The sequence below is a fragment of the Calonectris borealis genome, chromosome 20 (assembly GCF_964195595.1).
Source record: "Calonectris borealis chromosome 20, bCalBor7.hap1.2, whole genome shotgun sequence".
NCBI classification, from domain to species: domain Eukaryota; kingdom Metazoa; phylum Chordata; class Aves; order Procellariiformes; family Procellariidae; genus Calonectris; species Calonectris borealis.
In genome coordinates this window covers 8,922,442-9,208,820 of record NC_134331.1, presented here as the reverse complement: position 1 = coordinate 9,208,820, position 286,379 = coordinate 8,922,442, and the positions used below count along the sequence as shown (strand labels likewise).

At 47.7% G+C, this 286,379-nt stretch overlaps 6 protein-coding genes across 13 annotated transcripts; 4 read left to right on the top strand and 2 right to left on the bottom strand.

The window, feature by feature from the left end:
- The first annotated feature begins 79,144 nt into the window (after positions 1-79,144).
- On the top strand, positions 79,145-107,279 carry MYOCD (myocardin). Its single transcript, XM_075169767.1, has 11 exons — positions 79,145-79,166; positions 84,277-84,332; positions 88,888-88,963; positions 91,241-91,402; positions 95,308-95,483; positions 97,029-97,303; positions 97,640-97,793; positions 98,992-99,965; positions 102,859-102,967; positions 103,930-103,987; positions 104,663-107,279. Exons 1-11 carry the CDS (start codon positions 79,160-79,162, stop codon positions 105,229-105,231), a joined length of 2,616 nt encoding a protein of 871 aa, XP_075025868.1. The 5' UTR covers positions 79,145-79,159; the 3' UTR covers positions 105,232-107,279.
- Positions 107,280-116,428: 9,149 nt separating this feature from the next.
- On the bottom strand, positions 116,429-218,815 carry MAP2K4 (mitogen-activated protein kinase kinase 4). Of its 6 annotated transcripts, none has more exons than XM_075169759.1 (12): positions 218,610-218,784; positions 180,037-180,139; positions 168,451-168,546; positions 162,415-162,589; positions 152,125-152,244; positions 141,752-141,871; positions 138,470-138,521; positions 137,917-138,044; positions 123,239-123,316; positions 122,039-122,187; positions 118,554-118,599; positions 116,429-117,380 (listed from the first exon to the last, which is right to left on the bottom strand). In XM_075169759.1, exons 1-12 carry the CDS (start codon positions 218,707-218,709, stop codon positions 117,267-117,269), a joined length of 1,281 nt encoding a protein of 426 aa, XP_075025860.1. In that variant the 5' UTR covers positions 218,710-218,784; the 3' UTR covers positions 116,429-117,266. The 6 variants fall into 6 exon arrangements, with proteins under 6 accessions (XP_075025860.1, XP_075025866.1, XP_075025861.1 ...); XM_075169765.1 differs by lacking the exon at positions 168,451-168,546 and adding an exon at positions 202,044-202,076 and having other exon boundaries at positions 218,610-218,782; XM_075169760.1 differs by lacking the exon at positions 168,451-168,546 and having other exon boundaries at positions 218,610-218,815.
- Positions 218,816-228,293: 9,478 nt separating this feature from the next.
- TMEM220 (transmembrane protein 220) lies at positions 228,294-234,405 on the top strand. Of its 3 annotated transcripts, none has more exons than XM_075169756.1 (6): positions 228,294-228,403; positions 228,540-228,569; positions 229,659-229,719; positions 231,710-231,833; positions 232,657-232,716; positions 233,548-233,719. In XM_075169756.1, exons 1-6 carry the CDS (start codon positions 228,317-228,319, stop codon positions 233,678-233,680), a joined length of 495 nt encoding a protein of 164 aa, XP_075025857.1. In that variant the 5' UTR covers positions 228,294-228,316; the 3' UTR covers positions 233,681-233,719. The 3 variants fall into 3 exon arrangements, with proteins under 3 accessions (XP_075025857.1, XP_075025859.1, XP_075025858.1); XM_075169758.1 differs by lacking the exon at positions 233,548-233,719 and adding an exon at positions 233,932-234,405 and having other exon boundaries at positions 228,304-228,403; XM_075169757.1 differs by lacking the exon at positions 228,540-228,569 and having other exon boundaries at positions 228,310-228,403.
- Positions 234,406-234,757: 352 nt separating this feature from the next.
- ADPRM (ADP-ribose/CDP-alcohol diphosphatase, manganese dependent) lies at positions 234,758-236,949 on the bottom strand. Its single transcript, XM_075169754.1, has 3 exons — positions 236,364-236,949; positions 235,673-235,789; positions 234,758-235,427 (listed from the first exon to the last, which is right to left on the bottom strand). The coding sequence occupies exons 1-3, from the start codon at positions 236,914-236,916 to the stop codon at positions 235,141-235,143; spliced, it is 957 nt and encodes a 318-aa protein (XP_075025855.1). The 5' UTR covers positions 236,917-236,949; the 3' UTR covers positions 234,758-235,140.
- On the top strand, positions 236,873-244,800 carry SCO1 (synthesis of cytochrome C oxidase 1). The gene is given in 7 exon segments (XM_075169755.1): positions 236,873-236,929; positions 236,931-237,170; positions 237,287-237,377; positions 238,286-238,483; positions 239,408-239,500; positions 239,614-239,729; positions 243,851-244,800. Coding segments are annotated over 7 exon segments (924 nt in total). The 3' UTR covers positions 243,980-244,800.
- A 14,172-nt stretch (positions 244,801-258,972) lies between these two features.
- On the top strand, positions 258,973-284,993 carry LOC142091030 (myosin-3-like). Its single transcript, XM_075169751.1, has 39 exons — positions 258,973-259,250; positions 261,483-261,626; positions 261,713-261,869; positions 262,657-262,684; positions 262,766-262,874; positions 263,423-263,515; positions 263,841-263,904; positions 263,986-264,084; positions 265,459-265,562; positions 265,643-265,781; positions 266,322-266,440; positions 266,643-266,792; positions 267,248-267,418; positions 268,066-268,375; positions 268,546-268,622; positions 269,571-269,658; positions 269,750-269,867; positions 271,711-271,834; positions 271,926-272,062; positions 272,138-272,393; positions 272,568-272,810; positions 273,191-273,367; positions 273,448-273,593; positions 273,675-273,765; positions 274,138-274,527; positions 274,628-274,754; positions 277,158-277,276; positions 277,777-277,973; positions 278,177-278,360; positions 278,598-278,763; positions 279,409-279,533; positions 279,733-280,041; positions 280,127-280,330; positions 280,465-280,590; positions 281,932-282,102; positions 282,195-282,299; positions 282,376-282,471; positions 282,593-282,730; positions 284,579-284,993. The coding sequence occupies exons 1-39, from the start codon at positions 259,047-259,049 to the stop codon at positions 284,600-284,602; spliced, it is 5,829 nt and encodes a 1,942-aa protein (XP_075025852.1). The 5' UTR covers positions 258,973-259,046; the 3' UTR covers positions 284,603-284,993.
- The last annotated feature ends 1,386 nt before the right edge of the window (positions 284,994-286,379 follow it).

Here is a 286,379-nt window from a genome sequence, read left to right as displayed (position 1 = left end):
TCTTGCCCCAGTGCTGTTTTGCACTTGTTTTGTCTGGGTGAAGGATAACGAGCTTCCCCTGCAATGGGGAACAGTCTGTCCAGGCTGTTAGCTCCCAGGGAGGTGCTCAGCTCTGTGTGCCTCTTACCCATCACGCTGGCTGGAGGGCTTCTGGGCTCTCCAGGTGGGGGCATGCGTGGGAAGATGTACTACAGGGACAGGGAAGGAGGGAGGCTAGTAAAACTCACTGAGACCAAAGCTGTTTCCCCCGAATGGGCTTACTGAACAGCGATGGACAGGACAGGGCACAGGAGCCTGGCTGAGCCTTTCACAGACTGAAGATTCCTGTCTCATGTTAAAACTAGCCAAAAAATAAATCTCCCGGCTAACCACCATCATGACCATGGCTGCATTCTACACTGACTGGGTGGCACAGGCACCTGTGAACACAAAGCCAGGCTCTCCCATCATTGCTGTGTTCACTGTCCCCATATTCCTGATGCTGCAGGGCTGATTATGGTGTTTCCAAGCACTTGTTAAACCTTCTGGAGGTCAGCAGCACCTATAGAGCTGCAGGAGCTGGAGTTGCAATTGCAGAGGGATTTTAGGGGTATGGCACACACTGCTGTTAGCAGTGGACATTAAACACTAATCAGCTCAGAGGTAATGAACTTCAGTTTGTTCCTTTTATGGGTGCTTCTCCCAAAACCACAGTCCTACAATGTTCATACCAGATGTGAAGCACTCCTCTGGCCAGCCAGCAGCATGCAGGACAATAGACATTGTCCTCAGTGGTACGCAGTTCAGCCAAGGATGGCTGAACTGGTCAGGATGCAAAAAACTGTTTGGAAATGTGAAAGTAAACCCTGAGCAGCATTGCTCACACTGAAGAAGTTGTAGCTTCCAGTTACCCAGGGAAGTTAAAGAGGAAAGAAAAAGAAGGACCATGACATATAGGCACTGTTAATTCTGAGAGGGCATCAGGAGGCTGGCCAAAGTTTTAGCATGCCCATAAATACTAAGTGGCGAGCCTCTATGTTTGCAAGGGGACTAGGAGCAAGAAGTCCTGGAGGACCACAAAGCAAGCCTGGAACAGGCTTCAGGCTGTTCACAACTGGAGGAGCACTGCCCAAGCAGCAGGAGCACTGGACTGCCAGAGCTGCTGTCGCCTGCAGCTATGAGCAGCCATGGTTTGCTGCATAGTGACAGGCATGGAGACCAAGGTGGCTGTGGATTTGTTACAGTATTATTGTCCAAATCGGTTACAGGAGAGGCTAATATGAAGCCAGCAGAAGCACTGCACATTCTGTACTCAGGACTGCATTTGCAAACCACCAGAGCAGTGCTCAGAAGGAACATGGTTACTAGCAAAGATGTTAGTAAAACAACAGGAATCGTACAATTAACATAAACATGGCAGATCCCTTCCTGATAGATGCATGTAGTCCATAAACATTGTCACATTGGAGATCTTGCCAGAGATTCCTGAAGGTGCTTTCAAGCATGCTGCAGTCTCGTCCTGTGGTTCTTGGGGTTTCAAAATTATGACCATCTGTTTGCAATTGAGGCCCATTTAGAAGCAGAGGAGAGTGCTGCCAAGAGTCTCCTTTTGGACTAAGAGTGCTTTCAGTCCTGCTGAGAAGTTCCCACAGGCAGGTACAGCCCAGAAGAGTTCTGCATCATCCCAAGATGTGGTGGTCAAGCTCAGCTAAAATGCCTGTGATGGGTATGACACCAGGCCGGCACAAGGGTATGTGAATGTGATGATGACTGGAGGTTTCTCATATTCAAGGCCCAGCCCTCTAAACATCTCCTGTCTGCTGTACTGGCATAGTCACTGCTCAAAATAAAAACTCCCAAGAGTAGCATTAAGTTGGCTTCCAGAATTTGCAAATGCAGCCTGGCTACTTGAAGCCTTGGCAGCATATTTTAATTCTTACTTTGCAATATCTGTTGGGCATAAAGGGCATGATTCAAGAGAGCCATGCAGGTCATCTCAGTTTCCTACAGACCCTGATGTGTGTCGTATAGGGATAACGGCTGGGCATCACTTTGAAAGTGCTCTGCCACCCTGGTGAGCTCTGCACAGACAGCAAGGAAGGGAGGAAGACACAGACTGTTTCCAGCAGGGAAGGGGATCAAAATGGAGCAGCAACCCTGAGAAGGTGGGAGATTTTGCCAGGCCTTGGATGTTTCAGTTGAAACCACAGAGGCGATGACACAAAATCTGTCCATCTGCATTGTGTGGTTTGTCCAAACATGGACTGCTGTCATCCAAATATGCACCTGGTAGCTCTAAAACATCCCACTGATAGGTGCCTGCTTCCCTTAGCTCTGTGCAGCCTTGGACTCTCAATGGGAATGATCAGCAGCTTTGCTGTATGCCCAAAGGTCCCCTGAAGGAGGCTGCCTTTATTAGCACTAAACCAGGGTTTGAAACATGGGTTTAAATGTTGATCTGCCTTAGAAGTCTCAGGCAGCCCCTGACGTGTGTGTGTGTGTTGTGATCCTGTTCACTCAGTAGAGATTTGCTCACTGAAAATGAGCCTGAAAGTTGATAAGAGCCCCTCATTAGACCTGAAATAGCCCTTTGCAATGTGGGACTGTCTGGAAAAGGTATCATATGAAGAGGAACAGTCACAGCACAGCAGAAAGGAAACTGAGATCATGCCTGCATTTCGGTCCAGCCACAGGTGCACAGACTGCTAGGAGGTGTTGCTTTGCTCATGCTGTACGTCACCCAGGACAGCAATGTTTCGGTGCTCCCTCTTCCTGAGATGCAATACCAAAGAAATGTATAGAAAGAGGGGAGAGACATTGGAGAGAGAAGAAACGAGGGTGAGAATTGCACTGGAAAGGATGCAGTGAGTGCAATCTGGAAGCTGGGTAAGGAGACAGGATTCTTGTCTCCATGGCAGCTGCAGGAAAAGGGCAGAGGTTTTTCCCTCATTTACCTGTAGCTGCGTGAAATGCAGCGTTCCTGATACGAAAGTGCCGCAGCAGTGATTCGTTCCACTGCCTTCACAGAGGAAGGAGTGACTATCCTTTATGTCCAACCTCTCCCGGTACCGTGTGTGGGAAACACTGTTGATGCTGTGGCGACTCGGATTTCATTCTGTTAAGGTTTTGCTCTGTGCTAATGATACAACTCCTCTCTCCTTGGTCACTTTGTAGGCATGGAAAACATGCCTGGGCATTCAAGTACACTTTAAAGTCAGTCAAAACTGTCTGAAAGTATATTTCTCTGCTATAGAACATAAAAATATTATCCTTCTGGCATGCCTCCATGAGAATATTAAAAATAGCTTACTGAGTTACTCTGTGAAAATCACTAATATAATAAGACTTGTGTGTCTTATTTCATTAATGAAGGAACTCTAACGCTTTGCTTTAATGTGATACTGCTGTAAATCAATAAAGAATATTTTTGGAAAAACGCAATCCTATTATTCAAAGATATTTTTGTAGGGTGAAGTTAGAAAGGAACATTTATTGCCATGACTTTTATCCAAGTCAATAAGCTATTTGCATCTGAAAACTTTAGTGCTAGTTAAATAAAAGCATGCTTCTGCACATGGGATGGCATTTGCTTTGCCAGTTTGTTTTACTGCTGTTTGTCCAGTGCAGAGGAGAATCTGTTTGGCAGAGAAAGTCTTGGAGCTAAATCCTATCCTGACCCCTCGCAGCAGAAACCTGTGGTTTACCTAGGGAAGAGTCAGAGCGGGACAGGGCTCCTGGCTTTTCCTGAACAGCGTCCAGAAAACAGCAAGTCTGGGATGTGGCCTGACTCTGAGACACAGGATTCTGTCCCGTTTCCAGTCTCCAATTGTTTGTTAATAAACCCCTGGGTCTGTGGCCATCCCAGATGAATGCACTGAGAATGCAGCTGAAGAACACAGGAATGGTCCTGGCTGGGTCAGGGCAGAGGTTATTCCAGCTCACCCTCCCATCTACAGCACCGGTAGCCAAAAAAAATGTGGAAAAACAGGGCAATCGCACAGTAGCAATTCTCCCACCCAGCAATTATCAATGCGGGGCCTTCCTTAACCAGGAGAAAGGCTTTAGATTTAATGGCCTCAGTGGATATTTCTTCCACGGATTTGTCTAATTGCTTTTTGAACCCGTGTAAAAGAGGTGATTTGCTGCTTCCGCTGTAGCCTACTGAGGGAAGTAAATCATGGCTCTACTGCAATAACCAGAGAAACAGGCAGCATTCCTCCCGCAGCTGCTTCCCCGGCTGCTGCACCACTGCTGCCGCTGTCTCTGCACTCTCCAGAGAAACAGAGATAGCTCTCATTTTTTGTTGCTCACGAAGGCTCCTGTGATGGTCTGTGCTTTGAGGTTAGAAATAGGGTTCTTATAACGCCTGAGCCCCCGAGGTGCCTCTTGGTTGGCTCTGCCAGGGATTCACAGTTGCTTGTCTTTAAGCATCTCTGCAGGGTGAGGAATGGCTTATGCAGCAGGAGCACAGAGGAGCTGAGGGAAAAGGGTCCTCTTAGACAAGAAACAGTGTTCAGCTGTTAAAGCTGAGAGCATGCATATGGGAGCAAATGATACAGAACACCACAGTGTTGTCATGAGCCTGGAACTAAACATTACACACCCCCTCTAAATCCACAGAACTATGTGGGCATGGTAGGTACATCTGGAGGAGACCTCTACTGCCCAAAGCCAAGATCAGCTTTCCCTCAGTCATTCCTGACAGAAGTTTGTCCACCCTGTTCTTAAAAATCTTCTTTGATGGAGATTCCAACTCTTGCCCAAGCCATCTTCACTCCAGCTCCTTCCTGAAGTGCAAGCCCATAACTCCTACTCTTGCCCAATAGGGATATGGAGAATAAAATACTCTGTTTCTTTCCATGGTAGCCTTCTCTAGATTTAAAAACTTATTAGCGTTCCCCTCAGCCCAGTTTTCTCCAGACCAACCCTCAATCTTGGGGTCTTCCCTTGAAGGTCTTATTGTCTAGACTTCTGGCCTTTCTTTCTGTCTTTTGGGCTCTCTTCCATCGTCTCTCATCTTTCTTAATGTGATGCACAGCAGAACACAGTGCTCAAGCCAAGAGCATGCCCACGCTGAGCCGAGCAGGAGGTTTAAGCGATTTGTTTTGCAGTCTGCACTGTACCAGCCCAGTGCTCACCCTTCTCACACTTGCATAGCATTGCCCATGGTCTTGACCTAGCTCATGATTCAAGTCTCTTTCCATAGAACAGCTGCAGAGCATTTTGCTCTGTATATTGTGTATGTGCATAAGCCATTCCTGACTAATTCTCACTGGATTTGTTTCTGTAAATATCCTCACATCCTAAGTTCTTTTTAAAAATAATTTCTAGCTGTAATCCTGCTCTGCTGCATGCATGTGACCTCTTCCAACTTCGTCTCTTATTAAATAAAATAATTTTCTACTCCACTTTGTAGGACACATAGAAGAAAAGGGGACTTTGTGGCATTTAGTGACCCACTGAGAGCTTCTTTCTGAGTATGCCTTTCTAAGTGTTTTGCATCACCTTGAGCAGTTTCATACAGACCATGTTTTCCCAATAAGCTTTTGAGAATGTCATGTCAGACAGTGTCAACAGCCTTGTTAAATGAAAGATGGATGACATGTACTGCTTCTTCCCTATCCACAAGTGTCGCAGAAGGATTAGATTTGACACATTCACACTGGCTGGTTTTTATTTCTTTTCCCTGATTTGTTTCAGTATTTGTTTGTTGGCTCCATTATTTGTCCCAGTACTTTCCTGGAAATGGAAGTTAAACTAGCTGATCTATAATTTCCCTTTTTCAAAAACAGATATTCTGTTTAGCATTTTTGAAAGCCATAGTGTTATTCCAGCTTCGTGTCTTTAAAAATCTGTTTAAGTTGCCAGAACTTAGAACATTACAATGGATGTATATCTCCCAGTTATTGCATAGAAGGCAGAATTATGTTGTACCTTGACTGATTATTTCCAAGACTTACTCATTCCTTGGTTGTTGGCCCAATGGGCACATGACAGCTGCTTAGGGATACGCTTTGCATGAAGGGGTATTCTCCTGAAATGACACACACTGATAAGAGACAGAGGAGAGCTCTGGGAAGAGCTGAACGGAGGCTGGAAATTTTGTAATTCCCTTTTACTAAAAAAATAAAGTATTCCCACAGTGGAGGTTTCATTGGAAGGGTAGTGTAAGAGTCAGCACTCTCAGTGTAGTTATAGAGACCAGCCCTGTCCATTGCAAATCCTGCGATTGCTGTGCACGACATGCATGCTGCTGTCAAAGAAGTGCGATAATGATTTATCACAGAATCATTTAGGTTGGAAAAGACCCTTAAGATCATCGAGTCCAACTGTAAACCTAACACTGCCAAGTCCACCACTAAACCATGTCCCTAAGTGCCACATCTACACGTCTTTTGAATACCCCCAGGGATGGTGACCCAACCACTTCCCTGGGCAGCCTGTTCCAATGGTTGACAACCCTTTGAGTGAAGAAATTTTTTCCTAATATCCAATCTAGACCTCCCCTGGTGCATCTTATCACTTGTTACTTGGGAAAAGAGACCAACACCCACCTCGCCACAACCTCCTTTCTGGTAGTTGCAGAAAGCGATGAGGTCTCCCCTCAGCCTCCTTTTCTCCAGACTAAACAACTCCAGTTCCCTCAGCCGCTCCTTATAAGCCTTGCTCTCTAGACCCTTCACCAGCTTCGTTGCCCTTCTTTGGACACGCTCCAGCATCTCGATGTCTTTCTTGTAGTGAGGGGCCCAAAACTGAACAAAGTATTCAAGGTGTGGCCTGACCAGTGCTGAGTACAAAGGGATGATCACTTCCCTAGTCTTGCTGGCCACACTATTTCTGATACAAGCCAGGATGCTATTGGCCTTCTTGGCCACCTGGGCACACTGCTGGCTCATATTCAGCCAGCAGCGTGAAGAAGTCTATCTTAAATGAACTGTAAGCAAATGCACCTCACCAGGTGCATAAAGCCATGAACATACTAATTAAACACAACAGTAGGTATGTAAATAGAGGCATCTTAAGCAGGAGGAAGGAAGGATATGATTTCACATCCCCATGCTCTGCGAGGTCCCACTGCCCCCTCACAGAAATCAAGGAGGTGAGATGCTCCAGGGCAAAAAGCAAGGCTGGGTGACAGTATCAGGGGAAGAGAAGGAGCAGGTACCCAAAGCATCTCTAAGAAGAGTATGAGTATCACTGACTACCCAAGGAAATAAGGGAGTCCAGGAATGACATTTCTTTCTCCATCTGGCCCAGGAACATGATCCTGGTTTCTTCTTCTTCCCAGCTGAATGTAATTTTCTTCCCTCTCTGAGTTACAGCTTGGGAAGCATCAAAATGCCCCTTTCAGACCTTGTCCTGGATAAACTACAGCCTTTGGGAAAGATCAAGGAAGAGGGAAATAGAGGTTAGCACTGCTCCTTCCTGGCTGCCAAGACCTCCTGGCAATGCCAGAACTGACCTGGACTCCCGGACTCCTTTCAGGCTATGAGCAGAAACATCTCAGGCACCAAGCACCCTTCCACTGCACATGGTTTCCTTCACTTTCAGCCCTGGGCAGCCGCCCACCTGCCAGCAGCTACCCTGTCGGAGGAAATAGGCCAAAGCCAGAAGATGGCACACGCGGTATCAGATGGAAAGCTTACAGCTGCACAGACTCGCAACACCCAGCACAAGGCATAACCCCATATTGATTGCATTAACAAGCCAGCCCTGATAATAGAGCATTATGGAAGTTGTAGATGCAGGTCAGTTTGTTAACCATATATAGCATAACCCAATACAGCTGACTGAGAGCATTTTTAAAACTTTGAGTTTATTTCCGTAAAAATAGAAGAAATCTGTTTAATCTTTAATTTGCTCAGAAAAAAAGTACAAGCTTGCTTTTTTGTGCCTTTCCAGCACTTCACAGTTCATCATGTGCAATGCATACAAAACAAATGGGAATGTTACCTTGCTCAGACCAAATCTCATTTTCAGGTCTTAATTTCTGTCTTGTCTTGTTTTGTTTTGTTTTAATACGCTTCTCTCTCCCATAAATTCGGGAATGTGGTCTTGGCCATAATGTCTCCTGCATCTCCTTCTCACAGATGCTGTAAGAAGGTCCCTTTGGTCCCTACATGTCCTCCCCCCCAATACCTGTGAGGAGCTCACAGCTTCACAAGCTTTGCCCCTTTCTCTTTGCCCACAAGGAAACTCACACGCCAGCTCTGGTAAACCTGTAGTCAACTTCACTTTTCCTGCAATGCCAGCTACAACCGTTTCAGTTTCCCACATCTGTGCAATAGTCTGTTTTCTGTGATTTGGAGGAGAAATCTATCCCACCCACCCACTCTGGGTAGAAGCGCCCAAAGCACGGAGGTAGGGAGCCACCAGCAAGGGAAGAGCGATTCAGAGCGTGATAGTGTGAACATATATGAACACAGTGTGGGAGCTACACTCCTCCAGCCCAGGAAAGGGATTAGTCTGTAGGATGGACTTACAGGGTAAATTTGGCCCTGAATTCAATCCACTTTATTGCATTTCAGCGTAGGTGAATGTTGCGTGCTGTTTTACCGTGCAGGTCTGGCTGACTGCAGCTTGGTCTCCTCGCAGACAGAAAAGGAGGACAGAGTGAGCAAAACTCTCTCAAACTCCGAAATCTGGCAGTGAGGCAAACAGCCTGTATCTTAATGATCTTGGAGATTTATTAATCTTTGCTTTTCGTAAGAGAACCCCTTTCCTGCACTTTTCACCTTCTCCAGACAGTTTGACTTTCACTTGCTTGGGGATGCTGTGACTTTCTGTGCCGTGTTTTATTTCCTGAATAAAATTCTTTGTTTCTGCTCTGCAAGAAAGTAACCACATTAGATGATCACCAGAGGAATGCAGCTCTATTTGTGATGACTTGTACTGGAGCTCCTCCCCTCCAGGTCCTCCAGCAGGAGAGGGAAGGGACCAGGGGCCATTCATCCTCAGGTGTTGGCATAGTGTTGGCTGGAAGAACAGGGCTGAAAGTTTGAATCTTTTTCATTTTTCCTCTTTGGTACAAGGAATTTCACAGGTACCCAATTCCTCATGCAGCTGCAGCCAATGTGGTCCAGCTGTGACTGTGGAGGAGGATATAGGAACAAGAAACCCCATGAATAAGGGCCCAGCTGAGTTCCTGAGCATCCACTCAGCCCCATAGGAGCACGTGCTGGCCCTGGGTACACCACTTCTGCTCTGCCTTTTTTTTTCACAGTTCATTCATGTTTCACACTCCCAGCCCATGGGATTGCTGTCTCTCTCTGTCTCTCAGGATTGCCCATCCCATAACCATAACCTGTGACATCCCAACAGCCAACTATGGGGTAAAGCAGCTGCAGCGCCGTACTAAATACCTACACCAGCTTCTACACTACTACACCTACTCTGTGCCCTATCACTCCTTCTCCCTCAGAAAAGTCTCCCTGCACGTTTTATGAGTTGTGGAGGAAATGTTGTCATGAAGGAAGTACTCCCATCAGCTCCCCAGAATGACAGTGGTATCTTCTCATACATCTCCTCAGCACAGCATTGCTTATTTTGACTGACAAATGGCATGTAGTGGCAAAGGTTAGCACTGCTCTTTGGGGAGAAGGGTCTCCCTGTACTTAGAGTGGGGATGAGAAAGGGATTTCTTGGTGCAAAAGTAGAATGCCTCCACGGCACCTCTCTGGGAGAGCAGAGGGTAGGCCTCAGCCAGCCCCACCAGAGACCAAAGTGTCCTGCTCCACAGCAGGGCTTTGTACTCCAAGCCAGCAAAGGTTTTACTAAATTCATGATACTTCCTGCTCATTCGCGATCCCCAATCGCTTGGACTTGACATCAGCAGTTCCCTTTCTGCCCACAGACTTATCATCTGCCCCTCGTCACAGAGAAGCCCCAGGTGCCACGGGGATTTCAACCTTCCAGTGGTGCTCCAGCTGCAGAGAGAGGCAGGGAAAAAGAACAGGGGTGTCCGATTTCTGCAGTGTCATGTCGGATGTTCTGCTTTGGTAAAACATCCCCAGCTGGGCTGCAGGGGAAAGGCTGTTTTTTGCCACATCCTGGCTAACAAAACCCTCTGGGCAGCCCTGGAGGGGAAGAGGAGAGGAGGGGAACACATGGGGAGAGATGGGACACAGCCAGGTGCTGGAGCACAGATGGGAAATTCCTAAGAGGAGCAGGGAGTAGATGCAAGGGCAGCCATAGGGTGACGGAAAGAAAGGGATTTTTCTCAGGACCCAGAGGAGACCATGCAGAGCTTGCTGCCACCAAGGAAGGCATTGAAGGTTGCTAGACTGTGGGTAAGAGGACACTGTGTCTGCAAAGACACTGAACAGTGCATCGGGAGGTTTTTCAGACTTCTACAGTATGTTTTCTTTGGAGACCTAAGCTTTTCTGCATCAAACACATCTCATCTGATGTTCATGAAGCTCCCTTCTAGGAGGGGGGTAAGATTTATGTCTTGTGGACCTTAAAAGTCACAGACTGAACTGGACAGCAGCCGTGGTGGTCTAAAGGCAAGGGACAAGGCCATGAAGATGGTGAGCACGTTATTGCCACACCACGTGGAGCAGGACCCTGGTAGGCTGTCCTGCATGGAAACAGCCACCTGAAAAGACCAACCAGTAAAAAACCTCGAGTGCCAGCAGCAGCAAGGCTCCAGCATGCAGAGTGAATGGGAGCAGCCTAAGAACTACACCCAGCACAAGGTCTTACCAGAAATGGTCTCTGCCGCTGCAAAACCCCAGTGTAGGACTCTGCTTTCCATGGCAGAGCGACAGCACAGAGATGTTGTCCTGCAGCACAGGGCTCCTCTGCCTACAGCCTGAAGGGCTGCCAGGGACCAGGAGCTTGAGAAGTTGGTGACAGAGTCATTCTGGATAACCTTTGCTCATGGATGGGCCAGTCCCAGCTGACCTCGAGGTGGGGCAGTAAGCCAGATGGTTGTGCCTGTGACTCACTGCTGTCATGAATTCATGGTGTATGGCAACAAAGCAGGAAGCATGGAGGCAGGCTGCAGGTAGGACTGTTATGCCAGGCTGAGGTGTGCAGCAGGCCTCCTGCCCCAGGAAAGCTCTGAGATGTTGAAGATGGTTTTCCGAGAGTGGGAAGGCTGTGCCAGGATACCTGGATTATTGTCATTTTGGGAAAAAAAAAAAAAAACATCCATATTTCTGGAAAGAAACCAGACAGTTTGCCCCGCTTTCCAAGGAGGAAAGGTAGTGGCAGCCTACAGTCCCCAAGCACCTGGTGGCCACCCAGGGCTTTAGTGCATGGAGTCCAAAACCCCCACAACCCATCTCATGCTGAGGTTTAAAGGCTACCAAGAGCTAGATCAGAGCAAGGCCACCAGAGGCCTTTGCAGTGCTCAGGCTCCTGTGTTTGAAGCGGTCCAGAGGACACAGCTGCCCTGCAAGCAGACACACTGGAAGCCATGGGATACCCTGGCAGCCGACCAGTCACTAGTACATCCAAATAATGTCTGGGTTTCCTTGTAAATTAATAAAAACTAGTGCATTTCCATGAAACATTTTGATGTCTATGAATCAGCATTTTCCAATAAAATTGTTTCATCAGAAAATTCCCAGGGCGATCCAGCCCTGATAAGGCCCAGAGCCTTGGCTGCGGTTCAGACAGCAAGCCTCAGCCATGGGGCAGTCGTGGAGAGTGATCTCTTCGAGTGATGACGATTATGCCTGACCTTTCCTGCAGTGTGACTGTGTGGCCTGGGCATCTGAAATGTTATTTATAGACGGGAGCAGCAAGTGCTGTGGAGACAGTCTCCAGCAGGCCCTCTAGGCAGCACGCTGCAGCTGGACGTGCAAGAACTGCTGGCAAGGAGTTTGTCCAGTGGAAAAGCTGCTTTACAGAAACATGAATAGAAACAAACTCCCTTTCAGAGATAAATAATTTCTGCTTGGGGCTTTGTTCTGTGCATGTACTTCTATACGACACGGGAATGCTGCTAGCTGTGTGAAATTTCTAATAACAGTGATACGTGGTTTGATCTCCTTCTCTCATTCCTCTCCCTGGTCTGTTGCCAGAGGAAGATTCGTTACAGTACAGAGAGGCTCTAGTTTCATTGGGTGTCTGCAGTTCTGTGTGTATCTATTTTCATACATCTCAAACTATAAGAATTGCTGGGGAAAGTTTGCTGGTATGTGACCGTAAGGCCCATGTCGCAAAGAAATGTGTTACTTTGGCTGCACCCGGAGTATGAAACAATGAAATATAATGACTGCTTCTCAGAGCCATCTGCGCAGGTTTTCTCTGAGTTTCCTAGAACTTCTGAGGTCTCTAAAGGCAATTGCTGTATTGGCCCAACGTGCTGGCCCAGGAGCTGCCGGAAAGGTTTTGCAGGGCTGAGGACAAAATGGGCAGTGTCAGGACACTTAGGTGCTCCAGTGTCCTTCAGAAAAAAATAAACCCAAACCACTTTTTCCTAAACAAAACTTTATTCAAATTTTCTTTCCATTAGGAAGTTAGGGCTGGTGTTCCCAGATCTTCCATTAATTACCTGCAGCATACTGGAGAAGTCATTTTGTGCTTCTGACCCTGCTTCTTTTCTGTAAAATGAGATCATTCCAATGTCCCTGACACTCCAAGTTTTTGACACTTGCTGATGGATTTCTCCCCTATTGTACAATACAACAAAGAAATGAAACTAAGGTGTAGTTTCTGCTCAAATCCCCTTCAGGCACCTGTTCAGAAGCCTCTGTAGACTGGTGGGACAGCAGGCACATTTAATTTCAAGCTAACACCTTGTTTTGGCATAAGCTATAACCCAGCTGGTATGCTGCCGCTGTGGGTGGTGAGGTGGTAATGAACCCTCAAAAGCTAAAGAAGAAGGGACTCTTCCAGAATTTCTTACTTTATCTGAGAAACCAATCCAAAAGGCTGAAAATGTCCCTCTGAAGAGAAGCAGCACCTCAGCGTATGGCGCTCTGCATCCTTGCTAGAGCTATCACGGTATCTGGCAGGACCTGTAATGAGACCATCGGAAGAGATGCCTGAAGAAGCATCCTCTCCAGTTCAAAGCACATGCAGGAGTTTCTCTCTCAACAAGACTGATGTGTAGATGTCGTTGGATCTGGTACATCTTCAGAAGCCAAGGACATAAGATTTGTAGGGCGTCTTTTTTATTAAGTTGTCATCTGAGACCAAAAGAGAAAGGAGCAGAGGAGGGAGAGGCTGCTGTGGGATCTTCTCTGGGACACAGGCAGTGTAACAAAGGCGTGGGACAGAGAGTTTACAGCAACACTTAGGAAATGCCAGATTACAGTCTTAGGCAGAGGAAAGGACAGAACAGTATGAAAATCTGCTACTTCTGGCTAAATTACCTGTTTAGCACTATGGCTTTTGATAGCTATTCCATGCAGCAGATCACAGCCCTGTAGCAAGGGTTGTCCTAAAGATTTCAGTTCAATAGTGAGAGACGCTAGAAGTCAGCTATTATCCAAAAACAGTGCAGAAATCTCCCTGGGAAATGGGTTGAACTGAAGATTTTTGAAGTAAGATCTTCCTGGTGCTTTTAATGCATAGTCAAAAGTGTCTGAATATCTTCACTTTCTTTTGGCTTCTCTTGGCACACTGAAAAGCAGCTCTGGGCAATTCATAGGTACAGATATGCAATGTATACTTGTGGGAACTTTGGGATCCATAAGTTATCATATCCTTATGCAAAGTTGCATTTTAGCTTTCATCAGAACATGGAAGTCAAACACCACTACTTTAAGACTGTGCATAATTGCATCTGAGAAAATAATAGGATGGGATTATATGTCCTTGAAAGAAAATTCTGCTTATTAACAAACAGAGAACAAATCCTTTATTCCATTTTTAATGTCAGAGACAGTTCAGAGACAGATTTATATCTGTGGTTTGATGTAATGCTATGACAATATGTGTATTAATGGATTTACTTCAGAGAGACATTTGTTTGCATATGTGCACTCTGAGTCCCCTTTGGTAAAGAGAAATATTTATTCTGACAGCATATATTGTGTTTCCAGGATCGACTGATTCAGGTTTTCATTCAGCAATGGAAAGCTGTGGCACATTATTAGTTTAAAGAGTACAAATAGACTTTCATTCTTTAATTTTTATTTCTGCTCAAGTAAATCAGCAGTAAGACATGTAAACCAAACCAGTTACAATTCTTTCAATTTAAAAACTTTTTTGTTCAATATCTGGAACACACCTTGAAATACACTGCCATTGCAACAGTGCCTTCTGACAGACACCTTCAAAAAACTCAAGAATAAAATGGTGGAGGTAGGTTGAAAACCATATCATATTCCTTAGGTATATATTCCAAGCACTGAGCAAAACCTTGCAAGTGAGCAAGTGTACGCTGAAGAGAAATAGCTGCTTTTTTCACCTACCTGCCCCTTCTTATTCATACCATTAAACATCCTGGCCATTGGCAATCTGCCAAGTCTGACCTAGAAGAGGTCTTCCACTTGGAAAGTGGAGCAGTGGAGCAGTTCTGCCTCGCTCCTGTTAGCTGTAGCAGCGCACGGGTGATGTGGATCTCAGTCGCCAGAGGAGGTCCAGGATCTCTGGTTGATATTGGGTCTGTTAATTGCAAAGCCTTTGCTCCTCAACAGCCCCGCTCTTGCACCCCTTGAGAAACACAGCGCAGAGCAGAGCAGAGCAGACCCTCCCATTTTTTCCCTCCCCTGTTGCACCTGAAAGCAAGACTCTGCTCTTAAGTGACCCCACGGTGCCCTTGAAAGGTGCTGCTGATCACTGGAAATGTACAGGTTGATTGAGATCAGCCTGTGGAATGAGCAGCAGATCCTAATGCTACTGTGTGCGTAGGCAAGTGGAGAGACCAGGGACAGGCAGCTGCCTGCAACTAAGGGCTTTGAAAAGGCCTTTTTGGGCAGAGCTGGGGCATGAGCAGGAAGAAACAAGGGGCTGGCTGGTACGGGCACAAGGGAGATGGCTGCACACCCGTTGTGATTCAAGCATTTTTGTAATTGCTTTTCTGTGCATGAAAAAAATAGCTCCTTCAGTCTCCCCTTAATGACAATGATGCAGCAGAACCACAAACTGCTCATAGTGCAACTTATACCATAATAATTTATGTCATGATTAATAGCACTTAGCACTTGTGAAAGAAAGGATTGGTTACAGCTAAGCTGACATGGCCAATGTATATTAGCTCCCTATATGCATTCTCCCTTGCCTGAGAGCCAAAAACTGTATCCAATGGTACAGAGAAAGGAGATTGTGGGAAATATTTTTCTATCGATACTGGAATAGGCAACTTCCACTAACTTTTTTTCATTTTTGAGAGCTGTGCAATGACTCTTTGGCTTTTCTATTAACCTTGATATTTCTGCTGCTGTTTCTCACTCCTCTCCTTCTTCCCAGCATTTGTTCTTTAAGAAGGAGAAATAACTTCCTCATATTCAACTTCATAGGCTCCATAATTTCAGAAATGTCACCCTTCTGCAGTGTTCTCTCTCCACCCCACTGGAGTCAGTGATGGGCCCTAGCTATCTGATTCTAGCAAAACAAAACAAATATGCTGGCCCAATGATCTTCTGACCATATTTAGGCTTAAATAGCCTTTTGGAAAATATGGTTGATATCTGTGATCAGCACGGGGCAATTAGAAACCATTATGAAACAACTGTCTTACCAGTAATTTATCGGGCAGTCTCAAACTATTTCCTCCGGGGGTGTCAGCTTCAAGACCACCTCCTGCTCAGGAGATGCAATGGATTGATGTTTATGGAAGTTCTGACTGGGACGATGCAGAGCTCCAAGCAGTAATTGCATGAACCTGAGCACACAGTTACACCTCAGAAATGCAATGTCCCAAAGGAAAGCAAAGAGATTTAGTGTTGATATAGTTCTTATTGAAGTTGCTTTCTGAGAGTACTTTGACAAAGTAATCTTTACTTTTCAATTGCCTCACAAGAACCACTTTTCTATTGTGTAATAAACAAACACCACTACTAAATGCAGTTCCACACTTTGCAATAGTAGGAACAGTCTGTAGCTACCTGGGATGACAGTGCTGCTGCATCACAGTGTGCAATGTAGCTGCGGAGAACTCACCTGCAGGCTCCTGCTGCCTTTACTTATGGAGAAGCTGCACTGCCTTTAGCAGCCTTTAGGGCCAAAGCACGGCCAAAGGGGGCATTGAGCAGACCTAGTGTATTCCAGCAGCGGCATGGCGACATGTACTGTTGCACATCACCGTTTGCATCCACAAGTCTAATTCTGCTGGATTTGTCAGGATCTTGCTGAGATACCTGATTTTGTTTGCCACGGGTGTAGTGGAAAAAAGCAGAAAGGGAATTTCCAGGCCCAAATAAGCTGGGTTTGAAGGTCTCTGTCATTTTGTAGTAACTTATGTAAAGCACAGAGCAAAGTGGGCAGCTGACAACGGCTGCTGGGGTGGGAAGGGGCTGGAGGAAAGACTGGAGGTCAGGCGTGATGGGAGAGGTGCGGGCAATAAAAACTAAGGCTGAACTGCAGACCTGGCTTTTCTTTGTAAATTCATTTGTTACTAAGAATAACCTGCCTGGACAATGTCCTACAGCATGCTCCAACCTAAAGGGCATTTTGGTCTGACAAATGAAATCTAATAGAGTGAAGTTATTACCATATGAACATGCGGATTGAAAACATGTGTTGAGTGATTAAAGGCGAAGGCTTGATGACAGGCCCATACCAGAGGTGGTGCATCTCGGGGAGGAGACTTGCTGTTTGGGAAATGCCATATTTTACCATTGAGTTCATTAGTATTTGCCATAAGGAAAACAACAAAGGTTGATTCCAGCAAAAAACTCCAGCGCAGATCCTATCACTGCATACAAGATGTTTGCTTTGGAAACACCTCGCCGGGGTTTCTGTCAGTCTGTTGCTCTGTGTATGCTGTCTCATGGACAGTTTAGGATTTCACTCTGCCTGTGTTTGGACTGCGTCCCAGGAGTGTGCTCAGTGTCAGGAATCCAAGCTGGAAAAAGTGTACATTCTGGAAGATTAGCCACTGAACAATGTCCCCGCAGTGCCCGCGTGCTGGGTAGGTCAGCGCGCACTGGGGGCTGGTGCGGACACTTTGCGAGCCATGCACCAGGACCAAAAGCAGCAAGTGCTATTACATCTATCAGCAACTATGCAATAGAGACAGCAGAGCAAGCTGTGCGGAAGTTTTGGTTCAATACATGTTTATTATAAATCACTTTCTGCTTGTCTGTTTACAATACTCTGTCTTTCCTTAATGTTTTTAAGGTAATAACAGACCCTGTATGTTAACTTGACAACAATATTTTTATGTGAAAAAATAATTACACATCCTTGTTATTCATATTTTTGGATGAGATGTTAAACAGAACTATGGGGCCAAACACCTCACCCCAAACATTGCAAATTGAAGAACAAGAACAAACCAGTCACAGCACAGAAACTTTGCTAATTTTCGTGACAATAACCAGTGTATCTGTGACTTGGTGCGATGTACCTGCATCAGATTAACATCTGACAGTCCTCAGCAGTCACAGTCCTTGTCCGTTTTCCATCAAGAGCTGGTACTTAAAACCCAACTGAATTAAATATTTAGGTCCCTACACATCAGTATCCAGGCAGCACCACTTTGGCTGTGGGCAGGGACTCCACAGCAGAGGGGCCCTCAGTGCCACTGTATCTACAGCACAGCCCGAAGCAACAGAATTAAAATCAAAAGAGCCTGCAGAAGCACTCATGCCAGTCAACTCTCAGAAAGTTTTACTGAGATGAAGCAGTCTGCAGGAAAACTTTTAGCCAGTATACACTCTTGTTCCGTCACAGATTTTGCCAGATGCTACATTGCTGCCATAATTGTGCCACTGTTGCATTGTGGGTTGGGTTTAGGTGTACTCTCATCATACTTACATCACAAGAAATTGTAAATGCTAGTTAAGAAGGGCTCATTCAGATGTGTGCCTGGGTCTATTAATTGCATCTTGTGCAATCTATTAATTGTTATTAATTGCTATGGAATGGGATATCCTGTCTCTCCTGTCTGTTAAGCATTATCCTAGTCCACTCAGAAATGTTTCTCTTTAGTGAAATTAAATTGTTCAAAGTTACATAACTCCAAAGACTAGTGAATGACGATGGGGAGAATTAATTTTCGGGCTTGAAGGAAATCACGTTACAATATCTATCTGACTTATATTGTTATGCAGATTTAGAGTTTGGAATGAAAAACAACTTTTTTTTTAACCTACACCATTTCCCTCACCTCTGTTTTGCCACCTAAGTGGTTGTACTGGCAAAAGGGAAAGGCAGGCACAAGGACTGAAACTGACTATTAACAATGTCCGTGATGGAAGAATAAGACCAAATTTTCTTTTACTTATTTCTGGCAAAGTCAGCTTACAGTGGTTGGAAATCCAGAGAATCGAGAAACTTTTCTGCTTCTTGCATTCACCACTTGGTTTTGTAAGTCTGTTTCTGGTAAAACAGCCTATTTAGTTCAATTTGTTCATGAAGCCCCTCTGGTTTCTTTCCCCCTTCCTTGAGAGCTCAGAGGACATAGCACAGCGTGGACATTTTGGATAGCTCTTGATGGCTATCAGTTTTTTCACAGTCCCATTGATCTTTTGAGATTTCAAGTGTGTTTCTAGCTGTTCCCCACTGGAAGACTCCAGACTGGTGCGGGCTGGGCAGAAGCGGGTGTCCTGCAGACCTGGGAGGAGGATGCGCCACAACTGGCAGAGTTGTGGGAGGAGGAGATGTGCAACTCCATGCCATGAGGTGCCCCAGGTGCCCAGGGCAGGGACAGGTCCTGCAGCATCCATTGGAGGGTAACTCTTTCCATGTGGGAAGCAGGACTTCAGTGCACCAGGACGTTTCATTCAGCACGTTGCAAATGTACATTCCAGTTTGGTATTGCCCGTGACGTGTAGGAATGTAGTGATAGAAATACAGAAAGCTGAGACATTTCTTGGGCTTCTTGGTTTGATAAGGACTCTGCGTGCTCTGTACAGCACTCCACAATAGGGAAAATAAAAATGGGAAGTTGTTTGTTGTGGCTCATGCACCTCCTCTGTTCTTCTCTCTCCCAAGACCCAGATAAAAAAGAGTCTACAAAGAAAAACTGCATGTAGATGGCAGCTGAAGGCTCTGGGGCTCCAGGGAATGGTGGGAATGGGGTCAGAGACAGTGAAGGGACAGCCAAAAAAATAGTGAGGTCTCTGCTGCCAAACTTCCCCTGCCCTTTGAGAAAGGGCACAGGGCATGGGAGTGGCTACGGAGAAAAGGGCTCTCCCAGAGGATGCCAGCACGCCTGCTGGAGGAGGGGGAACCACTGCATCCATCCCTGGCGAGCAGGCATGCCCGGGCACAGAGCAGGTGGCAGCTCCAAGAGGGCAGGTAGTCCGAGTGCAGGCAGAGAACAAGAGAGCATCTGCCAGGCAGGCAGAGCTTCCTGTTGCAAGAGGAGAGGATGCTGCTCTTCCACACACTCCCAGGCAGAGGACATTTGCTGCGGGGGGGTCTCCAAAACAGACTTCGAGTCCCTGTTTGCTTCATGTGGCTGCGTCCAAAAGAGCAGCGTGTTGCCTGGGCTGAGGGGACGCCCCGAGCTGTTGCCCCCACTACAGCCTGCAGAGTCTGCACGGACCAGTACAGGGTTTTGCAGTGTGGCAATAGCATCTGCGCTGCTGCACTCATCCTGCGCTCCCCGAACAGAATCACTCTGATGAGCTGTTTGGAAGCAGCAACGTGCCTGCTGCGGCGTCATGTCCCCTTCCTCCTCTGCTGGGCCTGCAGAAAGTCTGACGGATCCCACAGGCACGTGCAGCCAGTTGCAAGCCAAGCTCCTTCCCCCGAGCGCAGGCAGAGAGGACATTCAGGAAGGGCAGAGCTGCCTGCAGTGGCTGCCTTCACACGCACCCGTCCATGGCTTAAACACGTAAAGCTCCCTTTCTGCCCATCTGTGTTGGAATACATAAAACTGGTTTCTGTCTCATGGTATTAATAATCCCTTGGATGTCTTTGTTTAAAGTATTGCAGTGGGAAGTGCTATTTTAAGGCTCCACTGAGTCAGGCGGAATGTGAAACCTCCTCCCGCCGGACACTTCACACTTGGTGCTTATCTGCATGCACGCTGGTATTTTGTCTAATACAATGTGGAGATTAGCTCTCCTTGCAATTTCACTTTCACAATTTACATTTCATGTGTTTGCAGCAGCCACAACAGTCTGCATGAGATTGTGTCCATATGTTTCTGGTGCATAGTATACGCGGCGGCGTAGTTGTTTATTGGTAAGGCTGTGCTCCGGGACATGCCGAGGGTCAGGTCCTGCGAGGTGCTTGCTGGGCAGACCCTGGAGCTGGCAAGCTGGCCCTGGAATCATCAAGAAATTGCTAACAATTCGTGAAGTAGCTACGAACAGTGTTTGGCTCTTTAGCTTGAGATAACTCTCAGCTGACTTTCTGCATATTCAGAAAGTATTTTTGTTTTTGAAGTGCCTCTAAGTTAAAGTCCCTCCCCCTGTTGGCTAAATCACTGCAGGAGAGGTCCTGGTGTAATCACTCCTGGACTGCACGGGATCCGCTGTGTGGCAGCCAGCACATCAGATCTGGACACTCAGCCTAGACCGGGATGAGAAGTGCTTTTCTTTACTTTTTTAGACCTGTGCTGTTTTATTGTGACTGTGGGCTGAAACTCTCTTCTGAAACCCAGGGAAGGGAATCCCTTTGGCTCAAAAAAAGGTGTAAAAGACATTGCTAAAAAGGAAATATTTTTATTAAGTTTGCAACAGAAGCCCAGAATAAAAAATCTGTCCAAAGAATGGTCCAGGGTGTAGTTTTTGTCGACTAAATCTTCATGAGATGTAACAACAAGGGAGGGAGAGGTGGACTATCAGAGTAAGTGTTGTTGTAACTGTTTGCATAATATGAATATAAAGAAAAAAACTGTGTGTTATTAATAGGAAGGGGAAAAAACAAGTGTGCTGCAGAAAAAACTCAGAAATTCATGATTATAGAAATATCACAAACATTTTAATTCTTGTTCTGGCTTTGCAGGAAGTGTAGCAATAGCGTAGCATTGCCAGTTCAGGCTTTTCACGGTTGCAGCCATGGCCAAGACTGATGAGGACATGGGACGTTTCAGCACTAGTGAATCTTGAGGGGAAGCTTATCTCAGCCCAGCTCTTTGGACTGGTGTCCTGCCCCATTTTCCTACCTCCTGGGGTAGAACTAAGTCAGTAACTAGATCTGAGGAGATAATCCAGGCTACACAGGGGCAGGCAGGTTCCTCTTCCTTTCTATTTGTCTGTCTTCTGTCTCAGCCACCTGACATTCTTCTTGTAGGGGAGGATGGAAAGGAATTGTCTCCTTCAGTCAATATCTGGGACAATCCCTTTCTCTTCTTGAAATATCAGGCCTGCTGAGGGAATAGACATATGAATAATTTCTCCAGCCGTTGTCTTTTCTTCTCCAACCCTGGAGAAGAACCTCTTTGGAGCAGATCTGATCTGCTCTGGTCCTTGAGATGGTGGTATCTAGGCTTGGGGGGTGTCCCAGTTGGCAGGTTCACAGGACCAATCCCAAATACCTGAGACCCAGAGAAGAGAGGCCTGGGTGCCTCTGGTGTGGCAGAGGAACCAGAATAGATGGCATTGGACTGGGCCAAACTAGATGTGTAACACTGGCTTGTTCCTCTCCTTGTTTCACTCATGGTCCCAGGCCCCTGATTCCTCACTTTGGATTCAGCAGGCTGGGATTACCATGGCTGGGTGATCCTTTTTGGATGGGACCATGCCAGGTGATTGTCCCACTAGTTCCTGTCCTCCAGAAGGTTTGGAGAAAGGGACTTTGGTCCAGACAAGCCCAGGTATTCTGTGTTAGACTTCGCTGGACTGCTCTCAAAAACACTTACACATTTTTTTAACTTGCACAAACTATATTCATCCGCTGGTGGGTTGTTTCCACAGATGCTCTCTCCCACAGCGAGTTTGGCTGAAGAGAAGCAGAAAGCATGCCCAAGACAGAAATAAGGGCTCCCACCTCCAGCCTATGCCTCCAGGTTTGAGAGGAGGACCTGGAAGACATCCTGGTCCTGGTGAGGACAGGCTGTTTAGTCCTTTCTCCAGGGTCCGTTCGGGTGGGCAGGAACCAGTCCTCCATTGCAGCAGCACAGTGATCCTCTGGGCTAGGGGCTGGAAACCCAGAACTGATCCCTGGTGCAGAGGACGCCCAGCTGGGGTGATCCCAGCAGCAGCGTAATGACTCTCTGCGTAACTGTGCAAAGCGAGGGACAGCCTGGCGGCAGCTCCCTCCACAAAGGAAAACAAGCCAGTTTTGGAGAGGCGAGGTTTGCTGAGCATAGGTTTCCAGGGCTCAGCAGTGCATGTTACTGCCGGATATCAACAAAACATCTTAGTGCTTTACCCTTTGCAACCTTGCTTATAAATATCGTGATCTCTGTTTTACCCATAACCCTGAAGAAATGAAGTTGATTTATTATTGTTCTTTCAACTGCGGCTAATAATAAAGTGTGAACTCCATGCAAAGCTGATCTCTGTTATGAGATCAGTGAATCCAAATATAGGGGAGATGGGACTACATCGAAGGTGTTGTCGAGGCATTTTTTACACCTGTTGCGAGGGCCAGCATGTTTTGTTTAAAGACTCTGATCTCCTTTGGCAGGTAGCAGCTGGTACCTCTTTTTTTTTTTAAGTGGCACAGGGAGCTTGAAATGATTTACAAGTCAGAAACAACAACATGCCAGCAACACTTTTGAAGCACATTTTTTTCCTCTAAATCATTTTCAAGTATTTTTCTGTAGAAGCTGGAGCCCTGCTGAGGCGCACTGGCTCAGGCCTGCATTTCTCCCGTTTATGGTACCCCATGCACAGGCAGTAAATGCCTCCACTCATTGGCCCTGTAGTTCCCTTGCCATCACAGGGCTGCCTTTGGAGTGGTCCGATCCCTGTTTCTGGCCTGGCAGGGTTTCCTAAATCACAGGGCTTCACATCCTGCCCCTCAGTCATCACATACTCACTGCAAACAAGCACTTTCAGTTCTTGCCTGGAAGCTCCTTAACTCTGACCTTGCTGGAAGACTCAGCAAGATGGGGAGGACTGTGTTAAAAAAGGTAAAAAACAACAAAATCCTCCCAGGCATGACATGGAAGAATAATTAATATTTAAAATACATGTATGATGTAATGGGACTTAAAATAGTCTGTATCCTGGAAAAAAGAGATTAACCGCTTAAGGCAAACTAACGAAAAGGTCACTTGGACAATACTTGCAAAGCACTCCCTGTACTGCATCACCGACTTATCGGTTCTGTTTGACAGGGACTCACACATGATCCCAAGCACTTATCTCTGTTTTATACTTTATGAAAAATTGATTGACTCCTTTTGCCCAAGAATTTGCATTAAATAAGAAATAAAATATTGTTTATGGGCAACTTTCTCTTCCCATAATCAGCAGGGGCCAGTTTTATAAGAACAGGGCATCAAATCTTAATACTGCAAAGTACCTGCATATTTGACATGGCAAAGTAAACTCTTCTGTTATTATCTCAGCTGGATAAGTTCCTAAAGTTAAACAGAAACAGCAGTTAACATTTTCCATTCTTTCTGCCTTTAACCAGCTTCCTGCACCCTCTGGCACAGACCGCATCCTGCCTAGGTAGGGCCAGTCCTCCCAATAATGCAGATTGAAATGGGTGGAGCAGAGATCTCCAACCCTTATCACCCCAGCGTGGTGCTGGCAGTGCTGAGATGTCTGAGCTCCTGCGTGCCAGCTGTGTGGTGCAGCAGGCTTCCCGTGTGTGTTTTGCTGCCCTCTGATTCCCTGGGGCAGCAATCCTTTTCCTGTTCACCATCAGATGCCCCCCAGTTAAGGATGCCCAGTGTGCTGAGAGAATGATTCCACTGTGGTAGGAGTACGGCATTACCACTGAATTGGAAGCTGGGTGGGGATAACAGAAGTGAGCCTAAAGTCGGTCTGTTCATCTGCTTAAAATTTCAACCAGCATCAATTAGAGGACTCTTGCCTAATATATCAGACACAACTGTTGTATAATAGCATACAAGAGAGACTTAGAGCTCTCACGATAGTCCCCAATCTGCCTTGCTGGAGGTAAGGACAATTGTCTAGGAAGGTGTCTTTGCTCTGTTCTCATCTCCTTCCATAGGTATCTGCTATTGGCCACTGTCAGAGACTGGATTGTTGGCTAGATGGGCTGTAGTCACCCAGAATGTCTGTCTTTATGTTCCCCTTCAGCTGGTCATAGCTGGAGTTAAAGGCTCTGCCATCTTCCAGAACAGGCAGGATGCAGAGACACTTCTTGGACTGGCTGCCTCTTACCTCTAGGAAGGCTGTGGAAAGGGAGCTCCATTCTGAACAGTGCTTGCTCTGTGGTGCCGTCCTTCACCTTGGCTCTGCAGAGCCAAAAATAGGCTACAGGGAGAGCTTTGCTAACTTCCTTCCCCTGCCCAGGCTCATAACCGATGGGCTGAGCAGCAGCCCTGCTGAAAATGACCCAGGTGGCTACCAGGTTGAATATGACACAGCGGTGCACCCTTGTGAACAAGGCAAAGCAGTTGTAGGAAGAGCTTGGACAGCAAATTGAGGGCATTTACCGCCTGCCTCTACTCCTTACTGATGAGAGCATGCCAGGAGCAGCGTGTTCTGTGCTGGGTCCCCTAGCTGACAGTGGATGGGAGAAACTGGGGACGGTACGGAGGAAAGCTTGAGCAGATGGCCTACGAAGTGAGGTGGAGGGAGCTGGGCTTGTTTTATTTGGCAAGAAAGAGGCTCAGAGGGAATCTAACAGCAGACTGCAAATATTTGAAGGGCAGCTACAAAGGTGACTGCGTCAAACTGTTCTCAGTAACAGGAGACAACACAGCAAGTGCCAAAAGCCGCTCATGGTAGGAGGTTCAGACTGGACTTCAGAAAAAACTTCAGCAAGAAGGTAATGCAGCACTAGAACAGATCACCCAGAGAGGCTATGGGTTTTCCATCCCCGGATGTCTTGAAGACTCAGGTAGACAAGCCATAGCTGACCTGACCTGGTTTTGCTGATAATCCCTCTTCGGGGAAGAGTGTGGACGACAGGCTCTGAAGGTCCCTTCCTGCCGACAGACCTGTGGCTCTGTGATTCTTTTTCTCCACTATATTTCAGGGGTGCTGTTACAACAGCTGTATGGAGAGGACATCATATAAGGGTTGCTCCTTTTTAAAACATTTTTATTTTCATAAAGGAAGGACTCTGCAGTTGGCAAGCCTTCCCACCAGACTGTACCTGCTTTTCTCCCTTGGAGTTGTATTCGCACAAGATTTCCTTGAGGATTCCTTTGCTTTTCAGAAATGCCACACAGCTGCAGGGTGGAAATGCTTCTTGACCTCCTTTGGTGCAGAGTGTGTGCTCTGCCTCAGGGAGATGGGTTCTGTTTGACTTATCTCAAAATAGGACACACATATATTCCCCTGGGTGCTGGGAATAGAGCCTCTGAAAGGGATGTTACACAGTCACTCTTCCTAAAGATGGTTTTATTTTCCCAAATAGAGTATCATAAAGCCTTCAAAAACTTTGCAATATAACTCAGATGCTGTGTGGTGCTGCAGCCAGTGCCAGGCAGAAAGTGTTAGATCTCACAATCCCAAAAGTTGCAGCTTACAAATTCAGGCAGCCTTTTCAAAGATTTATGCTTTAAGCTGGAAGGTATGAAAAATGAAGTTGCTGCTTCAGGGGCTTACATAGGAGCTACACAGTTCTGACATAGGGTCTGTCCCATCTTTGAAGTTAAAATTGCTGTTAAAACTTGGTCTGAAGTGTGTTGGGAACTGACTAAGACCCATGACTCCTCCCTTAGCCAGATGCTTTTGTAGTAACAAGATGTGGGAGAGCCCACACAGCTGCAGAGCCTCTCTCTCCTCCCTCCAACGGGTCTGCTCCTGGCACTGAGCTACCAATGGAAAACTCATGTCCAGAAGTGTGGATTTTCACCCATTTCCACCAGCATCACTGTGATCTGCATGGACAAGTGGCTACAGCATGAGACCTCCCCCAGGCTGTGCACACACTAAGCAGAGCAGGAGGAAATGCCAAAAGCATTGGGAAACCATCCCCTCCCCAGGGACAATGTCAGACTGAGGGATCTGGGCACAAAGACCCAGTGGGACATGTCACAGGTGGGCTTTGAGTGATAACATGTGAATAGGCAAAGGCGATGTGACAGTAACATGCCCCACCATGAGCACTGTGGGTGAGAGATTTAATACAGCTAGAGCAGAAGATGGTCCTGCGTGCTGCAGTTGTGCAGCCTTGATAAGGTAGGATTTTGTTAGAAATGGTAACTTGGACAGAAGAACACACTCCAGCTTGTGCTGAACTCACATTTTGTTTGCTGGGCTGCCCCAGGCTCTGCTGGATGAGAACAACTCTGGAGCAAGAAGAGTTGTTCTGGTTTCACCTGCTACCATAGCTTCTGCCTCCTGCATCATGGGACATCCCACATTGGGTTGTCCTCTCTGCCCAGGGCTGAGGCAGACTGCTCAGAGCAGCATGGAGGAGCTGAGCTGCTCCTTGCTATAACTGCCTTATGACTGCCTGGAGGACTTCATGCTGCGGTGTAGTTTCCGCAGCACCTTTCACCAATGATAAATTCCTCCAGAAACAGAGAGAAAATGACCCAAAAACATTGTTACACATAAACCCCTCAATTATACAAAGTCCTGCAAACATCAGATAAGACCATAACAGAGAAAAGGTCACAGCAACACCAGCTATGTCATGAATAGCAGCAACAAGTAGCAGCCAGTGCCTGATGCAGTCTAAGGCTAGAAAGATGAAAAGATAGAAATGTTGTTGGCTTTAATCCTTTTGTAGTGCGTTCCAGGCAGCTGTCAACTGCTGAACATTCGAACAACCAGGGCCTCCCAAAGGGAAATAACATCTTCGGAATGGCCAGGCTCAAGAAAACACCACATCTTAGATGATGCATTGATGGGGAAAAATAAATTCAGAAGAGAATTTGGTGCTTTGCCGAGCAATGTCCTGCAGATAAGCTTGTACCAGTTCTTCAGTCACGCACTAATGATCTTTGGTTCATTACATGTTATAAATCACTCTGATGGATACAGAAAAGGGTAATAAATGAATAAATAAATAACAAACACTCTGTGGATAGTGCTGGTCATAGAAAGATGAATTAATCATAAACACTGTTTCCAAAGGCTATGACACGAATAAGCATTCCTTTGATATCAGCCATGCTCTTCTTCCCACCAACTTGTTCTCAAATAAACATCCCAGTAAATATTTGTCTCCTTGCTCTGGACTTGCAAATAAAATGAGAAAGGCCACATCCCTTCCTAGCCTGCAGGCAGCCATTCCCTTAGGCTGCTGCTGGATTTCAGGTTGGGATTCACCTCAACTCACTTCAGTTAGCTTCTGGCTTGCCATCTCAGTCTAGATCGGTCTCTCTGGGCTCCCTTTGGAGCTACCCTTTTGATTTGCTGCCCTCCAGTACTCACAATTTCTTTTATCATTGCTTCACTGTCTGATGTCACAACCTATTGCTCTCTTCCTTAAAAGGTGCCCCGGGAAGTTTTGATGCCACACTGCGGCACAGCCTGCACTGGGGTCCTTTCTGATGAAGTGCTTTCCACCTGCATGCACCCAGCTTGCACCATGGTCCACCTGCAACCTGAGACTTCGCTCTGCTTGGTGCCCTCCTGCACAGCTGTGCCATCGCAGCACACCATAACTGAAGTCGTGGAAGTGGCAGTGCAGAGCTGCATCCCCTGCTCCTCTGGGATGGTTCTTCAAGGTTCGAAGTGGGCCATCAGCAGGGAAAAGGGGTTGCTTTGCTGTGCCCTGCCCTGCCACGGTTCAGCCGATCCCCTGCTGACCACCACTGCTGTCACACAGGACTGAGCGAGGCAGAGATGCCCCTCTGGGGTGCAGGGATTGCTCTGTTGGACTCAAGATGAACCTTTCTAACAGATTCAAGACTGATTCCAAAACAGCAATTCCTCTTTCCGGTGCCATATGATTGCAAAGTCTTATTTCATTCTCTGCCTGCTCTTCTTTCTAGGTGAAGCCCATTCATTATTTTTAACTATATGCATAACTCTTCCTTATCTCTAAACCCTACTGTTCCGCCTGCACAGACTGATTACATGACTGCGTGCACTCTGTCTCCTGGTAGCTTGCCTGAGCACAAACCATCTTGCTGCTCCCTTTCTATGTTTCCATATGCAGAAGCCAGATGCTCTGAGGGCATTTCTGATGCATGGCTTTGCAGCTGGTACCTCATTCCTTAGGCTGCAGAGAGGCCACTGCTGGGGCAGCAGCCTGCCCTACTAACATCCATATCAAAACATCCTGCTTCCTGCAGCACACTGTGTGACTTTGGCCATCTCTCACCTTCATTTGTCTTGTTCGACCTTGGGAATCCCTTGGCAACGCCAGCCTCATCTTCAAGCTGTTGTTCCCAGTATCAGCTTCATCTTTACCAGATTTGAAGCCTAAATTCTCATATGCCAAAGCCATATGCTGTCTCCAAATTGTTCGAGCTCCTGGTCAGTTATCTTCTTGAAAGTAATAGGGCTCAGGCAATGGGAAAACTGCTGCAGATAAATGGTGCTCGAAGGGTTTGGGATCCTCTACTTGACCTGGAGTGTAAAAGCCTGCATGAGCAATGCCTTTTAGCAGAAAACTTGTGATGCTCTACCAGATAAATAGATCTGGTTACTTCCCTATGTGCAGCATTCCCTCTACTTATCATCCATGTTAGCACTGCCTTGAGGTCACAGAGATGGAGGGTAGCTAATGAGAGACTTTATTGAATAATCTGAGGCAATCAGCAAGTTCTTAGCTTCCCCTGCTGCTCATTTTCCCTAGATTGGAAATGAAACGGGTGGCAAAAGAACTGGAAGATGTTTTTAAGTGTGGTTCTGGCCTGCACAAATGACTCTATAATGTGGATATTACTGCGTATTGTTTCCTAATAGGCCCCTCAATTAGTTCTGCTGAGTACAGCACAGTGGGAGAACTGGTTTTATCTCCCTGCCTCCAGCCTTGATTTTAGCTCAGCCAAAGAGGGCTGTCCACTGCTGTTTCCCAGAACAGGGCTTGCGGAAGCATTGGTAAAGAGAAAGCACAAAGATTATAACAGCTGCAGGAAGAGAGGATGGAGGAGCAGATACCATACTCAATGTCTCAGCTGACAAACACAGCCATGTCTTCTCTAGCTGGCACCACAGCACTCCAGGCTGTAAGAAACATGCTGGGCTCCTTCCAGATGAGATGCCACCATCAGTAACAACAGACGTGCAGGACTTTGTGATGCTTGGTTTAAATCCCAGCCTCAGAGACGCCTGTACAATCCCCTTGCTTTCGCTGTGACTTATGAGATGCCTGGGCAGGAGTACTCGGTGTAACAGAGCAGTACATTCATGGGTGGATGTGGAAGAAGCTGGTTTCTGCCAGGCGATGAGTTTTTGTTTGGTGAATGCAGAAAAACCTCTAGACTGCAGGCACGGCTCTGAAACTTGCACATTCAGGCCTGGAGCATAACTGGGTGATGTGAATGCACTCATTTGTGCAGAGGACAAAACTGTGCTCTAAGAAACCACTGCAACTGGGATTGCCCTTGTTTGTCCACCTTGGAATGGTGCAGTCCAGAATACCTTTTGCTCTGCCCGTCCAGAAAAGGGTTTCTACAAATCCGTGTGTTACGATCTGGATTCCAGAGTGGACTTGTTGTATTTTCAGCTCCTGGAGGCCTGGCTGTCTTTCCTCAGACCATCTCCTCTGCATTACCCGCAGTAGTTCAAGAGGGCAAGCACCCTGTTCATGCATCTTAGCATGTGCCTCTTTGCTTTGTTGTTCTCTGAATATATACCCATGAACAAATAATAAAGCCATCTCTTCATTCATTATTGTCTTTCTGCCTGCAAAAAACAATGTAGGAGAATAAATGGACATCTATGAGAGAGAAGCAGTTTTAATGAGATTAATATTAAATAATACACTAATGGCTTCACACAGTGAAGTGGAAAGTATTGCAGGTGTTGGAAAATTATACGACTTCAGTCAAGACTGGAAGTAACCCAGCTAAACTTAGGTCAGTCTGACAAGTGAATTTTTGAGCTGGTAGTGCAAAGTTTTGCATTCAAAGGAATTATGTGTGCTAAGTCCAAACAGGTGGTTGGTGCAAAAGTGTAGTCAAACACAACCAAAAATGGACTTACTTTTAGTGCTACCGAGGGTAGAACCTTACCCTCCACCAGGCTTGTGTAAAAAGGCTGGCAGGCATTCACCTGGCACGGGTCAGTCACCTCGCCTCAGAGGAGGATGCTGTGAAGACAGAAAAGGTGCATACAAGAGCAGAAAAGATGGAAAGGCAGAAAGCATTCTACCTGAGGAGAAGGTACATAGTTGCCATGACATAGTATATAGACACAAAACCCGAGGGACAGCAGAGAAACATCAGAGCATGCCGAGGTTCCCACTTCATTTTTTGTTGTCATCGTTCAAGTGCTAAGACACATTCAACGGGTTTAGAAAATAACACATTAAAGGTGGAGGAGAACCCGGATGCTGTAAATGCAGAAACCACGTGGATTCTGAGTACGTTATACATTTAAGTGGATAAGAAATCTCCTGTGACAAAGCTTCGGAGTATAAATTTAAGACTTCGAGGCATTATCCAACACTACTTTTCAAGTACAAAGTAGGCATTAAACTATTTGTCTGATTTTCCTCTGGAAGTTTTATGTTCTCTGCAAAGCATGCAGTACAGCCTGTGTGCAGGACAGGCACAGACTGCTCTTTCTGCTACGGGCAGGTTCAAGGAGCTCTCTGTAGCACATAGGCTGACGAGCACTTGGAAGAGCTGATGTAACAATATGTGTTGGGGGTGAGGGACAGTGACATGAGGAGATTTGGGAGATAGTTTAAACGAGCAGTGCTCAGGGGAGCCCTGGGTGTATGGGTATATGTGCACAGCTGTGCACAAGGTGACTCTTGGTGGAATTTGTCTACCATTAACTGTGGTACGCAGTGGCCTTGCTTCCCATCCCCTGGAGAGGCAGGACACCTGTCTGCTGGGCCTGTTGGTACATGTATGTATGTTGGGCCTGTTGGTACATGATGTATGTTGGATTATCCCTGGAATATTTTGCTGGTGGCATGTTGCTGTTCTCACGGCTTGGCAAGTCAGGAGGAACATCTCTTGTCTTCACTGTGACATTGCCCCCTAGTAGTCCTTCACCTACTAAGTTTTCCTTAGGGAACTCCTACTTGCAAAGAGCCCCAGGGTCTCTGATTGAGCCCAGAATCGCAGTGTTAGAACCCACAATTCAGACTAGTCAGTCAGCAGTGGGTTTCTGAGGTCCTTCATCCACAACTAGGATGGAGCAAACAAAGGGTGCATTTTCCTTCTTGGTTTTGCATTCACCTCAGGTGATAGTGGCTTGTCCAGCCTCCATCACCCCGCCCAGATGCCCTCAAGTTTCTTCTACCAGGTAGATGTGGAGTCCTTGGCCCCGCTCTCTGAGGCTCAGTGTTGGAGTCTGACCAAGGCCCAGGAGAATATCTGTGCTGGGTACAGCTCCAGCCCTGTCCCTCTTCGGGACTCCTGACAGTTTCGGTCCATGGCCAGAGCAGAGAATAAAGGTAAACATAATATCACACCAATAATTGTGAATCCAGTTCCAAATCAGCAGTTACGGAGGGCACCCATCCTGCCACGCGAGAGGTGGCTCCACAGAGTACAGGAGGTCCTGCCAAGAGCTTTTTTTGGCTGTTCAGTCAAAACTTCCCTTTGCCTAATTTTCCATTGCTCCTGGGCACAGTATGTGCCTTCTTGGAGCACCCCAAATAACCCTCACTCGCTACCATTGAGTTATTGTTTCATTTAAATGATATTGGAAGCTCCTTCAGCCCCAGCCAGGGAGAAAGGCTTTCCCTTCTTGCCAGGGGACTATGTAATACAACAGTTTTCTGCCAGTACTGCTCTGCGAGGGCCAGGAGAGAAGCAGGAGGGACATAATGTGCTTTCCACGAGGGAAGCCCATTCTATCAAGGTCTGCTGGGGCTTGCTCTGCCGCTGGCATGGTTGCCTCTCCCAAGTTGTACGGGACTTGATAAAGTCAGACAGCTGGATGAAAGAGCATAAATACCCTAAACTTAAACATGCTATTGAGAAGCTGAAGGCAGGACATAAATAACTGCACTCTCGCTTTCATGTTTATCATACAATTGCAACAGGACCATATTTGGAATAAATATTCCAATATTTGAATGCAACATGTGATTGGAGTTTATCTGTTGTTATGTTTTGAATAAATATTCAGAAAACTCATTTTTTCGGATATCCCCCTCTTCTCACTTTTCCCATTATGAGGTGGAGCTAGGCGGTTTGGACACTGCTTGAGCTATCTTTCATGTTTTCAAAAGGGCTAAGCCTTTCCCTGGAACTGAGCTCAGCACAGTTCATTCCTGAACCATCTGGGAGGCAGGATCCATGCAGGGCTGCGGCGAGCCTGCCCCGGCCAGTGGCTGGTCCTGCCCCACACACCAGCCCAGGGTGTCCCGGGAGGGACGGCCACTCTGCTGAGCCACGGCTCCTCTTCTCCGGAGGCCCTTGCTAGGTAGGTGACTGCGGCTGCTCATGCTGTGGGAGGGGACAGTGTGGCTTTCCTGTGACAATGACAAGGGACCAAAGCAAGGCCATGGCAGGACAGGATCATTAGAGCTGCTCCATCCAAAAGGGGAGGGAGGCAGAGCACCCTGACTTGCTCTCTTCTCTATGGACAGGCTCCCGCATCTGCCTGCCTGGGGTTCCCAGACAGACTTTCACCGTTACAGGGTTGATTCCAGGGCCACCACCTCTTGGGGACAAAAGAAAACACTGGTGTCATCTCTCAGAGCTGCCAGAAGTGTTGTTTCCTGTCCGTGTTGCAGTGGGACACTGGTGTTCAGGTGATGGATGAGACCCTTTAAGAGGTTTTTGCTCCCCTGATTGGAAGGTGAAAGCTGCCATCACTGACCTCTTTTCCAAGGACTCTAATCTGTAAAGGGACAGGATCTCACTGCCCCTCTGGGCTTTCCATGATGGCAGCAGCTGACTCCTGCAGCCCAGGCTGCAGCCACCTCCAGTTCAACTCGTGCTGTGCTCCCCAAGGGCGGATGTGAGGAGCAGCAGTGCCACTGTTGAGACGCATAGCAGGGTAAAATGAATGGTATAGTTCACATCAGTGTCCTTCAGCCTGTTTTGGATCCTTCAGATGCCCTCATGGTCCCAGTCCTCACCTGCAAAACGTGTTTGGGTAGAGCTCCCTTGTAACTGCCTGCTGGTACACGTGGGGTCCTGCTACCCCCAAGGGATTGCTGTGCTGGAACCACGGTGCTGCAGGAGCTTTGAACGGAAAGAGGTTGCCCTTCCTCCTGGAGACACTGAACCTGAACAAAGGCATGGTTCCTTCAGGCCTCTGGAGCCGACCGGCAGAACCTTGCTAAGGGGAAACACTTTCACTTAGCTTGAGTTATAGGACAGGCAGGAATTTCCATGGTCCTTAAGCTGTCTTCTGTCAAATTATTCCATTAGTCAGACCCACATGAGAGCAGCCATGGTGCAAAGAAACCCAGGGTGGTGGCACCGGGCTGCTGGTGAGCTGCAGAAGCCCAGGCAGGTGTCAGCACCTCCAGCAGGAGGAGAGTTCAATGTCAGAGCACCATGGTGTTCATGCTAAGGGTTTGTGTGTTGGGGATGGGCTCAGTGGGGATGGCAGCACTCTGCTTCTGCTGTAGCACAGATCTTGGCCACTGATACTTTTCAAATCATGAGCAGCCCATTGAGTGCACACTGGCCAGAGCTCAGTGGCACAGGGGGCTGCACAGACCCAGGACGAGACAATCCTTGCTCACATGGGATCCTGGGGCAAAAATTGTTTTTCCCTCTGAGTTTTAATAACGTCAAGTGCAAGAGGTCCCCAGCACTGCCAGCCATGATCAGGTGAAGCATAAAAACTTGTCCAAAAGCTTTGAGAAGGATGTAAAAAAAAACAGAGGATCAAGTCAACTACAAGAATATCTTTACCCCAAAACAGTGTTGTTATCTGAGGTTATGATTATACACATTCATTAGAAATTAAAATCTGTTAACGTGTGGAGGATGCACAGGCTGGTCCGCACCAACACTATGAACATATATAGGTGGAGGGCTGATGTTGTCATCACAACGGTTGCTTAAAGAAAGATAGTGTCTGGTTAATACAGCTTACACGCATTGTGGTAGGCATCAGCAACAGCCAGCCAAAGTGCTAATGCAAAGCTTGACCAATGCTGTTAGCCAGTGAAATGGTTCAGGCTCTGCAGACTCACGTGAGCCAGTTACAAGGTTCTGCGTGACAGTGCTACTCCTGGGGTGCTTTTACTCGGTTCTGCTGGCTGAGTTTTGTTCCAGCCTTTACAAACGCAGCTGATTAATGCAGTGGTACCTTGTTAGGACAATGTGGATTTGATCAGAGCTTGTATCCAAGGTTATCTTTGCTGGGGAAACGCAGTGTTACAAAGTAACATTTCCCGTGACATTCTCTTTATTTTCCCTTTCACTCTTACTCTTACTAGATCAGATTTTGGCAGAGAACATTTTGCTTAATTCCATTTACTTTTAAAAACATGAGTTCTGCAATTAATTTTTGTCTTTCTATTGTCTCAGAAATGTTGGTCAACAGGCAGAAAAATTAGCCTTCTGGACTAGATTTCTAGCGTACATTGGGGTACTCCACAGCACCGTGTTGCCAACTGACTCCCAGGCATGGGTTGCATTAGAGAGAAAATGAAATCTAAGGCCACGGTGTGTGGAAACTCATGATGTCTCCCTCACAAGTTTACACAATCACTAGCACACGTGCACTTACCACTGCCAATGCACTCACGCAAACGTTCACACTCTTACATGGATGCTATTGCTTGCAATAAGACACACACATGTGCTCAGGCAAACACGCTGGGGCTCCCAGCACTGCTGACATGGCGTGCTCCTGCCCTCAGCACCCACACACCAACACAGGCCTGCCGTCACATGCCGTCGCAGTATTTCTTCCTTAATGTTTTGGGCTTCATACAGATGGGCCACAGGGTGCTCTGCATTCTTGGAATTGATGGAAACGCCATCTCTCCAGAGCTTGAAGCATAAATCTTCTTTGACCCCAATGCTTGCCAAGCTGTCCATGGTGCATGGAGCACAAGCTATGGATGAACACACAGTTCACAACCTTTTATCATGTCCTCCTTTCTGCTGGCTCCATGGCTATACCCCCATTCTCTTTGTGACTGGGAACACTGATTTCTGGGGTACAGAAATCTGTCACTCCCTTCTCCCAAGTGCCACTGTCTCTTTGCCAGATGCCCACCTCCTTCGACGCAGAAAACACTGCAGGCGTGACACCAGCCCCCTCTTGCAAGAGGGTACTCTTGGGTCTGGGCGCAGTCCCCACTCGGTCTCTTTGTTGCTCTGCGTGCAGGCTGGAAGGCATTTGGAGCATTCCTCCTCCCTGGGTTCATATCAACATTCAAATGCTCCATTTATACAAGTTCTTAATATTTAGCTGAACTTTCTTGAAACTCCATTTTCACCTCTCAAGGGAAACAATATGAAGAGGGGAGCAGCCAGGGTGGGCAGAAACGATTGTCCCCCCCGTCTGCTTCTTTGTGATCTCCACTGCCCTAGGAAAGGCGCTCCGGTACATCTTCTTCCTTCGTGAGGTCCTGCACTGAGTGTGACTCAGCCCCTGCAGGTTCAAGCTGCTCCTAAACACGGTGCTCCTTCACTCAGAGCAACTAACTCGGAACAGCGGGTTGAATTTGTTGACACATCTCAGAGAGATCTCACTGATTAATGTGCTGAATCTCAAACACAGGCTAAGAGCATGAAATCCCTAACAGGGGTTTAGATCAGAGATAACATAATAATACACAGAACTCTTGGAAACATTTTCAAACCATGTAATGTCTATATTCTTAGTGTTCCTGACAGTGCTAATGGAACCAGCGAGTTGACAAGATCTCCTCTGTATTCAATTCCCTTATTGCTTTTAAACCCCTTTTCATGCAGATGTGGTTCTTCCAGCACCATTTAAATCTTACAAGCCTATAGGAACTGGGATCTTGAGCTTGGCAAGTCACCGTCTCTTCTCCCCACTCTGTGATCAGGGACGAAAGGCTCGAAAGGTTGTCCCAAAGGAGATGCCCTTGCAAGAGGCAGGGAGGGCTCAATTTTACCAGTGGAAGGGAAGATGACACAGGCCAAGAGGAGGATGTGAGCTTTGTTTCTCAGCTTTTGTGTCTCTGTTCTGCTTCTCAGCAGTGTGGGAAGGGGAATGATGAAATGCTCTTTGAGTGTTCAAGGCAGGTTAGGGAATGCTTATCACTTTGCCTCAGCCTGCAGGGAAAGGCATACGAGAGAGCAGACCGTGTGGTGATTCATTAAAAAGCTCTGCTTCCCCCATGTCAGAGCCTTACATGGTGTATAGCTTGTGCCTGTTGCCTTAATCCTTTGAAGATGCTGGGTCAGTTTTTCCTGTTCATCTGGCTTTAGCTGCACGCGCTCTCGGTGCATTGAGCTGCTGAATTTTCCCGAGCTCCCCGAAGGGACAAAAGTGAGGTTTTAACTTCTGCTACTTATCTGGTCTGTGTTTCATGCTTTATTTGTAAAGGGAACAACAAAAGCGGAGATGGTGCCCCTGCCTTTTCCCACCAAGCCCCACATGTGCCTATGCCATCGTGTTTACTCTCTTAAGGATTCACGGGAGGCAGCTCTGGGATTTCATGCTGAAGCAGTCAGGGATATTTTCTCTGGGTTGTGAGGCAGCGAGGGGGAAGATTCCCGAACCCCCCTCCGAGTTCTGGCACTGGTGCAATTAAATGAGCTGGAAAAGGGCCCTTCCCAGCAAGGGCTGTGCATGTACTCACAATGGCATGTGCTCTCAGGAAGGGAGAGGTCCCCATCCAAACCCCACAAGCAGCTGGCTCCAGAGCATACTTCACCTTCACCTGACTCATTTGTGGGTCTCCACTCTCACTCTGATTTTATCTGCTTTATTTTGCTTGCTTCCTGCCTTTGGCCTATGACCACCTTTGCTGATATGGGACAGAGACCTACTGGCAGTGAACCACATGGAAGCAGAGCAAGATTGCTCTGGGAGCGCAGACCCTTAGGAGCAGCCTCCAGAGGGAGATGCCAGCCTGGCTCTGGCAGAAACAGCTTCCCTAACTTGAGCCGTGCTCCCCAGCTGCGCTCCGGCTCGCTGGTGAAAACATGGAGCACAGGTCTCCAGGTCAAGGCACCAATCACCACCAGATTTAGGCAGGGAATTTGAGGCAGCTGTGACCAAGTTCATGAAGGAGGGAGTGCCAAGATTAGAGCCAGCTTCTCCCCTGAGCCAGCCCCGCATCTCAGCTGTGAGGGGAGGGTACCCAAAAGCAAGGGAAGCCGTCACCTCCTTGCATATCACAGAGTGGTACTAATGAGGGGCTACTGCCCCATGACAGGCTGTCCACCACAGTCCCATCACACACTTCGCATCTGGCAGAGGCTGGAGGATCCTTGCAGACTCACTGGGTACCAAGGCAGAGCTCTGCCGGTGCCGCTGGCACCGACTCCAGCCTGGGCTTACCCTCCTCACCTTCCCAGCCCCAGCCCAGCCTCCCTCCAGCCCCACAGCGACCTGCGGCAGCTGTCAGGGAGGCGTTTGTGAGCCCGCTGCCAGTTCCAGAGAACACTTCAACCTGCCGGCAGCATCCTCTGTGTTACGTCCCGTCACGCGGCCGTCTGCGGGCAGGTCCGGCACCACCTCACCCGCCACTGGGCAGGCTCAGCCCCAGCACCCCCCAAGAGCCCAGCAGGTCTCAGTGCCTCAGTCTCCACCCCAAGAGCCCCCAGGGGAAAGGGGAAGGGAAAAAACAAGGTGGAATTTTGAGGATTTTTATTTTTGAGGATACCTTGCAAACAGTTTGGATCTACCTGAAGCAGTTCTTTGGATCTTCTGAACACAGTTCTTCTGGGACCAAAGGAACAAAAACAGTTTACTCTGAGGTCGCACTACTTGCCCATGGACCTCCGAGAGCAGCAATTAGCCTTTTGTGGCCTCTCAGCTCCCTTTCCCAGCCCAGCTTTCCCACAAGCTCTCTGCCACTTTCCATGGTATAACCTCTGGTTTATGCCAAACCTCAAGGTGTGCTGCAGTTTATTGAACAGCCAGTGATAGGGGGGTTGACTTCTCAGGTGGTGCGTTTTCTGCATTGTTGTCAGACAACATTGTGGTTTAATTTTTTTCAGTCTTTGGAAATTTCAGGGACTGCAGAGAATGGAAACTAAATTTGCTAGACCAAATAATCCTTGTTTTTCCTAACAGAATAAGCACCATATAAAATATACCAGTGACAGTCTTGCAGCTATCCACCGCATGGGTTCAGTGGCACATCACAACAATAGGTAACAGCCTCAGAGCAGGATTTGGCCCTCTTAGCTTCTTCCTAGAGCTCTAAATGGCCCTTAAGGCATTGCTCCATGAAATCAAAGTTACCCTGTACTTCACTGCATCTCTTGATGGTTCCTTGTCAGCTAGGCATGATTAAAAAAGCATGTGATTTTTGAAACGTTATTTTAGGGAGAGCGACAATGTCTCAGCAGTCACTGTACTGCAATACTATAGCTATTTTGCTGAGTTCAGGCAACGCTGAGAGCTGATCATCAGGCGAACAGGCACAGGTTGGCCAACGTAAGCATCGCTCACCGATTGTCTTTAACTGCAATCCTTTCAGGGCACAAGGAGACTTTCTGCATTTCTGGCTGAAACCTAGGCTCTTTTCAGTTAAACTAAATGGTGCTGCCAATCAGTTCCAGCCAAAAGCAGAGTCCCATTGCACGGGGAGTTGGTCAGCATGGCACGGTGGAAATGCAAGGCTGTTTTTCCCCTCGATAAACACGTGCCTCACTGTGTTTGATAGAAGTTTGTTACTTGCAATTATCTTGATTAAAGAGACAGGAAATTAAGTAACAATAATTAATACAATTTACCAAACATTGGGTACTGGAAGCACTACCTTTGCTGCTATGGTGATGGTCTCAGCTATAACTGGAGAGAGCTTTCTAGAAATAAGACTTTTGATTAGGTGAATGACATTTGATCTTAGTTTTAATTGATCTTGGAGTACTGGAAATTGACTGCCACATACCAGTATAAATCATGCCCTCGGGAAGTGGGTTTCTGCTCTAGACAGGGAGTTCAGCAGCTGGAAATCATGGGGAAGACTGGAGTGCACAAGTTCATCATAAGACAAGTATAACCCACCAATGTAATGTCACCATGAAAGAGGCAAATGCAATGCCAGGATGCCTCAGGATGGCTCCTCCCTGCAGTGACAGGGAGAAATTGGTGCCAGAGAGCCCTGGAGAGACCACGTCTGGAAAGGTGCATGCAGTTCTGGTTGCCTGCTTCAAGAGAGACACATTCATTGCTCTCTGTACATAAGTCTGGGGTAAATACCAGGGATTAAGAAAAGCTGTTCTTGGCTGTTTAAGCTAAAGATATTTGTTGGCAAGAGAACAAATGGGTATAAACTGGTCATTATTAATTTAATCTGAAAATGAGGAAATACAGTCTGAAGGTCAGGAGTGAGATGCAGGAACAGCCTTTCCTATGAACAGAGGAGACTAATCAAATTGCTTTAAAATGGAGATGATTCACTAGAGGATAAAGGCATATTGCTGTCTGTAGGGTCAGGCCCAGCGAACTGCAGCTTGGTGGTTCCTCGTTTGCACAAGCTGCCCAGTGTCAGGCACAATCTGCCTCGTGCACAGGGGACACCAGGGCAGAGGAGCTGAGGAGAGCTGAAGCAGAAGCTGTGGTTATCAGCTCTTCCTCTGAAATTTTCTCATCTCTTCAGAATGGTCTGTTTGCTTTGCTCAGTCTTTCATCTCCCAGGACACACTGAAGTTCAATTTTTTCCAGACTGGGAGTTTCTGGGTGCTGAGAAGAGGCACTGCTGCAGCATGTGCGTGCAGCTGTAGAGGGTTTGCTAAATACTTACATTGTACATTCTGTGCCTTGAAAATAGCAAAAGTTCTCTCAGAAGTTACCCCCAACCAAATCTCTGTACCACACAGTCCCGTAATGATCTTTCTTAGGGCAGACAGCGTATGTCTGCCACATACAGCTCCTGCAGCTGATCATCCTTGTTCCTCCCTGGGCAGCCCAGCTGTGTACAGCCCCCGAGAATCCCAGCTCCACTTCCAGGTAGGGAGAAAGGGCTGTGCAGAGGGCTCAGGAATGGGGGGGTAGGGAGAGAGACAAGCACAACCCCCATGAGAACTCAGTAAATCTTTCCTATCACGCACCCAGAGCAGAGAAGAGGCAGGAGCCTGCTGAGACATGAGTTAAGGGAAAGAAGGATGTATTTGTTGCACATTAGCGCAGGGTAGTGACAGCTTCTCTCATACTGAGGAGCTTTTAACCCCCCTCTCCTGGTGAGACCCAGCAAGTCTCCTCACACAAGCACTTGGCAAGGGGGAGCACAGAGACCCCACAGCCAGAAATCAGGCTTCTCCCCCAGGGTTCTGCCAATGTGCCCTTATGCATGAGCAAAGAGTTTAAACAACTATCGTTCAACTTGGCTATTTGTTAGCATTTACATTGTGTGACTGATAGTTTAAATCATCTGCCATTGTTTCTGTTCCCTAACTCGATGGCTTTTAAACAGAAGACCCAAAAATACACTCTGGTAAGAAATATCAGATGAATATTCACATGGGATTGAATTTGCATGCTACTGCCTTGCGAACACTTGCCTCAGCGTGGAGCTGCTGTGCACGTGCTCACCAGGAACCCCAGCACTCCCAGAAACCCCAGCAAGCTGGACGTCAAGCCATGCTGAGCACACATCTTGGCAAAGGTCCTATTCTTTACTGTGTGACTGGCTCCAGGGGGTACTGAGCAACTGCTCTGAGCACCGGGGGGTGAGGTACTCTCCAAAGTTTGACCTGTTTTATTTGTGAACTTTGTGATCTCTTCTGCACATCTGCCATTGGAGGAAGTGTGGCTTTAGGTCCTTGCTGTGAGCTCTGTACTGGACAACTGCTGCCGTGACAACTCACATCACTGTACTGATTACAGACTGTCCAGGTCCTCTGACACTGCCTCTCCACCTCCAGGCTGCCAAGCAAAGGTGGAAATCATGGATGTAGTAAAGCATTCATGGTCATGGCTTCTGTCTGGGCAAGAACCATGGCTAGCAGCCCTGCGCACAGTCTGGTAGATGCCACAGTCCCTTTTCTCACAGCACGTACATGTTCAGCCCTCCTGCAAGTCACCTCTTGGCTGGGCACAGGTGTGCAAAGCAGACAGGAGGCACTGGCTATAATAGCATCTGCAGTTGAGAAGTGACTCAGTATCCTTACCTCTTCCTACTCTGCCCATTGCCTGGAGGGAGCAAAAAGGGCGTGGAAGGAAGGTGCAGCCATGGGGCAGCGACTTGCACCACAAAGTGTGTGCCAGGCACCCTGTTCTTCTCACCACCTACCACCTCCATTTGAAAATGTCTCAGTCTGTCTCTCCAGAGGCCTTATGGAAACAGGAGCTGGTAGCTGCTGTAGCTCTCTGAGTCTTTGCAGGGAAAACAGGGAGCCAGACACTGCTGCATAATCTCAAACAGGTGATGAATCCTGCTATTTGTGTAGGACAGGGAGCTTGCCTGGCAGGTAGGCAGTGGTGCTGGGCCAGAGCTCCTCTCTGCGCGTGGCGAGGAAGCAGTGTGGTGCCAGGCTCAGGCATACTGGCTTTCCAAGGAAGTGCTGTGCCAGTTCCCGGGAACTGCTGTGTAACCTCTTCGGGATAGGTTCTGCTCGAGTGGGGAAGCATGGCTGTCAGGCTGCCAGGGAGCACAACAACGGGACTGACACTGGCTGGCAAGGAAACCACAAGCAGATCCACTGGTGTATCTAGGGACAGGAAACCCATTTCAGGAGCTTTCTAGAGCAGGATGGAGGTCCTGACCACACACAGCTGTCACAGGTGGGGAGATCTCCTAATTCAGAAACCCTTTGACCTCCAGACGGGTTTGGGCCAACGAAGCAGGCTTTGGGTGAAAAGTTGCGGGTGAGGAGGACAGGTAAGCACAGAGCCCATGGCTGAACGGCTCAGTGCTTCACATCTCTCCCCTGCTGCCTGGGAATTAGGAACAGTATTTCTACAAGAAAGGTTTCAGATCCCCCTGTCTCCCACTAAGGACCCCAGGCTCGTGCCAGACATGAGCTCAGTACCCGTTAGCTCGTTAGCTTAGGGAAAACCAGCTTGGCCGTTAGCCCCAGTGCCGCAAGAGCATCACTGTGGGTGCAGCTGTGCAGGGTTACTGCTCCCCCTAGCCTGACAATTATCCTCCAGCACCTGTACATCTCGAGAGGAGCCTGCCTTTCTTGGCAAGGCAATCTTGCAGAGAAATGCTTGGCAGGTGTTAATCCCTTCATCTCTCCACTGGCCACAAAGACCCCAGGTCCCTCCTGATGGCCTGGCACCACCAGGCACTCAAACATCTGGCAGTCGTGACTTTTGGCTGAAAGAGTCACCTGCCACAGTTTATCCCCTAGTCCTGCCGCAGGGCTGCGCTTGGCTCATACGTAGCCCAGGGCAGCCACCTCCACTGCCTGTCCACAAGGCTGTCTGCATTACAAATGGGGGAGAGCACACGCAAATCACTGTCAGCTGCACCTCCCAGGGTTGTCAGGATGCTGCCGAGGAAAATCCCCCGTTAGCAGCAGTGGCAGGAGCAGGCGGGTCTGGGCTGCCTCTCTGTCAGCATGGGATGTCCCAGGCAGCTGTTGCACAGAGAGTGCAAATAGGAACACAAATCAGCGAGGGAGGCTGGAAGAGCGACCGTGGCTTCCCGTCTGAGTCACCGCGCCACTTTCGCTTTGTGCTCCGGGATGAGGGGGTTCCCACCAGCAGTTCCCATAGCCCAAACGCTGCTCAGGGCATCTGCGCCTTGCAAACTCTGCCTGCATTGTACGCCAAGGCACATTTCACTTGTTAGAAGTACTCAGGGCAGGTTTTATATCCTGAGTAGTGCTGGGGGGGGGACTCAGGCAGGTTATTCCCAACCCCTGATGGTTCCAGCCTGATGGGTCCACCCTGATGGGGTGGACCTCTTGACAGAAGTGGGTGAACATCCCATCTTGGAAACTCAACAGAAGAGTTTGTAGCAGAACAGTGCCAGGACGTGATTGTTGGGTATTTACAGGGGATGCAGGTGAGATCCAGTTCTGGTGTCAAATCACACCTGAAGGGGATTCAGTCACCTCTTTCCTGCAAGTGTCTCACTGGGCTGTTAAGAGGGAGGGTCCTGTGGACCTCCTGCAAGAGGAGGGTGGCCCGTCCCAGTGCAGGAGAGGGCTCGCAGCCAAGAGCCTGGAGCACAGCTACGTTTGAAGGACAGGGTCAGGACCTGCCCCTTGTCCCAGCTTTTCCTGCTGCCAGTGTACGTCGGTAAAGAGGATAATGTCCAGATGGGGCTCTGCAGGAGGGGCTGAAGATAGATCCTATCTCATGGGACTCCCCACCACATGTCTGGCATAGATCCTCCAAGGGGTTGAAGGATTGATCTGCATGGTTTCCCCACTCAGCTGAGTAACCTCTCCGAGATGGCATTGTGAGCAGATGGCAGCTGAAAATGTGACGTGGATCTAAGAAAATCAGGGAAACGCAAATATTTGTGATATTAGAAATAGCTACAAAAATATAGACCAATAAAAGCCATGATTAGGATTATAATAAGAAATGCATTCCAGAGCTGCCGCTCTGTCTTAGCTTGCTTGGGAAGCTGGCATCTTGGCCTCCCTCTTCCAGGCTGTTTTTCCCCAGAGGATTGCTTCAACTACGTCTTTCCTGTGTCTATTGTCTGAGATGTCCAACCCTTTCCCCGGAGATGAAGGAGGGGGGACATGAAGCAGAGACTTCTGAGGAACTGTGTCCATCCTCATCTGAGCTTTAACGTCCCTTCCTGTTTTCTTCTCCCATGTAAAGGCTCTCCCTTTGGAGAGCAAATCTGAAGAAGAGACCTCCCAGCCAGGGCACAGTGGGTCAGGAGTATCTTGTTTGTAAAGCCTGCTGCTTTTCACTCTGTCTCACATTGAACTTCCTGGCTTTATTTGAAATAATTTTGTATTTAAAAGCCCTTTGTCTTCATGGGGTACTCATGAAGAAAAGGACAGCTTGGTAGCTCTGTTTCAAAGGTCTGAAGAACTCCCAACCCCATCACATTGGGTGTAGACTTAAACTTGCTTTGCTTGTTGCAGTTACTGGAAATACAGTGGGATATGCAGACCAAGAATGACATAACTAGTGGTGAAACTGGGAAAAGGGATCCTAAATTCACCAGTTCAGGCTATCATCATATGCCTATTTATGTGGCCTGGGGAACTGTGTGCTCCAGAGGTCTGAATGAATTGTCACTGCATCCCCATTGCTGACTTCAGAAGTTGTTAACAGCACTGCTGGGAAGCTGATCTGCATGTATCCAGGTCCTCTAAAGACAAATTGCCAACATTTTGATAGCAGCACACACAGCTGGCAGAGCAGGTTGCAGTTAGGGTGACATGTATGCAGCAGGAGATGTCTCTCGATGGGTCAACCCAGATTCCAGTGCACAGCACCAGGACTGGGGTGCTAGGAGAAACACACCGCCACATCCCCACCTCAGATGGACAGAGTGCTCTTGTGCTCCTTATCACCATTTTCTGTAGCAGGTGGCAAATGCAGTCACACTCAAGGTGCTACAAATGCAGGTTTATTGTAAGGATGCATTGTAAGGATTAGGGGTGCTTATCTCTTTCCTGGGCACCGGCTAGCGCAGTACACACGCTTGTGCCACACGCTGGGAAATGGCTGTGCAGCAGCTAGATCGGGCTGCATCCATCTTTGTGTCATGTTCCTGCTGGAAAGTGCTGGGCTTTGCAGAACTGCAGTGGGAACATAGTCGAATTGTGTTTTTAAGGGCCTGTCCACAGCAGTCTGGAGCAGAGATGCAAAAGATAGGAGACAGATACACAAGTACAAAGCTGAGCGTAGTCCCAGCTCAGCCCCAGCCACTGGTCTGGAGCTGATGGCCCCAGCCTTTCAGCCTGTTCAGTCATCATCACCACAATCCAGTGCTTGGAGATCTGGGAGGTTCACTGATGCTCGACTCGGGTCAATGGTACCTGCAGTGCAGGCAGGTATTGTAAAATGCAGGTAGGCACTCCGTGCTGACTTCCATTTGCTGTCCTGCCAGACTGGGTGTTGGAAAGCCCAGTCCACTCCTTCTCTTGGGGAAGTTTTCCAAAGATACTGGCATCTGCAAGAGCAGGTGGTTCTTGTTTCATACTTGTCTGGTTATCGCTGGGGCAAAAGCGAATAGTGCAATAGCTGCACAGAGTAGTTGCCCTTCCTGGGAACCAACAGCAGCAGTGTAGGAGATGACAACTGTGTGTGACTACAGGGCAAGGTCACACTGGGCCAAATTTGACAAATTTGTCTCTAAGGAGCACTATCATTCTTAGCAAGGCTGTCATCTCCAAGCAGGAGCAGTCCCTGCTGCCAGGAGCTGGTTGTTCTCAGACTGTGCCCAATGGCCTTGAAGATACTGCTACTACGCCTCTAAATAACATGAGGTGGCACCTGCTGTGGACCATGGTCCTCTTGTGCTAAAAGCTATAAGATGCTGAGCAAAACCATAAACATGCAATTTTAGCTAAAACCAAGTAGGAAGGTCAGCAGGAATAATGCTAATGGTTTTTATAGACCATTCCATGGTCCTTGAGATATTTAATGAAGTCACAAAGTTTTAGGCCAGAGAGAAATGTCAAGTGGGGAAGAATGAATGGAAATGGTTGAAGGTGAGAAGCTGTATTATCTTCTCTGGGCAGATACTCAGAGCTAACCACAGACATGAGGCAGATGGTTCAGCTAACCAGGCAGGAGCAAAACTACACCAAAATTGGCTCTAATCTACATGGAAGGAAAGTGAGAAAACCTTGCTTGCCATACTTGTACTACAGAAGCTTCTCATTAATTCCTGAGGGGTATGAGAAGTGCCCTGCTCTGGGCAAGATTCCCCAAGCAGTCTCTCATCCATGCTGAAGCTTTACTTTGCAGGTGCAGCCCTGCATTGCACCTCATGAGGAGAAGGTTTTGACTCCTGGAGGCTGCCAGCATGTACTTGATACCTGAGAGGTAAAACATGGGTGTTTGAAGCCTCCTTTCCTTCTGTTGGGCTGCAATGTAAACATTTTTCTATATATCGCTCTCTTTTCTGCACAATTTGTGTTGTATTATGCTTTATTTAGTTGCTCTGTATACAAATTTGCAGTCAAAATACTTTGAAGCAATTGGTTTTCTTTTCCTTTTTTCCTGGGGAGGGGCAAGTTCCTTGAATTTCTCTCCATCCCAGCTCATGTTAAGATTCAGACACTTTCACAAGCAGACAAAACCAAATCTCTTTCTTTTCTCCCAGGCTGCAGTACAGCTTTTTTCTTGGTCATTTGGTGTGCAGCCAAGAAGGGATGGGAACTGTCCACCACAACAATCTAATAGTGGTAATGCAGTTCTCTGCTTGCTGAAGGCAGTGATTGTATTCACCAACAAGCAGAGAATCAAGCAGAGCTTTGGGTACCATTCAGTTGGTTTTGACAGTTCTGCACTGCTTTTTGTCAGATCTTACTGCTACTTTTCACAATGTCACAGAACTGCCTCCTGGAGGACAACCTCTGTCTGCAGACACTTAAGAGTATATTCCAACCCTAGCATGCAGGATAGGAGACGGTAGGCACCGGGAGGTAGAAGTGCATGGATGTATTCAGGGTCTGGAGAAAGGAAAGTCAAAGGGGTTGGCCATCCAGGACATGGAGGTGGGACTGAGGCAGGCAGCCAGTGAGGGGAGGGGTTGTGGGACATGCCTGCCATCTTGTGTTCCTAGAATTTGCTACTGCCAGGAATGCACATGCGGTCATTCCCATCATGTCTACTGGTTGTCCCCTTCATCACTATGGTAATAGTGAAAACCCTCCCAGTAAGTCTGTTGAGAGACACTGCTCTTTCCAAGCTGGAATGGCTTGTCCTGCAAGCCAACCCATCCTCCCACAACAGCTCAGATGCGTTCGCCTTTCAGAGACATTAGTGAGTCTAACTGAGGACAACTTTATATAATCCTCTTAGCCAATAGTTTTCCTCTGGAAAAAAAACAATTCCTTTCTGGAAAACACTGGAATTAAGCACATACTGCTCCAGTGAGGTATGAGCAGTCTGCAGCGTGGAAGCAAGGTTTCCCTTGTGAGCGCAGCTCTGTTTGCTCACAGCAAGCACCAGCGCAACGCAGCTGGCAGCGCCTGCCCCTTTTCCTTGGCCCCACGCACCATCCAGAACAGGAGGAGCGTGTTTGCTTGTGTCAAGATTTTTAGCATCCAGTTTAAAGACTATCTCATTTTTCCTCATCATTCCCCCCAGGGATTCACTTATCACATTCTTTAGGTGACATTTTTGTCACTTGCTTGCACCTTTGAGTGCACACACACACTCAAATCAGAGTTAGTAATAAGTAAAACTATTCCTTCCAAAACAGAAACTCATTCTTGTCAAGATTCCCATCTATAAATATCTCTGAAAAGGACGAGAAAGTTTAGCTTGGCATGAAAATGTGGGTACCATGAGGAATGCCAATTTTCAGTGCTACCAGAATGGGCCCCACAATAGATGCATACCGTGGATACATACGTCCTGCCCAGAATACATGCCTCTCCTGTGTCTGACTGTACACTATGACCTATAGATTGGGCACGGCTGGTAAGAAAAAGCCTGTGGAAAGCTGCAGGGTACTTCAGGCAATCTGGCCGGGCAAGAGCGCACAAATTCCAGAAAAAATGCCATCTACAATGAGGTAACAAGAATACGAGGCATTTGGATGTGAGCTGTACAGACCATGACAAGGGACACCCCCTATCCAGAGGAATTTAGCATCTCAGTAAACCCCATGTGGGAGGGGAAGCGGGCCAAGAAGTGACTTGCTGGAGAGGGACTTCCCTGAGCTGGCGGGTGACAAAGGTAGGTTCCCTGAGCATCGGTGCCAACCAGTGCTCTGTCTCCTAAAAACTACTTTCTCCAATTTGATGTGCACCCACCACCCCCAGAAACTGGTGGCCCTACGCATCTGCAATCAGCATGTTGCATTCTTGGCTACTTCTTTGTCTCCCCTTGAGCAGTTCTTGCTTTCTCCATGGGAGCCTGCCCCATCGTTGGGAGAACCTGCTCTCCACACACTGATTCATCTCTTCCCTTCTGCCCACAGCCATATGCCACAGCCTTTGGACTCCGCAGTTTGCAGGCCATGCTCCCACTCTCTGCATGCATGTAGGAGCAGGTAGGAGGCTTCAGGGCAGGGCCAACTTTCATGGCTGTGTTTGTGCAGTGGAAGTGCCTGTTTCTCTGCCTGATATAACTTCCACAGGCATGCGGATATCCCCCAAATCAGGTGTCTTTTCAGTAACACATGTGCAAGAGTCCACCCAACTTTACTTCCCCAAAGGGATCGCCACTTTCCCAAGCAGCTGCTCTGATGCGGCTGTGTCTCTGGCATGCTTTGGGGATCAGAAAGCAGAATGCAAAGGACATTCTCATCTCCTGCACACCAGACACTAAACTGAAGTCTGTGGAGGGAGAAGAGCCCCTCCTCCCTGTTATCAGCTAGACCCCGCTTGGAAAGGACTCCATCTGTGATGGCTGCTGGGGCTGCTGATAGTGAGGTCCTTAGGTCAGACCGTTTCTGAATAAAGCCCCCTATCTCAGCTCAAAATCCTTTCCCATTCTGTGTTTTAAAACAATGCCTGGACAGCCTGAGCACTCTGGGCAGGAGACGCATTTGGCTAATCTCCATCTGCGGCTGGCTGCTCGAAGCGCAGCTGACACCTGTCAAAGCGATAGCAGAGGTGGCTTCCCAAAGAGGCCTCTCCTTGAATTCCTCTGAGGTTCACAGCAAGTAGGAGCCAGCGTCCCTCAGCCCTTATCTCCCAGCTGCGCTGAGAGGAACCTGAGGTGTGTGAAGGTGGCTTTATCTCCCCAAGTGACAAAATGCCTCGAGTAAATAAGCTACTGGGTTGGGAAAGGTCCTAGATGTTTCTAGGGCACGTTTTGAGCCATCACAGCTCACCACTGAGGAGCGCATGGAGCAGTGGTGTGTACTGCCAGCACAAGCCTTCCTCACGTCCCACAGAGAACAACAGGACCAGGGCATGGAGCAGACGCCCAGATTGCCCTTAGCAATCAGCACATCTGACACCCATGGTGAAGAGAGCAGTCAGAGGAGGTGTCTCCCTCCGTTGGACCTAGGGGAGGGCAGGGTGACACAGTCTCATCCAGAAGAAGGTCCCTTGGGACAGTGATATGAGCTGTCACAAAGATGTTGGTCACCTGCAATGATGTCACCACCTGGAAGATGAACCAGGTCCCCTTGGGGTGGAAACCTCCATGCAGCATCGCTCTGGGTGTCACCAGAAGAACTCTCCCATATTTCCTTTCAGGCCAAAACCTGTCTGCCCCTCCTTTCTCAAGCATGAAAACCAGTCAGGTGTCCCATCAGAGAGCAAAAACTCTACCACACACCTCTAGACTGAGATGTGGATATTTGCTGGCCTGCTCACCAGGTTATGCACTCCAAGGGTGATGAACGTCAGCCCACAGAGGAATACAACCGAGGAGGACAGGCAGTGCCATACCAGAGCAGTCATCTCCCTCTTTTAGCTCTCTCCCAGCTGCTTCCCTCCTTCTCCCGTACGAGGGAAACTGGTGACCAGAGCCCCAGGGTCAGGGCTGCACTCGGAGGAGCAGGCAGTCCTGCCGTGTCCCGATTATGTCATTGGAAGCCAGAAGGAAAACCAGGTTTTTTACATTTTTCCCCCAAATATCATTTCCATTAGGTCGTCTGTTTTGGCCAATTTAAGCTCTCAGCAGAATTCCCACCAAATTTTATATCTACTATTTTAGGGAAAGGTTTAAAAAAGTGAAAGAGTTTGACTAATTTTAAACCCAGCTTTCCCAAGGGACACTTAACAAAACATACAATGTCTAAAAACCTTTGCCGTTTCAAAGAGTTCAAAATAACATTCCAGAAGAGATCTTTAGAAAAATGTTCCTGCACCGGTCCTGTTCCCGCCGCTGGGCTGGGCCGCCTCCCTTTAATGCACCACATTTGTTTTCCATTTAGTTATCAAACCTGTATTAGAATAAAATCTCAGAGTAAACGAAATCAAACTAACCTGCCTCCTTTCATTTTCAGAATATTTAAGGCATATTAAAGGAGCAGAGCCTGTCTGTTTTCATTTCAACGGGGCCAGGTACCGGAGCTCACGAGCTCATCCCTCCGAGCCCGTGTGACAGGGACGGGGCTAAGCACACCTTTGCTTTCCCTTATCCCACACCACCATGCTCTGCACCATTAGTCCCGGAGCCACTCCAGGAGACAGGCTTTTGGGCTGTCCCTGCCGCCCCCCACTTCGACACGAAGGCACCCCAACGGCCGCTTGCAGGGGATAGAGTAAATCTCATTTTACACTAATCCAAGGACTCTGCGAAGCTCCCTCCGTAGCTTTTGTCTGGAGAAACTGGACACGTTCAGAGACAGTTTTATTAAAAGAGGCTAGGAAGGAGGTATTCAGATCACCCTGCTTGGCAGCCTGATGAAATCACCTGTGCTCAGCCCAAAGAAAAATCACTGAGTCGCTTGCAGAATCCCATTCCTTATATAAAAATTAAAAACCTTTCCTCACAAAAGATCTGATTTCTTTTTCCTGCTGTAATTTGTCACTTTTAACGTGCTCCCCTCACTCACAACCGCCCCTCTGTCACTGCTTTGCTCGGGTTGCCTGTTGTCAGGTCTAGGGCTGCTGGTCCCCAGCTCAGTGGCAGGTTGCTTGTTCGGGGTTTAACGCCTGAAACTCCAGACGGAAACCGCATGGGTGGTCTGATCAGCCGGATGGCTCGTTCTTCTACCCCATCACCTTCATGCCCCAGCACAAGCAATCCTGGTGATGGCAGGCATTTGAAAGTCATTTTACATTTGTCTTGATCTGTATGGTGGGGAGTGTTAGTGACAATATTAGATCTTCTGGAAGGAAGATTTATTTTGTCTGGTTTATTCCTAGTATTCATAGTATGGATACCCTTCAGACTAAAACACCTAATTCTTTTTTTTTTGTTTGTAAAGAAATAAAAATTAAGAATTAATGTATATGAGTCAACATCTGCCCAGAGAGCATTTACTAAAATATTAATTATACAAGTAACACAATACAATTATTACCTTCTTTTCAATAACAGCAAACAACATTTCTTTTTAGCAACAAAGATATTTCAGATTTATTGAAGCATAGTGGGATACATCTAGGTCCCAAACATACAAACAGAACTATAAATAGTTAGAGAAGATAAGAAAAGTATCTTACGTAAATACTCAGCCTAAAATGAATACAGAACCCAGGAATCCTTCCTTGCTCCCCAGTATTTAACATTTCCAGATGTGCCTGGATGACCAGTTTGGGATTAGAGGTCTGAAGCTGCGTGATGTGAGGCCCACTCTTCAGACAGAATAAGTTAGAATAGATGTCCTACAGCACATCCACTTTTCTACAGTTCTCCCTGACCTGAACAAGTACTTTGATATTTCATGAAAGAAACATCTTTCACTTGATTTGGTCTGTCCTGCAGATCATTGTCAGGCAATTCCTTTTTCTTACTGTGGCTTCAAACTCTTTTATCCCTTTGGACCACCTGGTCCTGCAGTCATCAGCACTGAACAGACTTAGATGCTGCAGTGGACGAAGAACCTCACTGTCCTCAGTGATCTTTGCGTTATTTTGCGTGTGCGCTTAATCAAGAAAAAAGGTCATGTCTTGCAGTCTGTGACATTTCCCTGTAGCAGCCCTCTGACTGTACCTGGATGCATTGGCTTGTCATACCTTGGATACGAACAGCCCCAACATGTGTTTTTAGTATTATCCCATGTAAAGAGCCCCAGGGATCGCTTTCCGAGGCCTTTTCCAAGGAGACCCAGATTCATTAGGCAGACTGACAGCACATTACTTGGTACAAGACACTCCAGATTTATTGTGCAGTGGCTAAAGCTGGCACACGCTCCAGCAGAGCTTCACCATCCCACTGACATCTGGCACACAGGCCAGACTGACGGAGATGTGCTGGGCCCACAACACCTCATAGGACAAGGGAGACATTCAAGATAGAGTTAGGCATTTGAGGGAAGCCACTTTGGTCTGTTTTCAGTGACCTGCTATGTGCTCATCAATCTCACACCCACTTAAACCATCCCATTGCCACATAAAGACCTCTAATGTTGTCCTCTCTGCGCCAGGCCCACAAAGGGACACTGACGTTAGATGACACAATTTAGGTTGTAATTGTACAGTAAACATTAAACGCTTCTTCCAGTGATAAGATCAGGCTGAACCACAACCAGGAATCCACCCCTCACACAGCTGTAAAAAGATGATGCTTGCCATCTTGTCCCAGCTAACAGGGTACGAGCTGGCAATAGCTCCACATCTGAAGGTCTTGTTAATTCACATCCTAAGACTGGCAGATTTCATGCTTTTACCATAAACACCATAACTCCTTAATATATCTACACAGATTTGGCTGGCCAGCTGGGGAGGGTTTTAGAAGAGGATTGGAGAGAAGATGAAGGCAGGGCAGAACAAGGCTTGCTCCAGTGTTCAGTTCAGGTGCTTTTTAAGTTGCTTGGTTTTCCAAGGTTTTCCTGGCCCGTTTTGCATGCTTTCTAATGTCACTATTCAGTACTGCTTGCGTCTCTGTCTCCCGCAAGTTCAGATCTGGTCTTTTCCTACCGTGCCGCTGCACTGCTTTCTCTTCACCAGGAATTTCTTTGGCCCCCACAAGTCCATTCCTCTACAATTGTCTTTCTGTGCTGTCCAGTGATCAGCTGTCCTCTCTGTCCTTTGGACTCGGCCACGTCTGGTGGGATTCATCTCCTCTCACATCAGTTATCTGAAAGTTAGAATCTAGTCCTAGCTGTCATCCAGGCTTCCTCTCTGCTTGATGGAAAGAGAGCATTTCCTCCAAAGACCAGTTCCTCCCAGTCTGAGCTCAAGGTAGAAGATAAGCAGAGCAGATGGCCTTCTGCCAGCACCTGCTTTTGTCCCGTCTCCTCTGTGCAGAACCAAAAGCTGAACTCCGCATCTAATTTTTAGACAGTCAAGTTGGGAAGGATGAACGTGGCTCTCACAGAACAGCAGCCTTGCTACTTAAAACAGAGCAGGGGGTTAAAGGCAGCCCCTGCTTGTCCCAGGACTGCCACCTCCCACCAGCACAGTGAGGAATCGCCTCTCACAGCCAGCACGGGTCAGGCGTGGGGTTCTCACAGAGTCTCTTCCTTCTCATCCAGAGACATGAGGCTCTGAAAAATCCCTCACTGCTTTCAAAGAAAAAAAAAAAAAAAGTTGATTTATAAAAACAGATTTGTAAGAAATAGGATATTGTAAAGAACAAGGACAGACAGCTCCTTTTGGTTCATTTTCCCTCAGAATGGACAGGAAAAGGCTTTTCAGGGCAGCGTGTGAAATGATTTTATTTCCAAGAGTTTCCTCTTCATCTGCATTATAGTATTAGGTCTATGTTTACACAGCATTTCAGAGCCCTGTCCAAATAACTTCCCTGTTTGTTTACAAGTCAACAGTAGGAAGCTCCCTATTACCACTGCTTTAATGTTTTCTCATTGTAGAGGTATGACTACAGGGACATACAGCCACGGGTTTTGAAGTGCAATGCTGCTCTGTCTCTAACAGGGGATCTATTTCTCATCATTCAGAAAAAACAAACATATACTTAAATGTTAAAAGGTTATATCTAGCATTGATTTCTATTTTCATAATCTTTAAAATAGTAGGTAAGTCCCATGGTTATATAAAACTTGCCGCAATTTCTCTTTTTGTTTATTTGGATCTTATTATCTTGGAAGAAATTTTCTGGATATTTTGTATCTGCTGCAGTGCTGTAACAAAGTCTTTGCTCAGGTTATTCATCTCCAAATCTGTGATTTGCAAACCTTGGCACCTCCGTATCCCTCCCCAGCTGGGAGAATTTCAAAGTTTCCGCTTTCTTTCCTGCTCGAGTAGCCTAAACTGATTGAATCGGGAGACTTGGGGAGGCTGCTGTAAGCAGGATTAACCACCAGGTCTCCCAGCTTCACGGCAACACAGCTCCCATTTCTGATTAAAGGGTGACCAGTGGAGGAAGACATCTCAGATACCCCAAGTGAAAGGCTGGCGGGGGGTGATTTTTGCAGCAGAAAGACAGCTGCCCTGTGGAGGGCTGAAGGGGGAATCGGTATTCTCGGGAAGCTGGCAGCCCACATGCTGTAAACGGCGCAGTCTCTGCCGCAGATGATGAACAGATACGTGCGTGAACGGAGAACTCCCTGCAGACTCAGTGCTTACAACAGGCGCTGCGGAGCAGTGAGCCAAGGTGCAAGACAGTAGCAGCCTGAAATCTTATAAATAAACAACACGGGCAGATCGCAACGAGCAGATTCCTGCTCTTGCCTCGGGTCTGCACGGCAGCGCAGGACTAGCTGCTCCCCGAAGGCTGCCGTGTGTGAGCAAGAGGCCACAGTGCGCAGGGCCCCCAGGACACGCTGATGGGTGCTGGCCCCAGGAACCCGACAGCATCCATCTCCCCAGCAGCTCTGCTGGGTACAGACCCTGCCCTCACCGCAGCTCGCAGTGCTTTGGAGGAGGCAGAGCCCTGCAGAAGTCGCAGATTCTCTGTTTTTAAGCAGGAACGGAGGTGGGAGAATTGGGCTGGAGAAGGTCGATGTGTGAGGGAGCTGGGGTAAATGACTCCTGGGAGCTGGGGGCTTTCCAGGATGCTCCTGAGGAAGTCCGGGAGCTCGAAGGGCTGGGACCAGGGTGCAGGACACTGGAGACAAACACCGTCATCCACATGCTCCTGTTCTGCCCCAAACCACCACAGCCACGCTCACGTATTCCTGCCAGATACTCTGGGCTTAGGGGACACTGAGGAACCTCTCCTACACCGGTGAAAGGTCCAGGCTCAGGTGTGAGGAGCAAGCAGTGGCAGGGCAGGGTACTTGAAGCATCTGTGATGGGGCCGGCACCTCCATGAGCGCAAGGTTAGCCCAGGGAGACCGGAGGAAAGCCCTGTCCTGAGAGGCTCAGGTGGGATCAGCGTCTGTGCGTCCCTGTGCCTGAGGAACTCATCTGAGCCCAGAGTTCACCTGGGTGGGGAGGGCTGGCAACGCCGCAGGCACGGTCCTCCAGGAATCTGACAGTCTGAGTGAAATTTGGGATCCATCTGCACCCTCTTCCATGGCCAAGGCAGGCAAGCAATGGCACAAGCTTCAGCGAAATAATGCATCTAATCCGCCTGAGTAATGCTAATGCAAGCCTCTTGATTAGTGTTTAGAAACGAGGCAAACAATTGATTTAAAATAATTGGTAAATTATGATTAAATAAAAACATTTATACAAAAGAGTTTGTCATTGATATGGTTAAATAAATATTTGTAGAAGTAACTTATACTTGGCCCCGTGCCTGGGCGATGAGCTCTCTTGGGCTGGCTGTGGTTTCATTTTAATAAAGACCAGAAGGCATTCCAGAAATACATAATGCTCCCAGCCCATCCGATGTATATCTGGGGCTTTAGCTCTGCTCGCCACTAACCCGGGCCCAGCTTTGCTTCATATCGCTCGCTAGTGCCTGTCACACCCCCTCCCCAAAAACACGCTCCTTATTTAGGACTGAACCACAAAACAAGTGGCTGTGTCAAGATAGTTTAGTGGGCAGGAGGGAGGGATGTGGATGGAAATGTTGAATTCGTTGCCGTTCTCTTGCATCGTTGGAGCAGAGGTAGGGCTGGGTAGGCTGCTTTGTAGGGAAACCTCAAGCTTTAGAGCTGCTGCAGGGCTTACAACAATACAGCTCTTATCTGGCCCTGCTCGGTGGGAGATTTCCAAGAGCTTTACGAAGGGGTTAGCCTCATTATCCGCTGTTTAGAGATAAAGAAACCAAAAAGGAGACGTGACTTGCCCAAAGCCCCACTGCAGAGGGAACAGAAGCCAGGTCATTCTGCCGGCCGGGGCCCTGCGGAGCCTCTGCAGCTCTCGGCGTGCACTGCCCTGCTCAGGCACGTCTTCCTTGGGTCTGTTAGCCTGACGGTTTCTGCACTGCCTGGCTACAGAGCCACTCCCATGGACTAATGGGACTTGTGCAACCCCTCTGGACACCTGCATGCTGCCGAGTATCTCTCTGCAAACGCTCAGCAAGCGACGGGTGAGGGGGGGACAGGTCAGCGAAGTGTGTAATCTGGGGGCTCTGGAGGTGATGCTGGCACTACCGTTGCTTCGCTCCCTCATTTCCAGCCAGCCACCAAGCCACCAGAGCCTGGAGCAGCCAGGCACAAATCCCCTTCCTGCCTGCATTGGCCATCCAGCAAGCAGCCAAAGGCTCGTCATTGCTAGAAAATGCACCAGCTCAGGCTGGAGGCTCACATGCTCCTTATTGCTCTCCATGTTTGTCCCACAACTGCTTGCACAAGGCTGGCTGGCTGGGAAACCCTGCTTGTAGAGATATCACTGTGGTCCCAGCCTCCCCTTTCTCATGCTTTGGTAGAGGCTCCTGAGCACCAACACTGTTGCAACATGTGCTGCCCAAGCTGGGGCAGGAGGAGGTTGCCTGAAGCGGGTGCACATTTGGCTGGCATTAAAGGCAGGAGAGCCAAGCAGTTACTGCATGCAGCAACTGTCTTGTTCACCGTGAGATCCCTTCAGGAACACGCAGTCAACCTGCAGCCTAGACAGCACATAGAGCATATCTAGCAGCATGGTCTGGGGGTGTGAAGGCGTGCTTGGACTCTTGGGTGGGGTGACCTGTGTGGCTGGCTGGTCAAGGGAGGAGGAGAAGGAGGAGAAGTTTGAGGGATGCAGGAGGAAGGACACAGGCAGCCAACCTGTAGGCTTGATTTGCACCATGCACGAGGCACTCACGGGATGGGGGGAGTAAGTCCCTGCTTTCCTGGGGTGCAGCATTTGAGGCTTATCCCAGGCACTGCTGCAAGGGAAGCTCAGAACCTTAGAGCACCCTGCTTGTGGCCTGAGACATCAGAGCAGCTGTGGGTGCTAAAGAAGTCCCCTGAGGGGAGCAAGTTACCAGACTCTGCTGTCCCTGCCCAGCTCCATTGGGAAACCATCCCTAAAACGTCATCTCCAGTGGATTAAAATAGAAATTCGCCTGCCCCTGCTGTGAGACACAGAAATATGTGGTCCCACTCAGCATACGCCTCCCTCAGTTATGCCTGCAGGGAATCAGCAAAGCCCGTCCCCAGTCCTCCTCCCCACCACCTCCCCACAGGGACATGGGGGACCCTCTGCCGCCTGTGGTCCATACCAGGGGTGTGCTCAGGGCACATGGTGCTGCTGTGCTGGCCCTCCCGCGGCGGGCAGCACCCTGACCTTGGTGTCCCCCTACGATCATGAGTAAGGAGGCAACTCTTGGCATCTTCCATCCCACAGACCAGACTACTGCTGCCTCTGAACAACATGGGCCATGTCTAGCCTGGCCCTTCCCCCTGCTCTGCATGGACAGAGGAGGTCCCCGAGTGCCTTGAACTCCTGCCAGCGCAGCCCGCTTGACCTGAGAGCTGTGTTCAAGCCAGCATCCCCATCGAGAGCGTCACCCCTCCCGCTGACCTCCCCAGCCTCAAACCCAGGCTGAGACTTTGAGCCTTTAACTCTTCCTTCACCCCCTCTGACCCACCCTGCCCTGAGACTCCTGGAGATGATGGATGGGCTGCAACCACTGCTGCCAAAGCACCAGTTGGTGTGTCAGGAGTGAGCCCCCCACTCTGCCCATTGCCCCGAGCCAGCGAGACAGGGACAACTGTCAGTGTATCCACCATCCCCGCAGCCTGGACCACATGGGAAGGGATGGGCAGGGACATGGGGCAGCCTCCACTACAGTGCCCGGCTGCAGCAGCTCTCTGCACTCACTGCGCATCCCTGCTCGGTAAACAAAACAGGCAGAGCTTTACAATCAAATATTTATGCTAGTAAAAAACATTTTACATAATCTTTAAACAGCTATGTCATCTCCCTATTTTCATTCTCTGATCTCTCTGTTTTGAATTGGGATTGGAGAATTTAGCGTATTTACAAAGAAGTAAATATTATGATGAAAACATCAGGCAGCTTAATAGTAGCTTTAGTAAAGTGCAGAAGTATTTTTGTGTTCATGTTGTCAATTGCATAATATCTTCTCGACCTTCATAAATTAAGGGACCTTGCTTGGATGCTTTGCAGCATTGTGATAAATAGTTCACAGCTCAAATTCAAGCAAGGCCTGTCTGCTCTCAGGGCGGGAAGAGCTCATGACATCTCCACCATAAATTCCTGCCCTCAAGCTCTATGAGGAGATAGGGAGGTGACAGACCAGCTAAAATGGCAGACAGTGGCAAATTCAAGGTAGGCATATGCCACTGTGGTGGTGCTTACTGGGGCCTGATGCAATCAGAAGGTAAGGACTGGGTTGTGTTGGACCATCCACGCTCACAGCTTCCTGACCAAAAAAATACCATGTTCTGGGCTAAGCACTGAGCTAGGACCAAGCTAGGATCATTCTAAACTATGCCCCAGAGACCACTTCTACTTCACAGTGACAGAGACACTGCTGTTTTGCTAGCTTAAGCTCAGAAAAGCTCTGTCTGTCCTAAGTCATGGAGAGGAATATCCTGACTGTTTGCCATGTGAGAACCAGAGGACCTCTTTTCTGTGCAATTCACCCCTGGGCTGAGTCTCAGGCATGCAAAAAGAAGCTCATTTCTTTGCAGGTTCCTAAAGACCATAACTGACAGCACAGCTGGAGCTCTGCTAGGGCAGTCTCAGAGCAGGATATTCATACCTGCCCTAACTTCAGATGACTGCAGTGATCCATGTCTCCACCACTGGGACCCATTAATGGGCAGTTCACCTGGCCCATTGTAAAAGTCTCCCTCAGAGAAAGATTGCTTCTGCCAGTCTCTATTAAAGTGATGACATCCTGGCAGTAGGTAACTTCAAAGGATGTCCAGAGCTCCTTGTGAGCCTTGGCTACTGGTTTCCCTGTAATGCCTGCCCTACACTCAGATTATCACAGCTGTATTGGTTATGAATGGAAGAATGCACTCCTCCTGAGCAACATATTTGTATAAGCAAATCTCTCTTCAGCCTTCCTCCTCCTTCAGGATTCAGAGTTATACCAGCCTGGGGTCATTCAGCACAGAGCTCTGTGCCAGTACAGCTGTATCTCCCCGTGGGACCTTCGCCAGAACAGCTACACAAGCATGCAGCAAATTATCACTAGCCTACACATGGGATGGGGAGAGTCAGGGTCATGACTTCATCCCATCAGATTTGCCTTCCCAGTGCATGCTGTGGAGATTCAAGAAATAAGGTCATGGCAGGAGGGTTCCTCTTCAAATGGAGCTGCCAGGTGCTAAAAAAAAGAAGCCAAAGGCAAACTGGGCTCCTTCCTACAGGAGAGGACGGTCTGAGCAGATGTGACTGGCAGGACACCAGGTTTGGGGAAAAACTGTTTGCTTGGACAGTTGCAAACTGTTTATAAGACCTTTTACTTGGCATTACATCCAACCCTAAGTCTTTCAGTGAATTCGGTTTGCTGTTGACAATGCCGATAAATACACCCCGTGCTGGCATCGACACCAGCAGTAGCTGGAGTACGCGGGTAAAATCCAGGTCTTCTCTGGTGCAGAGCTGGATCTCCTGTGCGACAAGAAAGCAAATGCCAGAGCAGTGGGCCAGGCAAAGTGAATCCCCTGCACGAGGATGAGAGGGCAGGAGACAGACCCCAGCCTCACCTGGCAGTGCAGCCCTGGGAGCGGTCTGGGAGACGTCTATCCCTAGAGCTGAGGCTCCACAGCCCTGAGACCTACTGGGGTCTGGCCTTCTGTGGCACAGACACTGTGTCACACGCTGACCCCTCCAAGTCCCCAGAGGGATCTCACAGAAATATCAGTTCATTTGGGTCTTTTTCCCACAGTTAGAAAATCTACATAGAAACAAACAATCTGCTTTAAAATAAATCAGTACCATAAACAATAGGGTGTGCTGGAAGATTAGAAGGGACTGCTTCCTGGTATCTGGTGAGCAACACAGAGCTGATATCCTTATGGCTCTGGGGTGCGACTTCTCAGTTCAAAGGAATTCCCTACCGTGACTAATTTATTCTGGTATTTAAGGCTCACTCCTTCACTCGCTGCAGTCAATATGACCCCGTTTACAGCGGAGATGCCTAAAGCAGTGCTGGAAACAGGAGAACAGGGAGCAATACTGGTCTTTGCAGTCTTTGGTACCTATGTGCCTGTTTCACCTTCCAAAGAAAGGTGGCAACTGGTGGTGATTTCAGAGCTGAACAGTGACTGTGGTGCAGCACAATGCCTGGTGGCGGACGTATCCAAGACACCTGAGGGCTTGGGCAGTGTGAACTCTGGAAACACAGGGAGACCTTGTGGAGGGTTCTACTATTTCTGGGCTATCTATCTAAGGCAGGTAGCCTCCAGGCAAATGGCTCAGTATCTGTGGTGTGATCTCAGTGCCTGTCCTCCCTGCCTCTAGTCTGAGGTTTATGGGAGACAACTTACCTCTGTTTCCTGAGAACATCAAGAATACATGTAGTCAAGGCTGACTCTCACGTAATGACCAGCACAGGGAAACACCAGCTCTGGACTGTGAATTCAGCAGTTGAGTCATTTATGGAGATGAGTCCTCTCTTAGAGGTTGCGTCACCTCCTAAGAAACAAGCGTGGACAGTGAACCCAGAGCTTGCAAGGTTTGGACACTGGTATTCCCTGGAGGGGGAAAGGGAGAGGGAGAGGGAGGGAGAGGGAGGGAAGAAGGAGGGGAGAGGAGGAGAAGAAAATGTCTTTCAACTCTTCTAAAATCTCAGCCTTTGTCAGTGGCATGGTTTTACAGGGCATAGTTTGTGGCTGTTCAGTTTTGGAGAGGGGAGAAAGGATTTCTAAGAGCAGGTCCTGGAATCAGCATCATGGGACTTTGAATTTTCACCATCTCAGAAGCCTGGGGTCAACTAATAACATGGCCTTCCACTAGAGCCCATGTGTGCCTGATCCCTTCCCACACCTGCCCTAGCAGGGAGAGGCAGCAGTTTGCAAGACCGAGGCCGAACCTGTGGCATTGCTCCCCACGGAGGTACTCTGTGGGTACAGCATGTGTACAGTGTTCACAAGGTGGCAGAAGTTTCTCCTGGCCCAACCAGGCTCAGGCATTGCTTAACAATCTGACTAACTGGCTTTCTTCATTATCACTTAATTCCATCACAGGCTTATCTCTGCATTAAATGGAGTGGTAAATAGCACACTGGGTTTTAGTTCGATCTCTGAGAGGATGTCAGGTGGGTAGGTGGCAGTAGGAACCTAAGTAGGGTGCCTAGTGGAGCTCATGAACTGGCTCGCTTCTCCCCTGTGTGCCTGTGCAACTTACCTTACCTTGCTTACCTGGCTTGGTAAGGGCAGAGCATGGCCCTCATTTGGGATAAACAATTGGCATACTACATAAAGCATCCCAAGGAGAGGGGAACAGCCATTGCAAGCACCAGCAGAAGAGCAAGAGGTGGAAAGGATAGTGGCCAGGTCATAAGATCTCCAGGGCCAGTAGTATGCTGGGGTCTGTCTTTCCCATTAATGTGATTAAGGAGCTGTTGAAGTAGCATCAGAAGAATTTTTAGAAGAAATTTGTCAAATAAGTAGTAACAAATCTCTGGGACCTGTTAGTCCCAGAGGACTGCAGAACTCTGAAATATTCAAAGGAACACATCTGTGCTGCTAAGCACAGTGTGAGACCCAACATCCTTATCTGCCATGGGTGGAGAAGGGTGGTAAATCTGATTCTCATTTTTATAAAAGTCTCCAGTGAGGACCCAAGGAACTATAAACGAGTAGATGTTCATTCCAGTTTGCAAATTTGTTGAATAGATTTAGCAGAAATATGGAGGAATTCTATATATGAGGGTTATCATGCCCACCAATTGCTCAGAAGTCTTTGAAGCATTCACTGACAGTACAGACAAGAGTGGGCCAAAGAATACAGTGGCTGTGAGTTTCCACCAACCTTTCAATGAGATTTCTCCTCAGACATCTCTAGCTCCAAGCTTGTAGGTGGGAAAAGGAAGACCCTTCCAGGGACTAATGACTTGTTAAAAATAGGAATAAATGGCCATTTTTCACATCTGAGTGAGGAAGTTTGTGGAGTGCCAAAGAAACGTGTGCTGGGAGAGGGCTCCTCAGCAGAATCGTTATGGAAAAAGGCTGATGATTCAAAATTCCTAAAGCAGTTAAAAGTAAAACTTCCTGCAAACAGTTGCAGAAGGCTCTCTCCATGCTGAATGCCTGAAAGATGAAACGTCAGATGAGATTCAACATCAATAAATGTAAATAACGCACGGAACGGGGAAGAGAAATGACCAGTCTATGCATCTCCACAGTCAAGACCCCAGCATTAGCAATTACCACTCAAGGAAGAGAGATTGGGGTCTCTTCAGATTTGAGAAATGACAGCCCCATGTCTATTGGCTGCCAAAGTGACCAGTACAGTTTCTAAAGCCTTCTCAGAAGAGCCAATGAAGTGCTCAGAAGAGCTCTCGGAGTGGTGGCTCCAACACCACCTGGACAGGGAGCTGCATGGAGAGAAGTGCCAGATAAGCAGGATCTTGAGATGCTGTTTGTGCTGACACAGAGTTTTTCTCTTCAGTCTCCCTAAGAAAATTCTGGTTTAACCAAAAGATGAGTTTTTAGATGAGATTGTATGCAGCAGTTTGAGTCCCTTGGTCAACACTTCAATCTTCCTTCTCTTCCCTTTCATTTTTGGTGTCATTCAGCAGAGTGCCAATGCTGATTGTCGGGATCTGGGAGTTCAGGGGAAGGACTATTAGTGGCCAACAAGCTGTAGTTGACAAGAAAAAGGAATTAAAGAAAGCTGCAGCAGTCTCATCCATTCCCTCACGGGCTTGTAGTGCCAGGGAAGAGAGGCAAAGCCATAACACCAGCAATCCTGCACAGGCACTGGCGTTCAGGACAGGCTCTGACATCTCTTGTGAGCAAACACTGGCACTGAGAAACTCACGCTGTGTGAGGGGATGCTTGGGTGCCTCACACAGCTAAGTATCTGGTGTAATTGTGCTCAGACAGAAGCAGGCTGACTCCTTCAGCTAGCGGAGAACTACTTACACGCCCTGGGATACATGGCCAGGACCACCTCACACATGCAGTGCTGGTCTGACTTGTGCCCTCCAGGGGAACTGCTCAGGAGTTGTCTGCAGATTAATAAGTCCTGAGAAAAGAATAGGGAGGAACAAAAGTATCCATTAAAATGGAGGTCAGGCCAGCCAGGTGGGACACCACGTCCAACCCTAGCAAATTACCAACCAGAATGTGCCCACTAAATCACACCACGCTTCGCATTGATCTGGATGAACAGTCACCAAACAAGTAAGTAGAAAGCTTTATTCTGAAGCGTAGATATCATCTCATTCACTTAGCCTCTGTACACACTCACAGTGACTCAAGCTCAAGGAACCTGTGATCTTTGCATGACTCCATCTCCCAGGCTTCTGTGCTTGGGGAGTTTGCAGGGTTCATCCTCCATTCTGACATGAAAGTAAGGAATTTATCCACATCAAATGGGCTCCATCTGTCACTGTCTGGCCATCCTCCCCAGTTGAGGCAGGCCACACACCAATTTCTTGTTCATTGTGGGATTTTACTAACCTGTTTACTTTTTCAAGCTGCACATTTTGCAGCCCCTACCTCATCTAAAAAGTAATAAATACAGTGCTTGGCCTTTTTCCCTGTTGATCATTGCCCAACCTTTCTACCTCCCTTTTTTGTGTATTCCTGATTTTGACTCATCACAATACTTCGCTTCCTGCCTTGGAGCAATTCTGAGTTTTCACCACCCTTGTGTGGGACCACGTGAAAAATTTCCTGAAAGTCAAAAACTGAATTTTTTAATTGGTTCTGGTTTATTCACTGCTTTAGAGGCACCTCCATACTGCTCTGGAGCAAAAATTAGGAGACCACAGCCTATAACCATCTCATCCACTAATCATTTTAGTAGTCCATGCTAGAAAACAAAAGTCCTTTGTCTTCATTTATCATTTAGGTGGCCAATGCATCTCCATGAAAGCAGGAAGACTATGATACTCAAAGGCTTTAGGGGACTAGAAGGCTCCTGCACCGTCTACATCCTTGATGTGGGGTCTTTTGAGAAGTCCTCTTCTGTGCACATGCCTCAGCAGACAAAAGGTGCCAGTTGTGGAGGCGATGGGAAAAGCCCACCCAGCAGAGCACCTTGCAGCAGGGGCCAGGCCTGTCCTGCCAGCCTCCTCCAAGCATTTGCTATCAGGCCTGGAGTTCCTGTGCCTACACAATCCACTTTGGGCAGCTCACTGCTCTTTGGTGGTCCTAGGCCATCCCTGCTGATGCCTTTTACTGCCACAAGGAGACTTATCCAAAGCAGGATTACACCGTGCAGTGTCTCCCTTGCACTCTACTCCTTTTCCACTGAACACAAAAGACTGGAGATGGTAGATTTCAGGCAGAAAAGGACACAAACATGAACCTCTCCAGTAGCAGCAAGAAGGGACTGAGGAAGCAGAGCTCATTCTCACAGGAAGACATAGCATTGGAGTGAAAAAGTCCTGGAGACACTTCCTCTGGGCTGCTCGGTGACATGTGCATTGTCATTGCTGATGTGGAATCAGGGACCCATCCATCACATCTGCAGATAGTCCTGAAGGGGTAGAGGGACAGACCCAGGGTGACATCAGCACATGAGGTGCTGTATGGCCAGAGCCTCCTCAGGCAGGTCCAGCTAATGCATAATGCACGACGGAGAAGACATTAGGAACCGGCAGGCTCCAAAGGGAGCAAGGACACCTGAGCGGGGCTCTGGCCAGCAGGAGCAGTAAATCATACAGGAGTTTGCAATGCAAAAAAAACTACAAGAAGCTGCAATTTGAGACTGTGAGTGTTGATGAGTCCTGTCTTGTCCTTGAGCTGCTCGTGGTGTGGTTCTGCTAAATGATGGCATTTGTTTCAGGACAACACTACTTATGAGGAGCAGTCCATTAGATGGGACATTTCAAACATAGCAGACTAAACATTAGGAAAGATTAGTAAGGATGACTTGCTGAACACTGCAGTGGGGCTCTGTTTACTGACTCAGGTCCATGCTTGGAGATGAATTTATTTCAATAACCTCTTCCCCATCAGACATTAAGGATGTAGCATGACCAGGAAACCACATGTCTAGCCCACAACAGATAGAGGGCTCAGTCCAGAGCAGCCACATCACATGGACTACATGAGTGTGAGGGACCCCAGCACTTCTCAGCTCTCAGTGGGGCACTGCTGGAATCAGAGCTTCTGGGGCTACTGGGTTTCTAAGGTCTCTGACAATATGGGCCTAGGAGTCTGGAAGCCCTGAAATTCCTATCACCAAGCCAAAACATATAAGAGGACTTCCCAGAAACCAGAGGATAAAAAAAACCCAAACCAGGTCTGAAAGAGTTCTCAGGAGGATGTTTATGATCTAGCAGGAATCTAGGCAGCTTCCCAGGTGAAACCCATGTGTCAGGGAAGTTGAGACTTGTCCTTGACTTAGCTTAACTTGTACCACTTATGTTACAAGGGAAAAAGTGCCATCAGTTCATTTCCTTCCACTTACCTCAAGTGATCCAGACATGGGCTTGGGGATGCGAAGCCTCAAAGGATCTGCATCTCTTTACTTTGATTGTTTGCAAAAAGTTTTTCTTCTCTGAGAGAATGTTTGGCAGGTGGAGAAGCACGCTCCATTGCAGCTATGTCCAGCGCATGGCTGCGCCCAGCCACCTTGGGATTACAGTGCTCATCTGTAGCACAGCACACTTTAAGTCAAGATTTAGTTTGACTAAATCATTTATTTAGTCAATAAATAAAATAAAAAACCCCAAACCAGGTCTGAAAGCATTTTCAGGAGGATGTTTATGATCTAGCAGGAATCTAGGCAGCCTCATTTATTTGGCATCATTCTGAGTGTCTGTGTGTAACAGAACAAGAGGACACGTTCTGAGTGCCTGCAGCACGTGCTACCTGAGCCAGAGCGTATGTCAGCATCTCAAGCGGATAATCCTACGGATGCAGCCACATACTGACAAAGGTGTGCACCAACCAGCGCAGCTTTGGGCACACCTACGCTGCAGGAGGGAAGTGCAGCTGAAACACCTGAGCACCCCTGTGCTCACTTTCAGCTTCCTAGCACAGCCCAGGATCCGTGCAGCCCAGGACACAGCCTGCTCTGTGCATCAAGACAAGCGGCAGCAGCGGCCGGAGTCACAGCTCCGTTTGCAGAGTAGCCACGTCCTCTGGCTCCCTGACAGCAAGGGCATCCAACACCGCACTCACACTGAAGGACCTGCACACAGCCGTCCCCTCGCCCAGGACACTTGCCCTGACCCCAGCCCTTCCTTCGTCTTAGGAGCACCCAGACCCCAAAACCACACTGGCCGCCCCGGCATGGGAGCCGGAGGTCACGGGGCCTGCCTCGCACCATGCTGCAAAGAGTTAAGCCCTCGCTCTGTTGATATTTCCGAGCGGCTCCCAAAGTCAGCCAAGACGGGGAGGGCCCTGATTGGCTGCGTACCGGCCGGTAGTAATTAGTATCAGATATCAAACTTCTGTCTTTGCTAAGACCCTTTCCGATAGTCGCTGCTCCCTGCTAGACGATGACATCAGCCAGGACACCCAGCTGCTGGTAGTAAACTCCGGGCAGGAGGAGGCTCCCGCTAGCTCCACGTTAATTAGTTCAACACAGCATAGGGGGAGCAGTTGGTGTCTGTGGAGGGTCAGTGCTGGATGGGACCAAATCTTTCAAAGCCACTTGCTGCTTCTAGCCAGCCGGCTGTAAAAGCACCCAGAGAGTCCAGGAGAGCTGGATGAATCCTGAGCACTAGCCGTGATCTGGTCGGCTTTTCTCTGTGGAGGAAGTTAATGGTTTAAGTGAGGGGCGTCTGGATCTGGTCCCCGAGTTCACCATGACACTCCTGGGGTCTGAGCACTCCTTGCTGATTCGGAGCAAGTTCAGATCAGGTAGGGGAAACCTTGAGATTTCTCTTAAAACTTCTCTCTCCGGCAAGTCGTAGCCACAGACTGTTTTGCATTAAATGTTTGGAAGCAGCATGCGAGCAAAATATTCAGGGGGTCGCAGAGCTGTCACGGCTTTGCTCTTACAGAGGCTATTCCGCAAGTGGAGAAATGCATCTTCCTTCCTCTCTGTTGCTTTTTTTTCCCTCGTTTTTCATTGTCTTCAATTTATGTCTGTGGTTTATTTTGGTAAAACTGCAGTTCCCGTGTCTCCTGCCCTGGCCCTGCTGCAAAGGATTTGGGCAGGAAGCCAAAAGGGCATCTGGGATAAACAAGGTACCTAACACCGTCTGTATATTCCAGGTGCTTTTGCAGGTCCGTCTGTGATAATTGCAGTAAAGACGGGCCTGACACTCTCTCTGACATGCAGGCAGCTGACTTTGTTCCATTAAGTTGTGACTAATTGGAGAAAAATGAATTTGAAGAAATGCGTCATTTTTAGAAGTAAAAATAACAAATGGAACATGAAAAGTATTTAAAGTGACATCATCAGAGAAATAAAACCAGAGCCACACAATTGATTGCCACTCTCGGAGGCTTTGCAAGTAAAACATGCCTCCGTCTCGTAAGTTAGGGGAAGCACCGGTAAGGGGCTTCTCAGAGGACATTCAGCGTGAGTGAAGGTGAGTGAAGGTGAACTATGGGACGGTCACTTCTAAATCAGACCCTCTGCTGGATATTCATGCCTTTATTCACTGGCTTTATTTATAGTAAGTATGCCGTGTTTGTGAGTGGGTATCTTTACTTGTAATTTTTTTAATGAACATAATATACTGTAATATTAATGGTAATGCCAAAAAATGTTCTTGAGGAGCTTTCTCTGACCTTCCCAGAGGTGACGTTCTCCCCGGGAATATTATCTGTGAGGATGTTCAGACAAGCCAGCCGCATGTGCCGTATGGGACGCTGTAAAACCGACGGGGTAGTCACATTGGAACATGCACCCGGTCTGGCATGTCACCCACGCCGTGTGTGTTTTTGCCTTCTCATGCATTGTAGATAATGAAATTAGAGATTTATGATATTGATGGTAGACATGAGTGGTGTTATCAGAATCTCTTAGATAGCTGGGTGGTCAACTTAAACTTTGTTTTCTCAGCAAATACAAAGTTGGCAGTTGGTTGAAAACCCAAGAGTGTGTGTGCAAACACAAGTGTCCTAGTCTGGCTGAATTATACAAAACTTGGGTCCAGGGCTTTGGTGTGGTTTCCATATCTCTCTGATCTTACATTTCATTAGATTAAGTCATTCTTTAGATTTTGTGGGTATATTATGGTATATTGTTGTTCATTTGAAAAAAATCTCAGTCTGTAACAATTGCTCCAGCAACTACAAAGCAACACTGCCACCTTTCTGACGAGAGGAGGATGGGCTGTGTTACATGTCCCTGCATTCTTTTCAAATGAACCAGTATTGGTTTTAAGGCTCATTTCTGGTTTATTTGTAAGCTGGCTTTATTATGGAACCAACACTGGGATCTCTAAACATATTTTTCAAATGATTCTCCAGTAAAAGTAAACTTTGTGGATCTTTGCGTCCATAAATTCTCATGCCTTTCAGCATTTCTAGGACAGTCAATTTGTGGGGCATTCTTTGGTTCGCGACTTATTCCCACAACTGCCATCCCTCAGTATTGTCTGGTGAAAGACAGGTTTCCCATTTGACAAGATTTCTCTGCCTATTTATTATGTTTGAGTCGGGCTTGCCAAAATCCCAAATGCGTGTCTGCACCTCCCTCCCCCCCGCTGACACCGCTGCAGGTAATGCAGGACATGGCCATAGCACAACTCTGGTCATCCTAGTCTGTGAGACAGGGGAGGAAAGAGGGATGCTGTGGAATACAAATAAATCAATAATGCTGCTTTCAGTTTGTGTTGGATTTTTAGTAACATGGGGAATAGAGAAGAAAATCTAACATTTAATGGTTGAAGTGGTCAAATCTCTTTTATGTGCAAAGTCTCTATGGGACAGAGTTTCCTCTGGTGTCCCTGCTCTGTGTGCAGACTTCGGTAGCTGTAAAGCCAAACAAGGATGGTGGAGTGCTCTGATTTACTGGCCTCCATTCACTTGGAAGAGGGATGAACGTCTCAAACAACCCATCGCCCTGCACCACACCCCCCTGCATGGCCCAGGGGCTGCAATACGCTACAGGACAGCAGCAGTTTACACAGAGAGCTGCGTAGCTTGCACAGAGCATGCAAAGGACAAGCCAGGAGGGATCAGACCCTGAAATGCCAAGCCCCAAGGAGCTTCACGATGCACCATTGCTTTGGAAATGGTCTTGCACAGGCAGGTGTGAGGCTTTGCTTGCTCCCCAGGTTTGGGAAGGATTAGCTGTGCTCCATGACTCATGACGAGTCTGAATCCCTTTTGAAGGATTCCAGGCCAATGTTAATGAAGGCTGAGGTAAATCTTAATAACTAAACTTTTGCTGTCTCTCCATGGCCTGCACACACTGAGCAGCTGAAAGAGCTATGTGTATATTAAAGGATGCTAGAGATATATTACTTGCTTGTTGTTTCCTCATCCCAGAATCCCTTTAATCTCTGTGGCACACAGCAGGCAGAAAGTGGTGGCAACTAAGAGATGGTGACACATAGGTGTCCCTCCTACCGAGTCCCTAGTGTCTCGAGGGTCAGCTTTTCAGTCTCTTGCTTCCATCTGGCAACATCAGCAGCAAGAAAAAGAAAGATTTTGTCCTGGAAGAGCTGATCTGGTGGAGGCAGCGGCTTTTTCACACAGTGCCCAGCAATCCTCCCATGAATCCCACACTGTTTTCTCCTGCTCTTCTCTTTCCAGTGGTCCGTAGTGAAGGACCAGCATAGCCGTGCAGTGCGGAGAGACGGTAGCTACCCCAGTGCAGGGCACCAGGAACTTCTCCAGAGGAGATAGATCAAATCACCAACATGCTGCAGGCCTTCAGGTTCCCCCTTCCCTTCCTCAAGGATTTGTGTGCGTGTTTATTTTGTCTGTTTTGCCAAAGATAAATACACTGATCTGAGGTCATCCTGACAAATTTTGCAGGCATGATGATTCTTCAAGCCTGCCATGCTATTCCATGTGCTTCAATTATCAATGGGATTGCAGTAAATCAGCTAGGACATCTAAGGACTGTTCCAGAAACATATTTAACTCTTCCCAGAGACGATCATTTATGTGAAGTGATCTCCTGCTTTGATTACAAACCAATTGCACTCCAGAAGCAGAGAAGCATTGTCATCGGACAGAGCAAACAAAGCTGGCAAATGCACACTTAACCTTAACTCTGACCTTTTCTGTCCAGCGATACAGAAAGAGAGTTTACAAGGCCAACATCTGCATAACGTCAGTAGTAGTTCAGATAACTGGTGAGAAGTGAAAGTTTAACACTCTAAATATGGCTCTGCATGGCTTGGCATGGGGAAATACCCAGGCCTAACTGTGGACACCTGGGTGTGAATTTGCAGAGAAGGCTTGCCTGGCTTTATGAAGCAAAGGATTCATACATACACATAGGGCTTGAATGAAGCTGGTTGAGATGGGAGAGGAATTTATTCTGTCTGCTTCTGGTGGAGAGAATGATTTGGATCAAAAGCAGCAGGTTAATAAAGGCAGAAGAGAGTAGGTCTTGGTAGGGTGTTAAACCAGGCGTTTTGGCAGAACCTTTATTTGCATTTTCCTGGTGTCCAAAGAAAGCGTGTACATGTGTTTCCTTTCAGATCATGAACTCGTACAGTTCACAATCAGTGTGCGCGTTCAAACCATGGCCTCTCTGTAACTGATGAAACTGTTTTGTGATTTTGTGAAGTTTCTGTAGAACACTGACTTGATGTAGATCACTTTGTGCTTGGTTTTGTTTTTCCAACATATTATACCTCAGTGTTTTAGCTGACAGACATGTTTCTCTTCTCTGTCAGTCAGGCATGTGTTATAGCACAGACTGAAACATACCCCACTGCTTGAGAAGAAGGATGTATGGGCTGCTCACGGGGATGCTGAAGGGACTACTCCAAGGAGGATTGTGACAGCATGTTCTCAGGAACATGGTGAGGTTGGGGTTGCACATTGTGATGTGCACAGCCCTCGGAGGGATTTCACAAATGTTGTTCATTAGCGGTGACCTGTGCCCATTTGGTCTGGGCTCCTTGCTAGCCAGGTGTGGTCCTATGTCTTTTCCAAGGCACCTGCCGGCCCGGGCGTGTGTTTAGAAATGTTGTTCTCACCAATGTAGATGAGATTTTCAGTGCAGTGCAGCCTCCCAGGTAACACACGAATTCACAGCACATCTGCCAGGGAGAAGGTAAAGCACTCCCACTCCACAAGTGCTGAGCATCACACGCAGAGGTGAAGCTGGCTTGGCTGGGCCCGCTCTGAGGCAGTGCCTGGCCAGGAGAGGACTGACCAGGGCTCTCCATGGCTGTCCCTGCTGAGCGGTGCCATTTTCAGCTGGGCTGTGGCTAGCTGAGCTTCAGCTCTGCTTACTCGGGTCCCACACAGGCCATGTCGTCAGGGAATAACATGGGCCTGGAGACGTGATGTTACGAGAAATCACTCCGAGGCACCTGGCTATCAGCAGAGCAGATGGACCGAGAGCCATGGAGGGGCTCAGGACAGAGACTGGACAAGGTGTTTTTGCAAAACAGCAGCTCCAGAAAAGCAGGCCCTGCAATGCTTTGCTGGACCAGTGTTTCACCCTGCCAGTGGTGGCACCCAGGACGTTGGCTGGCCACTCGCCCAGTTCAGGGTGACGCCACATTCACCTAAGTACAGCCCCCACATCAGGAGCTTGATGTCAGCCTATTGCTTGGTCAGGAGGAGCACTGCCTGCTCCCGGCTGCCCTGCCCACTTGGACGTCCTGCTTTGAATACAGGTTCCTGCTCCTGACGCAGCTGTGAGAAACAGCAACAGCCCTGAGAAGGCCACAGGCGACACAACTGCACCCTGCCGCCGAGCTAGCCCTGCTCCTGCCCTGTCAGGACCTTGGGGCAATCGAAGGATCCCACATGCATCTCCCACTGGGCAGCTTCTCTCCCCCTGGCATGCTCACGCAGGAAAGCCTCAGACATCATCTGTAAAGACAGTCTCAAAGCCAGCAGCAGTCCTGCCTTTCAAGGGAGGCTGTGTCCAAAACAGGACCATTTTTGCCAGCCAGTGTGTGAGCAGGGGTGAGTCACCAGGGTCCTCTGGTACACACCATGACCATGGACAAACACGTTTCACGTTTGCTCAGCTGCTGTTTGACATGCAACAAAGCTGCTGCTGTTGAAAACAGGAGTCCCTCCTCCCCATCACTCCATTCTCAATTTGCTGCCAACTTCCCCCTGGCCCCAGCAGAGCAGTCCCCATCCTCTGCACCACTGAGCTGCCCTCAAGCTCCTAAAAGCCCCGCTCTGGGCCACGGAAGGCAGGAATGAGCTGCTGGGGTGGTTGACAGAGGGGACAGTGACTTGCTGCTGCTTTTTTCAGTGACAGTGCCAGCTTTACTTGTTTGCCAAACTGCTGACTCCCGTGATGGTCATGCACTTGGGTCAAACTGGTATAACGTGGTGCTTCTGCTGGTCCTCTTCACTGCGCAGCCCAGGAGCACCAGCTGGTGCAGGGATCAGTGCAAGGTGCAGGGAGCAGCAGGCAACTGCCCGACCATCAGTTCTGCTATTAGCAGGGACTTATATCAGAGGAAGACGAGAGCACAGCCATTGCACTGGTTGTGAATGTGGTTCCCAACAACAGCAAAGGTTCTGGTGCAGCCCAGGCAGGAAGGAAACCAGCAATTATTGGGATTTCATCTGAAACCACATAAGGGAGCTGGGAAGAGCTGAAGCAGTAGGGACTCTGCCTCAGTCACTCCCAATCCCAGAGGGGCTGTCAAATAGGGACAGAAGCTGGGTCAGAAGTCAAAAAGCAGCAATGGACCTGCAGCTCCACCCGGGCAGCTCATCTCAGCAGTGAGGCTGAGCTGAATGCTGAGGAAGCCTCGTGCAGCCTCAGAGTTTACAGGGAACCTTCTCTGGCCGCTACATAAGTGTTGGTGGGAAGGGATGGGCTCTGATCCATCTTTGTCTGCCTGCCCTAGTCCTGAGCCCTGCGAGAAGAGCAGTTCCCCAACTGCCCTGGGCAATGTGCCTTGGTGCTGCTCAGACCCCTGTGCTGTTAAAGCCAATTCCCAAAAGAGACGAGGGTGCTATGAGTGCTTTGGCGATGCCCCAGCATGGGGAATGCTTTGATGCAGATGATAAAAGTCCCATCCTGTCTGCTGAGCACTGGATTCAAAGTGCCCCCACAGACTGACGCAGAAGGCCAGGTCTGCCTGCTCCTGGGGTGGAGGGTGGATTTGAACATGTCTTTTTCAGTGCATCACTAGGCCAGGCAAGGCTCAAGATGTCCTCTTAGCTTCCTAAAGCTCTGAGGTCGACTCCTACTGAGGAGGATGACTCATGACTGCAAGTCATGGGCAGTGCTCAGAGCTTGGGCCACCAGAGCCAGCTATTACTGATGCCAGGAGGTCTTCTCGGCACCGATGACACAGCCCCGCTGCAGAGAATGTTTCTGGAAACTGTATCACTAAATGAGATTTGGTGCTAGTGTAGAAGAGAGGAGTATTTCTAACAGAAAATGTTCATGAGCAAAACCACTGGAATAGCTCTGACATGCCTCGCATTATGTGGGGATGGATTTCTCATCATGGGGTGCCATAGGAGGGAGCAGGGTTGCTGAAAGCAAGGCTGTCTCTCAGCTGATGGCAGCTGATGGTGCCAGCACAGCTTGGTACCACAGGGTGACCAGTGTGCATGACTGCTCCCTTGGGGCTACTTCTCACCATCCAAGCTGGTGCAGACAGACAACAGGGATGCTGGGGGTGTGGGACCAAGATTGTCTCACCAACGGTACTCCAGCCATCACTCTTTGTAACATAACTGTTCCTCTGAAGTGTTAGCAAAGCAGTTTCCTCAAAAAATAAGAATATTCAGGAAAAAAAACATTTCTGTTCGTGGTGGGTGACAGCATCTTCTAAGTGAGTCACAGGCAGCACTCAGAGCTCAGGCCTCCAGACACGTAGCAAAGGAAGAGGACAGGAATGCAGACGGGCTCAGACACAGCTTCAACAGATTTCAAGTCCCCTTCAAGACGCAGCTAAATGTGGGTTGTTTGGATGGTGCCAGGGGGTCCTCCAGCCCTGTTTTTAAGCATTGGTGATTGTAAGGGAAAGGTGCAAACCTTGATCTGGCATCCACCAAGCTGCAAGCTGCAGCACTGACTCAGAGGCTGCCAAAAGTAGTGGCTGCTTTACCTCTTCCTGCAGGGATGTTCAGTGTTATTGTCTGACACTGTTCACAGCTACGTTTCTTCAGACGGTTTGCAACAGGATTTGGAATTTCATAGAGATGATATTTGAGAGTCAAGACATGCATCCTATGGCATGAGGAGGACCAGATCTGAATGAATATTCAGTGGCTGAAATAACTGCTTCAACTGTCAAGCTTGGGCTGCTCCTGGAAATGAGCAGCATTTGCACATGCCGGTCCTCACATTTTCTGTCAGCTTGCCCTGAACAGACAAGGCTGGATAAACTTTTCCTCCTTGCCCTGTGGCTTAAGAATGGACCAAGAAGTTTGTAAACTCAGCATTGCCCAAGATGAACAATGCTTGGTTGTTCATCTTGGGGAGGTTGCATGGCCTGCCCATAGCCACTCACCCATGGAAGAGCTTAGCTCTCATGCTCAGAACAGCTTGTGTCACTGCTGGGTCGCAGCCTTTATGCCTGTCAGCATGAAAAACAATTTGGAGGCCTTTTCTCCCTGCACAAAATTATCATTGAATAATATCAGGTCCCCTCTGTGATGGTCTATCCGCAGTGCTTAACACAGGAGACAAAGGAGATGCTGTTAGCTGGAGCATAGACCAGCTGTGATAGGGTAGGCTCCCCTAGATTGTGCACTGTTTGTTGGAAAGCAGTAGAATCTGGGAAAAATTGGGTTCCTGAGTGCTGCTCCTGCATCCCAGCAAAGGGAGAGCTGTGGCAGTGAAACCTATGTGTTTCCAGCACTTCCTGCATCAAGGCAGATGCTGAATCTTATAGCCACCACACTGGAAATCATCGTCATCTTCCAAGCTATGCTTCAAGGGAATTTGTAACATCTCCTTTTTCTCTAAACAGGCCTGGCTGACAGCTGACTGCTGCTCTGAGGCTGTTAAATTATTTGTCTGCTAAGAAGGGCTGTGATGTAAGCAGAAGCAGCAGAGAATGTGGGCTTTGAATGCACGGTCATCTGATTGATAGCATCCCCCTTGCTCATGTGGATGTGGTGTATCGCTTGGCCCTTCTGTGTCAGAAGTCAGGGTGAAATGGGCAAATAATTTGGCACACATGGGAGCTGTGAAGGGAAGTGATGGAGCATCCTCATTTGGGATACTTTACAGCTAGAAGGGGCAGATCGCTGTGTCCTTGGCAGGATGTTGTATGTGACTCTAGAGGTCTTTGCTATCTCTGATTCCCGTTGGATGATGGGATGTTGTGTGTAAATTGAATCGGTTTAAGGCAGATGCTCTAACACCTGGGACACTGGACCAGAACCTAGGAGAGTAGAGAATCATTCTTGGGTGGGCTGCAAAGCTTCTTCATTCTTGGACAGTCTCCAACCTCCCTTGGCTCACATGTTCCATAAAGATATATCTCTTCCTCAGGGAAAGTGCAAAGCTTTGCATGGTTCTTCAATATTCTGACTGGTCACAAAGAAGGCCCTACGCAGGGAAGCTGCGGTCCACCTCACCCAGTGTAAGATACCTACCATGAGCCAGTTACCATTAAACTGCCTCTATAGTTGGGGAGGAAAGACAAGCATTCCTAAAGCATGGACTGACTAATTTGGTTTTGAGGTCCCTTCAGGAGAGTTACTCCTGTGAAGGAAATGCAGATAACTGGGTCAGATGTAGATACCTACAGTGCAGGGGTCTAAATCCATGTCCATGGGCAGAACCAGCATCAACTGAGGTTGGTGCCATGGGCTAATGGAGGGCTACAGACTTCCGTGGCAGCAAGGTTTGCCAGTGTCTTCTAGCCACCAGCTTCACTCTGGCATAAGGGGAACAGCACGCATGCATGCAGACTTTACCAGGTACTGAAGGCTATATTTTTCCCTCACAGCAAGAATCTATCTGTGGTGTCCTAAGAAGTGCTGGAATTTGGCGGGAGATCATTGTCCCACGTGAAGCCTTCACTAAACATTTGCTTTGAATGTGAGACATGGTTTGCACAGAGGACATGGAAAAGTCACAACCAATGGCATTTCAGGGAGCCTTGTTCTTTGGGGACTCCTCTGGAAGGGATTATTATTCAGGTCCAGCCCATGTCACGTTGTAGACATGAGATGTTGGCAGAGCTCAGCAGGTTGCTCCCAAGAACAAAAAAAGCTGTTCTTCCCTCTCTTCCCCTTTGAACACCAGCTCTGTCAAGGAAGCTAAGGGACTGTGCTGGTAGGCAGGACATATGCATGCAGCTATATTGTGACTGCCGGAAGGTATGTGTCCTTCTGGCGAGCTGTACTGAGTTTCCAGGAGGGAAGTATGGAAATAAATTTTATATTTTACCTTGTGACACTGGTGTCTATCTTGAAGACAAATTTGCAAAAACAAAGGCGTAGAATATGTTACTAACTCAAAGTACAGGCAGGGTTACCTGAGTGATGGGATGATCTAGCTTGTGCCGTCCTGGGCCACACAGAGGTCTGTAGCCTTGCACAAGGCAGTCTGCAGCGTATGGTGGGCTGTCTTTGCATGCTGTAAATATTGAGAGGTATGTCTAGGAGTCTCTTCTTCATTAGATGTCTAATCAATGTTCTGTAGTTGAGGCCATGCCACTAAGCCACTTCTAGTGACCCTGATCAGTGGTTCATTCCCATCTGCCAGTGCATTGTTTCCAAAAGGAAGGTATACTGGAGATTGCAGGTCCTTGGAGCAGTTCATACAGGGATCATACAGAGATGGCACTAATGTCTCCTTACCACATTATCTACATAATATTACATACCCTCGCTATAGTAAGCATATCTGCATCCAGTGCCAAGACCCGCAGGGTTAGAAATGTGCTGCCAGGCCCTCAGAAGGGTGATGGAGTTGGAAAGTTCTACTCAACCCACAGTGCTAGGACGGTGGAGGACCTCTCAGTTTCAGGGGTATCAGAAGATAGGGCATGAAAGAGGGGTACGAGCCTTGGCCCTCGCATAGTAGAGTCAGTAGCATTTGGATCAAAGCCTAGCAAAGGCTGAGCCCAAGGGTAGTCATCAGCTATTAGCTGTCCAAGAGACCTGGAGAAGTGGCTTATTCTAATACTGAAAACTGTGCAGTATCTATAGGCTTAAAAACCTTCCGGAGGCCATAATCTCCTGCTGGCTTACAGGGTCTCATCGTGTCCCTGCAGGTGGCAGCTTTCGTGCAATATCAGTGGCAGGTGCTTTTGCGTTGAACTTTTTTTTTACACTGAGGGTGTTCCTGCGTCACCAAAGACAGAGATGGCACCTACCACTTCTGAGGACCTTACCAATTTCTGCTTTAGGCAGAAGTTTAAAGGCTTCTGGAGTAATTATGGGAGCTAGTCTGGCTTCCGCACCAAATGTCATGCACACAGTCACAGGTTCACACACCAAAACACAGAACTGTATACAAATTTAGGACAGAAGGGACCTGTGGAAGTCTCTCCAACCTCCCATTCAAAGTAGGGTCAACTTCAAAATTAGATCAGGTTGCTCAAGACATTCTCCAGGCAAGCTCTGATCATCTCCAGGACGGATATCCCACAGCATTTCTGGGCCACTGTTCTTGGCCTGCACCACTCTCACAGTGACTTTTTTCCCCTAATAACCAATCAGAATTTCTCTTGTTGCAACTTGAGACCATTGCCTCTTCTTCTATTGCCGTGCATCCCTGAGGGGATTCTAGCTCTATTTTCTCTATAATCCCATTGTAGATGTACAGTTCCTCCTCATGTCCTCAGGATGCTTGATTTCTCTCAGATATCTCTTAGCCAATTTGAGTATTCTTCATTTTTGTTCCTTGCCCTTAAACCTGAACAAATCGAAAAAGCAACCAAAAATGTAGACACACATCCCAAATCTTAGAGTGCACACTGATACTTGGATGTGGCCAAAATACATGTCATAATGTCAAAATCATTATCTTCTGCGTGGTTTCTCTATGGCCAGCACCACTGCACCACTGTATAGAACTCAGTTTGCTTTCATGTTTCAGTTGTGTCTGGGAATGAATTGATAGAAGATGATACCATGGCGGCTATCTAATAAACAACAAAGCAGAAAAGACCTTTATGGACAAAGTATTTATCATACTTACAATTTATTTCAGAAACCTCTGAACCCACCTTACTCCACTTTCTTGACTTATAACAGGTCCTTCACCCTCGCAGAATACCGGGTAGCAATATCCAGCTGCAGGAGGTAGTGCTGGATACTCAAACCCAGCCTCCGTCCCAGCCAGCACCCTTTGCCCACACATGGACTCTCTGAGCAACTCTTTAGGCTGAAGCCATGAGGCTGCTATTACAGGTGCCAGGCAGGGATCAGTCTGTCCCAGGCGCTAGGGTACTGCCTGCATCAGAACCAGCCCTGCCCTGCTCATCTGTCTGCAAAAGAGAGGTCTGGGTAGGTGCAGGCTACACAGCTCCTCCCTGGCAGTCGTCCTTGGCTTGGGGCACTTTGCTGCACCAAGGCTGGTCCAGCAGCAGCAGGGATCAGTGCCAGGTGTATGTGCTACACACAGATCCCCGGCACATTATCCCTGATAGATGTATTAGTACCTCAGGAAAATCCTCCATCTTTTCCTGACACTCTCTCTCTCACAGTTTTACAGCTACGGCTTCAGCAGAGAAGGACCCGTGAGCAGCTGGCAGACCAAGGCATCATGCCACGTGAGTATCTTTTCCTGCCTTTTTCACCCACTCCTGGCTCAGAGGAGCTGTGTTCATCTTGGACACTGCTGGAGCACTGTGTGGCACCAGCTGCCTGCTCAGACCCACTCAGCTCTGAGCAGATTGCTACCGGGGGGAACTTTGCTTCCTACCCTGTAGAAATATTATGGTCCTGGTGCTGTACAACGGTGCCCAGCATTTGCCACACAGATTATAATGTCGCTGCTCAAACTGAAGTCAGCAGAGACGCTTAGCTTACACCATCCAAAAATTCAGCTGCAGAGGTCCCTGTAGCAGGACAAGGATGTCCCTGTAGCCAGACAAGGATATCCAACTCCAAGCAGAAGACTCACAAAGCTCTTCACATAGGCAAGGGCAGAGAATCTCATGTCCTCCTGTAAAAGTCAGGAACCTCTGTGGCAGGATCAGACCCACAGAACAAGGAAGAGGTAGAGAGGGCCCATTCCAGGAGGTTGTGGAAGAAGGAAGCGGTGGGTAACTGCCTTGGCCCCAATGTGGAGAGGCAGCCCCTAGATGAGTGAGACATACCCAGATCTGTGCCTGTGCCCAGCCAGGAACCCACAGGGCAGAACTGTCAGTGTACACTTGAGGCCAATGAAACCCCACCTGGGCCTGCCTGCTGCAGACTGCTGAATGGCTGGTGATATCCGTGCTTTCCCTTCTCTGACCACGTTCATCCTTGCTAACCTGGCATTCAAACCTGAAGGACAAGCTCCAGGCCGGTACTATCATGTAAACATTCAGCATCAGAAAGCCAGATGCTAGAGCCCAAAAAGTAAGTGAACAAAAATGCTGCACCTGCAGGTGTATCATGAAACCTGTAGCACCATTGGAGAAATTACGTTGGGAGCTCAGCCCTGCTCGATGGATAACTCCATCCTGACCTAGCCTCAGGCTCCATGTGCATGACTCTGTGATTAGCTGGGACTCAGGTAGAGGATTATCCTTTCTGCCTTATCAAGGGCCCCTTGGGTTCACTGCTAAGATCACAACTTTCCAAAGGCTGTGTCACTTTTGTCTCTTCTGGCTAACCTCAAAGACTGTGATGCAGCTCTTGTCTAAACAGCAGAACAACAACTCACTAAGAGCATGGCTCTAGCACTGCTTGCTGCACCCTACCTGTCCCTCTGCCCTTCTCATGTAGCTGCCTTCCTAAAGGACCATGTCAAGGTAGCCAGCAACAGGCGCTTTCTCAATACACTATTGCCAACATCAAGCATTGAGAAAACTTGAGCAGGATGACAAAAACCGTGACTGTCAAAATGATCACACAGTTTTAAGAGTGATAAATGCAGGTTCTTTCCATTTTTCTTCTGTTTATTTCTTTAAGCGTTCAGATTTTATGCTGCCTGCCACCAAAAGCATTTTAATCACAGGACTCCAGGAGCTGGAGCTTTAAGCAAAATATTGTGACATTTGTGATAGCATTGCAAGCACTGGAAATACAGTCAGTGGCCAGAAATATGTCTAACGTCTCCTGAACTGCTAAGTCCACTCTGTAAAAGCGGGCACGCTCAGACAAGGTGCAGGACACCCCATTGCACACGTACTGAGCGGCAGTGGCAACTAAGAGGTTTGCGTACCTAACGCTACTCTGCGGGGCCCAGTCCATGGTCCTGTGCTTTTACAAATGACACCTAATGTTTAAAACCTTACACACTGCAGACCACATGTTAGGCCCAAGTTATTCGATGGCAACTGAAGGGTATTTTCCTGTTACCTACAGCTTCTTTACACTCCCAACTTCTAGGCTGAAATTTTGTAGTCTGGTTTCTGTCCAAGAAGGTCATTTTGGGAAGCTGGAGCACAGTTCACTCACTGGAAGTAATAGAAGAAAAGGCACTTCCGCCATTATAAAAACAAACATGCAGAATTTAACTGCTGAATTTGACCTCAGGAGGAAGTTTCAGATGTTAACGTTTAATACATGGGAGCCACAGCCAGCTTCCCCATGGTTTGGGCATGTGCAGTCATACCTTATGAAAAACAAGTCTTTGTTTAACCGTATCTCCCCATGCCCTGTTGCCTCTGAGGACCAGCAGATGAGGTGAGCACTAGGAGGTGCACTGGGACAGGATTTCAGTTCACATGCATTGCAGGAGGGCGAGAAATGAATCCAGATGGCTGTAACCCACAGTGGTTGAGCATAACTCTTCTGGAAAGAGAAAAGATGGGCATTGCTGTTCTCCATGGTGAGAGCCAGGTTTGGTAGCAGGCTCAGAGCATGCACTTGATCCCACATTAGATTTTGCAAAAGAGCTGTTTTCAACCCATTGCATGTATTTTCTGCTGATATAATCCCAAGACAGAGAAACTTTGTTTTTCTAACTGATCCATTTTATACAGAGACCAGAAAGAGATGGAAGGTCAGAGTAACAGAATAGCATTGGATAAAAGCTTTGAGGGCTTGTAGAAAACCTTGTAGGAAGGGGAGTTGATGACTATATGCAGAGCCTGCTGAACTCTTCAGCAGAGCAGCTATAGCAGAGTAAGTGTGAAATATTAGAGTAAGTCCTAAGAAGCTGGCTGGATTTTGGTATCCAAGAGAATACCGCAGGGAGAAGTATCAGTGTTACCTGAGCATAGCGCAGTGAGATGGATGTCCTTACCAAAGCCTAGTCTGTGTTCGGCTTGACTGGAAAAGATTAATGCCATTGCATACCTGAGCTTTGTTCACACTCTCTTGGATGTTCCTCTAAGAAATGTGAAACCTTCAGATGGTACCATCACTGGAGAAGGCAGGAAACTGCCTAAAGGAGGATGCTCAGGTGCAAAAGGTAGCAGCATTGCACAAGACTTCAGGTTCAAAGCTGGACTCTGATTGTCAGATGTTTTCAGGTTGTAAATTGAACAACTGGCTGGCAAAACAATCAACACTGCTGAAAAAGGCTCTGCAAATAAAGACAGGCACAGACTGGTAGGCAAGAGAAGCCTCTGGGTCCCTTCAGCCCTATGACTCTGTATGGAGAAGCCAGTTTCAAGGGGAGCAAGGGGAGAGCCAATTTCACTGAGACACAGTCACGCTCCTGATGCATAGGAGTGCAGGTGAGAGCAGAGCCTGCCCTGTTCTTCAGACTCACTGAATAGGAAGTTTCCAGTTCTTGCAATAACACATGCAGTTTTGTCCTAGTGAAACTGGTACAGACCCAGCAAAAGCATTTTAAATCAAGAGCATCCCTGTGGGGTCACTTGCAGAAGGGCAGGCTTTAGGGCTGAGCAGGGATGAACCCTTCTTCAAGTCTTGCACAGATGCCTTACCCAGATCCCAGCCAGACCCTACTCACCTACCCAAAAGGAGGGGGAGGCAGCTTGCAGGATCAAGGATTCCTCAAGGCAAGGTTCCCCCTACTATGACGGGCTGCAGAAATAGTGGCGCTTGAAGTAAAGACCCTCTTGCTGTATGCAGCCACCACCTCATCCTCCAACTCAAACCTTAAAGGCAATAGTCCTAAAATTATCAACACCAAGCACAGCAGCTCTGCCCTGTTACCTCCAGACCGTCAGCCGTTTCAAGCTGACATGCCATCCCCTGACAAGTTGTCTGAATAACCAGTGCTAGTGATGTCTTTATTTGTTTTGCAGACTAATACAAGCTGCAGCATCCACATAATTCCTCCAAAAATCTTGGTAAATGACTAAATTCTGCAACATTTTCCTCTTGAATAGCACGGCGTTTGCCTAGAGCACACTCCCAACATCAGTACTTCACAGTGAGCAGGGCTGTAAAAGTCATCTCTCTTGCTAACTTCATTTTCTCGTGTGCACCATTTTATTTTGCTTCTGATTAAACCAGCTGTCACAAGTCCTCGTGGCTGCTCACCAGAGCATGGCACAGTAACGCTAGCTTGTCTGTATGTCCGCTTTCCAAATGTTAGGAGCAGGAATGTGCCTTCTGTGTTTTACCGTGATTCATTGGAGGTTACGGGGGGTGCCCTGGGAGTTGCCTACCAAAAGCCAATTCAGAGGGCCCCCAAACATTTCCTGGCTGCCCTCAACCTTCTCTTCATCCTCCTCTAGACTGATGGATGATAACATGTCCTGTGTGAAAATAATTTCTGTCCTTATTGGATCCCATTCAGACGATAGAAAGGGAATTCCTATTGCCAAACAAAGAGTTGTAGCAGACTGTTTTTGTGGGTGAGGACACCTTCCCCTTCCCTGTCCCAATGGGAACAGTTAATTTTGCCTGCTTACACAGCCAAAAAAGAATTTTTTCAGGATCTGAGAAATATTAACCCCTTCACCGTGCAAATTCTGCTCCTATTTCTACTGAACCAAAGTAAACAAGGAAATGTGCAAGGTTCTCCATGACTCCAATACAGACTACTTCATGGGACTGGTGTTCACTGGTCCAAGAGCCAGGGATCATTGGCTTTTTTTCAGGATCCCCTCTGGGTTAATCCTCCTTGGTGTCAGGAGATGCTGAGGGCATGGTCTGCTGCCTGGTACCTGGCCAGGCAGCTGCCTGCCCAGGGAGGCCCCATGTCACACAGATGCTTCTGGGCAGGGGACAGGACAAATGTCCAGTGAGAGATGGAGGGGTAGTCAGTGATAGAAGAGGGGCAAAAGACCACAGCTCCGGGGCCTTGCCTTGAAATACCGTCACTGGAGGCTGTGCCCATACGACCCCAAAAGGCGAGGCAGGTCTTTTCAGTTTTCCTGCTGGCCTCGAGCCTCAGTCACCTGCAGGTTTTACTTGCAGGTAAGGTCCCCTCTCACGTTGTTGCTCTTCCCAGATCTGGGGCTGTGGTGCCTTCCACCACCTCCAGGAAGCACTCCAGGGAAAAGCCGCATCTGCTCTACGACGTGTCCCACAGAGCACTACATTTCAAAGCCTGCACCCCCTCCCTGCCCATGTGCCTCCTGCGCTCCCCATGCTCTCTGTCCCCCCTGCTCTCTTGCCATGGACTGGCTGAGAGCACGGGATTTCCCAGAGCTTTCCTGAGTTATTTTTAGTTAGCGCAATAAAGAGAACGGCTAGTTTGTGTTGCTATTTTTATAGCACTCATTAAAATGCTGTTGCTGAATATCCTGGTGGCTGCTTGCTTCCGCTCCTGTGCTGACTGCTCCTCTTTCTTTCCTGTTGCAGCACTGAAAAGCCCATCTGCATTCCATGAACAGCGAAAAAGTCTGGAGCGAGCCAAGGTAACTCCTGCAGCCGCCCCGATGAGGGAACTTGCTTGCATGAGTTGTGGGGTTTGAAAGCACCTTCCACCACTGTCTCCTCCTCTGGCATCCTCCATTCAGGCCCTGTGGCCAAGGATGAGGGTCAGGGCATCTCCCCTTCTTGCAGACATGGTGAGGCCAAGCCAGGGTTCACAAATGCTCTGGAGCACCCTTCTCCAAGCAGGGAAGGTTTAAAAGGGCAGAGGGGCCATCTGTGCCCTGAACTATGGGATGTAAAATCCAGCCCCTGGGTTTTACAAGAGGCTGTGGGTAGGCTGTAGTTCAGCATGGCATTGGCAGTCCTTCTAGCAAATGTCCAACGAGCTGAAGTGCTGTTTTCCTCCACAGGCCAGGTCCACAGCCCGCTCCTTGCTGTGCTGGCTGCTCTCCCCTCCTGCTCAAGTCAGCGGGGTTAGAGCAGGGCCAGCAGCAAACAGGGCTGATGGAGCCTAACTATTTAGCAAAAGTGCAGGAGGAATGCAGATGCCCTTTGCCACCTGGAATGAGTCCCCAGGGAGCTCACACTTGTCATCAGATAGGAGCCTGGCTTTTAGCTCGGCAGTGCAGCTTGGCTATTACGACACACAACATCCAAGGGGCTAAGTGGGCCAGGCTCCCACCAGCCTTGCACTCAGGCTTCCCTAAATATTGCTGAAGGCAGAGATAAGATAAGTAGCCATTTCCACAACACATCGAAACTCTGTGATGCGATCACTTTTTGGGAAATCACACTGGTTTTGCAAGCACCCGCCATCCAGCGTTGGTCAAGCTGGAGGGATGTCCATGGAAAAGGGAACAATCAGTCATGCAGGTTTTGCTTGAACAAGAGTTTGTTCCATTAATCTGCAAAACGTGCTTGCAGTCACATGGAGAAGGACCTTTGCAAAGAAGAATGATTGTGAAATATGGAGAAGTGCTCTTCTGAACTTAAACACACTCCAAATCACTTGCCCCAAGTCTCCTGCGGTAATAAACAGCTAGCGTAAGAAACACAATATGACTCTGAAAAATTAGTATGCTTACAAAATTTCAAGCAATCCAAAGTATCCTTGAAGTGTCATATATTTTACAGTTTAAGTATACATTTTTGTCTCTTTGTCTTTCTCTTCAAAAGCTTTCACTGGCTAGTTGCCTGGGGAAAAGGGAAAGATGTTCTAGTGTATCCCAAACTGCATGCATTTTTGGAGCATGCTAACGAAGACACTAATGAGCACAGCCCAAAACAAACATATATTCCTTTGCAAGGATGCCCTGCTTAGAGCTGTGACAGAGAAGGAGCAGCGGCTGTTTCCAGATAATTACTCAATGGCATTTGTTGTTTAGCTGATATTCCTCCAAACTGATGTTCTGCAAACAGAAAGCAGATAACAATAACCACTTTCATGTGTTTTGAAAGCTCTTCTGCTTCAGCTGATGCTAAAAAAGAACACATATGAAGTCTTTCTCCACCATTTGCATCCCAGTGACACAAATGCAGCTTGTAAACAGCAAAAGTCAAAAGGAACAGAAATCACAGCAGAAAGTCAGGCTAACGCAGTGTGAGTGCTGGGTTCAACATGAACAATGCCACATCTGTAGCACAGGAATTCAAGCTTAGCCCAAGCCAGGACCTGATCTGAGGGTTAGCTGAAAATGCATTAGGTGAATTTAATTGCACTAAGTGCAGACACCAGCTTGCTCTGACCTGGCACAGGAACCAGGCAAACGTACACATGGTCCAAGCAAGGGATTGTGTTGATGAAAATAAGCTGGGGAAAAATATGAGGGGGAAGGGTAAGGAATTGTAAAGACTTCAGTAAATAAAATGTCTATTATTTGTTTAAACATGTCACTGGCTATGTTAGAGGCTGGCATCAGGCCAGTGCAGCAGACTTTGAAGTCAGTGTCCTATAATAGATTGCTGGATGGGAGGACAGAGAGCAGGCTGACTTTCCTGAGGCAGTCTGGCTCAGCAGGGCTTTAGCACTTACTCCCAGCACCCCAGCAAGCATGGCAGGGAGGGACTGCAGGGGACAGCTGTCGTGTCTCTGCCCCAGAGCAGAACGGCCCCATCTGGGTCATTCCTGTCAGACGTGTGACCACCAACGGACATCCCACCCCCCAGCAACCTGCTCCAGTGCTCTCTAGCCTGTGCTGTTAGCAAGTGTCCCCCGATTCCCAGCCCAAGCTGTTCTGTTGAAGTTTAAGCCCATTACTTTTTCTCCTATATGCATGCACATGCAGAACTGTGTATCTTTTTTCTTGTAGCACTTTTAAAAAGTATTTTGCATCCTGTTTCCCGACAGCCATCTCATCTCTGGACTGACCAACCTCCCCTCCCTTCAGCCTCTTCTCATTGATCCCATCTCTGGCTCAATAACGAGTTCTGTAGGTATCGTCCAGACCTTTCCCATGGACCCTTCCAGATGCAGGGCACAGAATGGGGTCTTGCTATTCCTAGGGCCCATCTGACATCCTTCGTTGTATCTCCTAGAAAGCTGCCTGCTGGTCTGGGCGTGGTTCAGCTGCTGATCACTAGATTCTCCAGAGCTTTTTATATTTTTTTCTCTATTTATGGACTAACCAATTTCTGCCTAAGGCCACTGTCCAGTGACCACTACAGAAGCATCTCTGGTGGATTAGGTCTTCATCCACCCCAGTGCTTAATCAGCTGACTTAGCTGTGGCTAACTGTGACCTGAATGCAGTCCTTTCCAAATGTCCTTCTTGAAATTGTAGCAAATGTATTTCAGATCATTTCTTCAATTATTGCAAATCATGTTGCATTGTAATCTGTTAGCCTTGAATGATTCAGAGTTAAGGAGTATGTCTTCTATCATCCAAGGCATTAATGAATATATTGACTAGTAGGAAAAATTGCTGTGTAATGTGATTTGATATATTCTTCTGTTTAGACTGTGAGCCATTCCTAATTCCTCTGGTGACCCACAGCTATGCTCCTTTTTTATGTTAGTCTTACCCAGACCAAATTTCTCTGGCTTGCATATGAGAAAGCCATGTGAGATAATGTCAAAACATGCTTAAAGTCAAGCTACATGACATTCATTGTTTATTCCTGTAACAGAAATCTGTCATTTCTCCATAGAAGGAAATTAGGTTGGTGTAATGTGGTTTGTTCTTGATGAATACATCCTGGCTGTTACTCACCTCTTTGCTATCTTCAAAATCCATTTATATAGATTGTTTGATTACTTGGTCCAATATCTTGCTGACTGGTTTATAATTTCCTGGTTTCTTCTCTCCGTCTCTTTTAAAGCAAGACATTATGCTCTCCTTTGCCCAGTTTCCTGGAGGCCCACAGATAGTTGCTATTGATCTAGCCTTGTGTATCTCAAACTGTTTGGGAACATTCAACTCATCTGAATATTCTCCAACCTGCTTCTAACCTCAAAACTGGAGCTTCTTCTCTTTTGTTGCTGACCATTCTTGGCTTAGTCATCTGACTGATAAATAGCCATTTATCTTTTTAGTGAGGATGGTTTAAAAAGGCATTAAATCCTGTAGCCATCTCAGCTGCATGCACAATTATTTCTCCTGTTTATGGAACATGGATAGCACTTTCCATTGCCTTGTCCTGGCCACAGAAGTCCTTATAAAATCTTTTTCGCATGATCCTGTACATTTTGTACTATGGGTTTTTCAGTTTTGCTCCAGCTGCTTGTACTATTCTTTTATATTTATCCTTAAATTCTATATTTAACCTCTTTGAACTATGTACATTTTTTGCACTATTTCTTCTTGCACTCAACTTAGCAAACAGCTAATAATTTTCCCAAGTTGTGCTCTAGCTTTTCTTCACCAGGGGATAAGCTTATATTTGTATTCTTGAGGTCAGCTGCCCTCAACACTGACTTCCTTGGCCCTAATGGACAGCATTATTGTAGCTCTGCGTGCCTTTCTGTTCCTAAAGCCATGAGGATGTTGGCACAAGGCTCCAGGACCATGCTGATCACAAGCTCAGCTGCACTGATCTGCAAAGTGAATTTTCCCAACCCCACATCATAGCTGGGGTGAGGAACCACAGAGCACAGGAGCTGCGGAACTGCAGGAAGGCTGACCTGGCTAGAGAGTCTGGGTATCTTCATGGCTTGCTCAGCCTTATATCTCACTCCAAAGTGCCAGGCTTCCCACAGAAGCCCTTGTTAACAGTACACTCTGGAGCTGCCTTGGTGCAGCTCTCAAAGGCGACATGGTATGATAAGCTAAGAGCAGATCCACCGCTCCCAGTGAATAGGTCTCATCCTTCCCATGAGCTCTCATAATACTTCAAGCATCACAAGCCCAAGGGAAATTGGAAAGGACACAGCTTAGAAGTAGGTATAGTGAACAGTCAGCAGCTCCATGAACATTGTTCCCTTTGTGAAGAACTTCTGCCCAAAACCAAGCCAGTGTCTGAGTGAAAAAAATGCCAATTAAGAGCTCACTCAGCGCAGCTTGTAATAAACCCCAAAGAACCGTGGGATGGCACGGGGCAGACGCTCTCTGTACCTTATTGCTGCCCTAGCCAGGTAACTCTCTGCATTTGTGTTCTGCAGACTGAAGATTATCTCAAGCACAAGATCAGAAGCAGGCCTGAGCGATCAGACCTGGTCAATATGCACATTTTACAAGGTAAGACTGCCTGAGCTTCTCCCCCATACTCCTTGTGTCTCCTGCCTTGTGACTTATGTCTCTCCTGCTCCACTTGGGTTCCCTTCAGGACTCTCATCATGATTAACTTTGCCCCAGCTGCTCATGAGAGGCAGATTCAAATGGGACACATGTAGTATGGAATTCAGTCCAGACCTGGTCTCTTCAGAAGGCAGGACACACATTTATTCCCTGACAGAAGCAGACCCAAGGCCATCTAATCTTTGTCCCATCTCTGGCAGGGACCAGCATAAGATGCTTTAGAAGACAGTGGGGTAGAGAACAGTTGTGAGAGAGGACACTGTTAGACAGAGGTGCTGACGTCTGATCCTCATGAAAAACACACCCAGGGCATTTGTTGTCCAGGGCACTAAAATCCCTGTAGCAGGTGGTTGCAATACCCTGCCAAAGGTGGACATCTTTTCTTTTGCCATAATTCTGGACATTATATGTGACAATTCATGGCGGTGCAGTCAATGAAGCACAGCCATATGAAAAGGCTAAGCTCTGCTATCAGTCTGTGAACCACAACGGCTCTCCCCTCTCCCATCCTGGTGTCCCTCAGCCAGAGACTTGGCATGGCTCTGCTGCATCCCATCACAAACAGCAGAACACTGCGGTGTCCCTCATTATCTCCAGAGATAACGAGCTCCTTAGAGACAGGGAGGATGTGCAGCCTCTCTCCTCGAGTCCTGTCAGTCACCTGGAAGAAGCAGATTACTCTCTGGCAACTCTAAATGCTGGCCTCTGCTCTCAGCATGGATGAAGTATTTCTTTTTCCTCTGGCACGCAGGAGGGCTGAGCCAGGGGCCCGTGCTGGTTCAGTGCCGCTGCCTTGCTTTTCCCTTGGGTCTCCATCCCTAAAATTAGCTAGCACCATTGATTGTTTAACAGGTGGAAAGTGTCTTTCCCTTAGGTTAAATAATAGAAGCAATACAGACTGGAGTTGGGGCCCAGGGGCTGTAAACCAGATGTGGAGGCAGCTGCAGCCACCGGGCATGGACAGGGCCAGCCAGACACAGCCGGAGGAGCGGTGGAGCAGAGACTGCCTGGCTGTGTATTGAGCAAGCTGGTTGTGCTGCCCCACACATACCTCTTGGCCAGAGCCTCTGCTCACACCTCTGTCTGTCAAGCTCTGCGTTTCGTGGAGGTGTGCCCTGGCGTATCATGGACTTACGTGTCCATTTGGTTCATAACAGGACCTAGAGGTGATTGAAATTGGCCAGCTGAGACACTTTGCATCATCTAAATGCCTTACAGGCACACCTTCTGTTACTGTTCACCTCAAGGAGCTCATGTGTGTTCACTGCCCTACATAGTCTGAGGCCAGAAGTGACCTTAGATCAGCTCTCCTGACTTCCTGCAGAGAATTTTTCCCTGTAGCTTGTGTTGCCTACAGTATGTATTCCAGAATAGTGTCCAGTCTTTGAAGATAGCACAACCTAGATGCAGCCCTTCTTACTTTAGACCCCCAAGGGTATAGGCATGGTCTAGTTTAGAATCCCGCTACCTCACTGCTCACGCCTGTGCCACCAGAGGAGCCAGATCACCTTTGTTCAGGAAATTTTTCTGTTTAATTGGCTACTCTTCTGTCACCACTCAATAATTGAGGACTTCTCAGCTGGGTTTGGTAGGGCTGTAGCCTCCAGATCTAGCTGCCTTTCTTATGCTCCTCTCTGGCTTGTTTTTCCCCTGAAGGCCTGGAGCACTGTAGTCATGCCGCCTCCAAATGTCCACTCCCAAAGACTCACCTTTTGATCTTCCAGTGTAAGCCATTTATTCCAGCTGTCAAATACTGTTAATGTTATTTTCTCCAGCGGTTCCCCAGAAGTAAGGATCCATCTGCATTAACCCACAAGGGCCAATGGGCTCCAGGCAGGCAAGAGCTGGAGTCCACTTTGGCCTTCATGTTAGTCGCAGCTTGTTAATGAAGTTTCCATTGCAGATCATTCCTGGGCCTTGGGGAGGATGCTCCAGCTGCAGGCTGGGTTTGCAAGCCTAAGCTAGTAGACAGAGGCTCTTGCTTGGGAATGGAGAAGCTGGACCTAAGGTTCAGAGGAGGACCCATGTCCCAAACGCCACCAGCCCCATCCAGTCCAGCATCCTGCCTCCCAGCCTCAGAGCAGCTCCTGCTGTGCCATGCTTAGGTTTTGGCCGCAGCCCAGAAAGGCTGTGCTGAAGGGGAAGCACCTTCTCACTGAGCACTGTGCTTACAGATGCCCCAGGTCCTGAACTGATGCTTTCCATTTGGCCTTTTAGACTCAGCTGCAGAGGGGTCCATTCAGTCTACTCAAATGAAGCTGAAAAGAGCCCGACTGGCAGATGATCTCAATGAAAAGATTGCTCTCAGGCCGGGTCCTTTGGAGCTGGTGGAGAAGAATATTATTCCTGTCGACTCAGCTGTGAAAGAGGCCATAAAAGGTAGTGGAAGTGAATGTGCATGTTGTGTTGTGTGCATGGCACAGGGCAGGGGCTGGCAAGGTTACGGGGATGTACCACAGTGACTGCAGAAAGTGACCAGCCTGGACTTAAGAGCTGCATTTATTGCTTAAATTTTATTATTTTCATAGTAAGCAGCCCAGTCCAGCACAGCCTGTGCTATCTTATCCAGACCTATGAAAAGAGAGCTCTCATCTTCTTAGAGCAATGACCATGGAAACGTGCACAATTGCTCAGCTATGTCTCCTCAGAAAGAACCTCCCTTCTTAAGGCTCTGGGCATATAAATGATACTGCTGGAGACAGGACATTCCTTCCTCCCTCGCGTGGGAGAGGACCTGGGTGCACACGAGTGGTTGTGAGGCCAGCCTGAATTCTCCCACTTGTGCCCTGCCAAGCTTTTACATCCCAGTAGGTGAGGGTGAAGTGGCCCCAGTTTTGCGAGGCTGCAGTTCTCTTTTTTTTTCCACTGATGCTGATGGCATGCAAAGCCCAACAGAGTAGGATGCTGCATCGCTGGGTGGGGAAGCATCCCTGGGGTGCTAAACTGCTGGAGAATATGAGGAGCAACCTACCCCAGAAAGCAGGGTACACTCCTACCTACCAGTACTCAGAACTCGATTTATGCCTATGCTTGGTTTTCCTCCATCACCTACCCCCCAGCTGGAGGAGGGAGGCAGAATCCCCCGCAATTATTTGCCCCGTGTTGCCGCAGGGAGGCTGGTGCGGGAGCCGACACAAAGCAAAAAGGTGACTCAGATTTTGACTCAGGCCCCAGTGCCAGGGACAGGGAGATCCAAAAGAAGAGAAAGGATCAGGAAAGCCAGCGGGGTCCTGCAGTGCCAGGACAGCAGCCCGTATTTTTGAAGCCTGGGGCCATCTCCGCATGTCCAAATTGGCCCTCAGGTCTCAAGTGAGGCACTGAGAGATGCTCTGCCCCCTGGGAACTCCTTGTTCTGTTGCTCCTGGTTCCTCAATTCATGGGATTACTTCTGTTGGCATAATCCCATGTTACGTGCCTGTTCTGGGGCTCAGAGAAAGCTGGGGACAGTGGCAAGGCTCTGGGTCAGGAGGGGTCTTTGAATGACAGGAGTGATGCCGAAACTAAGAATTGAAACAGGAAGCACTTTGACTTTAATTTCATCTCAGAAACAAGCATAAATGACATGAAATATTGCAGGCGCAGATGCTGCTCTGTCCTGCCCTGCAATTGTTCCTGCTCTTGGTTTTCCCACTGTGAAGTGCACGCAGCGTTCGTACAGCGGCTTCTCCAGGCGGGTCCTTGAGCTGCTCCATTTCCAGCATTTCACAGCTCTTGCCTTTGAAGGTGAAATGTTCCAGGACTCGGCCTGAAGAGGAATTTTTAAGGAGAGTTCAAGTAAAATCTCCCCAGCCACTTATCGAAGGACAGAAGAATGGAAAAAAGAAGTTTAAAAAAATCCCCCCTTTATAAACATTCAAGGCAGTTTGAGCATGACTTTATCCACTGGAGCTGAGGCTTGGAGGCTGGGCAAGCATGCTTGAAGCTTGAACAGAGTTTCTCTCCAGCTGCCTTGTCAGGAGCTGGTGGTAAACAGAGATTTACGGTACAAAATTTAAAAAAAAAAAGTCTGGCTTAAAACAATTTGCTCAATTTTAAATTTCTCCCCTTCGCAATGCCCTTCTATCACATTGCTGGGGAAAAAATGTGTCCTGTAAGCCAGTTTTATCCCGTTTAGGGTGAAACACGCAGCACATTAGGTTCACACATGAAGTTACTCGGTACTGTTAGGTGCCATGAGAAGGAACACAATCCCAGCCCTCAGGTTTCTGCAGAAGAAAGCCCCAGGCTGAAGGATCCTCAGGCTGATCTTCAAAGTCAGAGGCGCCTTGTGGTGCTCACAGTTTGGGGCGAAGGGCTGAACACAGAGCAGAGATGAGCACTGGCACTTCTGAACGTTAAGCCTTTTGTTTTTGCAATACCAGAAGGATGACAGGATTTAAAATCATTTTACTTTAACCTTGGAATCTCAACTGTTTATACAGTGGAAAGTTCAGCTGACGTGTTCCTCTAATCACCTCCGGCAGGGTGAGCAGAAAGTGCCAGACCCCAACCGAAAGCCCTAACGTCCCAGTGACAGGAGGCTGCCAGTGCCCTACATAGCTGAGCAGTGATATAAGAACCCCTTTTTACCAGGCCCTTGTCATCACTTTGTCCAATACGCTTGAGAGGACAATACCCAGTGCATTAGAAACAGCCCCGAGCAAACACCATTCTGCCTGAGATTACAGCAGAGACATGGGATCGTGAAACAATACGGTCAGCCCTGGGGCTGAGTGAGAGCAGGACAGATAAGGGCAGCATTCCCCACCCGGCACAGGCCCCCGGTATCAAGCAGCAGGATGCAGCACATTCCTGTCGTGCTCCGGGCTGCTGCTGTGTCCTGAAGGTCCCTTGGGCTCCTAGATTTGGCACCATTTCTCAACGCATGCTTATTAAATGCCAGCCCAGCAGGAGTCTTGCAGATCCACAAGTCCCCCTTGCTTGGTGTCATTTTTCCCAAGAGGGTGCCCACACTTGTCTGTGGGCATGGGGAGCGGCTCCCGCCCAGCCCAGGTGGTAGACTATGCAGCGTTGCAGTTCCTCGGAGAAGACCCAGCTTGGGTGCTGCCTCTGACAAAGAGGGGACAGGCCCTATTTCCAGAAACATATGAGGAGTCCTTTTCCTGGAGAACGGGGAGAAGAGGCTCTCCATAGGACGCAGTCGCTCTCATATCCCCACCCCATATGGTGGCTGGGCAGCAGCTCAGGGCAGGGCGCCAGGGCTCGCTGCTTCCTCACCCACCCTGGCACCACGAGCCGAGCCGGAGCAAGCAGAGATAACCCTTATCTCTCAGATAGGGGCTGGGGTCAGAGCGGGAGGGTGTGTGGCAGTGAGAAGGCACACATTGCTGGACCCGCAGCAGGGACAGGTGGAAGCTTGTCCCCAGGCCCTTCCTATTTCCCCATTTGTCACCTCGCTATCGGCGTGCCACGCTGCCTGACAAATGCCAGACAGGAGCACGAGGAGATTACAAGTGTGGCTGCGCTGCTCCTTCCTCTACCCCCACCTGCAGCCCTCCTGAGGCTCACATGAGACTTTTTCAGCACTTTATTTATCAGCAAAAGCCGGGGGTCAAGAGCTCTTGCCCATCTGACTAGGAGATAGCATGCCGGGAGCTTTGCAGGGGGGAGAAGCAATGTCTGGGGCAGTCAGGAGGCGACGGTAGTGGTTTGAAGCATGTTGTGGGGGTGAAGCTTGTGAACAGCGACAGGATCTGGAAGCCTCTGTCCAGCTGCAGCCGGGTCCACGCGTGTTGGCTCTTGTGCCATGAACAGACGGGTCACCCCCCAGGGTGGAATTCAACCTCAGTTCTTCTGCTGAGCACAGGGTCCCACGCCTGGTGTGGGCTTGGGGTCGGGATGCTCAGCTGATGGGGAGGGTGACTCTAACGCCCCTCTCCCCAACTCAGCCCAACAGTGGGGTAGGATGGCAGAGCTGCTCCTGAACCGCCCCCACCTGCCTGCGAAAAGCCTCCTGCCCCTGGCAGGCCAGGCTCCTCAGAGGCCTCCTCCCTCCCCCTCCCGAGTAACATGGTCCATGGCACGGGCCAGGAACTGATGCCACCTCCTCTCCCACCAGCCTTGGCCACAGGGGCACACCCAGGAGCTGCCCCTGCAGATGACTGGGGACGGGAGGAGGTGTCTGAGCTCTCTGAGCACCACATCCTTCGCCCGCGGCCAGGTCTGGAGGAGGTGGGCGCAGGCATGGAGGCACCCCGCAAGGCTCACCACGTCCCTCCCACCACCGTGCTCGTCCCTCTTCCAGCAGGGCAGGGCCCTGACCGTCACCCCTTCTCCCCTGGCAGGCACCCAGGTCAGCTTCCCCAAGTCGGCCGACGCCTTCGCCTTTGAAGAGGACAGCAGCAATGACGGGCTGTCCCCGGAGCAGGCCAGGAGCGAGGACTCCCCGGGCTCCACCGAGTCGGCGGCCGGCACCAAGGCCCCAGAGCCAGCCCCCGCTGCCCCTGCCGGGGCGCCCCAGGTAGGGCCCACGGCACCCTGCCTCCCTGGGGAGCGCGGGGGGACGGGGCGGGAGGCCCAGGCCGCGGAACTCTCCTCGCGGCCGCAGGGGGCCCCACGGCCCCTCGTGGAGGGACGCGGGGCTGCACGGGGCCGGCGCGGCCCCTGCTGACGGGCCTGGGTACTGCAGCCGCCGGGGTGGCGGGGGGCCGGGATGGCGTCAGGGGCTGGGGGGCACTGGAGCGACTGGAGAGGCTGGGGGGGAATGGGGTGGACCGGGGAGGGGGGAGACTGGAGACACTAGCCTAGGCTTGGGGAGACTGGGAGGCACTGGGGAGATTAGCCCAGGCTGGGTGAGGGGTGGGGAGATTGGGAGGCACTGGGGAGATTAGCCCAGGCTGGGTGAGGGGTGGGGAGACTGGAAGGCACTGGGGAGATTAGCCCAGGCTGGGTGAGGGGTGGGGAGACTGGAAGGCACTGGGGAGATTAGCCCAGGCTGGGTGAGGGGTGGGGAGACTGGGAGGACTGGGGTGAACTGGACTGGGGTGGGAGCAACTGGAGGGGCTGGGGCAGGCCAGAGGTGGACTTCGGAGACCGGGCTAATCTGGGGAACGCTGAGGGGCCAATGGTGTGGTGGAGGGAATGAGGATACAGGGCTGAGGTGGAATGGAGAAGGCTTGGAGACTGGGATGGACTGGGGAGACAGAGGGGCTGGGAGGGGACTGGGATAGCCTGGGAGAAGTGGGGATAGTGAGCTGGGGTAGACATGGGGGGACTGGGATGGACTGAGGCATCTGGGATGGACAGGTGGAATGGGGTACCAGGTGCCCCTTGCGGGCAGAGGCCACCCAGGCTGGCCAGCCCCTGGCACCGGACCCACATCCCCTCTCCCACCGCACGGCTCACCTCTCCCTTGCAGGATCACCCCCACGGCACCAACAGCCACGTACCGGACCCGGCCTCAGGGCAGGGCAGCCAGTGCGACAGCCCCAAGCAAGCGGTGGGGCAGGAGAGCCCACCCCTCCCAGTGCCCTCTGCCGTGAAGGTAATGCCTGTGCTTGAGGCTCCCCGGGAGAGGGAACAAGCCCAGGGCACCTGGCTGCATTCAGGCCTGAAGTGCCCATGTGCTGCACCCCACATTTGTGGGAGGTCTGGGGATTTGGCCTTAAGGCTTGGAATAATGCAGGGACACAAACCTTGTTGTCAAAACCTGCAATTTGACTCACTTTGTAACAGTATAAGGTATAGTATTGCACCCTGCGAGAGGTGATTGCTCAGGTCCTGCACTGGAAACGTCCCCTGAGGCTAGGAGCAGAAGGAGATACAAAGCAACACTGAAATACCTTCCAGGCAAGAAGAGTCATTCTCCATCTCATGTGCTCTCCAGCACAACTGAGATGAGATGTTGCACTAAGGGAGTCCCCCACAAGCAGGCTCAGCAGCTCTTGGAGCTGGAGTGTCAGGGTGCCGGCAGGAGCTGCCCTTTCTCTGTCCCAGGCCTCTGAGTTCTCACAGGGGTGGCAGGACCTCTTCTCCCAGCCAATTCCTTTCCTTCTTGGACCAACAGTCCAAATCATCCAGCGATAGCAAGAACCGTCACAAAAAGCCCAAGGACACCAAGCCCAAGGTGAAGAAGCTGAAGTATCACCAGTACATCCCTCCAGACCAGAAGGCAGAGAAGTCGCCTCCACCCATGGACTCTGCATATGCCAGACTCCTCCAGCAGCAGCAGCTCTTTCTGCAGCTCCAGATCCTCAGCCAGCAGCAGCAGCAGCAGCAGCAACAGCAGCAGCAGCAGCAGCAGCACTTCAGCTACCCAGGGATGCACCAAGGCCAGCTAAAGTGAGTGGCGATGTGCCAACAGCAGGGTTTAGCCCTGTCTCCCTCCAAATTTTCCCTTCCCGTACCCATTTGTGCCAGTGCAAGGGGGATGGATGCATGCAAGTGAAACGTAAAAGCTTGGGAACATAGCAGTCTCCTGCAAAGCTGTTCTGGCTTGGTGCACTGGCTGGGGCACCTGTGACCTGCTGGTGGGTCACCGGCAACCTCCTTACAGCCCAACCTGGTTTTCCTTGGGGTTGGTGGTCCTTCAGGTCTCATACAGGAGATAGCAGCCCCAAGGGAGCAGAGACCCTGGGGGGCCAGACAAGTTACCCCAAATCTCCTTTGTTATTTCAGGCAATCAAATGAGCAAATGGTCAAAAGTTCAAATTCTTCATCAACTTCTGTCAACAACACCCCTCTTTCTCCTGTGAAAACCACCTTTTCAGGCCAGACTTGTGTCTCATCTATCAAGCCAGGCCCTCTGCCATCTAACCTGGATGATCTGAAAGTGAGTGCAAACTTTGTCACAGCAGGAACAGAATCTTATAGCCTGAATGTGCTTGGCTACCCCTGAACTGTGCAGGGTAGTATCACAGGCTGAGCTGGCTGGGAGTGACTGCATGTTACAGATCAGCAAACCAGAACCACCATGCTGTGAGCAAAACCAGGAGTACGTCACACTGGGTCAGGAATTGGTCACCGCAACGATTAAGTGAAAACATGGGTTTGCTGCTCTGCAGGTGCTGCATGGGTGCATTGCTCCATTGCATACCAGCAAACCTTAGGTATAACTTGAGATGGCTGCAGGCCAGGCCATCAGGTCGAGGAGTAAAGGATGATCTGTGCTGCTGCTCTTGCAGCTCATGGCTCCATACCTTCTGTGTTTTTATGGTGGACACCATAGATGCTGCTAGCAGACCAACCAGAAGCTAGGAGGTCAGCATGGCCTCCATTTAGTGACTCAGCTTCTCAGTGGTCATTGCAGCCAGGCCAGCTCAGCTCTCTCCACAAGCAGGTATCTCCTGCAGTCTGCAGCTACGAGCACTGCTTGGAACAGTACCTAAATCTCTCATGTAGGCAAGACAGGCAGGGCATAAGGGAGAATCACTCACATCAATGGTTCTTTTATAATTTGCTAATGGAGCCTTAGCCACAGCAAAGACCAGGTCCTTTTAGGAGCAGAGACCTAGGGGTGATACTCATTATTAGAGAAAGAAATAAGATGAGGTAGAAATAATGTGAGTTTGGTCATAGTGATGCCCCAGCTCAGATGCCCGAACCGTGTGCAGATGCCTGAACATGGAGTATCTGGCTCCAAGGTACAGGTCACATTCTTTGAGCTAAAGGATGCCATCAGGTAGTTCATGGTCTGTGTGAAAGTCCTCTGCAGCTGTAGAAACTTATTGCTAGGAAGGGAATCTTGAGTTACCTCCGTGGCCCAGGGACCACTGCTGGTTCATGAGGTGCAGTCGCATTTCCTGGAGGAAGAAAGAAGGTTTTCCTATTAGGAAAAGTTGAGGTCCTGCAGTGGTCAGGGCTGTGCATGGTGACTCTGGTGACTCAGGTGAGACAATGAGCACCTGGGGGGGTCAGAGCTTTAAAGCAGGTTGCTGGGAACCTGTGATCTGAGAGTCCTTGTTAGAAATGTTGGGTTTCTAAAAGGCTCATCTGCCATTGGGACCGATCGTTTGTGACTTTCCTTCTAGGTGTCAGAACTGAGACAGCAGCTCCGAATACGAGGCCTGCCTGTGTCGGGTACCAAAACAGCGCTGATGGAACGGCTGCGGCCCTTCCAGGAGTGCGGCAGCAACGCAGTGCCAAACTTCAGTGAGATCACCACTGTCACCTTCCCAGTCACTCCGACAAGTACCCTGTCGAGTTACCAGTCGCAGTCCTCCACCAGCATGTTATCAAATGGCTTCTACCACTTTGGCAGCACCAGCTCCACCCCACCCATCTCTCCAGCCTCCTCTGACCTCTCTGTGAGCGGCTCTTTGCCAGACACGTTCAACGATGGGCCCATGTCTTCTCCACAGTTCGGTCTCCAGCCATCTCCTGTTCATGGCAGTGCCGAAGAAAGCCTCATGAGCAGCATGAATGGAGGGAGCATCCAGCTGGAGCTGGAAGGGATCGACACAGAGAAAGACAAGATGCTGGTGGAGAAGCAGAAGGTCATCAATGAACTGACATGGAAGCTGCAGCAAGAGCAGAGGCAGGTGGAAGAGTTACGGATGCAGCTCCAGAAGCGAAAGAGAAGCAATGGCCTTGAGGAGAAGCAGCAGCCCGCTCAGCATTTCTTTGGCGTCCCCATCAAGCAAGAAAATGCAGTGTCCAGCTGTCCATTTGCATCCAAACAAACTGCCTTGAAAGGCCAAGCCAGCAGCTCGGATAAGTTAAGTAACTGTGGGGTGCCGCAGCTGCCTCACATTGTAAATAGCCACTGCTTGGAGCCTGCAGGGCAAAGCACCATCACCTCCTCGACATTCCTGAGCCCGCAGTGCTCCCCCCAGCACTCTCCACTCGGGGCTGCAAAGAGCCCCCAGCACATCAGCCTGCCACCGTCCCCGAACAGCCACTATCTCCTCTCAGTGTCCCCTGGCTCACAGGCAGAAGGGCGCAGCGGGTCCCCACAGACCAACAGTTGCCTTCGCACAGCATCGGTAAGTGGAGAGCACCCCAGATGGCATCGCAGTGGTGAACACACTGGTGTCTGTGGGCAGTCAGTCAAACATCCCAGTTTGACTCCTTTCGTATCAGACCAGGACTGCTGGCACCCGGGGTGGGTACCCAGGGGGCTGCAGCAGTACATGGGGCTGCCTGGAAAGGCAGAGAGTAGCCCAGATGGACAACGGGTTGGAAGCTGATGGCACCACAGGGTCCTTTGCAGGGCATCTCCTGGGAAGCCCTGCTGCCACCGCACCCAATTGCCCTGCGGGGACGCAGCACAGCTCCCATGCTCCATGGAGCCCTAGCACAGCTCCTTCTGCGCTGGGAGAGCTCTGGCACAGCCCCCCTCTTCCACAGGGGACCCCAGCATGGCGCTCTCTGCCCCTGGGTGAGCACTGGCAAAGTTCCCTGTGTCCTGGGAGAGTGCTGGCACAGCATCCTCTGCCCTGTGGAGCCCTGGCACAGCTCCCTCTGCCGTGGGGAGACCTGGCACAGCTTCCCCTGCCCCTGGTTAAGCACTGGCACAGCTCCCTCTGCCCCTGGAGGAGTCCTGGCACAGCTCCCTCTGCCCTGGGGGAGCATTGGCACAGCTTCTTCTGCCCTAAAAGAGCCCTAACTCAGCTGCCTCTCCCCTCAGGGGGAGGCCCTGGCACAGCTTGCTGTGCCCCTGGGGGAGTCCTGGCACAGCTCCCCCTGCCCCATGGAGCCCTGGCACAGCTCCCTCTACCCTGGGAAAGCCCTGGCGCAGCTCCCCCTGCCCCGTGGAGCCCTGGCAAAGCTCTATCCACCACGGGGAAGCACCAGCACAGATTCCTCAGACCCTGGGAGAGCCCTGCTGCAGTGTTGCAAGGCTTTTCAGCATCTTGCAGAGCCATTGTGGCTCCTAGCGGTTTGTGAGGGATTTTGACCACTGGCTTGAAGGAGGGCAGTTATCCCGGTCATATGGGAAGCTTTTTCTTGGGAAGATAGAGCAGGGCTTGCAATTGGGGTCTGCAGTCAGATAGCACTTGTGCCTCCTCACCAGGCAACAGCACAGCAGAGAGTTGTCCCTTCAGCATCCCCCACTCCTCACTCAGCCCTCTGGACAGGTACGAAAGCTTGGAGATGGGCACACGCTGCCAACACACAAAAGCAGCTCAAGGTGCTCCTGATCGCAACCCCAGTTCATCCCAACACCACGGTTTCCCAGGCAGCAGCAACACCCATCATACAGTCTGTAAAACACACACGGTGGTGCAAGGCATGCACACTGCATTCAGGGAAGATGTACAGCAAGTGCATGCTGAGTGCACAACAGCCGCATAACAGCAGAGCAACAGCCATTGCAAAACACCCAGGGCTCGAGCTCACGAATCACATTCCCGCGGTTAGCACACTGAGCAGTGTCCAGCAGGAGCTGGGCAGTGGGGTGCAGTGCTGCAAGGTGGCAGAAAGTGGGATGCAGCGTTGTCTCTAAGCCATTCAGAGGACAGTGAGATAGGTGACATAGGCAGTTGGCACACAGCACAGCCAGTGAGGTGGGCAATGGGGAGCAATTTAGGGTGAAAGGGGCAGAAAGAGAGTGCTGCCAATGGGATGGGCAGTGGAGTGCAGTGCTGTCGGGGTGAGGTAGGCAGTGAGGCTTGCTGCTGGGGTGAAATGGGCAATGGGGAGCATTGCTTTGGGTGAGCTGGGCAATGGGGAGCAGTGCTGTGGATAAGCTGGGCAGTGGGGCAGAGAGCAGGGGATGCAGTGGGCAGTAGGATGCCGTGGGTGACCTCAGCAGTGGGGTACAGAGCTGTAGAGGTGAGCTGGGCAATGGGACAGAGCTGTGGGTACCACAGGCAGCGGGACGTAGTGCTGTGAGGCGATACTCCAAGAGAGGCTGCTCTGGATGACCGGGCAGTGGCCAGTGAGCGTCAGCAGGGAGCAGTGACACCTTGAGGGCATCTCCAGCTCTTTCCTCGCTGCCCAAGCACAAGGGGCATATGGAGGGGATAGCCTTATGGTGCCTGCAGCTCATCCTGGCTGCAACACCACCCATCCTGGGCATTCCTCTGCTGCCCGCAAGGGGCTGCCAGGGGAGAGGGTCCCTCTTCAGCAACAGCTCCTTCTCTGTGCCCAGCATTGGAGTGCTGTCCCCCCCAAGCCAAGTTCCTCCCAGCCGCCCTCCACAGAAAGGTGGCCAGGATGTGCACGGCCAGGCCAAGTGGCCTCACTGCTGCCCTGGATCCACTTCTGGATCCAACCCGCCTGCCGGCACCATGCTGCATCCCCTGGCACTGGCTCTCATGGGACGAGACAGCCACAGCCAGGCGGTGGGGAAGGGCATGCAAGGGCCTAGAGGCGATGGGGACAGCAGCTGGCAGGCTCTGGACCTTCAGATGAGGTCCCTCCTGGAAGGGGGACTGATACACAGGTGTTTGGCGTAGGGAAAGTCTAGGTGCTGACCTGGCAGTGACTCTTTTGAGTGGTCTTCCCTGGCCTGGGCTCTGTGAGATGCCCCTGGACAGGTGGTGACGGAAAGGGTCCCCAGCAGGGTGGCTGAGAGGCAGCTGGCAGCCGGGGAAGCACTGCGTCACGGGCTGGGTGCAGCCCACCACCAGCAGTCCATCTCTTTCTCCCCCTTGCTCTGCACATTCACAGCTGGACTGAGCACCGGGATGCTCTGCGGCATCATCCCTGTGCTCCAGCAGCACGCAAAGGTCAGCCTGGCCCTGAGTCTCAGTGCTAGGCTGACGGAGCTCGTTTACCTCCCTCTCTCCTGCCCAGAGACCAGGCACTTCGTCTGAGCTGATTTGGCCCACAGAACTATTAGTTTCCCTGGCACCACTCTGGCTTCAACAGGGGTGAAAGAGAGCTGGGCCTCCCACCGTGCTTCCCTGTGCATTGACTCCGTTTCCCTGTATTTCCCCCACGCAGATGACTACGCAGGCAGGTCAAAAGTTTTCTATTCCATCCCCAAGTTTTTGTAAGTCAAGCCCAGCCCTCTCAGAGGTAAAGCAGCCTCCACCCTATGAGGATGCAGTAAAGCAGGTAACTGCATGATTTTTATTTTCTATAGGGCTAGGGCTGTACAGGGTGTTCTTTTGCGGTTAATGTAACTCATCTGCAGGAGTTACAACCCATTGTGGGGTCTCTGGGTAGAACAGGTCTGTTTCCATAAGGAATGGGCTTTTCTTGAAGAGTTAGTTGCTGACTGACTGCCACAAAGCAGTCAGACACCACGCTGGATGGGATAGTGTCTTCTGTGCTGATGTAAGGCACCAGTCCACCCTGGGGTCCTGACATCCCACACAGATACCCCAGGACTTCAGCGTACTCTTCTTGGAGCGCTCAGTGCTACGTGAGAAACAGACTCTTGAGCATTCCCAAGTCACCAGGAAACCTCACCTTCCCTCTTTAGCCCATTAGCAAAGTGCCCTTCTCCATGCCATCTGCCTCCCTTCGCCTTACCCTGGAGTGCTGTTCCCAGGGCAAGGACTGGCTCCGTTGCCAATGAACCCCTTATTTCTTGTGCGAGTCTGTCAGCAGCCCTCGTGCCGGTCATGCTGTTGGCAGTGATAAAAATGGGCTGGCAGGGAGGCGTGTAGAAAGTCCTTCCAGTCTCCGGTCAGGGAGAGGAGGATGACAGTGCGTTGCCCTCAGGGAGCTGCAGGGAGTGCAAGGAGGCACAGGAGTGCAGGCCAGTGCGAGGTGCTGGGTCCAAAAAGTTGTTGTGTCCTGACGGCCCTGGGAAGAGGCAGTCTGTGGTGGCCGCTGAGCAGAGGGTCGGTGGCAGGGCGGGAGGAACCTGGCGCCATGCTCCCCGAATCCGCCATGCTTGTCCCAGGGCCCTGCAGTGCTCACCTGAAAGCCACTGCCAGCCCCATGTTGGAGTGGCATCTCTCCTGCCTGGCAGAAAGCCCTTTGTGAGGTCTAGAGCCACCTACCTGGCTTGTGGCCAGAGGGAGTCTCCTCCTAATGCCCTGTACTCTCCTCTTTGTCGTTTGCTGCAGCAGATGACACGAAGTCAGCAGATGGACGAGCTCCTGGACGTGCTGATTGAGAGCGGAGGTACGCACTGCTTCCCTGTTTCCCTCCAGGGCTTCCCCTCCAAGCCAGCGTCAGTCCGTGGGGCTCAGTGCACTCTGTGCACCCCAGCAGAGCTGCCTGAGTTGAGTACAGCTTTCATTTGCCCTCCCTGTGCCAGCAGCCACTGAGATTGAATCCAAAAGCATATTGGCCCTCCCAGAGCCTGCTCCTGCATGTGCAGACCTGGTGGGGTGGTCTGGGCTCGGTTATCACCTATGCGCAGAGAGAAGGGACAGCAGGGCGGCAGCCCTGTGCACAGCACTGCCAGCACCCTCCCCACGCAGAGCCCCCAGTGCCCCCCACCATTTCCAGTGCTGCCACTGCCACCTCCCGCATAGAGCACTGCCAGTGTCCTCCCCTGTGCAAAGCGCTGCCTGTGCCTTTTCCCACGCACAACCCATGCCCAGCCCTGTGGGGACAGCTGCCAGTGCTCGTGCCCTGGGGACTGTGTCCAAAACCAGGGCAGTCGAGGTCAGAAAGCAGGAACGTGCGAGGCTTCCTTCAGCGAGGGTGGGCGAGCATGCCAAGGGGATTGAGTGGGGAGCGTGTCCCCATAGGCATGCCCAAGAGCCCAGCGGGGGGGCTGTGGTGGTGCCCCTGTGCCCAGCAGTGGTGGGCACTGCCAGAGCACCTCAAACCCCTCTCATTTGTTGACAGAAATGCCAGCCAATGCCAAGGAGGATCGGTCCTGCCTCCAGAAAGTACCTCAGATAACAGTGTCTACAGGGAACTCCAGCGCTTCTCTCCCAAAGTCATCCACCGCGTTCGAGCAGGTCTCCTCAGCCCAGCTCTCCTTCGAGCACTGTCCGGGCAGCAGTGACGCTCACCTCGAGGTCCTGCTGAATGCCCACAGCCCCCTGGGGAGGGTCAGTGAAATCGCCTTGCTGAAGATGGGGGGAGAAGAGTCCCACTTCGAAGGGATGATGGAGGGGTTCTCCAGCAAAGCCGCAGATGAACTGCTCACCTCCCAGGAGATTTTACAGACTCCCCTCTCGCCCATGGAAACCCAGCTCTCCCCTTCCCCTGCCGATGGCTCTGGTTTACAAATGAGTTTCACTGAGTCTCCGTGGGAAACGATGGAGTGGCTGGACCTCACCCCCCCCAGCTCCGCCACCGGCTTTGGCTCGCTCACCCCCGTGGGTCCCAGCATCTTCAACATTGATTTCCTAGATGTTACCGATCTCAGTCTAAACACCAGCATGGACCTGCACCTGCAGCAGTGGTGAAAGGGAGGGTGGTGGAGGCAGGATACTGTAAGCCTGCAGCAGCCAGCACAGTGTTTCTGTCTTGCAGGAGAACATGCAGGGTTAATGTGCCACATCCAGGGGAAACTGGAGTCATTTTCCCAGCATATAAACTTGTTTGAATTTCCAGTTACTGCGAATTGGCAGCACAACAGCTGTGGTACTTTGGTTTTCCTCCATCGACACATCCCCACAGAGGACACCAGTGCCTTTAACAACACTTCTTTAGATTGACAAGAACTTCAGTTTTGTTTCTTTTATCTTTTTTCCCCCCAGTTTTAGCAGTCACTCTCATAAGAACTGGAGCAGCTCATGACAAAACTGTGTGGTGAGGAGACCTCACCTAGGTGGCAATGGGAAATCATGGAGAGGAGAGCCCGTTGCTGCCCCCTCCTCTACTCCCCTCCTGCCCTTCCAGCCCTTTAGGCAATCCTGCTGGGCTCATCTTGGCCCATGCCCAGGCCGGGGGGTGTGGGCGCAGGGAGGCTCTGCCCGGCCAGGGCGACAAGCACACTTCTCCACACAGCCAGGCTCGCCTTGCTTCCTTCCTCCTGCCCCCGAAGCTGCGTTGCCTAGTCCCTGCACAGCTCTGCTCCAGGTGGATGAGAGATGGAGACCACCATGTTCGTGGTGGCACCTTGTCATGTCCTCATGGTGCCTGGGGGGCTGAAAGCCCAGGAGCCGTCCCACTGCAGTCTGAACTGAATCAGGCTGAAGCCTGTGACCTCGGAGTAGAGAGCTCTGGATATTGGAGGCAGCTGCTCAGGCTGCAGGTGCAGGTATGGAAGGGACGTGGCATCCTGGTGCAGCTGCCATGTCCCAACTAGTGTGGTACAGACGAAGAGGTGTGTTTTGGTCCAAGGTAGGAGCAAGTCCTATGGAAAATACAGCCAGGCTTTGGAGGGGCTGTCTTTGCACAGCCAGAAGCCAGGATGGATCTCCACCACCTTGCATGACCTGGGAGCAGGGGGAGGCAGAAACAGGCACTCAGTGATGTGCACGTGGGGCAGGGCTGAGCGGGCCCTTGCGTGGCTGTGGTTTTGTGCGAGCGTCTGCTTTTGTTGCCTCCACTTCTCTGCCATCCATCCCTCCGTCCTTCCCATTCCTCCTTGATCCCCAGGAGTCATCCCCTTCTTCCCAAGTTTACTCCAGCGTCACTGTTCACTCAGCCCAGAGCAAGGCCATCCGGAGAACAGCTGTGAATCACTGAGCCTGGAGGAGCTAGTTCTCCTGAAGCCAGCAGAGTTGGATGCTCTCCTGCAGTGATGCCTCCCATTTGAAGTCACCAGCATTTCTTCTATGAGTCTCTGTGCAATATACTTCCTCAAGCTCTAGCGAGAAGGAGCCTTTGTTTCACTTCTTGGCTTCCACCAAAGAACTTGCTGCAGACTGTTTGACGGACATGTCTACTTCTTTGCAATCCTGGTTTTGCCAAAGTAAATATTGTTGCTGACAAAGATTGTTAAACTATTTACAGACTGAGCGTATTTAATATTTGTGTTACTGGAAGGACAGGACAGGAGATGCAGCAGCTAGGGAGGAGGTCCGGCACAAGGGGCCTGCGGGCAGCCTGGCCGTGGCTCCCGTGGGGTGCTCCCCGCAGGGATGCTGGAGCTGTCGGAGGAGGCTCTGCAGCCCCTGCTGTGTCTCCAGTTCGCGGCGTTGTTGCATGCTGTATAAAGCACGTGGCAGTAGCTTTCAACTCACTATTTAAAGCATCACTTTTCTATTGTACAAAAGGTCACAGTGCACTGCTAGGGTAGAAGATCACAGGTTGCATTTTTTTAAAGAATTTCTTTTTCTAAGTGAGAGATTTTTTGAAGCCGGTCCATGGAGAATATTAATAGCACTTGAAACAGAGTAGTGTTAGCTGCTACACTGCGTCATTGTACAGGGCTTTCCAGGTAACTTTCTCCTCTCAGCAAGTGTATTTCTTTATTTAAAGGGATGCTGTCAGCTTCAAACTTGTAAGCAAGCACATTTCCTTACCTATGTTACCAGCAACACCTTCATTATTAAAAACCCCTTTGTCTTGCCACTCATCTGCTTGCAGTTTGCTCTTTGATTTTGCCGGCTGGGGCAGCCACAGCCATCCCAGCTAGGACCATTTGGTGTCAGCTCCATGCCCTGGGCCAGCTGCAGTCCTTGCAAGAGCAGAAGTATTTCTTTCACAGCCACAGTTTCTCCTGTAAGATTTCTAAACAAGCTAGCTGGAGTGTCCTGTTTCTGAAGGCTTTTTCTTCTGTTGGCTTTGGTTTCACTTTGTTCTCCCGCAAACCCTGCTCCTCAGGTCAGCGTCCCCTTCAAAGGCAGCGGTTGGCACCCTGCCCGAACCCCTTTGCATTTTCCAGCAGCTGAGCTCCCGGCGGCCGTGGGCACGGGCAGAGCTCCCCCCGCAGCTGAACCTCCTGTTGCCCACAGGCGAGCGGCAGAGGCAGGCTGGAGAGCTCTCCCCAGGGTGACCCTGGCTCCTTCTCCCCGGTACCCATTAGTGTCAGTTTCCAGATTCATCGCATCTTTCCTTTGATTAAAAAAGGGTTCCCAGGACATTCACCCACCTGTTTGCAGGGAGGGACTGCCTGTGTGTCCACAGATGGGCTTAAAAGGTGAAACAATCCTGAGACATTGCAGAAGTGAATCTGAAAATATGTAGATGAAAAAACCACTAGTTCCTATGAACATCTTTTAATCTCTAAACTCTGCAACCAAATGTGTTGTGATAAACTGCCTGGACTGAGCCAAGATATGGTTACTCAGAGAATGAGAAGACAAGCCTCAGTCTAGCATTGTTTCGGGAATACTGATGAGCAGAGCACTCACCTGTCCCGCCTGCCTGTTGAAGAAAGCCTGCCTGTGTTGGTCAACCTGCAGAGGAGGAGCTGTGAGGACATGCTGCCGGTCTCCCGTTGTAAAAGGCAAAGAGCAGGGCGAGTGGTACAGGGAGTCACAGCTTTAAAGTGCAGGGAAGATGCTTGTCAGGGTGCCAAGGTTTGGACCAGAGCATTTGGGGAGGCTGAGTCCAGACGAAGGTCCTGCTGTGGGGCAGAGGGAGGGATCGGAGGGTCTCCTGAGGTCTCCTTCCAGGCCCCAAAAGATACCTGCAGCAGTGCTCCTCCACTGCCTGGAGAAGAGCTCAGCTGAGCTCTGCCCCGGCCATCGGTTTTCCAGCCCGGCCAGAGTACCCCCCTGGGAAAGCACAGGCTGTGCTGGCAGGACAGGACCTGCGCTCCCCTCCCATTGCCTTGGCCAGAGAAGCACCTGCAAAGCCCCATCCACACTCAGCCACCACCGTGAAGCTCCCCAGCAACTTGCTGGCTGGGCATGACCCTTGGGTCCCGTCTGGGAGGTGTTTCAGTTTCCTGCCCTCCCAGGCAGGATGCCAGAGCCTGACCCCGCTGGTCACTGCAAGGCCCTCACATTTACAGCTTCCCTTTGTAACCCTGCCCCTGTGCCGTGGTGTCCTGCACTTCGGATAGCTCTCGTCCTTCCTGGTACACCTTATGTCAGAGCAAGGCCGTGGTTGCTCTGCCTTCTTTAGCTCAGCACCTGCTGATGAACTGTACTCTCCATGCCCCGAAGGAGTTAGTGCTTCAATGTGTGGGTGATTTTCCCACACAGGTTGTCCCAAGGGATTTAGGGTCCTGGGGTTTTCCTTCCCATCAAAGCCCAGATTCAACGAAGGAAAAACCTCCATCACTGGAGGATCCCAGTCGTGTCCCTCTCTCCCTGGGCCTTTCTGCCTGAAAAATACAGGAAATATAAAGCAAAAAAATGTTCCAAGAGTCAAACAACATTTTTCTTGCCTCTGGCAAGGTTTTTAAATGCCTGGCTCAGTGCACCATCCAATGCTTCCTCCACGGGAGGCACTGAGACGTCAACAGCCTCTTTCCACCAGCTCCTAGGTCAAGACAGACCATGTTTTAGGCACAGTTTTCCCTCCCAAGTGACATGGGGAAACATCTGTTCCTCAGCCCTTCTGGGCTCAGCGGGGGTACCCTGTGCCCTCGGGTGTGTGTGGGATGAAGAGGTAGCAGTGGAAGGAACTTGCATGTGCCCATCGCAGACCCCTGCAGCACAGGCGAGCCCCAAAGCCCCTGAGCCCAGCACCACAGCTGCCAGTGCCTTCCACCACCCCGTCACCAATACCCCGTCACCCTGTGACACCCACACCAGCATCCTTTGCTGCACCCCAATGCCACCTCCGCACTGGCAGCAGCCCCCAGCCCAGCCCTCTCCAGCTGCCCGCCGGCCAAGCGCCCCTTGGCCTCCTCCCGTGCACAGGCAGCCCTGCCACCTCATCACCCATGCAAAACCCCCACTGCCCCCCACACCAGCGTGTCCAAGCCCCTCGTACCTGCTCACCAGCACAGGACACTCTCTCACCCCTCTCCGAGCACACTGCCATCCACCACCCATCCAGATCCCTCTGCTCATCCCTGGCCAGTTGCCCCAGAGCCCGTATGCCCCTCTCACCCAAACTCACTCAGGGGGGGACCAGGGCCACTCCTTACCCATGCATGGACCCTCTGAGATACTTATGGCCCTGGGGCCTCTGGCATCATCCTGTGCCTCTTCCTTCAGGCCCCTGCTGTCATCCCGTGCCTGTAGTCCTCTACATGCATGTTACTATAGAAGCACAGATAGTTATTTGTGCACAGAACTTCTCATTGTAACTAGCTATTAGTTACAAAATATATGCAAGATTGTGTTACATCACACAATTCTAGGAGAGCTAAAACAAAGCAAGTAATGTTCATCTTGTCATTAGATAATTGCTGTTACAGCTAAACAAGATAAAGCAAAGCTCCAGGCAGGCTAAGACTAGTTCAGACAAGGTCTGACAAGTCCTGAGACCCCTTTTGCTAGCTTAGAACAAGGCTGTGGCCTCGTAGCAGCAGCAGCACCGTATTTACTGCGCTACAGTAAAGCTACAAAAGCTACAAAAGCATGGGACCTCAAGCGAGGCCAGAGAGGATCTCCTGCATTGCTCATCTGGTAGGAAAACATGTCCACCAGGGACACATGAACCATTCCCATCCAAGTAACCCCCGCTTCTTGGTGCCAACCTCAGCCAGCACCATGGGAAGAAGTGGCTCCGGCACCCTTTGCTGGAAATGCCCCTGCATTCAGATCACACGCTGGTGGTAGTGAACCCATCAAAAAGGTGGCTTCAGCTGCACTGACTTTTCTGCAAGAAGCAGGAATTGGCTGGATTTCAAGATGGTTTCCACTGACCTCTTGAAATTGGGATCAGATTCAAATGTCTTCAGGAAATCACTGTGATATGGAATCCCAGGTTCTGAATCTTTCTGTCCTCCTTCCTCATTTGCTTCCCTCCTGCTTTTCCAGCTCAAACCCAGGTGCAGAGGGAGAAAGAGAAAGAAACACAGGATCCTGGAGCAGGGAACCAGAAGAATGGCCGTGGTCTACACTATACAAAAGGTTGAGCTACAGCTTCCAACCATGCACCCATCAGAGTTTTCTCTGTGTTTTGGTATTTTTTCTCTTAAAGCATCTTCAGCTGGACAGGGTGTGCTTGCTCACATGGGGCAGCTCTCCTGGGTTGTGCTTCTGTGGAGCACTGAAATTTCAGCATGTCTCCTGGGTCAGCAGGATTAGAGGTGGTCACAGACTGGATGGCTCATGAACCCATTCTGCAAATATCTGGTGGGCCTCATATCAAAGCTCTTTCTTATCTTCTCAGAAACACCCAACAGCTTCTCAAGACAAATCGCTTGTAATCGGTCCATGGAGTTACCGCTGTGCTGCAGTCTGTCCTGAATCTGGTGAGAAACCTGTTTTCCTCAGAATGTCATGCAGGACCTCCTCCTCTTCTCAAAATAATTTGACTGAACATAATCCGGATTGCTGCAGCATTGGTTGCCTCCAACAAGCTGGAGGGAGAGAACTGCCTCCATGGTCGGCCACTAAAGTAAACTTTCTTCCCAGAGGCATAGAAAGAAATCAGGCATCCAAATTTTGCTTCTTGTCTATCTGAGGTGGCTGTCTTATGTTGAGCATGGACCAAATTTGGGAAAAGAAGGGGCAGAGCAGAAGTGCTCTGGGCAGGACAATGGGGCATGGTTGCCCATAAGCAGGTGTCTGGTGTCTAACGAGATGTTAGGCTCACAAAGCACCTTCTCCAATGGTTTTCACGCATAGCTCTGATGTCTGCACTCACACAAGCATAAGTATGGACGTGCACACAGACACCACACACTTAATACACACAACCTGGCAAGCAAGCACGTCTTCTCTAGTGTGAGTAGATGGCCTTCCTATACACACCAAACCCTGTCACCCTTTCCACTTTCCGAACCTGCGTGTGCTTTTGGGAGTGTTAGCACAGCTACACCTGCAGAGTAACATCCCTGCACTCAGCTCTTCTGGTGCAGCTGAGCAGAGATTTGCTGTTTGAAGTAGCCAGTGCTTGGAGATGCAGGCTTTCTCCTGGCCGTAGGGCCTGCGCAGCCCTTCCATCTGGAATTTATGCAAAGATAATGGCTTTTAGTCACACACTGGCAGATACCCCACAGTCCAGCCAGCCAGCCTGCTCTGCTGTTTTATTCCCAATACACAGTGGCACTGTGTATCTCCAGAAGAGGGAGTTTGCGCTTCACCCTGTTTTCCAACCATTTGCTCAGATTTAAACATAATGGAAAAATTCAAGAGCTGCTTTCTTTTCATATTAATCAGAGCAGCCACTCCATCCTTCCCTGGACACTTCACATATTGAAAGCAATGACCATGCTTGTGATTTGATCAGGAGTCAAAGTGAAAATGGAGCTTTTTTTTCTAAGCAGCACCCATGGTATTAACCCAGGCCTGAGCACTCCATTTATACTTACCTGGCCACCAAAGGACACAAGAGGCCGGGATGAAGCCAAGCAGAAGATCAGTGGAAATACAGACCACACAACTCAAAGTGCTCCTGACAAGAATAGGTGGTGGTGCACATCTACATTCATACTGCTTGCATCCAGGCAGAGAAGTGTTTGAACTCATCCAAACCTCAAAGCTGGTCTTGGAGTTCCACAGACACGTAATCATAACAGAGGACAGTATGCTTTTTTGGATGCTGTATAATACTTGGTGAGGATCTCAGCCATGCAAGTGGGCATAAAGGTGTGAGGAATTGGTATGAGGTGCCAGCCTGGACCACTGGGCTCAGAGAGCGTGGTCAATGGCTCAAAGTCTACTAGAGGCCGGCTCAAACATCTGCTCCTCAGCCTTGGTGCTGAGTACAGAAAACAGGGCAGCCTCAGAGCCCATGTGGTGGCACAGAGGGAGAAGCCAGAGTCGAGCCATATGGACCTGGTTATGATGCCCGTAGGAGGACTCCCAGCCCCAGGGTTGGAGAAAGCCATCATACGTCACTCAAGCAAGGAATGTTGGAATTGTCCAAGGGCTCAAAGGAGCAGCAACAGTGGCACTGTGCACGCGTGGGTCCTGTCTGAGACACTAGCGGCATCTGGGATGTAGGTCGGAGGTTTTCTGTACCACTCTCAGCAGTGACACAATGACAAATGAGATCCTCAGTGAAGGCAGTGAAGTCCAAATGGGCAAGAAAAAGAGTCCACAGGAGGAAAAACTGAGCATGAGTTCAACAAGGGGCAACGGTGAGGAACTGAAATGGCCGCAAATGCAGTCCTTCTGCATGCCCCACAGTCACAGGGGAAAAGAGACGAGAGGGATCCTCTCCCTCCTGCAGAGCATGGGAATACCCAGTCCAGGGATGCGTAGGTGGACTCGCATCCAGCCACCAGCTTCTTTCAGCTCCTTCAGCTGTGACAGCTTCCTTGAGAACAAATGTCAGGATGCAAAGGCAGGTTGCAGTGCAAAAGGAACAGAATTCCAGAGCAGCTCCAACTCATGGAAAAAGGAGCTGTAAGGTGAGGAGCTGGGTCCTTCAGCGTCTGCCTAGCAGGGAAGGACTCTCCCTGGTGTGTGGTCGGATTTTGTCTTCTACCTGGAGATCACCAAATCAGGGACCCTAGATTCTGGCAGTGGGGACAGCAGGTGGTCCAAAATATCCCAAGTACTGTGCTGGCAACAGGAACCTTCCAGAAGAAGCTTCATGTGGTGGAAACACTTAATTTATGCAAACTGACAGACTTCAACAACTGCTAACCTTTCACACTGTGCATCTTGACACAGCAAGACTCTTCAGCTCCATTATCTGCCTTCCATTCTCTCGACAAAATTCTCACCCACTGCGTGAAGAAAAAATGCGAGCGCCAATGCCAGGTTGCTCCACCCATTCATAAGTACTTCTGGTCCTGAGCTGTGGCATGACCAATGATTCCTGCCAGTATGCTCTGGCTCTCCCTCTCAATGAATTGGGGGCTTCTGGGGTGGTCCCATTAAACCAGTTTGAGCACTACAGGGCTGGCCCCTCTCCCCCAACACTGTCTTCTTTCCCAGTGAGGCTGCTGGGGTCCAGTTCTGCTCACCTGCCTGGACAGTCTCCAAGCCCTCTGTGGCTTCCAGGCAGGAGAGGCACTTGTCCCGGCACAAGGAGGCTTGTCAGCAGGAATTACCCAGGACTTGGCTACTCTTAGATCATCTGGACTTTGCAGACATTGACTGCTCTTGCAAAAATAAAGAAGCCTGCAAGGCTGCGAGCATCATCTGCCCCTTCCCCAGTTGTCCCTCCTCGCAGGGACAAGGTGTCCTGAGCCACAAGAACCTCCCTGTGCAGCAAACAGGGCTCACCTGAGAGGCACCCCATTAGCACAGAGGGCTCAGCAGTCTTCCAGAGAAAGAAAATATATCCAGGTCTCCGTACACTTTTTTTTTTTTTAAATTTAGCATAAGCCGTTTCAAAGGCTGCTTTTCTTCTGCACAGCTGCCTCCACCTGGAGGAAGGGCCTGGGAGCCAGGTATTTCAACAGCTTTTAACGAATCTTCCCATTCACGTCTGACCTTACAAAATGAAAATAACAAGGTCACAGTCGCATCCTAGTTTTATTACAACTGACCTGCAGGCAAAAGGATAGAACTATTACATAAACACTCTGATCCATGTATAATATCTTAAATAGAGGAAGAAGGAAGTCAAACCAGGATTCCGGATAAAATATTCTGAAGCTCTTTGAAGCAGTTATGTTCCTGAGCTCCATTTTACAGACAATAAGGCAACATCCCTGCACATCAGCTTTTTGATAATTTTTATACATTTTTCTATGGTACAAGAAAAAAAAAAAAAAACAGAGTTCACAATGTACAGTTCTTACACTATTTTCACAGCTTCTGAACACTATACACCTTTTTTTTTCTTTTTTAATAAAGATACATTGTAATAAATGGTGCACCCTTAATAGTTTATAATGACCTATGTTTAATACGCTAAACCTGTCCTTCTGTACAGCCACACATGCCACAGCACCTCAACCCTGACTGTGTCACTGGCAGCTCAAAGCTTTGCGTTTCCATTTCCCATCCGTCGAAAGCAAACTGGTCGTGCTGCTAAAGACGAGCTCCGGACGGGGTCGGCAGCGGAGAACAGACCCCAACAGTGCCGAAAGTGCAGAGCAAGGCAGTTGCTTGCATTGGAGGGAGACCGATTTTTGGGAGGATCCATCTCAGTGTTGGACCTCTGAAAGATTTTTGGGCTCAGCATCACTGGGGAGATGTGAATCAGACTTTAATTTCTGAAAGGCGGGGGCAGAGGCAGAGCATCTCTGCACGCATCTATCTTTACTGGATCTGTGTCTCTTCAGTTCCCCCAGCCAGCACCCCGTGAGACCCGGTGCGCCCGTTACGGGTGGCTGAAGGCTGGCGAGATGAATCACAGCTGCGGGGATTTGCCAAGCCTGAGAAAAGCTGAGTTTTCTGAGACTATGGAGCTGGGGGGAGAACTACCGCTTTAGATACGCTACAGATCATGTTCAACTGATCCTTCCACATGATTAATCAGAGCTTTTGGGAATGACTAGTTACTTCAGAAAGCTCTGCCTTGTCCGTTTTGGGAAGACTTTAGTGACCACCTCGCCCAATGAGCAGCCCTGGAGGAACATAATCCAGGAAGGGCAGGAGGACTGCACCTCCCCGCCCGGCCGGGCACGCTGCGCCCCAAGGGATCACATCGGCGTCAGCCTCGGTGCCAGAAGCACCAGCTCCGACAGCCGAGCGGGAGATGAGCAGTGCTGCAAGCCTTACGCAAGGGTGTCGCCTCTGCGGCCGGAGAAACACCAGATGTCCACACGAGCACAGCCTCGGCTCTCTCCTTTCCCAACCGAGCAGCTGGGGCAGGGATGTGCTGGTCTCCAGTGCTCCCGCATCAGCCCAGTTTGCGCTTGGTAGCATTGCTTTGATGTGGGAAGCCCCTTCCTTGGCAATCCTGCCAGTACCGCTGAGTTTTCACTCCCACTGCGTCTCTAGCCCTCTGCGTCCTGGGTCTGGTTTTGCCACAGAGCTTTGACAGCTCTAACATTGATGAAGTCCTATCAAGTGCCTAAACTAGAAAACTCAAAATGGAAATCGGAGACCCTGCAGCCTCCATTTTATCCCTGGTATGCTACTAAATGCCTGAAAACTGCAATGTTTTGAAAAAAATAATGTTTGCAGGAAAAATTAATCTTTGAAAAATATGCCAATATAAAAAAAAGACTGCTGTGCTTTTTTGCTCAGCAATGGGCCAGAAGATGACAGCTTGCCTGGTCTTACTGGGTCAGCTAAAAGCTCACAAGGCATTAGACGCTCCCTCATCTCCATCTGCACCAATCTCAGTGAGGTTCGCTCTAGGGTGCAGTAACAAGAGCTATGGAGGGTCACAAAAGAGGTTAAATATGCCCAGAAGGTGGTGAAGAAGGTCTCCAGCAAGCTAAGCAGAGCGTGGCATTTGCAGCAGCGGGGCGGGCAGAGAGCCCCAGTGCGGTGGGGGACATCCCCGCCGTCCTGCTTGCAGTGGCGAGAAGGAAGCGCTGAAGTTTGGTCTTGTGAGGGCCACCGGGCCGGGTGGTGACAGCGCTGCCGGGCTGGTCTCGGGGTCAGTGAAGAGGCGCTAGCATCAGGGCTGGGGACAGTGAAGAACATGAGAAACATTGGCTAGAAATCACAGGCATTCGTTTGTGGCTCATTAAAAAAGCTGCAGACTTTATGAACGGCACTTGTCGAAGTCAAAGCAAAGCCAGCTGGTGGTGAGCACTGTGCAGCTATAAATCAGGTCACAAGCAGGTTAAATTCAATCGAGTAGTTTAATAATTCTTCAGGTCAAAGGTCTTATCTTACCAGGTAACAATTTACAGGACACCTAGTTAAGAGTGAAGAGTGGCTGGCTTGGTAAAAGGAGAAAGAATACATTATGTCCCATCTCTGAATAGTTTAATGTTAGCCTCTTTCAACGCAACATATTTTTGGTAAAGACATATTCGCTATATTTAACATGATCTCTCTTTAACAGGAAGTTCAGCTGAGCACACTGTCCCCAGAAAGTACACTGCGACTGTAAAGCAACAGAATTTCATAGCAGTAAATCTATTGCACTTTGTGAAGAATAAAATTCTCCTTTGCCTTTCTAGCTCCAGAAGGCAAAGCATCTCGTTGGTTAAGCAAGTTCTTCTCCCTCCAGGCAAAGTCTCTTAATGTTCAGACAGACAACGCCTAACTTTTGTTTGTTTGCTTTTTATTATTACTTGAAACAACAATTGGAAGAGTTTGAGAGAAAAATCTTTCCAGTAGCTGCTGAGAAGTCTCCAAGTTTTGAGTCTAGAAATGAATTTTAGGTGCTATCCAATCACGGTCAACAAATAAATGTACTTATTTCCACATTTCATGAATATGTCCACAAAAGAGCAAGATGAGGTCTCTCTTTGACCAACACTAACACTGTGTGATCAGGTATTACAGGGATGCACTTTATATGTGACAACAGTATACAGACAGGATGGAAATAACACCAATATTATTGCACATGGTGTCTGGGCGAGCATTAAAAACACTGCAATATGTGATGAAAATTCTTTACAGCTTGTTTTCTCTCAGCCCTTTTTCTAGAGTTTGATGTAGCAGCAATATCAATCGACGTACATTGGAGAGCTGGGAGTTGCTGGCATTTGATCCAGGATTTTACAAACATAGCATGCAACATCCACTGTGCGTTCCTCATACATCAGGATGAAGGGATGTTTCTGGAATCAGATAAAAAAACCAACAAGGTTACATTCGCCCTTCTGACACATGCTAGCTGCCCCACATAAAAGCTTAACGTATGGATTTGCCTGATGCAAGAACACAGGGCTTGGTGGTGTTGTAGGGCAACAGGACATAGCCTGGTCCATGGCTTTTACATACAGGGAATCTATATCTTACATGTGCAGTATGGAGGTGGGACAGGACTCCAGGAGTGTCAGGAACTGCTGGGCAGGAGGCAGCGAGGGTGCAGTGTTAGCAGCACCTGGCTCCTTTGTAGCATGGACATGTACTGAAATACTTTCAAGAGAGGTTTCACCATCAGCCTTGATCTCCCTGTCAGCAGTGGCGAGACAGGAGTGACAGGGAGACATGGCTTGTGGAGGTCAAACAGGTGATCAGGACCCAAACCCAGTTCTCCTGAACCCTGACCCTCTGCTCTGCCCAGGAGGCCATACTGGCTGGACCCAACTCAGAGCAGCTGGAAAGTAACGACACGGTGACCCTCTGGGCCAGGACACCAGGCAAACTCCTTTCGTATCACACCACCACCATCAGGGAGCCAGGGCGTGGTTTCACACACCCCCTGAAGAGATGGCTTCCAGATGCCCAGAGCTCCTTGAAGGTGCATGGTTGCCAAGTGTGACTCAGCCAACCCAGAAGCATTGCTGTATTCCCTCCTTTAGGACCTCCCACCACAGACAGGTTCTGCTGGTGTCTCACTCCACAGTCACCACTTTCAGGTCCCACTTTTGCCTGCGCATTCCCAACCTTGTTGTGTGGCCTGTGCGTTGGTGACAGTGACAGTGCTGGCCAGCAATTCAACAGGGCTCCTGCACAGTACCAGAACCTCAAGCAAAGGCAGCGTTTACATGGCACACCCAGCACGCTTCTGCCTGAGCCTGCCCGCTTCAGGGATCACCGATCCGCTGCAGCGGGGCATTTCCCCCCATGCTGATCTCCCGTGTTTATGTACAGACACTAATGATCTCGGCCATCGCCATGACCGCAGGCCAGAGACAGTGGCATGGAGGTGGTGCTCTTCCTCAGGCTGAACATCCTGCCTTGATGGCCCAAGAAGACAAGGAGCGACCTCAGACGTGCGACCCAGCCCTGCTGTGTGACCGGCAGAGCCGTGACGGCTGGCACGGGCAGCCACGCTTTGCACTCACCAGAAGCTCTTTATACTTTGGCCTTTTGGATTCGTCCTTTGTAAGGCTAAAGAAAGCAGAAAGAGAATTAGGAGAAGGTGGGACTGGGGAAATTGTGACAGACATCAAATGCAAATTTTTACAGGACACGATGTTGAATTCACTGCTGTCGCAGTGGGACTCACCGCCTTTTGTTTTCTGGAAAAACCATCCTTGTGCTGTTGAGTGACCACAGGGACTCCCTCCCTCCCTCCCCACATGGGTGAACAGCAAGCGTGGCCACCAACAAATCCTGCTGGGGACGGAGCCCAAGGGGGCTGCAAACGGAATGCATCTCAACTGCCGCTGCTCCATTCGGAAACAGGTTTGACTGCAGCATAACCTCAAGTTTCGGGCAGCAGCAACCGGCCTGTCCTGCATCCATCGGGCGGCGGGGCTCAGAGGCAGAGGAGAGCCAGCGCTGCCTGCCAGGGGACACAGGCACCACTCCATCGCCTTGGCACGTGCGGGCAGGGCCTGGGGCTGTAGCAGACAGCAGACAGCCAAACCGCTCTGCAGGGCCAGGTCCGGGCTCCGGGGCCCTCCCGGCTCATCCCCGGCACTGGTGGCACATCCAGCACTGAGCAGGCCACAGCTGCCGGGAAGGGACAGAGAGGTGACATGGCTGCCCACAGGTGGCTGGAGGACATGGGGCCGGCTGGAAAGCGTCCCCTCCTGCTGAGCTCCTCTGGCACCTCGACCACCCGCCGGGCCCCAGTGCAGTGCAGGGGGGGGCAGGTGGCAGCACAGGCACCAAAGCCCCTGCAGCAGGGGGGATATGGCGGGGGACAGGAGAGGTGATGGGGACCAGAGGCAGAGGGGCTGCAGGACGGGGCTCAGCGATGGGCGGCACCGGCAGCCGCTGCCCTGGGAGCCAGAGCGGCACCACTGGGGAGAAAAAGGGTGGATGTAGCATCTTTCCCAAATGAGAGGAGTTAAGCCTAATTCCCAACAGCTGCATTTCCATCCCCACGGGCTGCGGCTGGACCTTTCTCAAGCTCCAGCACTATTTCAGTGTGGCCTCAAATTATTCAGAGAAGCAGAGGGTAATTAATGCTGCACGCCCGGCGCTGCTCTGTCCTGTGACCCGCCTGCAGAGCTGCGCAGGGCAGAGAGGGCAGGAAATCCCGCAGCTGCTGCACAAACATCCTCGCTTCAGGCCTTTGCTACCCAACAGCAATTCATTTTCCGACCTCAGCGAGTCTAGGGGTTCGAATATGCTCCTCACAACGCCTTTAAGGCAACTGGTCAGAACTTCAGCTCACAGAGCGAGTTTTGCTCTGAAATTTCCATGCATGTTCTCATAAAGCAGTCCTAGAAATCTTTCATTTCTTTTCCAGCTCGACGTGAAGCTGCGTGTGCGGAGTGGCCATTTGCAGCACCAGGTGCCGTACAGCTCCTTCGCAGGAACATCTGATCTCCTCCTCAGGCACGCCAGACCTCAGGAGCTCACGGCTCTGCCTGCGAGCACGGCTAGCTCTGCAGCTGCCAGCACGAGGCTCCCAAAAGCCAGACACAGAGCTTGGATACTTTGCAAACTCTGGAGCAGAAAGCTGAATAACTGTAAGCAGTTCCAGGAGGAGTGTGACTTCAAATAAACATCTAACACAGGGAGGTGGGCTGAAGGGGAAAAAATGTTCCATCCAGGCACTCAGAGCGCTGTTGGGATCCAAAGCAAATTAAAAAAAAAAAACAAATCCTCAAAACTTTTTAACATTATTGAAAATACCCTTTCCTCACTGATCTATCAGTGAGCAGGCAGCAACACTGCAGGACTCTCAACATTTTTCCTGACTCCTGAATGCACAAAAATAGAAGATTATTAGATTCATATTTGTAGGGTAATGCCCAAAAGATTTATGCCATCCTTTTGGCACAGCTTTTTGGAGACTCACCTGCCTGCTTAGTAACACCAAAGATTACTGTTTGCACTTAACTAAAGGTTATTAAGAGAAATATTTATTGAAGTGTTGCTATGAAGACATCATAAATATTCCAGGAAGAAGTCAGATTATTTACAAAACCAGATTAAACAAAAACCAGAATTAGACTGAAAACTGCCCCGTGCTCTATGCATTGTGGCTGTTCCAGAGCAGCAGGCCCTGGGCAGGGTAAATGGGCTGGAAATATGAATTGACCCAATCAGACCCATGGGCCAAAGATGCTGCTGTTTAGCAGAGATGCCACGCAGGCTCCTCTGTTGGGTGCTCCGAAGCCAAACTCCCAGTGCATACAGGGCAGGAGAGCAAGCTCCTGGCTTTGCGAATTCTGTAATGATATGGCATCTCTATGGAGAACTATGTGGGACACAAACTATTGTACTGTACGTGGGGGGAAAGCAACTCTGACTTTCTAACCAAATACTACACTGTTTTTGACTGAAAAATGGAAACTTCTTTTGAGAAGCAAACCGTTTTGATGCTCTATTTTCTGCAGCCCAAAGACAATAACCAGGCCTTCCTTACAGCCAGCTGGAAAGTGGAACCTTGCCTCCATAAAAATTCATAATTCTGAAAGAGAGCAATATCCAAACCCAAAAACATCTCCAGTGAATGGAAAACCCTGAAACAACACCTCTTGAAAGTTAAAATTGTCTTCCTGTGTCACAGAGCTCTGAGATGGACACCCCTGTGCTGGGGATGTCCATCACCTGGGTCTGCCCACGGCAGAAGGTCCCAGAAGACAAACACAGGTCACACTGATAGATCTCCTGCATGCTTCAGTATTAGGTTAACGAAATTATGTTGACCACCTTTCACATTTTGATAGAAAAATACTTCATCAGAAAATTCACAATCAGCCCTTAACCTACGCAGGACCACACACACGTGGCAGGTAGAGGGACTGCCCCAAGCCCCTCCTGCGCAAACACTGCACACTCTCCATCCGTGGCTGACTGCGCTGCAGAGGCCCTGCCCTACAGAAAACCATCTCTAGTCTTGATCTCGACATATGATTGACACAAGACATGAAGCCAACAACCAAGCAAGCCACCCGCTACACATCCTTACAGTCACTGTGCTGAGAAGAACTGGGCGGGAAGGCTCCCGGCCTTGGCAGGCAAAAGCCAGGACCAGTACAGATCCTCTGTCCAACCACGAGACAATACTGCCAGGTGTCTCAGGCTTCCGCCTGCAGAAGAAAGGGCAAACAGCAGGTCTGGAACAGGATGCACAGGCCAGGCCCTTACCTGGTCACACAAATCATGCCTCTCCTGAGCACAGACTCTCAAGAGGTCTTCTCCTCATCCCTTCCCTGAAGAGCAGTTTCCAAAGGTCTGCCCTTCAGCCCCCACCCAGACAAGTCTCCCATCACCTCCAAACCAGTGAAATGCAAAAGCTCCTCACCCTCACGTTGGCGCAGGAATGTGAAACTAAGCTACGAAGTGCTTGGCATGTGACCCTTGCCAAATACCTAGCAATGACAAAACAAGGCAACTCCGAGTGCTTTCAGTAGGAAACACTTACCACAAGTTGACGAAGTTGATGAAACTTGGGGAAAACTCCCTCTCCTCTGAGTTACTCAGCTGCGGTGGGTCTCCTTTTACTACTTGTGTCAACTGGTCAAACACACTGTTCCACTTGGGGTAGGGGAATCGCCCTGTGGCCAGCTCATACTGCAGAGAGACAGCAACAGCACCAGGCAGGTTACACAAAGTTCAATCAGGGTAAGAAAATGTCTGCAAGGACGCTGAACCCCCCAAAAGGAAGACTAAGATGAGATTCTTCATCCTATTCCCTATACGAAGCTCCGCTCAGGGAAGAGGAGGGAAAGTTTTACCCAATAGTAAGTTCTGCTGCCTACGTTAGGAGCACCTCCAGATTTAACCTGGCTACGCCACGCTTTCATATTGACAATGTCTTCTCCTCCACTGAGTATAAAATGAACCAATGCTCTTACTAAGGTGTTTAAAAATAGGAGAGTAAAATCCTCCAGTCCCTTCCCAAGCATCCTAATAACCACTAGAGAAAATGGATAATGAGAATCACACAATCATAGAATATCTCAAGTTGGAAGGGACTCGTAAGGATCATAGAGTCCAACTCCCTGCTCCTGGCAAGACAATGAAAATGAGCATTTTAAAACGCCAGTGGGGAAGACAGAAGCTACTGGTTCATACTTATTGCTTCTGCTTTCTCTTCTACTTCACCACCTCGAGAAGAGAAGATCTTTTCAATTTATCAATGTGCACACCCTGCAGTGCTGTGGTTAAGCCAGAGAGGAATCAGCAACCAGGATCCAGGATTAACTGAAGTCTTCTGCACAGCTGAAGTACACCAGATGCCAGGGCTGTGAGAGGCTTATTTACACAGGCTGGATGCTCCACCACACTCACCATCCCTTCTCATCTGAGATTTTGAAGACAAAATTGATTTATGATCTAACGCCTCTTCCCTCCTCACATCTCTTTCTCTGCAAAACATAGCTGCAGCTAAATGTATTCTCAGGGGTTCAGGAGAGCCCTCTGCCTTGAAGGGATTTACATGGTTTCTGAGCCAGGAGGTCCCCACTTCAATCACAATATGCAAACGCTTCACAGCAGCGGAGCTGGGCTTTGCTTCAAGCACGTGTTTGACACCAACCAACTCCATCACACCGCAAAGCGTGCCAAGTCTACCCACCAGGAAAGGACCGCGCAGCAGAGGGTTTAAACCCCACTTACTTACCAATGTAATTCCCAAGCTCCAGACATCTGAGCGGACATCATAGCCTTGCCTGGATGCACTGGGATCTATCCTTTCAGGCTGAAACAGGAAGAAGGACCAGTCAAACGTTGTGCCATGCAGGAAGGAATGAGAAGCATCTGCAAACTTAGGAAAAACTCTACATTCGTCCCTCCAGGCAGAGCCTGGCACAGCTCTAGAGGCAAACTTGTTGCTAGGGCAGACGTCCAACCCCAGCAGAGAAACATCTTAAGGAATTAAATACTGATTTTATGGAGGTATAGCATAAAAGGTGATCTGAAACGGCAATTCAGCACAGTCCAATCTTTTTTTTTTCTTTTGTACAAGCAGTTTGAATAATTGTTACTGTCCATTTGTTTAGTTTTGTTTAACTTTGGGACCTTTTTAGCACAAAGTCTTGCTTTCTCTGTTTTTACAGCAAAGTTGTCCCTAGGGAATCACAAGAACTGGAATAAACATCTTCTCATCCACTGGGTAACTGAGGTTTAGCAGCATCTATCAGAACTCTTCGTCCCAACCGTCTGCTGGTTGCTAAACCTCAGGAAGTATTAAAAACAATGCATTTTAAGAACAGTTCTTCTTTACAATGTTTTGGGCATCCCTTGAAGGCAACTATGATGTTTTAAGGTCTTCAGACATCCAAAAGGTTTTCCATAGAAAACAATATCGAGCCAGACATGGGTGATTTGCACCTAGAAGTGAGTCATCCAGAGAGGTGAACGAGCACAAAACATCTTTATTCTTTGCATGTCATCTTTATGAGAAACCTCAATTCTGCCTTCTTTTGCTAAAAATGTAATAATTAAAATGTCAAAAGAAAGAGGGTCTCATTCAGTTTTGACTACAGCAATAATAGAGACCTGAATTGCAACAAAATACTAAATTATCAGGTACAGGAAATACTATGAAAGCCCTGGTTGCTTTGTAAGCTATATTTTAATACAATTTCATGGCAGATGCCAGCTGAAGAGTGCCATGCAATGAACGAAGACCCTTAGTGCAACATCAACCCTCCACTGGACCACCACATGAGAAGACTACCACGTTCCCACAATACCTCCCAGCCCCCAAACCCTCATGGCATTTCTGGTTGCTCTGCCATGCTGTCAGCTCTCCTCTCTGCAGCCCACCACTTACACACGGCTGCCCCAGCTGTGACTGCTTCCAGACCTCTCCCATTCCCTCAGTCACCAGGATCTTCTCCAGCAGAGAAACTTGCCCAGGCCACCAGCCATGCATAGCCACATAGAGAAGGGAGAAGAAGTTTCCACCAAGCTTCAGTGGTTCTACACGTGGCTTCTCCTACAACCTTCTTGCGTCCACTACTCCTCAGTACATGGTATATCGCCTTCCCAGTGCCACTGATGTGTTTTATCATCCTTACTTCCAGTTACAGTGTCTGCTTTGAAACAGGCTGGCTTCAAACGCCATACCCTGCACACATAGAATCATAGAATCATACAGGTTGGAAAAGACCTCTAAGATCATTGTGTCCAACCGTCAACCCAACACACCATGTCCACTAAACCATGTCCCTAAGCACCTCATCTACACGTCTTTTAAATACTTCCAGGGATGGGGACTCCACCACTTCCCTGGGCAGCCTGTTCCAAGGCCTGATCACTCTTTCAGTAAAGAAATTTCTCCTAATGTCCAGTCTAAACCTCCCTTGGCACAACTTGAGGCCATTTCCTCTCGTCCTATCGCTGTTACTTGGCAGAAGAGACCAACACCCACCTCACTACAACCTCCTTTCAGGTAGTTGTAGAGCGCGATGAGGTCTCCCCTCAGCCTCCTCTTCTCCAGACTAAACAACCCCAGTTCCCTCAGCCGCTCCTCATCAGACTTGTGCTCCAGGCCCTTCACCAGCTTCGTTGCCCTCCTCTGGACACACTCCAGCACCTCCATGTCCTTCTTGTAGTGAGGGGCCCAAAACTGAACACAGGATTCGAGGTGCGGCCTCACCAGTGCCGAGTACAGGGGCACGATCACCTCCCTACTCCTGCTGGCGACACTATTCCTAATACAGGCCAGGATGCTGTTGGTCTTCTTAGCCACCTGAGCACACTGCCGGCTCATGTTCAGCCAGCTGTCAACCAGCACCCCCAGGTCCTTTTCCTCCGGTGCCTTTCCCACCCTCCTAGGTCTGCCCTTTGCTTTGCTTTCTTATCCTTCGGTTATGGTGTCCATTCATCTTAAGCTCATGTATTAGTTATTCCTCTCATGACTTGGATGGACTTTTCAATAATTCTGGTGGGAGGGCATGCAAATAATAAAATTACTAAAATTCAACTTTCTTAAACCCACCATCAGCCCTTCACATGCTCATCTTGCAGCTCAGTCAAAACCAATCACATTTATTTTGCAGGTAAACCCGTGCTTCTAACTGCTCACGACCCAGCATCCTGCCTTTGCTGGATGAGTTCGGTCTTTCCATAGTGGGTACACCGTATCAACAGACTACCAAATCAGCTGATAAGGAATTAATAACTAATACAAGCATCCATTTCTTTAAATATGGGGAACAGAAACGTAATGACAATTTCTCCACAATTTTGTAGCTGAGACAGTGGGAAAAGTATGCGAAAACAGCAAAAGGGCTGAGGATCTGAATGGAAAATGCATATTCCCAGTCCTGCTACTTGCTTAATTGAGGGGAGAATGGTCTGCTAAGCAGCGAACATTCAGGGTGTATATGCTCTTGGATGTTTCAAGAGGTTACTGGACATTTCAGTAAGAAGCAAAAGGTCTCAAGGAGGAGCCCATGAATGAGCATTGGCTCACACTCAGGCTCAGGAAGGACAAGAGGAGCTCAGACTTAGAAATCAAAGTAACACATGGAATAACATCACCTAACGGGTACAAAAAAGTCAAAATGCTCTCAGTGATATATTTCTGTGAAGAGTCTAAAATATTCATGAGAAAGCAAATGGAAAATGCCAGCAGTAGGAAGGTGGATAGAAGAACATGGCATCAACAACAGACCAGCATTAGATGTGGCATGGTAGGCACCTCCTCTGTCCCCTCGTACAGAAGGTTACAGGCTGAAAAGAAGTTTCCAGGGACTCTCATTAATCACGCTTATGATTAATGCTGCGTCTGCCCTGCCCTGCCTCAACACCACGGGCAGCATGATGGACCTGCCCCTCCCCAACAGCCTTGTTTGCCTACGGCCCCCACACAGCCCCTCCAGCATTCCCGGGTCCCAGGCCCCAGAACAGCCAGACTCCCTCAGCCGGCGGCATGGCCGGTACCACGCTGCTGTGATGGCAGCCCTGCAACACCAGTCCTGCCTTGCCTCTGTGCAAAGCTCTCATTGCATCCTCTTGCCTCCAACCCCTCCTGCCAGACACGGGTGGCTCCTCTTGCCTTCTTGGTTCCAGCAGCAAGAGTGGGCGTGAAGCACATCAAGCTACCCCTTCTCTGTCCCTCAGGCACAACATTGTGGCCAGCAGGCCACCGAGGGAGGGCACTGTCCCCCTCTGCTCCACTCTTGTGAGACCCCACCTGGAAGCACTGCATCCAGCTCTGGGGTCCCCAGCACAGGAAAGACATGGACCTGTTAGAGCAGGTCCAGAGGAGGCTGGAACACCTCTCCTATGAAGAAAGGCTGAGAGAGTTGGGCCTGTTCAGCCTGGAGAAGAGAAGGCTCTGGGGAGACCTTGTTGCAGCCTTTCAACATATAAAGGGGGCTTATCAGGCAGACGGAGAAAGACTTTTTACCAGGGCCTGTAGTGACAGGACAAGGGGCGATGGTTTTAAACTGAAAGAGGGCAGGTTTAGATGGAACATGAGGAAGAAATTGTTTACAATGAGGGTGGTGAGACACTGGAACAGGTTGCCCAGAGAAATTGTGCATGCGCCACAGTGATCAAGGAAGTGGAAGCGATCAAGATCAGTTTGGACGGGGCTTTGAGCAACCTGATCTAGTGAGTAGCAGCGGGGGGCTGGACTAGACGATCTTTGAAGGTCCCTTCCAACCCAAACCATTCTGAGGTACTATGATTCTATCAGTGCTACCTGTGCTGCAGGCCACCATGGACCACTGCCCCACAGTGAGGCAGCTCTCCGGGGCATGGCTGCTATGCATGCCAGGCCATAAGCATTTTGGCAATAGAAGATGGATTCCATAGCTGGCACGTATCTTCCCACCATGAAAATCAGAGCCACTTTGCAGGAACAAGGACCACCCTGTGACTCTTCAGTCCCACACACACCATCGTGGGGCACACCGCCCATGCGACGGACACTGGTGTACAGGAACAGTGGCGGGTGGCCCGGCCCTGCATGCTGCTGGGGATACATCACGACGTCTGGAGGCTGCCACCAGGGACCAGCCAGCACAGGGCCGCACAAAATTATGGGGATGCTGGCCTTGCCAGTGCTGGACTCCCACACCACAGATCCATGGGGATGTGCCGCAGCAGAGTACAGCAGTTCACAGACTGTAGAAGGAGGACTCGCTTTCCATGCAGCACAGTGAATTACGGGACTGCACGGAGAGCAGGTATTTTGGGCACAGCGTGAAGTACTAAAAGGCTGTGTGTTACAGGGAATGGTGAGGTAGGTGGCACTGGCGAGACAGAGCTGCTCATCCAAAGCACCCACGCAGGGGCAGCCTGCTACCACAACCGAGCAGAGCGCAGATGGAGCAACAGGGAATTGGCCCTAGACTGTGGTGGCAAAGTTAAAGAAAAAGCAGGATGGACCAAAATAAATCCCATCCAAATACAGAGCAGAAAGAATCCTGGGAATTTTGCATGTAGATGACATGGGAGCAATTAACACCAGTGAAGGAAGAGTCAGCACGTCACACCCCGGGGACCTGGAACGAGGACTGCAGATAAAGCCCGGCTCGTGCCAGGTGTCCTTCTATCGCCAAGCGCAAGCGAGGAAAGGAAATGGCTGAGATGGAGACCCAGCACTGGATGTGCTGACAGTGCGAAGAGGCAGGGCATGAATGCATCAAAGAAGGGTGCAAGCTGCCACGGGGCTTCTCTCCATTTCAGTGCCCACCTAAGCACCAGCATCTTGACTGAAAAAGGAGCAGAAGTGGGCAGAACTGATCCTCCCTCTCCTCCAAACCCCCAGCTAAGCAAGCACATGCAATTCAGGATGTGACACAAGGACAGACACACACATGACTCCCTGCAGTCTTCAGCTGTTTCATGTTGCTAAAAAGCAGAGTAGCAGTTCTGGGAAAACACAATTCTTGAAGCTCAGATCTGGATTTTCACTGGTATATATTCAGGGAATTTTATCCTGAAAATTCAAAACTGCCTACATGGCATTAAAATGTACATAACAAACTCTTATTTGCTACTTAGGCCGATGCATCTCTAAACTAAAAGAAAATAAAAGGTTACCAGGAGCAAAGAACAACCAGAAAAAGATAAATTTTTGCAACACAAAAAGCAGAACAAAATCTACATGATACAAACCCTCCCTCTGTCCAACCACAGGAACAGACAGATGCGAGATGGAAGCTGCCAGCCTCCGCTGGAGACTACCTCCTCGCACTAAAAAATGTGAAAAGAAGTCCAGTGACCTCCCTGGCTTTGGCCGACGGCGGGAGCAAGGTAAAGCACTGCACATCTGGAAGCAGGGCTGTGCGGGCTGCAGCTGCAGCATCATCTGCGCCAAATTCAGCTGCAAACCACACAGAGAGCTACGAACCGGGGCAGCCAGAGTTAACAGACCTTCACCGCTCTGACACAAACTGGATACGAGTCTTGCACGCAAGAGCCGCAGCTCCCTAGGACGCTATTCTGCTGCTGTGTTAACCGAAATACCACATGTGTATTTGTTTAGGGATGCTCAAGACAAAAATGCCGTCTCCCCTGCAGTGGTGACCCCTTTACCATGGCTTTCTCGTTTGGACAGTGGTGCCCTGCAAGGGGCTCGGCAAGTGCTCGCAGAGAGAAGCATCTGCCCGAGCGACTTGGCTCTCGGGGCCAACTCCAAATCAAAGCCACAGCAAGGAGTGGAGCGATGTCCCTGTACAGCTGCCTGCAGGGTTGTGCAACAGCAATGGAAACCATCTTTAGGACCATAAATAACTAGTTTGGGAAATTCTTCTGCTGTTCAGTAAAGGAAAATGTTGTCACTCACTTCTCGCATTGCTGTATTTCTCAAGAATATTCCTACGATGAAAAGCAAGTTGTTCTTCCTTCAGGGCTTTCCCCTGCACAGGCCTCTCGCACACTCAACCGGAGCATGGAACGATGGCCAGCATTAATGTCACAGCACAGCCCAGGCCGGGATGCAAGCAATGGGCACAAAGCAGGGCAAGCGAGGAAGCACTGACTCCGCGGGGCTCTCGGACCTGCTTCTTCTCTCCCCTCCTCCTCCAGAGTGCAAGGATGTTGCGTGCAGCTCCCTCTCCTCTGCTTGCCGACACCTCCAAACGTTTTATTCCTGCAAGCCCTTTCCCTGACTTCTCTACAGGGCTGGGCTGGTAGTTCAGACCCTGTAAGGCTGAGGAAGAGCCTGACCACTCATGTTCCCAGAAGATGCTCACAACCAACCCTGTGGACACCATCTCCCAGAAAAGAGGCAGTCCTGCTCTGCGAGGTGACTGTCCTCAGGGGGACTCTCCGTGCTGGTCCTCGAGCAGATCTCAGTGCCCAAGATGCGACCCTACAGTAGGTGCTGGAGCTCCAAACAGATGTGAACATCCATCCACTCCTCCTGGCCAGTGTTACTGCTCTGCTCTACCGTTTCAGAGGCTCTCCCTTAGGTGACACCGATCTCCCTTGGATGACAGCAACCTCCCTTTGGTGACACCAAATTCTTCTACTGGCTGCTAGAGAGGTGAGGTGTCTAATTTCACATGGATCTCGATTTTTATGTGCAGTGAAGCCTAATAAGCTTTCTGGATCTCCTCCCGGGCACGTAGGAGCTCACAGAAGGTGACCTCAGAGCTGCAAAAGCCTTAGCCTAAGAACACAGATGTGAGTCATTCACACAAGCAAGTGAGGCATCACAGTCACACTGTGTTGGGTAAAGTCTTTTCTAAGGTTATACCCCTCCTCTCCGATACTAGGTGACCGATGAAAAAGCTATTAACACTTTGTTTCCTCTGGGCCCGTATCGCAGCGCCAATCGCTACGGGGGTCGTGCAGCATCCTGTGCAGCAGCCTACCCTGGTTGCAGGAGGAGACACGGCTCCTCGGTCAGGGTGTGACGCAGCAGAGCAAAGGACGCGCAGCGTGACGGGTGGAAGAGCTGACAGGAAGGGGAGAACACGAGCTGTTCTGTCTTTGCTGGCCAGGTGGACCTGCCGCTTCCCCCTGCTCCTCAGTCTACCACCTCTAGGATAGCAGCAGTAACACCGTCTTTCTGTGCACCACTTCTACACCTACATAGGACATGAGAGTGGTATTGTCAAAAAATACTTCAGCTAAAATATTCATCCCTGATTAGACTTCTGAATTCAGACAGTCCTTCCAAAATCCCCTCTGTTCTTTGATTTCCTGTCCCTCCCCCTCACCCAGGTCAGTCACGAAGCCCGCGGCTGCACAGAGATTATCAGCAGAGATCATGTTTCTAGAGAATGGCCTTTCCTCCCCTCCTATTTCCTTTACAAATTTACTCTGAGAGAACGTTTCATTTAAAAACTTCTCCAGCAGCATTTTCCAGGTGGAGACGCTGGTTTCCGTTCGCATGGCATTACCATCCCCTCCCAGTTGGCTTTCCTAGCAGTGTTTGAATTCCTCTATCTCAACAGCAGGAAGATCACAGGAAAATGATGGACTGGGGGACGGGGGACACTTGCTAGGCTAAGATTGCCATTAAACACTAATAAAGACAACAAGGTCCCGTTGGGTTTGGCACAGCATATTCTCGATGACCTTATTTGTCTTGTTAAAAAAGGTAAATGTGTGGCTATACTAAACTTGGACTAGTGCAGTTCATTGTCTGCACTGCAACTAAACCAAGCATCAATAATTTGCATTAGTAAATGGCTTCACTGGCGAGTTCAGAGGGTAACTGTTGTTAAAAGGACTCCATTGAGTGGGAAAGACAGGATTTATAACAGGACCTCAAAGGCGACCTTCCTTGGCCTACCGCTAATAATATCCAAGCAAATATAAAATTAGTGTTGCTAAATTCTGCATATTATAAAAATATGGCTAGTGTCATAAATAAGGGTTCCTGAAGAGCTAGTATGATTTGAATGTTTGGTAAGCTGGGCTGTGGCTGGCTGCTGACTCACTCAACCAGACACAGAAAAAGCAGCACTCTGGGATGACAGACAGGCTCCTAGAAAAGGACAGGAGAGTATGAAATCCCAGAGGAGCATCACGATTAAAGGTGACGCGCTAGGAACTGCTGCTCTTATTATATACTCCGCAGGTGAGACAAACACTGGAAGTTCGCTCAATTTGCAAGAGGATGCTAAAAAAATGGGGGGGGGGGTTATAGCACAGCTGTAAAATACAATCCAATCTGCCTTAAGGGCATAAGCTGCTCAGTCGCTAATCTCCTCACAGAAAAGCTTAAGAGGTGACTACATCAGAGTCAGAAAGTACCTACTGGGGAGAGAGGCTGTGGCAAGTAAAGGACTCTTTAATTCTGCAAACGAAGTAGAAACCAGAGCCCACAGCCATCCATTAAAACAAGATTTACTCGTATTAAAAAGATGGTATTAGGCATGTAATTAATGACCAGGACTTCACAGGCACTATGGTAGATTCTCCAGCACTTGAAAAGGCATCTTTAACACAGGACTTTGGAGGTCGTCTCCATCTGGTATTGTTTTGGAAGGCCACCCTCCAGTATCCCAGAGCTTGACGCATCCCCTCAACGCCATCCCCACCGCTGCTTCCAAGAACTGTATTAGATTAACAGGCCCAAGCTCTGGAGAGGCAGCAGTTTTGGAGAGCTGTAAAGTATCGTTTCAGCCCCGCTAAGGAACTTTGTCACAGAACCTCACTGAGGGCCTGCAATTTTGGTGGAGATGCTCTAGAAGTCCTTGAAGTAGTAAGTTACAGAAGCCTGAATTGCAGGGAGCCCAGTTATTTTTCCACAGCCTTAATGCCTAACCAACAGACAAGCTTTCAAACACATACTGAGAAGAAAAGGAGTCCAGCAGGAAGCAGTGCAAGGGGACGACTTCTGATCCTAGAGGACCCTATGATGCAGCAGAGAAAGGGAACCAAGAGAGGGTGTCTGCAGATGAAGTTACACACATCCTAACCAGAAATCAAGCATAACAAAATGCAGATCGTCATCAGCAAAGGTGAGTCATCATATGGCAGCTCAGATAGGGCCAGACTGGAGTCACTAGCAGTTCGAGCCTTAAAATCTGGTTTCTCTTTCTTAAAGATCTCTTCCATTCAACCAGAAGCTGTTGGTCTGAGCATAGGATCAGGAGGCTTCCCCGGCTGCATTCAATCTGCTGTTCCTCTGGCCTCATCACCCATGAAAGGCTGCACCTGCAAAGCACAGCCCTCACCCCCCAGGTCCAGTCCTGACCCCGATCCTTCCCATGTTATGGGAAATAGGAGCTTTTGCACTCCACGAACGCTTGAGTACCTGGTCCTGAACAAGGCGGCGTGACCTGCTCCTCCCATGGCCCTCGTGCCTTGCCTGCTCCACTGCCAAGGGTCACGCTGCAGCAGCAGGGAACGGATGGAGGAGGTGGAGGCCGGACTCGGTTGCATCCAGACGATGGTGCCAGGGTAGCCGCCGGGGGAGGCTGCTGCTGCCGAGCAGCTCCAGCGGCCCCCCAGCCTGCGCCGAGCACGTGGCAGGCATGCAGGGAGCTCCCACGTTTGGTAGGAAAAGGCTCAGCACAGGGGTGGAGATTCCCCCTGCAACTCCCTGTGGGTCCTCCCGAAGCAGAATCCCCCCCACCCTCACCCGCACGAGCGACAAGAGCCAAACAGGCTCGGGGAGGACAGGAGGCTCACACCTGCGGACCTGGGACCTGCACAACCTTTCGCTACCTCTCCCCACCCCTGACCCTGCTCTAAGGAGCCTTGCCCATCCCTCTCTGCATCTTCACTGCCCTGATGATCATGTTCTGCTATTTGTGGCTTCCAATTAGCCTTCTTGTAGCTAATCACGGCAGCAGGACTACCCTAGGCCACCCCAGCACAGTCAGCTGTGCCCCATGCAGAGCAAACCCATGGCAAGCAGGAGCTGCCTGGTGTTTCCAGCTGAACCTCCAATCCCTCCTGAGGGCAACTATCTCCCAAACCTGACTTCTAGGCACTTCCCACATAAATCCTAGTGGCCAAAATGACTTTTTTCCGCCTTTTAATATTCTCCACCACAAAACTCATGTCCTGTTCTCAATACTTCTGGCCAAGTGGTCTGCTTACACAGGCGGCTGCTGATACGTTTCCTCAGGTTTATATAAACTGCCTGTGCAGACGAGCGTCTAAACAGGAGAGTAGGAAAATCCCTTCCCACCACGTCCCCGACAGAACGGGGGTGGAAGTGCTGATGCACAGACAGGAGCTCAGCCCTGCAGCGGAGCCGCTCGGCATGGGCTCTGCGCTGCATGATGTAAGGAGCTAAGTTTGGACAGGAGAAGTCCCACGCTGGGTGAACCTCATGGACGATTTTAGCTGGTGAATGAGTAAGTAGAGGTTATGTTCTCAGCCGAAACCCCTGAAGCATGCGGGTGACAGCAGCAGCACACGAGCAGGGAGGGCTGCGCTCAGAGCTCAGGCATCTCCCTCGGCATTCGCTATGCCGCGGGCAGCAGTGCCTGGATCCAGTCCTGCTCACAGAGGGACGGTGCCACATGTCTCCTAGCCTCCTCCCAAATTTGTTTTCTCAGTCATAAAAATTATGGCTGGGTGCAAAGTTTCAGAGGAAAAAAGAAAATAAAAAAAAAGTCCAACATACAGCAATATTCAGGAGCACCCAAGAGGATTTTAGCTGCATGAATTCAAACCAACAGCCTGCCTGTTCAGATAAATGAATGACCGAGCCTGAGGAAAACCTGGGCATCGGGTCAGGAATGTGAAGCTGAAACAGAGGCTCTTGCTGCAGCTCTGCTTGGGAAAAGGATTCAGAGAGCTCCTGCATCCCTGCAGCCTCTCCCTCTACGTGCACAGGGAGGCTGCAGGAGCAGGGCTCAGAGCCGTCACTGTCACCTGCCTTGGGAATTTTTCCTTTTCTGTGCATGGCCTGAACTGTGCATGAGCCATCCGAGCGTGGGGACGCAGCCTCCACCCGGCCCCGGACGCCGATGCCAGCAGCGACTGCCCATCTTCGCTAAGGAGAAATGGGGAGCAGGAAACACATAACCAAGCACTGGTCTTAGTGGCACAGCAGCAACAGGACTCTGCGCTGGCCCTCTATTCGTGCACTGGCAGGGACAAGCAGAACTGTGTTTGCTGGCACATGGGTCATGCATTAGCACCAAGAAGGCTGCTTTGTACCCCCCGGCACCATAAATCCACTTGCCCACCCCTCTCATCTCGACAACTCTTCAGGGAGAGCCAAGCAGGCAGCCAGTGGGCGAAACGGCGCAGGGCACTGGCACTCGGGCACAGCCACAGCTTGCAGCTAAAAGGACCTGAGGGACCAAGGACACGTGTGACACCATCAAACTCTGCTCCTGGAGAGGTCCCAAAGGAGCAGGGCAGGCCAGAACATCCATCCTCACGCTGGCTGGGTCCTCCCCTACCTAAACCAGGAGCTTCCAGTTTCATCCCTCCTCTCTGACACAGAAGCTGGGTTCACTTGAACGTTAAGAAGGCAAAAAGCAGTAACGCCACAAAGACCACCAGCTTCAGTGTGGCACACAGAGCCTCCCCTCCCACCCAAGCCAGCAGCACCCGCCGCAGCGGGAAGCAACACAGGGATTGTCAGGGAGCAGCAGGCGGGGAGGACCAGGGGCTGGCCAGGAGTAATCTCACCCCCACTGCTGGTTTAAGGCTGCTGTGAGCATGTTGCGAAACCTCACCTAGAGCAAACCCACAATGCTGGCGCTGGCACAGGTCTCTCCCGGGGGCAGACTGTTGCCTGGGGCAGCACGGGGGGCTCCTTCTTTCCTTCCTTTCTTTCAGAGAACACAAGGCACCAACATGTATACCTTTACTTCAATATAAGGATCGCAGGGGAATTAAAGCCAAAAGCAAAACAACTTCTCCAGCACTGGCAGCTCCAAGGCTGATACTCTGCTTTCTGTGACAGCTCTAACAATTTTGGTTAAACCACACAGCGCTTGCTTAGCAGCTGGATGTGGCTCCTGCTGCCTAATCAGACTGCTCGCTGTCAAACTGGCCGACATCCAATGTTATTGTTATCAACGGCTATTTGGGGACCCAGCTCCAGTGAACACGGTGTTATCAGGTTCCTTCGGTGGGCAAGTGCTCATGCTACAAGAATTACTGCAAGTGCCACGGGCCAAGTGGGCCTTGCAGAGCAACATGCTCTCATCGTCAGGGAGCATCATCCAGCAGCCCTTATCAGACCCGCCCTGGCTGAACATAGTCACATAATTTTGTACCAAAAATAGTTGCCTATTTTGCACCAAAAAAAACCGTATTTTCCTTTTGAAAGGAGTTTGACCGGTCTGATTCCCTCCCAGGTATATTCAGGTTTGATCACAGCATCACTACAGCCATCAGCCTCTGCTGGCTTGGAGAAAGAGCTGGCAGATGTGCCTGCATGCTGGGGACATCTCCCCATTTCCCAGGCTTCTCAGTACGTGGAAATGCTCATGTACTTGGAGAGGAGTCACTGAGTCCGGAGAGCAGAAGGGAAGAGGCCAGCTGTCTCCCACACCGCTTGCCAGCTGCTGGCTTCACCCCACAAACCGTGTACCACGCCAAGGCTCTTAAAATCACAAACTGAATTGAAACACTTTTGCTCACTTAAAAATCCAACAGAGTCTGGAGCTGGTGATGGAGATGCACAAAGAGCAGAGTGGATATGTACAGATAGGGAGAAAGACAAGGGGCTATCACAAGCACCCACCCACTCAAGTCCCAGGGGAAATGAAGCAGCGCAGCTATTTACAGACATGCCAGTAACCGTCATGTTGTAACTAAACCAACAGCCTGTACAAAGCTAACCATCTACCCACAGTTTTAAGAAAAAGTGGGAACATTAGTTCTTGTAATTATAGCCCACCGAACATGGGAGGGGGAAAGGAGCGAGCAATTTTTCAAGAGCCCTATTTACAGACCCAATACACACCTCAGAGGACAGGGAAAAGTCAACAACAGTCCTAACTCCACAGAGCGATGCTATCAGAAGTGCCTGCAGTTTGAGATGCAAATACCCAGCCTCGGGTCAGATTTGCTCAGACTGCGCTGGCCCCCGTGTCCTCCTAGGGCACCTCTCTTTGCTGCTGCCCTCAGCATCCCACGCCCCACCAACACAACAAATTGGGCACCTCTGACTGATCCTCTCCCCTGCAGGGAGCTCCAGGCACTTGCCAAAAATGCTCAGAGCAGAGACATGCCTCTGCCCTCTCTCCAGCCTCACAAAGTCTTTATTTAAACGAACTGCCCCGTTCTGCCCCATTTCACTACGTTACGTAGCTTGGAGGCTTGAACACACTTTGTTGTACCACAGAACTGGTCTCCAATAACAGATCTCATCTGTACTCTTCTTTCCAGCTCATTGAGTAACTAGCTCTGCTATGAGGACAGTGAACAGAAAAGGTCAAATGCTCCGAAACTCAGGCTCTGTGCTTGCACAGATCAGGATCGGGGCAGACAGGTTTTGCCTTGGACACCACAGTCAGATAAAAGCCACATGAGAGCCATTACCTGGACCAGATGGGCACAGTACCTTTAAAAGAGAGAGATTTTCCTTTTTTGTTTCCTTGGTGGTAGATAAGAGAGTACAGAAAACAGTATTTTTCAGCATATAGAGCCGTAAGATAAGTAATGACAGTTCAACACAGCCACTGAAATTAAAGTTACATTGACAGCAGCAGACACATAGCTCCCCGTGCAAGGCACCCGCAGCTCATGTGAAACCAAGAGACACGTTTTCAAAGCAGCCCGATGCACAGAAGTGTTTAAAACCCTCAAACAGCTTCGAAAACCATCACCACAGCTTTTCTCCCTGGGAGAGGGAGGGAAGCAAACAAGCAGGACAGACTCCCAGGAGCCACGGCTCAGCCCGAGCGATTTCCACGCAGCTGCTCTGCTACCACTGCTCTCCAGAATCACATTCTCCTGGAATTAAGTTATGGCACACTTTGGAATTAAAGTGGTTTGCAAAAATGACTATAATTCTGCTCTGCAATAACTCCTGTGACATAATCTTACCGTAGCAAATGGATTTCTTGCAGACCAAGAAAACCCCACGCCCAGACGGCACTCCCTCCCCCCGTGCGCTGTTTGTTTTGGAGTGTGAGCGGGCGCTGCTGGAAGACGCAGAGAAGCTCTCTGCTCCAGCGCCACAGCACTGGCAGCAGCAGAGGAACCCAGCTAAAAAAAAGGGAATTTCATCACTTTGCCACAGCCTGGATGCTTTTGCTGATGCTGCCAGCAGCGGTGCTCAATCCAGAGCTTGGTTTCATCTAGGAAGGGGGTGCTCATCCCACAGGAAACAGGCTGACACTTCAGTCAGACAACAGGCATGGCCATGTTGAGCCTGGCCTGCAGAAGGAGGGTAAGATCCTGCATAGCCCACGGGCAAGCCAGCTCCCCGCTGCCCAGCTCATCCCCACTCACCGCCATGTATGGCCGGCACCCTGCATCCCGCGTTTTGGCAATGGAGTCCACAAGCTGTCCGCTAATGCCGAAGTCACAGAGTTTAATATTTCCATTTCTGTCCAGAAGAATATTGGAAGGTTTGATGTCTGCAAGGAAAAGAAATTTAAACTGGTAAGTCACAGCTGGAGGTTTCAATTTCAAGAAGAGCAGCTGCAGAAAATCGACACCGGCAGCGCCGCGCCATCGCCCCTTGGCGTAGGGCGGGCAGGCGGCGACTGGATGCGCTCGCCGCTGCTGAGGATCCTGACCAGAAGCAAGAGGAGATGGAGCCAGCACCAAAGATGCCATGTGCCCAGAGGCAGAGGCAGACACCCAACCACCCTGAAATCATGCTTTTATGGAAAACCACAGAGCGAAGGGGCAATGAAACAGCCACTGGGGACACACTTGTGCAAAACCTATACTCCCGCTCGTGGTAGTACACATGCTGATTACACTTTGATCTGAGGCAAAGGCCTCTTAAAATCCTTGCAATTATTTTTGTAGGCAAGGTGAAAAGTCAGGAACTCACCTCTGTGAATGATTTTCAAGTTTTCTTTTAAGTGGTTTAGTGCTTTCACAGTCTAGGAAAGAAGAACAGATGAAAAATAAGCAAACGTCTTAAGATTCTTGTGATTATTGAACTCTTGGAGCTCCAAGAAGGGGGAAAACACATTTAATATGTTAAGACATCAATGCTGTAATATGCCATGTAATAAAAGCATTTTTCTCCCAGTCTTTCCTGCAAACAGAAGGTGATATAAGAGAGAGCATGCGCTTAAGTAAACACATACCACTTGCTGTAACCTGGAAAGATGACAATCAGTGAGAGGGGAGCAAGAAGTGAAGTCAAGCAATTTCTGATGTTAATTATCTTGACTAATAACTTATTTCAAGCCCTATGCTGTACTTTTTGAGTAGGTAACAACTGTTCCTATTCCACTTGCTGAGCAGCAGCAGTGTGGGGAGCAGCAGAGGAGGCTGTTCTGATTTAACCATTCACCGTGGAAGAGACACTTAAAGAGCCTGATTTCACAGGATGATTTAAAAAAACCCTGGAAGTTCACCATTTTAATTACTTTCGCTTCTGCTGAAAAGATCATTGAAACCAATGGCCAAAAGACTGCCTTGAAGATGATGGTAAGAGGGTGTTCATGTTGTGCTGTAAAGCACTCTGAAGCTGTGCAACTGTAAGGATGAAGTCTAGCACCGAGGAACAACTGCCAAAAGACTGTCCTTCCTGCTCACACAACCCCGTGTTGAAGTGTTTAGGTAATTAAAAGCTCTGGCAGGCTCTGGGGCAGCTGAAGTGCTCTCTCCTCCTCACCGCCCACCTTGCTGCTCCAGAGCAGGTTTCTGCTCCAGCAGCAGAAGCTACCATATCTCTCTGAACAACAAAGCATCAACAGATTTTTAGGCAAGCCCATAGCGGAATGATACTGGATGGCCTCCTTGGACCTGAGCTTCAGCAAGAAAAAGCCTGCTGGACTTAGTGACTGAATGTTGGTTTAAATCCCAGCTAACCCTGCCAGAAGCTTCTGCCCCCACCCTCAAGAGGGTGAAGCAGAAGCTCACAGCTCTTCAGTCTGGAGTAAAAGAGCTCTAACACGAAATGAAGGGTGGCTGGCAGAGCACACCGAGCTGTGAGCTGCAGCACATACCCTAGCTGCACATGATGGGACTACCAGGGCAGTGCGCACATAAACCTTCTGGACCTGGAGGCCTTCAAGTATTCTCATATCAGAATTATTAAATGCTGTTCCTCATTTGTTTTCTAGAAAAAGGCGGACAGAAACAAACCTCAGACCTCAAGACCTAGTCAGAACTGGTCTCAGCTCCTAAAGCCAGTCTGTGCAGAGGACCTCCCTCAGGAGCTGCTGGGGCTGAGCTGCCTTCAGGTACAATGTGAAGGAAGGGCAGCGATGTTTGATGAGCAGCCCACGACGTCCTGCACAGCGCAGCTGGGCTTCACATCCCCAGATCTGTTGTGGGTCATGGATCAGGTATGGAAAATTTTAGCTTACTCAGTCCATCCCTCACCCCCAGGTCTGAAACATCCAAGGTGGTAATTTCCTTGGCTAGGAGTTAAAGCTTTGGTGCACTTTCACAGTGTGCTGTCTGCACAGGGTAAGTAGAGAAACTCCCTTTGAGAGCTTTAAAACTCATCTCAAGTCTCTGCCCAAACTATCTTCATCAGGCAAACACTTTGCAAATTCTGTCTGAGCCAAAATGTGGGCCAGCATGTCTCTAATACCCTGCAAACCCTAGAAGAAAGGATCTCCTTTTCTTTCCCCCTACAGAATTACATATAACTCCAAGCAGACGACCCTGAAAGGATAGACCTTACCCAGTCATCTCTTGTCTACATCTCAAGCCTTGCTTTGGCCAGTAATACATTTAGTTGGTTGGTGGTAAGACGCATTCCATGGGCTGAAGAACAGCTATTGGCTGCCTTTGATAGGATTTTCAGTCTTGGCTATAAATATCTAAATACGTGACAGTGCCTTAGCTGTCAAGGCAGTTTGTTAGCTGTAAGAAGTGGCAGCAGGTCCAGGTAGGCTCAACATTTTATAAAGATGACCCTAAGAAGAATGAAGATGGTTTTCTCCCAAGATCAGGCACTGAGCAGAATTTGCCCATATCCTTTCAAGAGGTCATGGTTTGTGACTTGCTGAGCACCTCCCCATCACTGTGGCGGTTCAGGACACCAGCTTACTGCGGCATTCACATGCTGAAGCCAATATGGCATGACTCTAGTGTTCACTCACATTTCCCCCCCCATTACTCCGGAATGGTGCTTCGCTTCTGCAGCCTTTCATCCTCCAGCAGCCTCACTGAACTAATTCATTTGGCTTGGCCAGGCCTTCCAGATTAAGGCAAGAAAACATCAACGAGGTTCTCCACCTGCTGAAGACGCACTTATACTTTTGGGAGCCTTTGCACAAGGCTACTAGAGGTTTGTCTGGACTGGAATGACCCAGCATCCGCTGCAGAAAGCCAATGGACCTGACAGATCTTTACGGGCAGCACCAGGACAGAGGTTTTAGGATACCTTTCAACACCTCTTCCTCCACAGCCCAAAACCAAAAGTTTGTTTTGCAGGGCCAAAACTTGCCCTTGTGTTTAGTCAACTAAGGGTTCATTTTGGCACAGACAAGGATAATTTTACAGGGCTTCTTAAAGGGAGATAGTGGGCTCCGTGTAGCCCTCGGTGGGATTCATCTCACTTCACTTCACTACCTAAGGCACCATGAGATGGGAACTTAGCTCTTGTACAGAGGCACCAACCTCTCCCAGCTGACTTGAGAGAGAGGGTAGGCAACTTACTGAGACCAGAACCTTACTCTCTGGTGGGGTTCACATGTCCTGGCTATAAATGCCCAATCCCTTGTTCCCTTTACAAACAAGGGAAGGGGAGACACTTCATCTATTTTAGGCACCTTCCTTGGCATGAGACGACCTGTGCCCGGCTTCCGCTGATGCCACCACCTGGGCATAAGAAGCAATCCCTGAGGAGAGGGCTGGTGCCTATGCTGTCAGTGCCGATGTTCAAGCAGACGGAGCAGGAGGCTGGTCCCGGGGTCTCTTTATGAACTGATTAGAGACCCCAGGACCTGCTTTTCCTTCATGCAATATGCTATGGGAAAGTCAGAATATACTCGGGGATCATTAAAACTGTGGTGAAATACAACAGCAGCAGTTCTGCTGCATGCAGATCAACCAGCTTTCTCACAAGTCAGTGGAAGAGATCTGGATTTTTCAAAAATCCATTAGCTTCAAAAACACACACAAAAAAGTTTAACAAAATACTCACAGCTAAAGTGATTTTGCCTAGGATTTCTTCTGGAATAACATCATCTAATACACTATATACATATTTGTAAAACTTATCAAACGAGGTAGACATGAGCTCCATACAGATCCAACAGTCACCCTGGAAAGAGAAAAGAATCTGTGTTACTGTCAAGCTAAAACGAGAAACAAAAATCCAGAGAGCATATAGAGATCCCTTGAATCCAATAAAATACATTAACAGCAACATGCATTTGACAGGAAGGATGGAATTGATCTTGATTAATTTTAGGAATGGAAGACTCGCCCCTATACACACCTCTCCTCCGCTCCATTCACCAGCAGAGGAATCTAGTTGACCAGCTGAGACTTGACATTACATTTTAGATGCCTGAACCTAGATGAATCCACATCTCAAAAACTGTTTGGCTCTCCAGAAGGCTGCAGGCATAGTGAGACATGAGCATGCACAGTAATACTAAAAAAAAATCCTTTCAGTTTATGACAACCCTGCAGAGGACAGAAGATATTTCACACAACATTCGGAGATAGCATCTAAGCAAGAGAAAATGAAGATAAACGCAAGTATGTGGAGGGTTTTGTTGATTTACATCTTGCAGTTAAACAATTTAAATGCAGAAAATTGGAAAACATACTAGTATCTGTGTTAAACCAAGCTAAGCGTAACTATTACAGGAGAATAATATGTCTTTTTATCAAAATATGTCTCCCAAGATCTGTAAATCGACCTGCTCACAATGGATTCACTGGGGATAAGAAATGGATCCCCACAATCTAGAAGGACTTCATCTTTTGTTTTAGTATGTATCTACCATATGGTGATGGACAGGTTAGCCATGGATTGATCTTAGTTATTTCAATTTTTTTGAACATTTTATCTCCAGTTGAGAATGACAGAAGGCTTTGCATAAGCTATTTCTGCAGACTCTCATGTACTTCAGGCAACTCTTCATTGCTAGAAATACTAAAACACTAGGACTAGACCTGTCCTCACCAGAAACGACATACTCATACCTATCTTCTACAGGCTGTATCACAATGAGTGTTAAAACTGCATTAGCTGTCAAAAGCTAAGTGCAGAACGGAGTAGATTAGTCTGGATGTCTCATCCTAGCTAAACACCACCCAAAACAGTTGTGTAGGGAGCAGCAGCTTGTACAGGTAGTGCTGCCCTGGGTTGCCTGAGTGGTTCAGGGCACAGGATGCCTGTCTGGTTATGACTAAGCTGCACACTCCCGTGATATAAGAAGCAACAAATAGAGGAGAAACTTCCCCAAGTAATTATCCTACAGAAGGTAGATTTTTTCCTGACCAGACAAAACACAAACCAACCAAACTCTCCGAAAATATATGGAAATGGAATTAGGAAAAAACCCTAGGGCATGGAGATGCTGGAGGTGTGGCAAAGCCCCGTGCTCCCATCCCACACACCCAAGTCACTTGTGTTTGAAGCAATTTCCCGGTGCTCATGAGAGTCAGGAGCAATTCTCGAGTATTTAGATGATGGAAAAGCTTGTAGAGCCACAGGTTTTAAGGCCAAAAGGGCTCTTCTGCCGCTCAGAATGACCTCCTGTGAAACACAAGCCAAAGAACTGCATCCGCCAAGATGCCTCCAGTTCAAATGCTTGGTTTAGCAGGAACAGAAGTGCCCAGCAAAGGTGTTGTCAAACACTGCGCACTGGTATCAGCAGAGGCAGCGGTGCCACCCAGCTCGGTCTTGGGCTGCTCACACACATGCAAGGCTGTTTTCAGCAACACAGACAGCAAACTACCAGGAAGCGTCCCACGTGCCACCAGCATTATGGATGCTGCTGCTTCAGTGACAGTGAATCCATCACTGTCTCCTGCCACAGGAGGGATGCTGCCTCCAAGAGGAACAGAACAGAATAGACTATTTCAGTTGGAAGGAACCGACAATGATCATTTAGTCCAACAGCCTGACCACTTCAGGGCTGACCAAAAGTTAAAGCATGTTGTTAAGGGCATTGTCCAAATGCCTCTTAAACACTGACAGGCTTGGGGCATCGACCACCTCTCTAGGAAGCCTGTTCCAGGGTTTGACCACCCTCCCAGTAAAGAAATGCTTCGTAATGCCCAGCCTAAACCTTCCCTGGCGCAGCTTTGAACCATTCCCACGCATCCTGCCACTGGATCTCAGGGAGAAGAGATCAGCACCTCCCTCTCCACATCCCCTCCTCAGGAAGCTGTAGAGAGCAAAGAGGTTGCCCCTCAACCACCTTTTCTCCAAACTAGACAAGCCCAAAGTCCTCAGCCGCTCTTCATAGGACACTCCTTCCAGCCCTTTCACCAGCTTTGTTGCCGTCTTCTGGATGCATTCAAGGACCTTAACATCCCTCTTAAATTGCGAGGCCCAGAACTGCACACAGTATTCAAGGTGAGGCTGCTCCAACGCTGAATACAGCGGGATAATCACCTCTTTTGACCAGCTGGTTATAATAGGGAGAGCCTTTCCCTTCTGAGAAGAGGGGATCTGCTTTCCTAGGAAGGGCTGAGCCGCCAGTGGGGAAGACAACTATGGGTTCAGAGCCATGGGCAGCCCCATTTTACGCTGCTCATTTGGCACCAGGCTTTTTACCATCAGCACAAGACAGAGCGGGAGCTATTGTCACTCACCCAAGGGAAATGGCTGCTACAAGCCTGAGCCTAGAAAACACGCATTTCACCCAAAACAAAGCAGAAGGGACTGATCAAAAAGGTGCTGTGCCAGACACAGAAGCAGAGACACCACAGTGAAAGAGGCAAGTGCAGCGCAGCGGGAAAAGGACATGACCAGCACTTCAGAAGGCATGGAGAAAGGTGAGCTCAGGCTGCTAAAGAATGAAAGACTGGCTATGGATGAATTTGGCTAAGGATCTGTTCAGGTTTAAACCGCAGAAATGAAATTAGGCAACACATGCAGAAAATTTCCCTTTTCAGCACTGGCAACAAATGCAAAGTGCAGCTGAGGCACTTCCATATTACTGAGAGTGGCTCAGAGAAAGCAACGTGGATCCAGCGCTACTAATGTGCATAAATCAAGTGAAACTGGAACCATACCAGACCCTTACAAGCTACGTGTAGTGAAAGCAAACACGGACTTCTTCTACTGGCTGCAGGATCATTCAAAACATTGCTTCTGGTTTGACCAGCTTCATATAAAAAATTGGTACTGCACTATATTCCCAATATACTATGTTATTGTACTGAGACTGCAGGGGATCGGATTTGTTCAAGAATGCCAGAATATTACTGACCACCTGCAGCCTAGTTCAATAGCACCAATATTGTGAGTGTCTTCAGTCGCCCAGCTTACAACGGCTGGTGTTCACACAGCAAAAGCAAACTGAAGTGCAACAACAAGCAACCTTATTAGAGCCATTATCATAACAAAAGCTTCACAATATACTTTGTGCATCTGCGGGGTTGGGACGTGTGTGTTACCGAAAACTCAAACAAGTACAATAAATTGTTATCCAGTGTTAATTTAACCATAAAAAAAACTGTACATGATCAAAAGCACCAAAGGAAAGACTTGGTTTACTTGGTCTCCTGAAGTATATGCCATATAGAAATCCTGTGGGCATTTATTGATCTGGTAATATAAAAATCTACATGATCAAGTCAGCAAGATCAATGACAAAAGATGACAGACCTTTTCAATTATGCAGCTTCATTAAGGCCGGTGGCAAGATTCAGAACTCTACAGGTTCTTCTCTCTTCCTGGAACTTGAAAGGACTTACCTATTGGCAAAGCTGATGAATTTTACTGAGAACAAAAAGGAATACTGGCAGGGACAACTGGGTACCAGTCACCCAGCCCCCTTTCTGATCAAATACATAAAAGTGCTGATGTGCCTGTGCAAGTTCTGCTTCATTGTGAATCATGAGGACAAAACCATCTTAATGCAAGTTTCTCTTTAATTTATGCTCCTAGGTCAGGTTGACTTCCGATTATAAAATAACGAAAGAAGCATTTTAATTTTCTCTTCCAGTTAGAGCTATGCTTCCAAAGAATATATTTTAGTCCTTATTGGGTATTAAATTACCAGATGCTAATGCACATCTTGTAGGCATTCCAAAAAATGTCAAGGAACACCCTGCACATTTCATTCAAAATATCACTGCCCGTCTCCAAGACATACACAGAAACTGCTTAACCAGCAACCGGGATGCTTCAACTTCTGAAAGCAGTGTCCTGAGATCCCAGTTGACAACTGAGAATGTCACAAAGATGCCACCCAGCTGGAACGCAGCCTGGCAGAAAAGGACCTAGGATTCCTGGTGGACACCAAGTTGAACATAGGCCAACAATGTGCCCTTGCTGCGAAGGTGGTGAACGGTACCCTGGGCTGCAAAGCATTGCCAGCAGGTCGAGGGAAGTGATCCTTCCCCTCGACTCAGCACTGGTGAGGCCACACCTGGAGTGCTCTGTGTCCAGAGCTGGCTTCCCCAGTACAAGAGAGACATGGACATACTGGAGAGAGTCCAGCAAAGGGCCACTAAGATGACTAAGGGACTGGAGCATGAGCCTTTCTCCCATGAGTAAAGGCTGAGAGAGCTGGGACTGTTCAGCCTGGAGAACAGAAGGCTCGGGGGGGGGGATCTCATCCATGTATATAAATCATAGAATCATAGAATCATTAAGGTTGGAAAAGACCTCTAAGATCATCGAGTCCAACCATCAACCCAACACACCATGCCCACTAAACCATGTCCCTAAGCGCCTCATCTACACGTCTTTTAAATACCTCCAGGGATGGTGACTCAACCACTTCCCTGGGCAGCCTGTTCCAAGGCCTGACCACTCTTTCAGTAAAGAAATTTCTCCTAATGTCCAATCTAAACCTCCCTTGGCACAACTTGAGGCCATTTCCTCTCGTCCTATCGCTGTTACTTGGGAGAAGAGACCAACACCCACCTCGCTACAACCTCCTTTCAGGTAGTTGTAGAGCACGATGAGGTCTCCCCTCAGCCTCCTCTTCTCCAGACTAAACAACTCCAGTTCCCTCAGCCGCTCCTCATCAGACTTGTGCTCCAGGCCCTTCACCAGCTTCGTTGCCCTCCTCTGGACACGCTCCAGCACCTCCATGTCCTTCTTGTAGTGAGGGGCCCAAAACTGAACACAGTATTCGAGGTGCGGCCTCACCAGTGCCGAGTACAGGGGCACGATCACCTCCCTGCTCCTGCTGGCCACACTATTCCTAATACCGGCCAGGATGCCGTTGGCCTAATCAGCACCCCCAGGTCTTTTTCCTCCGGGCAATACCTGAGAGGAGTGCGCATAGAGGACAGAGCCAGGCTCTTTTCAGTGGTGCCCAGCGAAAAGACAAGAGGCAATGGGCACAAACTGAAACACAGGAGGTTCCCTCTGAACATCAGGAAACACTTTTTCATTGTGAGTGTGAGCGAGCACTGGCACAGGTTGCCCAAAGAGGCTGTGGAGTCTCCATCCCTGGAGATACTCAAAAGCTATTTGGACGTGGTCCTGGGCAAGTGGCCCTAGATGGCCCTGCTTGAGCATGGGAGTTGACAAGGTGACCGCCAGAGGTCCCTTCCAACATCCACCATTCCGTGATACTGATACTGAAGGCTTATCACGTTAGCGCATTGCAGGGAGTGGCCAACTTTTTATGCAAGTTGCACCTACACTACTGAGAGAGAATGAAGAATGTCATCACCCTCACATACCCTTATGTGACACAGAGGACACTCTTCCTATGGACCGGAGACTGATCACGGAGACTGAGCAATGCCAACACAGCCAAAGATTTCCATAGAAATAGGGTGTTGTGCATCAATAGCAAAAAGAGCAAACACTTGTATCAACTGACCAAGGATATGTCCATAATTCACACCAACATCAACACTGTGCTACTGACACATCCCTACCAGCTCTTCTCTCGTACCAGCAGAAGCTCCCCATGGGCTAATTTACCTGGCTTCCCAGGCATGTTTTGCAACTGGCAATGTATTTTTCATTGAATAATTTTATCAACTATTGAACTTGTTCGTTTAAACTTGGCTCGGCTACACTCGCACTGTGTAGGAGTGACTGCTGAGATCCCAAGTCAGACAAGGCCTTTTTCCTCTTCACCTCTTGAGAAGAAAAGTAACAGGAATATAGCCAGGGGTATAACTACTCCTTCTGGACTTTCCTCCAGGCCTTTCTCTTTCTGATTCTCTTCATTCTCCAGTCTTTACTAGATGCAACTTTCTTCTCTCTTCTGTTAAGAAGTCAGGCTATGGACATGAAAACCATTTCAACTGCCAGGCATTACGAAGTCAGTGCTCAGGGATTTTTTCTGTTATTGAAAAAAAAGGTTGATTTTTTCTACCTAGGATCATTAGAGAACCAAGTAATAGAGCAGTCCGCTCAACAGCTGCACTAGCAGAACAAAGGACGCTGTGACATCATGGGGAGATGCAACACTGTGACATGAAGGTCACAGCTTCAACGAGAGCAGGAGTGAGCAGAGCACTGTCCCATGGAGGACCTGACTCTAGCACATGCAGTATCTGGCATCAGTGCAATGAAGCCCCATACTCCACGCAAAGGCTGAAACACTGTCTTGTAGTTTTTCAGCTTTATTCCTGTTTCATTAAACAGGCAATTTACTCTCATCTAATGGGTGCCGATAAACTCAAGCAAAGTCCCGTACCTGGCAACCAACTTGTAGTTTTTGCATTGTTACACATTACCTTATATACACAGACATACATAATAGCAGAAGGACATCCCATATGATTAAAGAACAAGAAGCAAATAATATGTGTTAAGATGCTGCCTGCTGAGGGACAAGCAGGACCAGTTCCCAGAGAACACTTTCCCTATCAGAAAATGCTTGCTGAACAAGTGAGACAGAATACAACTAGGGGAAAATATTTGTGTAGTATTTTTTGCCTTTCCAAATCAAACTTTTCATAGTCATGCAGGCTGCCACAGTAACTTGCCTGTTTATAGTTGCTTTCCTAATTGCAAGCTGGGATAACTAGTCTGTCTTCAAAATAAGACCTTGAACAGTTTTGTCCAATTTAGTTTAATACTCCCACTCCCCAAACTGTCAGGATCCAAGAGCTTAGCTCTGGCTCTCCGTATCAACAGCTCACTCTTCCAGAAAGGCTACCTGCCTTTCAAAACAGCCCAGCTGCCCTGCAGCTGTTCCTGAAGCTGCTGTAACTTTCTTGTCAATCTTCTGATTGTAAGAGCTGCCTACTCAATGTTTAAGCTCCTCTTTCACCTTTTAGGAGCAGGCAGAAGACGACTTCCCATCTGTAGCTCCATCCACCCCTGGAGAATCTGAATCCTGGCTCAGAGCAGGCCATCCCAAGAGGCCTCTTGGAACTTATTTCCTTACTTTTCACCTTGAAACGCTGGAACGAAGAGCTCTGTTTATACATGTTTTGCTGTAGGACTTCCTGAGAGAGGTTCAGTCTTTGGTAACATCCCATGTGCTCTTATACTCCAGGGGATGGTGCAGCAGTGACCTGAATCGTTCATTTGGGAACAGATCTGCTAAGCAGAGTAGGGGCGTGAGACAGGTTCAAACATACTGGTGAAATTCTTTTTTTCCCTTTCTGTGCTTCTCTGCTGTCATAGTTTCCTAGCTTTAAAAGATGTAATTAATATTAGAACATGTAATTAATATGAAAAGACAGAAAATCTTATCCAAGCATACCAGCCCACCCTGTGTACCTTTGAGGTACGTGACTTGGAACATCACCTTGACAGTAAGGGACCGAGGAGAAGAGAAGGCTGCTTTCATCTCAGAAGCAAATACCACTGATGCTGAGGGTGGGCGAAAAGGGAATCCCAGGGACCAACACGATATAACCCAAAGTGACCTTACTGAAACCTTTCCCAGATGGAGAAGGAGCCCTGCCTGGCTGCAGAAGGACAGGATTTTTTGACAAGACAAAGGGTGCAGCAGAAGCCAGGCTGACATTTGGGTGCTGAACAAGGTAGGTTTTTATACTATTTCTGTATTTACAGTTACATCCTGGGATGTGCCTAGAGCTGCAGAGAGGTGACGGGCTCGCACATCTCTGAACATGTTGCTCATCAGCATCTGGCAAGATACTGTCTTACCCAGAGACTTTTCTTTACAATAGCCAACAGCCTTATCATTTGTATTTCAGCAAAGCTGGAAATATTCAGCCAAGGCTGAGGCTCCACACTTGGTAGGAGCTTGTACTGTGTCAACACGGACAACGCCTTCTGGCCCAAAATGGCTTCGTGTTTAAACGAAGATTAAGATACGATAAGGAAAAGCAGAGCATGGGAAAAGGAAGGATTATTATCCTTATTTTAAAGACTGAGATTTAAAGCCAGAGTGACCTGGCAAAATTACAGAGGCAGACTCTCTAGCAGCAGGAATTGAATATTCAGTCCCAGTTTGGGGCTTTAACTACACTGAACTTCTTTCTCTAACAGTTTCCCAGTAAAGCCCCAAAAGATTCTGCAAGGCTGCTATGTCTGATAATATGCAAAGATGACTAGCGGCCAGTAGGTCTCTATTTTCCTTCATCCCTTGAGTAGGTGTATTGGATTTGTGCTGAAGTAGTGGAAAACAGGCAGGGCTACAAGTCTATCCCCCTACATTGTGCCAGCTTCAACACCAGAGCAACTACAGGAGGGGGAATAATCCACACCTGCAGGAGAGCTGCAGGAGCTGCTGCTCTCTGGAGGAAGAGGATGCAGTACTCAGGTTTTGACATTCATCTTCTCCAAAACTCTTGTCCTTGCAAACGGACCAAATGCTTGCAATCCCGTGCTGCTCGCCAGTGCTATACTCCTCTTCTTGTGTCTGTACTGACAGACTCAGTCCAGGCTGATGACTGGCCTCCAACGATGGCACAAGACTGTCTGGGCTGCATGGAGAAAGTCAGCTTCCCGACTGTTTTTACTGGTCATTCGAAGCTAGATAGCAATGGGAGTGCCTGGGCAAAGCACAAGGAGACTGAAGGATACCTTCTGTGCCCCTGCAGCATAATATCTGCCTTAAATTACAATAAGTAGATGCTAAAACAGTCACAAATGTGCAGTGATTAACATCATATTCCTGGCCGCGAACAGCTGAAGTATGTCAGGATTAACTGTGGTCAGCTGACATAGCTTTCAATGCTCTAATTCTGTTCTTCACTCAGAAGCACTCATGGAAGCATCACGTTGAATAACCCACTCCACAGCACGTGCTATCTATGTGCATAAAAGGGCCAAGCAAAATTACAGCCCCTAGGCTAGCTATTGCAGATATTGCTCCTTTCAGGAACAGTCATGCAATTTTGGTCTCTGTCCCAAAAGGACAGAGTAGAACTGGAAAAGATGCAACGAACAGTGAGAAAGATGATCAAAGGTCTAGATGGGGTTCTGTGTATGACACAGGCTGGCACTTATCAGGCTCAATAAGACATGACAGAGGGGGAATATGGCAACTGTCCATAAAATCCTCAGCGGCCTGGGGAGGATGGATAAAGATCAACTGTTTACTGCCTCTTCAAACACAAAAACTAGGGGAAGCACTAGGGCCATCACTCAAAACAGCAGGATGAAAATTCAAAATGAATCAAGATGATGGGCCTTCAAACAAGGGGTGGACAACCAAGGGAGCACCATGGATGCAAAAAATGTACATGTATTCAAGGGGAAACTGAGCACCTTCATGGAAAAGAAATCCAGTAAGAATCACTCAGCACAAAGACAGCACACCTTGCTCAGAAGACACTCAGCTGCATACAACTGAAGGCTATGGCGAAGTATCACACATGCTTCTGCGAGCAGATCCTGTGAGCCATTGCCAGAGACTGAACACCCCACTAGGAATTCTGGTCTGACCCAGCATGGTTGCCCTTATGTATCTGCAGGTACAAACCACTTCAAGGCAGATGCACGTCAATCCGGGCTCTGACACAGCCTGGATACATACATACATACATACATCAGATAACCTTACGGGGAGCTGTGACTACTATCACAGCAGCCACCTTTATTACAGGGACACGTGGTCGCATCTCACAACCACTGACATAAACCACATTTGCATCCAAGCACTGGGCCACAGAGCTGTCCCCAGCCCGGCACCACACGCTCTGCGTGGGGGAGCCACAGACCTGGAGCTCATCAAGAGAGAAGAAAAGCAGGAAAGGAGAGACTGAAATACACAGAGAGACATAACAATGAATGGGAATAGCATGTTTGTGCTCAGCAGCACCCAGACATCTGGGTCTCCTGCTTAAATACCCTTGATTAAAAGTGGAGAGCTAAGAAACCTAATATACATTAACTTTCTCCTCCTTATTGCAAATTGGAAACTGGAAAAAAAAAAAAAAGGTAAAAACCAAACTCTGCTATGAGTGAAGCAAGTTTGGAGTGCCCACCTCTCTGAAGAGCGCGCCATAAAACTGAACAATATACGGGCAGTCACTGCTTCGCATTACTACATCAAGGTCCATCAGAAGCTGCTTCTGTTCTTTTTCATCCACTGTCGACCGAATTCTCTGAAAGAGGAAGAGTGGCAGAGTCTTTATCACTTACATGCCATTACTGTATCCTCAGACCCGCTTCTGGAGAAACATGCCAGGGACCCCAAACCCAAGGCTGAGCAGGCAATCCCCAAGGCATGCTCAAACACACTCTAGAGAATTAAGCTATGCTCTCAAATAAGAAATATAACTGAAAACCCCTAAAGCCATTTAATTCAGACTATAAAATCCCCAGTCCTCTCATGAGCATCAACATCTTCAGATGAAATGTCAGAATGAAATTAAAGAGCAGAGACTTCACTGAAAACTACGGCAAAACAACATATTCAGGCTTTCAGTTCAAAACAAATTCCCACACAGTTCTTAGCTATGTTGGATGGGGCTTGAAAGCTGTTTTGAAATTTAACCAAGGAACATTATCTTTAAAATTTCTAAAGCAAGCACAGAAGACAAAAAGGCTCCTTCCACCATGCCTCCACCATGGCTGGCACGGTGAAAAGGGACCATCACATAACCGAGGGAACACATTGCTCTGGTAATGCTAATGGTGGGCAACAGTCCCATGAGCGCTTCTCATAAAACTAACAATTCTTTACCTAGTACTGGCCTAGGGAACATTAACACTATGTAAAAGATATTTTTATATATATATTTTAAAAAAAAAAGTGTGTGTGTATATAGAGATATATATATGTATACACACACTATACTTTATATATACACTATATATAAAGAAAAGTCTGATTTGAGCTTGAAAGAACAACACAAGTTTGAAAATAGGAAACTGTACATCTTCAAACATGAAGCTTGTTAAACAAAGGATGGAGAAGACCATCCACAGTTTTTCATGTGATTTTACAGACATATTTAACATCTTGCATGAAATTAATGCATTTCCTGAATCACAGGTGAGGAAAATTGTGATCCTGAAGGTGTGACTCATGTTGAAAAATCATTAAAAAAAAACAAGAAAAAAATATTTGGCAAGAAGTCCAAAGCAACAGAGGTAGCCTGGACCCTCCTTGAGGAGAAAAACTACTTGGCTATCCAAGAAAAAAAAATTATTTAAGATTGTGGGGAAAATCTGCAAGATACCAGCATCCACTCCCACCGATGCTATTACCCTGTGAGCGACTGCAAGTGGCATCAAGACCACACGCATTAGCAAGCACAAGGCTAAGTATATGAAGATACGTTCAAGGTTGGCCATTCATATTGCACCATTTGAGAAACAGTGCATGATTATGTACCTTAAGACTATCTTGTGATGACCCACACAAATGAGGACAGTATCGACACTGTAGTTTTCCTTACCTTTGGCGTATCCTGATATTTTGGTATTTCCAAAATGAGACCACTCATTCTTAATGTTCTAGTAGCTCTAGTTTGGCCTAGACCAGTAATTGTCATGTTCTTATTGCCCTTTTCCCTCCCATTGAATTCTACAGTACTTGGGAAAACTGGCAAGAGACTTGCCCAGCACACCCATAATCTGTAACATCCACAAGCTGCGATGCCACTGAGAGGGTGGAATTTTGTAGTCACAAACAGAGCAAGAAAATAGCTCAATGGACTAGTAATGAAACTAAAAATCTTCACCTCTAGGTCACTGGTTCAAGTCTGTTTCACAGAAGTTCCGTCACATCACTGAAGAAAGCCTGACAAGTTTTATTATTTCTTTGTCTTATGTCTACACCATATAAAGCTCTACAACCCCTTGCTGAGATATCAAAGGCTGAGCAGATTGAATGTCTTTTCCTAGGTGGCACACCATCAGCACCATGTGAAATGACAATGCCATTGCTCTGACCTTGACAGAAGACAATGGATGCCAAAGCCACCACTGTGGGACCTATGAGGAACAGTTTAGTCTCTCACTGAGATGCTACCCACTCTGAAAAGTTCACCTATTTGGTGAGGAGCAGTATCAAAAGGAGCTTTTCTCCATATTGTAACTCACATCTCCCTTCTATACCAACTCCATCTCCATGTCTCCAAAAAGCCTCTTTCCTCGTCATCCAGGAATCTCCCCAGCCCCACTCTGCATTCTCCTTGCATCTGCATGATCCTGTCACAGCCATCCCCACAGCGTGCTCCTCAAATTCCGCAACTTCCCCTGAAAGCATCTCCTCCCACAGCATGTCCTCCCTCTGACATTTCCTTCTCTGCTGTTACTTCTCCAACTCTGGAAAGCATGTGAAATCATGCTGTACGGAGAAGGTGATTTTAACGGCACCCCAGAACAACACTGAACCCAAAGATTCCTCCTTTTCCCAAACACAATCTCCCCAGGGAGAAAGAGAAAGAGCAGGCAGAGGACCCAGAGGATGGATAGTGGTCAGCTATAATGCAGAGCATCCAGGCAGACACAAGAGCCAAAGGACACCTTGAGAAGCCAGCAGGGACTCTCCAACAAACACTGCTTCAAGGAGTGAAGTTAAGGACATGATGCAAGATTGAGAGGTCTCCTACAAGAGTGCTGAAGACCGGAGATTGACAAATTCAAGAGGATGGGAAAACTATCAGGGGCAGCATGCAGCCCAGCGCTGAGCTGGGGTCAGCCCAGGCTGGAAAAGATGGTTTTGTTTAGCTGGAGCACATCAGGGAGTCTGCTGCATGCCAGTGGTCCCAATTCACCAGCTAAGGAACAAGCGTTCACCAGCAAAACAAGGAAGAAACAGCAAAAGGTGACTGAAGTCAACAGCAGCCACTACCCAAATAGCACATGAACCATAATGACGATCTGCTACTTAACTCCAAGGCAGAGCGCAAGACACTGCAGCAGCTCCCACAGACATGGGAGATGGCAGGGAAGGAAGACACAAGGTGAGGCAACAGCCTGAAGACACCATTTAAGACAGGGATGGACAGGTCTGACTTAGCTTCAGGTCTTACATCTCTCAGCCTGATCGCTCTACTGCATGTAGTTACTGACATGGCCAAACAAGCCACGTAAGGAAAAAGTGGGTTTTGTAGTAGAGGCTTACGGAAAGTCTCATTTTTAATGGTTCCTTGTTGGCCTCAAACTTAAACTGCATCAGATCCTCCAGGAGAAAATTCTCCAGCCCTTTTTATTACAAACCCAGGTTAGGACAAAGCTTTCTGATATCAGGAACAAGAGCTCTGAAAGCTGTGCCCTGGGCAGCATCAACAGCAAAAGGATAAGCTATGCTGTGGATTGGACCACTCTCAAACCTAAAAGCAGACAGATCCCAGAAACTGAGGAGACCCAGCCCAATACGCACATGAAAAGACTCAGGTGCAGTGGGTGGTGACCAGTTAAAAAAACAAAAGCAAAGAAAAGAAAAAGAAAAAAAGAAGTTATAAACACCAAACTGAAAACCAACTCCTTGAGTTGAAAGACAACACAGTGCACAGGGCTCACGTGTCCTCAGCAGAAAGCACAGCACAGCAGCGCTTGACAATGTCACCGGAGGGCTGGTGCTCCCTGGGGATGGCAGGGACTAAGGACACCAAATCAGCAGGAAAAAGGGGTTTGCCCACTCGCTGCCAAGGACGAGAGTATTTACCTACCCATCTGAAACACATTTACTGCTGAGAGAAGTACGTCAGATCTTCCACTGATCACAACTAGTTTCTCACCTCTATAATAAGGTTCTCGCTCTCTCTCACCATTTCCTTTTAGCCCTTACCCATTCACTCCTTTCCCAGTATATACTACCAGCAGGGCTTGGAGCACTGGTTTCCCCAACTCTCAGCCAGCTACCCAAATGGATGAGTGAAACAGAAAATTCTGCTCAATAAACCATACGGAGTCAACCCAGGAGAGGGTACCTAATTGTGCAAAGAATGCAAACGATGATTTGCAAGAAAGCCAGCTTGCAAAAAGTCCCAAGACTGCTCTTCAGAAGTCATATGGGAAATGGGAAGGACAGAGAAATTTACCCCTTGACTGAGCTTAATACACTAATGTGGCATTTTGGTGGGCTTTTATGGGCTATCAGGCATCCAGGTAAGGATGGAGAGATTACGGAGGTATAAATAAATGTCAAATTTCTGCTCTCAGGGATATCTGATACTTAGCAACCTATTTCAGCTGTGAGACTGCCATCAGAGAAAACCTGTGAAAGCCAAAGACACAAACATCTGTTTTAAAGCTATGGATGAGAGAGTAAGCACTGACTACAAGGCAAAATATTGAGAGAGAGGCACTGTGCTCTGAACAAGAAATGGCTCCACAGCTTACTGGCTTCTCCAGGAAGAACAAAGATCTTTTATGGACACCTCACAGGCTTGACATCCTGCTGAATATTAGGCATCTCTAAACAGTGCCTTGGCCAGCTTCTCCAATTACCCAATTGATCTTGAAATTGCTTCTGATTTTCTTTGGACAAGTTTAGAGTAGAAGAAGTGGAAGACCACACGTAGTCTGGTCAAAAATACTTCTAGACTAAAGAGAAAACAAGAAACCAGCAACAACATCTGAGGACACTGGTTAGAACTGGAGACTAGACTAGGCAATATTGCAGAGCAGGACTAAATCAGCTAGGCTGATTTATACAATAGATATTGGAAGATACAGAAAATTCTGGTACACGGCTGAAAATCACTACATCTTTTGGGGTGGGGGAAAACCAAACACAAGGATTGTGGACAAAAATGCCCTCTCCCCAGTTGGCTTACTCTCCTAGGTGGAACTATTTCTGACAGAAAAATAATTCAATTAAAAAGAGGTGCAAGACGCTTCCATGGGGCCACAACAAGGAGCTTGAAGGCCAACCGAAGCACAAACCACTCTACTCAGCTCTTGATGGTGTATTTTTTAGCCAGTTGAACTGACTGAAAAGAAATTGGCAGAAGCTGCTAATACTGAACCCCAAATATCAGAGGTGCTCCCTGCTGCGGGGCTGAAAGGGCTGCCTGACTCCCGGGACTGGGGGCTCCCCTTCCTCCGAAGGGGAGAGGAGCAGGAGGGGACGGCTCAGGACATCACTGCCATGCTCGGGCTCCTGACACACACAGGCGCCGCCGAACAGATTAAAGGTTGGCTATTTTAAATATTTGTTTATTTACCTTGTGAACTCTTCAAACAAGAAACTTTCCTAGCCTTCGAGAGGCCTTTTTATCTACCCTGGCTAATAAAAGCCATACCAGGTATTACATACACTATTTAAGTAAAAAGCAGAGCATCTTGCTCCAACAGGGAGAACACTCCCCAGCTTTCGTTCCAGTTTGGGCAATTTTTCATTTATGTATTTTTATACCAGTTTGGAAAAACCAAGTATGCCAAAGATCTTTTAAAATCCCTTTTTTGTGTGAACTATCACCAGTGCCAGAGGGAAACCTCAGGACAGAAAGAAACCCCCCAGCTGCTGGGTGAGCTTCCCAAGAAAACCACGTCACCCAAATAAAACGGGGCTTCTCTACACTTCCTCTGATGTGCCAAAGATAGTCCTGTTCCTTGAATTTGTGGTACCCTCATGAAACAAGATGCACGGCCCCCCAGAGCAGCTGGGACAACAACACGTGGTGATGCTGGAGGGCAAAGACAAAAGGGAGCTGGAGAACAGTATATACTGTGAAGCCTCTGGGATAAAACCAGGAGTGACGGCAGTGGAGCAGATGCTGAGAAGGGACCAGGGCTCTCCACAGAGCGAAGAAGCCTGGGAGATTATTCACAACTTACTTATGAACTGCCACAGACTGGGCAAAAACAGACTAAAGAGAAAACAAGAAACCAGAAGCAAAGTCAAAGGACTCTGGGTAGAATTGGAAGCCAGACCAGGCAATATCGCAGAGAGCTGGTGCTGGTGCTGCAGGCAAATGCTGGCCAGGGCAGGTCTTCTTCAAGGAAAACAAGGAGCCCAGAAGAGAAACCTGCCGAGGAGGTGAGGAATTAACGTACAAACTGGCCTTGCAATTGCGAATTTCCAGAGATGGAGCTGGCATTGGACAAAATTGGGCTGTTCTCTTTCCCACCTGGAAAAGTCATGACCTCATATGCCAATAAATCCTCAAGAAAATGAATAGGGTTTTTTTCAGTGAGAGGAAGACCGCAATGCCAGCTGACCCAGAGCAAACAGGGACTTTGCATCTCTAGGAAGATCTGAGAGAGGAAGGGACCTAATGAATAAGAGGATTGTCTTTTATTAAGATTTGGAAAACATAATACAACATTTTCCAGGAGCAAAAATGAGAAAGTTTTGAATACAAATCCTCTGAGTTGGAATCCTCTTTCCTTTATCCTCTCCCCGACTTTCTGATGGCTCTAGGAAGAGGCTCTCTATGGCAGAATGGGCAAGGATGCAAAAGCATCGCACCAAAGACTGCAACTGTCTGCCTCCGAAATCAACCTGCTGCAGTAGGCACCCTCACGGGCATGAGGCCCCCGCTCCTGCAGCTGCTCCAGCCTCCAGCCTGTTCCAGAAGAGAGACATAACATCTTTTTGTTATTTAAAAAGCTATTCATAGAGGCACAGAATGACAGAGGCTGAAGGAGAGGGAGGAGCAGGACTGGGGACAAGAGCTCATCATCCAGCTCATCATCCGAGCCTCTCCCCAGCAATGCTCCGCCAACCGAAGCTTTGCTGCAGTGGTTTCACGCCAGCGACACGACGAGGCTCATTTTCCTCCTTCGCTGCTGATGCTTGAACACAGATGAAAGCTTTCTGACTCATCCAGGGGCCTGGCAACCCTGCCCGTGTGAGTAGCTAGACGCCCTCATTAAAGGTGCCAGGATTACATCTGCCAGGATCCATACATTGGCTGATGAGGCCAAAATGCATAAAAGGGAAAAATGAAAGAAAATGGCGCCTCCACCTGCAGATCTCAAGTTATTTCGGTGATACTTCAGCACTCAGGGATTATTTTCCTGCAGTGGTAAGAAATATAGACAGGAAGCACAGCAAAAAGGCTGTGCTCGGGGAGCTGGGGGTGCTCTGTGGCACCAGTGCCACATGCACCAAGCGGGGAGAAAGCGGAAGGCTAAGCTAAACCACGCTTTCTTGTGCAAAGGCATGACAGGCCAGAAAAAAACAGAGGAAGGAGCTGGAAACAGCATCTGCACAGGCTGAGAAGTGAGCAGGATGAGTGCCCAGAGGCGCCAGCTGCCTCGGCACAGCAGGAGCTGGGATCAGCCAGAGGAAGACTCCAGCACGAGGGAAAGAGCAAGGTTTCACCCACTCTTTACAAGATAACTGCAGCACGCTTATAGAACAAAGAGGATTTGAATTTGTCTGCAGCAGAAGGGGCTGACAAGCCACAAGGGACGCAGCCTGTAGCTGCAAACAGGACTTGGCCCTTCCAGAAGTGGGGTAGGAAGATACCTGACCGTGCTGGAAATTTGCAGCAGTGGTAGTGGAAATTTGGGTAGTGGTGGAGAAGGATGGAAGAGCAGCTGGGGGAGGCCCCCGTACCAATTTTCTCTGCATCTAATTAGCAGCTTCTGGAGCCGCCTCTGTGTTTCGCTCATCAGTACAGAGCAGCCAACAACTCTTGGCTTGCAGCCTCCATAAAGCTACTTCCTACTGCTGAATGTCCTTCCAAGGATGATTTGCCTGCTGCACTGATGTTGCTCTTGGGGAAGCACAGGAGAGGGACAGCAGCACCACCAAATAATCAGAGACAATGGCTTCGCAATCCAGCTAGTTACTGGGCAGCGTTCCTAATGCCCTGCACACAGCATGGTGCCACACCATGGAGTTGCAAGCAGGTGTCATTGAGATCGTAGCCAAGACCTCAAATCACTAGACTGACACATGTTCTTCTCAAACCACCATCCCCCTTCTAAACATTCTCAACCTTCTTTTACAGAAGGGCATTATGCTGAAGGAGAAGAAAACAAGTTAAGCGCCTGCCTGTAGAGCAAGGAGAGACCATGGAGAGCAGCTGGTTTCCCTGAAAGCAGGTGGGGAGTTGGGGCTTCAGAAGGCAACAGCTCCGCAAGCTGTCAGGACACCACAGGCTTGAGGGAGACAGAGAGCAGGAGGTGGACAGCCCCAAACATGGATGGCCCATAGGGCAGATTTAGATAGAGCAGGAGCAGGGAGATTAATGCAAAACCTCAGCTGCCCCAAAAGCAACAGCAATCTGAGAAGGAAAAGGCTGAGTAGTTTGGGATGAACTAGTCGGCAGTCCAAGCTCAGTTTTGTCCTGAAACCTCATCTCAAATAACTGCACCATCCAAGCTGTGGAATAGCTGCTGCTGCCTTGGAGACCTCACTTACGGTTCCACCCACAGGTCTTCCTTTGCTCAATTTCATGTTTTGTCCCCACGGGGACAAACAGAACAGCCTCTTGGCACTAACATTTTAGAAATGATGTTGTTGCCCAGACCCTCCAACCTTCCTTCTCCTGCAGGCCTAGCCATGCCCACCCAAGGGGAGTGGGTTCAGAGAGAAGGTGGCGTGATCCCAGCCCACAACTTTAACATTTCAACGTTTAGACACTGTAAACCTACGAGGTTTTATTTGTTTAAAAGTGAGCCCCCAAGCCCAGCACCCCCCTGGGGCTCAGACCACCTCTCTTCCCTTGGGAAAGCCAGCTCAACAGGCTGTGCAATGTCATCTCCAGCTGCACGCTTCGAGAGCACGGCATTGGTGCCGTCTGCCTCCCACATGGGAGCTGTACCTGCATCACAGACCCTCGAGGCTGACAAGATAATCCTACGATGCTGAACATCCCTTGTGCAAACACAGTCTGGGACAACAGAATTTCTGTGCCAGCAGACACGTCTCCTTCTCGGTGACGTTAGCTAATCCAACAACGCGCTCTTCTCAGCACAGCTGTATCCGCTGCAGAGCTTCAGATAACGAAGCCACTCAGCTATAGGTATGCCTTTTTCTTACTCACGGCTATCACAATTATAGTAGCAAAACTATAGTTACTCAGATCACACACCTTAGGTTTGAAAAGCTGGGGGTGCCCAGGCATCATTTTACCACATCAGCAGTTTACAACCTGTCATCTGCAAACTCCATCTACAAGTTCCACCAAAGGCAACTAAGAGAAACAAGCCTTTAACTACAAGCAGCCTCTAGTCCCACTGGAGACTTTTACAGATTCAAAAACAGGTTGAAACACCACTGCATGGTGATCCAAAACACTGAGACCTGGCCAGTGATCCCACCACTGTGAGGAAGTCAGTATTTAGTAGAGAAAATCAGAGGATGGTAGTTACTCCAGGAACCTGATACACTAGAGACAAGTATGAATTATATTCACAACAACTAGAACTGGGGCTGAGACATATCTACCTGGCACGTGAGACCAGCAGGAGTGAACGTTTCCAGATCAGATCAGGGAATATTCCAAAGAAGACAGAGAGAATTGGAAAAGAAAGCTACACAGACTCCTACATAGCTCACTTCTACTCTTTCATGGGAGCCATAGGAGCACTTACAGTTGATATCATCAGAGCTAAAAGACTGATGTCATTAGCTAGCAGCCAGCAGCAAGCAAAGAAAAGGACAAGAAAGGGAGAGAAAGAGAGAATGGCTGCTGCCCACCACACCCAGCTTGATGGACAAGCAGCTCCTCAAAGATGCTCAGTGAGCAGCACTGCTGAGGCAAGACAAAGATTACTCTGTACTGCCCAGCTGGGGAACGAGGTTGCATATTGTTTCTGGTTTTAAGGTGAGTTTTAGGGTAGCATAAGGTAGAAAATGGACAGTCCAGAAAACTGCTACACTTTCCGTCTCCAGGTCTGGCATGGGAAGCACAAAGCAAAGACACTCCAACATACATCAGCAAGAGCAAAACATTCCCTAGAAGATGTCCACTCCATTCCAGCTCCTCCTGGTGAGGTTACACCATGGCACACGCTTACATAAAAAGCAAATTTTAAGTCACTACCTTATTTCACAAAAGACACCAAGAAGCTATTAGATGTCAACTTGTGCCTACCACCAATCTAGACTGTATCTGAACCAGTGACCCAGAGGTGAAAGGCCCATGCCCCATTACCAGGCTCCAGAGACAAGTGATCCCCTCAAAACAGTAGGTTCCTGACAGGCATTTTCAAAAGGGCACAAGCAATTATGAGAGCGTCACAAATCACTTGACAATATGCCCATTATACAACGCATTTTCAGCAAATAGCAGCCTTTACACTGGAAATAAATAGAAAAGAGCAGTAGATGGGTGCTAGATGGAAGAACATTAATTCTCCATCACATTTCATCCCTAATGGACTGAAGTACAAATGTAAGTATGGGCATCACCTACTTTAACTGCCATAATTTGCCCACTTGGTTTGTGGACCATTTTGTTGACAGAACCATAAGCGCCTCGTCCAATTTCTCCAAGGTCTTTCAAGTCCTCTGCTGTAAAATCCCAATGTTGTTCAGGGGAAATCTTCAATTTTCCTGATGATTCAATGCTGTGTGTTCTCAGTCTCTCTCTGTCAAAAATATTGGGAAGCAATTTTTCCACATTTTAAATAGTCTGTAAATTTCTCTTTTCAGCACTTGATTAAACATTAGAAGAGAGGGGTTCACAAAGGCTACAGCAACAATCTGACTCCACGAAGGATTTTGGTTGGGGTGGGGGGTGCAGGGGTGAGGGAAAATGTTAAATCAAAAATGACATACACTTGCCCACAGCTTCAATTAAGGATAAGTTTCTCCAGCTGCGGCATAAAATTCAATGTGTCTCATATAGTAGAGTCATTCTAATCACTCATTTACACAGTTCTTTCTGCTTTGCACAAAATACATCAGGCTTCAAGCAGGATCTGGTAACATGCAGAACCAAGTCTGAAGAGCACTCCCCAGCCCCATCTCCCCAAAGCTTCTGCAGCTCTACACCACCACACTCCCAGCAACTGTCTCCCTTCTAGCTGGGTTTCTATGCAACACAGGCAAGATCTTCCATGTGAATCAAGGGGACTTTAGAAAGAGTTTGCTCTTAACGGAAAACTGCAATTAATTTAAAAAAAAAAAATTTAGGTAATCATTTAATTTATTCAAAAACAAATAACGAGCCAATAATTCGTATTTATAAAAAACAAGACCAGTTGTTTGTGACATATGAAAACAAAAACTGACTGTCCAAGTGTGTCTTTACGAAACACCTAAATTAACGTTCTTGGGCAAACATTGCTCCTACTGAAGCCACAGGATTTGTCCAGGTGAGAAGCAGAACAATGCCCAAAATTTGTAGGACAGAAGAGTTCAACAGTTGTTTTAAGGTGCCCCAATTACTTGTTCAAATGCAGCAATGCTGTCACTGAATTAGTAGGAAATGCACAAGTATTTTCAATACTTTTCATCTTAAAATGCCATGCAAATTTTCAGTTTTTCATTAATTAATTAGCTGATTTGCACTTCTTGGGTCGTAAAGTAAGCCAAAAGCCTGAGTTTTCCACTTTCAAGTAGCATGAACAGCATGAAAGACAATTCCCACTGCAGGGCACACCGATCTCGCACAGACATTAAAGCAAACAGGTACTTCTGACCACCTTGTGTACAAGGGAGATTCTGTCAAACTCATCCCTCGGACTCTGATCACTTCTTTGGGGCATTTGATCAAGCCACCACTCACTCGTCCAGGGTCTGGCCAAACAAGCAGAACATACATGAAGTATTCAATCAAATGCATAAAGCTTATTGAGTTTATCAGCCAGAGGAATAAACACATTATGGCCGATTCCATGCTGATAAACGCAACAGTCTGTCAACCAGCAGCTACCCTGTTGGACGGTGGACCCAACCATGACCTCCCCCGGGTTTTATTTGGAACCCGGGTTTTGCGAGAGCAATGACGTCAGGTCCAAAGGTCAATTGACTGGAACAGCTATGGTTCAAATGGCTTCATCTGCTGCACTTCAGCTTCTCTGTGATGCTTTGGTTTAGCACTTTCCGGGCTTTGAGCAGCTGCATGTCCTGAACCCTTGACCCGTTCGATGAAGAGCCTTGCTGAACACCTCCTCTCACCACTTCTGTGCTGTGCCTGCCCTGGTCTTTCCTGCTCTCTAACTTGCCTAGTTTGAGATTTTCAATCTGCCGCTCCCTACAGCGTCCCTCCACTGCCCTTAGGAATAATTCAGGGAACCTACTGATAGTGCTACAATATGGCACAGATGTGACGGACGCAGCAGCCCGCAGAGGCAGAGATAGCATCCCTTCGTTGGCACTATTTACATATCTTTGCGTTTCTGTGCATAATAAAACACTGCACTGAGTGGGGTTCTCCATGGAATCTGCTTACTAAAAAGCAAGGAATGAAAATAAGGCAGTAAAATGACAAAAAAAAGAACAGAACAGAATAAAAAAAGAAAAGAAATATATGAAAAGAAACGAAACATGACCTCCGGGCTTGCCAGCTGTCTTGCAGGCAGCTTATGTTGGAAGCTGCATGAATCAATTACTATCTAACAGCTCAACCATCCTATTTTGTCAGTACCATAAAAATAGTTCTTCTTTTGATGGAAGAAGGTAAGTGACAAGCATCATGCCGAGGAGGCACCAGCAAACGGGCATTTCCTGCTACCTCCTGCCAGCTGGAGAGAGCTGGAGAGCTAAATCTTGTTCAAAAAGGCGGGGAAAAAAGGCAGAAAGGTGTTACCAGGAGGGTGAAATGTGAGATTTGATTTTCCGAGCAAAACCTTGCCGTCTCTTGTTTCAAAACAATCTTTCATATTGAAATTCTCATAGAGTTAAAAAATTTAAATGTTGATGTGGTTTATTCAAACTAAGCAATTAAACCCATCTACACTCTTCCCTCTGTCTGCTTTTCTGCCCAGGAAACTTTGCTTTTCTTACCCTACATCAGAAAGGAAAGCAAATTTGAATTCATTATTTCCTTGTTACACAAGAAGCCTGTTTCTCCCCAGCTGTAGCGTGAAAGCAGATCTGTGCCATTGTTCCCACAGCTGCAGGATGGGTGGTTCGAGCCGCCGGGAAGAAGATGTGAGCTAGGAAATACCCGCTCCGCGGGTCTGCACCCAGTGCCCTCTGCAGCTGTATTCTGATGTGGAGCAGCGGTGCTCCAGGGGTTTGGATCAAGATGTACTGTCACCATCCACCCACAAAACCTCACGGGTTGGAGCTCAGCTTAATTTCCATTATGTATTTATGATGCCATCTGCTTGTATTGTAATCACAGTTCCTGCTTATCTTTTTTCAAATACCCAGGGAAATGGTCAAATAACCAAATGACAAGTTTGACAGAGTGACAGACACTTTAATATAGATTTTGCTCATTTAGCCAATTTGTCACATGTAAACGATGCAGTTTTCCTTTAAGCAGCATGGCCTATCTTAAGAGTCAGTAACTGGAACACAATGATTACTTTTAGCATCAAAAAACTACACTTTGTATCAGGAATTTTTCAGTGTAAATCAAAATCCCAAGGGATTTCCATGCCAAGAAAGCAAATCTAGAACATAGACTCTCTGCATTGATATTAAATGGGAATTTTCTGATGTAAAATTGAGTGAGGCAATAAGAACAAATAAATAATCAATGCAGTACATCTATTACCAGATTTGCACTGCTGCAGATATATGGGGACATAAATCCATAGGGCAGACATGCCCCCAAAATATAAAAAAGTCTGCCTAAACCCTGCACTACATCCTAGGGCACTGGATACTGCAACAACTTGCTTCAGAAAATAGAAGGGTAACCACACAGAACAGTGTCTAGTGAAGGTGAAAAGTAATTAACACCCAGTCCCTGCTTCTGCAACTGATCAGATTTCAGTGCCTGTGTTTAGTGCTCATTAGAGTTTGCACAGATGCGGTCAGACATATGCCTCCTCTTACCGTTTCATTTTTAAGCTGTGCAATCCAAGTCTCTCTCAGGCTGGGAACATTGGGCAGAATTGGGCATATATTCTCCAAATGATCAGGATGTCTAAAATGGACTTGTGGGGCTTTGTGTATGATTTTAAAAAAAAAAGTAAATAGCTAAAGAGGGCGAGATACTCCTCAAACAATTAAAAGCAGGATTTTCAAATGTGCCTTAGGGACTATAGCTCCTGTTGACTTGTCCAGGACTTGAGCTTCCAACTCCCTGTCTTGCTTTTGAAAAGTTTTAAAAGCAAAAAAAAAAAAGACGATGGGCTCAGGAGGTCGTTGCGATTACTGCACTTAAAAGGCACCAATGTATTGGTCTTACTGCAGATGGTTACTATGCTTGTCACAGCAGTTATTCCAGGGATTAGGAGCACCAAGCAAGACAACAACTTCTCCAAACAGTTGCCCTTTGTCAGAAATGAAAACGTTTGTGGGTCCAGCTTGGCAGGAGGCAGGCGGACGGCTGGCGCCAGGCACCACAGCCGGGCCAAGGACAGGGTCACACGCATTCGGGACAGGAGGTTGCTCACTGCAAGCTTGGCGAGCTAGACCCGCGCGGGAAGGTCTGCAACGGCTAGAGGCCCACAAAACCTCCTGGGAAGAACCACAGAGACATTGGGAAGCTCTCGGACAGGCTGTTAGTTCCCCAAGCCCTGCTGTTAGCACCGAACTACAGGGATGCCAAAACCTTTCAAAACAAGCACTTCCTTGGCATGAAAAAGAAGGACAGTGGGGAGAAGCAGAGAAAAGTTGGTGCATTTTTTAAGCAAAACTGAAAGTTCTCAGACATGAAGCAAGGCCAGAAAGATGCTGTAGGTAGCTATCTATCTCCTCTTTGTTTTACTTCGTTAAGAGTTCTGCAGGACTCAAAAAAGCCCAAAAGTTGAGGTATTCGACATTACAGTTGACATGAATAAAGCAAATCTGCAGAGTGAAAAAGATCCAAGCAAACAAGTTGTGTTTCACAAGCCTGCCTAGTGCTGGATTCTTCTAGGAAGTCTCTCATTAAAGCTCTTATTTACACTACAGTTAATAAGAATATATTCTACTTCTCCACAAGTTTGGTAAAAGCTGCTGGACACAATGGGAGTTTAGAAACTGACTTGTGGTCAATCAGCCAAAGGAATGCCAAAACGTAAATCCTAACAAAAAAGCTTCCATGCAAACTGCAGGGTTTTAATAACACTGTGCACTGTTTGTAACTTCAGAGTAAAAACATGGCTTATGACTTTGGCTAACGTGTTTCTACCAAGTCCTTCAAATAGCCTAGAGAGGTTGTAATGCTTCTATCTCAATGCCTGTGTTAACTTATAAAACAGTTTTCAGAACCTGCAGGCTAACACTAATAAAATAGCAACCCTACTTTAAATTTTACTGGAGAAAGTCTCCAGAAGAAATGTTCCTTTTTTCTTCTAGAGGGCTGAAAACATTGGTGCTCTCAAATCTTTCAGATTTTCGTGAGAAGAAATTTCTGCTTCCAATAAGCTGATGAGCAACGGCATCCTTTCAAGAGAGGCAGAACTAAACTGGTTTTGCTCTGACCCATGTAAGCTGTCCTGAGGCTTAGTTATATTTAATAACAGATTCCTAGACGTGAAGAAGAGATACAGAAAACGTGTCAAAGGAAGGAAATAATTTAGTTTTGCATCTCTTCGCTACTAAGTCTAAAAGCAAGAGTACACTTGCTCCCTTTCACCATGACCAAGTGACAGAACTTCTCCCTAGCATTGCTCTGGCTTTCTATGTTCCTCCAAAACTTTATTTTAAAGATATTAACTAGAAGATTGCACAGCCCCTTCCACAGCCGTCAAGACTCGGTCCAGCACACGCTCAAGGCTGCAAAGAGTCTCCCTGACTTCAATGGGGTTTGGCTGAGGCTTTTAAAATGTCAGTATTTTGTATTAAGCTCCCCTGGTAAACTACTGAGTTATAATGGATTTTGATTAACCCTGCCCTTGACACAGACGAAACCTCTCAATTCATCGTGGTGAAGCCTGTACCGAACTTAACTGAGCACATTAATCTCAAACTCATTTTGATTTGGACATGAGCCAGACTGCAGCACATCTGCTGAACCCATCACGGCTGGGGTATTCAAAGCTTACGCTGGATTCAAGCATTTCAGAATACCACCAGAAAAACCTGAGCTAATTAATTTAAATAACTCTTCTGAGAATGCTGACTCTTCTTCTGAAACATTACATCTCCTGAGCCACGGTCAGCTACCCAAGAAAGAACAGGAAACAGAGACATAAGCACATCCATAAGAATCAACAGAAGAACTCGAATATATACTTTAAATAGTTTGCAAAATGATACTGAGATGCATCATCATTATCATTACACAAAAACCACTCAATGGAATGACACTATTTCTGAGACAAATTCCATTACTTTAATAGATGCCATTTTTGCGGGTATGGAAAATATTTGACAATGGCTAACAGACAGTTAAGCTTACTGTAGCCTGCTGGAAAGTTTCTGGATGAGGTCCGCTTCTCTCCTTTTGAAACTGAACGGGACAATGTGATTACTACCCAGGGTTGCTTGTGTATCACTTCAGCCAGGAAAAGTTGTGAAAATGACAGGAAAACATGGTGCTGTTATCACATGACACAATAACGTATAACACAACACTCATCTAGTCACACTACCCACGGAGTGCTTAGCATTAAGAATTAGTGAGCTGTATATTTTTCTTCCAAATTTCACCTAAGCAACCTCCCCTCATTGGGAGCAATGCAGCATCTGATGATTTGAACTGTATTTTAACATATTACATCATAAGCAATGTGTTTTCTTACAGCAATGGCAATTATTATTTCCAACTGTATTATTACTATGATTAGAAATATGAATAATTGCATTCAACTTACTAACCAAATACCCATATGTTAGTGACATGCTGTTTCCTCGAGGCACATTGACCATCACTGCTCTTTTTTCTTGTGGTCTCTAAAGCAGAACTTAGTAAAAAAATTTTTTTTTTTTTTAATCTAGCTTCCATCCTGAATCCACCAGTCTAGGATTGGTGGTATCTCCCAGGTGGGCTTGTTCATCTTACCCCTCTCTTAATGAATAAGTTGGAATGACTTGAACAACTACGTCCTTTCTTATTACCTCCAGAGCCACACAACTAACAGATAAACAAAGGTTAATTACCACTCTGTATTACAAGATTTCTCTAAGAGCAAAAATCAGGTTCTGGATCTCCAAGTCCCTCAAGCTGTCCAGCTTTGGAAATCTCCTTTTGCCGATACAAGGATGTGCTATCTCAGAACGGTTCGAGTAGCTCAAGCAAGATGCGCTCCTGCTAAGCACTTTGCGGAGGATACACAGAAAACATGCACTCAAGTATTTGTACAAATGACCAACGCAGCTATCTACAAATGGTCAGCAGTGCAAACTTAGGGTTTTGCTCAGCTCCTTGTTGGAAACACTTGAGAGAGGTAGATAATGAGCACTGTTATTTCAACTACATGAAACATTTCTGTTTCAACTACTCTAACAAGTGATTTTTCCAATTTAAACTTCTGTATGTCATAAAATTCCAACCCTACTCTGGGAAAGCTAAAAGCTCTCCAACTTCTCCTTGGGGATTTATTTTCTATTTGGGTTTAAAAAAAAACTTTGAGCTGCATCACAGCCTGAAATAACCTGAAATTCAGTGCCAAGAATGTACCTGGCAGTATTTTTCTTTCTGTGGCAGACAAGGACAGATGGGAGACAAAGAAAACACCTAACTGCAAGACAGAGATTGCTTTTTCAGAGATGCAGCTACCATAAATGTGGTAACCAAAAGAGAGCTCATAACAAGGCTAAGTAGACCAAATGTGACTTGTATTTTAAAAGTGGCCCTCCTCTAAGACATAAGACTTCTACAGACCAGTGAAAGCAATTGCCTGTTGAAGGTCCCCATGCTCCACGGTCTATTAGTATGGCGAGATTTTAAATGTTGGCCTCCTCCGAGATGGCTGCATGGGGCACAGTTTTCTCCACTGACTTTCAGGAGCCAAGAAATAATTTTCTGTAAGCTCTGTAAGGATGCTTACAGAAAATTAAGGATGTTCTAAGGATTTAGGCCAATGGTCCCAGAGAATCACCTTTCCCATTTTCACTGGTATGAAATACCCTCCTAGAACATCAGAGAGACAAAACAAACCCAACTGGATTATAGAGAAGCTCCCACACTCCTCAGAGAGGACAACCGCCTTCATGCTGCTTAGCAAGAGATACTTGAAACAATCACTTTCAACTGATCCGCACTTATCTCTGCAAAGGCATCAGTTATGTTGGGCATGAAGGACCAATTGCTCATCCAGATTTACTCGAAGCATATTTTACAAAGGAGGGAATTAAAACAGGCTCAAAGATAAGACCATTTAGGGTCGCCATAATCCACTGTAGACTGGCTTGGCCATTTGCTCTCTCTTTGCTGAGGTTTCCCAAAATGGAGGGACCTTCACGATGGGAGGCAAGAACATCTACCTGAATCTCAAAGACGTCTGTAGTTTTCACTGACATAATATACCACGAACCCAGTTAATCTAATTCCTTTTCAGAAGTCAGTTCCTCAAACAAGCAGAATGGCAAAGCAATTCAGGCCTGCAGGCCAACCCCCACCTCCATCACATCCATCCAATCCACCACAATGTCCCTTCCATGACCTCTTTGTACAGCAGCTGTTTTTCCTGGGTGCATCCTGTTCATGCAGTCCAGATGTCCTCCACAGTACAAGCTGAAAGTCACTCATTTATGCAAAGGATGAAAACAGAAGTTGTTGAAGATGACGTGTGGGGTCAAAGCAGTCTCTGAATCTGCAGTCTCTCCTCTCTTTATTCTCCGTCTCTTGATGTGTACAGAAGACAAAAGGGATGATTGATTCCCAGTTTGAACCCACAAAGCAGAAGAGTCGGCTCACTGTAGCCAGTGTAAAATGCAAGATATTTTACTACGAGGTGGTGATTGATGTCTGAAGAGATAAAGGATGTACTCTTGCTCTGATGAAACGCAGTGTGAACCCGAGTACGCAGAATAGCCATAAGCAAGGTTTATTCCTACAGCTAGCAATGGCAGTTGTTTATTGGGGTTTCCTGCAGTAATGTGGTTTGCAAGGTCCACATCTGGAAACGTAGGGTTCGAATCCAACTTAAATCACAGATATGAATAGTGGTGGTCCATATATAAAATCCTTTCTGTATGTCACACAGCCAGAATAAAAATGTCTGTGCCTGACCACCTCAGATTAACTGGAGTCCAACAGTGATAGCCACTTAGGCTCAGAAACCAGATACGCCATCTGTACAATACAGCGGAGACCACTCCTATACACAGGCATCAAGCTCAGGTCAATGTGTAAGCGATATTCTACTTTGTTACATGTAAATAATTATTAACAGTATATTTATCCAAAAAATGGGCAGAGACCAAACCTGTGTGCGCTCACATATATACATATACATTCACAGATGTTACATACAATAATCTGCTTCATCCCATTTTCCTCTCCAAACACCAGCAGGTTTTGCATATTAAGCTTGCAGTTACTGTATTTGCCCAAGAAGGAGGGAACGTGGGGATATAGGCTCTCTTCAGCCTCAAGACTTCATCCATGTTCCAGGACTCCGGTCCCTAAGACACAGAGGATGGGACACCTATTGTCCCTGTTGACCTTGGGTCGATCCCCGGCTCAGAAAGCCGGATTCATGGGTCTAGAAGAGAAGCAGCTAAAGGAGAAAGGCCAAGAGGGCAGTCCACGCTCACAGATGTTATATAAAGACGAGCAACAGCGTCTCCTGCTCCCTGAATAAATTTTAACTGAAATCAGACCTGTCTGACACGTTTTCAGAGCATGCCTTACAAACTGGTGAGTTCAGATATGGGGATGCTCAATTTCCTCTCTCAGGCAGAACAGCAGCGATGCACACAGCCCAACAGATCCCTGGGGCACCTTGGGACACAGATAACACACAGGTGTCACAGGGTATTTTTGATCAAAAAGCTCAAGTCCCAGAGACTGCTTATCGCTAGACGGAGGAAGGGAGAAATTTTGGCAACTCCCAGTTCCCAAATGGAATTCTGGATCTCACCTATACTTCTTAATCATAAAAAGTTACTGTTGAATGTAGATAATCAGACCATTTGAAGACTCAGAGGTGGCAATGCATCACACCTTCTCTATAAAGCATGAAATATGAGTTTTAGATGGCTTACAGAATTTACCAGATAAAATGGTAAAGCACAGACACATAGGTCTTAAAATACTCAGAAAAATACACCGACAGATTCAAACGTTATTGAAAAGCCCAACATGAATGGAGCTGTGATCTCCCATTTTCTCTCTAACCCTCCAAAGAAGATTAGGGTGTTTTTGTGTCATGAATGCTTTTAAAATCTCCGCACACCACGATTTACAATCAGTTTGCATGTAAGCATGTACACTGCTGTCCTTGCTAGGGGATGCAGCACCTAGAAATAAAGGAAAGGGAAAAAAAAAAAGAGACAAAATCGTGCTTCTGTTATCACAACAGTATGAAGGGAACAGAAGAGCTGATACCGACTCTGAAACTACTTGACCTACTTTCACTTCTCTTAAATAAGCATTGCAGTAGTTACATCTTCGTGTGAATTATGCAGCTATGCCAGGACCAGATGTGTCCCTCCTGATGTGTGAAGAGGGCTTTAACTCAGAAATCCCTGGGGTGTACTGAACACTAACATGACAGCCCTGTTCCTGCCAGACCCAGTGCCGCCTCTGAAATATCGGGACACAAGCAGCAGAATTAAATAAAACCGAAATTCTTAAGCCAACCAAACCCTCCATAATCTGAAACGTTGAACTTCTTTCAAACAAAAGCAGCACCGTCCCCCATCTCAAACACAGCAAGGAGACTGGGGGAAATTTCCAACTCTCCAATGGTCAGTATGACAGACGTTTCTCAAACCATCTTCTCCATTAGACCACGCAATTTATTACTAAAGCATCGACTTCGTACCCAGGTTTATAAACCTGAGCTTTTTAAACCAAGCGGACTAAGCAAGAAACACGGTCACCCCCTGGCTCCCCTCCAGGCTCTGGAGCGTGACAGATACCTCCAAAGCAGGAGCTTGGTCCTGAGCAGGCTGCAGGCAGCTGACTCCAGCCATGAGCACGGATGGAGTCAAGGATGATGACTCCTAAGTTATGTGTCTCAGGGGAGGATCTGGCCAGCTACAGGTCACCCATGGAGCCATGTTACTAGACAAAGGGTAAGCAGCACATCTCGCTAAAAGCCAAGCACTAGAAGGAAAGTCCACGGGATACTTCTATCCAAGGGAGATATCGCCCAGCTTTGCTCTTCCGTACAGCCTCTGTGGGGACCAATATGCAACCACACTGATGCAGGTTTGATGGCGAACAAAGTCAGGCTCAGTTTGGAAATGAACATTTCCATCTCATTGCCCTATCTGATAATTTTCGAATTTCCATCGAACCAGAATGCTTCATCTCCCTCCACACACCATTCAACTCAGCAGAAAAAGTATGCTGGTCAACTCAAAACTGCTGGTCTTCAGAGATTCTCCTCAGACACAATCTCTGTGTCCCTGGAGCAGGAAAACTGTGGAGTTGTCAGCATCACTAAGAACACCTTCACAGGCAACACAGGATGGCAGCTCTGCCCCTCTCCCTTCCCACCTTCCCTCGCCCAAAGTGCCGGTGAAAACAGGAGCGTAAGCGTCAGACATCATGCCTTGAATTAGGAAACGTTGCCCATTCATGCCTTGGTGTGTCCCAGACAGCTGTGTGCCAGCTGCCAGGACCTGCGAGTGACCGAGGACGGCCGCGTCCCCGCAGGGGCCCGCAGAGGCAGGGGGTGCCCAGGCGGCTGCGGGCAGGCACAGCAGTCTCCAGCCTCCCCCACTGCCACCACGGGCTCCTCCTCCACTCCCACCACCCAGGCTGCTGTCCCCACTGGGCAGGACGGGCCAGGTCCTGGTGCTTTGGAAGGTAACTGCCGCTACCACCATTTTCTGACAGCCTCTTACCCGTTGGTCGCTCTTCCCCACCGTGGGAGGGACGGGCCTCCCTCACGCACCAGGAAGGGCACCCATTTCACACCGCATGGCGCACCGAGAGGGTCACGGCTGCAAGGTCAAAATGCTGCTCCCAGATGAGCAGCTCTGACCACAGCCATGTGCGTGCAAGAGCCAGGACAACCGCTTCTAACTGTGCCGGCAATGGGACGGGTAACACAGAGCTAACCTGTGGACCACAGATCATCAGGAGATCCCTGTTGATCTCCCTACCCCATCACAAGCTTCTGGCCTAACCTTTACCTCTTCCAAATTACAGCATGCCCCAGCTTCCCATCTGCAAAATGGGGAACACAGAGTTTTGTGCAACCATTTAGGTTTGCAAAGCTAAACCACTCAGCACATGTGAAGCACTCAGAACCCATGGGAGCCAGATTAGTATACAATATCGGGTTGTATTTGATTTAGATACCCAAATGTAGATGATTAGGTTTCCAGAAGTTCTGAGCAGCCCAGGTCCCAAAAGTATGGCAGGAAGCTAGATGCTCAGCACCTCTGAAAAGATCAATGTGAATAAGCTTAATGGAGATAGACGAGCTCCACATTTTGGTTCCAGTCATGGAAGGCCTAAATTCAGAAGCAAAGTGCTGAGATATCAAAACCCTGGCAGAAAGAAGAGAACAGTCCTACTAGGGCACTGATGATCCAAGGGACATGGAAGTTGTTAGAGAAATTTATTCTGGAAGCAGCAGACAACAAAAATCTCTGCAGAGCAGGATTAGCACCTTAGAGAAATACCAAAACTTAGAAGAAAAAAAGAAAAAAAAAAAAAGACCTTAACGCAGCATGAGTCAAAATCTCACGCTAGCTTTGAGAGCACCTTCTCTGAAGGGACAATCTACTTGAAGTCTGAGATACTCAGCATGCGTGTTTTACAAACCATATCACCTCTTTGTCATCTAGGCCACAGAGATCACTGGCCAAATGAACTTGTAAACTTCTGGAAGAAATAGGAAGGTAAAATACAAAACAAAACTCATCAATTTGTCAAGAAAGCTGCTGAAAAACCTGATGTTTAAGAAACAGTAGCACTTAAACTATGGTGATGTTTGTATTAAAAGTGAAAGCCTGTTTTCCACAGACTCACTCAAACATTTAAATGTATTTGCTAAGTCCTTGGAGGATCCATTTTACTTGTGCTTACTTGAAAATACAAGCAAGTTTCCCAGTGTTTACATTCAGACACCGCAACTTTCAAGAAATGTTGCGGAACAGTCACAGAAAAAAATTCAAATTCTTAACTGGTACCTTTTAGACTGCAACCTATCTCTAAGGCTTCCAGGCATCAACCCTGCGACATGAAGGTATCATGTGCCAGAAAGGTGTCAGAAATCAGCAACAATAAAGATGTGAAATGACTGTGATAGAAATGGGGACAGGGAAATATTTACAGGAAAATTCACCCAAGTAATTGTGAATATGCCAATTCAGGATATTCCACTTTGGCTTTTAATATTTTTTAGACAAATGCTAGTAACTCTCACAGGTTATCTCCTAATGAACTCAGGCAGCTGTAGGCTGTGCAGCTAGAGAGCCTGAAATCGCGTGCCAGAAAGGTTTGGAAAAGCGTAAGAGGAGATTAAAAGAGTAGACACTTGAGAGAGACTTTGGCACAGCCAGAAAAATCCTTTCCAGGAGTAATGACAGTCCCTGAACTTTACAGAAAAAAAGGAAGCAGCAGTGTCTGACGTGCAACTGGACCTCCACTTGCTTTTGAGGAATCCAACCCCGAAGGTCTACTAAACAAACACCTGCCAACACACTCTTGGGGGAGTTATATGCTTTCCAGATAGATGCCCCAAGTGTCACAAGGAGGAGAAGGTCCACACAGGGCACCTCTGGAAGCTTAAGTCACAACGAATCCATGAAGACACTCACATGCTACAGGGAGGCCACAGAGTCCAGCAGGCCACCAGACAGTTCAGAAGCTGGGTTTGTGAGCATTAAAAGGGCTCATTTCATTTTGTCACCTTTCCAGATGAGACTGCGATGCTCTGGTGTTCAAGCTCTAGAGAGTAGCACCTCTGACAGTCAAGAGACTTCCCAGCTAGCAGACAGGATACTCAAACAGCAACATGCTGTGAACCAGATGCCAAACAAAATTCTTTGTGCATGCTCATTTCTTAGCAGGTGGATCTAAATTCTGTAGTATAAAGTCAAGATCAAGGCATCGCTGCACCAGAAGAGTACAATGCTTTCCGGAAAACCAAAACACTCATCTGCAGCCAGCCGAACAACTTGGTTCCATGGATACAAGCGATGGCTAGCACAACACAGACAACTGCCAGGCAAACCTGCCCTGCACAGCTATACAGTCACATCTCACCACATCATTCCTGTGTTAGTGTTATTTGAACCTCCTTTCAGCAAAGGTCACCAGCTGCAAGTAGCTCTGTAGCGCTTACACATAAATAATTGAGTAATCTAATTTTGTTTGTGACTTAAATCCTATTTGGACACAGAATAGATGAGGTAAAAGGTGGGATGCTTTTCAGTCAGTTGGAAATAGCAATTGAAAAACAATGGGTCAGAAGTTCAAGAGCTCACCCTAACCATGGCTTGTGTCCTCCAGCCTCTGCAATGTCTGCTGCAGGGAACACAAAGTTAGGATTTGTTAATCTGGTCTAAATCAGAAATACAGTCTGAACTAATGAGAACCGTGGTCTCAACTGACAGTTCTCCACAGCCTCCACTGTTAGCCAGCCTGCAGAGCATGGCAATCACACACAGCCTTGCTGACTTTGACCAGATTTGGGAACCCATGTCCAAACTTCCTATATTCAGTAGTGTTTAATCTATGCTCTCTCTCCCTGGAAATAGTATTCCAGGGCACAGTTTATATATTAACAAAAAGCCTCTATCCATGAAACAGCAAAGTTCTGGGAACAGCCTCCGGGCAGGAGCACAGCAGGCACGAGGGTATTCAAATGCCACGGGCTGCAAGGCAACCGGGAAGCACTGGCCAGAGTCTTAATAACGTCACGTTTTGCAATTTGGATTCCACGGCCTTTGAAATCGTTCCTCCAGATAACATGCCATTAAAACCAAGGAAATAGTATGAATAAGCGGAGTCAGAAATCGTGCACAGATCACCTGGGAAACCTCCCTATGGAAACCACACCGAGTCCCCTCCAGCCCATGTGTGCATCACCCCTGCTCACAGGAGCTAAACTCCACCCCTGGCTAACAGCGATTCCCAAAACGGTTTCCTCCACACTCCCCAACTTCTTTTCCAACACTTCTGAGACCTCTCAGACTGAGAAACAAACCCTAAAAAGAAAGCCAAATCACACCTTGACAGGGCACGTGGAGTCCGTGCCCATTTTACCAGGGTACAGAGCCTCGGCACTGAGGAGAAGCACAGCTACACCCAATATTCTGAAAATTCCAAGGCCACCTCTGGCACGACGTGCCTTCCCTTCTTAGCACCGGTGTCTTTGCTCCAGTTTTTGTGGAGGTTTCCTGCCTTCTAACACACACATGGGCACGAGGAGCCCCATTTGCTCGTTTGCTTTCTGTCTACATAGGAAGAAACCACACTCTTACCTGAACATCCACCAATCCAGCCTGATCAGTTCCCCAACCAAAACCTGTTAATCAAGCAAAATACAGCTAACAGGCAATTTATATCTCATAGCAGCTGCAGGACACTGCTGGCTGCCTCCTCTCGCATCCCAGCCAGAGCTCAGCACAGGCAACGGGCGTATGACAACAGGACCCTTTGCCCTCCTGGAGGCAGGAGCAACAGGACATCGCCGGATTGGTGGATCCAAGTCACAGAAACCCAAATTTCGTGTGAGAAATTGACCTCTCTGTATCTTCAGATCCACCCATCTGGACCAACAGGGTCTGCACCAGGAAATCCCCAGCAGCGTCGAGCCAGCGCTCATCTCAGGAGGGCACCAAGGCCACTCTGCTCCATCAGGCTGGGGAAGAGAAGCGATTCAGTGAACAGAAACACACCTTGCATCGGGAACACATCTGGGCCAGGAGATCTGGAATATCCAATTCAAATCTGAAGTCTAGAAAGGCTTCTAGACAACAGAGGAAAAAACATTCCAGCCTCTCCAGGAAGCAGGTGGGAGATGCAGAGACATCACTGTGATGCACCAGCTGCGAGACAAACACTTGAGAGAAGCATGCAACCAAGAGATGCGAATGTTGCTTTTGAGGAACAGCATCCACTACAGACAACCCAAAGGACGTGAGGATGAATTAGCTGTATCCAAGCTTAGTCAGCCTCAACACAGAGAAAGCAACCCAACGAACAGCATCCACCTCTCTAAAATAGAAATGGCTGTTACAGCTTGTAGCCTCCCAAGAGAACTTTAGCACAGACACATCACCATCGTTTTTGACACTTGAACGGCTATTGTATCCAACCCAAAACACTTCCAAGCCCTCAGAACCAGTTACACCATTAATCAGCACAGGATCCAACCCCTGACAACAACTGCAACTCCCATAGAGACAGAGTAGTGCCTTCTTAATGGACAATGTTGACAGTCACTTGCACAAACATAAAATTAAAGAAGTCACCAACTAACAGCAAAAAAAGCTCTTCTGTGCTAGACAGGAGCCACTGTGACTTCCAGTGAATCCAAGATAGAAATCCGTGTAGATAAACACAGAAAAGTCAAATCCCTATAGATGGCCAATGGTGGGAACTCGCTAGCTGAGACGAAGTCCTTTATTTAATGGACAGGGGGAGGTTTGAGGGTGGAAAGAGTCCCAGATGTGGTTCTACAGAAAATTGTTACAAGGGTTTGATGATGTTGAGGGAGAGACACAAAAAGTGAATATATAAATGCTAGCTCTATAACCAGTGAGAATACTCTATTTCAGAGAGGAAAGTAGCGATAAAGAGAGAAGAGGACTTGCTGGAAAGGTCACTTGGGATGGTAAGAAGAATCACCTGGAGTACTCTAGAAATTTTATAGATGTTGTAATTACCATTGATAACTCATCAGAAAAATGTTTCTAACTCAATAAAGGCTTGCTTGAAAATCCCCAGCATAAAGAAGCTACCAGAAATAGGAACAGACCCCAGAGGGTGTATCCTGGGGAAGCAGAAGGCACTGAGCTCAAGGAGAGAGGCAGCGACATGCAGAGCCAAGCAGAAGCAGCCTATAACCAGGGACACCCCAGAGAGTCCAGGCAGCGGGCGAAGCTGCAGGTGCAGTTTCTGAGACTTGCCACTGACAAAACTCTTCAGACTTGCCAGGGAATTTAGAGAGGAAGAATTGGGGACATCTTTGCATGCTAGCTGCATTCTGCCACACATACAGGCTGTGGGTGCATCACCCATCAATCTAGATTGGTGGATCTGAGGATACAAAGCTAATATTTTCTGTGACGATGTACTACAGTTATTTACTAGTGTCAGGAACAGCTCTGTGCCACGCTTGCATTCAAACTTTGGATAGGGATATCCTATAGCTAGCTATCTAGAAAACTCAGTGAGAGCTAATCACTGCATAACTCCCTGACATCTCCGTGTTGGTACAATGACAATGCTCAAATCTTTGTTTATTTTAGTGCTGAAAAAAAAAAACAACTATCACAGTTATGTCTCTCACAAGTAACACAGAAACAAGAACTTCCCTCTAACAAAAAGTAATAAGCACTGAATAAAAAGACAGAAAAATGACAATGAATAGGTCTGGAACTTCATTATAGGCATATCTTGCATTAGCAGCTACAATTTATCTCAATTTAATCAATTCTGGAAGGCAGTAGCTCCAGTGTAAAACAGGAAGATCCCAAATTTAACCTTTTTCTAATTCTGGGGGCGGAGGGGAAAAAAGAAAAAAAAAACACCAAAAAATTCTTCTACAGTGACTCAAACTGACAGATTTGAGCAACCTACAAATAACTTCAAATACTTCAATCAAACTGCATTAAAATAACACTGCGTGTTGGCTAAATAATTTCAAAGTTGTTCCACTAGTTGTGCCTTTGGCTTTATACTCACATGTGTGGATTTTGGAAAGGAACTCCAGAAGTGTTTAGAGTAAATCTTGCTGTGGACTTGAAAGGTGGATTTGCAAAATTTAACTTCAGCGCTTTGCGTTTACCTGGGAGACAACGAACATAAAGTAAACTTTTTGTCAGCAACAAAATATTAAGAGCATCTGGAAATAAACAGGAAAAGATAAACATATTGTAAGAAAAGGAAACACATTTCACAACAACATTAGCAAATCATAGCTTGTGTTAGAGACACAGGGATGGAGAAATGGGAGTCAGCTCTCACCCCAAGGTCTTCCCCCGTCTCATTCCAAGTCAGTCGCCAAAGCAAGGTGTCCAAAGCACCTCCTGTGACAGCTGGAGTACCAGCATCAGCTGCCAGGACTATGGGGCACCAGGGCCCTGAGCATCCTCCACGCACAACCGCTCCTTTAAACAGATCCATGCTGGCAGGCTCAACTTCAGCCACAGTAGCAAAGGAGCCCAACCTGCTCAGCACAGCCTGGGCACGCCACCAGACCCGGGGTGGACGGCTCTGAGGAGGGGAAAGGGACGTCTTTTATGTAATACCCCAAACATAGGAGGGCTGACGGGGTTCCTGACCCTCCTCAGCCTAACAGCAAATAGAGATAATCAGGCTTGAGGGAGGATGGAGGAGATCTGCTGTGCGCTCCTTCTGCCAAGTGGGTCGCCAAGCAGAGAGCAAAATTCAGCCCATCGGAGGGGTGACCAGGTGAGAGAAAGCTTTGCTCTGCAGCCAACTGAGAAAGCATGGGGAAAAAGAAAATAAATAAATAGTAGGGTGGAAGTAGTCCTGGACACCGCTCCAGCCACTGGCTATGTATTTTTCATTGAAGTTGAGATGACCTGCTTGAGCAACAGCAGGATCAGGGACTACGAAGGGAGATGTCCCTTCCCAGCCCTTCCACTGGGCTGCAGAAGACCCTTGTCTTGTTCCCATTCGGCTGCAGGAAACCTGCACTCCTCTCCACCAAAACATGTCAAGTTGGGGGCCTCTTCCGAGGAGCACCTTCCCAGGAGCTTGCAGCTGAACCCCCCTGGGCTTCCCGCTGCCTGGGCGATGTCTTAACAACTCACTGCTGCTCATCCCAGGAGGCACTAGCCACCCAAAGTGGGCACAATACCTGGATTCCTCCAACAACCTTCCTTTGCCTGCACCCTAGAGCGGGTGTCATATTCCCAACCATCTCACAGCCATCCTGGGAAAAGCCAGGAGGCACCATCCTGCTCTGCAGCATTCCTCTACCTTGCAACAAAGAGGTGTTTTGGGTAACTCCAAGACCAAAAAAAAAAAAAGAGAAAAAACTAGTTACAGGTCTTTGCACTTTACAGCAATTTCAGGGCATGAAATATTACAAGGATCATAGAATCATAGAATCATTTAGGTTGGAAAGGACCTTTAAGATCATCGAGTCCAACTGTTAACCTAATACTGCCACATCTACCACTAAATCATGTCCCTAAGCATCATGCCTACACGTCTTTTAAATACCTCCAGCGTTGGTGACTCCACCACTTCCCTGGGCAGCCTGTTTCAGTGCTTGACAACCCTTTTGGTGAAGAAATTTTTCCTAATGTCCAATCTAAACCTCCCCTGCCACAACTTAAGGCCATTTCCTCTTGTCCTATCGCTTGTTACTTGGGAGAAGAGACCGACACCCACCTCGCTAATAGAATCATAGAATCATTTAGGTTGGAAAAGACCTTTAAAGATCATCACGGCAACATACATCTAAAACCAGCTTGATAAATCCAACAAACCTCAGAATTAAGGATGCCCTCAAAAGAAATATAAACACCCTGCAGTCTGGAAGGCGCAGGAAAGCTTGTGGCCAGCAAACACCTACCCGCACCCAGCTAAGGCTCCTCAATGCCTGCCATCCCAGACGAGCCCAGCTGGATGCCCATTTCACAAAATGACTTCTCAGCACAAGGTTCCACCTTTGGACAATGCTAGCATTTTCAAACTTTCTTTAATCTTTTTCCTACAAAGACAATTTTTTCCACACGTATATTATACATCATTTATTCTCCTGAAAAGCATCTAATTGGACCCAAAGGGTCCCTCCCCAAGCTCAGCGGAATGGTCTGGTATCTCTAAATTCTGACCAACCTCCATCCCTGCCCTTCACTGCGGCTTTGTAGCATGAGGAGTATCTTATTTATGTTACTTACATGTACACAAAAAATTACTCACTTTGTGCAAGATGACACAAAGGAGTGCATTTAGACACATATAGCACCATCATGAGGATAAGCAAGCCTCCTCTCCTGCTCGGACTTTGCCACTCCAAAATCTTCCAGAGTAGGCAGTGCAATGGGAAGCCTATGCAGACCGTGAGAGGAGGGCACTGACACAGCAACAACGTGTTTCAAAGAGAGCCAGGTAACAGTAACATTCCGTTCTCATTTAAATACCTGCCCATCCCCACACACCACGTCCTGACCTCCATTCCCTCCTCCCTGAACCCCGGCACCCTGCTGCTGAGCAGTACCAGCGCTACAAACCATGCAGAGGAAGAAGAGTCAGCTGTCGGGTAAGTAACAAAAAAGAATCATGGAATCATCATCATCATGTTGGCAAAGACCCTTAAGATCATCGAGTCCAACCATAAACCTAACACTGTCAAGTCCACCACTAAACCACGTCCTTAAGTGCCACATCTACACATCTTCTAAATATCTCCAGGGATGGTGACTCAACCACTTCCCTGGGCAGCCTGTTCCAATGGTTGACAACCCTTTTGGTGAAGATATTTTTTCCTAATATCCAATCTAAACCTCCCCTGGCGCAACTTGAGGTCGTTTCCCCTCATCCTATCACTTGTTACTTGGGAAAAGAGACTGACACCCACCTCACCACAACCTCCTTTCAGGTAGTTATAGAGCGCGATAAGGTCTCCCCTGAGCCTCCTTTTCTCCAGACTAAACAACCCCAGTTCCCTCAGCCGCTCCTCATAGGACTTATTCTCTAGACCCTTCACCAGCTTCATTGCTCTTCTTTCGACATGCTCCAGCACCTCAATGTCCTTCTTGTAGTGAGAGTTTCTAAGCTCAGGCTCTTGCAGCACATGTGCCCAATGAACTACAGAAGAATCACTTAAAAGAAGCCAAAGAGCTCAATTCGCACTTGTACATGACCCAGAAAAAAAGGAGTTGAACAAAACCAAAAAGGTGGCAAAACCAAAATGAGAGTCTATCATTTTCTGCAGAACTTATCACCCCTCCACATCTTTGATGTCCATCATCCACAATGTTCAGAAACATCAGACGTTTGCATGACCAACAAGAATATTCATAGAATCACAGAATGGTTTGGGTTGGAAGGGACCTTCAAAGATTTTCTAGTCCTAGCCACGGACAGGGACATCTTTCACTAGATCAGGTTGCTCAAAGCCCCATCCAACCTAACTTTGAACACTGCCAATGATGGAGCATCCACAGCTTCTCTGGGCAACCTGTTCCAGTGCCCAAGACTCCTCCGAAGCGTACAGCTGCGGGCAGGTCTGCCACCACAGAGGAACCGGAGGTGTCCTGGCAGGACCCGCTGTGAGTGCACAACCTGTCACACGGCTGCAACACCGCACCATGACCTCACCTCCGAGACCTCTTCTGACTACATCCCTGATGGCATCTCCCTTCTTAAACAGAGCAAAACTGAGCTCACGACTGCCGAGGATCTGAGGGATGCAGACACTTATGAGCCACATGCGTATGCCTGAAACCCCCCCAGCTTGTCCGCTCTCCCCAGGTCCTCCCCTGCCGCTGTGAAGACTGGCATGGGTGGTGGAGCTGGGCAGATAACGGTCATGCAGCCCCTCACTCACTTGTCCTGTTACCGCAGCATAAGCCCTGCTCTCGGACTGGGTCCAGGGATTTACAGCGGTCATCATTCTTCTAGCTTTGTTTTATTCACATGCCTGAAACACTATCCCTCTTTCAAGGGCAAGAATGCAGTGTCATAAGATTCTCCCTTTCTAACAGTTTATACAACTTAGAAGACCATTTGTCTTTGAAGTGGCCCAACATGAAAATGACACAATTAACTACAAACACCTATCAGAAAAATCTCCTCTTCTCAAAACCTGTTCCTATTCTTACTACTTGCAAACTTTACACACAAAGTTTCCTCCTGTTTTCACTCTGTGGCAGAACATTTTTTATCACTGTTAAGCATCAGTCTATTGATTCCTATCTCAGTAGGTTTCTAAGAATAGTTCCAATGATGTTGATCCACCATCTAGAGCTGGATTTTCTACAAATCCAACAAATACAGAAGCACAACCTGCCCCTGGAAAGCAAACAGGATGGTTTACTTTTGCTCAGCCAATGAACAAGGAACATGACAAGGGAGAAACGGACATCCTGAGAAATGCCGGGAGTTTCCATTCAACGCACGTCACATGGAAACGCATACTGTAAATGAAACAACACACTAAAATGAACCAGAAGTCTGACGAGAGTCAAAGCAAGTTGTCTTCCCCAGCAGCCTTCCAAAAATCGAGTACTTCAACTATGTACTCTGAGAGTCTTGAGTTTCATCCCAAGAAAGACTTTTGACTGTTCCAAGCCCCTATTCCTCGCAGAAACATCACTCAAAACTAACTGGAGGCAAAAGAGTCTCTTTAGATGTAAGAGTTTTGCTGGTGATTTTGCTATGCACAGATTTAATTCAGACAACCCTGTTCCGCTATAATAAAGTGGCCTGGGGTTAATGTTGCTTCCGAAATTTGCAAATGCCCCTATCACCATCAAGGTTGTGGATTCAAAATTGTCCTAAAATGTGCTGCAAAAATATCCACCTTACATAAATTAAATGTCCTTTAAAGGTTTTGCTAACTTAATACATAATTCTAATAATCAACACTATAACATCTACTTCTCTGAGAACTACAAAAGTAAAGATTACTAGAGAAGTAATGTTTTGGAAGAAACCAAAACTAACTTTGGAACATACTGCTTTTTCATAAATTAGGTTAATCCTCAAAACCAGACCTGAAACTATGAAGTTTTAGGGTCTTCCCAATTTTGACTAGTGGATTTGTTCAGCTGTATGTTAATGGTTATACTAAGTCCAGACTATATTTGAATGCAGGATGGCCTTGGCTTTGGCTGAGCTGAAGTGGTAAGGGAAGTATTTGCTTATGTTTTGAGGGAATCTAAACAGGATTGTATCCTAAGTTATGCTGCTCTCAGAGAAGAAAGAGACAGCCAAAATAGCTTTCTGATTGCAAATAAGCTAATCTTCTATCCATAAGGATAGCAATTCTTATTTCAAATCACTGCAGCCATAAAATGATGGTATTCTTGTTCTCAAATCCATTTTTAAAAGGATGATGTTGTTTTAGCAACAGGCCGTTGTATGGAACTGAGGTAAGGGAGGACGTGATCCCTTGTGTCCTGCTACTCCACAAGTGCACGTCCCTTGGCATTCCATAGACCGTCACCAAAATGGACACAGTGAAAACCAGCTGGAAAGCCTTGCCAAGCTCGCACTGGAGACCCACCTACACAATAGCCACAGAAGAATAATTCAGGCTCATAGCACGCATTTGTTTCTTGCTGCGCTGGTAAACGGATGCTAGGTTAAGTATATAATTATTTACATGCTGCTATCCATTAGTAGGATTAATCCAAGCACTTGGTTCTGCAATTAGGCTCTCATCACTCTTTTTGAGACCTCGTTACCACAACACAACCAACCAGTCTTCACACAAGAAGAAACAGCTATCTAGCAGATAACACGCAGTCCAAAAGTATTCCTCCAGAGCTATATTCTGTATTACTATTTTTACTTCACCTAGGAAATCTATGATTTCTTCAAGGCTCTGAGTCACCTCCTGTTGGAGAAAGCAATCCTATTTTCTTCCTAGAATTTCCTCACCCCCTTTCCTGCACAGCACACCTCAACAACACTGCTAACAATGTTCAGGTTATACATAAGAAAATGCTCACTTTCCAAGCAGTAAGATTTTCAAAACAGCAGTAGTTTAATGGATTTTTTTCAAGGTTTCTGTCTTGCAGGGATATAAATTGATCCCTGACAAAAGCTTTCCACCTGGTTCAAATATGCAATATCAACCTCTTGTTGTCACAGTGTGAGCGTGACTGTCATAGTGCAAAGGGGACTATTCTCTCTGGTCAGATGCTGAAGTCTCTCTGCTGTTCGTGGAGTAGCAATATGCCAGGAACCAAGTCTATACTCTATTTCCTTACTCTAGTATAACCAGGAAAAAAAATAAATACAACCACAGGAAAATGAGTTCTGGCAGCAAAAAGCAGGAAGATGACCAAAGGATTTGCAATGAACTGTGCAACCTTTTTACCTCTCCCTGGTTAAAAAAAAATATGTCAACAAAAAGTCAGAGAAAATGGGGAGGAAGGATGTCAGGAGGCCAGACAAGTTGGGTCCATTTGGAAGGGAGTTGAATGTTTGAGGTTATCTTCTTAGGACAAGACTGCAAAATACCAGCTCTGATCTCTTCCAGGGCTTCTCAAAGCAAAGCTAGTGCGAACTAGCTGTTTTTCCCCCCCACCATGCTGAGATGGAAAAAAAACCCAACAACACAGATCTCTCTGCTCTTCCAACAGCTCTCACTACCCAAATTGTTAGATCTTGTCTGCTAACAAAATGCTTACTTTGATGTAGCGACAGCAGAGGAACGTTTACCCGTGCTCAGAGCTGCAGCCCCGCAGCTGCCAACGTCCTGAACGCACCCAGGATTCACAGCTCGTTATCTGTATTGCTGCTAGCACAGTGCTGCCTTCCCATAGACCCTTCCAACCTACAATTTTTCAGTTATATTTCCTTCCTTTCCAGTCTTGCTCATGGATGTACTCCAACATCAGCACAACTAATTTGGGAGTAAAGTAGGTTTCCAGCCTTGCCCTCAAGACAAACCATTTTTCAAGAAAAAACTAGTCAAATTTTGAAACGAAACATGAGGAACTTCAGCAAATAGCGCAGTTTATTTGGGGAGTCTGAATGAAAGAAGAGGCCTGGGGTTTGAGTTATTAGTTGTAAGAACTCTGACTATAGAAACTCACTTTCAAGGGTACAGTACGTTTGCCTGTTACTGACATTTACTCCCCTTCAATGAAACCTTCAATTTAGTATAATCCAAGAGTCAGCATTCAAATCCGAGATGATGATTTTGCACTGCAGGAATGTGCTAAGTATGCTCATTTTTAGAAGTCACCTCATTGGAAAAAGTATTTATCTATAATTCACCTACTGTCCCAAGTGTGCTTCCGCTTAGGGAGCACAAAAAGCCCAGATCAGCTGGGACTCTGGAAGGGTTACAGCCATTACCTTCATGAAACTCCTACACAGTGAGACAGTTGTACTAAATAAAAAGTTAGCAAGACACCTCCGTGATTTAAGGCTGGGAGGCGGCTCACAGTTGCACAGACGCTTCCCGCACCAGCAGACATGCACCTCTGCAACTTGCAATACATGATTTATGCTGCATCCAACAGCACTTGCAACAGCTTCTATAAATGCCTCCACTATGAAGCCTGGCTAAAGTAGGTTAGGCTTTGAGTGCAAGAAATTGCAATCAGATTAAGATTAGTTCCCTCAGACTGGAAACTCCCAGCAGTAAAGACCTGAGAAAGAAGTCTCTGAAATCTCCAAAATCCACCATTAACCTTTAGCATTTATTATTCCTGATACTACCCTGCGTGGAAATACCATTCGTATGAATAGCCATAAATAGAGTTAAAACTACCCGAGTCTTGGGAGCAGATCAGCTGTGGTAAAAGAGCTTAAATCTGTGCCTGGGCAAGCGTTGCATGCTGAATGTAACAGCATATGGCTGCACATGCGCAGCGAGGTGCACAACTATGCTCGTGCCAGGCTGTGACAGGCAGCTCTCTGCCGAGAGAGGAGAGCAGAGCACTAGTATTAGATGGCAGCTTTCCTCCCAAACTGGAGTTCAGGCGATTTCTCGCTGGAGAGCATTATTTAACACATTGCTCATAGTCGCAGTCAAATGCCAAGCCTGGTGAAACACTGACAGAGAGAACCTGGAGAGCCCAGTTGTCCCAGGCGCCTTCAACCGGCCAGCACACGGAGGTGCCGCTGGACCAGATGCCTATGGAAATGGGGCTGCTCTCAAAGGAGCACTTCATTTCAGTAACGAATATTGCAAAATGTTCACACTACCCGAGTTTGAGGCAGCTGCAGTATAATCTCCCCAAGAACAGCTGTCAGAAGGAAACGGTGACACTGCCCTGCGAAATTTATTGCAAGGCACCTGGAGCCCTTCCTGATGTAAAACAATAATAAATTATGCAAAGGGCCATGCCAGGTACTTTTTCATTACGAAACAGCACAGCAAGAATTATAAAATATACTGTAGGGAGGAGAACTGGGAACAGGTTTGGTTGATTTTTTTTTTTCTTTTTAATTTTAGGAGCCTGTACTTAGACTAAAAGCAAGGAAAAAAATCTGCCCTTGAGGCCTTTGCTTAAGGTCAATGGAGAGGATTTAGTTTCTTTGGATAAAGCAACAAGTATGTTTCCATCATCCCTCTAGCTACCTTATGCCAGAAAAGTGGTAATGTCAATCACAGCCTGCATCCCACCAGCTCTGCTAAACACCTCGGACTCAGCCGCCGAGAGCCCTACAGCTACAGATCGAGAAGAAGAGCAGGAACCAGAGGACTGGGGGGGCTTTTTCCATTTTAAGGCACAATTATTTTGGGGGGAGCAACCAATTCTGTCCACCTTTGCGTTAGTATATCAGGGTTTTTAATTCTGAAGACAAAAGAGATCACAAGTGGATCCTGCTGAAAGCAAGAAACCGCACTGGGAGTTAGGAATTTCCTGATGCCCATAGGGAAGGACGATGAAAGCCCTCGGCCACCAAGCCAGGAGGCATCTCCTGACACAGCAGTTCTGGATTTCTGAAGTCTAATTGCTGATAACTCTCTAACAGAAAACAGGTCCATGGGGTGGTGACTCACTGATGTCTCAGGTGGGATTAGCAGAGCAAATCTGGACTCATTTAAGCAAAACATTCCCCAAGATGCCAACAAAAATGAGGGAAGCGTCTGACTTCTCCTCCTGCACACATCTCCCTCTCTTGCCTCTTGCTTTTCTCCCAAGGGCCATCGCACAGCAGGTTTCCAGCCCTTTGTACATCAGGTTGTCATTTCTTTCAGGAAGAAGCAAGCTGTGAAAGGGACTTCAGCATCCCTGTCCCTGCCTTTCCCCTGCCCAGCTCCCTCCCTGTCCCAGTGCTGCTCTCCCTCACCGCAGAACATTTTGCTCCACATCCCCATGGCACAGGGGGCTTCATTTTTGTCTCTCTCAGTTAAGCCTGTTAAACTAAGTGGGTATTTTTTGAGCCTCACACCATCTATGTGGAGGACACTGCCTGACAAAGCGCTGCTTTTCTACGAGTGGTTTTGGCACAGGGTCAGTCACGCAACACCGACCCTGAAAGATATTGCTCCCAGTGCAATTCTCACATTCACATCTCCCCTTAAAACGAGCCCTTGGCAGCCTCTGCGCGACGTGTGTAGGTACCAAAGCGCTACCAGGGCTACAGACAGGCCATCTGCTCGGGGTGGGAGCTTGGACGGCACTGCAGGCAACCGGGCAGGACAGGACACAACCTCTTCCCTGAGCAGAGGTCCAGGTAACCCAAGGTACAGCTCAGCAGCACAAGGATGAGCCAACAAGGCAGGTAGCAAAGAAGCGGGCAACATCGGCACCGCACGCCCAGCCAAACCTCAGCCTAAGGACCACCTAAGGGTGCCACCATTGCAACACTGTCTCCTTGCTTCACCTTTAAGCCATGAGAGCGGTGCATGGTGCACACACACACGGATGCCACCACTGCTATGCTGTACCTCATTTTACCATTAAGCTATGAGGGCTACATGGAACAAGCACACATAGAGCATATTTAAGAAAATGGATTAAGTTGTTTTGAAACAACAACCAGTCAAACTGGGCAAGGGAAGGCTGCGAGGAACATCTTGGGCACCCTTCCGAGTCAAGGGAAAAAGAATAGTTACCAGCGGTGTTACTTGTCACCAACTGGTTGAATAACTAAAAAGGTAAAGCAGGGGGAGCGTGTGTGTGTGAAAATGTTAAAGCTGTGCTAACACACACAAAAAAATGTTGGAAACATTTTGTGATAGGGTGAAGAGACTTGTACTGGAGCAAGCTTTTAACATGCTCCAGACTCCATTGGGCAGGGGTAATGCTTTGATCCCACAGCACCAGGCTGCTTCTCCACTTGACCACTATTTCCACAAAAAATAACCCTTTGCAATGCACGGGCAGCGGATCCTCATGGCTGGATCCAAAACTTTGCAATATATGCTTAGTTTTCCAAATACTATCACCTGATATCTATGCATAGCTAAAAATACACCAAGCCAAATTTTCAAGTTAGGATCTGCTTCATGTAAGCTGGTTTCCTTGTTTGTGAGCTCCCAGGTGTCCTAGGAACATCTAAATCACTGCTTTTACAGACTCGGAGGAGCTGAGCCTTTCTGAAAGCCTGGTCTCAGCTGCAAGATTCTTTAAAAAATATTTATCTATCTGCATTGTTGCATTGGGAAAGATTTTGGTCTGAATCTTAAAAACACCTAGGAACACATGGTCCCAAAAAGCATTTTTGCTTAGTTCTGCTGAATTATAATGGAGGTATGTACAACTGCTAAGCAAGAAATCAAAACACAACTGCTAAGCAAGAAATCAAAACACAACTGCTAAGCAAGAAATCAAAACACAAGTCTACAGAACATAAAAAAGCTTTTAGTTGGCTTTGAAAGTACTTTTTTTATTACTTTTAACTCCTTCAGAGAACTTTTATGCACTAAATCCAAGGCAATTTTATGCTAAGCTTCAAAAACCTCTAGATAGGGAATGATCTATTTTTGTACTTCTCCAATTTGGAATTTAGGAAGAAGATGTTTTAATTCAAGAGGTAAGAGCTAGAGTCTCCAAAGACATACAGCGTAAGAACAGCTGCAGTGGTCCATCTAGCACAGCACCCTGTGCCCCACCATGCCCCTAAGAAGATGCCAGGGAAAAGAGCAACAACCAACCCTATGACATCCTTCTTTCAGATATTCTCTCAGCCTCCAACCACTTTCAGCTCAAGGACCACGTCAGCCAACCATGGTATCCCTGTATTTAATAACTGTTGCTGGGTTTCACTTCCCTGATCGTATCCCCATCCTCTGTCTCCTTGGGAGCGTTCAGACCCCATCACGCCAGGGTGGCAGGAGTCCACACAACTCAACTCAACACTTGGCTCTCCAGCCCTCGGACACCAAGGCACTTTGCACAACACGAGCCCAACCCAGCAGCTCAGCTACGTGCAGGCTGTCAGAAGAGACAGGAGATGCCACCCATGCCCAACACCCTGTCACCATCCGCCCTCTCCCCTTCTTGCGCGGGTCCTTCTCTGGCACTTGCATTTGAGACACAACCTAAGTTTGTTGAACTTCTGCAGCCCCGTCCAGCGCAGCAGCAGCATGGACCTCACCATGGCCATGCAAGGGGTCTGGTCACCTCCACCAGGTCCGCACGTGCTCCCACCCTGTCTCACAGGACAGCAGATCCTCGATGCTGCAATGGACATATGCAACCCAGCACCGGGCTCTGCCCAGCACACCTTCACCACGGCCACGAGTCCCCCGCCACTACATCATAGCTCTTCTCTGAGCACCATAATTACTTTGCTTTTCAAGGAATCGGAGAGGGAAAAAACGAAGGAAAATTCACCCCACAGGAATAAAAAAAAGCAAAAAACCTAAAAACTTAAGCAAACTTTGGTTTACTTTCCATTACTTTGTTCAAGCCCTTCTTCGTGCTGAAATCCAGCAGAAACAGCCAAATGCATCTGTAAGTCCAGTTATTTCTCAGCACCAAAATAATGCACTGCGAACACCAGCTTTTGGGTTCACATTTTTCTTATGAAAAAAAAAAAATTAACGTCTTGTGCGCTTGTAAAAATTTAAGCTTTATGCTGTCTTCTGAAGCCTTCGATATGAATTAGTAATATGCTGTAGCAAGAAGAGAAGCATAGCAAGGAGCCCCCGTTTCACACTGCTGAGACATGCTGGGCAATGTCCCACAATCAGCTTTTCCAACAGAATTTGCAGCTTTCATAGCCTGGCAGCATCAAAACCTCTTCAGAAAGACGCACGGTGAAGGCACTCTTGCCCGATGTTTTCATTCAACTGTCAAAACACCTGAAATGCCAGGGGTGAACCTCACTGCTGTGCTGGAAGGACCAAACCTCTTCCACGCCTCAGCTGAAGACTGGATGCAGCAAGGGACTTGGTCACAGTGCTGCCGCCTTCAAGAGCTTGGCAGATTGCCGAAACTGCCTCCAACAGGCCAACAGCTGGCTGCTCTCATCATTTTTGTGGCTATTTACCTACGTGGCAGAAATCTTCATTTTTGTTAGCAAAGATAACACAGATGGAAGTGTTACAACATTTAAATTTCTTCCCGAAGGAAGAACTGGATAGCTGCACACAACCAACTCTGACTCTGAACCAACAGCCAAGGTATCTGCAGCAACAAACTACACAGACTACGGCTTTGGTATATCAGTGATGCAACTCTAAACAAAGAACTCGCATCTGGTTAGTGTAGAGAGGACGGATCTAAGGGGATATTAAAACAAAAAATATAACTCCTGATCTTAATATAGCCATTCCTAATGAGAGCAAACACTGTGCAGAAAGTAAGAGTATAAAGAAATGAAGAGCTGCATCACGCTAACCTGCAAAGCAGGAAGCTGATGGTTTTGTGGTTTTCCTTTTCTGTGTGGTTCCAGATGAGTAAAATCCCAGTGTTTCTAGCTGGGATGAAACTGAGCCTCTGAAGAGCTTGGCTCCAGCATATGAATCACAGCCAGGAGGCGTAACTTCTGTCGTGAGCCCTGGTCTTCTTCTACCACTCAGCTCAAAGCGTTCTGCTCCTTGAGACGCACTGTCACGACTGTCCTGAAGAAGGACACACAAACCCATTCCTCCCCCAGTGCAGGAACTCCAACAACAAGAAGTTGCCTTTTTATTACCACACCTTTTTACTACTGTAAAAAAGTGCTTTTTAATGTATTTATCCTGCAACATTATTTGCAGGCCCTGACCCTAGGACTTGGGTCTCACTGTGCTCGGCACTATAATGTCACACCGAAGGAAGACCAGCCATCGCGAAGAATCATCACAGCAGGATCTCCAGTTACTTCACAGCCGGGTTACCCCCAGAAGCAGCAGCCCTGCCTTTTCCCACAGGTGCTCAACCCTGACTTCTTTTCCCCCATGTTAGTTTTAACCCAGACTGCCACCCCGACCACCCTCACTGCCAGCTGCTCGCACTACGAGCTAGCACAGGAAAGGGTGAGAAAAGCGATGCTGCCTCCATCAATAACGCCATTATTTTTCAGTTGCCCTGGAACCAGGGCATTAAATCAGACACACAAAACAGATGGTTGTAACCCACCAAACCAGCTACCTCTGCGAGAAATTTCACTTTGCCCTCCCTCTAAGACTGCTGTTTCTTACCTTTTGTTGCCTTTGCATTTCCCTAGTGCTGGAGTGCTTTGCGCACAGAAGCGCGCGGGGATCTCACAGTCCATGGCCTTGAAAGCTCATCGCTACGCGACTTGCTCAGCATGAACATGGGGACACACTCCGTGTGGCTCATCAAAAGCTGATGCAGCCACCGCTTCCCAGACTGTCTTGAAATGGGCAGGACGCCACTTTGACCCTCAAGACCCTTGAGGGCACGCAGGGCAGCAGGTGTTGCAAGGGGCACGCTGGTATGGCTGCTCAGCACCCGTAACTCCCAGTTGCTTGGGATGCAACTGGGTGCAAGGGTTCAGCATCCCTGGAGAAACAAAACGGTTCTGGAGCACTTGGCCTACAAGTTACAGCTCCCTCCGGCTGGTAATTTATGAGTACTCCCCGTGGCTTCCCTCTTCCGTAGAGAACCACTTTCTAGGCATTTTATAAATCCAGCCCAGGGGGTGCAAGCTATGGTCACACACTGTTTTGAATTTGTATTTACCTAGAAGTCCCATGCCTGTGAATGATGCCAGGCAGGATCAAACTGCCATTCTTCTCTTCCTAGTATAATTAGGTGTTTGTACTCCTGGGAGGGGCAGGGGACTGTCTGGAGATGCAGATCCACTCTGATTTTCATTACTTTCTTTTGAACGCTCTCATGAGAAGCAGCCAGTGCCTGCGAGAAGTAACGTTTACTTGTGCAAGTCTATGGCCACTTCTGGCCATCCTTGACTCTAATCAAATTTTCTTCTTTCACAGCTTGAGGACAAGGAAACAGTCTGAACAAGCAGGGCTATAAATTACAGCAAATAATTCAAATTCCTAATTTATGGACAAAAGCTGATAAGAATCACATCGGCTTTATTCTGCTGATACTTGAGAATCCACAAGACACTTCTACAATGAACTGTTTCTAACTTTCAAGTGGTCCTCCCGCCATGAAACATCCAGCAGATACTTTTCATGCTTTGCCTCTAGCTAACTGCCAGCTTTAGTCCCTGTCACATCTATAAGTGAGCCACGTTATATTGCAAAATGTTGTTTTCCCTCCAAAATATGTATTCCTAGTTATTGCTGACACTTTTGAACATTAAGTGAAAAAAGCTATTTAACTAAACGAACCCAATACAGCCTCATATATGAATTACAATAAATAGTAAATTTAATCTCACTGAGGAATACAACAATTGCATCGGAGCTCCCTATCGAATTAAAATCATAGACTCCACCATTTTGTGTTTAGGTTAAAAATATTAAAATCAATTAAGAACTGAAATGAAAGTTTACGTTCACTAACAGAAAGTAGAATTTAGTATGCCATCCAGCACTCAAGCTTTTCAGTGTCATCCTTTTACTAATACAGCCATTAGGAACTGCCTAAAAAAAATCTAGTAAACATTGAAGGACTCAATTCCATCCATCAACAGCACCCCACCTAACAGTCTTCAAGCCAGACACACGCTAATCAACCTTAGGATTTTATCCCACCCCATCCCATCAGAAGGTGGGACCGCATTTGCGGTGTGCCTTTTTACACGGCATGATGCCGAGGGGCAGGCGGTTTATACAGATTTTGCATGTATGTCTACCCCTGCCTTTCCCAAAATGATGTGGGATAGGGAGCGCTTTCCTCACTCATCGCAGGAGCAACCGCAGCGTGGCAGAGCAAACGTCCCACCTCACTACTGACTCTCCCCATGGCCTGCGTGAGGGTTTAGGACACTGAACACCAACAGGCAAAGCATACACCCTGCTTCTCAGCACCCTCCCAGCCGCGCACCCACCGACCTCCTCGCCCAGAGGTGCTCCCTGTATGCAGCAGTACTGGACCATTCCCTCCAAGAACTTGTCCACACTCTTCTTCATCACCTCTACTCTTTTAACACCCGCAACACTGCACACCACAGTTTCCACAGCGTAACTACCCAGTGCAGAAAGCACCCTTCCCTTTCGGTTGTTTTTTGGGGTTTTGTTTGTTGGGGTTTTGTTTGGTTTTGTTTTTTTCAAACCTACCTCTTTACTAGTTTAACCTGATGAGTATCAATTCTTGCATCAGCAAATACAGTGAACAATACCATCACACCGTATATTCAAATATTCACATATTCTCATACTCAAATGTCCAAAGCTCTTTGAGACTTCACCAGGTCTCAATTTATCTGTTTTGTTCTTTTTCCTGGGCTACAGCAGACAGCACTGTAAACCAAATTGCTTACTTTAAAAAAGAAAAAAAACCACCACACTTTTTTTTTTTAAATAAATTAAGTTTCAAGAAATGTGTTACTCTGTTTTTAAACACAAAATTTAATAAGGTCAGTTTACCAAATTTAGGAAAACCAGTCTTGTTAAAGCAACTTTCCCCTGAAGTATAAAATACATGTCTAAAATTGAAAGGATATTGACTTGAATAAGCCAGTTTTAACACTGTTTATGAAGCTCATTAGATAAGACTCATTTGAGTTGTTCTTCATTTTTTTTTTTACTTCCTCATATCTGACAGTTGGAATGCTTCCATTTCTTATTTTGCCCAAATTCATTCAATCAGAAAGATAATTCAGTAATTTCACCAGCAATTAAAAACATAACGCAGACTTTTTTTGGAACATCACAGCTTTAGCTTTACATATTGGTTACAAAAGAAGAAAAATCATAGGCATATTAATTTCTGGTGTCCTACATGCTAAGATTCATGGTATAAGAGAAAATTATTGATATTAAAAAACTTAAGGTCAATATCCTAAAAAGTCTGTTCTGATATATACTAGTAAAGAAAATGTGCATCAGGAATATCTTCTGATAAAAGTCTCTGTTAAAGCTGTATCTGTCTTCATTTATAGGTCGTATGAAAATTGCCACTGAGATGATTAAATCTGAGTTCTGGTTTCTCGTCAGCAAAGGGGCCAGCGATGCAAACCTAACCCTGCTCTGGACTAGGACACAGCTGGGAGCTCAGCGCCCGGACCCCCGCCTGCAGTCCCGGGGCTGGAGCGCATTCCACCCACGAGAGAAGAACCGGCCCTTTGGAAAACGCACCCTGACTGACCCGCTCGCTGGTCCTGCGCCGGGGTCCTCTCCTTTATCCTTCTCCATTTTCTTGGGAGCAACTACCTTCCTCTTTTATTCAGAATACTCTTGAGTAACACATACACCACCCATTATACTCTCTAAATACCTGTCAGGTATAGGATAGGCAGTAAACTGTATAACGTGCATGCTTTTGTTGCTTTTACACAGCATGACATCATATTCCACGTTTAAGTCTCACATGTCCCTTGAAGGGCATTTTGTACCCAACACATGATGTGGTAAATACCAGTTCAGAAAGATTAGAAAGATGGTGCTCAAGAGCACAAAAGGTTACATGAAGTTGATTCATCATCAAAACAAAACTAGAGAAAGTAGCTGAAGTGAAGCCTAATAAAAGCAAAACTCTGGCAGCCATGGAAATACAACAGCTGTCACTCCAAAAAGTGTCATTGCACATACGCACATAATTTTTTTAAAAAAATCTGGCACAGTAGCCAAAGCACTGAAACAGCTAGCCTACGAAAATATACTTGTTCATGGCATTCCTTTAATACTACACAGCTTCATAGGAGGAGAAATACAATTACACTGGGAAGCAATCTTAACATCAAAGTCTGGGAAATGCCCTTCAAACAGTTTTGAAGTTTGCAACCCCAAAAGAAACAGCAAAAAAATACGAAAGAAAGAACAGGCCCTGACCCTTTCCTTTTTGCTATACAGGCTTGTTAGCAAAAAATAAATGGGAAAGAAGCACCCCTGGGAACAATGCTCCCCCAGGAGAGGGCAGGTGACGGGCACAGGCAGCAGCCCAGCTACACTGAGAATTGCTTGGGCTATCGCCTGGGCAAGAAATGCCACAGGAAAGGAAAAGGGGTTTAAGCCACAGGATGCTCAGCGTTCCATTCATCTGCCTCGCAGAGCTGCACCCCAGCACGCACAGCAGAAGCCGCTAGCAAAAACCTGCTCTCTTTTTAGGTCAGTGGGAAGTCGGTTGCATTGCAACCTTTCCCCCTCAGTTCATAGTTTATGAATAAACTGACTACTTACTGCTGTGGTCTCTCAAATACAGCTCAACAGAAAATCAAGAGGCCTCATGCCTCACTTTACAGCACGCAGTTTTGTTAAGTTATTCAGTAAGGCAAAGCTGCCGTCCTGAACTGAGATATTCACTGCTGGTTTTCCATGAAAGAGCTGTACAGAGTTGGGGATCAAATCCTGCCACTTCTCGACGGCTTACAAGAGAAATTCAGACATCTGTGTTACATTCCTTTCATTTGCAACAGAGGATCTGCAAAGCATCCCCCTCACTGCATACCTTTGATCTTCCTTGCAGGGAGAGCAGCAACAGCCTTTTCCCTTCTCAGCACAAAAAAACACCTTCAGATTAAAGGCTGTATGGCGTTTCTCTGGAAAAAAAGCAGATCCACAGCAGAAACCATCACTTACTGGGAGAGGGCAACAGGTATGTGCCATCCAGTGCCAGATCCAGTGAGACGACTCCTGCCCACTGCAAGGGCCACCAGTTTTGCTACCAACAGTTACCGAGCACTGACTGCGGACTTGAAAAAATAAATTCAATAAAAAACGATAGCTCCTGTCATTCTCATTAATAGCTGGTAAACACAACCTACAAAATTTGCCTGTGAAACAGAAAGCCTTTAAGGGGGGGAAGAGAATTCACAAACACGTTAATGCTTCCATCATCGTTTCCTTCAAAATAAATGTGACATTTGCATGTAACATGCACAAAGTCAGCTAAAACACTCCTAACACTTTAAAACATGGTTTAAAGAGAAAACTACAATTAAAATATACTCTAGGGGGTAATTCAAGCAGACACACTGTCACTATGTAACAGTCAACTATTTTTAACGGAAAATACTCAAAATCAAAATCTGTCTTTGCTATAAGCAGTTTTTGCTAGGAAGAAATCAGGTATTTTCTCTGTCAAAAGAATCTTCTTGAGTACTTTCCTAATAGTTCACTTCTTAATTTAACTGGTTACAATCTACAGCGAAAAAAGCCACTGCCACCTCTCTCACCAGCTCTCCGGGCTGACACCCGCCGCCCGCCCTGCAGCGCAGGCAGCTGCTCCGGCCGTGGCTGTGCCGGTAGGAGGGTCCCTGGATCCCTACTGCTCATCGCAAGCTCCCCCCAGTCCCGCCCAGGCGGGCTGGACAAGACCCCCCTCCCAGAGGCACACTCGCTCTCCCAGGACCTTACCGCATTAGGTTAAACTTCCTGCCGACAAAATTTAGATCCCTCATCTATGTGCAACAGGCACATACCTGTTGCCCTCTCCCAGTAAGTGATGGTTTCTGCTGTGGATCTGCTTTTTTTCCAGTTCAATGGTTTTAAACTGAAAGAGGGTAGGTTTAGACTGGACATAAGGAAGAAATGTTGTACGATGGGGGTGGTGAGACACTGGAACAGGTTGCCCAGAGCAGCTGTGGATGACCCACCATTAGAAGTTTTCAAGGTCAGGCTGGACAGGGCTTTGAGCAACCTGATCTAGTGAAAGATGTCCCTGCCCCTGGCAGAGGGGTTGGACTAGATGATCTTTGAAGGTCCCTTCCAACTCAAACCATTCTGTGATTCAATGACTAACTCTGGGGAACAGCCAATTGACCATGTTTTACACAGGTTTCCAAAGCAGCGAGGAAACCAGGCCAACAACCCCACAGCATGCAAGGCGGCACTCGCTCTTCTCCCTTAGCAGCACGTGAAACCTTCCCTGAAATAAAACTCAGGCCATGTACGACTTCAGGTGTTCAAACCAAGATGACCTACCCTTGGATGCACAACAGCAGCTGCTCCTATAGAAACACATGCCATGTCCGTCACAGCACCTCCTGGGCATGATCTCCACTATGCAGGAGCTTCCCAGCAGCGAAAGCACCCTCTGCACAACCCCATTTTTTCAACTGCTCTTATCTATTTTCCCCATTTTTAAGGTAAACTGCAGTGCTCTGGCAGGCAGGTGCTAAAGTATTGGTTTAGGGGTTTTTTAATGCCTTTCAGCCTCCTGGGTGTGACCCACCTGCATTCCTACCTCCAGGCACAGGAGTCACCCAAGCGATTTTAATGGAAGTATTTTACAGTCTAACTCACCGTGAGCCCCTGCGCAGGGTCCATGACTGAGCACGCCGCTGCAGGGAGCTTACAGCACATACCTCCACGCTGCCTACTGCAAAACCACAGATGGGGAACCACCAACCCCAGCCCCTCAGGCTGAAGCACACCGCTGCTCGTAGGACAAACCACGCTACAGATTCAGAAGCTGGAAACACTAACAAGTTTTCACTTCAAAAGTACCAACGTCAGAAATCCATGGTGACGCCAGACGGTTTTTTGTTGCCTGCTCTCTTGAAGTCCTTACGGCAGCAGCCCCAGCACCGTGCTGCTGGCAGGCGTGCTGCACGCTCTTCTCCCGCCACCAGCAAAGCAGTTCAGATGTTTTTTCCTGTGCTTTCAGATAACCAACACAGTCAACTGAGCTGTTCAGAAAGGATTCACTGGTTATTTGGTGCTCAGCTTATGGTAGCCTCAGAGCCCGTCCGCTCCTGCAATGGGAAAACAACAAATTCCTTTCGCTAAGACCCCATTCGTTACCAGTTTGCTTCAGGGGCTACCTACCACCAGACCCAACTGCCGAGCTCTGGAAAACCTCATTATTTTGCAAAACCCTCTGATGACAAAGTCTTTTTTTTTTTTTTTTGAAATATAATTTATTGAGGATTCTTTGGTTTGTAGCAGATTTCAACCCCTCCAACGCACACGGATTGTCTATGTGTGACAGAAGATCCCAGTTTCAGATGAAAAGCACTGCTGAAGAAGTAACTAAAACCCCGCAGAAGCATTTACAGTCTTCTTAATGTGCCAGACAACTGGGAATTGGCAAAAAGACTGACAAAAAAGCAAGCCATTGTCCTCAATAAATATTAATCAACCTTCTTAAGCTGCCAAGGTTCGTATGAAACATCCCATGCCAGCTGGTCCCAGCGGCAAGTCCCGTCTCTAGCTCAGTCTCACCTGCAGAGCCATTAACACAGCTCCACCGTCCAGACTCCAGCAGATCACCGCTCCATCTGGGCAGATGCTTTTCTTCCACCTCTTTTCACACTTCAGTCGCTGTCATCTCAGGGATTTATCAGAAAGGTCTACAAGTCTAACTCCAATCCTGCCACACAGCTTTATCTTGCAAAAGAGATTTGAAATTCCTGCTTCAAACATCAAGTGTCCTAAAGATTTGTATATCCTGTGCTAATGAAAAATTATTAAAGAATAACCCTGTCCTAGGGGAGCAATTCTGACACGCAGGCTCACTCTGCACTGTAACACTGGAGCAGACGTCCTTCTCAGCTCTTCCAAGACAGAAAAGCTATGGACAACAAAGGATTTTCTATATACAGTATCTCAGAAGAAATGTGGCCACAAAGTATACTGAGATAAAACCCAAAGACACCAACTGTTTAAAAAAACATTAACAATTCTCTCTCTAGATATTAGAATGGCTGTAACAAATAAGCATATTGAGTGTAAACAAAAAAAATCTAAATGCAAAAGCATATTGAGTGCAAACAAAAAAATCTAAATGCAAATTGAAAGAAATGCAGAGTCACAAGATTTCTACAATTCAGATTAAAAAGAAAAAGAAAAAAAAAAGCAGAGACTCGATTTCTAATAAAGCTCCCACCTTACTGCTGAAGGTACTTTGAATGGATGTCTGAGCGACGCACAGCCTAAGCCAATGACAGAAAACAGAAAGATGAATCCTACAGAGCTCCCCGAGTCCCAGGGGACAACATCCCAGACCTCTCTGGCTGCTCCCACCTCTCACGAAGCAGCAGGACCAGAAGTGACCCATGAGAGGATCTGGTGCCCATGCTGCTTGCTCTTAAGATAGCAATTTGAGGTATTCACCTGTAAGCTGATGATCCCCTTCACTGCCACGTAAAAGGACAGAAGAAGTCAGGTCCTCCTTCAGCAGAAGTTTTAACAAGCACACAAACTGCCAAATCCCACCCAGCTGATATTTCGTAGCAATTTAGCAGGCAGCAAATCCCCAGTGCTCCATACACTCCATCTACGATCAGTGTAACTGTATGTTGACAGAGTGCTGCTCTTCTGTTACAGGTAAAGCTGACGGCATAAAGCCACCTCAACATGTAGTGACCTTCTACTAAATGGTGACCTTACTTACTTTTACTTTACTTTACTTACTTTTACTTTTAGTGACCTTAGTGACCTTTTAAAAGTCTTAATTGAGCTCTTACTTCACTAGCACTGTGAAAAATGGAGGCTCTCTTAGGAACAGGACTACCACAGCTGGTTAGTTGGAAGAAAAAGCAGACAAATTCCCAGTACCAAGATTGATAAAAAAAGCAGGATAATAGTAAAAAAAAGTATAGCTTACTTTGTGCCTTTTCACAGAAGTTCATCTGAAAACCTAAAGCAAAAGAGACCAGTTCTCACTCATTCGCTGAAAGTCAAAGCAGCGCATCACTGTTAAGAATCACTTTTTATGTTTCAGTATTAACTCTAAAATCATAAATAAAACGTATTTTTTAGGTTAAACTTTAGACTGCATTGCTTTGAATATAAAGCAGTCCCATCATGTCAGGATCCATCATTTTATAAACCAACCTCGAGAGATGGCACGGCTCAGCAGACCAGCAAGGGAACCAGTGCTGGCACCCTGCAGGCAACAAGGAGAACAGGGTGCGTAAGGAGTATTAGTTTCCCCCAGCTGTTAATAAAACTACAACAGTAACTATTTGGGCATTTCTTGCCAATGGTTATAAAAAGCCCACTTGAAGAAAACAGGTCTGTCATGACTTTGGCGGTAACAAGTAACACTGTGAAGAGGTCGTTTTGTTCCCAGAAAGTTGAAGGTTTGCATTAAATCTGCTCATATTAAGCAGCATTTTAAAGCATACAGTCCAGCTGCACATGCCCAGGCAATCTCCCACAAGGGACCAGCTCTCCAGCGCTGCCACCGCAGCAAAAGATCAGACCTGGCAAAGCAAGCAGCATTACACACCTACAGCAAACAAGCCTGCCCGGAGCCAGGGAGGACACGTATGACAACTTACTGTAATATCCCAATGCAGGCGCTGCTAATGACAGTTCACGCTGTGCCACAGCAACCTGAGCGAGCAGCATGGCCCACAGCCCCTCGCCTCTCCGCGCTGAGCTGCCACCCCCTCCTCGCCCCTGCCCGCAGCAAGCCCTGGGTCACACCAGAAGTAACTTCAGACCTGGGTACAGATCCGTTGCTTGATTTACGGGGCGGATCATGGTAAAGCATAATCCAACTCCTTAAGCAGCGAAGACGACGCACGTAAGAGCCCGCTGTGATCTAACAGGCTATGGTGGTGCAGGCACTACAGCGTGTGTACGGGGAATTCAGCACCGTCGCACTCTTGGGAGGCTGCAGGCTGCTGTTTCTGACCATTTTACCTTTAAAGCTGACAAACTAAGGGCAGGGGAAACCAAGCACTGCTCAAGGGGGATCCGACACCACGCCAGCCATGCGTAGCACAGGGCTCCCTGCAACGATGCACTGAGCTCCGGGAGCAGAGCCTGCAAACGGCGTCTCCCTCAGGCACATGGCCACCCGAGGACAGGCAGCAGGCGCCCGGCCAGCAGCGGAACCAAGACCAGCCCTGGCCCTCTCTACCACTGCTGACCAAGCCAATGGAGATATGTATTCCCTCTGACTTTTTCTAGGACGCTTACCTCCGAAACAGTGCTGTCACCCAGAACCAGTATGAGCCACGTTAAGTCCACACAACACATTATGGCCATATGGGATGGCGGCTATGCTTCAGACCAGAGCATACCATCTTCGCCGTCTCCACAGCCTCACCTTATTGTATGGCAAGAAAAGCTGCAAAGGCACCCAGAGAGAGGGGACCCGGCTGGAGCTCACTTGCTTCCCCACAGCCGCTCAGAACTGCAGAAGGACAGATTTCTAGGAAGCATCTGGCACGCCAGACGTGAGCGCATCAATGGTACGGCAAACGCACACGCGTCAGGCGCGCACCAAGAAGAGCACAAGCACGTCACCACTAGCCAGCCACCAGAATAAGAAACATCATCCACCGGAGTGGAAGGTCTGCACTCATCATCCAGCCTAAGGGCTTGAGCCAGGCAACTATTTTAGGTCTCAAAAACCACCCTATGTGCTACAGGCACATTTCAATTTATGCTGCACTAAACACGACCTCGGGTACAAAAATATGGGACGGTTTTGACTTGGTTTGAGTAAGGAGTGAGAAGTGCACAAAAACTATGTAACCCAACACTGTGGAGACAAGGCGGGGGGGGGGGGGGGGGGGAGGGGAGAAGAGAGAAACAAAAAAAATCCAGCCTTGCTTTCGCTCACCGCGGGTCCCAGCCGGCAGCACCATGCATTCCCCATGGGCACGCTGCTGCCAGCTCTGGACTCACAACTCACGTGGTGTCTCCTCACACCAGCAGCTACAACTTACACAATCTCCTGAATGAGACTTTTTTTTTAAAAAATTGGTTTTCTCTCTACAATAGCATACAAAAACTGAAAAATAACCAAAAAGCTGCCACGGCAGCCTGGCAGTATGTTCAGAGTACAAGAATCAAGCACAAACTGTAACTGAAATTACCCACAGAAGTCTACTAATGTCGATTTAAGGCTCTGAAATCTTATTAATAATACTGATTGGTGAAAATAAGAAATGTATCAGCTAACCACCTGACCGGTAGGAAAACATGAAAATCTAGAAGAAAGAGAAAAAATCCTTATGTTATTCTGCAAGGAAAGTTCCTTTTACTCCTACAAAACCAACCCGGCTCTCTTGAGCTTGCAAGTTCACCGTTTTGCCTTAAAATTTCTTCCCGTTCCTTTGGCCCAGCTCTGCATTTGTCACCTCTGCTCTCCCCTTGAAACGTTTCTTTCTCAGCTCTGGGTTGTGGGACAGGCATGCACGCTGCCACACTGCACCGTTGTTCTTAAAACAGGATTTGAAGTCCAAAGAGATACTCTGAATACATTTAGATTTACAGAGATGGTGAATGCCACTTTCATCTACTCTTAGTTTTCTTTCTGATCATCTCCTTAATTTCCTTTTCAGTCTTGTTATTATAAGCCACTATGCCAGACATGATTCTTTTAGAAGTTATACAAGTTTTTTCACTCTTTCAAAGTCCCACAACTAGGGGCAAACACGAAGTTTTTCTGCTAAAGAAATAAGCACCGTAGAGTCTCTCAACAAAAATTCCCCAAGTCTGCTGGATTTTGAAAGTCCTTGGAAAAAACCTCTACTGCTGTGCAGAGGGCAGGCGGGTCTTCAGTACGGAAGGAGCCTGGGAGTCTGCCCAGCTAATCCCCACGGTCTCATGCTGGGTAACAGAAGACTGTTGCAAAAATACCAGCCAGTAGCCCCAACACAGATCCAGCTATCTTCTTCCCTTGCCCTCGTCCCCATTAACTCCTTCTTCCTCGGAACTCCCAGGAAAAGGAACTCATGCACCACTTCTATATACAAAATCTGACTGTCCCACACAAAAACACCAAAGGGCCCTCCTGGCTCTCGCAAGGTGTCGGGGCACCACAAATAAAAGTTTTCCACCTTCACAGTCAACATGTGCTCAGCCTACAGCCAGAGCCAATGCTGCTCGCTGTCTGCCTTAAGTCTCACCCCAGAGAAAATTGACCTCCAATGCTTTGGTTTAAGATGCCACAATTTCTCCACTACAGCAGGACTCATGATGTTTTGCTGAGAAGGTGGGAGCTTTTTAATGCCACCCGTGTATCAGTGATGCTACGCTCATCTCTGTTTGTGGCTGATCAAATGCTGCACCAGCACAGCTTGGGTCTGCTTCTGGTGCTGCTGCCCTGGGAGGCACCCCAGGGGAAGGGGGAAGCTGGAGGTATCAGCCTGGTCCTGCTGTCACGTTTTCTGCCCCACGCAAGGCCGTCAGCAAACTCAAGAGACAAAGAGAACTCCAAAGTCACCACAAATAACTTCCCATCAGCGGCAACAGAGCACCCATTTCCTGGAAAGGGTGGCAGAGGCTGGTTCCTTGCCTACGCCAAGGCACGCCAGGGCAGGAATACCATCACACCCTGAAACACCTCCAAGAAAAGCCATTACAGAGGGAATAGCAGCATGCATGTTGAAGATGACAGATCAACAGCTACACAGTTGTCATGAAATCACCGCAGTCTGGCAACTGAAAGAACATCTCCAGCTAATGACTGAAATTGTCTTCTGGAAAGCAAAGAGTCCAAACTGCTTTTAACAAGGAGCTTGATATGCTTATGCATGAGGTAGAAAGGGGTAACTACTGGAGACAAAATATTAAACTTGTGGCATCCAGCTTGCTACTGTCTCTAAGGGGGGAGTGAAGGGCTTATCGTATTAGCTGGGCTCCGGCTGATCCTGGCAGAGTGAGTGTGAGCGAGTGTGCACACGTAGAGGGGAGTGCCAGGCAGAATTCTCTCATTGTGTTTCCATTCTGTGATTATTTCTATTTTATTTTTAAAGAGACTTCCAAGGGTCTTTGTCTTTCTTTGAGTCCTAACATGGACTAGAGCATATCAAAATCATAGCCGTCTAAAACAACTGCCATACTTGGGATGGAAGGAACTTTTCTTCTAGCATATACTGGTTACCGTTTTCCTCTGAAGCACTGGGCAAAATTACTTCACAGGATCACTTGCAAGTTCTGTTCACAATTACCATCTCTGCAACATCCAAAGTACCTGGAATAGCCTCTTCCTCCGGCACATCACAGTGGCAGCTTATGGACTTTAATGACAGGTAGAAATTTGGAAGAAACTATTGCTGTGAGACTGCTTCGAATGCAGAGAATGCTGTAACCCCCGGGGAACAGGGACGTTCGGCTTAGTCATCCTGTGAACCCCTCTGGACGTAACACTGCCTGAGCAGTCGCTTGTTCTCGTGGCACATGAGTCAATGTTCCTGCTGGACAGTAAAGCAGCAGCAGCTCCTGCCAGCTTGGACAAAGATGACCCCACCTTCACCAGCTCAGCTGCCATGGAGCAACCAATGCTGGTCGCTAAACCCACATCTCTTGAACGCATTGCCCGAAGGGATAGCAAGATTTTGACCCCAGTATTATTGCATCTGCAATTTGGTGCATTGCTCCACAGTGTGAACAATCAACCAGTTGAAGAACGTCACCACAGAGCTTTCGTTGTGTTTGGTTTGGGTCTCAAATACTCAGGACACGCCAGCAGAGGATTACTCTGAGGACATGAACACTGGGCAGTCAGAGCTTCGCTGCCAAAGAAGTCAGAGTATTAATCAGATTTGAGAGGGAAGCCCAACACAAACCTTCCCAGAAAGCTTCTATTTTCTAAATGAAAATAGCACCATGGACAAGCAGCTCCTGGACTCCGTCCCAGGTGCTGTGAGAGCAGCACAGTGCCCTGGCACGAGGCAGGGTGCAGCTCAGACCTTTGGCAGCTCAGCGATGAAGCAGGTTCCCTGCTGCCAGTTCAGTTACGGGCTCCCATTCAAGTCAGTCATGACTAAGACCCGTCTATATTAAAGCAAATGACCAGCCCCAGAAACATTTCATGTCTTCACTGAAATAAACCCTGCATTCACACATTCTTCATTTACAGTTTATTTTTGTAGGGCAGGGAAAAAAACCGCCATACTGACAAATCAGACTTGGAATTTCCAGTTCAAGTCACTGAAGATCCCAAATCACGTCCCTAACAGGGAAACCAGCCGAGCCCTCCCGCACGAGCGTACAGACAGACACACGTGGGCCACAGACACCAGCTCCCACCACTCCTGTCTCAACCTTCGCCACTTCCATGGTTGCTGAGAAGATCCTTCTCCCGTTTGCTCAGCTGCGGTCCTCGCTGGCAGGATCAGCAGGGATGAGGCCACGGGAACAGACCAGAGAGTAAATTCTTGCTCTCAGCCCTGAGGATGTCTAGCACTGATGCACAGTGGCAAAGCTTAACCTGCAGGAAGAGCATTTGGCCACAACTCTGGCATAACCAGCTGGGCAGATAAGCTCCAGGATGTTACTCCAACTCTTCTCAAAAAGAAATAAATTAATTAGAAATATATTTTAAAATAGATTTTTTGCATTTCCAGGAGAACGTTGGCAAGCTTGTTCAGATATTCAACGTGTGCCCCCAGTGCAGCAAGAACTCAACTGCCAAGCTGCTGCCTAAAGCAGCATGTCTCCAAACCTTTACATCCAACCCCTTCCTCTTCCAATAGAAGAACTCCTTTGCATGAACTTGCATACATACTTATGCCATACAGTCACACTTTCTAGTTACAACAGTTGGGTTACATCAGATCAGAAAGGACAGAGTTGACCTCTACTTTTCCCCAAATCAGCAAGGAAACCAGCTTTAAAAGCAAACATCCAAACACCCCAGTTTCCACATGCTGACTGTTCCTGCTTCCCTAAGACAGAAAGTACCTTGAAGAAAGGACAAAACGCCTGTGTCCATCCACAGCTATGGGCCGCCAGTCTTGGCCAGCCCTACAAAGCGGTTCTGATCATCCTCCCCCTTCCTACCCTCCGCCCATCCACACTTCTGAGTGGGACAGGAGGAAAGAAGAGGACATCAAAGGTAGGGGGAGGTTTCCAAGGTTTGGCATGAGACCAGGTCCTGAACTGACACTGTTCAGGAGGGGAACTGATCTTTACAGGAAAACTCGGACATGGTCCCATCACGCCCCAGAAGCGATTTCCAAATGCAATGCTTTTATCTTAGTCCATAACCCCTCCCAGGTCAAAGCCACACAGCCGTGTGTTTTTAAAGGAAACTGTTTTATCTCTGTCCACAAACCTCTTCAAAGTACAAACACTTTGCTCTCTGGTCCAAAAGCAAAGCGATGGCTAATTCAGTTCAGAGAACCGCTTCCAGAGAATTAGGTCCAAAGCAAACCATAAAGCCCTTTTGGTCCACAGAAAAAAATAAGCCTAGACAAAAACTGATAGAAGGACCGACTCCCTTTCGGCTCAGCTCTGTCTGCTCCCAACAGCTGTCCTCCTTACGCCACAGGGCACCTCCTGAAGCATCTCAGAAAGATCAGATAAATTATTCAAAACACAGACTAATTCCTGGCACTTGGCTCTTTGTTCACTCCAGGATCAGTGCAAGCCGTCTGCTTCCTGGAGGGTTTGCTCTGCCTCCAGTAAAGGGCAAACACAAAGGCTTCGATTTGCAGAAGAGGAAATCAATTTAGCAGCTAATAAATACGCAATTTGTGCAATATACATATTCGCTGTGTCCCTTGATGCTCATACAAAAGTTAATGGGCTGTACCCTGCTAAGCACAAAGTTATTGCACGCGTTCAGGTGAACGGCAGTTTAGCTGGTTTGAGAGCAGAACCGGGAGGGAGACAGGGAGCCGATGCTTGGCAACACCATGTTGTATTTCCTCACAAACAGCAATAGCAGAGATCCCTCCGCAGAGGGCTAGAGCCTGAGGAGTCAAGGTCACACATTTTGGAAGATGCTCTGCAGCATCACATGACGGTCCTGACGCAAATCCAGGCCAACGATATCTCACACGCCCTGCGCAGGGTCTGTGCAGGCATGGAGCAGGCATCCAACGGGCCATGCAGAGAGCTCCACAAGGACCTTTGCTTACCAACACCCTGGTCTCCTCAAAAATTCACAGACTCTGCGCACAGGAACTTAAACAAACCTATGACATCTGATAAAAGTCATGCTTGTACCTTTCCATCTAACCATGGGGAGGCACAAACGTGCTGCAGCTGCATGACCTGCAGAACTTCTCTTGAAGCAACGGCCACCTAAGTAGACCAAGAAATCCACATCATGGGTATCTTCAAGATCTAAAGCCTCCCCTCAAACAAAAAGAATCCCATTAAGATTGCAGATGCCTGTAAGAGACAGCTTAACCTAACTTAAAATAAAGCAGATTGAAAAGTTTAAAACCAAAGTCGGCAACGCAGCCTGTCCAGAACACCGTCTCCTGAACACAGATGCTTAGGCTGACACAAAGCTTTGCTGCCGTGGCACGCTCAAACGCTAAGGCAGAGAAATTTTTCAGTTCTCCCTTCCCCCCTCATTGTCATTTCCAAATGTCTCTGCCTGCCAAAGTTTATCGGTCTTCTTTTACATCCTTTGGTTTAAAACGAATCCCTCCTGTCCTCTGGGTGCTCCGAGTTTACAGTATTAAATCACATGCATTAGTTCAAGTCTGCCCCACTGCAAATCTCCCTGCAGTCTATCCTTTCCTTCAACTTCAAGAAGTGTCTTGGAAAAAAGACCAATCCAGTCAGGCACAGTTACTAAGAGGTAAAAACACTGGGATTAAAGGGCAGGCAGGAAACTAATTAGCTCCAATATGGTGCTCTTCTAACTCAGAAGTTATTGTACACCAGAGCGCTGATTCCTTACACTTGCAGCTTGCCAGCACAATGCAACTGTGGAAGTTTGCTTGATCCCTGACAAGCAAAAACACACACACAAAAAAAAAAAAACCCCAAAACCACACACCACACCAACCAAACAAAACAGAAAAACAGGAGCCAGATGAACTAATCAAGCCCACCGCCCAACAAACGATGCACCCGGGAAAGACAGCGGCTGGGGAGGCCACACGAATTATTTTGGCAGCGGGGCAGCCTGGCAGCAGAGAGGCTCCTCGGTGAGTCAGAAGCATCAGGCTGTCCCACGGACACACACCTCTGCCCTGCCAGCAATGCGAGCTATGAGGGCTGTCTGGCCTTAGACACTCACATAGTGTCAGCGCCCAGCTTGAGCTTGCGAGGGGACCTGCTTCCAGATGCGAGCAACTGACTTAGGCTTAGATTAGTTTAGTGGGCACAGGATTTAGGATGAATGGCCCAGGGTGCCATACAGGCACGGTTTGACAAGCGATGGAGCCAAGCCACCACGCTCTCCGCCTGCCTCTGGGAAGGTGGGTTTCCTCCCTCCTGCCACCCCCAGCAGCATCGTCCTACGCCCACCAGCACTGCAGCTCGGGGAGCTCTGCCCCCTCGGAGGGGAAGGCTAGCTCCTGAGCTGGGACCGGTCACGGGGCAAGGGCACCAACACGGCCTCAACAAGGGAAATGCCTACAAGACGAACAGATAGAGAGGCTGCATATGTTAAAGGTATATCCGTACCAGCACTTGCAGTCAATACAGAACTCATAACACAGAAATACCCCTTCAAGAGGCTGCCCCATGTTGTGCCACCTGCAGTGGCAAATTTCCAAGCATCTTACATACAGTTTATACAAGTCCACCTAGCAAATCTCAGCAAGAGATTCGTAACAGAAATAATTTGTCCAACAACTCAGCAACGGTATAAGGAGGTGGGGCAGGGATATAAAATGGGGTGCAGAATAATGGCAAAAGTTACTTTGTCTTGTTCGGACAACCAGAAGAACCCCGAGTAAAAACCAAAGAGGGCTTCAAGGCTGCGCAAATCCTTCCTGCAACCTCGTCCCAGAAGAACAAGATGAAACACACCCTCCTTGCAATTTCATGCTTTATGGACAATGACTTAATCCCTAGGCACCTTCAGACTAACTTAGAGCACTTTCTCATTGATTTTGGTAATTAAATATTTTTATATTTTAACGGTCACCCTAAACATCCAAGTCAGCTGCCTACTGAAAGGGGTGAGCCTCACGGCTTTTATTTCAGATACCCTCCAAACAGAAGTGCCATCATCACCAAAAAGTAGCATGTGCATATGGAGGGATAACTAACAGGCATTAGCTATTCCACTGTCAAAGCCTAGCAGAGACAGAGTATTCAAGTTATCTACAAGTTGAACTGAAGAAACACAGGTGAATTGTCTCTCACTAGGGATTTACCATGCGTTAACTACTGCACGTTAATTAATCCAGCTATAGCAACACACCTTTTTAAAAGGAAGAAATTTTTCAGTGCTCAACAGGCATTGCACTATCATTTACCCACCACTCACACGTTTCTTCTGCAAACAAGCCTGTAACATAAAAAGAAATCTGAGGATCCAGAAGACAAAAAAAAGCCCGTCGCAAGGAACACCAGCAGACTCAAATAACACGGTGCAGGATGTGCATTACTGAAGACATCGGCCAAGTGAGCAGCACAGACTGCACAGGGCTCCTCCGCCAGCAACCAACAACCAGAAACCGACCAAATATATATATATATATAAAAGAAAACCCAGCTTAAAAATGCAATAACTACTGGACCAATTGACTTAAAGACACAGATTCTCCTGAACTGGTGTCTTTACAGGGACTGCGTTTCTCGTGGTAGAAGAGATGTTAGAGCCCAACCATAAATGACCAGGATCAACACAGGAATTCCCAAAAGGTTTGTTCATCCCTCCAAAGCAGGAGACCAGACAGTACAACAATAATAATCCACCCTGACCCAAATATCCATGCCCCAATGTGACAACCCCTGAACCACGATGAAAAGGTTCAACTATCAGCCAGGTTTTCTTCACTCTGCTGCCGCAGCGCAGCAATCCCCACTCCCCTGCGCGGGATGCTGTTGTCTCAGGATGCAGCAGAAGGGTAACAAAAACATACACATCTAAGGAGGCATTTATATCTTTGGTGAATACAATGCAGTCCATTTTAAATAAGGTACATGAGATCTGGGAACATAACCAGCACCTTTTGAAAGCTGGTCCAGATCAGTGCACTCCAGCCTTTGAGAGGATGCCAGAAGCATCACATCCATTCAGAGATTTTTGTACCTTCTTTATAAACATCACTTCAGTGAAACTTAGATGGACATCTGCTGCTGGTTCCTGCCCGGCAGGGCAGAGCACTACACAAACACCCCGTGCCGCTTCTTTCTCTCATGCAGTTCTTCTTTCCAGCCCCCACAGGCTACAGCAGCTATTCCTCCCATTGGGAAGCAGACCTCCATTTTTCTTTCAACTCACATAAAATCTTATCAAACCTAAATCCAACAGAAGACATCTGACTTCAAAGGCAACAATCACATCTCAGCTGTACGATGCTAACAAGGTGCTTATGTTTGTTTGCTACAGGCAGAGCTTGATGTAGTTACACAAGGCGCCTGTAACTAATGCTTCACTGCATACACAGCGGGACTATGGATAAATTTAATTTGGGGGACTCCTCAACAAAATCAAGTTTGGAAAGTATACATTTTCTTTTTTTTTTTTGCTTCTTCACAAAACTCATCTTTCTCTTGCCGGATGGCCCTCGTTTTGACAGGCAACAGTGTGATTTCCACTCCTGTCGGCTACATCAAATCAGCGTAAAATAACTGAAAAAGCCTCCCAGCATCTGATGAGACTAACTAGTATTTTTGGGCTGCCCCTTTACCAGGAAAACAGACATATTAAGAATGTCAGTTGATTACAAGTAAACCAAAATGGAAAGCTGAAATGGAAAAACATATGCTTATATATAAAAGCAGTCCTACATGTGCAGGTGTACACGAAGACTCAAACACAAAGCAGATATGGTCAGTCATATCCTGACAGAGATACCGTACAGGAATAAACTGGTAGGCACAAACAAACTGAAATACATTGGTTTGCTCACCGCACAACTATCTTTACCTTCCATAATAAATGCAAACGTGTCCAAGTAGACATACACCCATCAATCTGACAAATCTGCCAGTGTCAGCTTGCACCAGTGGTGTACGTTAACACACACCGGTTCTATAATTCCACTGTGGGCAAAAGTAAGCGCAGTCACCTTCTGATTTTATTCAATCAGTTCTGCTAAAGATACATCTCACTTTGCCTACATTAGAATAAGAACAGGTAATTAATACACAGTGACAGATAACGCTTATTTTATTACCTACTGAGGACAAGGATTAATTCTCCCCTCCAGTCCCCTCTCTTTTCTTACCTTGTTCTCTTCTACCTTCCTTGTTTTCTTATCTACATCCTATGTTTCATTTTACCTGCCCATTCACACACTGCTCCATACCTAATCTGCTGCTCCCTTTGCTTCACAAGCCCTCCACCTCTCCGCTGTCTTCTTGTTCCCCAAATTCCCCTCTTTGAGGTTCCCCAAGCAAATTGCCATGTTTACTGGGGCTTCTCTTACTTTCTCCATCCATTATGCCCCTCTGCATAGAGGGGGAAGTCCACCCTCCAGCCTTTTGACAGTGCCCACATTGTGCCCCAGCAGACCCAACATCTCAACATCAAGGCATTAACTTCTTGTTCCTCTCCTCCTGCTGGGCCTGGGTCCAGGAGCACCTTCAGCAGTGAGGAGAAGAGCTGCTGCGGTCACTCCTTGCACTCACAAAGGCAGCAACACAAAAAGGAGGAGGATACAGGAGTCATGGCATCTCTTACTGAATTCCTGTATCTAGGATTGTACTGGTCACAGTGATGCCCACAAATGGTTTCAAGTAATATTCTGCTTTTGACAGCGCTGCCTGAAGTAACTATGATTACCCCAGAGACACAGCACAGATTACACACTGACACCAAATTCATCTGACCACAGTGACTGACAAGAGTCCATCACAGTGCCCACCAATTCTGTCATCTGCCAAACATGAACGATTCTTGACCTCTCAAAAAGCCTCCCAGAAGCTCTTTTTCACTAGGCAGAAAAAGTTTCAGGGCAGAGCTTCCTCGTACATAGGCAGAAACCCATCTCCCAACTCCAGTACGTCACTGATGTCCTGAATGGCATCCAAGTACAAGAGTAGGACTCTAGTTAGTCTCTTGATGCCAAACAGATACCCCTTGGCACCCCCCTGCCCAGCTTCCTTACCTCATATCCGCAGCGGACTCCCTAACCAGATATGGACCTTCTCTGATTTTTGCTAGAAACAGAAAGGTTACGGCTGGAGCGGGGTAGAGAGGGCAAAGGCCTCAATGGGGAAGCAGACAGGACCACACATGTGAAGGGAACCCAGAACCCCAAATTCCAGAGCTGAACAGGTCGTGAATTCCCACCCAACACATCTGAACCATCATGTACACCCTGAAAAGATATATACAGTACATATGCTTTGCTTTTGAAAGACATCAGAGCATACCAAGCAGAAGTACTTCTAGAAGTCCCAGTTGCCTCCAGTCTTCCTGAATGCCGAATGCAGGAACTGAACCCGTAACAGCCAGTTATAAGCGGTTCCAGCTCCTGCTTGGCACTGGAGGTAGGACGACTGACTCCACAGGTTGCAATTAGAATCAAAATTCTTCCTATGCCTTGGAATTAATTACATTTCTAGATTTCACACCACCATTCTTCAAATGATAATTTTCTACATAACGTCAGCAGTAAAGACTATTACTAATTTTGGCAATGAGAGAAAGGCAAAATTGCTCCAATTACAGTTTGTTGTTTTTCCTTAAGTCACTGTCAAAGTGGGATATCCTACTTCCCACAGAATCTCTGTTTTCTCCACAAAACATCCAGGACACTAAATATGCAGGACTGCTCCCGGACTTTTAACATTACACATAACTAAAAAGGATAACGATTCTTCACAACAGCAGTCACCGGCATCCAGCCAGACTTCAGTTTACACACAACAAACAAAAATTACCATTTCAAAAATTATGAAATAGGATCTACTTTCAATACTTAGAATTCCAGCTCTCCTTTGTCTCTGAGCTGTCAACCGTGCCTTGAACATGGCACTATCAACCACACTGGCCAAGGGGACTCTTTGGGAAGAACCGAAGCTCCCAGGTTCATGGGCATGAACAGCTGACACAACTAGCCAGAAGAAGACATGGGCACGAAGCTGTGACATGCAAAACACTAAGGGTGAGAAGACCTGAAGCTACCCCTTCCTTGATCGCAAGGCTTGAGGGCCATGGCTGCACAGCAACCCCAGCGTGAGGACAGCTGGTGTTCCTTCATCTCAATATTGTCACCTGGATGGGCTTTAGCCTGTGCACAAGAAAAGCTGTAGGATATCAAAACAGGATGGCCTGTAGATACCTTCTGGATCTGCTGCCGCGGCTCTAGACATCAACGTGACGGGCCTCAACTTCCATGAAGACTTCTGCCCTGCACCACAACCCCCCACCTTCTCCCTACCCCCAGCCCCTGCCAAACTCCCCAACAGCAGATGCCCCTTATGAAACCACCAGCCCTTGTACCAAAACAGAAACCCCCTGCGAGAGGCTCTCACCTCAGGCCAGCTTGCCCCAAGCACGTGTCCTTTGGGCACAGTCTCCACAAGTGACGGATCGCTGTCCAGAGGAGCGCTGCCACAGCCCCCGGCATGGGCCAAAGCCACGAGAGCCGTCCCCCGCCCCCTCCTGCTCCCACCACCTCCCTTGCAGCAGAGTTGCACAAGCTGGGTCAGAGAGTGTTTCAGGCTGAAAATTAACTGAGCAAAACTTTTTTTTTTTTTAACTATAATTACTTGTTTCCAGCTTAATGACTTCCCTGCTCCACCTCGCCGTGCCATTTAAGCCAATTAAATCAACACTGACGCAGTCCTACCTACTTTTCTCCCCACCCAGCAATGCATTCCCGCACCTCCCTTGCGCCAGCGCTCGCCCAACCCCACCACAAGCAAATGCTGGGCACCTGACCTGCGGAAAACTCACCACTTTTGGGTGGGTTTGCTTTGCAACAGCTCAGCTTGCCTTGGCGTCAGCAGGGAGCCAGCGCCAGTGGGACACATGCCTGGGGCAAGGCCACGGAGCACCTCCATGGTGCTCTGAGAGCAGTCAGACCTACCCCAGCAGACTGCAGACCACCTGCAGACACATCCAGCCCCTTCCCATCCCACCCACAGACTCCCTCGGCTTTGCACAGGCAGTCGCGTGGCAGCAGAGGCTTGTCCTCCTGGGATGGAGTTTCTTGCTGGCCCCAGGAACCTGCCTTCACCTCCACTGCCACAGCAACCTGCTCCTCCAGAGCCCACCCAGGAGCCTACACTCAGCTCCTCCCAGGGCACCTAAACACTCATCTGTTCCTTTGAAAAAAAAAAAAAACAAAATCAAAAAAACAAACCCCTAACACCAGCTTTCACCACAAGCGCTTGCGTATCATCAAACTGGCCCTGTCGTCCTGAGTTCGTATTTAAATAGCCACTTTAAACCAACTACAAAAGAAACAACTGCCATTCCTCCACCCGGAGAAAGGATGCAGATGCTACATCATGACAAACTTATAGGGCATCGCAGGTTCTCTAGTCAGGGTGCAAAATCAACTCTCAGCCCTGAAAATACACGGGATTCAGGGGAACGATTCATAAATATGACAAACGGGTCAGGTGGAAATAGAAGGGGCAACACAGAGAGCTGTAACTGCACTGCAACAAGGCTATTTCTTGTTTTATCGCAACCGCTTTGGCATATCGCAGTCAAGTTTTTAATCCATGCACTTAAATTACTAGGTTTGGGATTCTGGTTTCTGAAAGGTGTTGTAAACATGGATAACACCACCCCTCCAGGGCCCAACAGGTGCCCACTCCTTCATCTAGCAAGCACGAGAGCTTCACATGAGGGATGCTGCAAACAGCAAAAATTCACCTTTTTATCCCAAGCGTGTCAAACTCTAGTTTATAGCATCAGTTCTCTGCCCGAACTGGTCCCCATTAGTCTCAGTGCAGTTTGTCCTAGCAGGACAGAACACAGATTACGGCAAACAACTGTGACAAATATTATTTGCCAAGAGTGCCTGCACCTCTCTCACAGAGAGAGCAACCTTTCCTTCTTCTATTAAAAAATAAAGAGTTCCCAAAACAGGGCAAACAGCTTCTTTAGTACTACCATCCCTGTATTAAATTTAAAAAAAAAAAAAAACCAAACAGCACCGCATCACCTCAGCCTAATGAAGCCTAAAATGCTGTTTAAGCAAACAGTATTTTTCAGTGGTCTAACTTTAAAGGAAAAAATCGAAAGGTGTTCGCTATGGCTTTTCTGAAAAATAAATATCCATCGTTTTTGCATGAGTGCTCAAACATCAACAAGTGCAGGCAGGAGCCCTGGCAACATGACCCTACTATAACACTGTAAATCTCCATCAGAATAAAACAAAACTGAACCAGAAGTTCACCGTTGAACTGTTTTTACTTAAACATCTGCCTTGAGAAAAGTACATGAACAGGCACAGAGAGACAAGGCACACCGCGCACCGAGGCCAGCCGGCGAGCAGCGCCGGAGTGCACCAGGTCAGGGCAGAGCCGTCCTGCCGCAGGCCGAGGCGTTCAGAAACACCGGCCCGGCCGCCTGCCCGCTCCCCCCGCCCGGGGCCGCGTCCCGGGCAGCACAGCGGGGCTCCCGGCTTCCCTCCGCCTGGGCCCCCCCCCGAGCCGCCTCCGGGATGCTGCTGCCCGCGGCCTGCGCGCCTCACCCCAGAGAGGCCGCAAAATCGTTCCCGGCTGGAAGAAGCCGGAGCCGCGTCCAGCCGGCCTTTGTCCCACCCCGCGGTTCCCTCCCGCCGCCCGGGGCAGCGCAAGCCCCCGCCGAAGGCAAGGCTCCGGGGCAGGCTCCGCGCCCCTCGGCAGCTCCGGGCGCAGCGCCGCGGCGGCGGGCAGAGCCGCCCTTCCTCCCGGGGAGCCCGCCGGGCGCGGCCGGGCCGCCGAGCCGGGCCGGGCGCAGCGGGAGGCGGCAGCCGCAGGGAGCGGCGGGGCAGGCCCGGAGCGGGGCCTGCCAGGGCCGGGCTGAGCCTCCCCGCCGCCACCCCAGCGACCCGGGGCCGCGCCGAGGGGCCGCGGCGCGGGTTTCCCGCGGGCAGCGCCGCTCCGGACGGCGGGCACGGCCGCGCCCCGGCCAGGTCCCGAGAGCCGCGGCCCGCCCGGGCCGGGGCCCAGCGCGGGGGGCACGGGGCGGCCGGCGCCGCCAGCCACCCCCCGCTGGGGGGTTCGCTCTCGGGAGCGGCCGCCCGGCAGCGCCGCGCCCGGCCCGGGCAGGGCGAGACCCGCGGCGGGCACCGCGCTCCCGGGGCCCGGCCCGGCCCGCCGAGGCCTAGAGCGCGGCGCGCCGCCCAGCCCCGGAAGCGGCGGCCGGGCCGCGGCCTAGCGCGGGGCTGCTTACCCTGCATGCTGCTGGCGGCGGCGTGCGCCTGCGGGCCGCCCGGGCCCGGCCCGCTCCCGCCGCCGGCGCCGGAGCCGCTGCTGGGGCTGGGAGTCGCCATTGTGTGCGCGGAGAGGGAGCAGCGCGGCGGCTGCAATGCAGCAGGGACCCTCCCAGGCAGGACACCTAGAGCCCCGCCGCCGTATAGCAGCTGCCGCCGCCGCAGCCGCCCCGTCCGCCCCCGGGCTGGGGCCGCCGCTTAACCCCTCCCAGGCGGGCCGCCCGCAGCCCCGGCGCCCTGCGGCAGCCGCTGCGGCGGGGCGGGAGCGGGCGCTGCCTCCCGCGGGGAGGGGGGAGGCCCCCGCCGCCCCCCGGGGACGCGCTCGCCGCCGGACCCCCTGCCCAGCCCGCTGCGCCCCCTTCCCCGGGAGCTGCCTGTCCCCGCTGCCGCCGTCCCCAGCCCGGTGCCAGCAGCCCCGCTCCGCTCCTGCTTCCTCAGGCAGGAGGGGCATCGCCCCCTCCCTTCGCCCTCAGACCCTCTGGGCCACGGCTTCCCCCCGGGAGCCCTGCGCCGCGCTGGGGCCCCACCGCCATGGTGTGTCCCACACGTTTTGCCCCGGCAGCCCTCCTCACCGGGGGTGCCCAACAGTTTGCTCTCTTCTAGTCTCCCGTGTTTGTGCTCGGGGAGGCCCCGTGAGGGCCGGCAGTTGGTCCAAGCAGTTTTATCCGATTTCTCACCATGACTTTTCCTCCCACACAAGCAGCTACTTGCGAACTTCTCGTGTCTTCCCTGAGACCTCTCCCCTGGCCACCACAGGGCATAACTTCCTCCTGTGTTTTCTGTGATACCCGGGGCATCATCCCCTTTCTGCCACGTCGGTCTTCACATTTTCTTTTCTCCCTTAGCCACTGCTGTTCATTCCAGCACATTGTTTCTGATCCTACCTCTAACTCCAGCAAACTTACAGCCTTAGTCGTAGGGACAGCACATGCCAGGAATTAGAGCAGTGAAACAGGTCCCCCAGAGACGTGGGCTCTCTCTCCAGCCCCCTGCATGACTTGGGCCAGTCCCTTCACCTACAAGAGTCCTTGTTTCCTCATCTGTGTAACAGAAATAATACTAACCTCCTTTATGAATTGAGATCCGCTGATGAAAGAGCTGGACACCCAAGTGCTAAACAGCAGCATGCAGATTCTTTCCCTGCTCCTCCGTTGTCCAGGCTTCTCCGTGCTTCTCATGAAGGTGGTGATAGAGCAAACACCTCAAGTCCTGAACATGCATTGGATGTGCCTCCTGAAGTTGCCAAACATTACATTTTGTGCAAATGCAATGGGGGAAAGAGGTTGGGGCAGGAGCTGCCTCCCCTTCTGGCCTTCATTTTTTCTTCTTTCTCCCCCAGCTCAGCTCATACTTATTTATCTCACCTTGTGTTAAGGCCAAGATTTTTCTTTCCTCTTGTGCTTTGAGCTTGGGAAAGCATCTTCTCTCGTCTAGAGTCTTCTGGTTTCCCTGCTCAGCTGCACATGGGGTCAGGGAGATGCGCTGAGACCCAAGAAGTAGTCCCTGGGGCACAGAAGGAGCCCAGCCTTCTGCCCGAACCCTGCTCTCCAGTGAATATCTCACACTCTGCCGAGCTCATCTTTATCACAAGGTGGGAGAAGGGGGCAGAGCCGGTCCTGACCATCTCCCTCTTTCTGCTCTATCCTCCCAACTCCTGTTAGTCCAGCAAAGTCATTTTCCACCCTGTCAGGGATGCAGCTTTCCTTTGCGTTGGGGAACACCATCACCTCCTCCCGCCTTCGGCCAAAATCCCAGTAACCTGTTTGCTGATTTTGAACTTAGGCTGCTACCCTACACTGTCCCACCCTGGCCTCTGCTCTCTCTGGGAACATTGCTGACTCTTTCAAAGCTGCATAGTCTGTCCCCTCCACTGCTTTGGTTGGAGAGGAGCAGGAAGCACTCGCACCCAAAGCTTCCCACAAGAACAGCCCTTCCTGAATGTGGTTTGTGTGGGCCATGAGTGGTAACCATCAGTGCCTGGCAGAGTCTGTAACAAAGACCACAGACCCCATGGCATACAGCAGCACAAGCACACGTGTCCAGGTGAAGGTGTGCTTCTCTCCTCCCATATTCCCATATGGGACAACTCACCACCTAGCACAAAGCAGGATCCCAACCCTATATCTTCACCTACCTAATGCCAGGGAGCAACAAGGATGGCTGCTTTGCAAGGAAGGAGTCACTGGAGTGGAGCATAACATGGTGGATGGGCAATGGCCTCAGCAGCAAGAGCCCAGACCTGAGCAAGGTGAGCAGGGCAGGTCCCATGGCAGTAACCAGGTTCAGCCTGGACTCCAGACAAGTCTACTGCAATGAGGCTGGTCTGAGGTTAAGTCAAGTCCCCAGACTTGACTCATGGCCCCAGGACATGGCCAGGCACAGCAGCAACACAGCTGTAACATAGCTTAGGTGGGAACCAAAGTAAAAGCTTTGGCTAAAAACATCTCCTAAAGGAAAGAGTGAAGAGTAGTTTCTCCACCCCACCTCCCAGCTTCTTCCAGCTTTTTTTCAAAGTTCTCCAAAGTCACCTGATGCTTATTAAACCACTTGCTCTTACCAGCAAACTAGCCTTAAATGCTGAGAGTTAGACTCCTAGAGAGGGGAGGTGCAATCCAGGTCCTGACATTCCCCCACCTAGTTCCACAACTTTCCTTTCTCTTCCCTCTCTTGCTTAAGCCTTCTCTTCTGCCTTAACCAAGAGTGCAGGTCCAAAGTTGCCATCTTGCAGGCTGTGATACAGAAACCCAGTGCCTGCTGGCAAACACTGGCAGAAGCTGACAGCTGGCTTCTACCTCTACTTTGTGCCACCTGCATGTGGTTTGCTTACAATTAGATAAAATCATACCGTTTGTCCTTCTCCCCCTGAAAACCTAGGAGGATCAACAATACCTGTCCTGACAGATGTTTGTGAAACCTGTTCTTAAAGACCTCCAGTGATGGAGATTGTGCCATCCCCCAGCAATCTGTTCTGGCACACTTCTATCCTGACATTATCTGAAAGCCTAACTTAAGCTTTTTTGTCTGAGCTGAAATCCTTTCTATCCTGTCCTGTTTGCTATGGCCATGGCCGCCTTTGAAATGACCTCTTAGGCACTTGATGACTGTAATGTTTCCTTTCCCCTCCTCGCTCCGGTTTTTTCTTCTACTACATCAACTGAATTCTTTCAGCCTTTCTTCATGTTTTCTGTGCTTCCCAGCATCCTCACTGACCTCCTTTGACTTTTCTTCTGTTGATCTGCATTTTTTGAAGCACAGTGTCCCTCGCTAGGCATATTACTCCAGCTTGTCTTGGAGGCTACACACCTGGCTCATACAGGGTGGTGTTTGCCTTTTCCATTGCTGGTGTTCAGTTTGCTCTCCATTATACCTTGGACTCTTTTTTGAAAAACTGCATCCACCCAGTTGTTCCCTCACTTCTGTTTGTGTTGCCCACTGTTCATAAAGGTAATGCTCAAAGTTATACCTGTTGAATTTTGTCCTATCGGTTTCAGCCCATTTCTCCCATTTGTCAGTCTAGTGCTGAATTCTGTTGTCTTTGCTGTCCTTCACAGCCTGGAGTAATCTACAGGTTTAATAAGGTGTTAATTATCCAGGCTGTTAACTGAAGTAATTAAAAGACCTGGCATCAGAATGGACCCCTGCAAAAATCCCTTCAATATGTCCTTCCACTTCGACAACCACTGATAATTATACTTGCAGTACAATTATCTCACCAGTTTTGCACTCACCGTGTGGTCATATCTTCTTAAGAGAGGGTCAGGACAGCTAGTGTTAAAACCCTTCCTAAAGTCAACATATATGACATCTGCTACTTTTCACTTTATGCCTAAAAAATTGTGCCATACCAGGATATCCGACTGGTTTGTCAGCATTTGTTCCTGATGAGTTCACGGTGGCTGTTGTCCATCCCCTTGTTGTACTCCAGGTGCATACAAGTGCCTTGTTTAACGAGTTGTTCCAGAACTTTTCTGGGAATTGAGAAGGACTTTAAATTAGGATTAAAGAAAGCAGCTGAAAAAGCATAAACAAGATCAATTTGGGTGAGCTCTATAAAACCAATGAGGTAGGAAGAAGGTTGTTAATATAGGATCATAATAACGACAAGAAGGAGGTCAATCTATTGAACACTTTGACATGTATCCCCTGAAGTTAGTAAATCAGTGAACATGGGGCTCCTCCCCTTCTCAGTAAGGAGGGCTCCATCCTTCCCTGCTCATGTCACCTGACCCACCAGTTAAGGCAACTAAAACCAAAGTCCTTTTGGCAATATCAACTGTGTAACCATGCATGTATCTCCATATGTCCCTATCTGAATTGCAGTCAGGGTCCTGGGGCCAGGAACACACAAAGCCCCCGAGCCTTTCACCTGTCCACCTGGAACCTCTTAACCAGTTTTGATCCAATCAAAACCAATTTATGGTCATTCATGGCAGTGTCATCAGTGCCCACAAGGATGAGCGCTATTATGGAGTGGGTCACTGGGATGGGTGACTATGGCAATGTTTCAGTAACACCTCTGGTACAGGCTCTTGGGAAACAGCCTGGCTCTCCCAATATCACAGCTTGGCTGCTGGGTCCATCCCTGCAGCACTCTCATTTGAAAACCTCTGTCCTTTACAGAGATAAGGTTGGGCTTCTAAGGGCTAAGTAGCAGACTCCAGAGAGGCATAAGGAGGGAAAATGTTTTATCTAATATTGAGGAACTAATTTTCAAGTAGCTCAAGGGTACTAAATGTTCTTGGCCTCCCTCTTATGGGAGAAAGCAGTATTGCTGGAGACTCTCTTCAGACAGAGAAAGTCTCCTCTGTCCATGGAGAGGGGGTGGTTATAGGAAGTGCTCGTGACGGGTAAAGCTTTAAAGTGAACAGCCTCGACCTTTTCTTTGCAGTAAGCATACCAAACACTACAAATCCTTTATATTTCTAAAAGGCACTACAGACCGATTGCTTTTGAATTAGAGCGGCAAAGAACGAGATAGATTCGGATGCCACGGTTGGAAACCACGGAATGCCCCTCCTTCCCACCCTATCCTCACAAGAGACAGACAGGCCTTTTGCCCTCTCTTGCTCGTGTGTCACTGAACTTTTCTCCCTTACAGGGTTGCCAAACCCTCCACGCCGTCCCTCCCAAGTGCCCAGGAGAAGTTGCTTTCTGCCAGCCCAGCGGCCCTTTCACCTCAGCAGCAGTCCTCTCCCACCCCACGCAGGCTTCTGGATATGCCTGTCCGGCTGTTTCTCTGCCTCTCTCCCACTCTCCACCAGTTTCTCCCAGCTGCTCTCCAGAAGCCGCAGCCTCCCCTCCGGACCTGCAGCCCAGCACCCGTGATGTGGCAAACAGCAGCCCAGCCGTGGCACAGAAACCAGGTGGGCTGTGTAGGTTTGCGCAATAGCTTGTGACCGGACAAATGAAAGAGTCATAGAGTTCACCACAGCTGAATTTTCTTTTTGCAAGATCAGCTAATACGGTTTGAAAAAATAGACAGTAATTCATAATTTTGTTTCCGACACAAAGCAGAGCTGGTGTGCCTGAAAAGCTTCTCTGCTTTTATTTTCCTATCATATAAATTACTCTAATGAAAGACACAGTGTCTCTTACATTCTTCTCTCTTATTCTTATTAACACCACCGTTACTTTTTAATCCTCGACATTTCCCTTTCCTAGCCTGCGATACCTCCCCTCCCTTAGAAAATACATTCAAAAGCCTATCCTGGACCTGGAAACAAAGCATGAAAGCACATTATTAGGTTCATTACTAGAGTACTGCTCCTTCCGAGGTGAGGGGAAGGGACTGAAGATCTGGAGACAGAGGTTACACCACAAAGACGAACGTCACCGACTGCTCTCCAGTGAGGTCCTGCCTCCTTAAAAAACCTGAACCAGGAGTATGGTGTAGTTCATGGTGCCTCAGCGAGGGAGTGCAGCTCCATGGGGACCTACTGAGAAACTGCAGGGACGTTTGGACCGTTGCTCTTGGTAATCCATGCATCAAGCTGGGTTTGGTAAAAGGAGAACAAAATGTGGAGTGTAGTTCCCCAGCTTTCCTTTAAGCATTTGTAGTCCCTTTCTGGAGTGCTTGTGAATAGGAAAGTTGTACTCGTAAGGGCACCTGTAGAGAGGTTTAATTTTCCTGGGCTTCAGTATGAGAATATGAATCAATTTAAATGTCGGGAGGGATTTAGTTATAGTGAACATGGCTTACTGTTCTGCCTGCAGCTGCCAGCAGTTGTTCAATGTACAGAATAACACAATTATTATGAACCATAAAGCCTACTCAGTGGAGCTGTAACAATGGCAGCCATTTACAAAGATGGCTCTTACTGCTCTGTGACTTTCTCTGCAGTAATTTCATCTCTTATAACCTGCGCAAGGAAAGACTCAGTTAAAAATAACAGGAGAAGATAAGCATTAATCCTCTCCACAAATATGGACACATTCACATGTCCTCTGCATAACAGTTCAGCAAGACCTAATTCTGTTGGGGGCTGAGGGGGCTGTATTACGCTGTTAGTGAAACCAGTGGGAGAAATGATCTGACAGAGACTCAGGTTTGGTAGATGGATATGGTAGATATAACGTTTCTAAAGGACCCACTTTCAATTCATCACTAATTATCACTTTTGGTCATAAATGATCAGCAAATGATGAGGCAGTACTATTCTTCTGAGCAATACCCTTTTTGTTCTCCAGATAACACAAGAAGACTGAATCTCTTCTTAAATACTATCCTAGACCATTGAGTCATTACAAAAATTTCCATTTAAATCCCAATTTCTTGGCAAGGAAAAGAAAGATGTCTTCTCTTATCCCTGACTCATTATTCCTCCCCGACACCCGTGGTTCTTCAACATTACCAAATTTCCAAGCCCTGGCATAGCTGTGACACCCAGTGCCACATCTGTTCATGGCCCTTGGGAGACAGAAGACGCTTGTGACAAGCTCATTAGGGATCCTTGGAGTTGGTGCTCACTCTTGCTGTGTAATAGGAGGCCTTTCTGGAGACGGTTTCTTCTCTTCTGCCATGCCAGCTCTCAGTCAGCGTAGTTATTTCTACGGTAGAGAAAAAACCCTTTTCAGATACCTACTGCCAAAGTTAACTATAACAAACACAAATCTCTCTCACACATAAGTTTGATGTAGAGGTGATCTCACAATGTCCTTTGCAACTAAACAGGATGGTTCTTGACTACGAGGACAAACTGGACAGAAGCTCAGTGGAATCCTCACTGTTCATAGTTAGTTTCGACACAGACTGCAGGATTTGCAGTAGTTCCTTATTTTGCTTTGCCTAATATCTAGTCTTGCATAGTCCTGCCTGACCTCAGAGGTATCCCTCAAAACAGCAGCACTAGTTGGCCCCTGCCCGGCAGTGTCACCACTAGCGGTTTTATCTGCAGCTGTAGTGCCAGCCGCGGCTGTTCCCAACCCCTCCCCAGAAACTCTCCGAGCTCAGTCATGTCCCAGCACCCCTCAGCCCACTGTGATGACTGACAGTGCAGCTACACAGCCGTCTCTAACTCAACCAGTCTGCGCAGGGCTCTGCACTCCAGCCCTGACAGCACCCTCCTGTCCTCCCTGGCCACCGGCACACACGTCCTGAACTGGGTCAAGGAGCTCGTCAGGGAGCAGCGAGGCCCGGCTGCTCCCCAAGGGACAGGCGCTGGGGCAGACACTGGCATGGGCAAAGCCCATCCCACCACCCACGGGAGGCAAGCACAGCAGACCCAGGGACTGCAGCCAGATCCAACCGAGAGCCCAGATCACCAGCCAAATTCATGGAGACAAGGCAAGCTTGAGGTCAAGCTAGGAAGTCAACCTACGGGTCAGGATCAGGCCCAGTGGGGATAACCAGCATCAGACATAGCCTAGTGATGGCCAGTGAGATCCATGGTGATGAGGCAGGTCTGAGGTCAAGCTGGGAAGTCAGCTGATGGGTCAAGGACTGGATCAACAAGCTCTATGGGCAAACACAGCCAAGGCTGTGACCAAGCTGGAGATGGGCGCTCCTACAACAGCTCAGGCAGGGACTGCAGGGCGCCTCTCGAGGGGTTTATACTTTTGCATAACTACTTGCCAATTTTACTGTACAAGTTTGTCCATGTGTATTCACTGAGACATGCCCCTGTACTCGGCACTGGTGAGGCCGCACCTCGAATACTGTGTTTAGTTCTGGGCCCCTCACTACAAGAAGGACACGGAGGTGCTGGAGCGTGTCCAGAGGAGGGCAACGAAGCTGGTGAAGGGCCTGGAGCACAAGTCTTATGAGGAGCGGCTGAGGGAACTGGGACTGTTTAGCCTGGAGAAGAGGAGGCTGAGGGGAGACCTCATCGTGCTCTACAACTACCTGAAAGGAGGTTGTAGCGAGGTGGGTGTTGGTCTCTTCTGCCAAGTAACAGCAATAGGACGAGAGGAAATGGCCTCAAGTTGCGCCAAGGGAGGTTTAGATTGGACATTAGGAAAAATTTCTTTGCTGAAAGAGTGGTCAGGCCTTGGAACAGGCTGCCCAGGGACGTGGTGAAGTCACCATCCCTGGAAGTATTTAAAAGACGTGTAGATGAGGCGCTTAGGGACATGGTGTAGTGGGCATGGTGTGTTGGGTTGATGGTTGGACTTGATGATCTTAGAGGTCTTTTCCAACCTTAATGATTCTATGATTCTATGATTCTATAAAGATCTTTCAGGTACATGAGTTATCACAGAAACATGGAAATGTTGCTGTGAAGGCATGGCTGGAGGTCTCAAATCCAACAGCCCAATTGAAGCAAGATTGTCACAACATCAGATCAGGTGAGCCATGGCTTTGTCTAAGTAAGCCTTGGAAATCTCCAAGGATGGAGATCACACAGCCTGTCTGGGTCACCTATTGCAGGCTGCACAACCCTCCTGATGAGGACGTTTCCCTGATGTCCAGTCAAAACCTTCCAAGCCACAATTTGTGGCCAGTGCCCCTTGGTATATCATCTGATGCCAGCAAGGAAAATATGGCTCTGTCATCTCTGCAGCCACCCCACAGGCAGTTACACGTTTTTACTGGATTTGGCTTCGTTTTTCCCCACTTCTGCTCAAAGTCCACTTCATCCTGGCTGCCGTCTGCAGGACCCCAATCCAGGTCTTCCACATCCTTCCTCACTGGGGACCCTGGACAGGACTGAAAGTTGCAGGTACACCAGCACCGGGTCAAAGAGGGAATAACTCCCTGCAATGTGCTGCTCACGCTTCTCTGCATGGAGTCCAGGACGTACTTGGACTTATTTGCCACAGGAGCTCGCTGATGGATGACCTGTTTCCCTGCAGAATGGCTCGTGTTCAGTGATGCAACCGGTGAAAGACAGAACCCTTGCTGTCCTGTAATCACTGGAATACGCGTATTGTAATTAGCGCTGCACAACCCTGGATTTTGGATCGATTTTGAACACAAGCAGTTGTCAATCCTCTCTAAAAAATCAGTAACTATGAATAAGCCACGCTGACCATCCCTGGCACCCCCGCAGCGACCCCCCTCCCCGCCGCAGGCGCGGCCGCACCCGGGACCGCCGGACGGGGCGGGCGCTGCCGCCGCGCGGGAGGCGGGAACGGGCGGTCCCGCCCCGCCCCCGTCGCCCCACCCCGGCGGCCCCGCCCCGCCCTCGTGGCCGCGCCGCGCCCCGCCCCGGCGGAGGCGCTGCCGGCCATGGCGGGCGGGCGGGCGGCGGGGCGGCTGTGGCGGCTCTGCAACCTCCTCATGGCCGCCTTTTTCGGGCTGGCGGCCGCCGTGCAGGTGAGGGCGGGGCCGCCCGGGCTGGGGGCGGCAGGCGGCCCCGCTCCGCTCCCCTCCCTTCTGGTCCCCTCCCGCGGAGCGCGGCCCCGACCGGGGCGGCGGCTGCAGGGTCTCAGTGCGCGCCTCCTCGCCGCAGGTGAACGACCCCGACGCTGGGCTGTGGACAGTGAGTACGGGCTGCCCTTCCCGTCGGGCAGCTGGGGCGGGGAGGGCGCCGGGGGCAGGCGCCGGGGGCGGCTCTTCTCCTGCGGCTCCGCCTGCCGGCGCCTTCCCCGAGGGGTCCCCGGTGGCCCCAGCCCCGCTCCGCTGCGCCCATCCGCCCGGCGCCTGATCTGAACCGGGGCCGCCGGAGGAAACCTGCTCCCTGCTTTTAGCCGAAGAGCAAGCGGGCGCCGGGAAAACAATCTCTCTACCGCAGCGACGGCTGAAATACGACCGTCCTTCCAGGATTTTCCTTATTTCACCCCAGATTTGCACCTGCCCCTGCAAAGCATTGCTTCTCTGTGCAGAACACACCAAACTGCTCTCGCTCCTCCTGCCCTGCGCCCGAGACCCCCTGGCCGGGCGACCTCCTGTCTCCATCGCCACCTCTGCGTGCCTTGAATCACCAGCTTGACTGCCTTCTGTCGCCACTCAGCTCGGCAGGGCTTCCTCGGACTCGAGAGGAAATCTAGAGAGAAACCCTCTTCTCTGCCCGCTTTGCCAGCCCTTTCTCGGCACATGAACAGCTCGGTGGCCCTGGCCCGGTGTGCACAGGGCTTGGAGCTGAGGGGCAAGGGGGAATGTCTCCGTATGTGACAGGAGCTGCTGAGTGGGCAAGGGCTGTCTCCTGCACGTCCCTTGTGCAGGGGGACATCCCTTGTGCGGCTGAGCCCGGCTGACAGTGGCAGAGCTGGGCTGCGGCAGCAAAGGGTGCTCCTGCTCCCAGGGGAGCTGCCCAGCACAGGTGGAGGGTTTGGGGGGCCCGAGAGGGGAGGCCCATAGCGGCTTTCCCTGGGGGATCAAGGTGCAGTGGCAAGGGGCTCTGCAGCAGGTTGGTTGGGCAGCAAGGACTTGGTAACCCAGAAGCTGAGGAACAAGGCCTGGCACTCAGCTGGTGATCCAGGATTTTGGGGGATGATGGTGAAGATGAGCACTAGCAGTGCCAGGGCATGCCAGAGGGAGAGGGATTGGCAGCTGTTCTGCACATCTGACAAACTGCTGTGAAGGGGAGAAGTGTTTTTTGCTACAGAGTAGATTTGTTTTTCATTAACAGGTTGTCTACTTAGTGCCAGCTGCCCTGACGCTGCTTGTCAGCATTAACCCTTCAATAGCAGGTATGATATTGGTGTGCAAAACGGAGTCTCTGCTCAAATTTTGCCCCCAAAAGGTTTTTTTTTTTTTTATTGAATCACAGATTATCATCAGGCCACATGGAAACATGTCCTACTACCTTTTGAGGGCAAGAAGTTGTGGGACATGCTTCTACAGAAGCTGGTCATTGGTTTAGTGCTCATGGTTGGATGTGCTGCAGGTGAATGGAGGAGCCCTGTATAAAGGCCTGCTGCTGGGATGGTCTTACCTTTTCCAGCACCCCGGTTCCAGCACGCAAAGCCTAAGTGGAGCACAAGCCTGAGAGCATGCTCTGAACCTGGCTCTGGTGTTGACATTAGCACATTAATTCACTTTGTTTCCTTGTTGTAAATCTGCGTTTTTGCTTATCTACCTCATAGAAGAGCAGTTGAGCTCTGCAGAGTCCTTTGAAAGAGCTAAAGGTCTTGTTCAGTATCAAGTATTGCAGCTACTCCACAAAGCGCACGGACAGCGATGGGGATGTTTAGAGGCTTCAGTGCAGTGGCCAAGTTATAAGGGCATATGCTAAAGGGGCTAATGCCACATCACATGTTGAAAGAATCAATCAGATCAGATTTGGTCCAGGACTCCAGAAAATAGTTCATTTTTTTGTATTTTCATCCAGTAGAAATAATTTTAAAATAATGACATTTTATATACACACAGTGACTGTATCTTTTCTGGATGAATACTTACTCTGAATAAACTAAAACCACACTTATGCCAAAAAAGAAAATCTTCAGGAGTGCATGCTGTTGTCACAAATCACACCATTGCAGTCTCTCGGCATTTTGGCTACCTGAAGCATATAAAGTGGCAGCACTCATAAAGCCAAAACCTGTGAGGGTTGATTGCCTGTGGTTTTGAACATTTCAGGCGAGGTTTATTTGTGTGATAGGTGTAGCTTCAACATAATGGCATTTGGCTGGTCAAGAGAATCTGCATGTAAAATTCGTAAGTAGGTTTTTGTTACTTGTGCCAAGATCTGTGGAAAATAAAGACTAAAATAGCACAACTATTGTATAACTGGACATTTATGTAAATTTACCAAGGGATATTTGCCATTCAAGTCTGTGGAAGACCCAGATTCTGCCTCTGCTGAGCTGCAGTAAGTTCAGCCAAATGGGGAATCAATTACAAGGTTGGGTCACGCTGAGCTCTTGAATTTTGGCAGCTCATCATCTTTAATGTTTGCCTGGAGGGGTCACTGCCCAGAAAAGACTGCTTTTAACTTAATGTTTTTTGCTGTTGACATTGCTGAGATCAGCGAGAACTGCCCATGTCCTTTGCTCACCTCTCCCCCACGAGCCCCTGGGTATGGACATGGAAAACCACAAGAATCTGGGGGTCCATACAGATATTTCACATCATCTGCATTTCTCTATTTAAAAACATCAGTCCCCAGGCGGAGATGTCATCAGCATTGCTCATCATCACAGGCAAAAGCTCAGGCAGAGGCTTATCCAGGAGCGTGAGGGAAGACGCTCCCTGCAGTGTGGTAGTCGCTCGGTACCCCTGATGGCTGGCTGGGAGCTGGGGCTCGCTCCCCTGGACTCCGGTGGTCCTCTGGGGTCATGCTGAGCGTCTGGTTATGGCTGTGAGCTCCGGAAAGGCCGTTCCTCCTCCTTAAGAGAACTTCAATTTGTAATCCGCCTTGTGATTTTTTTCCATGCATGTTGAATGCTGGAGCCTGTTTTGTTTGCTGGAGAGAATAGGAAACCATTTTCATTGAGGTGCTGCTGCCAAGAAGTTGCATTCCTAGGAAAGCAAGCCCCAAGCCCACTAGTGGTTTTTTTCAACAGCACTTTTTAGCAGATTTCCCTGGTCATAAAGATGCTGGTATTAATTCCATCTTCCTGCCTAATATGTGTGTGTTTGCTGAAGGCATCTTTTTTAGCGACTCAGTTGCTTTTTGATTTATAGGGTTTACTTCATGCTACATTGCAGTTGCTGGCAGTCTATTTTTTTCCTCAGATAACGGGATTTGGAGGAGCCTCTGTGACCTTCATTCTGCTGGCTGTATTGTTGGGACCATTGCCTTGGCTTGCTCTTTGTTTGCTTACGCTCAAGGAAACATTTTACATGAAGAGGAAGGCAGGTAAGCAGTGATTTTTAGTTTCCCCTGCACGAATTCAGCATGCCAGGCCATTTCCTTCTGGTGGTCACCTTGCTAAACTTTATTTGCTGGGCTGTTGCAGTGAGTGCTGTTGGTCCAGGGGAATCAAACCAAGGAGCGGGGACGTAGTGCTCCAAACCAGCGATTTGTTGGACAAAGGAGCTAAAGGGAGAGTGAACAGTCGTGATTGCTTGCCTGATTATGGCAGTTAGATTTAATTGGGGGCAGCTCTGGCTTTCAAAGACCAGGGCACTAGCACAGTGAAACAGCTTTGTGTTCTCTTGCTGGAGCTGTAGGAATGGGAATTAATGTTTTAAAAACTCTTGAGGCGATACCATATGCCTGTTTATCTGGTATGGGCTGCCAAGTCCTCTGAACTGCCAGGGACTGAGGGGGAGGGAGGACTTCTCACCTGGACATTCGGTTGTTGCCTAAAGTAGGTGCTTGCACAGTATTGAGGTGAAGTGCTGGCAGCCGCTGCGGCTGTTTACAGTCTGGAATACTGGGATGCTGCTTTGCTCTGTGTTAATGAAGGAAACGTGCTGTGGAATATAAGTTTAGCAGCGGAACAAAAAGTGGAAGCAGAAATTTCTGCAGCTGTATAGCTGGGTCACGCGTCTTTGTAGATTTGTGGTGGGAAGCAAAGTTACTCCCTGAAAATACCTTTATAATTATAATCCTAGTAAAATATATTGAACTTCTCCAAAGGAACAGACACTACTATTTTGGAGGCAAAATTTGTATTTTTTAAAAGTAAACATCTGCTTGTATTATTTTCTGATCTGGTTTTTGTTTGGCTTTTTAGAGAGTTGTTTGGTCTGGTGATTATTACAATTTGGATGAGTCTTTGTCGCAGTTCAGCAAAGTAAGTTTTGTTTCCTTTTTTTTTAAAATCCATTCATATGTTCACATTTAGTGAAAACAGTTGATTTTGACTGCTTGTTTTTCTGCCTCATGTCACTATCTGAACCTTCTCAGGTATCTAAGCAGTAGTAGCTGCTGCTACAGCCTGTAGGATCTTGCACAGATAAAAGTTTGTGGGGGGGAAAGTAAAGCTACACAAAACATTTTTCTGCTCCCCCTGCCATAATGGACAGGGGACATTCTCCCTTTGCATAAGGACAGCGCACCCCTTCTCTGAACAGGCTAGGGAGTGTTGGCCACAACTGCTAACGAACTGCAAAGCCATTTCTGCCATTGCTCCCAATTTACAGAACTTTCCAGTGAGGGTCTCTGTACTGGTGTCTGCTGCATCCACCGGAGCAGGCAGGTGATGCAGACAGAGCTGGCAGGAGGCTCTGGGTGGCTGCCTGGCTGCACTGGCTCCACACTTTTCCCCTCCAGCCTCTTCAGAGGACTGTGCTACAGCAGTTTTGCTAAATTCCTGTTAGCTGGGAGCATGAAAAATCCCAATCTGCCAAACACTACCTTTGTGCTGGGAAAACATGTCACAGACCCTCTGGCAAGGGTCCTTTTTTTTTTTTTTTCCCCCACCTGGTTTATGTAGCCTAAGGTGGCAGAAGAACTTTTTCTGCTGGCATGTGGTGCCTCTCCAGTAAAGGACTCTGCTGATGCATCCACAGAAGCTACACTAAAGTGGCCAAAGGCTCTCTGCTGTCTTTCCAACTGCAGCCAGGTGTGAATGTTTCGTAGCAGTCTGATTTGAAGTAGCTCTGTTACATTTGCTTCTTTATAGGAGTCCGCTGGGTGGAGTTCGCTTGATTGCTGCAATCGTGGTTGCCCTCTTCCCCTTTGTTTCATGGCTGTACATTTATGTGAACAAAGAGATGCGAGCATCTTGGCCAACGCACTGTAAAACGGTGATTTAATTGGGTGGGAGAAAGTATAGAATAAATATTCTGACCCTACTTGTCTTTGCTTTTGGTTCTTGATGAAAGGTTAGTATCAGTTTGATAGGACTCAAGAATGCCTGGCTGCTTCCAGCAGTGTGGTTTGAGTTTTGTTAAAAAATTGAGGAACACTGTCAAATCTGAGTGGAGAATTTTTCTGTGGAAACTGTTGTTCAGCTAGCTTCTTCATACATTTTCAAAGCACTGTTGATCTAATGTGTGTTTGGTAGACTCAAGATATCCTGGCATCCCTGGACCACTCTCCAAGCACCTCATACTTTGGGAAATCTACTGTTCTGTAACGTAAGGGAAAAGTAAAGCAAACACTTTGTTTCAATAAATTACTATTTACAGCCATAAAACTTCCAGATATCTGCCTGCATAGTCCATTGAGACTAACTGAAAAATTCAGCAGTCTATGTTTCTGTTCCTATGCTAAAATTATATGTAGAATATATGTAAAGAAATATTTTTGCTATTATCTTTAACTGAAAATTACTGGTTTTACAGAGTAATAAATAATATTTTTATAAAGAAAATTCAATGAAAGCTTCATATCTCTTATTTTCTGCGAGATGCGTACTCAAGACTGTCACCAGCAGATGTGGTCACTATCACAACTCTGCTTCTCACAGAATTTCTGTCCCTGGAAAGCAGAACCCACACAACAGCCCAACGACAGTAAGCATGTTCCACTGCTACTAATCCTGGAGAAGGAAACACAGCTCAATACACTGGACACACAAGCTGGCTGGGTGAGAGCCAGAACAGGTCCAGATGCAGCACAGCAACATGCTTTAGATCCTTCCACATCAGGCTTCTTCGCTCAGTACTGCTGCAGGCTGTGAACAGCTGTGAACACGTAGATCCCAGCAGGTATATCTGCAGCATTATATGATGTAGCATAGATGGTCCTCATTTTCCTTAGGCTTAGCTTTTTTTGAGGATTACTTTAGCAAAGCAATGTTAAGAAGACTGCTACAGGATGGACTAATTCTGCCAAACATGAGACATTACTGACTATGATGTTCGGGGAAAAAAAAATTGAAATGCGGCTGGGCAGGTACAATTCTGCATGCTTTAATTCTGACTTATATAAAAATGTGGCTTTTTTTGGACAATATTCATAATATGCTTTGCATTTTTTCACAGTACATAACAATCCGGTCAGGATTGGGTGTTTCAAGTCAACATTCTGCATTCAAGTATATTTATTTCAAACATGATTACTGGCCTTCTCTATTCTCCGCAAAGAAACTAGGTCTGTTTTCTTGCAGAATTTTAGAAATTATGTTTCTGTATCCAAGAGAAAAATGTTTGAGTTAAAGCTATAAGGATCAGCCATGCACATCCTTCTACAAGCAAATAATAAGCTGAATCCCCTGCTTTTTTGTCTGAGTGCTTCCTGAAGAAGAGCAATTTGTACTTGCTTACCATTTTCAGAAATGCATAACTCTGTCTGAAATTCTGCCCCTTCCCTTTAGTATCATTTTGTCTTCATAGACATAAATAGTTCCAAAGGCATTGCTTCCCGGTGGAGTTTCAATAACCCCCTCCAAAGTCAGATGATGTATTCCATGAGAGTCTAAACAATAGCCACCGTCATGCAGGTGCCCTGCAAGAAAGCAGACCACGCACTGATGGGAGTGTATGACCGAAAGGGCATCTTCGTAATTCCAGGCTAGGCAAACTCTGTTTGAAGCATCTGGATGAACGGGCAGATGACCTGCAGTTGAGAGGGAAAGAAGAAGGTTACTTTAAGTGTAACCAAACTCTGCCTTCATTGCTGGGAAGTTCAGCCATCTAACTGTATACAGAAAGCTCATCCGAGTGTGAGACATGGTTGCTATTGTCGTACTTCACAGTGTACCTCAGTGGAGGTACAAAGCTGCTACGTTTTCCTCGGTTAACATACATTGGCTACATAACTTTTTTTGCATATACCCCCATATATCCCTCATATCCACCTACCCATAACTACAACTTTTTCTTGGTTTTCATCAGAGAACTTGAGGACTTCATTGAACCAGTCCAACTGGGCTTGGCTAAATCCTCCGTTAAACTCTACAAACCGAGGTTCTTTGAGTCCTGCAATGAAGAAGGAAGTTAGGCATAGGTGCATACACCTCTCATGACTCCCCTATTTGCTTGCCTTATTTAAGCCTGCTTACGATAGATGATTTTCTCTTATAACCTTTTTTTTTGCATGTCTTGGATCAAAACTCCAGCCTCCTTAGACAAACAAGAGAAAATTATTTGTTAGTGTTTTCAGGGGTTTTAGTCACACTGCATACACAGGATTTTCACTCTTGGGTCCCACCCCGGCATGGGATAGGGTGGGCATCACTCGATGCTCTGCAATAGCAGCTGCACCAACAGCTGCTTTTTGTTCTGATACTGCAGGGCACACAGCACAACATAAACCCATCCCAAAAGCATGAGAGCAGCGTGACGGATATGGGGGAGCATCTCCTGTGCCCACCTAGGGACCCACTGACTGGCTGTCAACTGACAGCAGGGAGGTGGAGAAGGTGGGCAGAAATGGGGCACATGCCTCAGCCCCCTGGCAACCAGATGTCAGCACCAGGAGCTACCTTATTGCTCTGGGAAGTGGAGGTTCAGCTGCCTGTGCTCCCTGCCGAAGGGTTGAGCTGGGGGGTACCTGCGGGGCTGTTGAGGTTGTCGTTGGGGTTCTTCTCCCGCAGCAGCTGCAGCGACTCCTGGTAGCGGGGGCTGTCTGGCTCCCTGCCCAGGATGCTCAGGTCGTAGGCATCGAGCACGACAACACGGAACCGTGCGGCTGGGCTGAAGTGATAGGCCTGGCAGTCCCCAGCTGGCAGGCCGGCTATGGCCCCGGCGGGACGGCTGTTGAGGCCGGTGTGCACCAGGCGGGCCCGGCTGAAGTTATAGAACTCGTGGTTGCCCCATGCGTGATGCACCGGCACCGGCAGCCGCCCCAGCGCTGCCAGCACCTGCTCCAAGGCACCCTCGGCCTCGCCGCTGCGGGCGTTGAGGCCATCGATGCTGTCACCCAGCTGCAGCACGAAAGCGAGGGGCGGCCTCTCGGTGCCCCACGCTTCCACAGCGTCCCGCAGCAGGTTAAGGCTCTGCCGGTAATACCGCCGCCGGAACCCGCCGAAGTCGTAGCCATCCTCTGCGTCCGCGTACTGGATGTCCGCGATGACACCGAAGGAGAAGAGCGGCACCGCCTCCATGGCGGCCGCTCCTGGGTGAGGGGGGCGGAAGGGGCGGGCACGGAAGAGCGGGCGGCAAAATGGCGGCAGCAGCGCTTCGCTGCTGGCGGGCGGCGCTGTACTGGCGGCTGCCGGGCGCGGGCAGCGCCGGTCGGCCCCTCACCGGCCCTAAAGGGCGGCCGGTGAGGGGCCGGGCGGCGCTGCCCGCGCCCGGCAGCCGCCCGCTGTCCCGCCTGCCGCCGGGCAGCAGCCCGCGGACGGGCGCGCAGTGGAGGGTGAGTGAGTGAGGGAGCGAGGGAGCCGCGTCCCTCCTCAGCGGGGGAGCCCGGGGCGGCGGGACGGGCCGCGCTGTCCCTCCCGTTTCAGTCACTAAGCAGCTTCTCCTCAGCAGCTGGTGTCGTGGCGGTCGCTGGCGGCAACCTTCGTGCTGTGCGGCGGGCTGCTGGCCGCCATGAAGACGGTGAAGCGGCGGAAGGAGGAGGGTGAGTGTTGGGGGGAGGGACCGGACCCTTCCCGCGTCAGGGGAGGCCGCGGGGCGTCGGCGGGACCCGGCCTGGGCCGCGAGCGTGTGGCCGGGCGGGAGAAGCAGCAGGAGCGTCGTATTTTGTATTCAGATGAGGTATTTCTTGTATTCAGATGATGTATTTCTTGTATTCAGATGATGTATTTCTTGTATTCAGATGTATTTTACCCACTTTGGCATCCCGCTGAATCACGTCATGCTTTGCACAGTGCCACTTCATGCCTGTGTGTATATAAGTGCCACAGAAAATTTTCAAAAATTAAAAAAACCCTTCAAGATTAAGCGTTTTAAAATTCTTAAATATGCCTTTGCTGTTGGAATCGTTGCGTTTGATCATCACGCTGCAGCCGGTCGCTGCAGCGCAGACACGAAGGTGGGGTTTTCTGTGCACGTTGGTTTCCCTCTCTGTAGTGTATGTGTGCGTTTCCCCGTCCTGCAGTAACTGCCCACGTGTTTAATTTTCATGTTTTTAATGTTGAAAATCAGAGTTATTACAGCTTTTAGGGTATGTTCAGTTTGCAAAGGGTGCTAATTTTTCTGTTTCACACCAAGCCAGTTACCTGTCTTTATCTTTTTTTTTTAATTTCTTTTTTTTTTAAATAAAAATGCAATCAGATGACAGTGAAAGAGATTATTAAGTTTCAAAGGAGTTTAGTGATATATTTGATTTTGCCCAAAATTGAATGTTTTTTGGAAGTCTTGCCCACATTGGGCTCCTGCACAATGGGCGTTGGTAGATCTTGGATGTTTCAATGCCCTGGGCCATGAATCTGCAAGGCTGCCTGACCCTCAACTGCTTCTGAGGCTCGCCTGGAAGCAGCATGGATTGTGGCATAGGTGTGTTTGATCCCCCTTTGTTTTTTGTAGAGCTGGAGAAGGAACGAAACCGAGGTATTGGGAAACCGCTGCTAGGAGGGCCCTTCTCACTCGTCAACCATGAGGGACAGCCCAAAACCAGCAAGGACTACATCGGCCAGTGGGTGCTGATCTACTTCGGCTTCACACACTGCCCTGACATCTGTCCTGATGAACTGGAGAAAATGATTGAAGTGGTAGATGAAATTGGTATGGGAATTCAGTTGGCGTAGTGGTCCTTTTTATGGGATGTCCAGGTCCAGGTGTGGTAAAATATTGCAAATGGAAATAACTGATGATCTTTTTTTAAAAAATGCTGTAGACTACTGTTCAGTAGTTGAATTAATTGCTGAGTGATACATACATTAATCTGCCTATCACTAGGATCTGATATTTAAAGCATGACAGCACTGATCTTTCTGCAACAGGGAATTTCTTGGTAATAAAACATGATGGTGGCAGGTTACAGGGAACAGTGCCATTGCGTTGTATTTTTGCCAAGAAGTGGTTGTGGGGTGTATTAGGGTTTTTTTCCCCTCCATTTTATTCATTCTGAGAACAAATCTCTGTGAGAGTCTCTTCTGAGAGTGACTGTTCTGTGGAATGGAGGTTGGGGGAACGCTGTCTGATAGAGGTGGTTTTCTCAGCCTGCAGGCCCTGAAGAGTTACGGAGCAGGGATAATAGTAACCAAGCAAGTGGGAGGGCAGACTAAAGTGAAGAAAATACAGTGAAGGCTATGGCTGGAACATGAGGGAAAGAGCCTGAATTGTGTCTTCACCTATCTTCCCGCCCCACCATCACAGGCGTGCTTTCGTTGTATCGACCATTGTGCTTTGACATGTGCATCACACCATGGCATTTTCTGCATCGGAGCCAATTTGTCATCTCTCCTAAGCAGGGCGGGGTCTCCAGCTGAGAGGCTGGAAGTGTGGCTGCACCCAGCACAAGCACAGAGTGTTGCATTTCATGGCATTTGCTTCATTACATAAATTAAGCTGCACAAAATGGCCTTTTTTTGTCACTTAGGGTGGGCTTGGATTGATGTTTTGGTAGCTTGGCTGTGAGCTTGTTTGAAAGGAGATGAGAAATGATTTTTAGTTTTCTAAGAAAAATAATAATTGTTGATGTCACAGATAGAATTCCATCTTTGCCTAATCTGACCCCACTCTTCATCACCATTGATCCTGAGAGGGACAACGAAGAAGCCATTGCCAGATATGTTAAAGGTATTACTGTTTTCTTCCTCTATATCTCATAGCATGTAATATAGAGCACTGAAAAGAAGGCTTTTGATGGGATTCTTTTCACTGAAATGTCTAAATGTCTTCTTTCTATCTAGAATTTTCTCCAAAACTGATTGGATTGACTGGTACCAAGGCACAGATTAACCAAGTGGCCAAAGCTTACCGTGTGTATTACAGCGAAGGTCCCAAAGATGAAGACAATGATTACATAGTAAGTAAATGTAGGGCCTTACCTAATGAAAGACTTTGGATAAGAGCAGCATATAGATTTTTAAAATCAGAAGGTAGCTGTTGCAATCTATACTGAAGTCCTACATGACAGGGCCCTGTTGCACTGATGTGTTAAGCTGTGTTTTAGAGGTCTCAGTCAGAATCAAGGTGCCCTCTTACAAGCTCAGAACCTCATTGAAACATGTTCTAAAAATGTACAATTCCAGGCCTGCATACAGAATAGCATATGAGCTAGCAAGCCTGGCAGTAATTTTAACTTTTTTCTGTTGTGTAATGTTTTTGGCTGTTTTCCTATGTGCTCCAAAGTGAAAATGGAACTGGGAAATTAAGGCAATAGGAAGAGGGAGAAATGAGAGGTAAAAATGAGTAACAACTCATTCCCTGCCAAACTGACACCAAGGAGCGGGATCTTCCTTTCCTGCATCCAAGAGACTTGGATGGTGCAAAGTCTGCCTGCAGATACTGTGGGGATTTTCCTCCTGTGTCAAGTGACCTGGAAGGAGAGCATGTTAATGCTAAATTAAGTGGGAATAAAATATGTAGAATAACAGTGTGAAGGGGGAAGTTGAGGTTTAAGTGAGGCTAAACTGGGTAGTCAAAATCTTACTCTCTGGAAGTGATTAGGACTGGTTATAGGGCTCAGAGCTGCTGCCAAGGCCTTCCTGACTTGCCACATCCTGAGGAGACTGGAAGAGTAAAGTAGGCACAAGTGCTATGACAAGTGAGGATACACGTTATATGATCTTCTTTTTTTTTCCTTCGTTACAAGAACTAAGGGCATCAGAGGAAATCAAAAACCGGTTCAAAAGGGAAGGTGATAGTTCTTGTTGCAATGGGCGCATGAGAAGTAGAATCCCTTGCTACAGGTGCAAATGGTAGAAGTTTATGGGAGTCCACAGGGAGACTGGTTGTTAGTCTTTGGAAAAAACAATCTGTTGAGGATTACAAAATGCACAGAAATCTTGCCTGGTTCAGGAAGCCTGTGAGCTAAAAATGTTTGGAAACTGGGAGGTAATAGAGGAAGACAGCACATTTTTGGTGCTGGTTTTATACTTTTCTTTAAAGCAACCATTGTTGGCCACTATTTGAGGTAGAATGCTGAGGCAGATTGGTTTTGGTCTAATCCAGTATTGTCTATTATTCTGTTTTTTAAAACCACCTGACTGCAGCAAATAAATTATCCATGTGGAAAAAAGGTTGGTGGAACAAAAAAAGCATGCGTAGAAAGAAACGGCAAGAGCAGCACATGATCTCAGTAAAGAGAAGATGGAATCACACTGATGATGTGCACTGCTCTACATTACTAAAATGGGTGTGAAGTGGGAGATCAAGAACTTATTTTCGCTTAAAGTGGCAACTCAATAGCTACAGAAGTCTGTGTCTAAGATACTATATTTGAATGGAGGAGAGAAGCTTACTGGAGAAACTCCACACCAATTTAAATCAATCTAGCATCAATCTGAAAAAAAAAACTGCTTAAAATCAGATTTATGAAAGAGGGCTGGTAGAAATACAAGAATAGGTTATAGGAACAGGATTGGGAAAGGATGCCTGCTCAGGAGAGGGGAAAAATCAGTAAAATCTGACACTAAATGAGTGAACTGAAGTTGAGGAGAGATGATGGAAAGAGGCCAGAAAAGCTGAAGGAGTGCTGCTCCTTATGAAGTAAACCACACATGGATTCTAGCAAACTACACCTGGATTCTGGCATGGCCATGAAGGGAAAGTACAGGGGATCAGCCAAGGAAAATAAGTCTATAGATGACAGCAGCTTCAAGGGAGGCTGGAGGGTGAAACCAAACTTGAGAATGTGACTACAGATGTAATAAAGTAGGAGAAGGGATTCAGGATCCGGGGAGAATACCGCTGGTCTATGCTAGGGTTGTGAGTCTGAGAGAAGGGAAGGGCAGTGAGGAAGAAAGGCCAGTCAGTTGTGAGCAGGAGAGCAGCCTGGGAGCCCCAGACGTGGTGCCAAGGAGGAAGAGTATACCTGCATCTCTTCAGGATTTGTCATAGGCTCTTGGTTGAGAGGCAGTGAGCTCTATGTGTTCAGAGCAGGAAGGCCAGACGACACAGGTCTCTGAAACAAAATGGAAAGAGGATAGCAGCAATAGCAGACCTGGGAGGGAGAGCTTGAGGCTTGGTTTTGTGCCTGCCTGAGATTTATCCAGGTAGTTACTATTCTGTCATTTCTTCCAGTAAAGCTTTTTTTTTCCTCATTATGTCTTGCATGGACCTGTCGTGCCAGTTGGTGATTAAGACTGACGTTTGTGCAGGAGCGGGTTCTGTTTCCTCTACAGGCTGCTGGGAGGTGGGGAAGGGAAAGAGGTCCACTACAGCCAATTAAGCTTTGCTGCTTGTTTTGACTTGAAAAGAGCATTGAGATGAGCATTTAGAAATTATAATTTCTAAACATCTGTTTGAATTTTTCAAGTATTACTTGAATATTACTAGATTTAATAATCTCAATTTTATGATTTCTCAATACCAGAATATCCAATTTACTTGGTTTATTCTGTGGTTTATGAGATTGCATTGAAACTCAATTGATGATCTTATGTGCATACAGTAGGAACAGTGCAGGCTTCAGGTACAGCTTGAAAAACAGTGGTCTTTTGCACACAAACTGCATGCCATCCTGACTGTATTTAATCTTCCATAGGCCGGGAGTTAAGGAACTCTGAGCAGCTACCGATTTTTTTTTTTTTTTTGCTAGTTTCCAGCTGAAGGATCTAAATTGTGATTCAGATTCCTTAAAAAAATTGTCTCCTACAACTTGATTTTGTGATCTTATCTTGAAAATTTGAAACTAGAGTAAAATATTTGAATTAAACCTGCTTCAATAAAATTTTGAGAAACATTTTTTTAATGGCAGAACTGCCATTAAGTTTAATGCATCCTTTTAGCTTGTGGTACTGGAAATGTTTAGATGATTTCTTAATTTCAAACACAGTTGTACTCTCAGTGCATAAGTACATTTCAGTTCTTTTTCTCCAGTGGCAGTGAGATGATGTAGTCACTTGAGCAATCACAGATTCATGGCCTCCATTTTCAGTATTTCGTGTCTTTGCTCATAAAGATGTTGTCACAGTTAGATGCAGACAGTACTTGCAGTGGCATTTTAAATAAATTTACAGTGGAGTTAACTTTTTTATATAAATCAAATTGGAATACCTCGAACGTCAAGTAATTGTTACTCTGAACATTTTTTTAAGGTTATTTCAATTCGGACAGTAGAGGGAGCCCCCTCCCGGCACACAGATTTCTCTCTGCGCCAGCTCCTCTGTCTGCAGCTCCTGTATCCCAGTGATGCTCTTGGTCCCATTGTTTGCACTGACAGTGAACTTGGTTTGATGAAATACCTCTGTTTATATTGGATTTACATCATATTAGCAGAGGAGCTTGCATACCTTGTGGGGGGTCACGGAGCATCATGAGAAGTCAAGGAAAACTGGGAAAAGTGAGGGGGAAAGACCATTAGCCCACAAGTTTGCCCCAGCTTTGTCTGTGCTGCAGGAAGGGTGCCAGCAGCTTAGGGAAGACTTGTCTGCTTAAAGGATTCCTTCACACATTCTGAGTGTGCAACTAGTTTTCTCTATTTATTTTCTTGGGTAAAACAAGAAGAGGTCACTGAGGTGACGCTGAGGTTTTCCTTACCTTGCTTTAGCTTCTTGGTGAGAAGTCTGGTCAGACAGCTGAACCAAAGGCTGAACGGGACGCTGTTGCTGCTGGCTTTGAGATGTGCAGAATGTTCTAGTATTTAAAGGGTGCCTACAAAGAAGATGGAGGCTCCCTTTTTACAAGGAGTCGCATGGAAAAGATGAGGGGTAATGCATACAAGTTACTCCTGGGGAGATTCTGATGGGACACAAGAGGAAAATTTTTCACAATGAGAACAATCAGCCATTGGAATAATCTCCCCAGGGAAGTGGTGGATTCCCTAACATTGGACACTTTTAAGATTTGGCTGGACAGGGTGCTGGACCATCTTGTCTAGACCATGCTTTGGCCAAGAAAGGTTGGACCAGATGATCCTTGAGGTCCCTTCCAACCTGGTATTCTATGATCTTTTTTACGAAGCCACGATGTGCTCTCTTACAGGTGGATCACACAATAATAATGTACCTCCTTGGGCCAGATGGTGACTTCGTGGACTACTATGGCCAGAATAAGAGGAGCACTGAGATTTCTTCTTCTATTGCTGCACACATGAGAAAATACAGATCCTAAAACACAAGGTCTTCAGAGATTGATGTGAGCATCACCTGTAATTGGGCATTGGAGTTAAAGCAGAAGCATACAAGTGTAACATCCTGTCACCACATGCCTCCTTTCTTCCAAATAAGAAAGGCAACCGTACTTCTGCAAAACACCATTACTTCTATAGAGCCTTCCCCATGGATATTATCTGCAGCAAGATCTAGGCTACAGAATGAAATCTGGGACTTCTCTGAAACATTGTTGGGAGTAAAAAATGGAAAACACTTTTCATTTGGGAAGAACATCTGTATCACTGGTAAAATTAATTCGTATTTCTTGGCAAGACATCAGCAAAGGACAGTCGCTGCAGGAGGATGATTACTTGATGAAAAGCCATGTGTGCCATGGCATTCTCAGAGGACCGCTGCCCTCTTTTTTTTCTGCACTGTTTTGCCTTCAGGGGGAGGCAGTTACAATATTATAAGCAGGAGAGCCTTAAGAGTACTTCTTTATCAAGGTTAAGAAGGTGAAGAGCACTGAAAGTATCAGCAGCTTCCACGCATGGGACCAGCTCTGTAGTGTGCCTGATCACTTCTTCATTTGAATGCAGAAATGAAATGGTTTTTTCATGGTGATTTTTCCAGGTGAACGCTGTTAACTTACAAGGAAATGACTAATGGGTTGCAAATAGATTTTTCTTCTGGTCTAAATGGTTTTATGCATAGTCAGCCTGATTGTGCTATGCTGAATAGTGAAGTGGGGGGGATGAAGGGGATCTGTGTCCATGCTGTCAATCAGATAAATTTTATGCAGTGCAGCATTTGAAAATAAAGATTGCTTTGTATAAGCAATACATTTTTTTTTCCTTAGTTAGATTTGATTAGAATATCATCAGAACTTTGGATACTGGTCAAGATTCATATTCTTGCACTGTTTTATCTCTTTTTAGAAAGTAGTGTTTATCTGTAGTAGTGCAAACCATAAGCTGAATGTGCTTTTTTAAGGTAGCTGAACCCCAGATAATGGCCCACAGGAGACAAAACAGAAAAGTTCTTGGTGCAAGTCCCAGAGTGTTTCAAACTGAACACAAGTGTTCCTGCTGGTAGCACTGGCATTCTTCTGAGTGTGGAGCTTGGAAGAGAATGTTTCTGTCTGCGGGAAGGTGCAATGTCTATGGTGAATTTCCATCTTTCCAAAAATCCTGAAAAACAGTAAACTTAACCTGTTCCAGAGCAGTTATAAAACATGATAAAGTAGTGTAGGTCCACATCAGCTGCTCTATACTACGGTGACCTCCTGAGGGTATCAGGAAGGTTATTGTGGTAGAGTATGTCTAAGACTGCACTCTTCTTATAAAGCTCTGCACTCTGTCTGATAAAGATTCCTGAAGATACATTTTTTTTTTTTCCCCCCTCCTCTCAAATACTAGATAGTTTAAAGAAGGGTTTTTTTCTGTTTTGAAGGATCAGCAAGAATTTTTCTGTATCAGTGTACAGTGGGAGTTTTAAAAAGTGTGTTAGTAGAATTAACAGCTGAAAAGGAAGTTAATTCTTTTTCCTCCTTGTGCTGGCTGGCTTGATTGCAGTAGGCAATAGGAGTGGTTTCCAAAGGAAATTTCACACTTTAAGTCTTCTACCAGTTAGAGGCTGTGCCAAATCCAGGGTGTTATCAATAATATTACTGTCTGTGATAAGTGGCACCCTGGCAATAATGATTTTATTTTCACGGAGTGGTTGCGAGTGTCCGCATTGTTTCTAAAGAGCCTTTCCTCACCTTTTATTTTTCCCCACAATCCTGGAGGTAATTTATTTTCAAAACTTTCCTTACAGAGCTGACTTTTGGCATCTACTAACTCTGCATTTCTTTATCCGGGTGGCTGTGCACCAGTTCATTTTGAAACAAGACAGGCCATGGCTTGACCTGCTGGTGATAGTCCTGTGGGAAGCTGGGCTGGAGACCTCTGGAGCTCCCTTCCAACCAGCACTTCTGTGTTTCTATGAAATTTGTCTTGTTGAGACTGTACTCACTCAGTGCTCCGAGGTGCCCTGCTCCAGGTGAGTGTGTGCCTGTTTCCTTTTTTCATCGTGATCTTTACCAGGGAAAATCACCTCCTTTTTGAACTTCCGATGCAGTTGTTCTGAGGATGACTTGTGCAATACAGTGCATTAGGATATAGAAGGTGGTAAATTATATTTATCCGCTCTTGTGATAAAAGCAAAATCGGAATACCATCTCCTTATGGGTCTCAGTGACCCAACACTGTGGCCATTCAATAGGGTCAATCTGTAGTGGACAGGTTGTGCATATTAACTGGTAACGAACAGAAACGAGCAGCGAGTACTGCTAGTGGAGACAGTGTGGAGAAGTGCAGGCCTGTGCAACTTTTTTTAATGCCCTCTCATGTGCTCTAAGTCTCCAAGTTCTTATTTACCTTACTTGCCTTGGGGAAATACTTTTTTACTTTTTGAACAAGTCGGAAATAATCTGAATATTTTCCTTGGGGGTGGTGATAGGGGGAATTGTCCTGCCTGTCTCACTGCTGCTTCTGTATTAAAAAGTCCATTCCTCTCTGTGTTTCTGTTCTGTGTTTCATAAAAATACTGATGTAGAAGACCTGGTGGGAATGTGACTAAGAAATGGAACAGCTGATCCGGGAGAATACTTTTTTGCCTCTCTGAAGTCTATTTGTGCTTCTCTTGATTACTCCCAAGCGCTTAAGATACCCTGTGGAGAAAAGATGAATTTTAATACTGTAATTTGAATCTTTAGGCACTGAAAAGACTCATAATATATGTTTTTCAGCCATATCTGTCTTCCAAAAGGAATGGGAAAGAGACAATATTTCAAAGCAGAAAATGCAGCAGGTTGATCGTGGGGCTAAGGGAGAGAGAGGGTGTATTTATTTAAAACCCATTTTACTTAACTGACCACTAAGAAAAGGAGAGGTTCGAATTTGATGTATTAGGTAGCCTCTGCTAGGAGCAGGGCTTGGCCTGGGGACCCATCTCTTCTGGCGGTGTGTGGGATCTCCATCAGCAGTGGTCACTGAAATTCCAGGATTGTGTATTGTGCCATGCGGAGTTTCCCCCTGCCGTGCCGGCGTGCAGCCTCCTGGGACTGAGACTTCCCTTTATGTTTGGGCTCTCTTATTGCCCCCCCGTTTTTCACAGGGGAGCGTGTGTGAAAAGCATGGCAGTTTCCTTGAGTCTTCCCCCAAATCACTGTGCTGGTGGTGTTTTGCATGTAATGGAAGCATAGAAGGGGCATGTGCACACAGCAGGAGGTGGTTTAAAGGGAGTGGGTTTAACTGATGTAAAGGAGACACTCGTGCAAAAATGTCATGAGAGGGACTAGGCAGATAGGTTGCTTGGCACAGTGATCTTCAGTAGGTTCTGGTCAGTTGTTACTGGCAGCAGGAAAGAAATAGTGAAAAATTGACTCCTGTTCCTGAAGGATTGCTGGGTAATGGTAAATTGCTGTTAAACACCTACTGCTCACCTCATATCTGTGCAGCAAAAACTGGCTCTGTAATGAAGTGAGTCATACCACAAGTCATACCCTTTTTTCCGTTGTGTGACTCCACGTTACATCTCTCTTGCATTTTTACATATATTAAATACCCGGTCTCTGGACAAAACTGGTTTTCATGGGTGACACCTTCAGGTCTGTGTTTCTTTATTTGACCACTCGTGAGTTGTTTGTGGCTGTGGAGTCTCCCGGGCCAAGTCTCCCCCTATCTCTTATCATCGCATGGCTGCACTTCTCTACACAGCATCCTTCGTCTGCGCTTCTCAAGGTCTCTGCTGTCATATCAGGTTTGTAATTCTTTATATTGCATCAGTATGTTAGTGACAAATACCTTATTCTGCACAGAGTACAATCTGTGTAAAACTAGGGTTGTATGCAGCAACGATAAGTAAAATTAAAATAAATTAGCCAGAACCACCTACTCAGAAGAAAGAATTGGTGTTACAGCTAAGCCAAGTTAAAACAAAGTAGAAGTTGGTAGAAATTTGGATGAGGCAAGCCTGCCAAGCCTCTGTCCTGAGGCTTTGCGAACTCTGTACAAAGCCTGTGGGCTGCAGCGTGTCAAGGATCACCCTATCTACATTTATTTCCCTGAAGCTAATTTGCAGCCGACTCCTGCTACAGAGACAAATGTAAGATTTCTGTCTTCTCCCAAGTGTTTTGGCTTAAGTATCATGTCCTTTAACTTGTTTTTATGTGCCCTGAAAGGCAGAGCCAGCTGACACGGGAAGCTTGTGGCAGACTGGGGGGCCTGTGGGAAGGGCACAGAAAGATTTAGGATGCAGGGACCGGCCTGTGGGCCACGTCTCAGCAAACGAGCACGTGCCTTGCCTCCTGGCAGTGGGAGCAGCTGATGTCCTGCTTTCTGCCTCTCAGATTGACCCTGCCCATCTCTTTTACCTCGGCCTTTCCCAGGAGGGAAACTTTCCTTAGAAGTGAGGCGTTTTCTTGTTTGTTTAAGAAAAAAAAAATCTGTTGTTTAGGCAACTGTTAGGCTTTCACTGCCCTGCCTCTGTGACGCAGGGAGCGCAGCTCTGTTCCCTGCATGTTTAGGAGGACCAAGGGCTGTGCTGAATGCTCACCAGGAGGAGGCAGAGCTGTTCAAGGGGACATATGTGGTGGGGGAAAGAGAATGCTGGGGGGGCTTGGAGTCCCTTTGTCAGTGGATCTCCAGTATTTCTTCGGTATTAGAAATAGAGCAAACTCCCCCTGTACTCATCGTGTACATCCCAAATGCCGTGTAGCCCAGAGCGCAGTGCCTGACCCACAAAGAGGGAGCTCAGGTCCGGCAGGGCAAAGTTTACAACAGGGCTCCTTGCTTGCGGCTGTGCTGAGCGCTGGACTGGGGCGAGGGGTGCCTGGCTCCCGAAGCGGGTGTCCCCTGTGGAAACTTCACCGGACTAGAGCTTTCTCTTAAGAGCCAAATCTGTTGGAGTCTGGTGCTGTGAAGGTGAACCTCTGTAACCTCAGGCAAATGGGGACAGACAGACAATAGAGTACAAACCTGGCAGAGGCCAATCCACAGAGCGTTGCTCTGTGTGCCCACGCCACGCCCAGGCCCAGCCTACTTGTCCCATAAAATATTGGTGGAAAACAGCATCTCTTCAGAGCAGCTGGCATCTGTAATACCGACTGCAGAGCTGATGCCATCCCAGGCTGGGGACTTGTGACAGGATGTCTGAGGATGAGGGACGGCTCCATTTGTCTACCCAAGGAAGGCAACGCATTCCTCGTGTGCTGTGCACGTAGCCCATGGAAGAGCTGAACTGATGTGTGGTACTTAAGCCACACGGGTGAAGCTGGCTGTTCTAGGAATGTTCTCACCACCAGCAAGGGCAGAGCCAGGGACTGAAGAGGTACACAGACTGTGGCTTTAAATGTCTGTAAAGCCTGATGTTGCATTTGCAGTCCAGATTATGGAATAACTCAGATGGGAAGGAACCTCAGGAGGTCTGTAGTCCAACCTCCTGCTCAAAGCAGGGGCAGCTATGGGGTCAGACCAGTTTGCTCAAGGTTTTAAACAGCTAGGACTTGAAAAACTCCAAGGATGGAGGCTGCACAACCTCTCTAGATGGGTTAAAAAGGTTTCCCACTAGGGCAAATGTTTTTCTTTATATCCAGTCTGAACTTCTCAGTTCAATCAGCATTTTAACTCTTGTTCTTTCACTGTGTACCAGGGTGAAGAGCCTGACTCCATCTTCTTGATAACCTTCTCATATTGGAAGGCTGCTTTTAGGTCCTCCTGAAGCCTTCTCCTTCCCAGGCTGAATAAGCCCTGTTCCTTCAGCCTCTCCTCGTGTTGTATGCAATGGCCAGCTCCAGGCCGCTGACCAACTTGACCTCAGATTCTTCTTCCCAAACTGCCCCCTGGCCAGTCAGTTCGCAGCATGTGTTTTTGCAAGGATGTTTTTCTTACCAGGTGCAGGACTTCGCATTTGTCCTTGTTGAACTTCATAAGGTTCCTGTCAGCACATCCCTCCAGCCTGTCTGGGTCCCTTTGGTTGGCAGCTCTGACCTAGAGGGTATCAGCTGCTCCCCCCACTATGTTGCCATCTGCAAACTTTATAAGCGAGTGTGTTGTTGCCTCTGCCAGGTCATTGATAAAGGTGTTAAACAGGAAAACTCTCAGGACTGACCCATGCATGTGACCCATTAACAACTATCCTCTTATTGCCCAGCCAGGTTCTTTGCCTATCTAATGGCCCGCCCATCCAGACCATAAACCCCTAGCTTGGACACAAGAATATTGTGGCAGATAGTTTTGGAAGCTGAGGTTGGGCAGCATCTTCTGCTCTTCCCATATCCACGGATCTGGTCATTTTATCACAAAAGGCAATCAGGATGGTCAGATGTAGTACACCTCTTAGTAAACCCACACTGACTGTTCTCGGTCACCTTCTCTTTTATGTGCCCAGAAATGTGCTCCAAACACATTGAAGTTTTTCCTTCTGCACTTAAATAAGAAACCTATTAGGAAAGCAAACCCTTATCTTGCCTGGTGTCTCTTGAGAGGATGCGGGAGCCAGACTGGGCATCAGTCCACAGTCATCAAGGCAAAATCCAAATCAGGTTTTATTTTTCCATACTCTGTCACATGTGTACTGCCAGTATGAAAATACTCCGTGTGCCTGCTGTGATAGCCAAAAGGGCTCAGTCTAAATCCAGTTTTGATCTTAAGGAAAATTGACCTGGATCAAATGGCCTGTGATATGGGAATTTATCTGCTCCCCAGCTTGTGCCCAGAGCAGGCAAGTGCAGCAGAGAGGACGTGGTCCAGTCAGTGCCTGGTCCAGTCAGTGCCTGGTCCTCAGCGTTCATTTCAAAGAAGCTTGTTTTGACCGGGTGTTGCTGAGCAGCTCTGCTCTCCACTTGTATTGAGCTTGAGCTGTGCTCCAGCATGGGGCCAGATCTCCTGCTTCAACCCCTACCTTGCGCTTGGGCCGTGAGGGCTGCCTGGGTCATACGTGTTCACACAGTGCTTTGGCTGCAGTCCCACCATGTATCTAAACGATGGTAGTGTCTTCAATCGCTTGTGACTGTCCCCAACCAGAGCAGCCTGCTGTGCCCTGGAGGAACTGTCCAGAACGATTCCAGGGCAGGTATTTCCCACAGCGCTGGATTTACCTGCTGCCTGAAAACAAACTCCCCATCTGATGAAGTAACTCACACAAGGGAGTTAAAAGACGTTTCTGCTGTCTGGAAACAAGGTACAGCGTCCTGGTAGGCTCCAGATCCACAGACATCAGTCATCTTCCTTGACCGCTTATATTCAGCAAGTGCTTCCTGATGGTGCCAGCGGGGCCCCTGTGCTTCCAGGGGTTGATGAGTCTCTTGACTAGGAGCTTGCTGGCCTGGGACCTGCGGGGTGCTCCTGGGTTGCTGGCTGAGCAGTCACCAGGTATGCTCCGCTCAGCACAGATTTATACCAGCACCTTCTTTCAGACAACCTCAGGAGTGCTCTCAAGCCGCTCCAAAGCACAAAACAGCCAGCTTGACTCAGGGGCAAGCTGCAATGACAGTGAAAGAGGACAGGGAAGAGGGCTGCAGAGCTCAGGACAGCTCTTCTGTGCTTGTTGCAGTGGCTCCTTGATTGGAAGCTGCCTTTGTGTATCAGGTCCCTCTTCCTGGGTATTGGGGGTGCAGGGAGGTTACTGCAGGCACAGCAGGCTTAAGCACAGGCTAGTGCAGAGGGCACCAAAAACGCTAGCATGAGGCCAAGGGATGGGACAGACTTGGGGGAAACAGTGGGGTGCATGGAAGACGGAGGTGTACACCTGAGCTGACACCTGGCCATGTGGCTGTCAGTCTGCTCGTGTGTCCTCCACTGTGGCTGCCACACGCCCTGCATCCCTCCAGGCTCTTTCCAGCCCTGTTGCTTTTCCCTGACCCCCTCCCCTGGATTAAGCAGTGTTGTGCTGGGGTTCAGCTGATGGAGACTCAGGCTTCTGAAGCACTCAGGGTTCAGGCTCCTTAGAGCTGATAGCAATGCCACAGCAAGCCCTGCTTGGTGGCATTCTGGCAATGACAGACTGAACAGCATTGTTGGCCAGCACCACAGAGCACTGCAAGCTGTGGTACAATGAGGCTGTTGTCGTGGCAGTCCTTCAGAAACTGCAGCCGGTGGCACTGAGCTTCAGTGGCAAAGATGCCTGGCCATTAAAGAAAGCTGGCTGAAACTTAGCGTCCTCCTGCAGGCACCCAGAACCATTTAATCCTGCTGCTTGTTAGCTCTTAGCAGCCTGAGGAAGAAAGCAAGTCTTCCTCATCCCTGTCTTGAGTCAAGGCTATGTGCAGTTTGAGATACTGTAGCTCTTTCTCCAGTAACTTTGCAGATATCTACACTTTCTGAGCCTTTTCTCACTTCATCAGATTTGTGTGGTCCAAGCGCTGACCCTGCGTTACAAAGATGCACTCCCATCAGCCCGTAGCCAGGACTGTGGGGTGAATGAGGGGTCTCGTGCTCTTTGGTGAACTTTGGAGCTGAAGGCTGAGCATTGAGCTGAGCTCTTCACCACCTAGCTGCAAATCAGTATGTATCTTCAGTCAGGTAAAACAAGCAACGTGCGGACTGCTGAGGCATCAAACAGAGCTATGAACAGCCTGCCATGATGCACTGAGGTTGCTGGTTGCAGCCAAGGCTTTCCAGTCCCTGCTGCTGCTGTAGGGTGCTCACCTGGATAGACCCAGGAGCTGTGGCTCCAGGACAGCGTGTGCTGGGGCTGCTCAGGAGCTCCCCAGCCTTGGGGCAGTGAGTGTATACTTAGTGAAGCAGATATTCTGCGCTGTGCTATGGGGGGAAAGGCCATAGTCCTTGCTTTTAGAGGTGAACTGATAAGCAGGTCAGTTTTACTAGATTGCTCTTAGGTTTGGTGGCCTAAAGAGAAAAGCAAAAAGCTAACTATTTCCCCCCTAGAAGAGAATTTAAAAGGTTTGGCTTGGTTCAAACAGAAACTGATTTTTTTAAAGCAAGCTATGCTGCTCGTGGAGTATCTAGCCCCTGACTTCTAGCAGCTCTGCATCAGCTGTACATGTTACTGGGAGTATGGGGATCTGTGCTGAGGAGACCTGGGCAGGAATTATTGCATCTGTCTCTGTGCAAGAGCCAGCTCATTCCATGTTTTAAGCTGTGTATTACCAGTTTAATAAAGTAGGTTCCTTCAGCATGCCAGGGAACTTACTCAGCTACAGCTTACAAAACCTCCTCATTTTCCCGAAATTCTTTGTGCAAAAATAGATAGACACCAACCAGTAAATCCACCTTTAATTTGTGGGGGTATATTGAGCCATGAGTGCCCTTATCTGAATGAAGGGCAGTAATAAAAGCTGCCTGGCAACACCAGGACTAAAGAGCCTTGCAAGGCAATGCAGCCCACGGTGATAGCACCCTTGTGACCTTCACCTCAGGACAGCTCTGTGTCTGCAAGTGATGTTGGCGGCATGGAGCAACAGATATAACTGCAGCTGCTTTTCCCCAGGGCTGTTTGCAAGTAGATGTGCACCTACGTATGTGCCCTGGGGCCTTTCTGCAGTGCCCTAGGGAGGTTTTGGTGGTAAAGGAAGGTGTTTCACTGTCCTTTGCCTGTGAGAAGCTGAAGCAGGGTATTGTTGGCCTGGGACATACCCTAAATCTCATCTTTTCCTGGGACATCATTTCATGCCTGCCCAAACACCAAGCAGCAGAGCTTGTGGCAGAGCTGGCTGTGGTGGGATGGTGTCAGTGCTTCTCCACAAGGGGCCATCTTGTACCCTGTTGTGAAGCAGCAGCCCCCTCGTCCCGACCCCATGCGCAGTTGGCCCGTTCGCAGGAGCAATCTACTGGCACTGCCTCTGCTGCGTGGTTGGTGGGGAGAGGCAGGGTGGCCTCAGTAGAACTGAATCCAGAGCAGCAAGGAGTCCGGAGCTCTGAGTTAAGAAAGGAGATCCAGGCACTCAACAAGTAAAACAAAAAGGCTGCTTTTCCCTATCCAGCTCTTGTGAGGCCAAGAAATGAGCATCCTTTGCTTTTATAAGAAAATGTTGGGAATGAATGTTGCCCAGTCTGTGTAACACCCTTGGCTCCCACGTCCTCTCGTGCTTGGACCACTCAGCCCCAGCACATGCAGCTTTGGGTTTTCCTGAGGGCTAGCAGGATCCTCCACAAGTGCAGAGGTGGCACGTGTGTGTGGCCTGTCATATGTAATGGCTTTGTGGGTAGGAGACTAATCCTGCACAATCCTGCGGTTTAGGCAGGACGGTTGAGATGTGCTCCAGCCCTGGGAGTGCAATAAGAAGAATCTCTCTACAGGAATAGGACCAAAAAACAGACGTTATACTGGGAGCAAGGTGTCCACCAGCTGAGCCCTGGAGCCTCCAGGCTGCAACCAGGTGTCCTTCTGCTGCCCCTGCTTCTGACACTTACTCTTAATGTCTGTCTCCACTTCTTCTGGGAAGGTGAGAGACATCAGCTGAAAATCCCCAGGCTAAGAAAAGGTTTGATTTTGGGTCTCTCGTTTCCTGGCTGCTGGTCCTGCTGGGAGCGACCAGAGCCAGCCTGGTCAGAGGGGCTGAGCTCCGCTCAAGCCCTCCAAAGGCAGCGACAGGCTCTGGGACCAACGCTGAAGGGTTGGGTGCTCAGCATCATCACTCAGCTCAGGCTAAGCAGATCTCCTTTTTTTAGCAGGATTTGTGAATTGTCCTTCTGAGGGGCTTATCGATCCCCTGCACAGTGCAAGGAGCTTCACGTCAAGCCCCTGGGGTCTGGATTTCACCCTGAAATCCAGCACCCAGAAGCTGGCACCCAGATGTCCATAGCCTGCTTTGAGTCTGGCCCAGCCTCCTTCCATTAGAGGAGGCAAATCATTCATGTGTGATCTCCTCTGCAGAGTGGGAAGAATAGCCAGAGTGAAATACAGAGTATTTCTAAAGCAGTTGCTCTCTGGAAAACTCCAGACACATGGAATAAAAGCAGTAATCTTTCTTCAGCTTGCTGAAATTTTGGTATTTCTTTGGTTGGGTTGAAAGATCTGCAGTGTCCCACTCATTCAACTCCCATTGTAATTTATAAAAAGAGATTTAAGTTTTAGATCTATCATGGCACTTTGTGATTTTTATTTGCATGAAGCTCTGTCATCCCTATTCATACAGCTTGTCAAACATTCAAAGGCTCCAAAGCACAGACAAGTCCAAACATAGAAAGTTTTGTACACTTTTTTCTTGAGCCAGAACAATCTAATGCATGTCCTTTAGATCAAAGAAAAAAAATTTAGATGTGCAGATTGATCCGCACTCCCCGAATCTCTTGGCATTCCTGCTTTGCAGTGTAACAGGCACATTTTTATATCTCAGCCCTTGCTCCATCTTACCTTCTGATAAGATTTTACAGCAACTATTATCTTGAGAGATGTTTTCATATAATGATGGAGAACTGCTAGAAATAAGACTGAGGCTGTTGTAATGAAAAGTGGGGCCTTTTCAAATAGCGGGCATGTAATAGCAATGGCTGTTGTAGTTGATTGCATAGTTCACGGATGAGAATTACTTAGAGATCTGAAAGTTATTAATGCGTATTTTTTTAGCTACTAACCCTTGCTGGGCTGGGGAGAACATGAAATGATCTGAACATACAGGATGGCCCTGATTTAGAGCATTTGAGACAATGGCTGCGTGCAAATGGTTTTAAACAGTCCAGATTGTTCTTGGTGCAGTGCTCAGCAGATGCCTGTGACTAGTTGGCAGCAGGGGCTACCTGTGGGTCATTGCTCGTTGCTGATTTTTGTCCTGCACTCTGCTCCCAGCTGGGCATCTGAACCAGCAAGAGAAAACAGGGAGAGTGGCTCTTGCTGCCTGCGTGTGCTCTTTGCTTTGATCCTACAGCTGGCTGTGGGGAGTAGGGTCCAGCCCCCGTGCTTTTGGGCATGCCTGGGAGCCGGAAAGGCCCCGTCTGAATCACGCTGACAATTCAGTATCAGGACAAAGCCCCAAACTGATAGTTGGTCTCGTGTGTCTCAGCTTTTTGCAGACACTCAGTACATCCACTGTGCTGAGCTCAAAGGGCTGATCACAGGGGATGCTTGCTAAAAAAAGCTTTCCCTCATCCTCCAGGCTTAGGGGGATTCTAGGAATTCATGGTTCATGAGATATGCGGCTGTGGTGTCCATTTTTAGTGACCTTAAATGAAATTAAGGGCAACAGGGAACATGTTTGACAAAACACTAGTGACAATGACACTCCTGCAATACCATGGGGTCAGCTTTCCTCAGGCAAACACAAGTAGGGCCAGCCACTGTGTCTGAAAGATGAGATGACGTCCCCCATGCCGCAGAAGCAGCTGCAGGTGCCCCAGGGTGCTCCAGCTGGGAGTGGTGCTTTGGGTGGTGGCAGGAGCTATTTGGGGTAGGCTTCATTCACCTGTAGGTGAGGGAAGGCTGGTGCTGCAGCCTTGGATGAGTGTCCATGCAGTGCGGAGGGTGAACGGGTGATACTGAACAGTGACAGAAGATAATCAAAACAGGCAGGATGACTTGGAACGGAGGAGACCCTTCCGCTCATGCACCAGGAGCTACCTCTATCCATGCAGGCATAAAGGCTCCCATCGCTCCTGCCGACTGCTGTCCTCACCTGCCCTGCCAGGTGAGCTCAATTTGCAGCCATTGCCGGTCTTCCCTGTACCAACCAAAGAGAGCATTTGGGACTGGAAGACCTCCATTCAAAGCCCACGCTGGCCCAAAGGGCGTTCATACCCCTTTTGCAAGAGTTTATGAGTCAGCTTTGCAAGAGTTTTGCAAGAGTCAATGAGGTTTTTATCTAGTTGAAAATGTGCAACCGAGAACACAGGTTGTTGGGCCAGAGAGTAATCCAGCAGAAGCCTGGCTGTGCTGCCTGCTGGTCACGGTGCTTCACCTTGAAATGGGAGAGCTCAGCTCTGGGTCCTGCCTGACCCCTACCTCTCGCGCAGAGCTGGAGAATTTCGCTAAATTTTTATTTTTCTCCATGCTAATTCCCACTGGTTTCCTATGTTTTCAGGGCACACACGTAGGCTAAAGAGGATTTGGTGATGGTTTGGCAGGGTGGTCCTGGAAGCTTGTGGCACAACCCTGCTCTGGGGAAGGGAGAGGGGTGTCTGAGCCTATGCTGGCCATGCCTTGCTGCCAGTCCTCGGTCTGTGCTGTGCAAGCAAGAGTTGCATAGATGCAGTGTATCCTTGCACAGCCTGCTTCTCCCCAGACACAGCTCTGCCTTTCCCCAGGCATGGCCGAGCCTACAGCCCCAGGGATTCACGTGAAAGTGGTGCTCTGGGTCACAAGTGCTCAGGATTGAGCAGAGCTGCACTGTCCTAGCTGGCAGGCAAAGGTGGCTAGTGCCCAGTGTTTCAGTGGCTACTATGTCCCCTTACCAATATCCTTCTCACCTGGGAATTGCAATCAGCTGTGTCTAAGAACCTGAAATCACAGTGTGACATGGCTTCTGAAGCTCCTTTTGGCAGCAAGGGTAAATGTCCCAGGCAGCCAAAGCGGTATTTGAAGCTAAATTTCTGTAGCATATTCAGGCTTTGGCATTCGTGAAACATCCACCCCTGGCTAGATTTGGGTGTTGTTCTTTCTGATTAGCCTCTATTTTGCCATGGTTTGTCACATAATACTTCAGCCATGGCCTCTCCTCCCATCCTCCCTCACCTATGCAGTGATAGGAAGCCACAAGAATTGCCATAACTGATCTTACATGAATCCTCGTCACCTTTTTCCCTTCCCGTGGCCTTGCCCTCCACCCCACAGGTAGCTGCTTTGCGTTCCCTTGCCACTGTGCAACTCTGCTCAGGCATCCCGTGAGCAGGAGCAGTGGGGCAGGTCCCTTCTGGACTATTATTTCTTTGACATATAGGTGAGAGCAGCTATCAATGAAGTGCCAGCCGTGGTCGTAGCTGGCTGGCGAGCATGTTCCCAGTAGAGGAAATTCTCACAACAGTCTACAAACCACAGTTAGGTCCTGGAGTTACTAAAATTGGAAAAAAGAGCGGCTCCTTTCTTTACATACTGTATATGGCAGAAAACGAACATGAATTGGTGAGCAGGCAGGAGTGTTGATCCCTTCCTTCCAAATATAGGGAAGGGGCTGAGCTAAGGGAAGGGGCTGAGCCTATAAGAGCTGTCAGGGAGAAAGCCCTTGTTGGTGGCTCCTGATCCCCTGGCCATGCTCGTGACCATGCTGTGACCGACCCATAGAGAGGTGGATGGCTCCTGCCACAGGTGCTGTTCCCTGTGCTTGGAGCTTTGCAAGGCTGTAGCACTGCGGTGGAAAATCTGCTGTATATTCCCCGCTGGGCTGTTCCTTGGGTAGGGAAGGACTGGTATCTGCGGTTTACTTTGCTGGTCCTCAACTGCAGTGGTTGCTCACGGTAAGTAAGTGAGAGGTATTGGGCCTTCAGAGAAGCTGAAGCTTAACTGGAGTCTGACCTTCCACTCTTTCTCTTTTGGAGATCAGAGGTGTCAGCCTGTTCCTTCCTTCTTTCTGTCGACTGATTGTTAAGGTGAGAATTTAAGGCATGAAAACTAATAGCTTGCCTGGACTGGCATGAGCTGGCTCTTCCCTTGTGCTCATTGTGGGCAGGTCCCTGTTCTTCCCCCTGCATGAGCAGCTCTAATGGGCCATGGCACATGTCTGTTCCTGCCCTCTATGGCTGCCCACCAGAGGACTAGGACAGGTTCCATGTTAAAAGGGAGTGGGAGAAATCATAAATGGAAAACTGGAAGAAAAACAGGCTTCAGGGCTTCAGTCTTACTAAGGACTACACGAATCCTTCAGAGATCCCTCCCCTTTGCCGCACTTCCCCAGGGAGCCCTCCTGCTCCTTCGGGCATGGATCCTCTTTCCTTGGGGCCGTGAAGGGTGGCAGCTCTTCTTCATTGCTTTTGTACATTCCAGCTTTGAAAGGCAAATGTCTCCCTCAAGACCTTGCGGCATGCATCCGAGAGGTGGGAAGGGTGCTCTCAGAGCAGCCAACTTGGGAGGGCTGGTGGACATTCAGCTCCACTCTGCTCAACTCTAAGGTCCGCACACGGGATCACCACAGCAGGGTCTGTCTTTCAGCTTCAGCCATGAGCAGAGACGCTGGCATGGAGGTTTTTGGTGAGGCTGCACCATACCTGCGCAAATCAGAGAAGGAGAGAATAGAAGCCCAGAACCAGCCATTTGACGCCAAGACCTACTGCTTTGTGGCTGACCCTGAGATGGAGTACACCAAAGGGAAGATCAAGGCTGCACAGGATGGGAAGATAACTGTTGAGACAGAGGACGGCAGAGTAAGTGCATTCCTCCTGGCCCTCCTCCCTGCCCTGCTGAGGGCCTGAGGACGTCTGCTGGGGAGGGCAAGGAACACAGAAAGCACTAGAATAGCTCAGGCAAGAGATCTACCCTGCCCTGCCCTGCCCTGACTGGGACCATCACAGCCTGCAGAGGAAAGTATTGCTCTGGATGCTGGGTGAAGGTATCCATTGGATAATTATTCTTGGTTTACGCTTTAAAGATCAGGCAATGCTCTGAAACAGGTTGGGTTGTACCCTTGCCAGTCTTAACATTCCTCAACCGCTGCTTTAACCCTTTCTCATCTAACACTGTCATATTCACTGATAAATCCCTTCCTTTACTGGTAGCAGAGCAGGCAGCTACTTTGAAAGTCCCCTTTGCATGTGAAATTATTATCAGTGTCACTGGCTGCAAACAGTTTCCTAGAGGAGCTTCCGAGCTGTAAATCTTGCAAAAACGCTGAAACGTCTTAGCAGCTTGTGTCCTGATAACTTTTGTAAGAACAGCTGCAGCAACCCAAAGAACCACCTCAACCAACATCTTGGCAGTAGGTACTAGAAGATTTTTAAGAAAGCAAATAAAGAATAAAGCAGTCATCCATTGGTTCACCCCCAGCCTCCAGCAATCGTAGTTATGTGACTGAGCAGAGGCTGCAGCAGGCCACTCTGTACAAGGACCTGCTTTTCTGGGGGCTGGATTTTTTATACCCATTTGAGCTTTTTGCCTCTGTAGTGTCCTGTAGGAAAGATTTCCACAGTTTAAAATTGGAGTATGTGTAAAGTGCTTCCTTTTCTCTGCAATATGCAGCCTGGTAATTTCAGTTTATTTTTTTCACAAGGAGAAAAAGTGAATTATTCTTCCTTGCTATGGCCATGGTTCCCTCTGCTATTCCTGACTTTGCAGACTTCAAAAGTGTCTCCTTTTCACTCCCAAATCCCAATCAAGTTATGCTCTCCTTGTAGAAAAGCTGTTTCATACCTGTGACCATCTTTGTTTCTCTTCTCTGGATCATTTCTAGTACAACTATATCCTTTCTAAGAGCTGTGATCAGTAATGAAGGTGTGAATGAAGTGACAGACACATCCTACGTAACACTCTCTTCTTTTTTCCCTTTCTTTTCTAATAAATCCTAATATTTTAGAGCTTCCTGCCTTCTTCTGAGCACTGAACTGACATTATGTTAGAAATCTCTATAGTGACTCCCAGGTATGTCCTGTGAGTAGCAGTTAATGTGCGATCTCTTGTTCTATACGGAGACTTTCCGTGAATTCTAATTGCTCAAGTGTTTGAACACTTTAGAAAAGTATTTAGGGACACATATCACAAAGTTGCTTTTGAAAACTGTGCTTGTAATGCTTGCTTTCTCAAAAGAAGCCCAAGATCATTCCACTAGTCAGGACCTGAGCTTGGGAATGGTGTTCAATCTTTTTGAATCAAATATGATAGCAGTAACACTATTTTCTCCTTGGATTGGACTAGTCAGCTTGGACCAGTTCATGGGAGCAGCAATTACAGCATAAAAGCAATGGATAAAAGCAATGGGAAAGCCATCTGGAGAAATGACAGGATTTTCAAGCTCCTTCATGGTTCAGTGTGGCCGAGATAAGCCATCTGTGTACATCTGCTTTGCTGCACATCTGCCCACACCCCCGCCCCCCCCAACATATCCACAGGCTCTGGCTGTGTGACAGGATGGTCACCCGCAATGTGAGCCAGTAGACGGTGCTATTTGGTAGGGCTAGAGCCTTTGTTTAATTAGGAATGGCAACAGGCAGGAGTGGAACAAGTCTGTTCCAAGGAAGGATTTGCTGTTGATGAATCTTGTGCTGTTAGTGTCCTGCCTCCCTGGCACTGTGCAGTGTGAATCTGAGAGGCTGAAAGGTAGACCGGCCAGCAGTTGTGCCCCTGGCTGACCTGAAGTTCATAAGCAGCAATAATGTGTAGAAAGATCTGGTCCAGCACAAATCCTGTCTGCGTGGTTGTAGCAATTCCAGGACAGTAAATTTACATCCTGTAAATTTTTCAGTGTTGTAGAGTTCCCAGCTGGCAGCAGTGTCTGCCCTGTAATAGCTATATCTTGTTTTGCACAGTTAAACAGAAAGAAAAATCTGAATCAGAGCAGCCTTACAGATGTTATTACTTCTCTGTGTTTGTGTCTCTGTGTGTACCCATGGAAGGAGCATCGAGAGTTACTGAATCAAGGTTAACTCTTTCTTTCTAAATTGTAGACGGTTGCTGTCAAACCTGATGATGTATATGCCATGAACCCACCTAAGTTTGACAGAATTGAGGATGTGGCCATGTTGACCCACCTGCATGAACCTGCTGTCCTCTACAACCTCAAGGACCGCTACAGCTCCTGGATGATCTATGTAAGTTCCCTGTCATGGCAAAGGAGAGAACCCAGCTGCCAGGAGATGGACTTCAGTGACTCTTCTATCCTATTTTTTTCCTGCAGACCTACTCGGGTCTCTTCTGTGTCACTGTCAACCCCTACAAGTGGCTGCCGGTGTACAACCCGGAGGTGGTGTTGGCCTACCGAGGCAAGAAACGCCAGGAGGCCCCTCCACACATCTTCTCCATCTCTGACAATGCCTATCAGTTCATGCTGACTGGTGAGCTTTTCTATTTTGACCAGACTCATAGAAAAAAACTGTGTCAGAAACACTGCTTCTGCCAAGTGCCATTCGTTATGTGCCACAGGCTCAGTTGCCTTTGCCATCTCTTACAGTGTGCTACCCCAATTCCTTGTTCTGTGTCATGTTGCAGATTATCTGCTTGGGCTCCCAACTATTGTACTGTGGAATTAGATGTGCCTATTTTATCTCTAGGTGATGCAAAACCATCTCCAGACAATTTTCCCTGCCTCCTGAAATAGATTTTTTATTTTTGAAGTGCTGCGCTGCTGTACTGCACATTATCTCTGCAGAACAGATAATTTCTGGCCCAAGTACTAAGCTAAGCACCATTACAGGAACCACTGCAAAGGGCAGTTGCAGTTAGATAGTCACACTATCTGGGAAGTCCCTAGTCAGCACACCAGCATGTGGCTTCAAGCAACAGCAGGTAGGTCCAGAACAGAGCTGGAAGAAATATTTTCACCAAATACATGGTTTTAGTTTGAATCAAGTCCTGTCCCATATTAAATAGTAATAGAGGTAAAGAATGGTAAAGACCGAAGCAAAGAGGAGAGTGCAGGATGGAGCAAAGGTGGAGGAGAGAAGACAAAAAGTGGAGTACTGGAAGGGGAAGAGAGGAGGAGAAAAAGACCATGCATCTTTTCAGTTTTGCTTGCAGAGATTTTGTTTCTTTCCCTTCGATGAGCACTAGGTCACAGGTTACCTGAGAACCAGCAATTTTCCCTACAGCTTCTCTGACTGCAGTTATTTTTCCCTTTGACAGATCGTGAAAATCAGTCCATCCTAATCACGTAAGTACATCTGTCACTTTGAACTTTGTCTCCAACAAAAAGTGGGCAGATAATTCTTCACTCTATTTTTAATTTCGACAGTGGAGAATCCGGTGCAGGGAAGACTGTGAACACGAAGCGTGTCATCCAGTACTTTGCAACAATTGCAGCGAGTGGGGACCTAGCCAAGAAGAAGGAGTCCTGGATGAAGGTGTGAAGAAGAAAGGCTTGGCAGAGGGGCAGTTTGGGATGTTATCAACTTGCGGCTGTGCACAGCACTGATGACAAACATTTACCTCAAAATATGAAATATCTTTTATTAGCTTCAGCCACTCTCTCAAAGGGCAGTAAGACCAGGGGCTGATATGCAGTTAGGACCACAACAAATACAAGCCACCTGAGCTGCTACTGTCACTGCCCAGGTGTAGCTTCAGCTGGACTGAAACCAGATCTGGGGGATTGGTGTCCAGGAAGAATCAGAAGCTCCAGTTTCTGTACATGGACCAGTCTGTCCCTGTGGCTGAGAGACAAGAACTCTGACCATGGGAGAAATTCTGAATAAGAGAAAAGTGAATTATTTACCATTTACACACAGTGCTGGTTCTTGGCACTGTAGTCGAGAAGGTGCTGTAGTAACGCTGTACAGCTGAAATGAAGGGCACGTGGTTGCACATGTAATCAGGCAAGCCGCAATATAGTCACTTTTTCCTACCACATAGCCCATAGTGTTTTTCAATAATTATTCAAATATTCTCGCAGGGTACACTCGAGGATCAAATCATCAGCGCTAACCCACTGCTGGAGGCCTTCGGGAATGCCAAGACTGTGAGAAATGACAACTCCTCGCGCTTTGTGAGTTGTCATGTTTCTCTCTGCCCTCCTGCATTTCTAATCCTGTTTGCCTGCTTGTTACTTGCAACTGGGACCCACTGGGCTGGGAGAAATGTTCTCACTGACAAATTTCTTGGTTGTTTGTCAGATGCCGATGTGTTTACAGCTGTTTCATGCTTATAGATGTGTGGGCTGCAACAAACTGTTCCCCTTTATCTATCTTTGAATATCTAAGATAATTCAGACTGATTTGGAAGTGCTGTCACTGAGATTCAAGAGAGAAAAACACTCTGACATGTTACCCTCAGAATGCTGCACTGACCACTACCTTTTGTCTGCTTGCCAGGGTAAATTCATTCGTATTCATTTTGGTACCTCTGGAAAACTGGCCTCTGGAGACATTGAGACCTGTGAGTAAATGAGGTGGGCTTACTGCTTTACTATAAAGTAAAGAAGAGCTTGACAAATTTATATGTGCATACATATTACAGACTTGCTGGAAAAGTCAAGAGTCACCTTCCAGCTGAAAGCTGAGAGAAGCTACCACATCTTCTACCAGATCCTCTCCAATAAGAAGCCTGAACTGCTTGGTAAGGACAGCCATCACCTGGTGACATTTTACAGTAAAATCAGTACGGGAAACTTTTCCCTAAGTATGTCAGCTCAGTGATGGAGGGTCCAGTGGCACCTGCTGGCCACAAGCACCCAGCTTCCCCTTTTGGCAGGTGCCTCAGGCTGTACAAAGCACTGAAGCTTTGGTCATGTGCTTATTTATGTCATCTGCATTCCAGCATCAACAATGACTGGGTTACCAAAGCTGTACACAGCACTTTTATCTCTGTATAACGGTGTTGCACTAGGGGCTACTCCACCTCCAATTTATCTTCCCTGGGTAAGTTCTAATGCAAACTGTGTGCAGGTGAGGTGCGGGGTGGCAAATTTACTGTGCCTTACACCTTGCTGTTCTTGCTGATGTGGAAAGTCCAACTTATATGGGCCAGATCCTGTGAATAATCTTCAATGGAAAGGTGAGAAATCCCCTGGGTGCCAGATGGCCAGATACCCTGATCTACAAACCATCTATCTGAACTCTTTATCATATGGGCAAAAGTTCTTCCCTGTTTCCAGTATAGCCCCTCCAGCCTTTTCCCCCTTCCCACTGCCATGGCATACCCTACCCATGCCCTGCATCTGTCCCAAACCCTTTTGCCACACACTCAACTACTGCACTCATCCTCGCCCCATTCCCATCCCTCCCAACTATCCACAGAGCATTTCCCAAGGTGGAGCTCCTACCCCCATCCTCCCACTATGTGCCCTCCCGACATTTACCACCTCCCTCTTCCCTTCCCAGAGAGACTGCCGTGTGCCAGGGGACTGCATGTCTGTACAGGGACACAGACAGATTTATCTTCAACGTATGGAGGGCTTCCTCTCCTGCACGCTGCGCAACCCCACTGCACATCTGCACGCCTTCACTTCTGCTCTTGCTCTGCCATAGGATTCAGGACTGAAAATGAGTTGTGAATTTTGACCTCAATTAGATGGAGATAAACATAAATGTTTGTATTACTTATGTGCACCAGCACACAACCCCAGTGGTTGCAAGGGGCGTTCAGGATGGTTTAGTATAAGTCATGTATGAGGATAAGCACATATAAGTCTTACCTAAAAGTATATTTCTTAAAAGCTGTTTCTTTGGATGCTTGTTCCTTGTCTGCCAGTGCTGAATGTTCAACTCCCAGTTCACATCGTATTAAACTGGTAGGACTGAGAACCTGTCCAGGACTTTCTGCTCATCCGGTGGAAGGCAGATGAATGGCTTTAGTCTGTCTTTCTTGTCTCTTAATAGAAAACCAAGAGTTTGGGGATACAGAAGCAAAAAGAGCCTGTGAAACCTTGCTGAGCCGTTGTTCCATTTTCACTGCCAGGATCTGGCTCTAACTCCTTCTTTTGCCTTTCAGAGATGCTCCTCATCACAACCAACCCGTTCGACTACCCCTTCATCAGTCAAGGGGAGATTTCTGTGGCCAGCATTGATGACCAGGAGGAGCTTGTTGCCACAGATGTGAGTACATTTAGCAAGGAGAAACAGTATTACTTTTACCATCACCACCATTACAATCAGCTGATCTATCTGGTGTGCAGGCAGCCATTGACATTTTGGGCTTCAGCCTCGATGAGAGAATGGGGATTTACAAGCTGACAGGGGCGATCCTGCACTATGGGAACATGAAGTTCAAGCAGAAACCACGTGAGGAGCAGGCAGAGCCAGATGGCACAGAAGGTAATACCTTCATGGCTTGGAGAGATGTATTTCCAACTGTTTTCATACCATTTTTTACTAGAAATGCAAGGAGTCTTCCAGGAAAGAAGCAGTTGTTCCTTGATGAACATAAAAAGGAGGTTCAACCTTCAACTTACCACCTCCTGTAGCGTCACTTTCTGCATCCACTTTATTCCTGATGGCTCTGCTGAAGGACCTTGTGCCTGGGACATGTTACTGTAGTGTTCGCCAGTTTCTGGTAACACATCTAAACTTGTTCTGCTTGGGTGACATTGTGGAGAAGCGGCTCGAAAGGGAAAACACTCTGTTGTTCCATCACCAATGCACTCACTGGTTTTACCACACCTGTTGGGGCTGCTGTAGCCACTCAATCATGAGGACTAGCCCTACAAGGCTGTTTTGAAATGTAGATGAGAACGTTGGTCAAGCTTTGTGGATAGGGTAAAGCCAACCAGTTTGCCAGGTTTCGGAGTGAGCTCTGGCTGGCTCCAACGCATTCCGTAAAGAAGAAAGTCTTTCAGCTTTTTTTTTGTTTTACAGAGGCTGACAAAGCAGCATACCTGATGGGCCTGAATTCAGCAGACTTGTTGAAAGCTTTGTGCTATCCTCGGGTGAAAGTGGGAAATCAATATGTCATGAAGGGCCAAACAGTGGATCAGGTGAGTGTCAGGGAGCAGCAGGGACCATCCTCTCCCTAACAGACAGGGGTGGGTGTAGGTCACAGCTGAGGATGGTCAGGACCATTAAGGCCTATTAGTGCACTTTGTGGGCTGACAATATGTGTGCATGGTGGAGGGGCATTTTATTCTGGTGATGCACTAGCAGTGCCCTGACACAGCTGTGTGAACCATCTACCTGCAGGTGCACCAGGCGGTGAATGCTATTTCCAAGTCAGTCTATGAAAAACTCTTCTTGTGGATGGTGACACGCATCAACCAACAACTGGATACTAAGCTGCCAAGACAGCACTTTATTGGGGTCTTAGACATTGCTGGCTTTGAGATTTTTGAGGTTTGGTTTTACATAGCACTCTCAGACTTCTGGCTGTCTTTAAAAGCTTTTTTTCCGTTCGTTTGACTTTTCTGACCTGTCCTCCTCCTCACCCCAATGCAGCCCTCAAGAACAGGGCAAATCTCTCTGAAGCTGCTTCTGCCTTTGTAGATCCATCACCCCCTTTGTAAGAGAAAAGAAATGGCAGAAGCATAGCCGTGAAGCTGCTGTCTCCCTCCCCACAGAATCTGTATTTAGTGACATTAGGGTCACCCAAAAACATTGCCAATGTAGGCCACATCAACCATGTGCTGCACAGCACAACTTTTCTGTAAGCCTGGACCACCCATGATATATCTTTTACACTATTATCAAAACCCTTCAGGGATAGTCTGGCTGACTTTGTCTTGACATCTCTACGAAATAAATTGATTTGAGTCAGTTTAACAATATTAACATATTTACTCAAATATTAGCTCAACAGCTTTGAGCAGCTGTGCATCAACTTCACCAATGAGAAACTGCAACAGTTCTTCAACCACCACATGTTTGTACTGGAGCAGGAGGAGTATAAGAAGGAAGGAATTGAATGGGAGTTCATTGACTTTGGGATGGACCTGGCTGCCTGCATTGAGCTTATAGAAAAGGTGAGTTTCTTATGCAGCTTGTGCAATCACACAAATCAGATCTGGAAGGGGTTCTCGAGAGTGTTTGCACTGAGTGCCTTCAATACACTCTCTCTGTGAAGCTTCCAGGTCTCCTTACCTCCTCCCTTCCTTTAAACATAACCCTTGTGATTAATTATCCACTGACTGGAAATTGCCTTCTAAAAAGACATTGCTTTTATTTCTCTGTTCTGTCTTTCTTTCTTCCACATTATTATAAATTGTCATTTCATTGTCATATTTATCCCAGTTGTCTTCTGTCTTTGCATATTGGTTCCTCCTCAGGTTTTCCTCTCAGTTAAATTCAAATGTTAGAAAGCCTCATATCTGCTTGCTTTTTGCTCCTTCTGGGTAAGGGGAAGTCACTACTGTATTCCAAGAAGTTACTGCAAATTTTTGCTTGGCTTTCTTTGTTTTCCAGCCAACGTCTGGGTAGTTCAAAATCCTATTTATGAAAGCCTGGTGCTTTTGAATATCTTGCCAGCTGTTCACAAAAAATCGTGCTTACCTGCTCCTCCCAAGCTAATTCTCTATAAAATACCTCCTGTACTTTAATTTTAGCATTTCTTTCACTCCATATTATTATAACTTGAATTCATCTTATTTGAAAACACCTTTTTTCTATTCAGCCTATGGGTATCTTCTCCATCCTGGAAGAGGAGTGCATGTTCCCCAAGGCAACTGACACCTCTTTCAAGAACAAGCTCTACGACCAACATCTGGGCAAGTCTAGCAACTTCCAGAAGCCCCAGCCTGGCAAAGGCAAAGCTGAGGCCCACTTCTCCCTGGTGCACTACGCTGGCACAGTGGACTACAACATCTCTGGCTGGCTTGACAAGAACAAGGACCCCCTGAATGAAACTGTTGTGGGACTGTATCAGAAATCATCTATGAAAATTTTATGCAATCTTTATGCCGCCTTCGCTTCCATAGATGAAGGTAAGATCAGAGGATCAATGTGTCCTGTGTGGCGTTTCCAGCTGTAGCTATCATCTGACTTGAATCAGTGTTGAGTCGGTATTCATGCTCTATGTATTAGATGCACAATTATAATGCTGTTAAAGGGATCTACAGCAGTACCTCAGTTGGACTGTCATCTCATTTTCCAGCTGAAGGTGATGGTATTAAGAAGAAAGGAACCAAGAAAAAGGGCTCTTCCTTCCAAACTGTCTCTGTACTCTTTCGGGTAGGTGTGTTCTCTGGCACAGCATGGACCAGCTGCAGAAAACGCTGAGAAGGCAGTCCTGTCAGACCTGTCTGCACTAGTTCACCATTCCCACTTTCTCTAGGATGATGGTGGAGAAAGGAAGTCATGTGCTTTGATCAGGTTGCACAGTTTCAAGACAGCCCAAAGGCTTGTCTTGGCTTTGACCTTTGGTGCTAACAGCATCCTTCTCTTATTTGCCTGTAATTGGCTTCTTCCAGGATGTGTCTCTCTGAATACAGGGCATTGTGTGGCAACCAGTGCCTTGCAGTCAGTGTGGGCAACACAAATTGCATGTTGCAGCCCCTTGATGTTGCTGTGACACGTCTACATCCTGGGGCCAGGAACAGGCTCAGCCCTTCCTGGCAGGATGAGGAGGGCAGCACCCACCTGGCTGTGACGTGGGGCATACTCAGAGTATGTCATTATTGCATGAGATGATTAAAGAAATGCAATGCTAACAAAAACCATCCTGTAGAGCAGATGACTTCTGATGTCATAGACAAACATTGATTTTGTGGCTCAATTCTCTTTTAAATATACATAACTAATATATCTAAGTAATAAAAACAACAAATCAGCCCATTCATTCATTTGATCAACAGTTCATTTGATCAAGAAAAAGCACTATTGGTATCCTGGAATATGTTCATTTCTTTCCATCCTCGTCCTGTTTAATACCTCTCATGATTAGCTTCTAACCACTAAGGACACATTTTCATTTTAAGACAGGAGGAAAGTTTATCAATTGTATCTACTGTTAGTAGTTATTTACTTTGCTGATGCCTATACAGGATTGTAGAATATTCACTGAGAGAGTAAGGAAAAACTTCTGAATTTTTGTTTTTCATCAGAGTCAAATCATATTGAGAATATTTGCATTATGTCTTGAAGTAATATAGAGATTGCAAATGATCTCTTTTTTTACAGGAAAATCTAAATAAGCTGATGTCCAACTTGCGAACAACTCATCCTCATTTTGTGCGTTGTATCATTCCCAATGAAACAAAGACCCCAGGTAATTCATAAAACATAAATTAGAAATGGGCAGAAAGACCAATTGACCAATGCTAGAAAAATCAATATATCCCCATGTTGCTCTGTCATAGGCCTGATGGATCACAAGCTTGTTCTGCACCAGCTGAGATGTAATGGTGTTCTGGAAGGCATTCGAATCTGCAGGAAAGGATTTCCTAACAAGATTTTATATGGGGATTTTAAACAAAGGTCTCTAATAACATTCTTGTGCTTGCATCGAACCCAATTCATTTGAGAGAAGAGTCTTGCTAAACAAGTCAATGATACAGTTCTTAGGAAAAGACTATTTTAATATTTAACAACTATGGAAAGTATGAAGACATATCTAATAGCAGGATATGTGTGGACAGTGCCCACCCAAATACCTTCCTGAATACTGTATGCCAAAACCTACTTTCACTTCATTCATGTTCATCTGAATGTTTGGGTATTCTTTGCTTAAATTACCAAATTTGACACAAGCATGTTTCAGCAAAAATATGGAGGGTGGTCTATACCACATCCTATATTTAACCACTATCTAGCGGAAGTTTGAAGAATGTTGTTTAAATAATTCTAACTAGAATGGTTTTACTGAAAGGAAATGAACCCCCCTCCATGGCAGGGGGGTTGGACTAGGTGACCTTTAAAAGTCCCTTCCAATCCAAACTATTCTTTTCCATGATTCTATGAAATTGTGTCAAACGTGATAGCACTTTTTTGATGAAATTACAAGCTTGACTGGCAAATGTAGCTACATTAACAAAACAGACTTCAGCAGGACATCTAAATTAGTTCCACATGGCACTCTCATTTTGTACAGAGCTAACATTTCTACATGCTAACATTTCTATAGCACCTTAGATACATTAATTTATAGATTAAAAAAAAAAAAAACAACCAAAACCAAACAATTTTAACCCAGGAACTGCCATGCAAATAAGACGTCTATAAAGGGTTGCTAAATTTAGGGCAACGTATTTAGATCATCTGCTTGCTGTATTTGAACAAAGGCAAATGTAAGGTCAGATCTCTAAGAATGAAGAAAGTACACCACACTTACAGCACTGAAAAGGGTATCCTGGAGAGCAGGGACATTGAAAAGGGTAGAAGTGGCATTTTGGGCACTAACTGAAGACGACTTCCCAAGGCAGTGATGTGGGTGGGCAGATTTGTGTATGGGTAAACAGAGGCATGCTGAAAAGAATAGGGGGTGGAATAATCTCTCAGCGTAGGATTAGGAAGTCTGTTGGTAGATACTATGTCTAATTCTGGTTTATATACTTCAGGAAGAACGCAAGAAGCTGGTTCAGAAAAGAGCTACAGGATAAATGTGAACTCAAGTGCAGTGAGAGATTTAAATCAAACTGTTTAACTCATGAAACTGTATGTTAACAGATGATTTGTTTGTGTAGAGAACCTACAAGTGTAAAGATTTCTGAATATGCAGGAACCTGTAATCTAAAAGACAGAGTCAAAGCAAGAGTCCAAGGGTGGGACCTGAAAAAGGATGTTGTCAAGGTAGAAGTGAAGTATACCTTTCCTACAGTGAGGGTAAATAGCTTATCTGGGACACTCTCAAGGTTTGAAGGCTTCAGATAAGATTGAAATTTTTTCTTTTTAAAAAATATGTACTAGATTAATCACAAGATGGGGGCTGGGTGAGCAAGGCACTGGGAGGACTGTGTGCCTGTGTTATACAGGAGGTCAGATTAGATAATTGCAGCAGTCTCCCGATTCTTAAAATCCATTAATTTTTTGAATGTACAGCTAAGCCAGTGAGCTGGCCCCCTAGATTAGTGTAAATGACTATGACACAGATGAGCAGAGTCTCTCGGGTCCAGAGGACACACTGTCCATGCCCTCAGTCTCAGTGAGGGATGTAACACATGCTGGGAACCTACTGAACTGACCTGCTTCTTACTGGTTTGTTATTTAAGTCTGGAGTTGTGAGTCGGACTCAGCCTCCCTCTGTATCTTCAGTGACAGCTGTTCTTGTAGCATCCTGTGCACTAAAATGATACCGATAAGCTTTTTTCCTTTATATTGTCAGATACTATCTTCTGAATGCTGGTGTGATTCCGGAAGGACAGTTTATTGATAGCAAGAAGGCGTGTGAAAAGTTGCTGTCTTCCATTGAGATAGATCATACTCAGTACAAATTTGGACACACTAAGGTAAACATTTAGTTTTTGCACACAATGAGAAATCATTTATTGCATTAAAATGTAAGCCCAGCAATGACTGATCTCTGTTCTTTGATTTCAGGTGTTCTTCAAGGCAGGTTTGCTAGGTGTCCTGGAAGAGATGCGAGATGATTGCTTAGGACGACTGATCATTCAGACACAGGCTTTATGCAGGGGATACCTCAGGAGACTTGAATTGAAAAGAATGTTAGACCAAAGGTTGTGTCTTCTGCAAGGTCTCATTTCTCAAAGATGTGCTTTTTTCACAGTACTGATGGATCGCTTTGATTTCAGGGAGTCCATTTTCTGCATCCAGTACAACATCCGTGCATTCATGAACGTCAAGCACTGGCCCTGGATGAAGTTGTACTTCAAGATAAAACCCCTCTTAAAAAGTGTGGGAACTGAGAAAGAAATGGCCGTCATGAAGGAAGAGTTTGAGAGAATGAAAGAAGAACTGGCTAAATCAGAAACCAAGAGGAAAGAGTTGGAAGAAAAAATGGTGACTTTGGTGCAAGAGAAAAATGACCTGCAGCTGCAAGTACAGACTGTACGTAATTTAGAACCATTTTTGGCTCCTCCATGAGTTTTGTCTGAGTGTTCAGGAAAGGGCTGAATGGAAATTCTGTTATTTCGTGTTCCAATTGCATAATGAGCAGGTGATTTTTGCAAGTGTCAGTTCCAACATGTGACAATGAAACACATTTCTGTTTTCTATAAAAAGGAAAATGAAAATTTGGCTGATGCTGAAGAAAGATGTGACCAGCTGATCAAAGCAAAATTCCAGCTGGAAGCAAGAATAAAGGAGGTAATGGAAAAATGGGAGAATGAAGAGGAGATAAATGCTGATCTGGCAGCCAGAAAGAGGAAACTGGAGGATGAATGCTCTGAGCTTAAGAAAGATATTGATGACCTTGAGTTAACATTGGCCAAGGCTGAAAAGGAAAAGCATGCCACAGAAAACAAGGTACTTTTTATTTCTGCTATTTGCATGTTTAGTAATAGTTGCTCTGTCTATATATACAATGTAAAGGTGCAGTCAATTTGAACAATAACACGGTATTGTATAAGGAAATTTGTGGGCCTGGTGTTAAGTTTAGTCACCTCTACTGTGCAGGAAAATCAACCCATAAGCATACAAAAATGCATAAAAATGAAAGTTCAGAATTGCTTTGTGTCTTCAGAAGGGTTGATATATAAGCATAGAGATTGTATAGTTTGATTATATAATGCAACTAATTAAGTCTCTTTAGTAGTCTAGCAATGAGTTTATTGCCTTTGTGTGATCACTAGCCTATATAAAAGCCAAAATTATTAGTCACCTTCAAGTATTTTGCCTTACAATAGGTTAAAAATCTAACTGAAGAAATGACAGGTTTGGATGAGACTATTATGAAGTTAGTCAAGGAGAAGAAGGCCCTGCAAGAAGCCCACCAGCAGGCACTGGACGACCTGCAAATTGAGGAGGACAAAGTTAATACCCTCACCAAAGTCAGGATCAAGCTGGAGCAACAAGTGAACCATGTGAGCGTGTTCAACACAAGGAGAAGGGGCAGATTCTTCAGATGTTCCATCAGTCATCTTTAAATATGTTTCTGTTACAGGTTGAAGGATCTTTAGAACAGGAAAGAAAAGTTTGTATGGATCTTGAACGAGCAAAGAGAAAGCTTGAGGGAGACTTGAAACTTGCCCGGGAAACCATAGTGGATCTGGAGAATGATAAACAACACTTAGATGAAAAATTAAGGAAGTATGAGAAAAAAAATCAGTGACAAATTTATTATTTAACGGGATATATTTTCTTTTCATTAAAAGAACATTTCCTTCACAGGAAAGACTTTGAATTTAACCAGATGCAAAATAAAATTGAGGAACAGCAGAATTCAGTTATTCAATTGCAGAAGAAGATCAGAGAATGTCAGGCAAGAGACTTTATGTAACTACTTCATCATTATTGTTTGCTTGTTTAAACTGTAGTAGCATGCTTGTCCACAGTTGGTCACTGATAAAAATCTCTGACCGAGTCACAGTAATTACCTCAATACGTTTGCAATAATTTTCTCCACAACAGAAAGCTGTTATCTAAAGTTAGTATGAGTTGATCCATAGGTCTTTTCCTGTTGGTAAGTCTTCGCCTACAATGCCAAAACAGTAACATTCAAAGGGACTTTATTTTGTTTATAGTCTCCAAAACAATGGGCTTGGTATTCTATTATGACAATTATGTGTTAACCTAAGCATTGAATTATCTGTTCCCTTATTAATTCCTGATGTGCTGTTTCCTCATTATATAGGCCCGTGTTGCAGAGCTGGAAGAGGAGACCATAAGTGAGAAAGCGATGCGGGCAAAAGCAGAGAAGCATTGTGATGAGCTGGCTAATGAACTTGAGGAAATCAGTGAAAGACTTGAAGAGGCTGGAGGAGCTACCACCGCTCAAACCGAACTTAACAAGAAGCGTGAGGCAGAATTTCAGAAGATGCGTCGCGACCTCGAAGAGGCCACTCTGCAGCATGAAGCCACGGCTGCCGCCCTGCGGAAGAAGCATGTGGACAGCACAGCTGAGCTTGGGGAGCAGATCGACAACCTGCAACGAGTGAAGCAGAAGCTGGAGAAGGAGAAGAGTGAGCTGAAGATGGAGGTTGACGACTTGGCCAGTAGTACAGAGGCCATTACTAAGTCCAAGGTGTTTCTTTAGAAGTGAAATACTTGAATTGGCAATATTTCTGTCTGGTGGGAATTTAATGCAATACAAACACGCATTCCACTTTCTTACTCTCTTTCAGGCTAATCTGGAAAAAATGTACCACACCCTGGAAGACCAGATGAGAGATATGAAAGCCAAATTTGAGGAAAACCAGAGAAATATGAATGAGATGGTGATACAAAAAGCCCAACTCCAGACAGAGTCCGGTAAGGAAGGCACAAAGATCTGCTGAGGGGATATTTTTTCCCTTCAGTAGCAGAGAGACCCTCTAATGCAAACTATGAGTGAGACCTAATTGTTCCCAAAGTGCTATTCTACTTCCAGACTCATTGGTACAGGCACAGACAACGTTAGAAATAAATCAAAGGAAATGAGTTCATGAGCGACGCTTTAAAGTTCATATGCCAATTGCAAGCATTATTTGCTTAGGTAAATAATTCCCAGAATGATGTGACATAGCTCGCTGATTCCATGCAGGGGGACTGGGAATTTGGGACAGTCCCAAATGATTTGAGCAGCCTGTTAGAACTGCACTTTCTCCTCCAAGAATGCCCATGTTCACCGTGCGTACGGTATCTGTGTGTGTGCTACCCTCAGGAAGCTTGTTACTGCTCCCATGCAGACTTCTTGGAACAGTGTGAGTGACAAGCGTGAATGCTCCTTGGTCTGGTTGACTGCAAGGTCAGACATCTCAAATTAAAATGGCACTGAACTGGCTTAAACTAACCTTCTGAATTTTAGGGATTTTACACAATAGCAGATCCGGGAGTGCTGACATATACTGTTCTAGCAGCTGAGCTGTAGGGCTACACCTGCCATGAAAACCCTTTTTATGTGAATTTATACGAATTTATGTGAATGAGCTCTATAGGCACATCTGTATGTGGATGCAGATATAGTTACAAGGACACAGCAGACCAAAGAGGGCATAGCATATGAAAGTCTCCCAAAATCTGGTAATCTTCGGAGGCTAGTGGTCCTGATGGATCCACAAGAACTGCCAAACTCAGAACACCAAGACCTGCCAAATCAGCCCAAGTCCACTGGCAAACACCAGCAGATCGGGATGCAAAAATGAAAAAGTGCTGCTGATCTGCAGGAATTGATGGAGAATTAGAATGGGAGTCGGGAGAAAACACTTATTGGGATAATACATATGAATGGAAAAAAGAAGAGGAGGTGGTAATAGCAGCATATACAATGACTACTACCACCATCCCACGACAGAGAGGTACTGCAGATCAAACTAGTCTTGTTACATTAGAAGAAATGACTCCAGAGGATGTAAGACAGATAGCTGCAGATCTTGGGCCACTGAAAGAAAGTACAGTGGTGGGTTGGACTTTTAGAACCTGCTTCAAACATTTAATAAAGTAGGAATGAAATAGGTAAACTGTTTAGCCTTTGTGCTACACCAGCTTTTAGCCAGGTTAAACATCATGCACCAAGGGATCATTGTATGGCCTCCTTGATGATTGCCTGAAGTCAAATTGCCCAACAGATAGGTAAGGCAAAAATGGCATTGGCAGCACTAACATTAATCCGTAAGTTGGGAGACAATGGGGTATCACTCAGATATGGGCAGGACAAAATACCATGTGCCGGTCACCCAGTCCTGATGGAGCACAAGTAGCTCTGGTCCTCTGGCAGCAGCAATGGTTCCAGAACAAAGGTTCCTTGTAACACTGGGTGCCCAAACGCACCGCACTATATATTGCAAATGCCTGTGTGGAAAAAAGTAGGGAAACCTACCTGGAATCAGTAGGAATATTACTAAGTATTATGAAGTGGTTTTAGGAGAAAAGGAAGAAAAGGGAAAAAGGGGAAAGTTCCCTATGCGGGCCAAGCAGGACCAGAGTCTTACAGTAACCCAGCACATGAACAGCAGAGAAGAGGAAGTTTCCAGAGCAGAAGAATAGAGAAAGGAGAGGTCAAGTAAACATTGGTAACGGGTAGGAAAGCAGAAGAAATTACTAAACCTGTGCAAAGCAGTGGAAAGTATTAAAGTGTTTAGTAGAAGATACAGTAAAATGGAATGGTAAGAAAACACAGAATAAGCTAGAAAAAGTGATACAACTTGAAGAGAAGCATCTAGACCTAGAGACAGGATTGCCAATTTCCCTAATGTTCTTTTAAAAAAGGATGTCGGTATAGAAGAAATTTAGAAGGGATAACAAAAAAGAAAGGAAAGGAAAGGAAAGTTTGAAACTGTAGAGAAACAAAGCACTTATGCACTTAAGTAGTTAAAGCTGAGAGAATTGTGGGTTAAGCATGTGGAAGTCTGAATGAACAATAGAACTTATGATTAAAGCGGAATAGGAGTAATGTTGAAGGAGATAGAATAGCTAAGTGTTGGAGGAGATATCTGTCTCATAATTTCATTACTAAACCCTGCATTAGTCTTAAGAGTAAAGATGACATGGTAAAAAAAAAAATGCAATGAGAATAGTAAAATAAGAACGGTAAGAGTATATACACAAAGGTAACAAAGGTTGATGAGATAAACAACATGTGATTCTACTTGTCTGTTACTGGTTATTATTTATATAAGAATGTTTTCAGGATGCTTAATCTGGACAGTACTGGAAACCTGTCTTCTCTTGTCACAGGTGAACTAAGCCGTCAACTCAAAGAGAAAGAAACTATAACATTGCAATTGTCCAGAAGCAAGCAGGCAATTATACAGCAAATAGAAGGACTTAAAAGGCAGCTAGAGGAAGAGATCAAGGTAGTGCTAACTACTGAACACATGCTAAGGCTTCAAAATATATCAGTTAATTTAAAAAACACTTTTGGAAGTTTGTAAGTATTGTTGCCTACAGTCTAACACAATAAAATTACTACTGGGCAGAATGTGTACAGTGAGCACTGTGTTTAAGTGCTTTGCTAAGGAGGTCTCTGACACGTTAAAAGTGGTTTCACTTTTGGTTAATTTTTTCGCATGTTTTTTAACTTTAAAACCATGGTCTATGTGATTTCTTTTGCTTCTATAGCCCGAGGGAAGAAAAGGTACAGCATATGCCAAGGTGAGAGAATCAGTCTTGGTCTTTTCTAGTGGTAGAGCTGAGAAAAGTTGGTTGTAGCTGAAGATAGCTGCCTGAACACTTATAAACCTCTGGCCCGTTGTCTTCTGCCCAAGCTGCGTGACATGTTTTTAGTGTGCAAGGTCATGGGGTCACCTGCTGGTCACAGCTAACATAAATACATGGTATTATGCGTAATTTTTAGGCCAAGAACGCCCTGGCCCACGCCTTGCAGTCTGCTCGCCATGACTGTGACTTGCTCCGGGAACAATATGAGGAGGAGCAGGAAGCCAAGGGGAAGCTGCAGCGTGCCCTGTCCAAGGCCAACAGCGAAGTGGCCCAGTGGAGAACCAGATATGAGATGGATGCTATTCAGCGCACGGAGGAGCTGGAGGAGGCCAAGTACATGATAGATGAACTGTCCCGATGTTATGTACATTGTGCAGAACATAGACCTACTTTTAGTAGCCTGACCTAAATTATTTTATTGGGGTTTCCATATACACTTAATTAAAAAAATGACTTCCGATATTGTACTCATTAAATTATGTATATAATACATTGATTTTTTGAATCATATGCTTGTTTTATTTATATTCCTTAAGGAAAAAACTCTCTCAGCGTCTCCAGGAAGCAGGGCAGCAGGCGGAGACTGTGAACTCAAAGTGTGCCTCCTTGGAGAAGGTGAAGTTGAAGTTGCAGAGGGAGGTGGAAGATCTAACAGTGGACACAGAGCGAGCAAACAAATTGGCAGCTGCCCTTGACAAGAGACAGCAGAACTGTGATAAGGTGATAAGTGAGCACAGTATCTTTCAAGTCTAGCCTTCCTAGAAGGCCAAACGAATACACCCTACTTAAGTCAATACCGAAATCAAGTTGAGTCTAACAGGTATAAGCTCCTTTAGAGCATGGCAATAGGAATTTGTCCTGTTTTCAGAAACTGTGGTGTTTATCTAGTACAGAAAATAGCCACAAATAAAATAACATTTTCAGTACTAGCAGGGGAAGAAACATGATATCTTTCAGGTCGTGGCAGAATGGAAGGGAAAGTATGAGGAGAGCCAGCTGGAGCGGGAAGCTCTCTCTAAAGAATCGCGCTCGCTGAACACAGAGCTTTTCAAAGTGAAAAATGCCTATGAGGAAACCTTAGATCAGCTTGAAACAATCAAACGGGAAAACAAGACTCTCAGGCGTAAGTGTTTGGCTTTGGTTTCCCATCTGGTTCACAGTCCTACCACAACAAGGCATGCTCTACAAGCATGCACATGTCTGCACAAGGTACACTAAGTTATAGGACTCTGTCAATAATCTCCTATTAATGGAGAATATAAACGTCTCACCAAAAGTTGTCAAGCAAGTTTGTAAAGTGACTAAGCTAATAAAGCAAATGTCCTGGCTCTCCATTATCTGCTGCAGCGATGTAAGATCAAGGGCTTTTAGGTGCCACTCCCAGATAAAGGTGGTGGCCTCAAGAGGCTGTACAGCTTGTGAAACCGAATTTTACAGATGCACTGTGAATGTATAATGACAAGACTTACGGTGTTACCCTGATGGCTATCCAGAGACATAAACACAGGCAGGTATCTTCCAGGCTCTCTGTAAGGAGGGCTATGAAATCACACCAATGCCCCTCTGTTTATGTCATCCTGCATAAGTTGGCCGTATCTGGTTTTATCTATACAGGCATACACATACACATATACAACCGTGTACACGTGTATGTATGTGTATACATATGTATACATGCAGGTATACAAAAGAGGTGTTGAACACAGTCACAAAGCATAGAGTTCAGCTTCTCTGGCTACCACAGGCTGATGTCATTCTTATCTCACAGAGGAAATAGCTGATCTGACTGAACAAATAACTGAAAATGGCAAAATGATCAGAGACCTTGAGAAAGCCAAAAAGCAAGCTGAAGTAGAAAAATCTGAGCTGCGGTTAGCTCTGGAAGAGGCAGAGGTGAGTTATTTTAAATATTACTGGAAAAAGTAGAGAGCAGTATGAACAACTTTCTATTCTCTCTGCTGAGCAGTGGCTGTGTGCAAGGTTGATTGCCACAAACTTTAGGAGTTTGTGTGAAGTCACTGAGTAACATCACAATGATTATGTTCTCTGAAATGTTACTTTTGTGTTTGTTTTTCCCCTTTTTCTTTTAAAGGCAGCTCTTGAGCATGAAGAGGTCAAAATCCTTGGTGTCAACCGAGAACTGACTCAGATTAAATCAGAAATCAACAGAAAGATTGCTGAGAAAGATGAGGAGATCAGCCAGTTAAAAAATAACCATCAAAGGACTGTGGAGACAATGCAGGGTGTTTTGGATGCTGAGATCAGGAGCAGAAGTGAATCCTTAAGGCTGAAGAAGAAGATGGAGGGAGACCTGAATGAAATGGAGATCCAGCTGAGCCATGCCAACCGCCAGGCTGCAGAGGCACAGAAACACCTGCACAGCATCCAGGGAGTTCTCAAGGTCTTGGTTTATCTTTCTGGTTGATTTATTTTTAAGCATAGTATCTGAGAAATCCATTAGGACAAAATTGGCTCTTCATGTTTAGAACATGCAGCTGCACTTGGACGATGCTCTCAGGACACAGGAGGACCTGAAGGAGCAGGTGGCCATGGTGGAGCGCAGAGCAAACCTACTGCAGGCTGAAATTGAGGAGCTACGGGCAGCCCTGGAGCAGACAGAGCTGTCAAGGAAAGTGGCTGAGCAGGAGCTTCTGGATGCCACTGAACGTGTGCAGCTCCTCCACACCCAGGTAGTTTGCTTTGCTAAGACAAACGTATTTTGGGGTCCAGAGATTCACAGAGTAAGAATGAATAGTAATTCATGGTCTTTATGTGTGAGAGACTAAAGACAGACACTCAAAGCCTCTCTTTTTCTTCTTCATAGAACACCAGCCTTTTTAATACAAAGAAGAAGCTTGAAACTGATATGGCACAAATCCACACTGAGATGGAAGATATTACTAATGAAGCAAAAAATGCTGAAGAAAGAGCAAAGAAGGCAATCACAGATGTGAGAACGTTACTGTGTTTTTCTCCTCCAATATTCAGGGCTTCCCAATGGCATTGCTGCTGGGAGTTAATGTAAATACTCTTGTCAGAAGTTGGACAAAGAACCAGTCTGTGGGCCTGGTTGAAGAAGCTATGTGTCAGAGGAGGATTAGAGCAACAGGGAACTTGTCCTGCTGACAGATGAGTTATTGGGGCTGTTGTCATCATAATGAACTAAACCCACATTTAGTCAGTCTAAAACAAATAACTTTCTCCAGTGCTGCATGAAAATGTATACCAAAAAAATCCTGCAGTATTGAAACCAGTAGAGTATCTAATGTATTTAAATATTTATTTTTTCAAAATCCTATTTAAGAACTTTTCAAATGAGAATTGTGAATTTCCATTCAAAATTGGTGCTATATCCTCCTGTGCAAGGCCAGTGAAGCTCAGCCAGGCGATAGAGCTGCTGTATCACGGGATCCAACCTGCTAATGATTTTTGATGCATAGGATCAAAACAAAATCTTAGCAATTAAAAACATTATTTGGAGTTAAAATAGAAGGAAAACATCTCCACCTGCTCATAAAAATGAAAAAGAAAAAGATCATTTGTATCCTGTTTGAATAAAACAGAAATGGAGCATTACAATGAATTATACACACACACACATATATTTTTATACATATATAAAATTTCTAATGCCATTGTTTTATTCTCACATTTTCCAATTTAGAATTTTTCAGGTATTTTGCTGCCAAAGCAATTTGTTGAATTTCACATTATTTGTAAGTAATGTCACTCAATATTTCACCAAAATGCTTAATTTGATTGTGAAGGAATCAAATGTTTGAGAGCAAAATATATCCTAGTTTTGCCTTAAATAACATAGACTGTTTTAAACTATTTTCTACCTTGTAACACTAGCTATTTAGGCTATTGTGGCAATAACAGGGCATGCACTAAGGTGCAGAACACAGACTCCATCACACTCCATGTGTGTTATGCGGAGAAGCCTTTCAGCTGTGCCATGCCCTGCTCCCAAGCCTTGCTGTGGCTCCTGCTCTACCCCACGGCACCTGGGTGTCAATGAAGGTCACAGTAAGGACCACACAGTGGGACAGAGCATTTACCCTTTCTGTCGTTCCAAGCTCTGCGTGTGCAGCCAGGCAGATTTTTTTCCCATCCTTTTTTCTGCTATATCCTACCATGTTTCTGCTGCTATCGTGTCACAGGAAAAAACAAAGCAGGAAAAGCAGTGGGAGGAACAGTCAGCAGGAACCAGGAATAAATCCTCAGATGGTGCACAGCATGCACTGTTCTTTCACATTCTTCCAGTTTCTTGTGTCATCTCCCTTCCAAGGCAGCCATGATGGCAGAAGACCTGAAGAAAGAGCAGGACACCAGCACCCACCTGGAGAGGTTGAAGAAGAACCTGGACCAGACAGTGAAGAACCTGCAGCACCGTCTGAATGAGGCCGAGCAGTTGGCACTGAAGGGAGGCAAGAAACAACTCTTGAAGATGGAGGCCAGGGTGGGTACCAGCACTGAACATGGGTGTCAAAGATACCTTTCTTCTCCGACTCCTGTGTGAGGGCTCAAGCCAACTGTTGATTGATTCACCAGATCCGCGAGTTAGAAGTTGAGCTGGAAGAAGAACATAAACAATCCGCAGAGGCTATGAAAAACATCCGCAAATATGAACGACGTGTCAAAGAGCTTACTTTCCAGGTGGGTATAAATAAAAAGCAAATCTTCTGATGTTTTGTCTCCCAAGGACGTGTAATTGCACATTCCCTTTCCACAGAATGAAGAACACAGGAAGAACATGATGAGGTTACAAGATCTGGTAGATAAATTGCAGATGAAAATCAAATCCTACAAAAGACAAGCTGAGGAAGCTGTGAGTCACTAAACTGAAGCAAATACTTATTTAGCATTTTCTGGGACTGTCAGTTTAAAAGTTGGCTCTGTGCCCCAGCAGTTGCCAGATGGTTTTAGTTCCTTTTGTTTTGCCATTTCAGGATGAACAAGCCCGTACTAATCTTTCCAAATTCAGAAAAGCACAGCATAAGCTAGAAGAGGCTGAGGAAAGGGCAGATATTGCTGAGAGTCAAGTAAACAAGCTCAGAGCTAAAACCCGAGAAGTCCCATCTACAAAGGTAAGCCTTTATTGCAGGAGGCACGTGTACAGTTTGTACTGTTTGCTCAAGCAAGTCAAGCAGTAGATTTGTGCCTTGCCAGTGGGTATAGCCATCATTCAGAAAGGACAGTTCTGGAAGGAAGGGACTTTGAAGAAAGGCAGAGAGAGTTGGGGTTGTTCAGCTTGGAGAAGAGAAGGCTCTGGGGAGACCTTGTAGCAGCAATATATAAAGGGGGCTTACAAGAAAGACAGAGAAAGACTTTTTACCAGGGCCTGTAGTGACAGGACAAGGGGCAATGGTTTTAAACTGAAAGAGGGTAGGTTTAGGTTGGGCATAAGGAAGAAATTGTTTATGAGGGTGGTGAGACACTGGAACAGGTTGCCCAGAGAAGCTGTGGATGACCCATCATTGGAAGCATTCAAGCTCAGGTTGGATGGGGCTTTGGGCAACTTGATCTAGTGAAAGATGTCCCTGTCCATGGCAGGGGTTTTGGACTACATGATCTTTGAAGGTGCCTTCCAGCCCAAACCATTCTGTGATAATATGATTCTATGACTCTAGCATTTCAGGCTCTGGTGCTGAGCATGAGCCTTCTGGCTAGTTTCATCACATTCGTTTCAGATTTGAGAAACTGCCTCATAAAGTGAAAGTAATGATAGCCAACCTAACTCTGAACATTCCTAAAACAACCTTCATGTGAGCCTTAGGCAGAATTAATGTTCTGATTGAGAAATACGCAGCAGCACTGTGTCCTTAGCTGAGCTTCCTGGGCAGTTGTCTATCTCCAACCCAAGACACTTTGGTACAAGATCTAGAGCCTGTTTTTCCCTAGTGTGGTCTGAGCAGATGTAACACCTTTTGACTGCACTAGTCTAGCTCAGTTTGTGGTTGGAGGTAAAATACCCTCAGTCCACATTTCGGAAAAATTATTAGTGCCTAGAGCACGTATCCAGGAAATGGAGACCCTTGGCTCCAGGCTGCCTTCTGCTTACCCACATCATCCTCTTACTCATACAGCATTTTAACTCTAGAAGAGACACTATGGAGAACGTGCTTTCTCCTGAAGGCTCTGGCCTGAGACTCAATAGACAGTGTTGGTTCTGCCAGAGGCTGGTGTGCAACTTTCAGTGAGTCACTTAATGTCATGCTCCAGTAAAAGGCTTTGACTCCTCAGTGCTTGTCAGGGTATCTTGCTGAGACCCCACGGGAGGCACTTGGAAGGCTGAATCTAGGTTCCTGAGCAAAGTCTCTAGACATGGTAATACCTTATAGAGGGAATGCTGAATCTCTAATTGAATTGAAAGCCCAGACAAGGGCAAGATTTCAGATATCTCCTATTGGGTATCCCCAGGTAAAGGCAGGTTGAACATGCTGACTATGGGCAGCTCTCTCTGCAATATGCTATAGTTTTAGATTCTGCTTTGAGGTGGTGATACTGCGCAGTATATACTGAGCCTGGGCACCTGGCACGAGTTCTGGATTCTGCTCTGGGAGGCCTAAAAGTTAGGCATTGTAATGCCTAAATCTTGTAATAGATCCAATGGATCAATAAATCCCTTTACTCCCTTCCATGCTTTACATTCACTTTTAGAAATGCTGGGATACTCCTTGTCCCGGAGGATGGGGGTTGTTTAAGCACTGCAACAGTACAGTAGCACTTCAGGAAAGCCAACAGATCTCCATTTCAACCCATCAGTCCAATCGCATGACATTTGATGATGCGTGGTCTTAAGGGTTACAGACACTGCTACATTGACCTGGGCCCAGCTGCACATCCTAGCTGGATGGTACATTAAGACAGATGATTTTAGGGACCAAAAGACTCATCTTGACGTATGTGGACTAAACAAAGCCTCTCCTTTCCAGGTGGTGTTAGGAAGTGAAAAATGAGCTTCCTCTGGGATAACGAGAACTTACACAAAGTATCTTTCCAGCTGTGGATTTGCAGTAGTTAGGGCTACACTAGGAGGAAGTATTCTTCCATGTGCTTATGGACACAAATATTTTCTGTCACTCTGCTGCTATACCAGTGTCAATAAAGTAGATATCTGCAACTTCAGATGCTCCAGATGTTGATGTTCAGGTGAGAGTCATTTTCTTTCTAAGTTAAGCATAGTCAAAACTGTGGGGAAGCAAGTCTTACTGCTGCTGTGATCATGTTTGAGCAATTTTGTCCTGACCTTAAAATCTAGGTGTTTGACAGGCTTCCTCCATACCTTCTGCTTGAAAGCAGATATCCTGACTTTGTTAAATGAAACTGAGAATAAACTACTGTATGAGCAGATGTGGTATGTCAAACATGCAATGTGAACAAAATTACAGCATTCATGCTTAGTTTCACTGCTGTATCTCTGCATAGGAGAACAAGACTGGTCCAGCCTGTGAGCGCAGTCATCTGTGTGCATTACAAATCAAGTATTTCTAACCTCCTTGTAGTCAAACTGCACTTCAGAAAGTTGGCCCACTTCTGAGCTATCCAGTTTGCAGCTCTGAGCAGAGGAGGACTTGAACTTAGGTGTCTCACATACTTGTTACATTGGAAATAGTTATCAAATGGTCTGTAATGTTAGCAGCAAAATCTGAGTAGCTGCTTGAAGCTTATCTCCCCAGTGGCAGTGGGCACCATAATTCTGCTTGGTATTTCCCAAGAGAAATACATGTTCAGCTACTTTGTGGTGTATGCATGATATAGTTGAAACTGCAGGATCTCGGGTAATGAGAAAACCCAGATACTTTGGCACTGGTGAAGACTGCTGAGGAGACATACCTGGCAGCACAGTCAGGGCTAGAGAATGAATGGGATACCTTTGTGCAGACATCCCAGTGCTCTGAGAAGATGAATTAGTTTGTGCATGGGTCAAATAGGATGCTGACACTGTTGTGAAGTTCCAGCTGACTGCTTCATGTCTGTGTGCCTAGGAAATGGATCCAAATGGATCTCACTTTACCTGGCTCCAGGACACAGCCACACCAGCGCTCAGGAAGCAGTCTGGCCTGCTTCTGCTGTCAGTAACAAGGATGAGAGAGGAGAAACCCAAGATGTTCTCCTGTCTGAAAAAGTGATGGGCGTCACATCTTTCTGTTTTCAACTACAGAGAGGTTAATAAAATGAGCAGATACCTGTCCTTCCCATGACACCTTTGAAGGTTTCACCATGGCTCCCTATTAGACCCCCAATTTTTTCCATTCCCCCTCATCCAGTGCACTCGTGCTCCTTGGCAAAGAGTCAGGATGGCCCTACCACCATGGTCAATGTCTCTGCCTAATCCTCGCCAGTCCGTCATTACCTATGTTTGGGCTGCTCCTGTTGGATGACAGACTTGTTTCTTCCATTACCACAAAATAATCAGGAGCCTTAATCACTTGGCTGCACCACACCAGGTCAACAGTTCACTCATTTGTAACACTGCACCATACCCCTTTGCACTGAGATCCTATGTGCCCGACACATCTGGCCCACCTGACCTGGGATTTGTACCTCACTGCGCAGAAAGGAAAGTAGACCTGTGCTATAGAAGGGACCCACTGCTGAACACAACCTTGTCCAAACGAACAGTCCCCTGTATTAGCACATCACTTCTTTGCATCAGATAACCTGGAGATCCACAACCCTAGTTCAGGCTGCATGAACTATAAATGGTTTCTCAGTTTGAGAGCAAAAACCTTG

Excerpts from the sequence above, each read along its gene's own strand:
- MAP2K4 (XM_075169759.1), bottom strand. The coding sequence starts at position 218,709 with ATGGCGACTCCCAGCCCCAGCAGCGGCTCCGGCGCCGGCGGCGGGAGC. Across the intron at positions 152,245-162,414 it reads GGCAAATTATGGCAGTTAAA|AGAATTCGGTCGACAGTGGA; the intron begins GTAGGTGATGCC and ends TTCCTCTTTCAG. Across the intron at positions 138,045-138,469 it reads CTTGAAAATCATTCACAGAG|ACATCAAACCTTCCAATATT; the intron begins GTGAGTTCCTGA and ends TTTTCCTTGCAG.
- MYOCD (XM_075169767.1), top strand. Across the intron at positions 88,964-91,240 it reads CAATATGCACATTTTACAAG|ACTCAGCTGCAGAGGGGTCC; the intron begins GTAAGACTGCCT and ends TTGGCCTTTTAG. Across the intron at positions 102,968-103,929 it reads ATGAGGATGCAGTAAAGCAG|CAGATGACACGAAGTCAGCA; the intron begins GTAACTGCATGA and ends CGTTTGCTGCAG.
- ADPRM (XM_075169754.1), bottom strand. The coding sequence starts at position 236,916 with ATGGAGGCGGTGCCGCTCTTCTCCTTCGGTGTCATCGCGGACATCCAG. Across the intron at positions 235,790-236,363 it reads CAACCTCAACAGCCCCGCAG|GACTCAAAGAACCTCGGTTT; the intron begins GTACCCCCCAGC and ends TCTTCATTGCAG. Across the intron at positions 235,428-235,672 it reads AGAAAAAGTTGTAGTTATGG|GTCATCTGCCCGTTCATCCA; the intron begins GTAGGTGGATAT and ends TCTCAACTGCAG.
- TMEM220 (XM_075169756.1), top strand. The coding sequence starts at position 228,317 with ATGGCGGGCGGGCGGGCGGCGGGGCGGCTGTGGCGGCTCTGCAACCTC. Across the intron at positions 228,404-228,539 it reads GGCTGGCGGCCGCCGTGCAG|GTGAACGACCCCGACGCTGG; the intron begins GTGAGGGCGGGG and ends TCCTCGCCGCAG. Across the intron at positions 231,834-232,656 it reads TTACATGAAGAGGAAGGCAG|AGAGTTGTTTGGTCTGGTGA; the intron begins GTAAGCAGTGAT and ends TTGGCTTTTTAG.
- LOC142091030 (XM_075169751.1), top strand. The coding sequence starts at position 259,047 with ATGAGCAGAGACGCTGGCATGGAGGTTTTTGGTGAGGCTGCACCATAC. Across the intron at positions 272,394-272,567 it reads TGCAGCTGCAAGTACAGACT|GAAAATGAAAATTTGGCTGA; the intron begins GTACGTAATTTA and ends TTCTATAAAAAG. Across the intron at positions 272,811-273,190 it reads AGCATGCCACAGAAAACAAG|GTTAAAAATCTAACTGAAGA; the intron begins GTACTTTTTATT and ends GCCTTACAATAG.